The sequence below is a fragment of the Nuphar pumila genome, chromosome 1, assembly GCF_984573655.1.
Source record: "Nuphar pumila chromosome 1, dmNupPumi1.hap1.1, whole genome shotgun sequence".
In the NCBI taxonomy this organism is placed as follows: Eukaryota; Viridiplantae; Streptophyta; class Magnoliopsida; order Nymphaeales; family Nymphaeaceae; genus Nuphar; species Nuphar pumila.
This window is the reverse complement of record NC_143249.1, coordinates 15,410,461-15,698,818: the sequence shown is the minus strand read 5'-3', so window position 1 is coordinate 15,698,818 and position 288,358 is coordinate 15,410,461. Positions and strand designations below refer to the sequence as shown.

Sequence of the window (288,358 nt, the reverse complement as noted above, 5' to 3'; positions counted from 1 at the left end):
CATCACCATCAACGTCGATAGTCTCTCTCCCACAATGAACAACGGGACCCTCACCTTCCCCGTATCGAACCTCGACGGGGAGACGTCCGGCAACGACATCATCCTCTACGCGACGCTGAGCCTGCCCAGCAACGGCACCACCTTGAATCAGGTGTGGCAGACCGGCCCTGTCTCGAGCGGAGTTCTGATGCCTCACCCCCAGACCGGCGCCAACATGCAGTCGACGGGGTCGCTGGATCTCCTCTCCGGGCAGAGCACGGTCTCCAGTGGCGGGAATTCGAAGGCCCGTCGGAAAAACGTAAGCTTTCATAGAGGATTTTGCTTGAATTTACGGAGATTTGGTTGTTTCAGTCTTTAATTCGATGTTGGCATCTCATGGTTCACCCTATTTTTTTCTTCTCAATTCATGATATGCTTGTAGAACAAGTTTTGATTGTTGAGATTTTTTGGGGAATTAATGGTGGTTGGGGTGTTTGATTGGGTTAGGACCTTATCATGAAGGGTTATTTGGGAGCTGAGTTGATTTGTTGTAGCCCTCTGTTAATTGGTTGTAGTGTTTCTGCAGGAGTGCTCTGTTTCAGTTTATGATTCTGGTTATATTGAACTTGGTTTTCTGTTCACTACTGCCTCATGTTACTGAATGAGGGGTTTTTAGATGATTTGGTTACGGAATTGTCCAAAAGAGGGCAATGGTTGCTGTTTCTTTGCACCCTTTTTCTTTCCAATTTATTCCCCCTTTCTCGGTCTCCCATATTTTTCTTTGCTTTTTCAGACTTTGTGAGTATTGCTTCTGATCATTCAAGCTTACCAGTATCCTTATTCCGACCTTGGTACTCTTTGAAATTCCTTCTTTTCCATTATATACTATGATAGTTGTGTTCTCTGTTTCTTCTGGAGTTATACCAAACGGAGAATGGTGACAGTGACTTGTTATCTCAAGCACTGTTATCCATGATCTCTCTGTGACTTTCATATGCTCTTATCATTTAGGCACATAGAAAAGCTTTCCTTTCACATGTCCTTTGAATTGCCTGAATCGTTTTCTGGTCGATTATGATTCACTGCTTCAGTAAAGATGTCCCTATCATCTGCGCTCTCTGCATCTTCAGTATCAATTAACACATCTTATCATATGCTTGCCTGTATTTACTATCTATGAATGGATCAATTTGGAAAACTAATAAGGGTTTAATTGTTTGTTTATCAGGTGCATGGAGTCCTGAACGCAGTCAGCTGGGGGACCCTGATGCCTCTTGGTGCCATAATCGCAAGATACATGAGGGTGTTCAAGTCTGCTGATCCAGCCTGGTTTTACCTCCATGTTGCGTGCCAGTCTTCGGCCTACATAATCGGTGTTGCCGGTTGGGGAACTGGTCTTAAACTCGGCAGCGATTCCAAAGGCATCACCTTCAAAGCTCACCGGAACATTGGGATCACCCTCTTCTGTCTTGGAACACTTCAGGTAGCTGCTTCTGCAAAACATGCATATATCTCTATGCGATTATGCAAACAGCAGTGGTCTCCGATATAAAACATGCATATATCTTTACTCAATTATGCGAATATGTGACAGAGCATTGTAAGAGGCAGAGTGGCCTTGCTGCCACCATCCATTAATCAGTCCCTTGTCACATCGACTCAGTAAAATAAACTGGAGAAAAAAAAGAACATCTCCATGAAAAAAATGAAAAATCACGCCAATTGGCTTGTTGATGCTAAAGGCTGGTTATGTTTTCTTGCAGGTGCTTGCTTTGCTCCTGAGGCCTAAGAAGGATCACAAGTACCGTATCTACTGGAACGCGTACCACCATTCTGTTGGATACTCGGTTATCATCTTGAGCATTATCAACATCTTCAAAGGTTTGAATATGTTGTCGCCTGATAAGAAGTGGAAGCACACATACATGGGCATCATCATTGCTTTGGGTGTCATTGCCGTGATCCTAGAAGCCATTACATGGGTTGTGGTTCTGAGGAGGAGGTCAAGAAGCTCTGAGGAGAAGTCACACCATGGTGTCAATGGAGCAAATGGATCTGGTGGGAGACCTGGAGTTTAGAGGCGTGCCATAGGCATTAGAGTGTGTTTTATTTGTTTTTTTGTTTTCTGCTTCTTTACTTGCATATCATGATTTGGCATGAGGATCTAGGGTTGTGTTGCCCCCCTTGTATGTACAAGAAGCTATTTTATTTTTAGGTGGTAGTGAATTCTTTCTGCTCTTTTCCCTTATCCTCCTTTTGGTGAGAGAGTTTGTTAGGTAGCGAGTGTGTTTGTCCATACATACCTTTTAACTATATCATGTATGCTTTTTCATTGTTTTTTTGGTGTTATCGAACCTCTTTGTTATATATTTTCTTTGATATTTTGGTGATCCTGTTGGCCCTTTGTCATTATTGGGTCATTAGAATTCTAAAATAAAATGAAAGGACGACATATATGATTTCGTGTAACCATTGCATTATATCATCTTCATCAACTCTTATGGGTTAAATAGGGATGGCAAAAAAGAGAAATGGGAGCTCACGCTGCTTATTAAAGGAAGGAGAGATTAGAGATGAGAGAAAGAGTTTTACGTTAGGGTTATATATATATATATATATATATATATATATATATATATATATATATATATATATATATATATATATATATAAAAGGGTATAATTGTAATTTTCTTAATAGAGATCAGGAACTGGGGTGGAGGCAATAGTAAGTCCATTTCTGCATGGGGTTTTGATTTTTTAACTTCCATCCACATTTCATGTCCTCCATCCCCGGTTCAAACAGGGCAGGGCGGGGTTTCCCAGTCCACGGCAATTATGTTTAACATTATTCATGCATATATAGATACGACGGATAAGGGTTTTGTGCAACAGTTACATCAAGTGGCTGTGATGTTGATGACATTTTTGTATGGATCCTGGATACGACGGATAAGGGTTTTGCCTAACATTTAACAAGCACTTGAGTGCAACAGTTATATCAAGGGGTTGTGATGTTGATGACATTTTCTTTTCGGATAATGAGACATGTATGGGTCCTACAAGCACAATCAAATATAAAATCTGTCATTTCTTTAGTCCAGTGGTCACCTCAAGTTGGAGAATGATAAGGCTGAGTGCATGTGACTTGGGTTTTGGACTCTTTCATGACTTAACAAGGAGTTGTAATGAACCCCATTAATCGGAGTAGCAAATAGGCCTAAACTTAAGTGGCATCCCATTCATGACATACTAAAGTGCTTTGAGCAGCTCATTTGCTACTTCACATTCTCACAACCGTTATGTAACCATAACCTCTAAGAAAAACCCAAAACCTTTCATGTACTGGAGTCAATACTGCTTACATCAGGTTGGATTCGATGGATAGTCCAAACAATATCATTTGCTTTGGCCACGGCTGTGGTTCTTCGACATGTGATTCTCAACTGTCATTCCTCAGCCTGTAATTGTCGCTCACATGTTTATTCTTGTGACCAACTTTCACACTATAAAAGGTCTCAACTTTAGCATGCATTTAGGGCATGTTTGTTATGCCATGCGATTCTTGGATTTTCTTAAGATCATGTGATTATAAATCACAATCACGCTACTTTCTTAAGGTTAGGGAAGCATGAGAAAGTATAAGTTGTGATTATGAATTGTTCCTCCCTCGAATCTTATGAAAGTTGGTCACAAGGTTTTACTTTAATTTTAACCAACAATCACAACTTGAACCTGCTCACCTGTGATTGTCGATGTCACGTGTGACCAAAGCAAACATCCTCCTTAAGGTTTCAAAATCATACGCTGCACCATTTCATGTTTGTATAGCTTGTGATTCTTTTGTGAGTGTGATGCTGCACCTGATCTGCCCTCCATCTTATGTTGGGTCACATAACTGAACAGGATGTACCCCAGCGCGATCAGGTGAAGTGGCACACTCAAAGAGTGCAGATTTGAGTGCTTCTAGGGAAAACAGGCTCACCACATGGATGGCGTAGGTCGGAAAACGGTAGGATTTCACACGAGAAATCCAGTTTAATAGCAAATTAAGCTCTTTGGGTCTGAAGAAGGAATTTTCAGCACACTCATAGGTCAAAAAAAGGTAGGATTTCGCCCGGGAAGTCCAGTTTAATGCCAAAGTGAGCTCTTTAGATTGTGGGGAAAGAGCGACTGTCATTTCTGCTACAAATCCTACCTACTCTAAAGCTTATGCTAAATTATGGAAACTAAGGATTCATTTATCAAAAAGATGTATGTGCATTAGGGCACAACACTATTTACAGTGTCGGCAACCCCCACATACTGGGCTCGAACCCATGACCTACTGAAACCAAAAACAAAGGTGGGCCAAAGGCAAAAGTGCCCAGCTGAAACGCTCTCTCCTCATCTTGATGATGCAAACACGGGCTGCTGCGGTGTAGTGTCTTCTTCACCCGGGGTAGCCTCAATCTCACTTGTGGGAGGCACATGAATTGTCGTTAGTTGTTGGCCTAGACTAGATGTGGTGTCAACATTTCCTTAACAACCCATGGATTTTGGTCCTGGCTTCAATTTGGACGTGTCATCAACACACCTCTAGCAACATATGAATTACCATTAGAAGATCTAGATTGTCATCAGCAGCATATGTGCCGTTAACATGTGTAGTTAGTAGTTCATTTGGTTTAAAAATGTGCATCTAATGGAGATAAACCTCCAAAAACCCTTATTTTTATCCCTCTAACTAGTGATATGATTCATTGAACATAGTCTAACCCTAATTAGAATCCTAAACAACCAATTAGCCTATCTCTTTCTTAATTCCTAAGTTAGGAAACCTTCAACTAATCAGACAGAGACCTTCAAACTCTCAACCAATGTGGTCTCGCCACCTCAATCATAAATGTATCTAGATCTTCGGATCTAAGATACATAGCGACAATGTATGTATTCGCCAAAAAATATATAAATAAGGATATAATCTCCCCAATTCAACATATGGTATTTGAAATCCAGAAGTACTCTTATTATACAAAAATCTCTATTCACCCTAGCTTTCTAGAACCTAACCTTTCTTAGATAGATCTAACCCATCTAAGCTTGTCTAACTTAGCTTAGGATCCATCTCTTATCTCACCTAGGCTTCTAGAGTCCATGCCTAACCGAAATATTGTCTAAGTTCCTCCACGCTCGTCGTCATCATAGAAAATGACTATCTAAGCTCGATGTGAGATTCGACCCTTTTTTTATGTATTTATTTTATTTATTATATTATTTCAAGTGTGAATTTTTTAAACTTTTGAATACTTGTTTGTGTTTTAGTGTTTTTTTTGAACATTGGTGGTGGCTCACACCATCAAGTTTGTTTTTTATAGGATCCATCTACGAGGTATGACTAGTCGCAAGCTAAAGCCCATCGTTGAAGATTTTGAGCTCCTGATGCATCTAATCCCTATCGACGGAGGAGAAAAGTCATTTTTTCTAGTATTGAAGAGTGAACCCCACATGTTTCTAATATTCAAATCCCGATTCTTTCAATCCAATAGAAAAGCATAATAATTTTCAAAACATATAAAATATTTTTGAAGTTTACATTTAATCTTACTGACCTTGTGATATGCACATAGAAATCTTCAAAACATATCTATAGAAAATATCCTTACTAGCATACGTCATGTACCTGCTAATTGTTGGTAATACAATGAAAGAGAGACGTGAACTTGTGCAAGAGTGCAACTCTGAGAAAGTCCCTTAAGCTTCTATATTCCCTCCTCTCAAAGACAATGAATGAAACAGTGAAACTAGGGTCTCTAAAGAGGATAACTAGAGAAGACCAATGAGAAGGGACACAGTAGGATGTTGATTTTGGGAAATAAAGACGAATTCCAATGTGAAAGGGACACAATATATATGACGATGATTTTGGAAAAAAGAGAGAGAGAGAGAGAGGAATTCCAGCCGATTTCTCCTTATCCCTTTGTGTTTCCTTATGGCAAAAATCACAAGTTTATTTTTAGGGTGGGCTTGACCCACATAACTTACGTGGATCCAGTTCCCATATAAATCCTTTTTGAAATTCATAGGGGCTGCCTGGCCCCTGCGTGGGGTCTCCTAAACAACCAATAAATATTGGCTCCCCAGGATTCTATTTGTAATCCAACTCCCCAACAAGAGTTGGATCCACCCAGAAATACTTTGTGAACCAGGGCATTTTGATGTAAATCGGGTGTCTGATTCACTAGTATACTCTACCAAGACTACGAATATCTAGCTCTATATAAGAAAGCAAGAAAAAAACTGAAAATAATGAGAAAATAGTGAGAAATTGAAATAACTGGAATTAAATAAACTAGATTTTAACTCAGTTCAACTCTAATTCTCGATGTCAGCTCATCTCATATATATATATATATATATATATATATATATATATATATATATATATATATATATATATATATATATATATATATATATATATATATATATATAGAGAGAGAGAGAGAGAGAGAGAGAGAGAGAGAGAGAGAAAGAGAGATAGATAGATAGATAGATAGAGAGAGAGAGAGAGAGAGAGTCGTTTCCTACCTAGATAACCACCTAATTAAGAAAGCAAATCTTATTTTTACTAAATTAATAAAATGAGATATAGATCAATTATTGAGATGTAATATCCATCACAATGATTATATATATATATATATATATATATATATATATATATATATATATATATATATATATATATATATATATATTCAAATTAAAATAATATAGACCTCAAATGACCCAATAAACCATGTGGACCCAGATATGTATCATTCTGCTCTTGTATCATTCTCTCTGGATCGAAGAAAACTTGCTCTCAAATCTGGATCCTGCTTGCTTTTCTTTCAATTACTTTCTAACCCTAGAAAATGGTTGTTCGAGACAACTTCTTGCAAACATGAGTCCACTTCTAGCTCTGGTAGACTCCTAACCAAAGAATATTCAAGTAACATAAGAATGGTGATCTGTTTCTCTGGTGGCTGTTGCAGTTAAGTGACCCCATTGATCTCAATTGCAACCCTACCCACTGACCGGGAAATGAATACCACCACGCAAATCTGATTATAGCTTATCAAGTGGGTAGTGACTTATGGAAAAACGTATGTCACAAGGACACGTTATTTTGGTTATGTGCCTCTAGTGATGATGAGTGAACACGCTCCGACACACTAACTTGGTTAGTGACCCGTATAATCGTTACTTTAATATTTCGCTAATATTTTATATTTAAAATATTAAAAATAGACTTTTATTGATTAAAATTTCAAAAATATTCAGTGTCTCGTGTCCCATTTTCTTAAAAGAATTCCAAACCTGCAAGTGGAATTGTGTGTCCTCGCATCCATGCATCTTGGTGACATTTAGACAACTTCTTACTAAGGATGTCAATGAATAGGATTTTATGGGATATCGGATGGAATTTGATTCAGTTTAGTTGAGTTTGGTCAGCCAAGACCATATCCTATTATAATCAGCATATGGTTTTGATCTTTTGCTATCAAATTCCATAAATTTTCAAACTTGTCGGATATCAGAATTCATTTACATGTAAAAAGACCTGACCTGGTGTGAGTTTTTCACCATTCTAATACGAATTTAAATTCAAATCGGTTTTACCAACATCCGATTAGTCAAATATAGTACTGGTCATCTTATCCGAATCCAAACAGTTTACATCCCTAGTTTTGATAGAATGCATGCATTTCTCTCTAGGATCCGAGTCTGACATAAACCGACCTGAAACGGATTACTTGCCACCCCGCCAAAGTCCTAATAACAGAATAACCGAAGCAGGTTATATGTTCCCCCCCCCCCCGAACATGGCAGTTAGCTACATCTCATGTTCAGGGGTCCCAAAGAGCACCACGTATGTAAGCATGTGCGTCTCGTATCCCCATGTTTGTCAGCATTAATTAGCGTTGGAGTTTGATGCGATTGCAAACACTTAAGTACCCTCTCCTCCATTGGTGCCAAAAAAATGACGATTCTTGAAAAAGAGTGGTTGTAAAGACTTAAGTGCCCCGAAGATGATTATTTAAGACTCAGTCTCTGCACTGCAGGATTATCTGAGAAAGAAATCTCTCCTGGAGGAGGCCATGAACATCAACCCTCTCACTTTCTCTCTCCCTTCTATTTCTGCTTCTATGCACATCCAACAGAAGATCTTACTGTTGAGAAATTCGGTTTTGATGTCACATAATATGATACACTGTCTTATTTGATTTTGTATGATATGATAATATGTTCTCTTGAAATAATGTTATCTTATGACTGAATATGTTTTGCCTTAAATCTAACGAGTATTTGATGCAAGGATATCTCACCCAATAAGGATGAAGACTTCCTGTTCAAGTACAACTATAGTGCAATCATACTCCTTGAAGAAAAAGCTTGATGAGCCATGCTTTCCTAAAGCTCAAATGAAGAAATCGGCTACCTCAAGATGAAGATTTTTTTCTCTTTAAAGTCATATGTAACAGAACCTTCAGGAACTTGCATTTTGCATATTACATACTCATTCATACATACTATATCATAAAAGTATACGATAGTTTCAAAAAGCTTTTTTTTTTTTAAAACCAATAAGTGTACCTTCTTACAACCTTTTATGAAAAAGATATTTTGTCATATAATAATTATAGCTTCTTACAACCTTTTATGAAAAAGACTTTTTGTCATATAATCATTGTACCTTACACTATATACAAGACAACATAAAAAAAAAAGGAATGTAGGAAAAAGACAAAAACATAACATCGACTACATGGAGAAAACAAATAAAATATGTTTTTGAAAAGACTTTAGTTATCTTCTTTAATGAAATATTTTTTAATATAAGAAGAAGACAAAAACATAAAATCGACTACATAAGAAAAACAAATAAAATATGTTTTTGAAAAGACCTTAGTTATCTTCTCTAATGAAATGTTTCTTAAAAACAAAAAGAAGACAAAAACATAAATCGGCTACACATAAGAAAAACAAATAAAATATGGTTTTAAAAGAACTATAGTTACTTTTTCTCATAACCATAGAATGTCGACTTACTTGAAGTCATCATTCTCTTTACAAAGCATTAAATGTCTTCTGTAACAAATCCTTTCTAAATATCCTTCCCAAAGAATGTCGACCTTCTTTTTGGTCCTCATTCTCTCTGGAGACTTTAAAATACACTACATAAAGAATACACTTGACATGACTATGTACAAATAAATATCTCAAAGCACTCATAGTACTTACACTCATTTAAAGTAAAGAAGTACTAATGTACCTCAAATCATTAATTAGAATAAAGACAAAACTACAACCCAACGTTCAAATGTACTATTGTAAGAAATAGACTTTTTACATAAAATATGTATTACCTAAAACACTACAACGACTAGTGTACCCTCTATCTTACTCTTCTGGAAAAAGGCATTCTCGATCTTCTCTAAAAGATATTTTTGAAAAGACATAACATTTCATATTTCAAAAAGTTACAATTCCAAAATGTAACGACTACTTTTTATAAGCTATATAAACACACACACATGAACTATTCAAACAAGAGGAATGAAATAGACGTGTGAGCTTACAAAGAGAAAAATATTCTATTCGTGATTTGAAAAGAGAGCCTTAAAAAAGAAGGAGAAAAAGAAAAAGAAAGAAAAGAGAAAAAGTCAAGTCCAGCTCTTTGACAAAGAGTATCCTCTGAGTGACAAACAGAACATTCTTAGAATCCTTCATTCGTGCATTCATATCATTCTGAAGGTTCTATAGGAAGTATTGTAACTCTGTTTATTCACTGTACTCCTTCTTTGTTTAAAGAAGTAGACCTCTGTGAAAGAGGGTGTTGCCCTTCTCTGTTGAGAGAAGAAGACCTCTTGGGAAGATGGTGTTGCCCTTCTCTGTTGAGAGAAGAAGACCTCTTGGGAAGAGGGTGTTGTACTATTTATCCGGTAACTCGGATGTTATAGTGGAATCTCAAGTGGTTTGCTTGGGGACTGGATGTAGGTCTGGATGTTGACCGAACCAGTATAACTTATGTGTTTTATGTGTTGTGCCTTATTGCTAAATTATTTTATTTTATCGATCATTATCATATTTCACTATTCACCCCCCTCTAGTGGAATTTCATTTGGTATCAGAGCAGGTTTGCTGGTTTCGACGTAACAAGTCTTCCAGCACAAATGGCATCTACCTCTTATGCTCGTGATATTGAAGGTAAACACGCATCTCGTCCCCCCTTCTTCAATGGCTCCAACTATGGATATTGAAAGTGCAGAATGGCTATCTTTCTCAAATCCATAGACTTTGCTGTATGGAAAATTGTTGAGCATCCATACACACCTCCATCCGCAGACTATAACTTATGGTCTGATGAAGAAAAGAAAATGGCAAACTTAAATGCAAAGGCTATGAATGCCTTATATTGTGCCATTGATCAAAATGAATTCAACAGAATATCTATATGTGAATCTGCATATGACATTTGACATTCTTTGGAGGTGATTCATGAAGGAACCAACAAAGTTAAAGAAGCCAAAACATCATCTCTTGTTAGAAAATATGAGTTGTTCAAAATGAACAAAGATGAACCCATCACAGAGATGTTTACCAGATTCACCAACATCACCAACGATCTGAAATCTCTGGGTATAACATATTCCCAGACTGAAAAGGTGAAGAAAATCTTGAGATCTCTCACAACTGATTGGGAGAGAAAGACCACTGCTATTGAAGAAGCTCAAGATTTATCTAAGCTTACATTGGACGACTTAATAGGAAATCTTATGGCCTATGAAGTCCACATGAAAGAAAGAAGGGAAGAAGAGCAACCAGTAAAGAAAACTCTAGCTTTCTCAGCCCTATCTGAGAATGAAGACTCAGATAAAGAATCAGAAATTGCGCTACTTACCAGAAAATTCCAGCGCTTCATGAGAAGGAACCGGCTTCCAAACAGGCACAAGGAAAGAAAAGATCTTAAAGAAGATCCCATGTGCTTTCAGTGTAATAAGCCAGAGCACTTAAAACGTGACTGTCCCCTTCTCAAAAGAAAGTCTAAGACTGAGGAACCAAAGAAGAGGTTCTTCAAGAAAAAGGCTCTGCATGCTCAATGGGATGATTTAGAACCATCCACTAGTGAAGAGTCAAGTGATGATGAAGCCGAAACTGCAAATATGTGCTTCATGGCAAACGAAAGTTCGGTAAGTGAAATCTCTGATTTTTCTTTTGAAGAACTTCTAGATGCTTTTCAAGAACTATTTGAAGAATCTAGAAAATTGAGTTTCAAAAATAAAGCTTTAAAATCTGAAAATTTAGAGCTTTCTCAAGAGAATGAAAAACTCAACAGTGAAAATTCTGAGTTGAAAAAGAAAAATCTTTTGCTTATATCTGAAATTTCTTCTACTAGCTCCAAAACTAAAGATATGCAAGTAGAAATTTCAGAGCTAAAAAGTAAAACTGAGAACCTTATGAAAACGGTTTTCAAGTTTACTAAAGGTAAAGAGAACTTGGATAAACTCTTATCCTCTCAGAAGGTCTCCTTTTACAAGAATGGGATTGGCTATTCTCATTTCAAAAAACCTTCTTGTATAAATCAAAAGACCACATTTGTGAAAAGTTCATCTGAACCAAATAAGGAGTATTATATTAATAATCTTTTTAACTCCTCTAAAAAGATAGACAAACCCAAATCCAAATGGATATGGGTTCCAAAGTCTAACAAAAAAGGACCCGATTGGGTACCAAAAAGAAGATTTACTTAATGTTTTGCAGGCTCCAAAGAAGAACAGATGGATACTAGATAGTGGATGTTCAAAGCACATGACAGGACATCCAGACCTTTTTGTTGTTCTTCATCATAAAGAAGGAGGAACCGTCACCTTTGGAGATAACAACAAAGGTTTGATAATTGGTATTGGAAATATTGGTAACATAGACAAACCTCTTATCAAAGACGTTCTCCTTGTTAAAGGATTAAAACATAACCTACTAAGTATCAGTCAAATGTGTGACACAGGTTATAATGTTAGCTTTAATCATGATGCATGCCTCATAGCTGACACAAATGAAAACATCATCTTAAAAGGTATAAGAAAGAATAATATATACGAACTATACCTAGAAAACATCACAGAACATTGTCTTATAGCTAATAATGACACTCAACATCTATGGCACATGAGAATGGGCCATGTCAATTCAAAATACATGTCCAAACTAGCTAAAAATAAATTAGTACGTGGGTTACCCAACATATCTTTTAAAAAGGATTATTTTTGTGATGCATGTCAATTAGGAAAATTGTCAAAATCTCCTTTCAAATCAAAAAATGTCATCTCAAGTAAAAGACCTTTAGAGCTTCTCCACCTGGACCTTTTTGGTCCTTCTAGGGTAGCTAGCCTTAATCATAATAGATATGTTTTTGTCATTGTAGATGATTACTCAAGATTTACTTGGGTAATATTTTTGAAAAACAAAAGTGACACGTTTTGTCAGTTTGAAATTTTATGTAAAAAATTACAAAACGAAAAATCATGTTCTATTGTTAAAATCCGTAGTGACCATGGCGGAGAATTTGAAAATGAACTCTTTGAAAATTTTTGTAACTTGCATGGTATTTCTCATAACTTTGCCTTCCCTAGAGCTGCACCTCAAAATGGTGTAATAGAAAGAAAGAATAGAACCCTTCAGGAATCTGCCAGGACTATGCTCCAACACAATAATCTTGTAAAATCTTTTTGGGCAGAAGCTGGTAATACTGCATGCTACATAACAAATAGAGTTCTCATTAGACCCTTATTAAATAAAACTCCCTATGAACTATTCTATGACAGAACTCCAAGAATAGACTACTTCAAAGTCTTTGGATGTAAATGCTTTATCCTAAACACAAAAGATAGCCTAGATAAGTTTGATGCTAAATCTGTTGAAGGCATATTCTTAGGATATTCAAGTCATAGTAAAGCATACAGAGTTTTCAATAAGTGTCATAATACTATTGAAGAATCTATGCATGTTAGTTTTTGTGAATCTATTGATCAATCTGTTCATATACAAACTAATGATGATGTTGAAAGTACAGATTTATTTTTAGATAACACAGCTAAGTCTAATGAAGATGATCACCAAAGAACCTTTGTCGATATCAAAGATCATCCTCAAAAGCAGATTTTGGGAGAACTAACAAAGGGGGTTCAAACTAGAGCTCAGCTAGAACGGATTGCAAACATGGCATTCATTTCTCAACTTGAACCAAAGAAGATTGATGAAGCCATCATTGATGAGTTCTAGATGCTAGCCATGACTGAAGAACTGAATCAATTCCAAAGAAATGACGTTTGGGATCTTGTGCCGAGACCAAAGGATCATCCAATCATTGGGACAAGATGGATCTTCAGAAACAAGCTAGACGAAACAGGTAATGTTATAAGAAACAAGGCCAGACTAGTAGCTCAAGGATACAACCAGGAGGAAGGTATTGACTTTGATGAAACATTTGCTCCTGTTGCTAGACTTGAATCTATTAGAATGCTCTTAGCATATGCAAGCTATATGGATTTCAAATTATTTCAAATGGATGTTAAAAGTGCTTTCTTAAATGGTTTTATAAATGAAGAAGTCTATGTAAAACAACCTCCAGGATTTGAAAATGAACAGTACCCAGATCATGTTTTTAAACTCAAACGTGCTTTGTATGGTTTAAAACAAGCACCTCGTGCTTGGTACGAAAGACTTAAAACCTTTTTATTAAAAACTGGTTTTTCTGTTGGCAAAGCAGATTCTACACTATTTGTCAAAGTAGTGGATAATCATACCCTAATTGTTCAAATATATGTCGACGACATCATCTTTGGATCTTCTAACAGCACTCTCTGTGAAGATTTTTCTAAGTCCATGCAGAAGGAATTCGAAATGAGTATGATGGGAGAACTCACCTACTTTCTTGGACTGCATATTAAGCAAACCAAGGATGGAGTTTTCATCAACCAATCTAAGTATGCTCATGAACTTCTGAAGAGGTTCAACATGAACTCAACTGCTTCAAAATCCACTCCTATGAGCACTACTACTGTGTTGGACAAAGATGAAGATGGTAAAACTGTTGATACAAAGGTATACCGAGGTATGATAGGATCACTTCTTTATTTAACTGCTAGCCGTCCAGATATAATGTTTAGTGTTTGCTTGTGTGCTAGATTCCAGTCAAACCCAAAAGAATCACATCTTAAAGCTGTAAAAAGAATAATGAGATATTTAAAAGACATAGTTGATTTTGGATTATTCTATTCAAAATCCTCTACATTTGATCTAATCTCATACAGTGATGCTGACTTTGCTGGAAGTAAATCTGACAGAAAAAGCACAAGTGGAACATGTCACATGCTAGGGCACTCACTGGTATCATGGTTCAGTAAGAAACAGAATTGTGTATCATTATCAACTACTGAAGCCGAATACATTGCTGCTAGCCTAGCTTGTACTCAAGTTATCTGGATGAAACAAACATTAAAAGATTTTGGTTTAAATTTTGAAAATACAACTATTTTTTGTGATAATACAAGTGCTATAAACCTATCTAAGAATCCTATTTTACACTCACGAACTAAGCACATTCAAATAAGACACCACTTCTTAAGAGAACAAGTCTTAAACAACATAATTAAACTAGAATTCATACCCACTAATCAACAGTTAGCAGACATATTCACTAAACCATTAAGACATGAAGACTTCACACGAATTAGAAGAGAACTAGGAATATGTAAACTAAGTGACTTATAAATTAATCACACTTAATATAATACTTCTTATAAGTTTTGTTAAAATCTTATTTTAAAAGTCTTTTTCTTCTTATCAATTTTTGTTAGTCAAACTAGGTTTCCATATTCACGTATACTCTAAACTCTTATAAGACACATTCTTTATGTCTTTCAACTTGTCATCTTTCAAGTACACATCCATAATGACTCCTTGTCCTATCTCCTTTCACTCATATCCATAAGAACTAATTATATTAAAAGCTATCATGACATTGTTCACATCACTCATCTCATATCTCCTTTATTATTTATTGTCCTTTTGTGAAAACTTCTCTTACGATAAGTTGATTCACCTTCAACATGATAACATATTATTTTATGAGAAATCTTACTTTTCAAATTTTAGTCAAAATCGAATGATGTTTTTTTTGGTTCTTTTTACCTTCTTCTTCTAAAGATCTAGTTGCTATGTTTTTACGTATAAATTTTACTATATCATTTGTTATATCATATAGTATGTACACTCTATTTTTATCATATCTTCCTTTCCTCCTATCGACACTTCACTAAGACATTAATGCCCTTCATGAAAAATTCAAATGATTATCCTCTCGTACCACCTTTTAAGTTATTATATTTCACATAAATTTTTACTATATCATCTATTATATCATAGCCTAAGAACAATCTATTATCATCTCTTCATGGTTTACATCTTTTACGAAAAAGTACTGTAAAATTCTCTTTTCAAAAACTTGTACTCCACTCATTAGTACGTTTTGTATCACCATTTTATCTCTCTCTCTACATTATACGAAGTTCCTTTTCATCCGTGACCATGACTCTCTCATATATTTTATATCTCTCTCCAATCGAGATTCATTAAAACCTTGTCCTTCACTCCACTTTATGTCATACAATTTCTATCCAACTTCAAGTGATTGGTGTCCTTTATGACCACTCTCATTTCTTTTACATATCCGTATCACCCTCCTTTATATCTATTCACACTTCTTTCACGTATATCAAAATATACACTTCTTAAATAAGAAATTATTGCATTTCCTCATACTCTCATGTTTGTCCTATTCCAAACTCCCTCTTCACGATTTTGGAATGCTTTCACAAAAAGTAAATTCTTGAAAAAGTTGTTTGTTCTTATTAGGCCATTATTCACTCTCTATTCTTCATGATCTTCACAAAAAAAACTTTAAAAACTCTTGAATCATTCTTTCTCTTACGTTTAATATGACACTCCATACTCAATTCATGACTCTTCTCACTATCCAACAAGATTGCCCATAGTAAATTTGTTACATATATAGAAAAATTATTTCGAAACTATGTCCTTCTTAATATCTATGCTAATATAATACACTTTCTTCCAAAATTGATTTGATTTGTCATTCACAAGTCTCTTATTTTACAACTCACGCATTTCCTCATTTCATATCAACAATTATTTTCTTCCTTCTATTTAATCAATTGGTTCATCTCTTACCATTCCATTCGATCTTTTCTATCCTTATACAAATTTTCTCTCGGTTCTAGCTCCTTTCTCTCCTAGTGCTTTATTTTCAAGACACTCGAAAATGGCTTCCTCTTCTACCAATGTGATCACCTCCGCCGATCTAAGGTATCCTGATTTGTTTCACACCTACACCTCACTCTGCTCTCGCCCCATTCATGAAGGAAAATTGATCAACTTTGACGACTTCATGTTCTTCGACTTAGACACCTATCTCCCCGAACTCAAACCTCTCATAGGATCTTCATCCCCAGCCGCCTATTATCCTGAACTAGTTTGACTGTTTTATACCAACTTCTCTTCTGATCATGAACAAACCTCAATCACCAGCAAAGTCCGAGGACAGCTGATGATTTTCAATGCTTCCGACCTAGGTAGAATTCTAAATCTACCTTCCACCGGTACCGACCTTAACGCCATAGTACCAATCGACCGATCGGTACTTCGAAAAATACTTCTCTGCACCAACTGCTACCAACTTCCGTGGCACATGAGGAATCTCCAACCTCAAGCTCAGCTACTTGCCTAGATTCTTTTCCACAACCTCTATCCCAAGCATCCCCGCCAAGGATTAGTTCCTCGAAAAATCTCTCTTCTTATCTACGCCATCCTTTCTTCTCTTCCGATAAATTGGTCATCCATTATTTTCAACCTCTTTATTCGTTATCAGAAATTTGAGCCTCTTCTTTTTGGGTGTTTTATAACTCCCATTTTCAACTACTTCCAAGTACCACTTCACAACGAAGTCATCCTCCGACCCTCTCACGTCCTCGATGCTACCACCTTCAATCTAAGGTCCCTGCACATGCCCGGCTCTGATGAAGCAGATCCAATATCCTCCTTCAATTACTTTTCTGCTATGATGGATATCGAGCAAACTCAAGATCGAATCCTTCGTAATCAAGCCCTGTTGCAGCAGACTCGCAAGCGGAATCGTGCCACCCGGACGCCTTCACCTTCTCCACCTTCGAGATAGACGCATTTTTTTTAGTCTGTAATAACTTTTAAAATTTTTTTTGGTCTGTAATAACTTTTTTACTCTGATCCCTCCTTTTTGTCCATGACAAAGGGGGAGAAAACCTGTCTCCCTTATTGGAGAAACATTCTCTCTTTAAACATTATCTCACATTTTTATCATATTATTATTTCTATGCATAATGTCTTTTTGACAGGGGGAGCATATTTTGTCATCATAAAAAAGGGGGAGAATGTTGAGAAATTCGGTTTTGATATCACATAATATGATACACTGTCTTATTTGATTTTGTATGATATGATAATATGTTCTCTTGAAATAATGTTATCTTATGACTGAATATGTTTTGCCTTAAATCTAACGAGTATTTGATGCAAGGATATCTCACCCAATAAGGATGAAGACTTCCTGTTCAAGTACAACTATGGTGCAATCATACTCCTTGAAGAAAAAGCTTGATGAGCCATGCTTTCCTAAAGCTCAAATGAAGAAATCGGCTACCTCAAGATGAAGATTTTTTTCTCTTTAAAGTCATATGTAACAGAACCTTCAGGAACTTGCATTTTGCATATTACATACTCATTCATACATACTATATCATAAAAGTATACGATAGTTTCAAAAAGCTTTTTTTTTTTTAAAACCAATAAGTGTACCTTCTTACAACCTTTTATGAAAAAGATATTTTGTCATATAATAATTATAGCTTCTTACAACCTTTTATGAAAAAGACTTTTTGTCATATAATCATTGTATCTTACACTATATACAAGACAACATAAAAAAAAAAAAGGAATGTAGGAAAAAGACAAAAACATAACATCGACTACATGGAGAAAACAAATAAAATATGTTTTTGAAAAGACTTTAGTTATCTTCTTTAATGAAATATTTTTTAATATAAGAAGAAGACAAAAACATAAAATCGACTACATAAGAAAAACAAATAAAATATGTTTTTGAAAAGACCTTAGTTATCTTCTCTAATGAAATGTTTCTTAAAAACAAAAAGAAGACAAAAACATAAATCGGCTACACATAAGAAAAACAAATAAAATATGGTTTTAAAAGAACTATAGTTACTTTTTCTCATAACCATAGAATGTCGACTTACTTGAAGTCATCATTCTCTTTACAAAGCATTAAATGCCTTCTGTAACAAATCCTTTCTAAATATCCTTCCCAAAGAATGTCGACCTTCTTTTTGGTCCTCATTCTCTCTGGAGACTTTGAAATACACTACATAAAGAATACACTTGACATGACTATGTACAAATAAATATCTCAAAGCACTCATAGTACTTACACTCATTTAAAGTAAAGAAGTACTAATGTACCTCAAATCATTAATTAGAATAAAGACAAAACTACAACCCAACGTTCAAATGTACTATTGTAAGAAATAGACTTTTTACATAAAATATGTATTACCTAAAACACTACAACGACTAGTGTACCTTCTATCTTACTCTTCTGGAAAAAGGCATTCTCGATCTTCTCTAAAAGATATTTTTGAAAAGACATAACATTTCATATTTCAAAAAGTTACAATTCCAAAATGTAACGACTACTTTTTATAAGCTATATAAACACACACACATGAACTATTCAAACAAGAGGAATGAAATAGACGTGTGAGCTTACAAAGAGAAAAATATTCTATTTGTGATTTGAAAAGAGAGCCTTGAAAAAGAAAGAGAAAAAGAAAAAGAAAGAAAAGAGAAAAAGTCAAGTCCAGCTCTTTGACAAAGAGTATCCTCTGAGTGACAAACAGAACATTCTTAGAATCCTTCATTCGTGCATTCATATCATTCTGAAGGTTCTATAGGAAGTATTGTAACTCTGTTTATTCACTGTACTCCTTCTTTGTTTAAAGAAGTAGACCTCTGTGAAAGAGGGTGTTGCCCTTCTCTGTTGAGAGAAGAAGACCTCTTGGGAAGAGGGTGTTGCCCTTCTCTGTTGAGAGAAGAAGACCTCTTGGGAAGAGGGTGTTGTACTATTTATCCGGTAACTCGGATGTTATAGTGGAATCTCAAGTGGTTTGCTTGGGGACTGGATGTAGGTCTGGATATTGACCGAACCAGTATAACTTCTGTGTTTTATGTGTTGTGCCTTATTGCTAAATTATTTTATTTTATCGATCATTATCATATTTCACTATTCACCCCCCCTCTAGTGGAATTTCACTTACATTGCTCCATCAAGCATCGTCTGACCTGCACATTGATTGTTGTTGAGCCTGATTCAGAGTTTTTACCCTTACAGGAAGAGAGTTTGGGGGCTCATCCCAGCGTGGGTAGCATCATTCAACTAAATGAGTTGTAGATCCTGATTCAGAGTTTTTACCCTTACAGGAGAAGAGTTTGGGGGCTCCTCCCAACGTGGGTAGCATCATTCAATTTGAAGAGGTGTAGAGTTTGATTCAAAGTTTTTACCCTTACAGAAAAGGGGGGTCTGAGGGCTCCTCCCAGCGTGGGTAGCATCATTCAACTTGAAGAGTTGTAGAGTCTGATTCAGAATTTTTACCCTTACAGAAGGGGGGTCTGAGGGCTCCTCCCATCGTGGGTAGCATCATTCAACTTGATGAGTTGTGGAGTCTGATTCAGAGTTTTTACCCTTATAGGAGTTGTGGAGCCCTCAGACACCCTCCTGTAAGGGCAAAAACTCTAAATCAGGCTCCACAACGAATCAAGTTGAACGATGCTACCCACGCTGGGAGGAGCCCCCAAACCTTTCTCCTGTAAAGGCAAAAACTCTGAATTAGACTTCACAAGTCTTCAAGTTGAACGATGCTACAGTCAATGTGCAGGTCAGTCGGTGTTTGATGGAGCAATGTAGGGTTGTCTGTTGGATGTGCACAAAAGTAGAGAGAGAAGGGAGAGAGAGTGAGAGGGTTAATATTCATGACCTTCTTCAGGGAGAACTCTTTGCCTCCCTTGATTTCTTTCTAGATAGAGAGAGAGGGTTTTACAGTGTTTTATGGAGAAAGAAGAAGAAGACTTTGAAGAGTCAACATCATCCTCGACTTTTTAGATGGACATGTTTGTCCTTTTTTTAAACGGAGAAAGAAGAAGAAGACTTTGAAGAGTCAACATCATCCTCGACTTTCTGGATGAAAGACATATTTGTCCTTTTTTTGAACAGAGAAAAAAGAAGAAGACTTTGAAGAGTCAACATCATCCTCGACTTTCTGGATAAAAAACATGTTTATCCTTTTTTTGAACTGTTTTTTTTTTTAATGAAGAGCATTTTTATCATTTTCTCAAACCACTTTAAGAGAAGAATAACAACAAAAGGTACTTAAGTCTTTGCAACAATCCGATTGTGATCATCGCAAAATTTTTCCTCTCGTAATGTTCTCTCTCTTCCTTCTCTTTTCCTTTCCAACCTCTTATTTTCCTCCTTTTTGAAGGGAGAAAAGATAAAAGAACGGAAAGAAAGAGAGAAGAGGAAAGAAAGAAGAGAAGGGAAGAGGAACTCTTTTGCGAGTCTCACTTGACCTTAATTTTAAAATATTTAAAATAACTCGCCTCGGTTTTTAAAATATTTGCGGGAAAACTGGGAGACGGGATTCGCTCGTCGGTACGAGGTTCGACCGTTCCTGGCGCCTTTACTAGGGGTAATCGAACCAAGGGTCGAATTAATGCCTTTTGCTTTGCTAAGAAATTATCTAAGTATTTATCCTAAGTCTAAAATGCACAATGAATCATGTTTGTGCAAATGCAAAGATATATGCTCTTTTTGAAAATATTTTGAAGAATTTCTAAGTGAATCTGATAAAGTGAAGAAATGTTCTCTAACTTAGAACTTAAGATTAAAGTTCTAAGTTTTTAGAATAATCAAGAGCTCGGGAAAATAAATCTGGATTTTGTAAAGTGATTTTGAAGTTTTGATATAAAAAGAGAAGAAATGAAATTTTCAAAATCATAAATGGACTTTAAATGAAAATGGAATTGAATCATAAGAAAAGATGGAATTGGGAAATATGAATAACATTAAGAGATGGAATTTTGATTTAAAAGTTGAAATTTCAAGATGAAATCCAAATCCAAGATATGGATTCTGAGTAGAATTCAAAGTTGAATTTTGAATTTAGGATCTGAAATGGGAACTTGATTTGAAATCTTGAATGAAGTGGAATTGATTCTAAGAATTAGAATTAAGGTGAAATTTGGATCTCAATGGAGTTGGATTCAAGATTTGGAATCCAAGATGGAATTTTTGAATCTAAAATTCTGAATGAAATTGGATTTAAGAATTGAGGATCTGAGATGGAGTTGTATCTGAAGTTTCGAATGGAATTGGATCCAAGATTTAGAATCCAAGATGAAATTCGGATCTGAAGTCTGAGATCCAAAGTGGAACTGGGTTTTGGTTCCTATAATGGATTTTGGATCTGAAGTCTGAGATCCAAAGTGAATTGGGTTCTGGATCCTAAAAATGGGTTTTTGGATCTGAAATCTGAGACCCAAGATGAGTTTGGATTCTGGATCCTAAAGAATGGATTTGGATCTGAAGTCTGAGATCCAAAGTGAAGTCAGATTCTGGATCCTAAGAATTGGAATTCAGATCTGAATCTGAGATCCAATGGTAGAATGAGGATCTGGATCCTAAATGGGATTTTGGATCTATAATTGAAGATCCAAAGTGGAATAAGGATTTGGATCCTAAATGGAATTTGGATCTGAAGTTTAGGAATTCATGATGCAATTTGGATCTGAAGTCTAAGATCCAAAAGTAGAATTATATTAAAAAAAAAACTGGATCTAAGTTGATCTTTTGATTTGGATTTTGAAAGTCCAAATGGGACTTTTGAAGATGGATCTGGGTTTTGAAAACCCAGATTTGAACTTAGGAATGTTTGGATTTTGAGATTCAAAGTCAATCTCAACTTTGGTTTAAAACTTGAAGAAAACTTGATTTTGAATCAGAGGATGAATCAGAAATTTCAAAGTTAAATTGAACTTTGAAATTGGATTTTGAATTGAGTTGGAATTTTGGAATTTCAAAATTAATTTGAGAATTTGAATTTATAAATGAACTTCAAAGTCAATTTGGACTTTGAATTTGGAGCTTGAATTTGGAATGAATCAAGAATATAAAGATTGAATTTTGAAATTTCAAAGTCAAATTGGACTTTGAACTTGGAATTTAAATCTTTAAACTATAGATTTAAGAAAGATATTTGAGATCACTTGGATTTTGGAAAAAAAATTTGAAACATATGATGTAATTCTATCTTATATGATGAATGAATTTGAATAAGTTTAAAATTGGACTTTGAAAAAAAGCTATTTCATTCTTTGAATGAATTAAAATAAGATTGAAAATATAATACATCCTTGACTATGGTCATTGAATGTATTATATGATAATCTATATTTAAATTAAAAAAGAAGAATAAAATACATTTTTAGTGCTTTTATAGAATTTAAAATGAAATCAACCTTCAATATACCCTGACTATGGCCATTGGTATATATTTTGAGTTAATCCTAAGTTAAATTCTGATAAAAGAAAAGAATATTTTGAGAAAATATGATGGATTTTGAAAATGGATCCAGTGTGGATCCAATGTTATTTCGTAAAAGATAAGAATTCTAAGTTTTGTTCACACCCTGACTATGGCCGTTGATGTAAATCGTCAACTTAGAATTAACTTACCTCTTACGAAATGGTGCACATGCCATTCGTGTTTCACCATTGTGGGGATTTTGAGAAATAGAGATAAAAAGCATGAAAACAATTTATGAGATTTGCAATGCTCATTCATTCTATCTAAGACAGGAAATATAAATTTTCATTCAAGATCTAATTATTACAAGATATGAAAATTTTATGACTCCAAGTAATGATATTTTCCACGTATCCCCTGCAAAACACTTGATTAATATAAAAGGAATTGTACATATCAATGATGAAAGGCTCATATGTCAAGATATAAATGATAGAAAGATGGAAAACGACATATATACTTATGTACATGTATATACATGCTTGCCTATACATATATATGAACATACACAGATATATATATATGTATATATATATATATGTATATCACATGTGATATGCACTCATTATAAATGAATAAGAGTGCTGCTGTGGGTGATGGTGACAAGGTGCAATTATGCTGAAACTGCAGCTGCCTTTACAGTGTTGAGGAACCATAAAGAGGTGGTAGGTGTAATGATGTTGTGAGGAGGAAGGTGGGTAGTGAAGAAGTGTGGTATGCAACAAGGAGGACAACAGGTGGGTGCTGTGGTAATGGGGTATAATATGGGTTGCTACACTGTTATGAGTGCCAGAAGAGTGAGACACAGCAGTGCTTTGGCACTGCTGTGAGTATGTGCAAAGGCTACAGCAGTGTAGGTGTATGGATAGCCAAATGATAGCTAGTGAAGATATGACTTCACAGACTCTGCCACCACCTGCAGAAGTAACAAGGAACACATTGATTGAGCACAACAAAGGTATCTTTCAATTGGTCATAAAATTGGAGAGCAGAAGCCGGGTATTTTCCCATTATGTCACCCTACTGTATTGCTAACCAAGAAATTATATGAAATGGTGACACTCAACATGCATTTGCGCCCTGAATGCTAATGTCGACAGTGTTGCCACAGAATTTAGGCAGTAGTTGTAGCGTTCAACCATTATGCTTCTTTGCGTGCAATTCAGAAATATCATCCAAGTTGTAATGCATCAATATTTTGGGTCTAACCATGTAAGCACAAAATATATATCATGGAAAAGGAACTTAACATGAAGTCAGAATAAAAGGAACATCTGTAAGATACTGAATGGATTTCACAATCGCGTGAAAAGAGCATGTTTATCCAGGGTTAAGCCAAAAGCATTGGTAACTCTACAATTAACAGCAGTTCAAATGCGAATGATATTCAAATTTTGAGAATATTCAAACCTATTGATTCATTTCAAGGAGAAAAAGAAACTAACCTGTATGGTAGTCCAATATATCCCAAATTTGTGGCAGTACTAAACATAAAAGGAAAAATCAGTGAATGAGACATAGTACCACATCACTTTAAAAGTAAATGAGACATGAAAGCAAAGTGTACACGACCACCACAGAAGGCTGGAAATTATATCAGAACTTGAAAATGGCATACTCTTCAATTTGATGAGGAATAAACAAAATATTCTGAAAATAAATAATGTCTGAAAATAAAATATATCTCTGTAACATGTCACAACAACTTAAAAAGACTGAAAATAAAGTTGATCATCTACTTACCCTCCCATCATATGATAAAGATACAAATATCCATGGTTCCTGACAACTCCATGCAAGACCATATACACAATCCTCATAATCACCATGTGAGTGAACCAGTGGATCTATCTTTTTTTTTTTTTAGGAAGACGACTCAGACATACTTTCAGATGTAGCGACATCACTGCATGGGTGGTGCTGGATGGACCATGTCTGGGGGCGAGAGATTTTCCTGGGAAGTTTACTTGGGTTGCAAGAGCACAATACTGATTGTCACGGTCTGTCCAATAGCTTGTTCCTTGTGAAAAGCTTACCCAGATTGATACCCCATGATGAGTTGATTCCGCAGGTTGATTGGAAGAACATGTGGCTGACAAGGCAATCGTCCAATGTTAATTTGATCTGGTCCATCCAGCCTTGACAGGCTGATGATCATGAAAATGAATAGCATGTGAAGGCATTAAGCTTTGCTTACTCTTTTAATTGCCTAAGATCATGCACAGACCTCGACATCACAAAATTTTCTCAATCAACCAACAACCTACCTTGCTAGGGGTTGGCTGTGAATTTCTACCCCTCAGGAACAAGCCGCTGAGAGAGCATAAAGATATCCCAGAGATTCTCAACTTGGAGTAGTACTCAATAACTTACTGTTGCAAGAAATCATGCATATGATGTAAAAAAAATACTGCATCGTGAACCATAATGCAAACTCTTGGATTTCCATCTCCTCTTACCTCAGAGATGGTGTGACGACATACCTGTATTCATGTGCTATACATCTACTACACAGATTTTCACTATCACATATTATCAGAGCCATTAACTACCATAGTATAACTGGACATGGATGAATTGAACCATTTGTTTGAGACAAACAAATTGAGATTATACAGATATTCTAAAAACCTTTTCAGAGAAACATGAACCGTCAGGCATAATCTCACCACCACTACTGACATCACCAATGATTCCATACTGGAAGGAATTTCTGTTGACTGGAACAAGAATGACCACCGATGTTGAAGCTTTTCAGATGAGCATGGTATCGATCACCTCGAAATCTTGGAAATGAGGAATTCTTGGAACCTGATTGCTATCAACTCCTGCAGCATTCTCAATTCAATTCCTCCATTTTAATATGGACCCCACCTTGTCCATAATGGATTTGACAGGGCTGCGCTTATGAGCCATTCACGCACGGACTTTCAAATATTTCTCTGCAACTATGGGGTTTTCTAGTCGTTTTCACTGTGAATCTGAGTTGATTTATGGTGGAGCTAATGTAGGCAAGACATGGGCACTGTTACTTATGGGGGTGACCCCATTAAACTCGGCATGGCATGATGAAGCCATGAGGATATACATGAGTCGTGATCCCATCCGATCGATGCTAGAACAACAATGATGACCCAAATGAAACTGAAGGGGCTTTCGAATGTCATGATCAAACATTAAAATACAGTAAAGCGCATAAAGAAAATGAATCAGAAATATCTAAAGGGATATTACATATAATCAAAGCAAAACAGGGATTCTGTTACAGCAGTAGGATGAATCGATAAACTGCCGGAATTACATAACCATGAAGACATATCTGATATTTATAACAAACAGCATAACTTGGGAACGAATGCTATAATGCAGGGAAATAAAGTTTTAAAATGAAAATCGACATGCTAAAATATTTTTAATACTTAAGGGAATGAACAGGAGTTAAAGAAATAAAAGGCAAAAATAATGCAAAGGATGAGGGAATCGTAAAACGAAGAAAAGAAAAAGAAAAAAATATGGGAACTCATGGGTTCCTGTTGTTTTTGCACATATGTAGACCAATTTTGCCACCAGCAGAATGATCTCGCACGGGTGCTCTGATGGACCAAAATAAAGGGGAAAACTAAAAAAAAAGGAAAAAAAATTAAAAAAATTGGAGGAGGGGAAAGGTGTTTACCTGATTCAGAAGAGAGAATCGACCCTTTTCTATTATTTTAAGGAGACCCGAGGAAAGAAACTCGGGAGAAAGGGAGTCAAAGAGGCAGAAGAGATCGAGCAGGAAGGCGTTTTCCTTCTGAAATTTGAAAATGGGTTCACTCCTTTTGTTACTGCCGCTGAAATTGAAACTCACTTTGATTCTTTTACTACAGGATCAAGCGATCGTAGCCTTGTTGTAACAGTGGAAATTCCGAAGGAAGGAGCTGCGGGATCTCGTAGATGGGGTTCTCTTCAGAAGGTTTGATCGATCGGGCGATGCTCCTTCCAGACTTGCTTGCTGAAGGGGCGGAAGTTTTCCTCAAACCGCCAGAGGAAGAAGAGAGGATGGTTTGAAGAGGTAAGAAGGGGAAGAAAGATACCAATGGGGAGGCAGAAGATGGATCGTGTTCAAGAGAGAGAAGGCTATGGAGGGGTGAAGGCGATCGTGCATGAAGAAGGGTGCGGGGGTGAGAAGCGGTGGTTTTGAGTTCCCATGTGCAGTTCCTTTTAAAGATGGAGGAGAAGGGTCTGGAAGGGTGGAGGTTATGGATCGACGGCTGAGGTGAGATGATTGAAGGGTTGGCAATGGAGGATTGAGAGGGGAAAGCTGGCAAAGGGTTTCGGTGGATTCGTGAATGGGAGCCGAGAAGGGGAGAGAGGTTTGGCGCAAAAGGCGCTGCCCCCTCTCTCTTTTTTCTTACGAAGGGTTTCCAAAGAAACCCTAAGAAACAAATTTACGAAAGGGGCCCCTTTTGCTTTTAGGTTTTTACAAAGAGGGGGGCTCCCTCGAAAAGTTTTTTTATGAAAAGTGTTTAAACTCATTTTTCCTCGTAATTTTTTTCATTTTTTTAGTTTTTGGTGTTATTTTTTCATTTTTTTGCATTTTTAAGTAAAATCCTAAGATTTGCGAGAAAACAAAGATAAATACTAATTTTTTTGTATTTTTGCAAAAAGTATTTACAAAAAGGAATTTTTTTAGAATTCAAAAGCTATTTTGAGAAAATTTCTTCAGAAAATGCAGTAGGACCCGGGTTTTGAGGAGATATGGATTTAAAGTATTGAATTCGGATCCGAGTTTAAAATTTGAATATATCAATATGGATTTTAATTCAGAAAATATGAAGAAATGACTTGATTTTCTCAGAAAACAAGGCTAGGAGCAAAAAAGGTCATTTTTACAAATTTTGAAAAATTTGAAGTGTTCAAACCGATGCAAAGTTATGTCAACATACACGAGAATACGAGCCCATGTGCTAGGTGGTGCTCATTCAAAGCCCCAAACAGAGACGTGGGATTCAGTGAATCATCGGGGGGGGGGACATACACCACCCTCTTCAGACTAACCTACATGCGATGCGACCATCTTTGTACCTACCAGAGAGGCCGCAACAATGGCTGCTTCTCGTTACGTGAACACTATAACTCGAACAAACACTTGGTGGACACCCTCTTCCTGCACCATAAATCCACTGAGACTCTACACCTCCGACCCCTTCTTCCCTCGACACGGAGCCAGCAACTCCATCTCTCTCGGTTTCGAGGGGCTGGGACACAGGCTCGGCCGTATCGTGAAGGAGCTCGATGGTGCACAACACCCCAACAGGGAGAAACCCACCTCGGACGTCCAAACCCCACCGAAGGAGGACCAAGGGAAGGACCCAATGAGGCAGAGTGGATTCGAACTCGAGATCTCTTTCCCCATACCCGAATGGATTGCCTTTGTCGACGTCTTGGTCGAAGGGAATTACTTCTCTGCAAAGAGTTGGGGAAGGGGCTCTTCTTTTCGAAGGCAGGGCCGCTTCGATGGAACGCGAGAAGGGGAAGGATGTTGAGGCGATTCTCTCTCGTGGGTTTGCGGGCTTTGCGTCTCACAGGGTGGATTTGATGAGGTAGTGTGGTTTTCTGGACGACCCACGTCTTCTTTTCTTCCCCCTGTTTTCCCGATTTTGTAGATCCTAAGTCCGGTTTTTGAGAGCTCTGGAGATCCGAAAATTGGAGTTTTTTGGGGTTCACATACGGAAAAGAGTTTGAATTTGATGGTTGGGTACTGTGAACTCGAGATTCGGATGTCTATATTTAGCTTTGAACATGGAAGGCTGAGATTCCAATGCAAAGTTCTATGCCCTGCTCGTGATGTATTTGTTGTATGTACTATGTACCTCATAGTATGGGACGTACTAATCCTTCGCTTGGATAATTTCTCTGTTGTTATATATGTTCTTTTATGCATCACCCACTTACATTTTTCAGGCGCATTGTTGAATGCAGAGTTTGCACAGTTTATCTTATATGTTATTTACGGGTTTCAGTTCATTCTTGATATATAAAACAGTCAGGGTTATATTTTTGTCGATTTCTTCTGCAGAATTCTGCAAGCGATGATGTAAGGATGGCATTAAGATCATTATAGGAAATCCTATTATGACTAATTTACTTGTTAATTTACAGGCATCTCTCTAGGAGAGATATCCGGTTGATGGTGGCTAGCGGTTGTCCCAATCTAAATCCAAAAATCATCACATCAAGCAAGCGTTTGAGGGCTTATGTTCGCGTTGATGAAGGAGAAGTAAGTTTTGCTAATTGGGACCATTTCACCTATTAGTATGCAGTTATCCATCTCAAAAGTTCATGATGCTGTCGCTTTTTTGTAACTGCAGGTGTGTAGTGAGTGTAATCTCAGAGGTTCTTGTAGTATGGCATATGTTGCCCCTTGCAAAAAAAGAAACAGCCCGTATGATTGATGTTCTGAGGCTGTTGTTTGTACTTGGTTATGTTTCACAGTTTCAACCGTCTAATGGCCATTCACAGAAAAAAAGCACCAAGTGGCCAGCGCGTAGACTATTGAGCCAACTGGTTGAGTTAGGAAAACTTCCCTTTAATCTGGATTACAAAAACTCTATGTTGACGATTTCTGTTGGCATGACATGGAGATGAAGAAAGGCGACTGGATATGTACCAAGTGAGTTGATTCTTTGCGTCCAATGTTGCTCCTTAAAAATTCTGTGTATCTCACACTTAAAACTTGCAGATGTGAGTTTATGAACTTTGCGAAGAACAAAAGATGTATGCGATGTGGTGTACCTCCTCCAAGGAAAAAATTGAAGCCTGGAGAATGGGAATGCCCTGGGTATAAATCAAACAAATTTTGCACACTTGATAGCCCCGTAACTATTCCTGAGTTTTTATGCTCACAAGTAGAACTATATCATGCTTATTTTGATTTATTTGTTGGGTTGCTATATTTGCAGATGTGGGTACATAAATTATAGAAGGAACAAATTTTGTTACAAGTGTGAATGCAACCGACCTAACAATTCCGATGGTTTTCACAATTTTGATCCCTTTGATGATATGAATTTCAAGACATACAATGAATGGAAGTGAAAGAAGCCAAACAGGGAGGAAAATGACCTAAACATGAGATTGGATCACCATGAAGTAGCTCCAGACAAATCAAGATCTATACCGTTTGATACTTCATTTCATCTTGACAAGTTTGATGAATATGATGATGGTGATATGGATGTGTAACAGTTGCAGCTACCCTTGCATTATTTTGTAACCAATGGCACTGATCTCGACAAGCTGTGGATTATTAACAGTTCTGTAAGTTGAGGAATAGTTTTGATGGATTGTAAAATGTAAATGATCCTTCTCTAATAATGACCGATGTTAAATTCTTATGTTTTTTCCACTGCCTTGTTTGTGGTCCACAAAGATAGGAGAACTTTGACGGGTGGATACAATTTTCAATGGACAAGGTTAAAGAACTGCATTGTTAGCGTGTCCTTGAAGCCATCAGATCTCTAAGTTTCCGAAGGTACAAGTTATAAAGAATTTCTTGGTTGGTGCCTTGTGTTGTTGAATTTCATGTTTCTTGTGATTAATGGTGAATCTCCACAAAGCTATTAGACTATTTATATTTCCATTCTGACGGGACATCTGTTTAAGCATAGCTGAAAATAGAGAGAGGTATTGCTCAAGTACTCTCTGCTTCACCAATTCAAGGTTTTCTGGTTAATCACTATTGCAAAAACTAAAACTATAGCATAAAAGCAGAGAACTTTGTTTCTTGCCAACTAAATTTAGTTAGGATTTTTTCAAATTATCATTGATTGCTGAAAATAATCTAAGTTATTGTTTTCATTCTATTCAATGTGTTCTTCTTTCCCTTCTGCTTGTATTGGCTCTGGGGCTGCCACAGTTAATAGATCCAAAAACAGTGTCCTTTAAAGTCATGCATGGGGCACATGAAAGCAATTTTTTTTTATTACTTCAAATGAACCAACAATATTTCATTTTATGTTTCCTTTTCATAGTTTTTTCTCACTACTCAAATGCAACTTGAAGAGATGAGGAAATAATGATTCTGTGTCAAAGATGCTATGGTAAGATGGACTCACAGATTTAAGCTGCTATCTCTGAATTCATCCAGCACTTTTTTCGTTAACTAAAGTGTATTTGGTTGTTTGCAATTCTTTTGCCACTTTAAATAGTTTTCATGGTGATGAAGATATAGGTATTTTCTTGGTTCTTGGGGGCGGGTTTGATGGAGGGATCTTTTATTGTTATTTTGCCTGCTTAATTCTTTAAAAAATAATGGATCTTATTCATATTTATGTTTCTAACATCATATATTGGCAGATATGCTCTCTCTCTCTCTCTCTCTCTCTCTCTCTCTCTCTCTCTCTCTCTCTCTCTCTCTCCACGTTGATTACATAGCCAACTAGGAGCCACAACATGTGATAATAAAATTTGTTTCATTAACAGATTGCTGCACGTGTGGAACTATTTGACGGGAGGCAGGTAAAAGGAATATAGGAGAGTGTGAAGGCAGATTACCTGTGGTTTACCCTCAGCAAACCTCCATCAAGGATATCTAGAGGTCCTGTCTGAGACTTTCAGAAGATGGCAAAAGTAGCTGTTAACCTCAAAATAACACTTCTTTTTTCATTCTATGTTATAGTCATGGACTATTTTCAATCGTATGAAACATATTATTTATTTAGCTAATTTTTATTGGATCTGTTTGGCCATATTCACGTGTAATTATTTTTATTCATGATTTTTTATTCATATTTTCACTCAAATTATCTTTTGAAGTTTTGTGATCTTTTCAAGATTGTTATTGCTTATTTTAAAATCTCCTCAATGTCTCCAAGACTCCAAACATTTGGATTTGGAATTATGATGTTTAATTTGAAGATATCAAACATTAGAATCTATTAATATATATGCATGCTGCTGTATTTTAACATCTGTTTTCCTTTTTCACAGTCTTGTCAAGGATCTGAGGTTGATTTTGCAATGTCAGGACTGTTATGCCATTGAGTTCCTTATCTTTTCACCTTCTTATGAAGGCTGTAGCCCCAGATTTTTACCCTTTTCCATCCCTCCTGTGGGAGATGCACTGTATGAAACATACAAAAAAGAAGAAAGAAACAGAGGATGTATTGCTGCCAATTGTTGTGCATACTTTTGTTTTTAACTTTTTATTCTGTTTCATGCAATGATTTTCTTTTTTCTGAAAGCCAAGCATCAAGGATCAAATGAAAAGAGGTGAGCTCTTTGTTGAGTGATTCATTAAACCATCTACTTGTCAGCTTTAAACCTGATTTCATTGAATATTTAGATTTCTGATTGATGTCTTTCCTGGCCACATTAAATGTAGTGTTTAAGTAATTTCCGCTTTTATAACTAGGTGGCTCTGTATTAGTCAGTGAAATTCTATTCATGTAATAACCTTATTTTTTTCTATTATTTATTTGGAATTTTTAACTCCGCCTGTGTAGTTATACACTGCCGGTCCCAAGCCCGGATAAAGGAGGAGGGTTGCGGTAGGCCTGTGACAGCCAGCATAAAAACTTTGTCATATCCTATGAAAATGAACCAATATGAGAATTTCGTTGGGGCGTTCCCTACTGAGCGACGCGCTGTACTCTCTAGGCCCGGAGGCAGTGATAAATGTGCAAGGGTTGCTAGGTCGTCGCCCAGAAGCGACGCGTCACACCGGCGCCCGGGTGTGGTGTCAAATATGCAAGGGTTCCCTCACTTTGTTGGACGGGTGGGGGTAAAGAAGTTAGTCCAAGACCATAAAATTAGGTTAGCCACTTGGAACATAGGGTCTTTAACTGGTAAGTTGGTAGAGTTAGTAGATGTTATGTCTAGGAGAAAGATTGATATTTTATGTCTTCAAGAGACCAAATGGGTAGGTGAGAAAGCTAAAGTGATAGAACCTTGGGGATATAAGATTTGGTATACAGGAATAAATAGGAATAGGAATGGAGTAGGGATTGTTATGAGTCGTCAGTTTATAGATAATGTAGTTGAGGTCCGTAGGAAGGGTGATAGAATTTTACTTATTAAATTAGTATTAGGTACGGATATTATTAATATTATTAGTGTTTATGCACCTCAAGTAGGTTTAGATGATTCCATTAAGCATCAATTTTGGGAAGATTTAGATGGAGTAGTACAAGAGACATCTTATGGAGAAAAGCTTTTCATCGGCGGTGACCTTAATGGACATGTAGACATTAGTAGGGATGGATTTGAGAATATCCATGGAGGCTATGGTATAGGAGAAAGAAATGAAAGTGGAGAAAGGATTTTAGATTTTTGTTTGTCCTATGATATGATCTTAGCAAACACTTGGTTTAGGAAGAGGGAGTCTCACCTAGTAACATTTAAAAGTGGGGTTAATACGAGTCAGATAGATTTTTTCCTACTTAGAAAGAGAGATAGGGGTTGTTGCATCGATTGTAAGGTTATACCAGGAGAAAGTGTAGCTACACAACATAGAGTCTTAATTTTAGATCTTAGAATTAGACAATGCCGCAAAAGGGATAGACATAGGATAGATCCTAAAATTAAGTGGTGGGCATTGAAAGGAGCTAAACAAGGAATGTTTGTAGAGCAGGTAGTTAAGGAAGTTGATTGGTGTCTCGAGGAGGATTCAGAATCAATGTGGAATAAGATAGCGGGTGGTATGAGAAAAGTAGCTAAGGAGGTATTGGGTGAGTCTAAAGGCGGTGCACCACTAGGTAAGGATACATCATGGTGGAACGAGGATGTCAAATTAGCTATTAAGGTTAAAAGAGAGTGTTATAGAAATCTAAGTAAGAGTCGTGATAATGAGAATTTGGAGAAGTATATGATAGCAAAGAAGGAAGCTAAAAAAGTTGTTCGAAACGCGAGGGCTAAGGTATATAAGGAGGTTTATGACAAGTTGGATACCAAAGAAGGCGAGAAGGATATTTATAGGCTTGCAAAGATGAGAGATAGGAAATCGAAGGATTTGGGTATGGTTAGATGTATCAAAGATGAAACGCAAAGGGTTTTAGTCAAAGATGAGGAGATTAAGGAGAGATGGAAAGATTATTTTGATAAGCTATTTAATGATAGTCATGCTCAAGATCTTGGAGACTTCTCCATTCCTTTTCATGAGATAAATCGTGACTTCATGCGCAAGATTCAAAAGAAAGAAATTGCAGAGACTTTGAAGAAAATGAAATCAAGAAGGGCAGTTGGCCCAGATGGTATACCTATCGAGGCTTGGAAATGCTTGGGAGAGAAAGGTTTAGAATGATTGACAAATCTTTTTAACTTGATTTGGCGAACAAATAAGATGCCTAATGAGTGGAGGAAGAGTACTTTGGTGCCTTTATATAAGAATAAGGGTGATATACAAGATTGCACAAACTATCGTGGTATAAAACTCATGAGTCATACTATGAAACTTTGGGAGAGGGTGATTGAGTCTAGGTTGAGGAAGGTTGTCATGATATCGGAGAATCAATTTGGTTTTATGCCTGGAAGATCAACTATGGAAGCTATACATCTTCTTAGACAACTTATTGAAAGATATAGAGAGAGAGGAACAAAGATTTGCATATGGTTTTTATTGATTTAGAGAAGGCATACGATAGAGTACCTAGGGACGTTCTCTGGTGGACAATGATGAAGAAAGGTGTTTCTCTCAAGTACATTAGTATAATTAAAGATATGTATGAAGGAGTAGTAACCAATGTCCGCACTTGTGGAGGGGTGACAACCAATTTCCCGATAACGGTTGGGTTACATCAAGGATCTGCTTTAAGCCCTTTCCTATTTGCAATAGTGATAGATGAGCTTACGAGATCAATTCAAGAAAATGTACCGTGGTGTATGTTGTTTGCTGATGATATTGTTTTGATTGATGAGTCTAGAGCTGGGGTTAATGCTAAGTTAGAATTATGGAGACAGACATTGGAAGCTAGAGGTTTTAAGTTGAGTAAGAGTAAGACTGAATATATGGAATGTCGGTTTAGTAAGCAACGAAGTAGTGATGGGAGTGTAGTGAAGCTTGGTGAGCAAGATATACCGGTGAATGATTATTTCAAATATTTGGGATCCATCATTCAAAAGTATGGAGAAATTGATGGAGATGTAAATCATAGGATAAAGGTTGGGTGGATGAAATGGAAAAGTGCTACTGGAGTGCTGTGCGATCGTAGAATGCCATTGCGGTTGAAGGGAAAGTTTTATAGGACGACTATTAGACCCGCTTTACTATATGGTACGGAATGTTGGGCTGCCAAGAGACATCATATTCAAAAAATGAGTGTAGCTGAGATGCGGATGCTTAGATGGATGTGTGGAAATACAATAAAAGATAAGATTCGGAACGAAGAGATACGTAAGAAGGTAGGTGTTGCACCCATTGAAAATAAGATGCGAGAGAATCGTTTACGGTGGTTTGGACATATTCGGCGAAGGCCTAATGATGCTCCAGTTAGAAGGTTGGAGAAATGGGAAAATATATTAGTTAAAAGAGGTCGGGGTAGGCCTAGGAAGACTTGGATGGAGATGATAGGAAAGGATATGAATGCTTTGAACCTCACCGAGGACATGGCGTTGGATAGAAATGATTGGAGGAAAAGGATTCATGTGGAAGACCCAAAATGAATTTCTTTTTTGGTTCATATCGCTGACCCCAATTGTTTTGGGATGAAGGCGTAGTTGTTGTTGTTGTTGTATTTATTTGGAATTTTTATGCGTAAATTGGTTGATTTGGGCCTGGGATCCACATTCTGGATCCAGATAGAATCTCTACTTATATAGGTGTAACAACTTATATATATATGAAAAATATGTACACAAATGCATATCAAGGGATCCACGATTGGATCCATCCGGATCCACACCGCTAGTGGGACTCGGATCCAACACATGGTTGGATCTCGGACCCGGCCTGCACCCTCTTAAGTGAAAAAAAAAACTCGTAAGTAAAAAAAGGCAGGGCCTACCCGATAAAGTGAGGAGGTAACCTCGCTGTTAGGGTTCTGAAGGAACCCTAACGTGAGGGAAGCCAAGGGAAGGGGTGTGCGGCCGCCGGGAGGAGAGTGGAAATCCCCTTCCTTTTCGGGGGTCGCCCCTCTTCAAATAGGGGCTGAACCCTTTTAATCCCTCACCCTCGTTCTCTCTTCCCCTCTGCATCTCATCTCTCTCTCGTTCTCTTTTCCCCTCTACCTCTCATCTCTCTCTCTCGTTCTCTCCTTCTCTCTTGTTTTCATGCACGACAGCAGGACTGTCGGTGAGCTCCCACCCGTGGCTGACTTCTCCTCATCTCGCCGAATTAATAACTTATGTTATTAATTTTGCATGTTGATTTGCAAATGTAAAAGAGATGAATTAATAACAAGATAAAAAGAAAGTAAAGAACAGTGTAATTTATATTTCCTTGGTGTTCATTCTTTAATATGAGAATCTTGGATATTGCGGTTTTGGAAAAACCGTGAGGATACAAAAATTTCGTGTGCGTTGTTGTTGCCTCTGAACTCGATATTGAGGTTCTTCTCCTGATCACGGTTTTAGGAAGAGTCTGTCACTTTGCCTGGAAGTGGTGTGTAGACACAACTGTTGTTTTGGTATACTAAGAAAAGTGACACTTGTAGATGTTGATGTTCCAGGTGTCCCCGACATTAGATGTTTTTTAATGTTCTGATGGATGATGTTGTTTCTTGATATCGGTCGAGGGCTAAGTTTGGAACTCAGTAATAAAATACAAATTGTGTGTTAAGCTACCCTGGAAACCTAACTTGACCTTAATGATTTTACTCGTTTGGTGTATCCGCGGGCAACGATAATTAAAAATAGGAACTTAAATTGTATGCATTTAATAGGGCACGCATATGGAAAGGGAAACTTTAATGAAAGATAATGAAATATTCATGTATTGCACATAAATCATGCATATTCCTGCTAAGCATTAAAACATGTATATTTTACATGTTCCCTTAATCGTTACATGATGGTGAATGCATGAGGTTTAATTTCTAATGCATGCTAAATGTCCTGCTTATTTAAATTGTGATCCATGCTATTGCTTAATGTTTTTTCATGCTTAGAAATTATTCTCTATAACATGAATACACTGCAAGAAAAACGTGAATTAGCGTCGGGCGCTATCTATCGCCAATATGTCGCTAAACTATTTAGCGACGGATTGGCGATAGATAGCGCCCATCGCAGATTTTTGGTCGCTAATTAGCGACAAAACTCATTTGTCGCTAATCTGTCGCTAAATAACCGACAAACTTAGTTTTGCGACGGATATTATCCGTTGCTATTTTAACGACGGATAATATCCGTCGCTAATCTGTCACAAAATTTAAAAAAAAAATTAAAAAAATTGAAATATAAATACTTCATATCAAATTATATATGCCTAAACAATGCATAACTGTTGTGGGTGACAAACTGCTCGAATGGAGATATTCAATTCCCCTTGCCGCTCCCAGGGCTATTTGCGACCTTGTCTCCCAATTTAGTGGTGTTATGCCTGCTCATCTGCTTCTTGTTCACAGACATTCTATCAGAAGAAAGAAGAAAAAAGAAAGGATACAGAACACGAAGAGACTATCTAGATTAATGTCCTCAAGAAAATCTATCACAATTCAGTGTGATAAATAAAAAACATACAAAGAATAAAAGATCTAAATGCTATCAACATTAATCACAAAATGCCAAGATCCAAATGAAACTGATTTTGCTTGTAAGTAATTGCCAAGAACAACTCAATCAACTTAATAGCCGGAGTAGAGAATGAAGCTACCAAATCAGATAAAAGAAGAAATGGATGAATGAAAGGACAACAAAATTAATAAAAAGAAAAAATGCAATTTTGTACCTTTGGGTTAGTAGGATTTTCAAACTGTTGAAGAATGTAAGAATTCAGAGTCTTTGCTAGCAACTCTTCAGCCTTCTGAAGAGCACCTTTTGTGCCTTTAGCTGGGTCTGTGAGCACTAGTTCAGCTCCAAAAGCCAAAAGGATCGTTCTTCTCTCAAGACTCATAGAAGCAGGCATGGTGATTATAAGCTTGCAACCCTTGGCCGCTGCGATGAATGCCAACCCAATGCCAATGTTGTCACTAGTAGGCTCGATCAAGACACTCTTCGGTGTTCATAAAAACACAAAGGTTGTACATGTCACAGGGAGAGAGAGAGAGAGAGAAGCAATCAACTTGAGTAAGTTCAAACCCGATACATGCTATAATCCTTACAACTAGAATTGATCACTCTAAAAAAAGATACATTCAATGGAACATTGCTGAAGCTACACGGGGCCCAGTAGCTAAATCCGAGGTTAAGATTTGAGAATATTAAGTCCCTATACTTTGCCTCTCGAAAGAAATACCAACAAATGTTTAGTAGAGAGTATTGTAAATAATGTTGTAAAGAATGGAACCAAAAGGCTAAGTTTCAAGATATAAAAGGGAAGAAGTACGAAGTGGTGAGAATGAAGCAATGTCATTTAACACCAAATACCTCAGCAACACGGAGATTTATTTTATGATTATTTCGCTTTTCTTATATAAGTCTCAAGAATAACACGGGAAAATCTTTACAAACTTGAAATATATAAAACGGAAACTAAGAAAAAACAAATTTTCATAACTTAGGAAAAATATACAAATGTCAACAAAATATAGAAACTAAATATAAACGATGGTCATGGAAAATACATTCCACAAGATATTCAAATTGGTGGTATCTTTTCAAATATGGTTGATAATATATTTTTATGAAAATATTGCAGCATTTTTTCAGAAAATACCCAATATTTGTGACGAAGATGTAAAAAGGCCATTCACCAGATACAATACTAAACTTGAAAAGAATTTCCTAACCTGTCCAGGGGTTATATGCTCATTCTCTTCTGCATCGGGGATCATACTGTACCCAATCTTGTGAAAAACAATGTCAACCACTGTGAGCACAGGATAAACTTAAGAAAAAGAATGTATATAGGTCACCATAGTACCTATCCTTGACACTAGAGTATGGCTCTATCGTCTCCAGTGTAGCCGCAATGCGAGCAACACAGCCATCTACAACATTGTTGAGATACACCAAAGGTGTTTTCCCGATCAACTGTTCAAAACAGAGAATAGGCAAATTCAAAACAAAATAAAAGGATGAAGATTCTTCAAGAAGGGACGAACGGGAATTCAATGAAAAAGGCACACCTCGGTGACGTCGTGTGTGAAGGAGGTTGGTTCTTCCTCCATCTTTAAACTGTAAAACCAGAATTAAGCGCTAATCCTTATGATCCCTGCTAACCCAAAGGTCCTCCGGATCAATGCCCCTCCTTGCGCCGGGAAAGAACACCAACTTCTTCCCACCACCACCACCAACAGTTCCACCCATTTTTTATTTCCTCACTGCATCATACTCCTTTAATCTGCCACCACCCACATTGTCTTCCTCCGTGTTTGCCGCCTTCTCCAGCACCACAGGATCTGGTTGGAGCGGCTTCGCGGTAGCCATATCGATTGTGCCCTCTTCCCCATCGAGAAGCCAAATATTTGGGGGTAATTAGAGAGAGAGGGAGAATTTTGCGCCCTAGATATATGGTCTGGTTTAAATCAAAAAGTAGCGACAGAATTTTTTTCGTTGCTAATTTTCGTAAATAATTCAAATGTTAGCGACTGATAGTTTTCTCTAGCTAATCCATCACAAATTTGCGATGAAAAAAATTTGTCGCAAACTTCTGGCGCTAAGTAGCATTTTTTTTGTAGTGATACTTAATTGAAATTATGAAGTTGTCATAATTGTTTTCCTCTAAATGATTGCACGAAATCTTATTTGTATGTGTTATGCTCACTTGTTTTATTAGAAGTATTTGTGCTCAGGATTTCGGTTTTGACACCCTACTTCTATGGTTTTTTGTAGTCGCAGGTGATCAGTAAAACGACTGATTTTTTGGAGAGTTACGAGTGTCACATTCTTGCTGAACGGTTTACAGAGGGTCAGTGTGGCTCAGTTTTTCGTTATTTACTTTTATGTCATTTAAATAACTCTAATATGTCTCTTGCAATTATTGCTTAAACATTTTTTTTTCAAATAAATGGATAATGGTTTGGTTTGGTATGGATGATAAGTGTAAGTGGTGTGTGTGGTTATCCAATTGGGAGTGAAACTGTAAAGGCCCCGGATCTCTGAGAATATTTTCACATTTGTTTAAAAAAAAACTGTATTTTTAAGAGGTATGAGTTGGGGTCGTTACAATTCATCAATGTAGCATGTTGACCTGAGCATCGTGTTCATCAGGCAAATATGCAGAAATTCCACTAATCTTCTTCTTTGACTGGCTAGGGTCAATAGGTTTCATTCCTCTAAGATCTTCACTTTCAAAATTGAACCTTGTTTCGTTGGAACCATGTAAACAAGTACCTAAAACTCCTAGGTAAGTGAGTTTGCATTTATTGGCAGTCTTCTTTAGGTTATAGTAGGTTGAGGGGGCTAAAACCTCATTTACTAGAAAGGAAAGGTGCCTCGAAAAAGGAATAGAATCATGCATCCTTTTGGTCACTCCTATTTTCTTGTTTTTTTGAAGAATAAAATTCATTAAATATCACTAAGAAGGAAATATACAGATTAGCCTGATGACACTAATGAAACAACAAAAGTTTACAAATTATAATATTATACAGGTTGAGTGTCCCCAAGACACCATTACGCTCCAAGGACCCTATTCGCTGGTGGCTCAGCCACGAGAGATCTGAATCCTTCCAACTAAGCTTTGCATTGCAAAACAAGTCAAATTGGATAAACAATATAATTGACTTGGCAAGTTTCTTCTTTCCTCTAAAAATTCTGTTTCTTTTTTCTCACACTCCACCAAGCAGATATCAAGCACCATCTCCAGTCTTTCTTCCAATTGCATGAGAACCTAATAGAGGTAGGCTCTGTTACCAATTGCCTAAGTAGGAGATCTGAGTTGGCTCCATTTTAACATCTGACCACAAAAAAAATTCTTAAAAGAAGGGGCAGAACCAGAGCAAATGTTCAGCAATTTCAGTGGCATTTTCACAAAGACCTGTTAGCTAAATAAATTACAATCTTCTGCAGGTGGTTACTCCTGGTACCGCACTTGCACCATTTATGTTTGGCTTTCTAACCTTTTTCCAACCAAGCATATAAGGTAGAACGGGTCTATCACATACACACAGGATTCAGAGCATGATGAGTAGTTTCCAGGAGCATGATGAGTAGTTTCCAGGCAACCTTTTTCTTATCAATTGTGTGATTGTCAAAATGTTAAAGGAGCGTGTGAGGTTATTTCGAGGGGAAACTGTGTAGCCATTTTGTAAAAGATAACCAACCTTATGGACAAAATACTTTAAGCATTTAGGCAATATTTCACTCAAGTGTCCTCTGAGGAAAGTGTGGTTCCGAAGTGGAAAGTGACGCCTCCTCCAAGCGTGGGGGAGACTCACTTCTCATTTATTGAAAGTGTGCTTCCAATATTATAAGAAACAGGCTTTTCACTCGCTTCTAAGTTGCTTCTCCCTCACTTTATACTCAATTCCTATCGCTTCTCACTTGCTTTCCCCTTGTTTCTCTCTCTTGATTTTTATGTTTTTCATATTAAATTTATTATTTTTCATTTTCACCATGTTTCCTCATCACTTTTTACATGTTTCTTTTTTTTGCTTCTCATACGCTTCCACAATCATATTTTTATGTTTTTCATATTAAATTTATTATTTTTCATTTTCACCATGTTTCGTCATCACTTTTTACATGTTTCATTTTTTTGCTTCTCATACGCTTCCACAGTCATTTCCAGAAGGTAGATTTATGTTTCATGTAATTTTTTGACACTCTTCTCTATTTCCTTATGTATCACTTGTCGTGTACATGTTGCATCGTGATAACCATGACTTGTACACAAGATCTTGAATCTTTGATCAGTATGTTTCCAGTCTGGGATAAGATGAATCTAGCATATAGTCAGCTATTATTTGGATAATTTTTTATGAGCCCGTGTGGCGCCATATTACCCAGGCCTAGGCTACATACAAACTCTTTTCGCGACTATCGATTCTATACATCACCTCATGTGCAACTGCCTAGCCCAAGCTATAGCTTCACACATCTTCTTTATACGCAGGTCACAGTGCTCTTCAGTGATGTATGGAAATGGACATCGTCCGAGTTTTGAGGAGGCGGTAATGCTCGCACCCCTTCAAACCAACAACCCAATTCAACGGCAATGCCATACCTTTGCAGTCACTATGCGATCTCTTGAAAGCATCACTTAGAAGACCTTGTAGGTATCGCAACATATGAGAGAAGATCATTTGTAATCCCAGCCTTGAGGCCAATTGGTAGGTATACATTAATACAGTGAGCAACGATACCCAAATCACTCACTAACGCTTAGAAATCCACTAGTTTAGTTTCGCATCACTATATGTGGTTAGGATCATCTAATACAATCATTGGAGCAATTAACCCTAACTCATTTGCACTCCAGTACAAACCAAACTCTACGCGTGAGATATCTCATGTGAGTAAAGAGGTACTTAACAAAATCTCTAAAAGCAATCATTCTTTGATTCACTACCTGCAACACTTTACTAAACAATGCTCCTCCGTTATGCCGCCACACACCATCGTACCAATGATGAGACATGCTATCACCGCACGTCAGTGATACTCCAATGCATACCATTCGTTATTACACCCGACGCATTTTTCACTCAATGGAGCTTCAACACTTCGTCTATCACATCCCAATTCCTTGATCTGTGACAGGTAGAACGGCTCTATCATATACACACAGGATTCAGAACATGATGAGTAGTTTCCAGGCATTTCTTATCAATTGTGATTGCAAAAATGTTAAAGGAGCATGTGAGGTTATTTGGAGGGGAAGCTGTGTAGCCATTTTGTAATAGATAACCAATCTTGTGGACAAAATACTTTAAGCATTTTCAGCGGTGTTTTCACTCAAGTGTCCTCTTAGGGAGAAAGTGTGATTCCCAAGTGGAAAGTGACGCACTTCCTCCAAGCGTGGGAAAACTCACTTCTCATTTATTGAAGGTGCACGCTTCTGAGTTGCTTCTCCCTCACTTTTTACTCAATTCCTATCGCTTCCCACTTGCTTTTACCTTTTCCTTTTGATTTTTATGTTTTTCATATTAAATTTATTATTTTTCATTTTCACCTTGTTTCCTCATCACTTTTTACATGTTTCTTTGTTTGCTTCTCATACTCTTACACAATTGCTTGAATTCTGCTTTATGTTTCATGCCATTTTTTAACACTAGCTTTTCTCTATTTCCACTTTATATATTACTTTCGGTGTCCAATTTGCATCTTGGTAACTATGACTCGAACATAAGATCTTGAATCTTTGCTCAGTATGTTTCCAATCTGGGATAAGATGAATCTATCATATAATCAACTGTTCTTTGGACATTGCAAAGGCTATGCCTTAAATGAAAAGTTGATGATCCAGTTACAATGAATTTTCTTGTTAAAACAAAAGGTGGCAAACACTAAATCATTTTCGTCATTCAAAGGCATACCAAACATCATTCCTTATTTTTTCTCCACAGTTAACCAAAATGGTGGTTGAGGTAAGTTTCATTAGATCTATCTTTTCTTAATCTAAATATTTTGTTTTTATAGTTTTCTCCTTGAAGTTTTCAACCTAATGATTTTAAACACTTATATATAGAATCTATCTCTTTCCCTTTCTTCACTTCTTTTCCTTTCTTTTTCCCAGTCATACACAAACCCCACCGTCGAAGTTAATATTGGGAAGTCAGTGGGGACTGTCAGGGATATAAGTGCCTGACAGTCCTCTCTAAAATTTGCAGCGGCATTTTGATGAGTGTTATTTATTGATGAAGCAAAAAGGATGGTGGTGTTAAAATTTCTAAGTCTCTGCACCCCCTCTCCCTCTCTAAAATTTGCAGCAGCACTTTGATGAGTCTCTCTGTCTCTCTCTCTCTCTTTGTAATTCAAGCCACTTGATGCTTGTCCAAGTGCAAGGCGACGAAAATGATGGACGTGTCTAGCATGAGATATCGGTGAAATTATTGATCTATTATATGCCCCTCAGGATTGCATACAGGGAGGTCTCTTACGAAAAAAAAAATGTATATAAGGTTAGAGTTTACATCATCTAATCTAAGCCACAAAGCCATTCATTGAAGAGGTTATTTAACCAAAAAATAGTTGATTTCGGTAAATGCCTTTGTTTTCTTTTGTCCCATGCAAATAAATGCATTTATAATGCTTAATAGTAGCAATGTATATTTCCATAGCTTGCATATAATAGGAATCACCTCATGTAATAGGTGGTTGGGTAAAGATTATTCCAAGACTTATCACAAAAAAGGATTACTTGGTCCCACAATTAGATTTAGAGACAACAGATATCTTAAACAGTACTCCAGAACCAAATCAGCATAATGACAACCTGGTGCAGGCCAAGTCCATTTGCGACATTGGTTTTGAGGGAACAAAAGACATCAATGTGTGTGTATATATATATATATATATATATATATATATAATATAAATTATGCAGCGACGCAGGTAAATTTCATACTGTCCAGTGATGTGCACTCCTGGTATTGTTCGGTTGGATATCTGACAGGACTGGGAGCTGGATCATAACAGATTTCACCGATGCGACCCAATGAAGAAACTTTTTGTATTTGGATCAAAACCGGGTCCACCACAAAACTCTGGTGAAATTAGTGAGAGAGAAAAAGTCGTGTCAGTTCCCTATTGAACTGTGAGATTGCTTTCTTTTGGATTCTTTTGCATTTATTTTGTAGGCTTTTCCTGTCTATGCATATGTAAACCAAACCCATGTTCAGCCATGCACCTAACTTGATAGCTGTTGCAGAAAATTCATTGGTGTTCAACTTCTTAATTGCCATTACAGGAGAGAGAGAGAGAGATTCATAAAAGCATATGGGAGTGGGACCTCGACCTTCAATCAATGCATGTCATTCAGTTGTCCCCTTGATTGAATTGAAACTACTCCCATACAAGAATTCGGATCATTTACTAACAAGGAGCAGCACCGCTTGGTCTGATACAGCCTTATGTCTTTTGTGTATCAAATCCTGCCCGGTGGTGAGTCATGATCAGTAGAATCCAACCAGAATCAGACCTGGGTCCAGCTAATACATATCTAACTCAACCTCCAAGCTGGTCACCTTTTGGATGTCAAAGTCGGTATATTTGTTAGGCCTGGTAATTATATGAGTATACAGACCCGGATTTTAGACTAGTGGCCAAATCATGTTAGGTATCTAAGATGTTTTAATCATTGAGTCCAAGCTTCTGTCCCAAGTTTAAGCATCAAAACTCAAAAGGCTTGCACGTTTTTACAGCTTGGCATGGTTGAGCCATTGATGTAGCCAAAAGCTTGCCCAGCTACATCACCAATCAATCATTTTGAATATTAAGCAAATTATTGGAACCAATTCCTTGCCAAATATTGTGTTAGTGATAAAGGGTGCACAACAAACCAAGCTAGCTCGACCTTGGCTTGTTTAAGCTCGACTCGAGCTGATCCGTGAAAGTAAATGAGCCGACCTTGTACACAAGTCCAGCCTCGATCTACATAAAAGCGCCGAGCTTGATCAAGCCACTAAACTCGATAAAGCTTGATTAAGATCATAAAAATAGTAGATATAAAATATGTATGCAAAAGTATATGCAATAGTTTTTTTAACGGGTTTTGGACTTCTCTTTGAATGGTCACAGTATCAAATCTGCTGCCATTATAACTTTTCATGTTTTACCATAACCTAGCTCGTGTTTTTAAAGTATGTATCTCCTTTCCTGTAATAATAGTAAAAATGGCCAGCCTGGCCTAACAATGAAGCATTCATCTACTTTTTGGAGAGGTTGGGGATCGAATCCCACCTCTTCAAAAGTGAATCATATACTTTTTTAAACTCAGCTGAACTCAAGCTAAGAATCAAGCCGAGCCTGGACAAGGGTGTTTCTAAGAGAGACGAGTTTGAACAGCCTATTCTCTGCTCATGTGTACCCCTATTTAGTGATGAACTTGCATTGTCTGCTTCTTAGGAAAAGCACATCTTCAAAGTAGATTGGAATATATGTTGCATGTGTAAAAACTTAGATTCACATTAGGCTTGCAAACCTCAAAAGATGTGCGCATTTGGGATTTGTTGCAGCTGCTACCTGCAACCCTAGGATCTATGTCGTGTTACATCTTAGCATTTTGTGAGGTACAGAAAAATATAACAAAACAGCTAAATTATGTACGAACGGTTTGGAGTCGATAAGCATTTCAGGCGTAGTTTTGGTTCAGAATTGAAAGACTCTGTTCTAGGGGTTCTATAGATACCTAGAGACGTGTATTAGGGTCTGAGATATGATCTAAACATGAGAAAAAGCTGCTGACTGACAGAGGTTATCGGTTTAAGAAAATCAAACACTTTAAGAACCCGACATGATGTTATTTTGGGTTATAGGAAGGCAACAAAAACTAATCTAAGTATCAAAAGGGGTTGTGAAGGTACTTTAAAGGTATGTAGCAGGCTGAGATGAAGTTTCTCACATTCTAAAACTCGAACACACAAATTGCAATATGAAGAGGCTACCTGGCTCACTAGGAAAGCAAAATGCTCGGTGCAGGTGCTCGAGGAGATTGGGCTCGAGTGACGGGGTTAGACGTCCAACCCTTGTGTGACTGTGATATGCTGAAAGGTCTAGAGATGACTAGAGGTCGTGAGAGAGAATAAAGTAGAGAGAAAAACAAGAAAGAGAGAAGAGAAAAAGATATTATAAAAAAAGAGAGAGTGAAGAAAAAAAGAGACATCTAAAGAGAGAAGAAAGAAGGGATAGAGATACATCTTGAGAGAAGGAACTTGAGAAACCTCAATATTATTTCATAATGAAAATAGCTTCACATACTTATTTATATAGAAAGAGTTGTGGTTAAGTATTAATTATCCAAACTTTATCTAATTAGAAAAGATAATAACCCAACTAAGCTAGGACTTCTATTTACTAAAGATTACACACTAATTAACCAATTTAATTAAGGGTTCTTAATTAAAAACAATCAATATAACTTAATTAACTTCTAGAAGTGGAGACATCCTCTAGGACTCTCTAGATTTATGCCCCCCTCATATGGGACCCCTTTGCTAATTAATCTGCCTTTTGATGATATCATGTGTTTAGCTTCTCCTCTTCCTAACTAAGACTCTAAACAATTGGCCTTTCTTTAATTCGAGAAGCCATATGAGCTATTATATCATTACATTGGGATACACACTATTGGTCAACCGTCTTGAGGCTCTGGAGGTGGTGTCTGAATTATTTTCTAAATTTTGAGTCATAATAGACCACCACGCTCTTCAGCACTTTGCTCCCAAAGTGAAGACCACGACCATCTGAATTGTCATTCCTTTAGAATCAAACACAATTCTTTGATCTCCCCATGCATTGGGACAATTTCATGGTTGTTCGATTGTGGCTTCCTACCTATTGTTGAACTCCCAATCCAAACCAAGTTTTGATGAAAAAGTTTGAGACATGGCCTATGAGTACATGCTCATAATGATGATACGGTTGCACTTTCGGGAAACTATCATGATATCACAACTTCATGAGAATGACTACAACTAATTGGCAACAGTCGCATCTTTTATGGTGATCATGTTGGTCTGTCGCCACACGATCTACACGATCATATGCATGACTCTTGTAGTTTTCTGTTGTGCATAGGGTCATATCCTTTCTGTATTAAGGGACGCACTCGATCAGTAGAGAGCTTGACTCCTCTACTATGCATGATCCTTCCTCAATGAACACAAGGGTGTCTTACTTTGCATGTGGTTCATGGCGCGCTATTGGGGCATTGGTGATGGCAACACTAGGAAATGAATCACCTCTGGTAGTTGTTGTGTTAGTGGGATAGTTGACTCACAAACACAGTAATGTAGGGACAAGGGCTTCCAAAAGACACTGCCTCAGGCGGCCTACGATGGAGATGTGTGTACAGAAACTGTGGACATGCACTGTGTTGAGTACGCATTACTCATGTGTATATACTCAGTCACTACATCGGTCGATTTCTGCAAGGGTTCTATACCATAGGAAGAAGTGCAAAGATCTACGATCACTCACCTCAATTCGGATTGGTATCATTCAAACGCATGCAATTGTGATTCAAAACTCATCCAAAAGATTTCTTCTCATAATTTTCATTGTAAGTGTTGTAAGGACTAACACATGTCATGTATGCACCGTTCATCAATAATGATGTCTTCTATTGCCTCATTCTTTCGCATATCATAAGAATCTTGTGACAAGTGCTTTCAACTCCAAATGCATCTTTAAATTCAATCTACAATTGTTGTGTGCATTTAGTCCACAATTAAAGTTAGGTTCATGCACAACCGCAACCCCAGGATTTATGCCGCAGTACAACTCAACAGTTTGAGAGGTACAAGAACACAAGACAAAATAGTTAAGTCATCTAAGAGCGGTTTAAGCCAGATAAGCGTTCAAATATAGTTTCGGTCCAAAACTGAAAAACTCTAGTCCAGGGGTTCTAAAGACACCTAGAGACGTATGTCAGGGTTTGGGATATGATCTAAATATAGAAAAATGATGTTGATAGACAGGGTTATCGATTTAGAAAAATTGAACATTTCAGGCACCCAGTAAGATGTGATTTCAGGTTTCATATTATAGGAGGGCAACAAAAGTTAATCTAAGGCTAAAGAGGGCTTATGGAGATACCTTGGAGGTTTGTATCAGGTCGAGATGGAGTTTTTCACATTTTGTAACTTGGACACACGATTTTCAATGTAGAGAAGCCACCTAGCTCACAGAAAAAGCAAAAATGCACAGTGTGGGTGCTCGGGGAGCTCGGGCTTGAGTGATGGGGGTGAACGTCTAATCCTTATATGACTGATATGTTGAAGGGTCTAGGGAGAACCAAAGGTCGTGATAGAGGAAAGAGAGTAGAGAGAGAAATGAGAAAGAGAGAAGAGAGCAAAATAGATGTTAGAAAGAGAAGAAAGAATGGAGTCTAAAGAAAGGGACATCTAGAGAGGGGGCTTGAGAAACCTCAATATTATTCCATAATGAAAATAGCTTCCTCAGACCTTCTTATATAAAGAGAGTTGTGGTTGAGTCTTAATTATCAAAGCTTCATCTAATTAGAAAAGATAATAACCAAACTAAACTAAAACTCCTACTTACTAAAGACTATATATTAATTAACTAATTTAATTAAGAACTCTTAATTAAAAGCAATCAATTTAATTAACTTAATTAATTTATAGAAGGGGGATTTCCCCTACAACTCTCTAGATTCATGATTCTCTTATGCGGGCCCCTACTGATGATGTCATGTGTCTGACTTCTCTTCTTCCTAACTGGGACTATGATTAATTAGCTTTTTTTCTTAATTAAAGAAATCACATTAGTTGTCACATCATCAGCCTAAGACCCACACGCTATTGGTCGACCCTCCTAGAGCTCTAGAGGTAGTGTCTGGATCATCTTCTAAATTTTGGGTTTTAACAGGATTGAAGTTAGCCATGTCTGAAAACACTTTATGTGGATTTTATCATGTTCGTGAAATATTCACTTGAATCTTCTTTTTGTTGTGATGTTGCAACCTTCGAACAGCGTACCTATATATCACATCATCAGGTTCACTTGTGCTAAAGGTAAAAATATCTTCAAAATGACAAAAATAAAATTTTGGACATAAGAAAGATTTCGATAAATTGTGAGGCATGTCCAAAATCATGCCATTTTACAAGAACAGCCCGATAACCAAAATCCTTGAATTGTAGCTTATCTAAAATTATCAAATCCCTTATATTGTAGTATATACAATGTTTAATCGATACATAGCGGCATATATGAGATATCTTAATGTACAAGGATTTTACAATATATATATATATATATATATATAGAGAGAGAGAGAGAGAGAGAGTTGTATGAAATTTTTTTCAGCATCTCCAGAGATTAAAAAAATCTCATGAAAAATCTAGATTTTTAGATAATTTTTTTATGTGAATTAAAGTTCTCCCTCGTTTGAAACAATTGTGGAAACTGCAGTTTTTTCTTTTGATTTCTTCCCACGTTTTCCTCGTCACCTTCTCACTTCCAAGTGTGCCAAACTGGCCTGGTCTAAGAGCAATTTCATGACGCAACTTCTATGCGAGTTATTGCAGATTCAAAGCACCCTAGATGGCTCCAAATGGCATTTATTAATGGATGGACTTGGAGAAAAGCTCCATGCCCCTTCAACCTACTGGTGAAAAGATCAGGCGCAATGTGACTGCACGAATATTTGTGCATTCAGCACCTGATCACCCTCCATCTTTGGGATAGGCCTGTCAGGTGTGGGACCCAAGACCTGATGGAGGGTGATGGAGTACTTAATGCACAATTTTTTGTGCAATCGTATTGCACCCGATCCTGACTCAACCTACGAAGGGCAGCTAAATTTGCTTCTGCATCCTCACCATGTGTCCGGCGGTACACCAACTTTAAATGAATACGCCCTTTGTCACATGTTGTGGCGAGTAATGCATTTCCATTGCAACTTTTTCCGGTGCAAGTCTAGTCTAACACATTTACCGAATCTTCTTTCCGTCTTTTGCAATTCGTACAAGAAAGCAACAGCAGTCTTTGTCTTTGTCTTGTTTTTTCTTTTCTTTTTTAAGAGTGAGAGAGAAGAAAAAAGAAAAGCAACGGCAGTCAAAGAGAGAGAGAGCTAGTGGGTTCTCTTATTTAAATGCCCTTTAAGTCTTATATATGCTAGAAAGTTTAATTTTTATTTTCATAAATACGAACACGTGAGTGTGTGTGTGCAGTTAATATGCAAACATGAGCAATGAGAAACCACACCTAGCCTTTAAGATATATATATTTGGTAGATATAATCAAAGGTTATATGTGAGAAGACCTAATTTTGAAAGATGGAAAAAATCAAAATTTCAAACTACGCAGTTATACATAAAAATCGATGCTTACATTGATAGACACTTCTATGCGGTACTGTACCACCTTATGTTTCGTCTGTACAAACTTGATTTACATAGATCCAAGCTCCAAAAAATCTAACTGTTTGATCATGTTTAGCTTATTCTATTTATTATTTTCATGTGTTAAAGTTTACTCAAATATAATGTTTTATGCTATTTTTAAACTGTCTTTATTTTTATGAATTGTCAACAGTTGATTTTTACCGTCTCAAAAATGGAATCTTATGGTGTATTAAACATGATAAAAACTTCATTTATACTAAATAAATCATACTAAATACATTTGTATGGTTAGAATTACCATTTGATGGCTAGATCTATGCAAACAAGAGTGTGTACCATAGTATCATAGTACAGAACCACCATATATATATATATGCAAGCTCGAGCTCATGGGGAGCAATGAGTCGAGCCTGAGCAAGCTCGTTTTAAAAAAAAATACAATTTTTTATATTGAAACTAATAGAATCGGATTCTAATTCCTTCAAATCAAGCTCCGACTGGCTGATTTAGAAAATAAATATTACATTGTTTCATTAGTTGTGAGCAATAAGATTTTAACTCTAATTATATTACTTTCAAGCTAAATTTACATTCTACGTTATAAAATATATGCAAAATTATATTGATTACTAGTTAACAAACTTATACAAGTTAAGTCGAGCCACATGCTTGTTGTTCGTGTCTGACTTATTGGAGTCTATTTCATGAGCTCTATAGTAGCTGAACACGAACAGCTCGTCTAGTTTCCCAACCCTAGGCACAAGGGGCAGGTTCAAAAACCCAATGGTATAGTTGTATAACTGGTAGGGGTCTGCCTAACCCCAGCTCGCCTTTCAAAAAAAAAAAGAATAGAAGTTAAATGAGTATTTTGTAATTAGTCTAACAACTAGTGTCCGGTTAATTTCATAGTTCTTGAATATAAATAGGGAAGAGCATGTGTTCAGTGTAGGCGATTTCATGGGAACCAATCCTTGAATCATGTTCTTAAAGAAAAAAGGTGTTTTTGTTTTGTTTTTTAGATCATCTAAGGAAAACCCTTGAGGTTCTCCCTGCTCATCAGGAAGTACACCCAGCTTCGACCTTGCGGCAAGGGACACTACCCCTGAGCATGACATCTCTTCAATTTGGTGACATTCACAAGTCGCTCCTACCAGATGAGCAGAGCCCTTAAGTAGTTTTCCATCATTAAGGCAAAGAGGGCTAGGGATGACGAGTTGGATCAAAGCTAGTGTGCAATAATCCAAGTTGCATGCATTTGACTGCACTTGTATGCAAGATTTTATCAGCAAAATATGGATCTAGATCTATAGTTATTTATGACAAGTTATTCTAACCTCATGTTTCCTCTGGATTGGGGCCCAACAAGCCTACAACAGTTGTGAGGATGTACGAGAGGTAGTCAGATCCCTAGAGGAGTTCCACTAGTTTGGTAGGGACGACTTGTAAACATCATTGACCTAAAGGGATGTCATGAGTTCGAAGCTCATGGATATGCGCATCGTTTGCTGCCATGTGAAAACTTGGTGCTTTTTACACCAATGAGCTCCTAAGTAGGACTGGTAAACGAGCTGAACAAGGACGAGCTTGAAGTGTAAAAACTCGGCTCATTGTTGTGGCAAGCCAAACTGAGATCAATCTCATGATCAACCCGAGTTAAACAAAAAGAACATTGTTTAAGAGCTGAAAGAAACAGGATTACAAGAAAATACATGTAAAATATATTAAAAATATATTTCTTGCTACCTAACAAGCTTATATGAGTCGAGCCACATTCAGCTTGTCTAGCTATTTTACGAGTTTGAACAAACTCTTTACAAGCCGAGCGATAAGCAGCTCGGCTTACTTCTCAGCTCTACTAGTAAGTGAGTGAGGTAATTTTTTCTTGTAAAAAAAAAAAAAACAGATCAATCTGTCTTTTAACTTTAAAGAAGACTGATTTAAAGGGTTATATTTGTTATTCTCAGACAATTCTCATATTTTTATTTTTTACAAGTAACCAACATATTCTTAGGAATGGCCAACTCTATTTTTGTTTTACTGGGATATGTCGGCAGTTGGGTCCCACCCCTCAATTCGAGGGCCCTCATTGCAGGGAGGAGTGTGTGCTTGAAGTGTTAAAGCTCAGCTCATTGTTGTGGCAAGCACCACAAGAGAGCTTCAAGTTGTGTGCGTGCACCCACCACCCACAAGAGAGAGAGAGAGAGAGAGAGAGAGAATTTTGCCGGCGCGGCGAAGGGACGCCACTGCCAGTAACGTATTCGGCTCATGGGCTCGGCTCGGCTCATGCGCCTAAGATGAAAAAAAAAGTGCCCCCCAACCGCAACATGACACACGAACTGGTCTTACTTTTCCTTTTGTAGCATTTTTTTTAAGGGTAATTTATATTAGGCGCTTTACCTATGATAAATTTATGTTTAACTGCCTCAAGTTTTAAAGTTTTAAGATAATCACCTAACCTTTTAGAAAATTGTTCGAATATCTTTTTTTTTTTACCTATCTCCAGTTGACCTTCTAAAATGTCTGTTTTAACGTCTTTTTTTCTTATTATTGAATAACACTTTTGGAGCTACGGTTATGGGTAAATAAGTAACTTTAAAAAGTAAAGTAACATAAGCACTCAACTGAGCAATTTTTCAAAAAGTGAGGCATTTATTTTAAATTTTTAAAATCTGAGATCGATGTTAAACGTAAATTCACAATACTTACGTGCCAATACATAATTTACCCAAATCTTTATCTTCTTTTTTTTAGTGTAATTCTCTAGGGAGTGAGCCTCACTAACGGAGTGTAGATGGGACGTCTGATATTGAAAATTTGGAAAAATTTGGAGTGTGATGACTCGTTTTCAAGGCCATTTTCCAACACAAAGGTGGACCCAAGGGTAAGTGATAAAATTTTTCTTAGAAAATTCTAATTAATCAAAAAAAATTCATATGTACAACTGTTAATGTTACAAAAATATGAAAACTTTTGTATAATTTTCTTTTTATTTGAAAGTTCACACAAAGATTTTTTTTTTCATTGGTATAAAATTTTTTACATTTTTCTGGCTTCCAAACGTGCCCAAATAACTGGTAACCATCCCTCTCTTTTTATGAATGTAGGAAAAGCTACCATTTGTATGTCTGACCCAATGTTGTCGGTACCACTGTGAATCGGCCTGAATCTCCAATAAATCGATAGGAGACCAATCTGATTCAGTTTATGTTTAAATATTTTTTTAAAATAAATTAAAATATTTTATTATTATAATATTTTGCACCACGTGTCATGTGCTGGTTAAAATTTGGCTGATTCAGTTGAGACTATTTACCTACTAAGCTGACCAATGATTTGTTAGAGTCGACCTTGACCAAACATTTTGTTTTCAAGCTTGACCTGGGTTTCGAAGAAATTTCATAACCTTGGTTCTCTCTCTTGGTTGAGTCAATAGTGGCTTGCTGCAGGTTTAGCTAGTGTGAAATTTCCCTCAACTATGCAGCAGTCAAACTTTGGTTTCTATATGGGCACTCATTTTCTTTTGTAAAGGTATTTCAAGGAGTGTTTTGCTATTTTGTAATTTGAAGATCTGTGATTTTGTCCATAAATGGCACTCAGCTCAGTGCCAAATGTAGATGAGCCAGCTAACTTTAATCATTTCTTAGAAATAATTGAAGCAAATCTTAGATACTCCTTTTAAATATAGTAACACACCTGATTACCGTTACCAAGTTTGCACCATATTAATTCACACCTAGAGAGAGAGAGAGAGAGAGAGAGAGAAGGGGCTGCAGATTGCAGTCCCTGAAACAAAACAAACACACTTTGACGGCTAATGAAGAAGAGGCCAAACAATAAAAGATGGGAGGAAGAAAGAGAGGGTGCATCCCTGTAAAGCCTATGCAATTCTCTTCTCTCCCAACCATCACCACTGCCTTCTTCATTGTCATTGTCACCTCCTTCTCCTCTGGCCTTGCAAGGACTGAAGGCCATGATTACAAAGACGCGCTCTCGAAGGGCCTCTTCTATCTGGAGGCTCAGAGATCCGGCCGCCTCCCGTACAACCAGCGAGTCACCTGGCGCGATCATTCTGGACTCACCGATGGGCTTGAGCAAGGAGTATGTATTATCTCCGCTCTTTCTTCTTTCATTCTATTATTTCTTCTTCCTTTCCAATGTGCGCCGTCTGACTGGGTGATGCTGGTTTTTTTATGAAATGCAGGTGGATCTTGTAGGTGGGTATTACGATGCGGGTGATCATGTCAAATTTGGATTACCCATGGCTTTCACGGTGACGATGTTATCATGGAGCATCATCGAATACGGTGATCTAATTCAAGAGGCGGGAGAGATGACCCACGCCCTCGAAGCAATCAAATGGGGCACAGATTATTTCATCAAAGCCCACACAGATCCCAATGTCTTATGGGGAGAGGTATAAAATCTTTTTTCCAGATGTCTTTGCTTAAGCTAAAGCAGTACCGTCAGGATCATAGCAGGTAGGTTTGTCAGTCAACAAGTTCCTAAACTTATGACAAATTTGCAGGTTGGGGATGGGGACACGGATCACTATTGTTGGCAACGGGCAGAGGACATGACTACCTCAAGACAGGCCTACAAGGTTGATGCAGAGCACCCGGGGTCAGATGTCGCCGGTGAGACGGCTGCAGCGATGGCAGCAGCCTCCATGGTGTTCAAGAGGTTCAACCCACATTATTCCCATCTCCTGCTGCATCATGCCCAAGAGGTGAGTGGGGTAATCCCCCAACCGAACATACCAATTCACAATCAAATCTAGGCCACCATTGAGCCCCTGCTCTGACATTGTTGGTTTCCATTCAATGTAGCTATTCGCATTTGCAGACAAGTATAGAGGAAAGTATGATGCCAGCATTGAGATTGTGAAGAATTACTATGCGTCAGTAAGTGGGTACAAGGATGAGCTGCTGTGGGCTGCCCTGTGGCTGCACCAAGCCACCGGCAACGCTGACTACCTAAAGTATGCCGTAAAAAATGCCGATCGCTTCGGCGGCACTGGTTGGGCAATCAGTGAGTTCAGCTGGGACGTCAAGTATGCCGGAGTTCAGATCCTTGCTGCGAAGGTACGGATCGCATTTCTGGTTCTGCATCTTGTTCTGTGTCTTGCCATTGAATCGGAGTCCATGTACTCTGCAAAGACTTGCATGGGCTCGCCTGGTAGGTACGAGCCTAGTTGGTCATGGACTTCTATCAGAGCCTCTTGAATCTTCACGTTGGTTTAATAGTTGGTAGAAGTAAGAAGGCTGGTTTAATTCAGGGGAAAAAATGTTGTCTATCTTTGCTTCTTTTGGGAGAGAAGGATGCCCAAGTCAGTTTTGGGATGGGTTGCAACAGTTAAGAGGGCTTGGATGTTGTGGGGCCCAGGACTTGGATGAATTGGCCCGAGTTCGGGCCAAGAGTTGCCTTGACCAAGGCTAAGGATACTCCAAGAGAGTGTTTGTGATGGAGCATATTGAGCCTGGTCCGTTTTGACTGTCCATTAGAGCCAATTTGACAGATGAGATCTAGGTATCCACTGCCGATTAGGTACATATCTCATGACTTGGTACTGAATTATTTCCTAATCTCGAGCCTTGAGCCGTTGTAGATTAGACCAACCAAACCATTCATTAAAAAATATGAATCTATTGATCCTAGGTATGTGAACCTGCTACGAAGAAAAGCTTTGAAGTGAATAATCTATTGTTCAATGGTACAGGTGTTTGAGCTAATCAAGACAGTTTATCATTTTGAACTAACAAAAGAAGCTTTTGTTCACTTCTATATTCCTTATTGGAATTGGTAGACCACTCCCTTGTTTCAGGTGTTCAGAATTTGTATATAATATAGAGAAACTGTCCATGGGATTGAAACATACCTAAAAGGGCCTGTTTGCATAGCAGGTACTACTGGTATTTCAAGTTTGACTGTGCTTTTGTGCAATGACATTGTTTTATAGTGACAGCCCAACTATCATGCCAGATTGAATAAAATCATGTGTGTGTATTAGGAGGGCAGATCAGGTCATATTGTATATAATCGATCGTCAGTTAGATTCAATCCCAACTGCACATCTCACTTGGGAACCATGACAGTGGTGCCCATGCACATCTCCATCAAATGAGATGTGTGGTGGGGATTGAATATAACCAACGGATTGGTCATATAACAATATGACCTGATTTGCTCTCATGGCCAGACTACCGTTCAGGCTGTCACCATGTAGCTCAATGCAGCATATATTAATAAAGCAGATTGAAGGGTTCTGTTATTTATAAGAGTATAATTGATTTGGCTTGGTTATTAACCATTGACACATCATGTGTGTGATTTTAGGTGCTAATGGAAGGAAAACACAATGAGTATGCCAAGACACTGAAGCAGTACCAGTCTAAAGCAGAGCACTACTTGTGCTCTTGCCTACAAAAGAACAAGGAGAGCAACGTTCAACTCACTCCTGGAGGCCTTCTTTTCATCAGGCCATGGAACAACATGCAATACGTGTCTAATGCAGCATTCCTCCTCACCACCTACTCAGACCACCTAAGGCAGTTTAACAAGACCCTCCACTGTCAGAATCAAACTGTGGAGCCAGATGAGCTCATGGACTTTGCCAAGTCTCAAGTTGACTATATCCTGGGCTCCAACCCGATGGGAATGAGTTATTTGGTGGGCTTTGGTCCAAAGTACCCAAGATTTGTCCACCACAGAGGTGCATCAGTTGTTTCGCACCGGGTGGACCCTGGGTTCATTGGGTGCACCCAGGGGTATGACAACTGGTATAGTCGCCGGGACCCTAATCCGAACATCCTAGTAGGTGCGCTTGTTGGTGGACCAGACTCACAGGACTTGTTCAATGACGACCGTGCGAACTACATGCAGACTGAGGCCTGCACCTACAACACAGTGCCTCTGGTTGGTATCTTTGCCAAGTTAAGCCATGACAGGGACAATAGGCTAGTCCCCCACAAAGACCAACAAATTTCCTCTTTCTAGAAATTAAGAAAATTCATTTCAATATAGATACAAGAATTCAATTTGAAATTGGCTTGTAATTTATGTAGCATGTCAGAAATCAGTTTTTCATTTCTCATATGGTATAGCTCTTAAGAGAAAGTATACCTATCTGTGACATGGAAAAAAATTCATGGTCATTTTTTTCCCTTCTATGATAACAACTCTTTTGTTTCCTTTTTGGTTTCTTCATTTGAAAGGAAATCAGATTCAAATAGTCTGATAGGAAGGAGAATATTTTATTGTCGTATTGAGATTGCACAATCTTTCCAAATATCTACCATATGAATCTACAGGTTCCAAAATGCGAAGCATTAAGATTTGGACCCACATGAAAGAACCACAACCATAGAGAGTTTTTAAATACTACCACTTATCTATCAGTACTAGAGAGAAACCAAACATGGTTTCTGTAGGGATGAACATTGTGAGCACCTTTAGGTGGGGCCGTATTGGTTCAATATGAAAAAGAAAGTTGACCCAACCCCAAGACCAAGATGGGATGTCCACTTAGTACTGCTACTGTTTTTCTAATGATATTTGGGAGATTACACCCTTAGTTGTTCAAATAGTAAATAAAACAACCCTGTTCTCATTGATTTTTCAGTGTGATTCAAACGGAGGAGGCCCCACTGACATTAAACATATGGAAAAGAATGACACAAGAAAAGGAAAAGCCAAGAAAAATGGTCGGTTAGACTTTGTTCTCATTGAACAGAACTCCACAAAGTTTGCATTGATTTACGGTAGGCACAAACCAGGCACTTGATTTTGTATGCCTTCTTTCATGGCGTGATTACATCCGTAGGACTAGTGAGGACAAACAGTCTCCTTTATTTTCTGTTTTTTTTTTTATAATATCATGTTCAGAGACTAGGGGTGTCAACGGGTCTGGTTTACCCGGATCTGACCCATAGGTATGGTGATAAATAAGAAAACCCGATTAAGGTCCGGGTCTGGACCCGAAGGTCCAATTAATACATGGAACCGGGTATAGTTTGTGAAATTTTATTCCAGACCCGGGTCCTCCGATTAAGACTCACAATTTTTCAATGTAAAGATGATAAAAAAATGTTATTTTACCGGGTATGGCTTGAGTCTGGTTCATGTAGTTCTTATCGGATTCGGGTACGGTTTCTATTATGATGGATCCAATTAAATCCGGGTTCAGACCCGATACCATTCCGAAAAATTAGGGCCAGGTCTGGTTCTACCTGGTTCTGAACCAAACCCGACCCGTTGACACCCCTACCAGAGACGTGATGTTTTCTGTGCACACCTTGAACTTATGAACGTGCAGCATGGTCAGGTGGGCCCACTTTGCAGGGTAGTCTTTACTTTTCTTTTGGTAAGTTTCTAGCTAGCTAGGGTTGTCAATGGTTCGGGTATGACCTGATCCAGAACCTTACCAGATCCAATAGTGATGCAAATGAGTCAGACTCGGTTTGGATCTAGCCATTACCGAGTCCAATCTAAGAAGATCTATGATAATCAGATCCAGATTCAGATTGGGAGGCAGATGGGATCGGCTAAGACCAAATTCAGATCCAACTACCTTAAGTCTAACATTTACATATGCTCGGATCCATATTTTAGTCGGATTCAGATTTTATTCGAACTCGAAGTTGGATTCAGGTGCAAAACTTGGTACCGAGCCTGGACCTGATTATTAATTAGATCTTACTTTAGCTACCATAGTTGACTAAACAAGCTCAGATTCAGTCGAATATTTGACATGAATCCAAACCATTAACATTCCTAGGATCTGACCGGATCTAGGATTGGTAATAAAGAAGGATGTATCCACCCGGGGGTTTTCCGCTCTTCAGCAAGGGTTTCTCATCATCAAAAATAGGATGTATGATTAAGAATTCAGGTCAGACCCTACAGGGTCTGATTAGTATATGGATCCAACTATGGTTTAGGAAATTTTTATATCAGATCCAGGTATAGTTTATGAAATTTTTATATCAGATCCAGGGGGCAGAGCTACATAGTTCCCACCCGATCTGGAAATCCCCACTAAGGGGGTTTTGACCTGAATGTTTGTGCCCTCCTTGCCCGCAAACTCTCTCTCTCTCTCTCTCTCTCTATATATATATATATATATATATATATATATATATATATATATATATATATATATTTTATTTATTTATTTATTTTATTTTTTTAGAACTAGAAATATATATGGGTATTTCGAACACTTTTTTTGCAAATCCAACCATGTGGATGTGCTTGGCATGGTGAATTTGCTAGGAATCAACCATTGGATCACGTATTTTTTATGAAAAATGTGAATTTTAAATGCTTGAATATTTATGAAGATTATGAGCCATTGATTTTAAAGCCTTAAAAAAAATCTTTTATGCATCAAAATAGGACGATTCAAGAAAGGGTTCTTATAAAATTCAAGGGAAAAAATCATGAAAATCGCTGTTCACACATTAGTTCTCATATTTTCAGTTCTAGTGATTATATATATATATATATTATATATATGTGTGTGTGTGTGTGTGTGCCCACCCTAACTTGGATTTTTGGATCTGCCCCTGGTCCGACCCAAGTTTTAATTAAGATCCATAATGTTTGACGTAAAAAACATAAAAAAATATGACTTAAGTTGATATGGCCCTGGTTTGGTTTGTGTAATCGTTATAGGACCCAGGTATGGTTTTTTCTATTGTAGGTCCGGTTGGACACAGGTCTGGACCTAGTACTAGTACCTTAGAGTTGAATCTGGGTCCAGGCCCTACCTCCAGTGAAGGTCCGTCTAGTTGACACCCATAGCTTTTAGAGATGTCAACAGATTTGGTTTCTACTGAATATGAATCCAATTAGTGAGATTCGATGAGGCAAGTAGAATCTGATTAATAATTGGATTCACATTTAGTATGCAGTTTTGCACCTGATCTGAGCTGAATCTGAGCCCGACGGATAATCTACCATTACAGATAAGATATACCAGATTAGCTAATATGATCTGGATTTGGCATTATATATCTTTTGTATATCCAACTCCGAATCTGAATTTGAATCCCATTAGACTGGATCTAATTAGGTCGGATACCTTAATGCTTAAATGCTGACCGAGTAAATGGTTAAGTTTGGCTTAAGGGTGCAACTGGTTCAGATCCATTCAAATATTAAACCTGCCCAGGCTCAGTATTAGCATTTAAATTTCTGATCAGGATTCAAACTTACTGTATTATATCCAGTTTGGATCTGAATCCAGACTTGTTGCCTGGCATTCCGGTTCATATTTGGATCTACCATGAACCAGCCTTATTCAACCGGTTTGTATCCCAATTTGGCTATAGCTAGAAATGAGTCTGATGGGAGTTGTCGAAATGGGGGGGGGGGGAGAATCAACTCGTCAGATCTCTCATTGGGTGACACAACATCCACTAGTGGATCTTCGAAGTTGTGGAGGTGCCCCAACCCAGAATCAACTTTCTAAAATGTAGATAAAGCATTGGTGAGGAATTGAAAATGGGTCGGACCAACCTTAATGCAATCACATTCGGATCAAGCTGATTGTGTTTTGATTGGGACTTTCTGCTATTAGCTATGAGAGTTTTGGGCTTTCTTGAGGATTAGATTAAATTAGTCATGTTTTACGTCACTTCAACTTCTTTTGACATGCTCATTAATGGATCCCAACGTGCTTGGTTTCATAGCTCAAGAGGTTTGAGACAAGGGGACCCGATATCCCCTTATCTCTTTCTCATTGTGATGGAGTGCTAGGGATGGCAATCGACCCGCGGAAACGGCCCCTCGGCCCGTTTGGACTGGGGATGGAGGCGGGGATGAAGGTTAAAATCAAAACCGGGGATGGACTTATGCATTCCCCGTTAAGATTTTCACCTTGCCCCGCTCCGCCACCCCATCCCCAATCCTTCTAAGCAGGGGCGTAGCTAGGGGGGGGCAGGACTGGGCTGTAGCCCAGTCCTACCTCCGGAAACAGTTTAAAAAAAAAAAAATTTAAAGCCCAGCCCTGATTCCATATGAAATAGATTTTTATCCATTTTTGTAGCCCATCCCAGTCCTAGCCCAGCCCTGACTGCAGCAAATAGTTTGATTTGTCCATATGAAATAAATTTTTATTAATAATTGTAGCCATTTTTTTTTATCTAAAAAAAAAAATTTTGGGGGCGCTGCCCCCGAACCCCCGACTATCACACAAATAAATTTTTTTTTGCTACACCCCTGTTTGCCCCCCCCCCCCCCACATGAATCCTAGCTACGCCCCTGCTTCTAAGGATGGCAATGGACCTAGGGGAAACGTGGCCCTGCCTCACTCCATTTGGATCGAGGATGGAGGACATGAAACGGGGATGGAGGCATTTATATTAACCTTTTTTTATAACAAAAGGATTACACTTATCCTTTGAATACAATCAATTTCAGATATCGATACAGCTATTGATTTATAAACTGTTACAAGATTTACATTTTGTGAAGATAAGAGATCAGCCAACTTCCTTTTCTGCTGAGCGACCATTTGTTGGACTCTTATCGTATGAGAATCTGTTTGACCTGTGGGCTTTCCTGAAATATTCTTATCATTATCGCATATGATGGAGTCCAAACTGTTCACCCTTCTTATATGTTGCTGTGGTAAATCTTGTGATTGACCTGTTTCCTTAACAGTGCCTTTTTGGGCATTTGGCTTTCACAATAAATGAAGTCTTTTCTTCCTCCCTAAGATTCCTAACTATAGTAAAGGCATCGGATCTCTCTTTTTGTACATATGATGTCTTTTTAGTAAGGCTGATGTTGGTTCTTTAAAAAGCATAAAGGGGTATTCTTGAGAAATTTGAGATATTTGCAGGCAGAAAGATTAATAACTCTAAATCGATTTAGATATTGATTAATCTTTCTCTAGATAGAGTGCATGAGCTCAACTCTTAAGGGGCAATGGTTTGTTGGGAAAAATAAACGCAAACCGAATGCAACTACTTTTCAAACAAAGGCAATGGCAACAAAGTACCTAGAAGAAGAATACTTCTATGTCTTGCACATAATAGATAGAATAACTCTTTTCACCCAAGCTCCAAAATAAAACCCTTATCATCCAAGGGATACCACAAAAATATATATATTTTGATTCACAAGAGCAACAGATAATAAATAAAATAAAAAACACAATAAGAGAGAGGCACACACCAATTTTAACGTAGAAAATCCTCTCAAAATGAGAGGTAAAAACTACGGGGTTGAGAGCAACCCAACAACAACTTCTCTCTGTGATATAAAGAATAGCTACAAAGGGGCATACACAATGCCTACCCACAATAAGCTCACAAATCACCACAATAGAGAAACATCAAAGCAAATAAAAAGGTGAAAGTGAAAGAATATCACTTAATCAATAGTGATGACCTTCCCACAACAAAAGTCATCTTTCTCTTGCCCTAATTTTTACAAAGCAAGAATGAAATAAAAAGACACTACAAGAAAAAATTTGATTAGCGATTGACATTTACGATGGATTTTTTTCGTCGCAAATCAACGATGAAATTAGTGAGAGAACATTATCCATCACCAATCTTTGAAATATTTCTGAAATTAGCGACGGCACAAATTCCGTCACCGATCCGTCGCTAATTACCGACAGATTGACAACAAAAAGATTTTATCACAAAAACTGTAGCAAATTAGCGATAGATTTAGTGAGGGAAATATTCCATCGTAAATCCGTCGCTATTTAGCGACAGAATATTTCCATCGCTAAATCTGTCGCTAATTTTCAATTAAAGCTACCAAATTAAGGCGCTAAATTCTCCCTCCCTCTATCTCTCTCTCGTTACGCTTAGGGCGCTTCGCCTCCCTCCTCTCCCAGGTCGACTTCATCGTCGTCTGCATCATCTCCAACGACGGCGACGATGACAGTGATGGCGATGGCGACGACGATGACGATAACCCCTCCTCGCTCGCGGAGGAGTAAGGCAAAGCCCTAATCAGGACTGGTTGTCAAGCTACGAGACATTGAATAACTTTGTGGTGAGATCTTTGTCCGTGCTTCATAATTCTAATGGTCATGTAGACAATATGGGGATCAGTATGAAATATTTGTGATTCAAATGTGTTGTTTAATCCAAAATATGCAGAATTCCTTTTTTCAATTTGATGTTTGCAACTTTGCAGTGTATCAATGAGTTCATGGTTACCCTGTTGTGGGAGATGTGATAGCACATGTATACAAAATGAATGCTTTGAAATCCCCAGTTCTAATTCTGGCATGCTATTTGCTGAATCTCTAAACCATTGATTCTCATAATGAGAAATTCTTAGAAACAAATGCTATCAAAATGTTAGAATTTCTATTTTTGTTTATGGCTCCAATGATCAAGTGCATTAGCTGATACCGCTTTATTATGTTTATGGCATGTCAAATTCTTCACTTGTTTGAACCCATTGGAGTTGCTGGACAAATTATTCTGTGGGACTTTTCACTTCTCATGTATGCTTGGAAGGCTGGACCTGCTTTAGTTTGTGGGAACATTGTTGTACTGAAGACTGCAGATCTGACACCTTTTACTGCTCTATATGTGTCAAAGCTACTTCTCGAGGTACAATTACAAATGTTATTGTAATGCATTGTGGTATATAACTTGAAAAATATATACTTTGTAGAGCTGAATCAACATTTTTTGCGAGAAAAACTGGAAGACCAAGAGATTCTACCTCTTCTCATTTGAGAGAGAGGATCAAACTGTAGATGTAGTCTTGAAGCTACTGTCTACCTATCACCATTGGTTGTTGAAAGGAAAACTCTATTTTTTTAATTTAATTTTTTTGTTACCCATTTGACCCTCCAATTGTGATCTACATGTTTGGTTTAGTAGAGATCTATTGGATCATGTTCTCTCAACATGTATGTCAGATTGTCCAGAAAAATCCATGGCCTACAATGTATCAAATTTTTTATCCTCAAAAAATCATATTTTTACATAAAAAGATACAATCCAAGGGTTGATTCTCGCTATTTTGATTATGCTGAAGGCATCCATGGGGTCAGATTTGGTCAAAATAGCATTTAGTAGTAATTGAACTGTTTGCTAGGTGAGTGCAGGTTTCATGCTTCATCTCATACACAAGTCTTCTAGGATGAGAAAGCTAAGTGTGGCCTTTCTTCTTGTGGAACTAATTGTGTTGGACTCCATGGTAGAATCAGTCGAGGAGGCCTGAGAGGCAGTGGTTTACCCTTACTGAAAAAATTGAATCAAACTTAATGTCTGGCCTATTTATGATGTGTGTTATGTTTTTATCTGAGGAATGTTGTTGGGAGGGGAGATCCTGAATTTAAAAGTTAGCTCATTTTCTTCAACAAACTTGATGTTCTGAATTCCTATGGCTTGTGAAAATTTTGAAAGCATTCTATTTTGCGGGTTTCCATTAACATGTGTTCACCATTTCTGAGTGAAGAATACTAGTGTATCATGCACAAGACTTCTGGATGTTATTGTAGTTCTAATGCATATACATGGAGGTCTGTTCTTATATTGGTTGTTACTAGACCTTATCACAAAATGTTCGGAAATAATTGTCAGTATCATGTATACTATTTGAATATTTTGTTAACATGCCATGGAAAAATCCCTGATAACTTGTTTAATCATGATCTTATTGTACTTTTATATTTTTGAGTGATGTTACTGTTTCACCTCTGCAAAATGATAGTAGTGGCATTCATTCTTTAATCCTAAATGAGATATTCTCTGGACTCTTTGCTAATGTTTTTATTATGTGTTGTCATGTATTGATCTTTTTCAAATAAAATATGAAGTCGAGTCTGTCTTGGATTTTATAAAGTATGTTTATGATGTTTTTGGTTTCACATTTGAGTTGGAGCTGTCAACGGTATGGTATTTTTTCACTTGCATCTGATAAACAATAGTTTGTTCAATATAAAGTTAGTTGATAGTTCATTGTTCTATTTTTTTATTAATATCTTATCTTTTAATAATGTTACATTTTTTTTTGGGTCTTGGTTTCAAGTACAGTCATGATTCTTGGTATGTTGTCTTACCATCATGGAGTAGCATTATTTACTGTCACTGGGTTAATATTTTTCTATTTTTGTACTTTATGTGCTTCAAAAAGTTATGTTTGTAGTTCCTCTTTTGTTCACCTTAAATGGTTTTGTAACTTGCAGCTACATGTTTCTCATTCTTTTCTTGTTTGTTTGTTGTTATATTGTTAGAGTTTTCCAGATTTGGTTCACATGCATATAACCTTTGGTTATCTTGTTGAATCTGTGAATGGTTCCATGGACTGGACTTTTTATCCCCAAAAATTTGCACTTGATTCAAATCGTGCAGAAAGGAAAAAGCTTTAGTACTGGAACTTTTGAGTAAATACTCTTGGTTTGACCAAATACATTTTTAGTTGTAAAGTCACATCTATATCTGCATATGGAATGACTAAAAAAAAACATTGGTGAATATCAAACAAGTTCAACGATCATGCAGTTGTGGATATCAGAGTCCAAACTTCTTGCATTCATACATATGGAGGGAAGATGGGCATAAAGGAAAAAATATCACCAAAATTATCTCAAAAAAAGAGTAAACCAATGTCACAATCTCTAGTTTGAAACATGAATGCCTAAACAACTATGCTTTAATAACATGTTAGAATAGAACTGAGCTCAAGTGTGAAAATATCAACCTGTGTTATTCCTTTGCATACTTTATTAAAGGTATTTGTTTTTTTCATTATATTACCTTTTATGGTTAGTAACTTAGTATTGTCATTTATTCTTTTATTTTGCAGATCGTATAGTCTTTTAATTTTTGTTCTCTTGTACTATGTATCTTTGTATTGTTTCCTTTTCACAAGACTTGCACTATATTGTACTATAGGTACATGAGGTGCACACCTCAGCTTGAGGCGCGCCTCAAGGCGTATGAGGCGCATGCCTCGTGGCTCTTTTTTTTAATTTTGTGATAGATTAGCGATGGATATTATCCGTCGCTAATTTTCAGTGATGGATTTTATTTCGTCGCTACCTTGCCGACCAAAAGTTAGCGACGGAATTTATCCGGATATACTTTGTTGCAAGTCTGTCGCTAATTAGCGATGGATTTATGATGAAAATAAGACATCACAAATCCGTCGCTAATTAGCGACAAACTGGCAACAAATAAATTTTGTTGGGATTTAGCGACCACAATTATGCGATGGATGTTATTTGTCGCTAAACATGTTAGCGATGGAATTGGCGATGGATAGCGTCTATCGCTACTTGGCATTTTTCTTGTAGTGAGAAGATAAGAACACCAACCAAAGCTTTTCTTCTTACTTTCTCCTTCTCTCTCACTCTCTTTCTCTCTTTTTCACAATCTTGTGGAAGCCCCACACAAAACAAAAGGAAGAAACTCTCTTTCCTCTCTTTCATTCTCTCTTTTCTTCAAAGAGCAAAAAAAGGCCCAAAGGGACTCCCTAAGCATACCATCGTGCTCTCTTTTCAACCTTTTCTTTCTTTTTCACTTTTTCAATTTTAGTCTTTCAGTTCTTGCTATTTTCTTCCTTTTTCAAGCCTTTAAAAAAATACACATGGTGAAGTGTCTCTTCACCTTCCTTGGATCGGGTCCTCCACATGGAGGGAACCCAAATCCAACATATCTCCCCCTCACCAACTATGTGCAGGACTTCGCCAAACCGACGATAGAGCAACATACTTCAAGCTTACCATGAGGCAACTCCTTAGTCTATCATATCTGCACCATTATCATATGTATGAATCTTCTCGATCTCAAGTAGCTTTGCATCTAACACATCATGTATCCAATGATACCTCGCATCAATGTGCTACGACCTTGCATGAAAAGTAGAATTCTTGCCAAGATGAATCGCACTCTGACTGTGACAATACAAAACATACTTCTCTTAAGTAAAACCAAGTTCTTGCATGAATTTCTTCATCCACGATAACTATTTACTGGCCTCTGTCACTGCAATGAACTCTGCCTCTGTGGTCGATAGTGCCACACATTTCTAAAGCCTCGACTGCCAAGACACTGCACCACCTGCTGAAGTAATCAAATATCCAGATATAGATTTTCTAGAATCAACATCACTTGCCATATTTGAATCTGTATAACCTACCAAAATAGGTTTCTACGCACCAAAACAAAGACACAAATTGCTTGTGCCTCGAAGATATCTCAAAATCTATTTCACAGTACTCCAATGCTCTCTACAAAGATTTGAGAGAAATCTGCTACCAACCCCAACTACATGAGCTATATTTGGCCTCATACACACCATTGCATACATTAAACTATCAACTGTTGAAGCATAGGAAATCTTTTGCATATCCTCTTTCTCTTTATCTGTAGGACTCTACTTCACACTCAACTTGAACTGTACTCCAAGTGGGGTGTTCATTGCCTTTGCCTTGTCCATGTTGAATCTTTGAAGTACTTTCTCAATGTACTTCTCTTGTGATAGCCATAACTTCTTTACCTTTCTATCACGAACAATTTTCATGCCCAAAATTTGACTTGTGGCTCCCAAGTCCTTCATGGCAAATGATTTACCCAACTTTTTCTTTAAGTTAGCAATTCTTGAAGTGTTCTTGCCCACAATGAGCATGTTATTAAAATAGAGCAACAAAATGACAAAATCATCATTTGAAAATTTCTTCACAAAAACACAATGGTCTGAAGTAGTCTTCTTATAGCCATGCTCCCCCATAAAAGACTCAAACTTTTTACACCACTGTCTAGGAGCTTGTTTCAAACCATACAAGCTCTTTCTCAATCTGCAGACATAGTCTTCCTTTCCTTTCTTCTCAAACCCTTCAGGTTGCACCATGTATATCTCTTCCTCAAGATCACCATAGAGACAGGTTGTCTTCACATCCATCTGCTCAACTTTCAAATCAAGACTTGCTGCCAAGCTCAAAGCAACTCTGATAGAAGACATTTTAACAATTGGCGAGAAGGTCTCTTCAAAGTCAACACCTTTCTTCTGACCAAAACCTTTTACAGCCAACCTAGCTTTATATTGTGAGTGTGACAAGTTCTCATCTCGCTTCACTCTAAAAACCCAACGATTCTTCAAATCCCTTTTACCTTTAGGCAACTGTACAAGCTCAAAAGTATGGTTATCATAAAGAGATTGCATCTTATCTTTCATTGCTTCAATACACTTCTCTTTCTGCATATCTTGCATAGTTTCATCATAGCTCTTAGGTTCTCCACCATCAGTCAACAAGACATATTCATGTGCAGGATATCTAGTGGATGGTTGTCTCTCTCTAGTAGATCTGCAAAGTGGCTCTACAACTGAAGAGGAACCTGTCTCATGATGCTCAACATCGTCACCATCAGACATATCTGACCTGTCAATATTCTGTTGTGAATCTTCAACATCCTCATGTGCATCATCTTCAACTGAATTTGGAAAAGATGACAAAGGAACATGATCTGTATCAATAAAGTTGTCACTGCTCTGAGATTTTTTCTTCACCACTTTTTCAATGTCTTCAATGGTTTGTCTTCAACAAAGACAACATCTCTACTTTTGACAAGCTTCTTTTCAATAGGATCATACAACATGTACCCAAACTCATCCTGACCATATCACAAGAATATACATTGTTGTGTCTTTGCTTTCAACTTTGTCCTTTCATCTTTAAGAACATGCACAAAAGCTTTGCACCCAAAAATACACAAATGGTCATAAGAAACATTTTTTCTAAACCAAACTCTGTCAGGAACATCACCATCTAAAAGAACATGAGGAGACAAGTTAATAACATGAGCCACTGTGCATAATGCTTCACCCCAAAAAGGTCTTGACAAATTTGCCTCTGACAACAAACATCTAACTCTTTCAACAATAGTTTTATTCATTCTCTCAGCTATACCATTCAACTGATGAGTCTTAAAAGGAGTCTTTTGATGCCTTATACCATGTATCTTACAATACTCATCAAATGATCCCAAATATTCACCTTCATTGTCAGTTCGAATGCACTTCAACTTCTTCTCTATCTGTCTCTCAACAAGAGCATGAAATTGCTTGAATCCATCAAACATTTGGTCTTTTCTCTTCAAAGCATAGACCCACAACTTTCTTGAATGATCACCAATGAAAGTCACAAAATAAAGTGCACCTCCAACCGAACTCTCTTTCAAAGGACCGCATACATCTAAGTGACTTCTAAATTTTTTTTCTTTCTTGATGGAGGATGACTCTTGAAAGATACTCTCCTTTGTTTCTCAACCAAGCAATGAGCACATCTTTTCAACTTCTCTTTCTTCACTCCTAGAAGTAGACTCTTCTTTATCAAACATTCAATGCCCTTTTCGCTCATATGACTCAACCTATTGTGCCACAATTCAACTTACTTTTCATTTTTAGTCACATTCATGATATCCTTTAAAATCAATGCTTGCAAAACATACAAACTGTTGTACTTCTTTCCACAAGCCATAACCAGTGAGCCTCTAGTGAGCTTCCACTATCCATCATTGAATGTACTACAAAAGCCTTTATCATCAAGCTTTTTAGCTGACATGACACATGCCTAACATCTTTAAGCATCAACATAGTTCCATTGGTGGTTTGCAAATTTACATCACCAACAACTTTAGACAAACCATCATTGCCCATTCTCAACACTCCAAAGTCACATGAAGTATAAGTAGCAAAGAACTCTCTATTTGAAGTAACATGGAGAGAGGCACCACTGTCTATCACCCAACTAGTCAAGTTCACCACATCATCATCATAGACAACAACTAACTTAGTCGAAGTAGTCATGGTGACACAATCACCATTCTCATTATTCTTCTTTTCTTGTTTTTCATAATTTTTATTCTCTCTCTTCAACTGAAAACAATATTTCTTAATGTGCCCTTTTTTCCGCAATGATGACACTCTATATTCTTGTATTTTGATCTTGATTTGCTTCAGCTTTTATCTCTACCATTCTCACCCTTAAATTTACTTCTCCCCCTATTCTCAGTGACATATGCCTCTGATTGTGGAGAATAGCTTTGAGATTTCCTTCTCATCTCTTGATTGAGGACACCAGCTTTAACAAGCTCCATAGAAATAACACCATTAGGAGCGAAGTTGGTGAGTGAGACCCTAAATGTCTCCCATAAATTTGGTAGAGTAGCAAGCATTCAAAGGCCTACAACTTCATCTTCAAATTTAATACCCATGCCCTTGAAACTCATTCAAGTTATCGGTTATAGAGCTTCCTTTTTTATACTTAAGTTGCATCATTCGTCTAAGCAAATATAATTTGTTGTTGTCGGTCTTCGAAGCATATAAATTTTTAAGCTTAGTCCACAATGTCCTTGCATGATTCTTATGTTGAATATGATTGTAGATATTATCATCGACGAATTGCCGAATAAAACCATACATTTTCTCATGCTCAAATTCTCATTCTTCATCACTTTTAGATTCGGGTTTTTGAGTAGCAAACACAGGAAGAAGCATAGCCTTAACAAACAAAAGATCTTTCATCTTGTTCTTCCATAAATTATAATTTGTATCATTCAAACTAATCATCTGACTTGTGCTTATATTCATTCTTGAACCTGAGGCTCTGATACCACTGATGTTGGGAAAAAGAAACGCAAACTGAATGCAACCACTTTCCAAACAGAGGCGATGGCAACAAAGTACCTAGAAGAAGAACACTTCTATGTCTTGCACATAATACATAGAATAACTCCTTCCACCCAAGCTCCAAAATAAAACCCTTATCATCTAAGGGATACCACAAAAATATATATACTTTGATTCACAAAAGCAAGAAATAATAAAAAAAATAAAGAACACAATAAGAGAGAGGCAGACACCAATTTTAAAGTGGAAAACCTTCTTAAAATAAGAGGTAAAAACCACGGGATTGAGAGCAACCCAACAACAACTTCACTATGTGATATAAAGAATGGTTACAAAGGGGCATACACAATGTCTACCCATAATAACCCCACAAATCACCACAATAGAGAAACATCAAAGCAAATAAAGAGGTGAAAGTGAAATAATATCACCTAATCAATAGTGTTGACCTTCACACAACAAAAGCCCTATTTCTCTTGCCCTAATCTTTACAAAATAAGAAGAGAATAAAAAGAAGATAAGAACACCAACTAAAGCTTTTCTTCTTACTTTCTCCTTCTCTCTCACTCTCTTTCTCACAATCTTGTGGAAGCCCCACACAAAACAAAAGGAAGAAACCCTCTTCCTTCTCTTTCTTTCTCTCTTTTCTTCAAAGAGCAAAAAAACCCAAAGGGATTCCCCAAGCATACCATCATGCCCTCTTTTCACCTTTTTCTTTTTTTTCACCTTTTCAATTTTAGTCTCTCACTTCTTGCTATTTTCCTCCTTTTTTAAGCCTTAAAAAAAACATGCATGGTGAAGTATCTCTTCACCTTCCTTGGACCGGGTCCTCCACATGGAGGGAACCCAAATCCAACATGGTTGTGATGACGGCATTCATATGCATCTCATTCGATGAGCGTGGCATTCAGTTTTTATACAAACTTTGCCCCTACGGTGGATGTTTATTATGCCAATCCAATTTCAAGCTTTGTTAGCTTTCAGCGAAAGCTCTTTGAAAGAGGATTTGAGCTTAGGTCATTGTTCGTATTAAGTCTATTTTTTCATTGACTATAAATTTAGGCATTATGTTGCCTCTTATTCTTCAATGAAAACCTTATCTTTAATCTTTTCATACTATAAAAATATATAGGTCGACCTCGCTCCCGTTAGACTCAACAAGTATAAGAAGTTTCTGTGATTATATAAGTTAATGTTTCCTTGCATAAAAAAGGTTGCTTTGAGTGAATTTGTCGCCTTTAAAAAGTAAATAAGTCTAACTTGGTTTTTTGGGGTGTTGACTTCTATCCAAAGAGTCTACTTGGACCCGCTTCATGCGAGAGAAATACTTAAAGAAGCACAACATTTGGACCTACAATAGTAGGTCCCATAAATCTTGGTATTAGAAGAGCATTTTATGAGGCTGGTTCTAGTGCAAGGATTATGTTTGTTGGATGCAGGATGGTCATATTTGCAGATTTTGGACAGAGCCTTGGTCATTTCAAATTTTGACTGAACATTGCAGTTGCTAAAGACCATGATCTGGTGCACAAAGATCTCCTTTTATCGGTTGCTAATTTCATCAGAATGTGCAATGGTTCTGGTTATCGTGTCTTATTGCCTTCCTCAGTCTTGAATTTGATATCGCTTAGTTGGGTCCCAGATGAGCTTATGTGGGGAAACAAGGTTTTAGATTCAGTGTGCTTTGTGGTTGTCAAGGGGAGTCGACTAATCAACATATTTTTATTTTCTGCCCTGTGTCTAAGAAGATATGGGGGTTTATTTTGGACAGGTTTGGCTGCAATCGTGATCTATCTCCTTCGGTGATTAAGGAGCTAATCTTTTCTTCTATCCCAACACAAGGTGACATGCACTAACTGTTCTTACCAGACAAGTGGAGCTAATCGAAACCATTTAGTCTGGATTGGCTACAGATTTTGTTGGAGATTTAAGTTTTCATATTATAATATGGAAGTTGTGTGTTTCGTAATAGATCTATCCACGAAGAATGGAATCCTCATTGGCATTAGTTGGTGAAGGAAGTTTGGTTTTTTTGCTTTGAGAAGTGTATGACCTGGAATTGTATTAAAGAAGACCGCAATGCATTGAATTTCTGGCTCAATGAGGATATATACATAGAGAAAAATAAAAACCTACTCAATAGAAAAGCTCCCAAACCTACCCAATAAAAAATACTTATCAAATTTTTAGTGTTTCTTAGAAATTCTGACCCTACAGATGGGTTCAGCATGATTGATTTACTAGAAATCAGTACTTGGATCATGCATTTTGGATGGAAAAAATGGTATTCGGTGCCTCAAAAATTTATGAAATATAGGCTGTTGATTTTTTGAAACCTTATTAAAACATATTTACGTATCTGAACCAAATGCTACAAGGACTGATTCCTATAAAAACAAGTGCATATAACACATCTGTAAGGTGAGAATTTTGAAAAAATACAGTTTGGGAGGCTTTACAGGGTAGGTTATCATTCTCCTACACACACACACACACACACACACACACACACACACACACACACACATATATATATATATAGAGAGAGAGTTGAGCCAAGTCTCAAGCCAACCCGGCCCAGTGCCTACCTCTAGCCCCAACCATGATAAAGCAAGGATAATCCCCATATGCCAACTGGATTCAACCACAGTGGTCATACAGAAATCTTATTGTTGATATGGTTAGGGCATGTTTGATAGAGGGAGATATAAAGTTGCTTATTAACCTTGTCTAAAACTGCAAATGTTTGGCATTAAAAAGATTATTTTAACCTTCACATGAGTAAATTTCCTTCCAAATATATACTCAAGTATTCCATTCAAGATTTATGATAGACTTTGCCATTGATTTTTTTACACAAAAATGAAGGATTTCAGAAAAATACAAAAAAGAACAAAAAAACTAAACAAAAATACATTTTCAATGACACCTGATTCGTTGAAAAATGATGAATAAGAGTTGAAATACATTCTCGACAGCGTTCCTAAAACAAGAGATAAATAGGCACGGTTGTGCCAATTTCGATTATTCTATGCTATTTTCTGGCCACCTGCTTCAGAAATTTAGTAAAATAATAAATGAAATAAAGACACATCGGGGTATTGGCTTTTCAATGCTACCAAGATTACCTTGATCTAATGAATGATTGGAGAAAAATGCCCTCTAAACGATAGACAGTTTAGTTGTTTCATCTTGCATAACATATTTTTGTTCTAGTTATACAACTCAGAAACGGAAATCCTAGCAGGGTTTTCGATTTTATTCAAAATATGAAAGTTATAGGTCTATGCCTTAGCTTTATAATGATAATAAAAATGCAGGTTTTTGATGTCGGATTGGAAAGATGCAGATTTGTGAACAAAGATGATTCAGCAAAAAATATACAAATATGTGAATTTTTTCCTAAATATGCAAATTTTCTTCTAAATATGTGATTTTTCTCTCAAATATATGAATTTCTTCCTAAATATGTATCCAAGTATTGCATCCAAGATCTGTAACAGACTTTGTCACTTTTTGATCCATAAAATGTAGGATTTCATAAAAACATAGAAAAGAATAAAAATAGACATAAATACTTTTTTAATAACACCTGATTCAATAGAAAATGCTGGACGGGTGTTGTGATACAACTGCAACAATGTTCATAAAACAGAAGATGAACAAGCGCGGTTATTCTTGTCTTGATTGCTATATGCTATTTTCTTGCAAATTATGCCAAAAATCTAAAAAAATAAAAAAAATATAGACAGATCGAGGCGTTAGCTTTCCAACCCCAACATGATCATCTTGATTTGATAAGAAGTTGGAGAGAAACGTCCAATGAAAGATAAATCATTTGGTTGTTCTAGTCTGCAGAGCATATTTTTGTTCCAATTTCTAGACTTAGAAACAAGTACTATAAAGGGGTTTTCAATTCATATTCAAAACAAGAAAGTTACAAACATATGTCTAAGCTTTTCAACGACTATAAAAACACAGGTTTTCAACATTGGATCAGAGATATATATGTCTGAAAACAATGATTGTTCTATAAAAAATATGTGAATTTCATCATAAATATGAGAATTTCCTCCTAAACATGTGAATTTTCTTCTATATATGCTATTTTCCCCCCAAATATAAAAATTTTCTCTTAAATATGTGAATTTTTTAATTTTCTCCTAAACATGTGAATTTATTTCTATATATGTGATTTTTCTCCCAAAATATGTAGTTTTTCTCTCAAATATATGATTTTTTTACTAAATATGTGATTTTTCTTCCAAATACATGAATATGCAATTTTTCTCTCAAATATGTGATTTTCTTCTTAAATATGTGGATTTTTTTCTAAATAAGCAGTTTTTCTCTCAAATATGCAATTTTTTTCTTAAATATGTGATTTTCTTCTCAAATATGCAATTTTTTTCCTAAATATATGATTTTTCTCCTAAATATTTAAGAGGATAATCATATATTTAGAAGAAAATTTGCATATTTGGGAAGAAAGTTGCATATTTAGGAGAAAATCCATACATTTTAGAAAAAATTCACACATTTAAGAGGAAATTTACATATTTGGTAGGAAAATTACACATTTAGGAGGAAATATGCATTTTTGTGATGAAAATGCATATTTATGAGGAAATTTACATATTTGGGAGAAAATTAGAATATTTGCATATGTTTTACAGAATAATCTATGTTCGCAGGTATGTATCTCTTTGATCTGACATTGAAAACCTACAATTTTATAATCGTTGGAAAGCTGAGACGATTGCCTGTAACTTTCCTATTTTGAATCAGAACAAAAAACTCTTTTAGAGTTCTTATTTCTGAGTTCCAAAATCAGAATAGAAATATGTTCTACAAATTGAAATAACCAAAGAGTCTATCTTCCAGTAGTGTTTCTCTTCAACCGCTCATTCGATCAAGGTGATTTTTGTGGCATTAAAAAGCTAATATCGTGATTTATCTCTATTATTTTTACTATTTTTTCATATTTCTAACATTGGTAACTAAAAAATTGCATATAATAATTGAAATAGGTGCAGTTGTGCCTATTCATCTCTTGTTTTAGGAACGTTGTCATAGTTGTATAGCAGTGCATGCTCATCATTTTTTAGCAAATCTGGTATTGTTGAAAAGGTATTTATGTCAAGTTTCTTTATTTTTTGCTGTATTTTTTTTAAATCCTTCATTTTTTAGGTCAAAAATTAGTAGCAAGATCTATTACAAATATTAAATGAAATACTTGGACACATATTTAAGATAAAACTCTCATATTGAGGGAAAATTTGCATATTTAGGAAAAAAATGACATATTTGGGAGGAAATTCACATATTTAGGAGAAAAATTATATATTTAGGAGAAAAATCATATATTTATGAGAAAATTTGCATATTTAGAAGAAAAATCTCATATTTAGGATAAAAAACTAATATTTAAGAGAAAAATTTCATATTTAGAAGGAAATTTGCATATTCTTATATTTTTTTACAGAACTGCCTATATTCGCATATATATATATATAATTCGACATTGAAAACTATATTTTTATAGTCATTGGAAAGCTAAGAATAGGCCTGTAACTTTCATATTTTGAGTCAGAATCGAAAACCCCTTTAGGGTTCTCATTTCTGAGTTCCAAAACCAGAAGAAAAACATCCTTTATAGACTAGAACAACCAAATAATGTATCTTTCAGAGGACATTTCTCTCCAACCACTCATCAAATTAAGGTGATCTTGGTGACATTGAAAAGCTAATGCCCTGATTATTATTTGTCCTTTTTATTATTTTTTCAAATTTTTAACATAGGTAGTTGTAAAATAGCATAGAGTAAATGGGATAGGTGTGGCCAAGCATGTTCATCTCAAGTTTTAGGAATGCTCTCAAGGTAATATCTTAGTGCATGTTCATTGTTTTTCAATGAATCAAGTATAATTGAAAAAATATTTTTGTCTAGCTTCTTTATTCATTTCTATGTTTTTTCATAATCCTTCATTTTCTAGCATAGGTAGCCAAAAAATAGCATAGAATAAATAAGATAGGCGCAATTGCGCATGTTCATCTCATGTTTTAAGAATGTTGTCGAGATTGTATTTTAGTGCAAGTTAATTGTTTTTCAACGAATCAAGTGTCGTTGAAAATATATTTTTGTCTAGTTTCTTTTTTTATGTTTTTCTAAAATCCTTCATTTTCTGGATCAACAAATCAATGGCAATGTTGTCACAAATCTTGAATGTAATACTTGGGCATATATTTAGGAGGGAAATCATATATTTATTAGAAAATTCATATATTTTAGAGAAAAATCGTATATTTAGGAGAAAATTTGCATATTTAAAAGAAAAATCTCATATTTAAAACAATTTACATATTTAAGAGAAAATTCACATATTTTTTACAGAATAGTTTTTGTTCTCAGATTTGTATCTATCTGATTCGAGATTGAAAACCTATATTTTTATAGTTGTTGGAAAGCTAAGAAATAGACTTATAACTTTTATGTTTTCAGTTAGAACCGAAAACTCCTCTAGGGATCCTGTTTTTGAGTTTCAAAATTATAATGGAAACATGCTATATATGTAGACTGAAACAACTGAATAGACTATCTTGCAAATGACTTTTCTCTTTAGTCGCTCGTCAGATTTAGATGATCTTGGTGGCGTTGAAAAGCTAACACCATGATCGGTCTCTTTCTCTTTTATTATTTTTTTGAATTTCTAACGCAGGTGATCAAAAAATAACATAGAATAATCAGAATAGGCACAACCATGTATGTTTATCTCTTGTTTTAGGAACATTATTGGATTGTATCTCAACATCCATTCATCATTTTTCAGCAAATCAGGTGTCGTTAGAAATGTATTTTTGTCTAGTTTCTTTGTTATTTTATGTATTTTTTTAAAAACCTTTATTTTTTAGATTAAAAAATAATGGCAAAGTCTTTTACAGATTTTGGATGCAATACTTGAGCATATATTCGGCCGGGTAAGAAACAACAAATCTCTTGAATTGTGATTTCTCTATGATAAATATATCAATTTTGTAAATTGGTTATTATAGATAGTTCCTACAAAGGATTGGACTAATGTTGTATACAATATTTGAATTAGTGATGTAAATGCTACATAGTTGGTTCTCGTCCTTCTATGAGGAAATGAGTGTAATAAGAGCATCATTAGTATATAAAGATACAAAAATACCAAGTACGGTAAATATGGGTACGGTTGAAACAATATATGTGAGGGCAAAATAAAGTTTCTATGCAATTATAATCTCAACTTATTTGTTCTTGTACAGTGCATTTAAATTATTAACAGGGTCAGATGTGAGATCCCTAAATGAGATCTGACCCATTTGATCGATAGGAATTGGATTCGCTTAAGCTTTCCTCGTGAACGTCAATTGCTAAGTCAAACATCTGATCTAAATCCAGCAATGACAATTACAAGAGGTCATTGGAACTCGTGTGATAATGAGCTCCCTCTGTGCAACTAATCTTCAAGACAGATCCAAACACAGCCCAACCATAACGAAAATTCAGAATTTACAAATTCAGCAGGTGCCTCGCACAAGTAAAATAAAATATTAGAAAGAATAGCAAACAAGATACGTACCGGCTGTCCGCTGTCCCTCTTCAAGATGGACGGCAGTTAAAAGGTCAATCAAAAGCCGCTAGCACCAAAAATCTAACCATTTAGTTTATAGCTGCACCCGTGTAGACGCCCACCGTCCATCTCTAAGATGAAGTCTCCTTAAACAAGCTGCATTGACAATGTTAAACAAGAAAATCCTTTAAATCACAATAACCAAAGTCCAAGGAATAGACACAAACATCACGGATGTTTCAAAGGGCGATATCATACCAATATACCTTCAATTATTTTTTAAAATATCGTTTGTTTTGATATCACGTTCTTAACCGGATAAAAACATGATAAAATCACTTTTTCTCTAGATTTATATTGTTTATGTTACTATCATTATTTTTATGTTTTTGTGCATTTGTTTCCTCAAAATATCATGAGATTTTTTCCGCCCGATAATTTCCCCATAATGAGATTGTGAACTATCTATATCGTAGGGACATGTCGTATTCACCAAGTGGAGGCAGATTCATACGCCTATAATTTAAATATTTTTAATAAAAAAATTAGTAGTTTTTAATGATATTTCTATAAAAAGTGCTTTTAGTTATTAAAATATCAAAAAACAATTTCTTCCTAATTAAACAATTTGGGATATGTTTGGTTGCATTCAAATGTGATATGGAATCTCATGTAAACTAGACAATGAATCTCATCTGCCACAGCTAACCAAACATGTGATTTGGAATCTCATGCAAATAAAAAACTGAATGGGATTTGAAATCACATTTGAAACAACTCTTATATGATTCCAAATGACATGGTGGAATATGTGATTTGAAATCATATGACTTCAAATCACATCTGATTCCACGTCTCTTTATCACACCCTTCATGTCTTGTTGTCTCACTTTTTGAAACAAAATTGCGTGTCCTCGTGTCCACGTCTCTTTGTGGGATGGAGCGGGACTAGTGTCCATGCTCACTTTTGACGTGACACAAATTTACAAGCGGCCTCAATACTGTTGCAGTGCTGCCGTGCTCTTCAATCAATCCCTCCCCCAACAGCCGCAGCAAAACACGCACACGCACCATGCAAACGCGATGGTGACAGCCGTACGTTTGGTATTGTCTTGGCAATGTTCTCTCTCTCTCTTTAAAGGGATGTGATGAGTGCTGCTGACAATGCCATTAACCACAGCATTCAACCCCATCATTACGTTGCAACCAACCAGATCCAATCTCTCATTTCAGGTAACTAAATGTGCCTTTTAAAGTGTCCAATCTGCCCCTGTGGGAAGATGCCTTTGGTGCTCCCACGCGTTTGACCCACTTGGTTAAACTTGTCCTAGCTAGTGTGCCATGACCAATGACCCACTTGGTCGAACTTAACCTAGATAGCTTGTCAGAGGGTGCTCCACGGGCTAGGTTGGTCAGGGTTGGCACCCTCGCTAAGATGGGTGGGTCCAAACTCAGTTCCGACTAAGTAATAAGGGTATCGGATCCAGATTCAGGTCCAATCAGATTTTTCATAAGAAAAACCATAACCGGATCCAATAAAAATCACACAAACCATACTTGGTAAAATAATATTTTTTAAAGTTTTTTACATTGAAAATTTGTGTATCTTAATCAAAACTCAGGTCGACCTGGTATAAAATTTCATAAACCATACTCGACCAATTTAACAGTCGGACCATATGCAGTTGACCCTAACCCTATGATCATCATGTACGGGTCGGGATCGGGTCATACCCGGTCGGTAGACACCCCTATACAGACCACATTAAACCAAGCCTCAAAGGGATGACCTAATTAATTGACTGGTTTAGCATGCAAAATTAGATTATTGATACTGTCATTATGAATACACATGATGGGTAACAGTTTGGCAATTTTATTGAAAAATGATGTCTGTTTTTCTCTAGATTAAAAAGTACCCATGAAGTTAGAGGGGGTGTTGTAATTATGGTGCAAAATTAAGATCCCATTTTAATTAAGAAGAATTACTTAATGAGAAGGCTCCACGCAACATTTCCTGCCGCTTCTTGGCTTTTAAAAACTTTCCTGCTTCTTTGAAGAGGGCAATAACTTTCCTTCTTTATTGTTTGTATGTAAATGCTTTCTTTTGTTGTTCTTAACATATTTCTCTACTTTGGTGACTAATTTTCTTTCACATTAAATGGTTAAAATTTGTTATTCAATTTTTGGGGGCACAGGTCACAAATTTATCATCCAACTGCCCAACCATAAGAGTGTTTACACTTGTTCGGTAACACTGTAAGATGACAGGCTTGGTTTTGAGAAAGCTTCCTTAATGAAAATGGCATCCATATGTGGTGTACACTACCATTTTCTTTTATCTTGTTTGGGTTGGATTTTTCTTGTTTGCAGAACTTTTCACATGAACTGATCCAGTATTAGTATTGAAAATGGCATTTTGGCAGAAACCATGTACTTCTATTTTCTCTTTTTCCTGTTTTTCTTGTCCTATTCATTGCTGATCAATGATATTAGACCATGACAAATTCCTTGTTCATTGGTTGCAATCTAAGGTGAGTGACCCACACAAGCAAAGGACAACTTTTTGCCCCCATCATCCTCTTCTCTATTTCTTGGGCACAAAGCTTTATAGTGGTTGACGCCCCCTTCTTGGAGGTAACCTCAAGTGGGAATCAACAAAGCACATGCATGGTGAGTGTTACCTCTCTGGCTGGATTAAGCATCAGTACTAAGTTTGGTATAAGCAAACCTGCCTGCTCTAATCACTTGGGTTTAAACCAAGCTTGGTTGCTTGTGAATTCGAACTGAATCAGTCCAGTCAGTTGACTGAAACAGCTCGGGCTTGAAATTGCTCTATCAACTCAAAATTGGGACATGTCCTTTCCTTTTTCGTGTAAATTAAGAATAAAAGCAAAGCTTGGGCTAGATCCACTTAGTCCTCAGTAAGCACCAATTTAGTCAAACCAATGCGACATAGAATGAATAGTTCGCCAAGCCTAAGTATGTAACTGGGACCTGTGCTCAGCTAGTGAGCAATACTTGGTCCTTAGTAAGCACCAATTTAGTCCAACCAAAACTATACGCGAATACGACATGGCATGACTCGTTCGTGGCCTAAGTCACTATCAAGCCTATGTAGGTAAGTGGGACCTATGCTCACCTAGTGAGCAACATTAAGACAAGACCTGGCTGAGTCACCCGAGCCCCCATACCAGCCTTGGCTTCAAGCATGGGTTTGGTATCTAAGCCAGCCAGCCAGCCAGCCAGCCTCTTTGGCATCATTCTAATACCGACCAAAACTTCTATCTACCGACCAAGCTCCCAAAAATAGAGAGGCGGTGCTGCTTTGGAGATGAGGGGGAAAGCAAAAGCACTGCATTTTCGTAATTTTTACAAATAGCTTGGGCTATTGTTCCACCAAATCGTCCTCTCTCTCTCTCTCTCTCTCTCTCTCTCTCAGAGGCTGCTTGTTCATTCCCTCTCTGTCTTCCTTTTCCTCCTTTTGCTTTACCTTGTCTTCAATCGGTTTTGAACACCACCACCATCTTTCTTCTTCGTCTTAACCACCCACCAACACCATATTCGGCATCACCATCATCGTTTTGGTTGGTTTCAATGGCGGACATAAGCCACCCTCCAATGGAGCAACTCCAGGACCTTGAGTACTGCATAGACTCCAACCCACCGTGGCGTGAGTTCCCGCTGCTTTCCCTGTATTGGGTTTCTGTTGATGCCTCTGTTTCTGTACTTTTCTTGTTGGGTACTGCAGAAATGAGTGGGGAATGCTGTGGTTTTTTCTTGTGGCATGGAGCCTTTGTTTGAACCTTTTGCTGGTGTTATTTGTTTGCCTGTTTCTTCATAATTTTGTTCCATTTTTAGCTTTTGTATAGTTGCATTCTGTTACAAATGGGTACATGTGGATATGTGAATGGTGTTTCCAGCATTTCTTATTGCATTTTTTTCTCTCTTCCTGGATATGATATAAACGGTTAATGGGCGGAGAGAGGAAGTCTTGTGACGCAAGATACACATACATGTGTGCATGCTTGTGTCTATGTTTCTTTGTTTCCCATTCATCACAAAAGATGCTCTTTAGCTGTACTAGCCCTTATATAATGAAGTTTTGCATCCTTTTCATTCTATTGCGGTTGTTGGTCGTGGTAAGTAATCGACTAATGGCTTGTTACTCACTTGTAGAATGTCAATGAGGGTAAATAGTTGTACACCTCGTCGGTTTTACCGACCAACGTCGTCCATGCAGCACCAGACATTCCTTTGTTACTTCTAGATATTCTGTTCTGTAATCAATGGTGTTCGGTACTCCTTACAGACATCCAACGTTTATAAAAATCTATAAACACAATATTTTTGTCTTTTAAGTTTTTCCCTTTATTTTTTATTAAGAAACATAACTTTTTTATTTGGTTTTGAACTTATACCTACATGTTTATGTATGAATCATCAAGTATTTTAATGTACACCGCAATCTAGTTGTAATTCTAGTTGGGGCATTTCTGACAGAAAGCATTGTTGTGTGTGAACTCTATAACCATTTCTGACGTCGGCACCTATTTCTGTGTCCAAGTAACATTGCATAACTAAAATCTCGCGAGTTAGTTTTTCATGGCATAAAATTGGTCAAGAAATGATATCTTGGATATCATAGAACGGTTTGTTAGGAGTGTTAACATCAAATTCTGATGCAGGTTTCACATTGTCATTTACTGCACATTTAATCAAGTTGTTCTGGTGGTCTAAAGCTAGAATTTCAACTAACTGAACTGTTCACTTTGTGAGTTATTAGAGGTGTCATTTTATTTATATGCTTAGAAGTTGCTATTCCTTCATGAGAGACAATCCGTACTTGGTACACCAGTTTCTAGGTTAAGTATAGTTAAATGCTATGTTTGTAGGCTTGAAATTCTAACAATGATTCATGCTTAGAGTACTGGCTGTTGACAAGTCCCAGACTTGTCTTATATGAACTTCTGAAAATAGGTGTTCTAGGCAAATTGTTTTATGGATTGTCGAAGTGGCCTCTAATGCTGGCCAGCCTTGTCAAAATTGGTCCCTCAGGACTATCGAACACAGAAGAGTTGGAATTTCTTCCATAATATACATCTAAAGGCATGTTAAATAAACCAAATAAGCCAAGAATTGGATGTTTCTTATATTTCATTTAAAGAGATGTTGGGTGATCAACCCTGTTTAATGAACGACTTGGTGGGAGGTTTGGAGAGAGAGTTACATGTTTGGGGGAGTTTCAGATCATTGTTTATCCTTTTATGGTCGAATATAATGAGAGGTCCACAATCCACATTGACCACTATAGAACAGGTAGGCGTAAATCCCTTATGATGAGTTCAAGTTGGATTGGATCCCACATTCCCCTTTCTTGTAACCTTCAATTGTGTTCTCCAAGGTTGTAAGTATCGTACTGTTACTTGTATCGGTCAGGCACAAAGTAACATCGTATCGTAAAAGTATCATAAATTTTTAATAAAAATTTTCAAAACATCCAAAAAAAATCATAAAAAATTAGAAAAAAATCTAAAAAAACCATATCACATGAAACAATGATGAATTGCACAAAATATATATTTTACAATACTTACAACAATGGTTTTCTCTCATTTTCTCCATCTACTGGTATTTTTGTGCTTGTCACCTTTTTATTGTGCTTCTTCCTTTTTTGAGATTTTAGAAAAGGAGTGGCCTGTTCGTATAGAAATCTTATTATTTGTATAGCAGTTTCTGGTTGATGTGTTACATTGTCATTGCGAATGTAAGTTAAACAGGAAAAGTTTCATTTTGAGGTTAATGGGCCTCGAGGCCGTTAATTGAATTAAGGTTAGGAGACTAGCAGTTTCAGGAAATCTGCAATGAATATAAGATGCCAATTCCTAAGCAAAAAAATTCCTTTTATAAATAAATTGTTGCATCTAGTGAAAATCGAAATTTTATGTGCTTTGGATTATTACAACAATAAATAGAAAAGGTGAATCAGCGATTAACTGAATCAGTTTTTGCAGCTTTGCACCTATATTCCATCACTGTATGCAGAACCTCTCTAACCAGAAATAAAAGTTTTTCTATTGACAAGGCTACCCTTTGAAACTTGCATAGAGAAATTATTTTTTGAGCAGACCAAAGATTAATCTGCAAAAAATAGTCTAGAAGCATGAAACAATAATCAAACACCACAAGGGCCAAGTGAAAAAGAATCATGTAAAAAAGGGATCAGATAGTGGATGGTGATGAGGTGTCACAAATCCAAATATGCATCCTATATACATGTGAGAATGTGGAGATTTGTATGTTAAACCTGATTCCATATGTAAATGAAGCTTGCGACTCCAGGATCAAAATAATGGAGGCATGTAATGTATGAAGATCAGGAAATGGTGGATGTCCTAGAGATGTCTTATGTTTTCCTGAATCATGTTTGCATCCATACAATTTTACACATCATGCCATGGTTGTATGTTGTTACTTATTGGCTGTTCATGCTCAAGCATTCTTTTTGAGGATGGCATCAGCATATGTCCCTTAATGAGCTATATTGAGAGTGAAGATAAAACTCTTGTGCTGATGTGGTCATATAAACGTTGCTCTAATTTTCACTGACTGAATTTCCTTAGCTTAGAGCATCTCCAGGGATTTTTTAAAGCAATTAAACATTGCTGAAGTTAACAACAACCTCAGATCTTTGATTTTGATATTTAGATTCTCTGGAAGGGAAAACCTTGTTCTGCCTCTCACCAATACCAGAAACTTCATTATGCTCTCTGGATGGACTCTGTAGTCATATGTTAAATGTCTTTTTGTATTTCATTCATGTCACCCATCACCTCCTAACTCTGGGAAATTTCCACCACCTAGTGATTCAAAGCTTTATTTAATACCTTCCAATCCCCAGACTGCATGAATAGGAGATTTTATATTGTAGCAGTTTACTAGCTAGCATTATTACTCTTCTACTGAAATGTTCTCATGCCTGGAAACATGTTTGAAATCTGGTTAAGCGGGAACACAAAAGCACAGATAAGATATGATTAGGATGCTATGTAATGCAAGGGACTACTTTGTCTTCCAGATTGTGATCCATTTGTTGCCTCAAACTTCTCTCTCAATCTGTTTCTGTCCATCTGGTGTCCCGATAATCAGATGATTGAGGTTGGGATCTAAAAGTATAGAGTGCTCTTGGTGTCAATCACCCCTGCAATAACAAATCAGGGAAGTCATTAAGTGTGTTCCTGACCATCTGGGTCTTAATTTGATTGAGGCTGGATTGCTGTGAGCCTGTCCTGCAATGAGGAGCAAAGAAGTTATGAATGGTTCTCCTGAATGCCAAATTGGTTTTAGAAAATTCCCTTCATGCATCAACTTAAATTCATAGTTTTCTCTTTTGAAAAAAAGGTGTGTGTTTTTGCCTATTTCTGTTTCTTTCTTTTATTCCATTTTTCTTTATTTTTTATTTTCATTAGCCTGACTTACAAGTAACAAAGTTTTGCTTGGTCTGCAGCTGAGACTATAACCTTGGCATTTCAGAACTACATCTTGATGCTGGGCACTAGTGTGATGATTCCTTCAATGCTTGTTCCGTTGATGGGTGGAAATGATGTATGTTGTCTTTATAAGCTGCAAAGAAATGCATCATATAGGTTCCATCTCCATTCATTGGTTTATTGATGGGCCTTTTCATGCCATGGATTTACAATCATTACACAGGATGACAAAGTTCGGGTTATACAAACTCTGTTATTTGTGGCTGGACTGAACACGCTACTGCAAACATTGTTTGGAACACGACTACCAACAGTAATAGGTGGTTCATATGCTTTTGTTATACCAATACTCTCCATAATATATGACTCATCACTGCAGCGAATACCGGATCCCCGTGAAGTAAGACATAAATAATGATTTTTTTCTTAATTTTATTTATGATGTTAAATTTGTTCTTTTCCTACTATTCATTGACATTGTGAGATGCTGCATGCTCAATTGATGGGATGCATTTCTCTCTTTTAGAGGTTTATACAAACCATGCGAGCAGTTCAAGGGGCAACTATCATTGCATCAAGCTTGCAGATAATTCTGGGTTACAGCCAGGTTTGGGGAATTTTTTCTCGGTATGTTATACAAGCTTCTAATCTTTGGGAGATTAGATGATGCTTGCATGGAAGGTCATTGTCTTGTTCTCTGTGATTTATTTTCGCAGGTTTTTCAGCCCTCTTGGTATGGCACCTGTCATTGCCTTGGTTGGTCTTGGGTTATTTGGGCGAGGCTTCCCAGTGGTATTTGAGTTTTCCATTGCCTCAAATTGGTATTATTTTAGTTTATCTGATTTTTTTAATATTTTTAGTGTTGGTTCTCGGTCCATTTCTAATGCAGGCAGCAAAGTGTATTGAAATTGGCTTACCAATGCTTCTCATAACCATAGGGATTTCTCAGGTACGTTACTTGTTTCTGTCGATTTCCCTTTTGGGTAAAGTATATGTTGCTTTATTTCTGATTTGTTCGCTTGAGATTTGCTTCATCTTGAATGCAGTACTTGAAGCATATTAGGCCAGTAAGAGATGTGCCCATATTCGAACGCTTTCCTGTCCTTATTTGCATCAGCATCATTTGGCTATATTCCCATATCCTAACAGCTGGAGGGGCCTATCGACATAGTCCAGATAAAACTCAAACACACTGTCGCACTGATAGAGCTCATCTCATATCTTCTGCACCTTGGTTGGTAACAGGTGCATCGTTTGTTTGACGAGTATTTAGGAAAATGGTGGTTTTCATTAATTGCATCACAATCTTTGCAGGTTCAAATTCCCATATCCTTTACAGTGGGGTGCACCGACATTTGATGCAGGGCATGCCTTTGCTATGATGGCTGCAGTTCTCGCCTCATTGATAGAGGTACTCTTCTGGTGTATTCCTTTGAACTTCTCATCACACAGTCCTCCAGCCTGAACTTGTTTCTACCATTTCAGTCAACAGGTGCTTATAAGGCAGCATCTCGGCTGGCTATTGCCACACCACCTCCTGCCTATGTTCTTAGTCGAGGTATTGGTTGGCAGGTGAGCTGACCAAAGTTCTCATAATCTTACTTTTATGTGATTGATTTTGTTTGTTTGTTGAACTTACATTACAAATTAATCTAAATCTTTTTTCCTGGCATTTTATACACACAAACACTCATAGTCACAAATGCCCGTGATATTTTGTATCATGATGTGTTCACAAAGCAACATGGTATGTATGTCAGGATATTTTGAAAATGTTACTAATCTTTGCACATACTTTGTTGTCTTATTTGTTTCTGCGACTTAAGTACAATTTTCTTAATTATTTTTCTGTGATTTTCCAAGTTTTTTCCTTTTTTAGATTTTTGTAAAAAAATCTAGAATCTACTTGTTTCTTTTTGTGTTATATTTTCTTTTCTGAGGTTTTCCCTAAGATTTATCTAAAAATGCACATTTTTTCTTGTGCAAGTGAAACAGTTCTTACTGGTGTAGAGTTTTGTTTCTCCGTTTCTCTTATATTCGATAGGTTCATTCTTGATAATTATCTATTTTTCTTATCAGGGTATAAGTATTCTTCTTGATGGCCTTTTTGGGACAGGGACCGGTTCTACCGTTTCTGTGTAAGAGCTCAGTACAAGCTTGCTATTAAAGATAATTGCTCATATGATATGGTTTTTTGTGCATTACATTTAAAAACTTTGTTTTGAAATTCCAGTGAGAATGTAGGGCTACTGGGGCTAACTAGAGTTGGCAGCCGCAGAGTAATTCAGATTTCTGCTGGCTTCATGATATTCTTCTCAATTTTAGGTGGGTTTGGCCTCCATTTTAATGGTTCACTTTCATCCATGGCAGGTTTAACCTCCAGTCTGTGGCCTGTTATTCATCGTCCTATGCTGTTTTTTCTCTGCAGGAAAATTTGGAGCACTGTTTGCATCCATACCATTTCCGATATTTGCTGCATTGTACTGTGTGCTTTTTGGTCTTGTAGGTCTGTAATGTGGTGTTTGTATGTTAGTGACTGCCTTTATCAAATTGGCTTCTCATTGAATTGATTTTCATGTTTCTTTCAGCATCGGTGGGGCTGTCTTTTCTCCAGTTCACCAATATGAATTCCATGAGAAATCTTTTTATAATCGGCCTTTCTCTCTTCCTCGGATTGTCCATTCCACAGTATTTCAATGAGTTCTGGCTCTCTTCTGGCCATGGTCCTGCACATACCAATGCAAGCTGGGTTAGTTTGATGACACTTGTTTCCTTTAGAGGCCTTCATATTTTACCTATGAAATTTTCAGTTTGCTATTATTTTCAACTTTCGGTATGATGTTCGCTTGTAGTTCAATGCGTTTCTGAACACTATATTCTCATCACCTCCAACCGTGGGATTGATTGTTGCCGTGTTGCTCGACAACACATTGGAGGTGGAGAAATCAAAAAAGGACAGGGGGATGCCTTGGTGGGTGAAGTTTAGAACATTCAGAGGCGATAATAGGAATGAAGAATTTTACATGCTGCCATTCAACCTCAACCGGTTCTTCCCGCCCACATAGCGCGCCCTCTGTGCAGTCAATGGCAAGCTGCTTTTTTGGATCAGCAGCAGCTGTGCCTGTTCAATTTGGGAAGATGCCCACCCAGCTTGATTATCACACCACCATCGGAAGGCATCTCAGGCTTTAACCTGTAATTTGGAGCCGTCATGACCGCTCCCTCTGTTCTCTCGCTATCTAATCCTTCTCGCGTGCTATCTGTTCATGTTCGTGTGTGGGGGGCAGACATCATCACATTGGGAGTGCCTGTATCTTACTCTGGGTTTTGCTCCTCCAGTTATGGCACAAGATTTCAACGCGGCTCGTAATTTAATTCCTGGGAGCTTTATGAAAAGTGAATTCATTCTCACAGCATGTTGAACTGCTTACAGGACCAATTGACTTTTCCATCCTGAAGATAAAAATTGGACAGCTGCTAGAATCTCTGAGAGATCATATGATCTACGAGGTCACAATGGGAAATACTCTCATCTCCACCGTCCATTGTTTTGATCAATGGGCACTGTCATGGCTGTCAATGATGATGTCATCTGCACCTTTATGTGGGCCTTGCCACCAATGGACGGTGGGGATGTTTGAGAATTTTCCCACTGTGATTTGGCAGATCACCTGATCTTTCAGAATCACTGCCTGACTGATATTTATATAGTAGAGCATATGTGCTTAATGGGTTTTTCAAGGTTTTGTCGATTTATTTTTAAATTCTGATGGTACAGATGTGATCTATATACTTGATCTTAAGTGTTCGATTCCAGCACATGGGTGGATTTTTATAAGATTCAAAAAATCAACGGTCCAAAATCTTTGTAAATTTTTTAGGCTTCAAATATCTTATTTGTTCATTGAAAGCACATGATCTAGGTATGGATTTTGCCCAACACATTTATGGGGTTAGAACTGTAAAAAAAACAGCCAAAGAGCAGAAAAACTCATTAAGCACTTATCGCACCTACGCCCCCATTATATATTTATTAGGGGTGGCAATTTCTGACACGACCCGCCAACCCGACCTGCCAACCCGCTTCTTAGGCGGGTTCGGGTTTGGCTTAAACGGGTTTGTGTCGTAAACGGGTCGACCCGCTTAACCTGTTTATTAAACGGGTCGGGTTCGTGTTAGGGGTATGTCAACCCGCCAACCCGTTTAATAAACACCAAGAGTCCAAGACCATATCTGTCATTAACCAAAAATGTAGGGAGAAAAAAGAAAACACACTAAAACAAGCCGCGAGAAGACATGGCATTAATTTTTTTTGCCTGCACTGCAGTAAATTTGCAGCTTTTGCTCCTTTTCGTTTGCTTCCACCGGAAGATATGTGGTATTGGTATACCACCATGGATGGTCGCTCTTCGGCTCGTTCCTGAGCCCATACTCGCCGGGATCCCCCCGCGTGCTCACCCTCCTGGTGAGTGGCGTGACCATCCCCCATGGCCAGAACCACCTGATCCACAACGCCTTTGCCGGTGGCTCCCCTGAGACCGACTTCTACAAGGACTCGCACAAGGACATCATCGTTGTCCACGGCACCCCAGGCTCACCCTTGACCCACTCCACAATTGCACGGGGATCGCAGCCCTCCGGGACCTCGGTGTTCGATCCATCGGCATCTCGGTTTTGCTGGAGAAGGGGCTCCCTCTCGGCAACGGCCTCGGCTCGAGCGCAGCCACCACCGTCGTCGTCGCCTTTGCCGGTGGCTCCTCTGAGACCGACTTCTACAAGGACTCGCACGAGGACATCACCGCCGTCCACGGCACCCCTAGGCTCACCCTTGACCCACTCCACAACTGCACGGGAATCGCAGCGATCGCAGCCCTCTGGGACCTCGGTGTTCGATCCATCGGCATCTCGGTTTTGCTGGAGAAGGGGTTCCCTCTCGGCAACGGCCTCGGCTCGAGCGCAGCCACCACCGTCGTCGTCGCCTTTGCCGTGAACGCCCTCTTCGACCTCGTCCTCGCCAACCCGTTTACCCGAACCCAACCCACCAGCTAACCCGTTTACCCGACCCGTTCATTAAACGGGTTAACCGTGTCGTGTCGGGTTACCCGTTTAATAAATGGGTCGGGTTCGTGTTTGCCACAACCGACCCGTTTGATAAACGGGTCGGGTTCGTGTTGAGGTATGCTGACCCGCCAACCCGCCAACCCGACCCGATTGCCACCCCTAATATTTATAGAGAGATATTTACAAAAATCAGCTTAAAAGTTGCCAACATTGACATTATCATATTTGACCGCTTTATCTGAATGCTTTTCAATTACTCCCTATGGTATAAAAACATATCTTTATTTTTTTCGTAAAGCAACTTATTTTATGCCATCTTATTGTCTTTTATTAAACAAATCAACAATGAAGGCCTTACAGTCACCTTTTTAACTAAACAAAGGCTAACTGCTGAATGATTTTAAGACTAAGTTCTTTGTAACTTTTGTTTTTTGAAAGGCAAGCTGGGGTTAGTCAGACCCCTACCAGAATTCTCTAAATTTCCATGTGTCAGACGGATTCGAACCTGTGCCTTCAGCTTGACACAGGTGGTCAAGTTCTTTGTAACTTAATTATAAAAACAGAGCCAACTATAATACCTAAAATGTTAGGTTGAAATGACTGAAACACCCTTAAATTACTGTGTTTTTAAAATTTTGTGATTACTTTTAAAGTTATATTAGTTCTTCGGAAAAAAAAAGTAAAAAAAAAATCAAGTATTTTTGTTGTTTTCACACACACACGTATCTATGTGGCCCTACACTTGAGCGACTTGTGCATGTCATCACGGGATGTTGCAGTTTCGAGACATTTGGGAATGGTAAGGTCTACCCTATATATATATATATATATATATATATATATATATATATATATATATATATATATATATATATAGAGAGAGAGAGAGAGAGAGAGAGAGGTGTGCAGCTACAGTGGAACGACGCTGGCCATCCATCATCGCACGTGATGGATGGGCAGCACGAAAATGGTGCAAAAAATGCTAAAACGCTAAAAATTGTGTTTTTTATGGTGTTTTGAGCCTTAGCGTCAGTTATGGACTGCCAGTAAAGGTCCAAGTTTCACTGGGACCTTTAGCGTGGTTGAAACTGTCGCTAACGCCCCCAGGGGCATGATTGGCATTAAAAAAATGTTTTTTTTTTCAGCGGCCCACTAAATCCTTTTTTGTGCTATTTTGACATTGTTTCAGCATTTTTTGTGGGAAAAAATGTTGAGCGTTCATCAAACTCAGCAAGGCTCCACTGGTAGCTGCACTCCTATGGATTGCACAGCTACACATCACCATATAGAAAAATCCGTAGTTGCACAATCCTTAGGTGCGCAGCTATGAAAGGAATCACACTGGCTGTCCATCACACACGTGATGGACAGCGAGCATTTTAAAACGGCAGAAAAACTCACAAAAAAATGCTGTTTTTTGCCAGTTCTGCTGGGACCTTTAGCAACGCTTTAAAGAATCCCTAATGCCTCACAGGGGACACGCCCGGCATTTTTGCAAATGATTTTAGTGGCCCTCCAGAACCACTTCTAAAAGGGGCTTTGCATGATTTTGTCCGTTTTCAGCATTTTTTGCGGGAAACAAACGATGGACGCTCAGCAACATCCCATTTTCAGTTGTGCACATGAATTGTGCTCTCTCTCTCTCTCTCTCTCTCTCTCTCTCTCTCTCTCTATATATATATATATATATATATATATATATATATATATATATATATATATATTGTGTTGGCATCTTTGTTCATTCCTTGTCCAGGAAATGACAACCCCTTGTCGTTCACACATTACAGTCAGCCAACAATGTGTTGCTGCTATATACACCACTCCTTAACGTGTTTGGTTGACAAAATTCATTTTGGAAAAGATATCCATGGGTAGCAGAGACGCTCTTGTAATTCCAGAATTTTTTTGCATCACATTCAATCAGTCGTTCGTGTTCAGCAGCATATTCGAATGCATAGTAAGCAAATTATTAGAGCAGGTAAGGGTGGGAATTCTGCAACATATATAATGCTTGAAAAAACGTACGAAAATTCTGCAACATATAAATGTTTAGCTATGGCAGTTCATCTTGAGTAATGCTGACCTTTATGATCTTTCAAACTGTCATAAATTTTGTTTTGAGTGGTTTTTTTTTTGGATGAAGAAAACCCTTGCTGAGAACCAGGTCACTTAACGGGCCCACCTTCCTGCGATGTAAAACTCCGGGTAGAGGGCACAACTACCCAGCCTTAAGTAACCCAACCGTGATAAAGCAACAGCAGGCCCCATGCACCAGAGGGGCTCAATCTTAGACCTTCAGCTTGACACAGGACCACTAACCACAAGGGTAACCAGTGTGATGGTTTCTGGGTGATTTCATGAAGTAATAGCCCAGTAGTTTTTCTAAAAAAAATCCTATTTTTATCAAACGAATTTTGACATGTTAAAAAACAAGGGACATTATAACTACATTCATGGCAAGAAAAATTTTTGGCATGATCAAAATACAAATACTATAAATGAAATCATAATAAATAAGCCCGGTAAGATATTAGCAAACAAGGACCAATCCCATATCATGGAGGACAAGGAGGGAAGGCTCCTCACTTCTCTAGTTAAGAGACCACCTCGCTCTTCTGTTTTTCACTTTGGTTATGGTAGCGTTCACGTGGGGGTACCACGCAAACCAATATCTTTTGAATGTTATTTTAATATTTTTTTGTCATTTTAGTGAGTCTTGAAAGTGGGTACAAAATTACTCTTATAAAGCATTTTATCACCTTTGCCATAATTTAGAAGTCACGATAATTGATTTTAATTATTGGTCGTACGTTAGTTGATTTTGAATGGTACATGGTCCTATTTCAAGTGGCGTGGAGATTTTAAAACACACTTGATGTTTGACAGAATAAAAAACAACCCCAACTTTTGAAGATCCCTCTTTCTGGCTTTTCCACCTTTTAATTTTTTACCTTTTCTCACCTCTTACAATGCAGAGCAAAGGCCTCTCTCTCTCTCAGGGAGTCGGGGTTATTATCAAAACTTACAAAAGCAAGAAAACATCGGAAAGAGAAGTTAGTAAAAGAAAATAAAATCCTCAATCATTAAGTTTTAATTTATGGAGAATATATTATTAACTACTATACTCATTTATACACATTTAGTCATTTAAGCTTACATAATGCATAACAAGCACTCCTGTCAAAGAAAGGAGAAGATCATTAATTATAAGCAAAAAAAAAAAGGAACCTTGCATAGTTTAGAGCTAACCGCAAGCCACAGAGAGTCATGTCTCCTTACTCCCCTTATTCGAATAACTGGTTTCTTGAACATAATCTCTCATGAGTCTCGTATTGGATTCATCAACTTGCTGCATAATGCAATCCAGATCAGAGGCAACAGAGAAGTATGGGACAATTGATGAAAACAGAAATAAGAAAAATACAAACATTAAAAGCTAGCCGTTTCAAGTTATCCCACTCAAAATCTCTTTTACAATATGCAGATCGAACCTACAATCATAATTAACCATCAGAAACAAACTCAGGTCAAAAGAACGGTATGAAGACAAAGAGTAATTGTATTTGTGTACACCAGATATCTAAGACAAATATATAAATGGAAGCTCACCTCCAAAATGCGGAGTGCTGATTCACATGGCCACGGTAAAACCCAGCATGTCACCAAGAGTATGAAGAAAAAGCACAGGTAAGCAATGCAAACATTTTATAAGAAATGCGAAGAACAATACAGAGCAAGTTATCATGATCATGAAGTGACTAGTCTTTCCAAGTCAAAAGAACAAAACAGGCTAGTCAAACAAATCCTATCAAAAAAAGAATATGTTCAACTCTATATTAAAAAAACTGGCATAGGGACACTTTCATCCAGAAACAAAGGTTGGAATGCTGAGAAAGAGAACTAGCAACAGAAGGAAATTTTAAGAGGGTGGTGATTGGAAGGACTATGATTATGATACCATGATGATTGGCAATTTATGACCTTGATAACGAATGAATACGTTGCTTGCTGGTTGCATACTGATGATGGCACATAATGCTGTAAATTAAAGGATGGTGGTCACAACTATGATGATGGCCACTGGACAGCAGGACACTAACATTAATGGTACCAACTACAAACAACAAGTGTTCAATGAAATTTATGCCCTTATTATGAATGTTGAACTGAATTTGCTTGTCAATTATGTTGCACTGTTATAATCCTATGAATGTGGTTAACTATAGATAATGAAAATTCAGCCTGTGTATCTTCACAAATATGCTGTTTATAAGCATGTCAGGCATCATTTTCATAACTATCATGATTCAAGCTGTATCGCTAAAACTAGAAGCTTGCCAAGGCATGGGGTACATTCACTGATACCCAGTCACATACATCAAATGCTTGTGATGGAAGTAATGGCATGAACAATCTGGCATATGCTTACCCAAGTGGTCCCCTTTAGGTGTTTGGGTTCTATCCCATAAATGGTGGCAATGGAATATCATCACGTAGAAGACTTCAGATTGCAAACAAAGGTATTCGTGTCATACTTGTTGCAGCACTATCATGTGCACGTCAAGAACAACTCTAGCTCCTATTGTAGGGACAAGGCCAATTCGAATCTCAGATATGTTAGAAAGTTGGTGCACCACGATCTTTAGTTGGCTACTTGAGTGACAATGCATGCCAAGACAACCCTAGCTCATGTAAATGACAAGGCCAATTCAAGTCCCAGATATGTTAGAAAGTTACTGCACATTAGTTTGCTGGTTGAGTGATGTACTGAATTTGGCTTCAGCTTTTCTGTTGCTTTAAGTATTATCTTTGTCATTAATGAATCTGAAAATATAGAGAAATCTTACCCAATGTGAATATAAGAAGAAGATAATGAAGAAAACCCAATGTAGGAGTTCTCAAACCCCAGATGAATTCTCGTGTGGGGCATTGCCTCAAAGGTATAGATTGATATTAACCTTGGTTAGGATTCTTAATAAAAAATGTGTACATTGATATAAATTGCAAAGATTACCCTTGCTGTCAATATTACAACCATGCCACCATCCATATGTTGCTAGTATTTATAGATTTTCCACTTAAAGGTGGCAATAATCAGATGCACAATATTACAGCACCACTATCTAGGAGTTCTCAAACCCCAGATGAATTCTCGTGTGGGGCATTGCCTCAAAGGTATAGATTGATATTAACCTTGGTTAGGATTCTTAATAAAAAATGTGTACATTGATATAAATTGCAAAGATTACCCTTGCTGTCAATATTACAACCATGCCACCATCCATATGTTGCTAGTATTTATAGATTTTCCACTTAAAGGTGGCAATAATCAGATGCACAATATTACAGCACCACTATCTAGGAGTTCTCAAACCCCAGATGAATTCTCGTGTGGGGCATTGCCTCAAAGGTATAGATTGATATTAACCTTGGTTAGGATTCTTAATAAAAAATGTGTACATTGATATAAATTGCAAAGATTACCCTTGCTGTCAATATTACAACCATGCCACCATCCATATGTTGCTAGTATTTATAGATTTTCCACTTAAAGGTGGCAATAATCAGATGCACAATATTACAGCACCACTATCTTAACAACACTGCTCATGTTGTACATCTGTGGCATGTATGCTTGCTTTTCAAATAATTGATCTTTCCTTGGAAAGACCCTTTTAAATATATGAAGAACTTGGTGTTCTGAGATAACAAATTCTGTTTTTATTTCTTTTATATTTTTTTGAAGAAAGTGAAATGAATAAGCTCAGATCTATCATGAAACACTGGATTTTTTGTTAGTTATAGGGAACTTTTATTGTTGCATTGAATGATAGATTGATCGCTGTATTAAAGGCATTTAATAGGCTCTTGATCCACACCATTTTCGAAGCTGTTCCAGCCAATGTCCTACATTCAGCAGCTTTTGTAGTTGATGTCCAATGCTCTTCTGCTTTGCGCTCTTCCATGATATTAAATTTTGATCAGAAAAATATACATCCAGAGAGAAAGATGTGAAAGGTTGGGAGACTGAATAAAAAATAAATGGAAAAAGAAGGATAAAGGGGTACAAGGAGGCAAAAAATAATAATAATTATCAAAATAAGAGTTTATGTTAATCTGATTGGTGCAAACAAGCGGATTCAGAAAACTGCTCCAAGAAAGAGATATTACAGACTTTCCTTGTTTATGTTAATCCAATTGTCTTTGAACTTTGAAGTTCCACCATGCCCACTTTGGTCTTTCAAGCATAAGACTATCGTGGGCTTCTAGAGTGTCTTTAGATGGGTTTACTTTACTCATTAACTCTTGGAATTATTTCTTTAGAAATAGTGGAACTAATCCACCAATAAGCTGCTAATATAAAACTGTATGCTCATCATAAGCAGATTTTGCCACAAAACAACTCTTCCCATCATCATCAGTCCCTTATCATGCAACACTTTTGGAAGTCACAAACAATGGCCCGTAACACCGTAAGTCTTCCAGCCTAAGTGAAAGCTCTATCTTCATATCAGATAATTACATATAACATTGAGTTTAATTTGGGAGTCAGCTTCATTTGGAAGGAAGAGAGAGGGAAATAAAGAGGAAACCATTTTTCTTGAGCCAAAAGATAACCAGATGAGATAGAAATGAATATGCTAGACCAGAAAAATGCCTAATGCTGAGTGGATAGTTGCACTATATATAGTTACAAGAAAGAGATTATGTTAGAAACTTGTAATTTATAGAATGAGTAATTTCGCTTTCTACTGTACATTGAATGCTTTACTAGGGAACACAAAAGCAACTAAATGGCAATATTATGAACCTGGACATCTAGCCTAAGTGGAACAGATGGGGTTGGAATGAAATAGAGTTTCTCAAAATGGATACATTGCAACCAGTTTCCATAGAAATCTATGTATAAAGTGAAGAAATAAGATGAAAGACGAAATATAGAAGCAATAGTGAAACAAAGGAAAATTAATGGGAAAGAAAAAATGATCTTCACTTTAAAGGATGAAGACGCCAGCCTGCAGCCAGTTGTTCAGACAAATTTGTCAAAGGAGCTTGACTCTGAAATCACAGTCTGTAATGGCAAGCAACAAAAAGAGAGCAACACATGGAGTGAAATAAAGACCAGGGCTAACTTTGTGAGTAATTGAGAGGAAAATCTATTTGGTTTAATGAATAATGCTTATATTGAGTTACTTAACAAGAAGTAACCAAGAGGAACCAAATAAAAAATGATGACAATGATAGAAGAAAGAAAAAATAAACCAAGAGAAAAGAAACAGGTATAACAAAACAGAAGATCAGTTTATGAGCTCCAAGAAACCTTACCCAAGCCTTTATGTCTAGGAGACTCTCGCATAAGATTAGCACAAAACTTATCACCATCATTTAAAGAGTTTCTACTAATGAATTCCATCAACTCTTTGTATGCTTCAGGATTATAACTCTGTTGTTAGGTAAGAACAATGAGCAAATAAGATCCTATTACTCATTATCATAAAAGTGAAAATAAGTGTAACCAAATCTTCCATTCAGAGTAAAAAAAACATGCAGAGAAAAAGATGTAATATTTAAATAATAACAAACAATACTGATCTTCCTGGTAAAATGTCTTTGTAACATAATATAACACTAATATAGGATGGCTTGTACAAGTCAGCCTTCCAAAGAAACAATTATCATCCAAAGGGTGTTGATCACAAATTATACAACTTTAAATTTCTACCACCCATTTGGGGACATTTGAGAACTTATATGCATCTATGGTAATTTTGGGATGAAGGCGTAGTTGTTGTTGTTGTTGTAGTTGTTGTTGTTGTATATGCATCTATGGTAAGTCAAAATATTTTGGCCATCAAGCAAGAACGCTCGGATAACAGGAAAGAACAGAATCTGAAGTGCCTTCTTCCAAAACCAAACAAACCAAAAGAGAAAAAATAAAATGTCAAACAGTCAGAGATAGTGGCCATGTAGCATATAGCTGACGACATTGTCATCTGAGACTAGGACTGGGAAACAATCTGAGCTGATCGTTACTTGGCTCATAAAGAGTTTGTTCGAACTCATAAAATAGGTTCGAACATGAAAAATGGGTGTACAGCTTGGCTCAGCTCAAGTAAGCTCATTAAGTAGTAGTAAATTTATTTTTGATATCTTGTACATTATGTAGCACAGTGCAGAACAAATGATTGAAGTATTTGGTTTGCAAGCAATAGGTTTTGAGACAAATTTTATTGCATTCAGATATGAGAAAACATGCATTCTTATAATCCTATTAATTCCAACTCTGAAACAATGCAATTTTTTGTAAACAAGCCAGCTCATAGTCCACTTGTTTAGCTTAGGCTCATCATGAGCTCGAACTTGGCTCCGCTTGTCACAAGAATGAATGTAAAACCTGTAAATTTTGGATATTATAAATAAATAAAGAAACTAGCTTTATCCTCAAGCGAAAAATGTGTTTCTATCTTTTAAATTTCATTTATTGGTATTTTACATGTTCATTTACTCATTCTGGCCAACAAGAGTATAATTGGCATTTTCAGAATTATTTCAAACAATTAACTATTAAGAATAATTAAATTATACTTAAAACTAGATATTTAATTGTGTCTATGACTTATCAAAGTGCTTCCACAGTGTTGGAGCTTAACTAGGTGTATTTAGTTGGCCATTTTTTCACAAGGGTATAATCGGCATTTACAAAATTATTGTGGGTATTCAACCATTTAATATATTTAAATTATGATTAAATATATGTTTTTAATGGTGTTTGTGAGTTATCTAGATGCTTTCACAGTGTTTTGAGGTTAACCAGATATAATTAGCGCCCATACTTAAATTTTGGTCATTAAGGGTATTTTGGTCAAATAATATTCAACCAGCCATCTTATGTTAAGGTAATGGTTATTTAAAATACTGTCAAAACAAATAAATAATATGATTTTTTTTTAGAGTTCTAAACACAATTCGAAATATTTAATACGTAAATGGATTTGCAATATGGACTCGATGTTCAAGTGGGTTCGGACCCAATGAGTCAACCCAATATACTAGGTATAATTGTTCTTTTTGGATTTAAAAACGCCTTTGAAAATAGTCAAACTTGTAATTTTTACTATGGGGCCCACTAGGGCACCCGACGTCTACTCTTCACCTTTTCTTTTCACTCCCAGCCGAGACTCCCCTTAATTTCTTTCTTCTTCTTTGGTAAGAGGAAGAAACCCTATCTAGCTCACTTCCTTTTCTAAACCTCATAACCAACCCCTCTATTTGCAATTTTTTTGGGGATTTGAGCCACCTACAACAGCAAATTTCTTAGGGATTGATGCCAAGAGGTAAATCCATCTTCTTCCCCATCTTCATCTTCTTCATTTTTTTCCTCCTCTTTTTTTTTCTTTTTTTTCGATGCTAAACTGCTGAGGGAGGGCCCTTGACCTTTATTAGAGAGTAAAAAGAATGAAACAAAAAGGCATCGAAAACAAAACAGCCAACCCCAAAACCGGGAGTGGCTCAGCTCCACCCAAAGGAAGGAGCCACACTCAGGAGCTTCTCACAGCCAGAGAGGTAACAAACAAAACACCAGAACAAAAAGAAAGCAGTTAGTCTGCCAGGAGCATTTGCTGGGCCTCTGGCTCCCCCAACTGGTTTGCAGGAGCTTGACCGTGTCCCAAGCCAGAGATTCGTTGGACACTTGCAGTCTACTTCTACTCTAAAGTACATTCGAAATCTTGCAATTCTGGTAATATTTGTCCTCTATAATCTTAGTGAGCCAATGCCGCCACTTGGCATTGTTGCTGTATACCAGAATGTTACCTTGACTCCCCCAAATTCTGACAATTGTGTCCTCCAATATCCTAGTCTCAGGAATAATATAGTCATGATCCTGGAGCCAGACTTTCCACCCTACGATCACACCTCCTGGAGCACTGGCAACTACTACCACCATGGGTTGAACCCTCTTCAGCCTCTTAGAGACTTTTCCTCCTCTTCTTAATGGATTCTCAATAGCCGATTCCCCCCTTTTTCTCATTTTTTGGGGGATTTGCGCCCAACCTATCTCATTACATTGAGATTTGTGCCATTTGCCTGATCCATTTTCATCTTCTTCTTCAACTTGCTTCTTCTTCTATTACAGTATTACTTCCTCCTAGCCGACCATCAAGCGGAGGCCACGGAGGCCATTGTCATGCTTTGGGGAGGCGTGCAACATCGTATGAGCACATCGGGATGTGTGCAGATTCGTGGGGGTGTGCTCAGACCTAGAAGAACACCCCAGCCAACCCAGCCGTGTTCTTAGATCGGTATTTAAGGAAATTGGTTTGGACAAAAAAAACTGATTTCCCCAGTCCCTTGTTTCTAGCACCTTCATTGTTATGCGTGCAGTCCTATAACACCCTCGGTCAGTGGGAGAGCACCCCAGCTGAACCCTGATCGATGTTTTATCTTGGTGTTGCATATGCACGTTGTAATATTGCGTATTTTGATACTTACTCATTTTATGAGATTTTCAAAAATTTGGCCAAGTCTGGGAGAAAAATCGTTTGAGACTCGATTTTTAGACTGATGTCTTTTAGTCTGGGCTTGGCCCAGGTCTCATCGACAAGGTCGAGGCGAGCCAATCGAAACGTGGTAAAGAGTTTTATTTTCAACCTTTAAATTCAAGAAAAATTTGAGCAAAATTCAGGTTATTTTTGGGCGAAATTCACAATTTGGTATCGTGTAATATATATCGTTGGATGCGCCTCAAAATTCTGAGCACGGCGATATTTTACTTTTCTGAATTCGAGTCCCGGTTGACCCAAAAATCGTAAATTTTCAAAAAAAGAGCAGTTTGTCGAAATGGATCCGGGGTTGGATCGGATTGGATCCAAGTCCTAGGATCCGAATTTTTATGGGTTTGGGTTCTATTTAGGTCCTACTTCAAATCTGGATTTGATCCAGGTCTTGATCCATTTTTCGTTCTGGGCATGGGTTTGGATCTTGGATTCGGATCCAGATTCAATCCAAACTCAATGTCTTTCCAGATTTAAATTCAATTTAAAGCCTTAAATTGGGGTTTATTATAGTTAAGAAGCCTCTAGGGTTAATTTGGTTATTTTTGATTTTTTTTAAATAATTTTAATTAATTAATTAATTAATAATTATTCCGAATTTGTATTGTTGGGCTGAGTGGAACTCTCTAAAAGAGTCCCTATTCTTACCTAAGAAGGGTTAAGAGAGTTTTAGAAAGGTTGGGAGTCTTAAGAGAGGAAAAGTCAACAAAGGAAGGAGGTTAAAAAATTTAAAAATTTGCCTTATGAGAAAGTTCCCTTTTTTGGAAACTCTCTCAAGAGAGAAGGCTGGAGAAGGGGGAATGTCACCCCCTCTCCCACCCTTTATTTAAAGTGAAAAAAAAAAGAGAACAAAGGAAGAAGGAAAGAAAGAAAGAGGGAAAAGAGGAAGGAGGAAGAAGAAGAAGAAGATCTTCTCCAGCCCATCCACTCCTTCCACCATTGTGCTTTTTCGTTTTTCGCATAAGGTACTGGTTCTTTCTTTTGAATCATGCGAGAAATCGAATATCGATTTGATTTTCATGTGGTATTTTAGTGTAAAACCATGTGGATGAGTGAATCCAACTTTTTACTCTAAGATCCATGGATGGAATCCATATGTTTTCATCTTCTTGAATGTTATTGTGGATTAACACGTGTGGATGTATTTTTATATTAACACAGAATTTTTAATCCATGAAAAATATAGTTTCTCATGTATGTCCATGCTACTGTTGCCGATTTCTATGAAAACCCATGTTATAGACTGTTAGTGCATTGAAATCTGAACATAACTGGCTGTGTATTTGCTTATGTATGTATTGCATAACCGGGGATGTGTATCTTATGAAATTTGAGTTTTTAGACCCGTGGCCCTGAAATTTATTTTAAGTGTACTTTCAAATATATATATATATATATAACATAATGTGTTTTGGGGTTGGATAGAAATGATTGGAGGAAAAGGATTCATGTGGAAGACCCAAAATGAATTTCTTTTTTGGTTCATATCGCTGACCCCAATTGTTTTGGGATGAAGGCGTAGTTGTTGTTGTTGTTGTTGTTGTTGTAATGTGTTTTGGGGCATAGGCTGGCTGGCAGCCAGCCGAGTGATACTCGGCTGACTGCCAGGCCCTGGCAGGTGATGCGCAGGCTCAGCCTGCGCTACGCTGTGCCTTGCCAGGTCCAGCCGACCCAGCCGGCTGGACTGGATCAGAGCCCAGCCTGTCGGCGGGGTGCTGACATTGTCTCTCAAAGAAAAAGGAAGAAGTTTTTCTTTTTTCTGTAGGCTGGCTGTCAGACCAGCTGAGCCCAGTTTGGCGGGCCTGACAGGGCGAGCTATGTGGACATGTTTTGAATGAACCCTAGTGGATAAGGTCGACGGGGCTTGATAAGCCAACTATATATATATATATATATATATATATATATATATTACTTGATGTTATTTAAATCTGATATTTTACATTTGGTATGCATGCTAAATTCCAGATCATGGTTATGTACATGTGTGTTAATTCTAATTCATGTCACGAATGAAGAGTTATGGGTGTAAGTCTTTCTGAAATATATATATATATATATATATATATATATATATATATATATATATATATATATTTTATAATGTTCCTTTTTTGTGTGTGTGGCTGTCCAGCCTTGACAGCATGCACAGGCCCGGGCTGGGCCTATGCATGTGCTGTCAGACCCAGCCGACAGGGTCGGCTGGGCTGATTTGGCTAAGCCTGCATGGCAGGCAGTCAAGTATAGGTCTGACCAGACCGACCCAGCTGACTCAGGTCAGCTGGACCTGATTTTGGAACCCCAGCCGACTGGGTCGGCTGGGTGCAAAAAAAGATACATGTATACGATGCTGAGTTCTTGTTTTGTAGAGAAAAAAAAATATACATACATGTAAGTTGTCTTTCAATATAGATTAGGATTGAAAAGCCTCATGTGTTAGAATCGATGGATTTTGCTTAATCCAGTAATGTATAGCTGATTTATGTACATGCAGTTGATTGAATAAATATATTTTGCACGAAGGTGGTTGTATGAACGAATGTTCATGTTTTTGAATTGAGCTCTCGTAAACGCAAGCATATAAGTGAATAGTTGCACAAATGTACATGCACGTGATCAGGTGACCACGTGCACATGAATGTTACAGCACATGCACGTTATTAATTTGACATATACATATGTGCATCTTGATGAGCATCATTTTTTCATGCATTTTGCTGGATGTGACATGTCTATGTATTATGTTTAGTGCAAAGTTGTGCATAGTGCACGAGTATACATGAGTTTCATGTGGGTTCACATGTATGGAGTTGTGTGGGTTGCGTGAGTGTTCACGTGTACGATTGATAAGCAAATGTGCAATTGACATGAGTATGTGTAATGAGGGCAAGTGTACGGTTGATTTAAAGAATGAGCATTAAATGAAAGCTTGCTTTTGTCACTAGCATATGAAATGAAATAAAACATGCTTATGAATATTTTTATTCCATGTGCGTAGCTAAAGAGAGTATACGAATGTGCATTTGGAAGGCATGTAATTTGTGTCATAAATGGCATATTGCTTTGGTTTTTGCTTATGGTGCATCGATGATACAAGTGGATCATCGCAGGCCTAAAGAGCTTTGAGCACTAGATGCTCTTTCTTTATTTACTTTTAAATGCATCGCAAAAATCACATTTATTTTTATTACACTATATTGCATTGTTCTATGTGTTTCCATGGGCAGGAGTCCCGTGATGGTTCTCGCAGAGGTAGATGCGAGCTTTTGCCTTTCATTTTGCATGCTGATTTGCAAAACTCAATAATTGGCTTTTAATAAAAAAATAATGAATAAGAACAGTGTAATATACGTTCTGAGATCTCTCATCAGAAGAATAAAAATCTTAGAGATTCGGTTTTGGGGGACCACGAGGATACAAAAAAAGACTCTGTGTGCACTAATGTTTACCCCTGAACCCGATACTGAGGTTCTTTCTCCTGGCCACGGTTTTAGGGAGAGTCCGTCACTTGAGCTGAGGGTGGTGTGTTCGACACAACTGTTGTTTTGGTATACCAAGAAAGTGACACTTGTGGGCGTGGAGGGTCCCTAGTGTTCCCGACATTAGATGTGGAGGTCTAATGTTCCGAAGATGATTCGGTCGAGGACTAAGTTTGGAACCCAGTAATAAAATACAAATTGAGTGTTAAGCTATCTTGGTAACCTAACTTGACTTCGAAGATTTTACCCGTTTAGTGTATCCGCAGGCAACGATAATTAAAAAGAAGAACTTAAATTATATGCATTTAATAGGGCATGCATATGGGAAGAAAAATTTTAATGAAAGATAATAAAGTATTCATGCATTGCACATAAATCATGCATATTCTTGTTATACATTAAAACATGCATATTTTATCTATTTCATTAATTATTACATGATGGTGAATGCATGATGTTTAATTTATAATGCATGTTAAATGTCTTGCTTACTTAAATTGTGATCTCTGCTAGTGCTTAAATGTTTCTTCATGCTTAGAACTTGTTCTCTGTTGCATGAATGCTTAATTGAATTATGAGTGTCATAATTGCATTCCTCTAAATTATTGCATGAAATTTTATCTGTGTTCTTTAGCTCACTTGTTTCATTAGAAGTACCCGTGCTCAAGATTTCGGTTCTGACACCCTACTTCTATGGTTTTTCGCAGCCGCAGGTGATCAGTGAAGCGACTAGCTTCTGGAAGAGTTACGAGTGTCACACGTTTGCTGGACAGTTCACAAAGGGACATCGTGACTCAATTTTCTTTATTTACTTTTATGTCATTTAAATAACTCTGAATTTTTCCTTATGCAATTGTCTCATGTCTATCATTAATGATTCAATAAAAGTTTGGTTTGGTGTGGATGATAAGTGTAAGCTCTATTGTAGTGTGTATGGTTATCCAATTGGGAGTAAAACTGTAAAGGCCCCGTGTTTCTGGGAGAATTTCCGCAATGGTTTAAAAAAAATCTGCATTTTCAAAGGGTATGAATTGGGGTCGTTACACACGCCAAGTGTTTGGTGAATTGCCAAAGAGGCAATTTGTTGTGTTTTTTGTGAAACCCCTTAGCCTTTTTAGATTTCGCAACGTTATATTCTGGATCTACGAAAGTAGAAACCCTTAACTGAATTTTTAGAATGCTTTTATAGTTCGTTTTGGTTGCAAGCATGTGTTCATTATTGTGTATTTAAGTTATGCATTTAGCGTAGTTTTCAATGTTTGCATAAATGGTCATAAGCATGCCTAATGATTAGAATTCGCTAACTATAGGTTAATTAGCACTTCTAATACATAATTAGAGTTGTGTATTTAGCATAATAAATTTTGTGTTACGCTTTATATAATCTGAAATTTTAATTTTACCTTGAAAATCACACCTGCACACTAAGTGTTGGGCGAAATGTTCAAGAGAGAAAATTTTCAAATTTGAGTGTCATAATGGACACGCTTCAAAACCAATTATTTAGCGATGATTAAATGTGTTTAAAACTCAGTTTTGAAATGGATATTGAGTATATTTATGATATGATTTTGATTGTGTCATTATACGTATTAAAAATGCTTGTGTAGGAGTGGATGTGCATAATTAATGAGTTAACTTGTACAACGCATTTTCAATTATGCGTATGTACCCGTTCATGGTAAATCTTATATTTTTTAACATGATTACGTGCACACACCCCACTTAGTTGTGGATATCTAGGGTTTTTTATGTGTACTTAATTGCTTATATTGTGTTTCAACACGGTACGTGCACACACACCACTTCGTTGTAGATATTGTGACTGTTATGATTGAAGTTTGGAGATCAGGTTAAGCCTAATTTGAATGTATGAGAATAGAAGTGTTTTTCTTGTTATGGTTCAGGAGATCATGCTTGTCATGATTTTAGATAGTAAAATATGGAGTGTGTTTGCTTCAGGTATATGTTTGAGTATGCATTTTTGTAAAATAAATGTTGCATGATAGATGTGATGAAATGGTTGAATCATATGATTGTACAAAATGATGCTTTTGTGCAACATGCCATGAATGTTACAAATAAATCATACATGGGAGCATGCATGTGGGCATGAACTATTGTATCATGCATGAAAGCATGAGAGGGTTTTCTTGAGAGATTATGACACTATGTGTGGCATATGACTTAATAATAAAGATAACCTTAGGACCTTGGGTCCATTTGAGGCACCGGTGAAACCAGGCTCTTAGAGATGCCTAGGTTTATCCCAATCTCGCGATATGGTTGGGTTCGTCCCGATCTCTTGTCTTCTTTGTAGAGGAAATGTGGTACAAGCCTTGTGAGATGTTTTCTAGGGTTGAAGGCCCCTTGTGTCCTCATACCACGAAGGTTAGGGGACAAGTTTACCAATGAGTCCCAGGTGGTAGCACCATAACTCTACAAATTTAGGGATGCATGCCTTATTTGAATGACCGATAATTTGGTATGGCATAGTCTATGACCTAAACCATGGGTCTTTCTCCTAACCATTGTAGTGTAGGGTTGAATCACTCGAGGGGACCCAATTAAACCCTTGAAAAAAATAAAATACATAGAATAATAAATACCCCGTTAGTTGTTTCTAGGTAGTTACTCTCTTTTGTATCAGATAAGTCTAAATAATCAAGAGAAACAATGCATTAGATTTTTAGAATCACTACAATCATGTGCATAAACATATAGATATAGAAATATAGAGTTTTCTAATGTTTACATATATCATTGTATATGAATTTACATGTGAATGATAAAGACAAGATTAAGGTCATGTGGTTGACCTGTTGCTTTAAGTCACAAGCTTGATAGTATGCACAAGAGGTGCTGGTGTGTGTGAGGCACACGAGAAAGGTCGAGTTAGGATCAATTCCCTATATGAGATCTAAATGCAAGAGTGTATTAAATGTCTTAAGAATGGACATGATGATTTGATAAATGTAAGAATGCATATCATAGTCATGAGTTGGACCTGTGTATGCTCTTATTGAGAAAAGAATGTGATTGCTTATATCTTTTATAGACTGGTATGTCTTACACATTTGAAACGCATATGTGTATCAAGTACGCTAGAATTGTTGAACGGGACTTCGACCTGTTTGTCATATGTAACTTTTTAGAAGCGTATGCTATGCGTTATTCACATTTGAAAAGCATGTCGTGCGTTTCATGTTGGACATGGTCAAATAGAATATTGACCTAATTATATTGTAAAATTATACGAAAACTACTTATGTATTATTTATTTATGTGAATGAATATCATGGATATGAATGAATAAATGAATATCATAAATGTGAACGAATGAATGAATGATATGTGAATGATTATTATTGTGGATTCCTTTGAACCTCATTTTATAAATGATGAGAATCACTTTTTGATTGTACCATTACAAACTTGACTTGCATCCATCAAGTTTGGTTTTGGATTTCCTAAGAGCATGTGGTTGATGCCCTAAAACATTAAAGATACTATTCTGGAAGACTAAGAGGAGGACGGGTTGTGGAGCACTTGGAGGCACCACTCTTACCTATTGTGATCCATGGGGGATCCAAACATTTTGATTTTGATAAACTTGTAAACAATTAAATTTTGTGATTCTGGATCTTTACTTTTTGAGGACTTATAAATATTTTGGAATAAGAATCCTTATGATTGTTGTCTTTTCTTTTAGGCAACAATTGTGCTCAAGATTTAAAATCTTAAACTTTCACGTAATTGTTCAATTGTCTTAACCTTTAAATAAATTTCATCTTCTGCAAATTTTTATATGTGATGGTCCCTAGAGTAATAACCTCAATCGAGTTGTGTCTAAGGTTGATTATGCACTCTATCTGATACCGGAAGGCTAATATATGTTTGTGCTTGCGCTCAGGCGGGTCGTCCAGTGTTTGGAACATTTGAGATATTGTCATAAATGAACTCGTTGACGCATTACCCTCGAGAGTCATGTAAAACTTTGCAACAATTAAATTTTTTTAATTTTATCGAAGTTTCGAGTTTTGAAAAAGTTTTAAAAAGGTTAAACTTTAGGGATGTTGCACTGAGCCAAGCTTTAAACTTCAAACTCAGCTCGTTTACCAGCCCCATCTGAGACATTGTAAAGCAAACTAGAAAGATCTGTCACTTATCTCGAGATTGTCTTGTTGAAAAACCATGGCTATCAGTGATTAAAAACTTTGGTATTGTTCTGTCAACAGAATTAGCTTGTTATTTAAAGGGTCGTAATTTTGGATATTCTGGCCATGGCAAAATGATGATATGGCGGAATCGTTCTAAGCATCAATATGTTGTCCCTTGCTCTTACTCTGGATTCATACAGCTAAAGGTTTGGTTAACATGGAGCAGGATCCTATCTTAATAAGGATTATAAACGCCCAATTATCAAGATGTGCGCTTTCTTTAAGAACTCAGCATCCAACTATCAACATCCATATTACAGCCAACAAGTTCCAGAAATTTCAAGTATACTACTGCACATAACATTAACAAAGATCACCAATCACACTTCACCAACATGATCACGCATTGAAGCAAAAGGATCAAGCCAAAGAAACTGACATGAATGAAGCCATCGATAAGCATAAACAATAGGAACAAGAACATTCTCGAATTAGAAAGGGAAGTGTTTAACGCGAACCCAACAAGGATGGTTCGTAGTGTTTTCTTCATTTTGACACATTTTCTCCCCAATTATGTAGAATTCAGATTCAACAGGCCAAAATTAACGCAAAAACGCGACGAAGACTCCGCTAAGACAAGAATTCAGAGAGAGGGAAAGGGAAGGGAAGGGAAGAAGGCGGACCTCGAGCTGGGCAAGGACGATCTTAACAGCCACGAAGTTGAAGAAGCTGTGAAGGTTGATCGCCGCCTTTGCTTCTGGAGACGCCTCGCCGAAACCTTCAATCCCCAACACATGAAAGATCTCAACTGTCAGATAGACCGAGAGAGAGCACATTTTGTTCATGGTAACAGGAAACTGTATCAAGAACTCAACAAGGGGGTAGTAAGGTTTTTATTAGTTGGTTCATTACCATACCAGGAACATACATCTTTTGGCAGCGGGGGGGTTCGAACCTTGGACGCGAAGGTGAGGAACCAAGCCTCCATGAGAGACGGTAGCGGAGACGATGGGTGGTCTGAGTAGCAGCAGAAGAGGATAGCAAGGAAGAAGAAGACGAAGAAGAAGGAACTACAGGAAGAGTGGAGATGAGGGGTGAAGTTGAGCAGGCCTGCATTCTAGAGAGAGAGTTGGTTGATTCTGTTGATCTGTTACTGTATCTAACAGACCCATATATTTATTTATTTTTCTTGAGAGCAAAAAGTGAAAAACTTGACGGTTGGGGTTCCTTGGGAGTATGAAAATATCTCGGGTGCGCCCCCATCCGACAAGGTATCGACGGTTGGATATTTGATGATATTTTGTTCGTTCAAGAGGATATTATTACGTACCCGATCCGGTTTGGATCCGATTATCCAATCAAGCCACTGCTGTTTTCCCAGACGAATATCACAAATTTCGTTCTCGGGAGAGTCGGCCAGGAAATTCTTTTTTGGAGGCGATCATGAATGAAAAGAAATAAGGCCGCCGAAAAATACATGGTGGGACCCATATAGTAAATGCAAAATAGCAGCTTTCCTGTCAAATGGCAAGAAATTGTCTTCTGAGTGTAACACCCCCCCCCCCCCCCCCCCTCAGGCCAACTGGGGCTCAGCTTGTCTGGTAAGAGCAGCTAGTGCACGTCACCTTGTGTTGGGACGTTGCAAGTTAGAATCCTAATGATATCATTGTATAACTGGTAGGGATCTGACTAACCCCAGCTTGCCTTTTAAAAACAAAACCCTCAAGATAAAACTTGCAGTATTTTCAAAATGTCAGTATAAAAATATATGTAGAAGTGTAAAGAAAACACAGGGTTTCTATAATGTTAATATCAAGATAAAACCTGCAATATTTTCAAAATAAAATACTTCTCAAAATATGCAACTTTTGAAAATATCATAAACTTTTTCAGTATTATGTCAATTGTCAAACCTTGGAAACTATCACAGTTTCGGTATTGCGTGGGCAATATTTTCAAAATATCACGACATTTGTAGCAGACTAACCAAACTGAGAACCATTTCACTTAGAGGTGATTCATTACAAGTCTCTACATTTTTGTGCATTGTGGGATACTGTCATTTGGCTGCTACAGCATACTACAATCAAAGTCTATTTGCACCACCACGTTCATCCATCTCAAGCTGGACAGTCGATGCGTTGTCACAGCGCACGATCATACTGCATAAAGAAAATGGAATATACTTGAGGGATATAACCTGATGACACGAAATGCTTTCTCATGTTCTCTAGAAAAGAAGACCAAAGAAAATAAAAACAACCTTGAGTTATTTTGTGGAGGATATCCAATTGAAAACAAAAAATATGGCAAATAATACCAAGAAAATTGGATATTTGCATGATGAGTAGTGCCTTATCACAAAGCACCTATCTTTGTCATGTGATTGAACTTGCAAGAAAGCCAGTCCCTTTCATTCTGGCTTTTGTGCCAGATCAAGAGGCAATGTCACCAATCTCGTTCTCGAGAAAAATCTTGACAAGAAAAAGTTTCAATTTCTTTTTCTTTTTCAAGAAAATATATAATTACAAAATATAAAAAGTACAAAAACTGCAAAGTACAAAAACATACGTAAATATTTAAAAAAAAAGTGTTTTATCAATCACTATTGGGATAAAAACTTGGCATTTTCAAAATAGTGATATTTTGAAAATATCACATTATTCTCAGGAATGTATTGGATTTTGTAAATATTGCAATAAAATCGTGTGATATTTGTGACATAACTTGAAAGCCTCACGTCAATAGGGCTACAAAACGAGGCGCGCCCCTCATGGCTCGGCTCAAAACCAGCTCTCGTAAAAAAAGCTCGACAAGACCGACATGTTTAGCAAGTGTAACAAGCTGGGTATAGCAAGCGTTCAGCTCAGCTCGTATAAGCTCGTTTAGTAACAAATACATTTTAAAAATATTTTGCACTGCTTCTGGCAGATCACAAACTCCTTCAAGAAACCTTCATATACATTAGCATCGCCAAAATCATGGATCAGGGAATACGTCTCCAGTTCCAGTAGTCATTCCAGAAGCTGGGATCAGCAGAAGTCGGATCAGAGAATAAAGATAGGGATCTGTTTTGTAACGTTTTTAACAGGCGGTATTAAAATGTTTGAGAGAACCTGAAGATATGGCACACTGTGCTACATCTGCAATGTACAAAGATTTCAAACCTTTGATATTCATTGCAAAAGTATAAGAATTCGACACAAAAATTAAGTTATACAACCTGTAAACAGTTTGCAAACATCAACTACGTTTCTACCAGACATGATGAACAGTAGCATCCGTAATTTGGTCAATTTACGCATGATATGATTGAGATGACACTACTAGGGTGACTCTGGTTCCCAGTAGGTCTGATCGAGCACGACTGAGAGCGATCATGCCCATTAGAAACAAGGTTCATTCAAGTGCACTGGACACTTTGTCAAGCAACGTTATGGGGGGTCCCATACAAAATCTGTTTTCTCACTCTAACCGTAAACCACATGATATTCTTCTCAGCTGGCAAAGGCCATCGGCTGTTTTATAGAATGAGAATTTGGCTTTTGGTCAGTTTTTTCCGCAATGGGCAGTAGTGTCTGCTTTCGGTGCATTGCACTCTCAAGATATTCCTCTATGGGCGGAAGACCGCCTTCTGATACACCGTCAGGAATCTGGCCTCTTATGATCTGCAAAAAGAATACTGTTGGTGAACCATATTAAATTTCAGTCACAAAGCCCAAGTAAACTATTTGTAACCTTCGATGCCCAGTGTCGCTCAGCTTGTTGGCAAACGTCACGAATATCTCGCCCGGACATTCTGGAGACAGACCATGAATCATTTAAGTTAGATGGCTTTCACAGGCACATCAAGGATGAAATTCATAAGTCGTATAATATTGCAAGACATGGTGACCATGTTAACTGAAAACTTTTTGTTTGATTTGATCCTTGGATAGAACTTAATGCAATTTCTAATCACTGATCAAAATGTTAATATCATTGATAACAGGATTAGACAGAAAAAGGACCCAAAAAATGAGCCAAAACAGATAATTATCACTAAATATTCAAGCTATATCATTCTACAATGTTTTTTTTTTATCCGGCTAAGTTAGTGGCTTAGCATCGGTTTCAAATTGACCATTCAGTATTAACTTCATTGTGTATAAAATGTTTTCACTGTTTTCCAAAAAAGAGAGACTGCACATTCTGGAATCTGAACAAACATTTTTGAAGAACTAGAAGAAATCTGGCATTCCAACATTCTGAACTCTTTCTTTTACCTGTTTATTTTGAATGAAACAAAGACAGAAACTAGAAATGGCATCAAGTTTAAGTTTGTTTCTAATTACGCAATTCTTTATGAGTCATCAAACGGTCCAAACCCAAAGGAAAGCAGAAAGCTCGTACATAGGCAGTGGCGTAGCTAGGATTCATGTGAGGGAGGGGGGGCAAACAGGGATGTAGCAAAAAAAAATTGGTGTGATAGTCGGGGGTTCGGGGGCAGCGCCCCCATTTTTTTTTTTTTTTTGAGATAAATTAAAAAATGGCTACAATTATTAATAAAAATCTATTTCATATGGACAAATCAAACTATTTGCTGCAGTCAGGGCTGGGCTAGGACTGGGCTTTTAAAAAAAATTTAACTGTTTCGGGAGAGCCCAGTCCTGCCCCCCCCCCCCCCCCCGAGCTCCGCCTCTGTACATAGGTATACACATCTGACCAAGTAAGCTGTCAAACTGGGCGTCAGCACAAGTCTCATTAATTCTGGGTACAAGCCTAGGCACATTACCTACCCATTGGCTCCCTCAGTGGGACAAGTTGAACCAAACCAGGCCATTTTCTAGCTACCTCAATCCAAAGAAACAAGGAAAGGTTGCCAGAATGAAGCAAAGATAGATAAACCATTTTCTGCCTAACCCCCTAAGAAAGAGGTCGCTTGATTCAAACAAACTAAAAGCAAAAGGTAGGGATATGAGAGAGAGAGAGATCTGCTATACTGTAGGGGACCATTGACCAAATGTCATGGCCATACTGATGCAAGTTCTTCCCTTCAGAAACAGATAGTGATTGGCTCCAGAAGCCATCACCATCCAAACCCTATTCTTTGCCAAAAAAGGAGAGGATGTGGGTATTGAGTCAAGGTTTTAACTTATTTTCAACAGGCCCAAGCAGCATGGTTTTAGCTGTGGGTCACCTGTGTCCAACCTGGTAAGGTATCTGGCCTGGTTCCAACTGAATTTAGGGCAGAACTTTGTCCAAGCCTGTCACAACAGTTTCATGAGTAGCTTGACACCCACCCCTACTTGAAATGTGTAGCATTAATCCTATTAGAGATGTCCTCATACCCACCAATCTTTTTTATACACTATATCCTAAACACAAATAAATTATAAGAACATTGCAATGTCTCCGGTCTTAAACCATAAATGACTTGTGTGCCTTTTCCACTGTTACTTGGATTCCATATATTTTGGTTTGTTTTCTTAAGTTTTAAACCTCACTGCTCCAAGATGTTACTACATAGTTACATTTCTCAGCATATACCTCACATGAAAGGGAAGAAAAGATTCATAGTGATTTATATTACTTGTAAAAGAAGTACTGGCTGCAACTTTTGAGAAAACATTATAATGAAGTGCTTGAGCAATATCAATGAATCATGATCTTCATGGGAGGACTGAGTATGCATAAAGTGCTTATCATCTCATTAGAAGAAGTTTGAAGAGTTTGAAGGTAAGCATAGTGGGGCAAAAGGACAAGGTGCAGAAGCTTTTAGATGAGCTTCAAGTAAGAAAGGCATCCACATCCAATAGGAAAAGTCACTGTTGCCAAGACCTGTGTAACTCCAGGAACAGCTTAAGGAAGAGGGAACATATAAACTATTCTTTGAACCATGGTTCTTTAAGTATATCAAGGACAGGTTCATCCATTGCTCATTACACAAGTGCATTTCCAGCCAACCATCATAACTCCTCAAGAGACATCACCACCCTTAATATATAGCAAAAGTCAGCAGGTAAAAATAGAGAAGTATGCAGAATTGCAGATCAACAGACTGAAGAATTACAAAACTATTCAACACTTGTAACAAAGTGAACTCTCAACATTTTAAATCTTCAGCAAGAAACTAGAGGGAAACAGAAAGCAAAAACACTCCTACCCTTCTGATATGGAGGCAAACTTGGCCAATTTGTCCTTACTCAAGTGCTTTGCATACTGTGCTATTATCTTTTGGCGGTCTTGGTGATCAGGCAAGCCAAAAGTGATGATTGAATCAAAGCGACTAAAAGAAATGAAAAAAAAGATCAACGCATGGTTTAGAACTGATTTGGTACCATCTATTGAAGAGATAAAACAGTGATTTTTAAACATCAAAATGGTAATCCATGACACTTTTTCTCAGGAGGCAGATACAAATATGAAGCCACTCATACACCTGATAAGAGCAGGGTCAAGGTCTTGCTTTCTATTTGTTGCAGCAATTACCACTACTCGCTTTTCCTGCTCAAATCCATCAATCTGCATTTACAAGGATTATCTCCCAATGTCAATTCTGGATGGAAGTCAGTCAAAGTTATCAAGTGCTATTAAATACTCCACCTTAATCTCGGAGCATATATAATCAATTAATTGAAAGAGAAATGATTGAAATGTTAGAGAACCAATGATACCTTCAATATTGATTATAGGAAAATGCTGAATTTAAACTTAACAAAAACATTTTAATCATACAGCCTTCTACTGTTGAGGATTTGAGAACCATAATACTGTTGAGACTAAGATGTTTTTAGTAAAATGTTTTCTAGTAAATAAGTTTTTCTAAACTAGAGGTTATTTGAAAGATATTCTTTAATGAGGGGCCTGGGTGTAATTTTGTTCCTCGGACTATCTCTATTTAATATAGAGATAGCCCTAATTGAATAAGTAGTTCTGTTATGTGCAGCCGTCTCTCTCTCTCTCTCTCTCTCTCTCTCTCTCTTTCTCTCTCTCTCGTCTCTCTCTCTCTTCCCCTCTATCTCTTTCTACCTAGGGTCCGGTGCCTTCATTTCTTCCGCAACATGGTATCAAAGCCTACGATCCTAGGAGCGTGATCTACTCCAGGAGCGTGACCTACATCAGGAGCGTGATCTGCTGCAACGATCTCGAACCAGGTGTGGATTTATTTTTTCAGATCTGATGACAGATCTGGCCCAGATCTGTTATCAGATCTAATGACCAACGTGGGAGTGATCTTCAGGTCTGGCAGCAGTAACCCCCTTCTCTTGATCGAGATCTGCTGGTTTTTTTTTGGATTTAGCAGCTGATAACATTGTTTACCTTCGTATGGCTATCGTGCCTCATCGACATTTGATTACCTTCGTATGGTTGGTTGTCCTTTGAAGAAATGAACTTTCTGTTTGTTAGCAGTCGTGATTTACAGCAGGGTTGTCGTGATTGCTGTGATTCTTCAAGTTTTTTTTTAATCTATTTACTGTCGTGATTTACAGTATGGAGAAATTGATGGAGATGTAAATCATAGGATAAAGGTTGGGTGGATGAAATGGAAAAGTGCTACTGGAGTGCTGTGCGATCGTAGAATGCCATTGCGGTTGAAGGGAAAGTTTTATAGGACGACTATTAGACCCGCTTTACTATATGGTACGGAATGTTGGGCTGCCAAGAGACATCATATTCAAAAAATGAGTGTAGCTGAGATGCGGATGCTTAGATGGATGTGTGGAAATACAATAAAAGATAAGATTCGGAACGAAGAGATACGTAAGAAGGTAGGTGTTGCACCCATTGAAAATAAGATGCGAGAGAATCGTTTACGGTGGTTTGGACATATTCGGCGAAGGCCTAATGATGCTCCAGTTAGAAGGTTGGAGAAATGGGAAAATATATTAGTTAAAAGAGGTCGGGGTAGGCCTAGGAAGACTTGGATGGAGATGATAGGAAAGGATATGAATGCTTTGAACCTCACCGAGGACATGGCGTTGGATAGAAATGATTGGAGGAAAAGGATTCATGTGGAAGACCCAAAATGAATTTCTTTTTTGGTTCATATCGCTGACCCCAATTGTTTTGGGATGAAGGCGTAGTTGTTGTTGTTGTACTGTCGTGATTGCACTGCTAGCGTGACTACAGCATCTATCTTTATTTTTTTTGTCGTGATCCCAAGAAACAGCAAGTTGGTTTTATCTACTGTGATGAAAATTATCAGTTGTGTTGTTGTTAAGGGAGTCTGTGTGGAGGATAGATGCTGGTCGTAGGTTCTGGTTGATGCGTGATTAACTCATATGTGTGTGCAGCTGTTCAATATTCATGTGTGTGGGCTGTTGTCCACTACTGTAGCATAAATTGCAGGCTTGACTCCCTGCAGTTGCCGTCGTGAATTCCTTTTGGCTTGTTGATAAATACGCAGCTATCGTGAATATCTTTATCTATGTTGATAAGTACAAGTGTTGTGCAGAAGTCGTGAAATTGATTTTTTCTGTCATGAGGCGTGATTCCCTGATGTACTGAAAAATATTCTGTTTGTGGGAACCGTGTCTTTTGAAGTGGGATTCTGTGTTGGGCACTGTGGTATCACACTCTAAGTCGTGTGTTGGGTGCTGCTACTGGTTGTCGTAGTGGCGAATGTGTGATGATAACACACTCTAAGTCGTGTTGGATGTGTGATCTTGATTTACAGCCTATAGTCATCCTTGGTTGAGGTGAAAGGTTTTGGTCAAGTGTCTTTAAAATTATATTTGGAGTTTGGATCTGAACAGTCGAAGGTCGTGTTTCTCAGATTTCATTGGTGAAGTCAAAACTTGATACAGTCAGGCTTGTTGTTGATTGTGGGTATGCGCGTATGGTTGCTCTTGCATTTTGTGAATCAAGCCCATTAGTTTATATTATGGCACAAGTGATTAAATCAGATGCAGATTCCTCCAATGATTGTGTAACTCTTAGCAGGGCTGAATATGACGAGCTCCTTGCTTTACTATCATCCAATTCAAAGTCTTCTGTTGCGGAGGTTGTGTGCTCGGCAGGTGATGGCCTATCTACTCAAGGTGGTAGGTGGGTCATTGATTCTGGAGCCTCTGGTCACTTGTGCGGAAACTCGAGCAATTTTTTGAGTTTAAAACCTGTGACAGGTCAGAAAGGGGTACGTCTTGCTGATGGCAGCTCTTCCCCAATTGTAGGGCAGGGAAACATGTCTATTACCCCTACTCTTCAATTGTCACATGTTCTTCATGCTCCTTCGTTTCCACAGAATTTATTACCAGTCAGTCGAATGACAAAAGAGTTGAATTGTAGAGTGATTTTTGATCCTATGGGATGCACCTTTCAGGACTTGCTGACGGGGAGAAGGATTGGTGGTGGCTATGAGGAAGGTGGTCTGTATTACCTTCACCAATCAGAGGTTTCGGCCCACTCTGCTGTTACATCATCCTCAAGTCCTCTATTGTGGCATCATCGTTTGGGTCACCTTCCCGTGACAAAACTTCGTCGTGTCATTCCTCATATACCTCCCTCAGTTTCTTTTCAGTGTGAAACATGTCAATTGGGAAAACATTGTCGAAGCTCTTTTCCCTCCAGTCAGAGTCCATCAAGTCAAGGATTGTTTAATCTTCTTCATGTAGATGTGTGGGGTCCGAGTAGGATTCCGAATAGGTCTCAATGTCGTTATTATCTAGTTATTGTTGATGACTTCTCGAGACTATCGTGGGTGTTCATGTTAAAAGATCGGTCTCAAGGTCCTGTCATTCTTAAATCTTTAATTGCAGAGATAAAAACTCAATTTGACATATGTGTTAAAATTATTCGCACCGATAATGCTCTTGAGTTCAAATCCAAAGACTTACTTCAATTCTACTCTGGTAATGGGATTCAACCTCAATTTACATGTCCCCATACCTCCCAGCAAAATGGGGTGGCTGAGAGGAAACATAGACAAATCCTTAATGTTGCTCGGTGTCTTATGATTCAATCCAATATGCCTGCTACATACTGGGGCGATGCGGTTTTGACAGCCGAGTTTCTTATAAATCGCATGTCGTCCAGTTCTGTAGAAGACCAGATCCCAATTCAAATTCTCCATCCAGAGGCTCCTCTCTTTCCTATCCCCCCTAAAGTTTTTGGATGTGTGTGTTTTGTGCATAAGCTGGGTCCTGATCGAGATAAACTTGTTGCGCAGTCTATTAAATGTGTTTTCCTTGGGTATCCTAAAAACCAAAAAGGATATCGTTGCTATGACCCTATATCTCATAAAGAGTATGTCAGTGCGGACGTTACCTTCTTTGAGTCTATTCCTTATTTTTCGAGTACTACTCCAAGGTTACAAGAGAGTCAGGGTGATGTTTTTCCTCTGCCAATTCCCCCTTTTCCTTTAGAGTCGTTCACTCCAAAGCCTGTGGCTCCATCCTCTGGGGAGTCTCGATACAGAAACCCACCTATAGTGTATACTCACAGGTTACCACCTACCTCCATGCCCCCATTATCTTCTTCTCCTGAGGCCAGTATCACTGAGCATACTGAAGTTTCTGCTACTGATGAGGATCTTCCTATTGCTCTGCGAAAAGGGAAAAGACAGTGCACCCTTCATCCCATTTCTCAGTTTGTTTCTGAAGTTAATCTTGGGGCTTCTATGAAGAAGTTTATCTCGGCTTTGTCTGCCTCCTCTGTTCCGCTTCATCACAGTCAGGCTCTATTCGACCCCAAATGGATGCAGGCTATGAAGGATGAGATGGATGCCCTATGTTCCAGGGGCACTTGGGATTTGGTGGATCCTCCAACTGATGCAGATATTGTTGGCTGCAAATGGGTATATACCATTAAATATAACTTGGATGGGTCAATTGAACGGTACAAAGCACGGTTGGTTGCAAAAGGGTATACTCAGACTTATGGTGTTGACTTTTTTGAAACTTTCTCCCCAGTTGATCGACTTGGCACGATTCGTCTTGTTCTTTCTGTTGCTGTGCACCATGGATGGCCCTTGTTTCAGTTGGATGTCAAGAATGCCTTCTTGTATGGGGATTTGCATGAAACTGTCTACATGCAACAACCCCCAGGCTTCGAGGTTCAGGGGGAGTGTAAGAAGGTGTGCAAGTTGAAGAAGGCTATTTATGGCCTGAAGCAGAGCCCTCGGGCATGGTTTCACAAATTATTTGAGGTAATGTCGAATTTTGGATTTGTCAGGTCAGCTTCAGATCACTCATTGTTTATCAAGAAAACCAATGCTGGAATTGTTGTTATGGTGGTATATGTCGATGACATCATATTAACAGGGAGCAGTGCCCAAGATATTTCTGCCACAAAAGATCATCTTCAGAAACACTTTGTTACTAAAGATCTTGGTCACCTTCGATATTTTCTGGGTATCGAAGTTGCAAGAAACAAAGAGGGCTTAGTGTTGTCTCAAAGAAAGTATGTGTTGGACTTATTAAAAGAGACTGGAATGCTAGGAGCCAAGCCAGCTAATATTTCAATGGATCCCAAAACTCACATGTTCGATGAGAAGTCTGAGTATGTAGACAGTGCCAGCTTTAGATCCTTGGTGGGTAAGTTACTATATGTGACTGTTACTAGACCTGACATTTCATTAGCTGTGAGTAAAATCAGTCAGTTTATGGACAAACCTGCAAAAGTTCACTGGGATGCAGCTATGATGGTTATTCGGTACTTAAAGGCATCTCCTGGTAAAGGTCTGTTGTTTAAACGAAATCCATCTTTGGACGTTGTTGCTTACACTGACGCGGATTATGCAGGATCTGTTGAAGATAGGAAGTCAACATCTGGATTTTGTGTGTTTGTGGGAGGAAATCTTGTTACCTGGAGGAGTAAAAAACAAACTGTTGTAGCCAGGTCGAGTGCTGAATCTGAATACCGAGCAATGGCCCAGACTGCAGCTGAGATTATGTGGGTAAAGTCAGTCTTGACCGAGCTTCAGGAGAAAGTATCCCTACCTATATTGATGATGTGTGACAATAGGGCTGCTACATATATTGCCAACAATCCAGTGTTTCATGAAAGGACTAAACATATTGAAGTTGACTGTCACTATGTTCACGACTTGGTTCAGGCTGGGTATATCTGCACCGATCATGTATCTTCCAAAGATCAAGTAGCTGATGTTTTTACCAAAGCCCTGGCGAGACCAAATTTCTCAAAGTGTTGTGACAAGCTGAGCATGATTGATATCTATGCTCCAGCTTGAGGGGGAGTGTTGAGACTAAGATGTTTTTAGTAAAATGTTTTTTAGTAAATAAGTTTTTCTAAACTAGAGGTTATTTGAAAGATATTCTTTAATGAGGGACCTGGGTGTAATTTTGTTCCTTGGACTATCTCTATTTAATATAGAGATTAGCCCTAATTGAATTAGTTCTATTATGTGCAGCCGTCTCTCTCTCTCTCTCTCTCTCTCTCTCTCTCTCTCTCTCTCTCTCTCTCTCTCTCTCTCTCTCTCTCTCTCTCTCTCTCTTCCCCTCTATCTCTTTCTACCTAGGGTTCGGTGCCTTCATTTCTTCCGCAACAAATACAATGGCATTGCTAGGAGAAAATGAGTTTTAAAGGGAAATGAAACAGTTTAATACTATGCTTGAATACCTGTCGCAGTAACACTGATAAAATCCTTCGAGTAGCCTCATGCATTTCACTATCACGAGTTGCAGCAAAAGAATCAACCTGGAAATATAAAATACAAAATTAAAACTATAAAGCCCATTCAAGAGAATGTTGAAGTAGCAAACATTACCTCATCCAAGAAAATGATAGCACCAGCAGAGAGCTCATTAGCAAGAGTGAACACAGTTCCCAACAAACGCTCGCTTTCACCATAGTATTTTGACATCACTGCCTCAAGAGGAACATATAATAAAGGGACACTCTGGCATTGGAAAACAAAATTTCATATTTTAGAATGCTTCAGTTCGAAATTGAAACAAACTGAAAAGGACGAGTTAGATTTGTGTGCTAAATCAGTGAATTGCTTCAGAATAGGTACAATGCACTGGATCCAACACTGACCACCAAAAAAGTCCAGAAGCAGGCACCAATCACTATCACAATACACGGATGATGTAACTTATCTAGTTTTTGCTAATTATTTCATGGCATTCCACGAAATAAGTCAATGTTTCAAGCAAGCAGTATTGTCAAACAATAATTGATACACAAAACAATTGAAGACCTGATAATGACCAAAGCATTGTCCAAACAAAAACAGCCAAGGTACATGGCTAATTTATACAACTGAGGATTATGCAGTATGCCCAACCACTCAACTCTATAAGAGAAGCATCTCGCATCAGATGAAAACCCTACATTAAAAAGCAAGCAAATCCCAGACAATATGGTTATTCAGTATGCTCAAACACCCTAGAAGAGACATTTCACAGTAAATGAAAACCCAAAGGAATCCAAAGCTCTATACATTGAAAAGAAAATATTGAATATTAAACATAACAAGAAGAAATAATAATTAAATATGAATTATAAACTTATAAAGAACGCACCGCTTGATTAGCAATTACCCGAGCACAAGATGTCTTCCCTGTCCCTAGAATACACAATGGCAGCTTATGTAAATACAAATTGCCCAAAAGCCTTAGCAAAGATGTTAAATTAGAAACAACAATCAGAGCAAAATGTCCTTCACAAAGGAATTAGCAAAAAGATGAGCATTGCAAATTTGACACAGTATTTTTCTCTTTATAAACATCATATACATAAACAGAGGTAAAAAATGATGTATGATAGAATAAAAGTAGAGAGCAATAGAACGGAAGCTGGAGGTTAGCAATGCTCCTGTCAATAACCCAGATTTGTCTTATCATTTAATAAATATGCCAAGCTTGAGCACTTTGAGCGAGTTTAGTTACATAAGTCTGTGTTGAGCTTGAGATAGGAAAATTCAAATCTCAATAAGCCCATTTAAGTTTTAAGCAAAAAGTAGTAGTATCCTCATACAGAATATACGCCACTTATATATGTTAGAATATGGGTGCTCCTTATATAAATAACTATATATATAGGTATATTTTTGTGACTAATATATTTTTACCCTCCAGGGGCATTTTGGTCTTTTGACCCTTGTAATAGGAACCGCCCATTAGGGGCTGAACTTTTATCTTGTTTTTATTTATTTATTTATTTTTGACCTTTGTTATATTGTCAAGGGCATTATTGCCCTTGACAATATAACCACAATATAGCCAACGGCTAGATTTCTAGCTGTTGGGGAGCCCTCAACAGCTATATTGGGAGCTCCTCACTCTCTCTTTTGTGTATAAATATGGGACCTTGAGTTCCTTGTATCCTATGCATTTTGTGTGCATTTGTTCATCAATAAAGAATATTTTTTTTTATGTTTGAGTGTTTTTTATTAGCCGTTAAGTGGCTTTTGTGTTTTATACCTCTTTGAGGATTTTCTTTGTGCCTCTTGTATGAGGTGTGGAGAGGCTTCTTGATTTCATTACATGTTATCAAAGCCATCACAATTTTGGTCTTGGTGAAGCTTGTTCGTGTCGACGTAAGATCATGGATCGTGTGATCATGGACTCGTGGTGTTCAAAAGAACTTTGCTTTCATCCTCTTCTTTTTCCACTCTATCTTTCTCTCTTTTTCTTCTTGTATCTATGGAGGATGAATGAGAAGTGATTGTCGAGGTTCAATGACACACACTAATGTGATGTGGGCATCCATAGTAAAGCATAAAATTTGAGAAAAAAGTTTATAGGGCTTGATAAACGGATCCGAGAAAGAACCAAAATTCGTGCTCATCAAGAATGAAAACGGCAAAAAATTAGTGCTTTAAGGAGAAGAAATGAACAAAGTCATTGCCGCAAAATTTAAGTTTGCTAGTGATGCTTGAAAGTGCCTCGGATGTAGCACATGTATGTAACCTTTAAAAAAATTGAGGACTATGACCCAAGGAGACATGAGCATAAGAGAATATTACAATGCTCTTTCTCTCATTTGGGATGAATTAACTCTCTTAGAAGAGTTCCATGAAAAACAAATCAAGATGGAACATTTTTAGCATTTTGTAAATGGGCTTAGACCCGAATTTGAATGGACTAAATTGACCATTTTTTATAGAGGAGTTGTTCCTTCCATAGTTGAAACTCTAGAAGAACTAACTATGGAATAATAGATTTAAAAAACTCTTCTCTAGCAAAGATGAGGAATCGGTGCTTGCTATGTCAAGACCCGAAAATCACACAAGAACTTACAAGCCTCCTCACTTTGTAAAAAGCTCAAATGACTATGGAAGAAGCCCAAATGACTATGAATACAAGAAAAGTGGTAAGATAATATGCCCCTTTTGCAATGAGTCGGGTCATATCAAGCCTTATTGCCTAAAGATGAGAAGAAAAGATCGAAGAGATGAAAAGAAAGTGGCCTCTATGGGACCATCTAGCAAGAAGGGTGTTGTAGATGAAGGCTCCAAAAATGTGTCCCTTGCTCAACTCATGGAGGTTCTTCAATCACTATTCAAGGTTCAAGGTTCTTCTCTTTCCGGTGTGGTCGCCTCAACATGCATGAACCCCCGGTCAGAATTCCTGGATTCTTGATTCCGATGCTTCTTTCCATACGACTCCCAATGAGTTTATACTACCAAATGTCACATTAACCCCAACGATTCTTATGTTTCAACCGCCGATGGAATATCTTTGAAAATCAAAAGCTTTAGAACTTTGAAAAATTCTTCTAAAATTAACCAAACTTTTTATGTCCCAAACATTAGAGTAGTTCATAAACTAAATTTAAATCTTCTATCCATTTCTCAAATTACTGACCATGGATGTAAGGTCACATTTTCATCTAATGATTGTTTGGTACAAAATCTCTACTACATGGACAATTTAGAACTATTCAATCAAGATTTTTGTAATTTTGTTGAAAAGAAAGATATTAAAAATTGGCATAGGAGATTAGGACATCAAATATGTCGAAAATGTATTTATTTCATTTTCTTGAAAATTATAATGAAAGGAATTTGATTTGTAAAGATTGTATTCTCAAAAAAATAAAATCTTTACCTTTTGGACCTAGCCATTTTATATCTAAAGAACCATTTGAGTTAATACATGTGGATGTATGGGGACGACACCAATTATGTATAAAGAAAGAGTTTCTTATTATGTTATATTTGTTGATGATTATAGTAGGCACACATGAATTTATTTTCTTAAACGCAAATCCAAAGTATTTGATTGTTTTCAAATTTTTCATAGATATGTAAAAAATCAATTTAAAGCCTTCATTAAAATATTTAGATCTAATTCCAGAGGAGAATTTCTATCAAATGATTTTAAAAACTACCATGATCAACAAGGGATTATTCATCAAAGATCTTGCCCCTACACCCCACAACAAAATGGGTTAGCCAAAAGAAAGCATCGGCACATTATTGAAACCACTTGGACTCTTCTAATATCTAAGAATGTTCCTAAAAGGTTTTGAGCCGAAGCCGCTCTTACGGCGGTCTATTTAATTAATAGAATACTTGCTACAACTCTTGAAAATATTTCTCTTATTGAAAATTATTTAAAATCTCTCCTGATTATAAAAGATTGAGAAACTTTGGTTGTAAATGTTTTGTCCTTTCTAACAAAAATGATAAGCTTTCTACCAAAGTCATTCCTTGTGTTTTCTTAGGCTATGCCAAAAACCAAAAAGGATTTAGGTGTTATGATATTGAAAATGACAAACTTTATGTTTCAAGAAATGTAAGTTTTCTTAAAAGGGAAAATGGTTTGGGAAAAATTGAGTACTCATTTTTGTTCGATTTAGTGCACCATAATGTTGTTGAGCATGATATTATTGATAATTATGCAAATGAAAATGATGATATTCATGATATGCATGAGAGTGACAATGATGACACTCGTAATGCTCATGAAAGTGATATTCCTATTGTTGAACCTCACAATGAAATACAAATGTATTCACGTGGTACTCAACACCATCCACCATGCGCATTAGAGAGGTATTCCCAAAACTAAGGCATAGATCAATCTAGTGTTAGAAGATTTACGATAATATCTCAAGCACCTAGTAGGTTCATATCCTACGAGTAATTCAAACCCAACTATAGAGCTTGTCTTATGGTCATTCACTCCTATGGCGAACCATCCTCCAATAGTGAAGCCAGAAATCATCATGAATAGATTGAAGCCATGAATAATGAATTAGAAGCTTTAGAAAAGGCTAAAACCCGAGATATTCCATCCTTACTTATAGGAAAGAAAACCATAGGGTGTAGATGGGTGTACAAAATCAAAACCAAAAGAGATGGAACACTAGAAAGATACAAAGTTAGGCTACTAGCTAAAGGGTTTAGTCAAGAATATGAAATAGACTGAGGAAAACTTTGCCCCAGTAGCTATGATGACCACGGTTTGAACTCTAATCATACAGCATCTGTTCGAAAATGGCTCATCTTTCAAATGAATGTTAAAAATATTTTTATTAATATAACCCTAAATTAAGAAGTTTATATGGAAGCTCCTCCTGGGTTAGGTTTGGCATATGGGAAAGTTCTTCATCTGCAAAAGACTTTGTAAGGTCTAAAGCAAGCTCCTAAGACTTGGTATGATCGTTTTAGCAATGTGATGGTTCAACTCAGATTTAGATCTTATTTCATTGATATTGCATTGTTTGATAAGTCTTTTGATGCAAGTATAATTATTTTACTCCTCTATGTGGATGATATGATTATCACATGAGTTGATAAACAGGGAGTTAGTCATATCAAAGATATTCTCAAAAACAACTTTGATATTGTAGATCTTGGTTTTCTTAGATATTTTCTGAGGAATTGAAGTTGCTTATCACCTCATGGGTATTTTTTATCTCAGATTAAGTACTAAGTATGCAACAGAGATAACTGAAAGGTTAGGTCTTACTGATGAAAAGAAAGTCGACACACTAGAGGTCATCAATGCAAAAATGAAGTGTTAAGATGTGCTTCTAATATATATATATATATATATATATATATATATAAACCGAAATACCCATTAGGGGTATTTCAATCATTTTACCTTGTAATAGAAGTCAACCCATTAGGGGCTGACTATATATTTTTTATTTTTTATTTTTTGTATTTTGTCTTTTTGATATAACCGATTGGAACAGCTAGTTGGGCTGCTCCCTATCTCTCTCACTTGTTATAAATAGGGCCTTAAGCTCTTATATATTTTCAATCTCTGTCACATAGGTGCGGGTGCAGGTGCGGCGATGCGGCACTTTAAAAAAACTTAGGTGTAGGGGTGTGGGAGGGTATATATATCGGCTTGACCAGACCCGCACCCGAGTCGCATCGTGTCGACGTGGGTGCGGCACCCTGTTGGCTGAATCCTTGTGACAGTTTTCAATGTTTTCTTATGCATTTGTGTAATACAAAAGCATTTATTTTATTCTATTCCCTTATGTAAATGGTGTGGATTGATCAATTGGTGTTCTTTATGGGTTGGTTGTATTCTTGTAAGCCCATAAGAGACACTTGTTTGCTTTTGTTCTTATTTCATTACATGGTATCAGAGCTTTGCTGCTTTTGGGTTGTGATTCATTCGGAAAGGTCAAAAAGAGGATCACGAGATTTGTGGAGTATTGGTTCATGGGATCATTGCATTGAAAAGCGCACCATCAAAGTTCTCTTCATCAAAATTCTTGTTACATTTATTTTTTTATCTCTCTCTCTCATTATTATAAAAATGGAGTATGAAAGATAAGTGATTGTCTCCATTCTCGTGAGGCTCAATGATACTAACTATGTGAAGTGGGCATCTATAGTAAAACATAAAATATGAGAAAAAGGTCTATGGGTTTGGTTTATGGCACCGAAATAAAGCCTGAACTTATACTTACTAAGATGAAAAATAGAAAATAAGTGGCTTACTCACCTCATGGTTATTTGTTATCGTAGACTAAGTATGCAGCAGAGATCATCGAACGATCAAGACTCTCAAATGAAAAACAAGTTGATACTCTAGAGGTCATCAATGCAAAGATGAAGAAACGTGATGGAGAATCTCTGAAGGATCAAACTCCATATAAACAAATGATTAGAGCCTTGTCTCATCTCTCTATTACTCGTCCTGATATTTTCATAATATTCATTCTGTTAGTCAATTTCAACATGCTCCCACTACAGTACATATGAGTGTTGTAATGGGAATTATTATATATATTAGAAATTCTATTAATTATGGGTTGTTTTTTCATGCTCTTTCCCGTTAGAAGTTATTGCACATTCTGATTTTGATTGGAGAGGGGATGTTAATGATAGATGCTCAACCACTGGTTCATGTGTTTTTGTAGGTGATTCTCTAATTTCATGGAGATGCAAAAAGCAGCAGGTGTCCCTCTCTTCCACTGAAGCAGAGTATCATCCCATGACGACAACTACGTTTGAATTAGTATGGTTGAGACAATTGCTAGAAGATTTGGGAGTTCACATTGCACAACCCTGGAGATTATGTTGTGACAACAAGAGCGCAATATACATTTCAAGCAATCATGAATTCCATAAAATGACCAAACATATTGAAATGGATTGTCACTACGTTCGTGAGGAATTTCTGAAGAAGACCATCGTGTTGCCTTATGTTTCATCTGAATAACAACTGGCGGATTTCTTCACTAAAGTGCTCTCATCACCTAGATTTCACTTTCTACTTAGCAAACTCTCGGTTGTTATGCCGTGAGTTTGAGAGGGGTGTTAAGATGTACTTCTAATATATATATTTATATGTATATATAGATATATAGATATATCTATATGTATGTTCATATGTATGTAAACCGAAATACCCATTAGCGATATTTTGGTCATTTTAACTTGTAATAGAAGTCAACCCATTAGGGGCTTACTATATAATTTTTATTTTTTTATATTTTTTCTTTTTGATGTAATCGATTGGGACAGCTCCAACTAGATGTTGGAACTACTCTCATTGGTCACAAATGTGACCATTAGAAGCAGCCCAACAACTATCTCTCTCACTTGTTATAAATAGGGCTTTATGCCCTTGTACATTTTCAATGCGCATTTGTGTCATACAAAAGCATCTATTTTATTCTCTTGATCCTTGTGCGGATGGTCTGAATTGATTAATTGGTGTTCTTTGTGGGTTGGTTGTGTTCTTGTAAGCCCATAAGAGACACATGTTTGCTTTTGTTCTTATTTCATTACAGGAAGATGATGATGAACCTCCAAAAGATCCAACTACATATCGCCAAATGATTGTGCCCTAACCTACCTTTCTATTACTCGTTCTGATATTATAACGACCCTAACTCATACTCGTCAAAAAGTGAAACTTTTTTTAAGCATTTGTTAAAACATTACCAGAGACCGAGGCTTTTACAGTCATAACCAATCAACAACCACAAGGGATCTTACACTACCATCATCCAAACCAATTTTATTAATTAAAAGCATAAATTCTGATAACATATGCAAATGAATATAAATAAATCAAAAAGTGGAACCACTCTATCTGTAAAACCCTTGGAAAAAATTTGTTGGACCCGGGTCGAATCCAGATTTGGACCTGACCTGAATCCAAAAGGAGACAGGCGGTCGGGCACCACCTCACAGCTTACTGCCTGCGTGTTTTAAAGATAAAACACGCAGGAGGAGGGACAACCGGCGAGCCACTCCCCCACGCTTCGACCACCACCTTCCACCTGGCAACGATCGTCGCTCCCCCTCTCGCTCGTCTGCCAACGCACGTCGGCTACCTTCCCTCCGATGACCTCGAGGTACGCTCCCCTTGTCCTTCTTCTCATTTTCTTTATGTCTCTCTCTCCCTGCACCCTCGTTGTTCATGGGAGGGGTCGAGCCCCCTCCCTGTGCCCTTTTCTCTCTTTAGGCAGGGGCATCGCCCCTGCCTCCGCTGTTTTTCGACAGGCAGGGGCAAGGCCCCCTGCCTCCCTCTTCTCTAGTGTCAGGCAGGGGCTTCGCCCCCTACCTGTTGGCGCATTCATCAGGCAAGGGCCAAGCCCCTGCCTCTTTGCATGTTTCTCAGGCAGGGGCAAAGCCCCCTGCCTCCCCTTTGTTGTTGACAGGCAGGGGCTTTGCCCCTGCCTCTCTTCTACTTTGTCAGGCAGGGGCGCAGCCCTACCTGCCCTCGTTTTCTGAGGGCAGGGGTGCAACCCCCTGCCTCCTCGTAGTTTGCTGACAGCAGGTCAGCAGGGGCTCGTAACCCCTGCCCTTGCTTCTTGTGCTTATAGCAGGTGCGCAAGGGCCCGATGCCCCTGCCTTTGCTTCATTCACGTCAGGACAGCGGCAGTGCCCCTGACCTTCTATTTTTGGCATTAGCTTGCTAAGATCGTCGTTTTTGCAGCTCGTACGACGGATATTGCTCGCGTCCCGCGACCCGAGCCGTCCATCGCTTACACCCGCAGACGCCAGCAATCTTGCAACTCCCCAAGGTAGGGGAAGATTGCACGGAGGACTTGGACAATTGAATTGAGTTCAATTAACTAAAAAGGATAATTAAATAAATATATATGCATATATATATATATATATATATTTATACGAGTATGTATTTAACTCAAGGATGCGTTTTCACGATCCTTGTCCTTTACTTTCAGTCATGTCTTTCCTTTGTCGTCGCGCTTTGCGCCTATGCTTGCTCACACATTCCTGTTTCGGCCTTTACTTTGTCGTCGCGCTTTGCGCCCAAGCTTTGCGTTTGCACTCCTGCTTTCAGTCTTTACTTTGCCGTCGCGCTTTGCGCCCAGGCTCCTGCTTTTGTAAATGTTTCGTTAATGCCTTGTCACTGCAGATGACGCTCAAGTCTTCGCTCATTGCATGTTCAATAAGGCATCCTCGTGGAGGATGCAAGAGGCATTTACCGCTCTCCCTCTTGTGACAAGAGTTGAGTCGAGAGCTTAGCGATACATCCTCGTCTAAGGAGAGGGATCCTGGCTTTTCGAGCGAGCAGTCCTGCAAAGTTGACTTGAGTGAAGTTCTTGGCGGGGATTCTGTTGAGAAACCTGTATCCCGTCTATCGAGGCTGGTATCGAGTCATGCGAGTCATGTAGCTACCACGATAGCGGGTGAGATTCTAGAAAATCGTATGCTGAATGTTGGCACATGTTGTTGGTTGTTTCGAAAGATAGAGAATGTCAAAAGCAGAGCTTCAGAAACATTACATTTTTGTGAAACACTTTTATTGAGGCTCCTATTGAGTAGCTATACCCCTTTCATCCTAGAGTACTTGTAGTCGTGCACTACATGCTAGTACTGCGATGATCGGATGAGACGGTCGTGCAACCTCGAATAGTGCTAAATGCACAATGCTGTAATCACATAAAATTGTGACTATTCGCCTTTACAGGCAAGATGCTCGAGTGGTTTAAAGACCACAGCATTAGAATGAGTCGTTAGTTAAGCAACCCCTAACACACTCATTCGCTTCTTGTTGTCTGTCAAGGGAGAGGATAGAGCGGTACAAAACTCCAATGGACAGGTTGTTAACAACCACCCCACGGGCAAAGATCTGGCCTCCCTAGTCATTGGAGTTAGGAAAAGAGACTACCAAACATTATCCTAGGTGGTAGATCCCATTGACTTCTGCAAAAGTTGGATGCATACGTGGCACTGCTTACCTGCCTTTGGGGAATTCTCTATCGGCTGAAAGTTGTCCCTTTAGAAGCGGACTCAACTAGCTATTCGGGTTATTGAAAATACATACAATAACAAACACCCGAACTAGTCTCAATTGTTTCTACGTTTTTGTTTGCGCATACCCGCAGGCTAGTAATATCGAAACATAAAGTCTGTTCACACTGGTTGATGGGTCATAAGACTTTCGTGTGCTTTGGTTACATATTTTTTGTCAAGTAAAAGCTTATCGATAAAATTACGTACGACTTTGTGTATCCCCGAGATTCTTATGATTATGATGCTTATGTGGATGATATATCACACCGACAAATGATTAGTTTAGACTATTTAGGTGAATAATACATCACGCCTACATAGTTTTATTGCAGAGAATTGCGTTATGATTGCTAAGTGAATATAGTATACCTGTATAACATGATTGATAAGTATCTTGAATTTGATTGAAATGTCTTGAAGATAGGTGCGTGAGTTACACGATAGAAAGGTCAAATGCGATGTGCTTTGAGATAAGAATTGTGAATGCATATGATGATGCAATGATCTAAATTATCTTAGATGCATATATAACTTGAATCCTTTGTAAATTTATTGAACTACGTAGGAATTTCATATGTTGATGTTTAGTTGATTCATATTATGTAATTTGCGTGTTCTCATGCTTTGAGGTTCTATTTGAGGAATGCAATGTTCCTTGTAGCAATAATACGATGTGTAGTATAATATGCTTCTGTGTAATGTGATTGAAATGCCACATGATAAGAAATGTTGAAAGCATACAATAAATGTTCATAGTTCATGGAACCTTATTGGAGGAACGTGTGATCTTGTGTTTTGTTTTACCATGTGAAGTGATATGATGCATATTGTTGGTATTCATGCTTGTGCCCATATTGGTGGTTACTGACCCCAAGAGCGATCAATTGTTCGGAGCAGTCGATTGTATTGATGCATGTATCACTGAGTATGGTATCTGTTGAGGACCTGATCTCCAAAGCATTATCTGCGAGGGTATGTATGATCAAGATCTGGTAACCAGATAGAGTGGTAGATTTTCTGTGATGATGTACACTGTCCAAGAGCGAGTAGCCGCAAAGACGGTGAACTCCTGTGAGGAAGTGTATTGTACAAGACCAGGTATACCATCTAGGGCGGTGATTCCTTGTGAGATTGTACATTTCCCAAACTAGGTGATCCGGCGTTGATCTTGTCAATTATAATAGTGGCTATCGACCCTGAGAGCGGTCATTTGTGTTGATGCGTGTATCACAATAATTTTTATTGGATATGGCATTTGTTGAGGATCGGGATCTCAAAGGATTCTCTGTGAGGTTATGTATGATCAAGATCTGGTAATCGGCTAGAGGTTATGAGCGATTGCGGGATGAGGCTTCGATCAAGATTTTGGATTTATTGTTCCAGGGATAGTGTGAGAAACTCTGATGTTATTATTTATTGATATTGAAATAAATGTTTTGGTTTTGCTCCACTTGTAATGTTCTGGAATACTTAACCCTATGGGATAACTTGTTTCCGCTGTATTGAAAAAAAAATCCTCAAAAAAATTGGGTTAAGATTTCGGGGCGTTACAATCTTAATTAATAAAGTTGGCTTGTTTTGGAAGATGAGTATAAAATCCCTTGTGGTTGTGGATGTGTTATAACTATAAAGGCCCGGGGTCTTTAGGAATGTTTCCGCAATTGTTTTAAAAAAAAAATTGCCACTTTTTCACGGGTACAAGTTAAGATTGTTACAAGGAAAGTCAAACAATACACTTGGATCTCATGCATATGACTTTGTGTTTCTATCTTGTCCTCAAGAAATAGAAGTGTCTGACCAAGAAACCTCCAAATATAGTTTAAATATGCACCAAGTCTTATGTGGCACAATCATGAGTGTTGTCAGCAAGAAATGGAATTAAAAAGGAATAATTATATTTGCATTTTTTAGCAATGCTAGTACCCAAAAAAAAAAAGTAGATCTTCATTGAAGATAACATGCCTAGATACATACTAAATACTGAACATACACCATTTCCTAAGATCACAACATCAAGAAAACCACATTTTACATATTTATCTAACTTTTTCCATTCTCTTGGAGGGAAAACACAAAAATATGCACCAAAAACTGTGAGTAGCCAGTATGACAGAGATTAGTCTTTAAAAAGTTCACATCCAGGACAGACAGAAAAAGCATGTTAATCAAATATTAATGCAGTACAAACATTTGTACCTAAAAGGCCATGTGACACTACATAGTATAGCACATTAACCTCTATTATACGTTATCAATATGCTTCCCCGCACCATTTGTGTTAGCATCAAGTAGCACGGATCTCTCATGAGTAGATTTGAATGAAATCTTTGAAATACACCACGCATTATTCTGCATTAGAGACCATCCAAGGTCTATATCCTAATTCTCAATTTGTCTATTCCATGCATACAATGAAGAATCTAAGAAGTACATGCATGCAAGAGTATTAGCAGAAACTGTTTTAGCAAAGGAATCAGTTGCTCATGACTGGACTAAAACAATCTGAAGGTTGGCAAGTCAAATTTCAAAGAGCCAAGAATCATCATGTATGCTAAAAGAAATATCCTAAATAAGATTTTAGCTCAGCAAAAGAAAGTAACTAAAACCCTGAATTGAAAAAGCATGAAGTTTATAGCTAATAAAATATCATAAGCAATCATCCCTCATTTTAGCATCAAGAATTAGTTTCTATTCAATTACAGGGAATCTCACTGAATGATTTAAAAAAAAAAATTAACCCCAGAAAAAAGGAGCACGGAAATTTAAAGTGAAATAATCCAGATAAAAGTGATGCATGAGAAAAGAAAACTCAAAATTTCAATAAATAAGCAAGCAATAGGAAAAGGACATTATTAAGATTATATCCATAACCAGAAAGTAACCTTCACACCATCTACTGTTCCACGAGGCGTAGATAAGTGCAGTTCATAATATTCTAGGTATAAAGTCACCTGGTGGACCCTCAAAAAGTACTGCACGAGGTCGATTAGACTCAAATTTACGACGGGTCCCATGAGCGATTTCATCATACACCTCAGGATTAGTTAAAGCTAATAGCACAGTATCTTCAATTTCCCTGGAAAAGAAATAAATTAACAAATTTCCAAGTGCACAATAGAAGTAGGAAAAAAGGGAAGACTCCAAGCAGCCATACACCACTTGCACATATCATCTCATTTCATAAATAGTGCTCAGTAGACATTTAGCTTCTTCACATCTAAAACCTATGTTGATTAGGGAAGGCTTGTCATCCTTCCGAATTTTTCTCTGAAGAGTGCAACAGAATAAATACATTCCAACAGACACCTGTCAAGAGGGCAAACCTGCAGAACCTTCATAAAGCCTAAGTTCTCAGTTTAGCAATTTAAGGTTGATAATGTCCAAATTTTCCAATCAAGATGCCTGTACAGAGTCATAACATCAGGGTAGTGTTGGATCAGAAAATAGATGTGACAGGTTTGTGTTCGTGTACCACAAACTGCCGTATCATGGCTAATATGATCCTAGAAAATTGCAGCACTATTAGCAAAAACTAAGGGCGAGAAACAAGCAAAGCTTTCTTGCCAGAACTTGCTCATTAATAAATGGGCTGAGCTCAAGCCTGAGTTTAGTCTAATGAAGACCTTGATTAGATCGCTTAAATATATGTGCTTTCTAGCACAAAAAATGGCTGTCCCTGTAACATGACCTGTGTTTCTTGCAAGTAAGACATGGTAGGTCAAGCCCTGTCTCATACATCCTTAATGGTTTCATTCTGTAATAAATTGCTTAGCTTGGGATGACCCAACTTGAATTCAACCTTGGTGCATGATGTACCAAGTCAAGCTTGGACTCAACCTGGCTAATATGCAGCCATAAAAAGAAGTGATCTTGGAGACCACATGTGGTGATAAAAATCTATGATTTGTTTGGGCTGTTATCTTCAGTAAAGAAAGCAGGATCTGTTTCCATTCTCATGAGTAAGTGATAACTACTGGTCAACTTTGCCAGAAAACTGCTGGTCAACTTTGCCAGATAAATCATTGGCAGGTCTCCAACAACAAAGTTGCACAGTGGGGCTGTGACAATGCTGATAAGGAGAAGATTGATTGATGAAATCAGGTTCAGTGGGGACAAGAATTTCTTGACTTGTGTATAATTTGTCTGCAGATTAATAACAATCCAATGGGTGGCTGCTGTTTGTGGCATGGACATCGTGAACATACAGGCTATGCGAGGATACATAGACATGGGCATCCCATTTAACATGGACATCTGAAAGCATAAGTATTCTAACCATGGATTGTTATATTTTAATATGTAATAAAATATTGTATTGGTGTTTTCGTATAGGTTAGCAAGATTTTGTTATGTCATAGGAAATGTCATGGGTCAACATAGGGCTGCATTGTGTCATGGGCAATATGAACTCTAGGATGCGTTCTCTTTGCCTTTTTTCCTTTATGATGGCTAGGTTTTTTCTTCTTTATTCTTTTTGGCTAGCTCTACTAACCGTTAGAGAGAACTAGTTGTTAGTTCTTTGAGTTGTATATACATGTGGCTGTTAAAATGTATCTCTCTTTATGTAAATATTTACATATATATATAAAAAGAGATACATATACATATATACATGATGTATATATGTATATGTATCTATCTTTATATATATGTAAATATATATGTTTCCTTTTTCTTGTAAAACCCGCAAGGGTATTTTAGTCATTTCTCTTTTGGGCATATTCATAATTATGAATATGTTGTAATTCTTTTGTATTTTTTACTTTTCTTCTTTTTCTTTTTTTTTTCTTTTCTTTTTTTGTCTTTTTGATTGTTGACTCAAAGTCAACCTTGGAGGGCTCAACACTAGCTGTTGAGCCTCTCCAACTGTTAGAATTCTAACCGTTGGAGGGGCTCCAACAGCTAGTGGAGCCCCTCCAAGGCTCCTTTTCCTCTTATAAATAGGGGAGTTCCCCCTTTGTAAAATGCACTTCTTGGAGCTTTTGTTCTCCATTCTTCTCAATAAAATTCTTTATATTTTGTATGCCTTTGTGCATTTGAGTTTCTTTATTGTACCTTTGTGTACATTTGTTCTAAGTGTTCTTGTGCATTTGTGCACATTGGTGGTGGTGTGCTTATCGCACACTTTATCTCATTTTTGAGATATTTTCACATGGTATCAGAGCTAGGCTTGAAGGAAAAGAAGATCGTGTTTTTTTTTCTCTTCGTTGGAGTACCTCGTAAAGCGTGCCATTAAGTTGTGGTGGTTGGAGTGAAAACTCGGCTCTTCATTCTATATTTTAGAAGCTTCCTACATCAAGAAGGGACTCATTTCGCATTATGGTACGCATTTATTTCTCTTTGTATCCTCTCTAATGGGCGAAAAGGATTCTCACTTCTCTCTTGGCTTCAAATTGAATGGAACGAATTATCATGTATGGGCCGGGAATATGGAGGCCCATATAAAAGGAAAGGGTCTTTGGGGATATGTTCAAGGAACTATTCTCGGACCCGAACCAAAAATTACTACCCTTGAGAGAGGGGAGATCAAGGTTCTTGAGGGAGAAAAAAGAGAAAAGGCTTTTGAAGATTACAATAAGAAGCATGAAGAGTGGAAAATGAAAAATTACAAAATAATCTCATGAATCTTCTCTTCGGTTGAGACCAAAATTAATGCCAACATTCTAAAGTTCAAAAAGGCATATCAAGTATTGGAATATCTTGAAAGAATGTATACTTCAAGAGATTTGTCCCATAAATACTATCTCCAAAAAAAGGCTTTAACCCTTCAACAAGGAGAAATGTCCGTTAGAGAGTACTTCGCCGAGTTATCCACTATTTGGGATGAGTTTGCCTCCAAGAACCTAAATGGAGTGGTGAGGCTATTGAATTAAGGGCCAAACAACTAGAAGAGGATCATTTCTTTAACTTTTTAAATGGGCTTAGACCCGAGTTTGAACAAACTAGATCCTCTCTCTTATCTTCTTTCTCTTCCCCTCCTTTGGAAGATGTGCTTACCAAATTAAGTGGAGAAGAAACTAGATTGGGAATGAATAAAACCAATCTAAGTGTGTTGGTCGTTCCCTCTAAAGATGAGGATGAGGGTGCTTATGCCGTCTCAAGACCGGGGAACAATGTTAAAACCTATAAACCCCTTCATTTTAACAAAAATCAAGGAGGAAGAGAAAATGGTGGGCATTATGGAAGAAGAGATTATAGTAAGATCATATGCCATTTTTGCAAAGAACCGGGTCACATTAAACCGGTATGCCCTAAATGGAAGAAGATGGTGGCTATGTCTACTACTTTCCAATCAACCAAGGAGGAAGGTCATTCTACTTCCAATCATGCTACTTTGTCTCTCAATCAAATCATGGAAGCTCTTCAACCACTCCTCAAGGGATCCGTTTCCGGAGCCGCCATGACCACCTTCTCTCCTCCCGGATCGCCGGTCCGGGAAGTTGATTGGGGAAGGCTCTAGGAAGGGAGATCTTTATCTCATGAAATTTCTTCAAATTCCAAAAACCTCTTTTTGTAATGTTGCCCAATATAAGGATATAAATGTTTGGCATAAACGCCTTGGGCATCCAAATATTGTCAAGCTTTCGTATTTACATTTTGCTAAAACCTTATGTAAAGACAATTTCAATTGTAATGATTGTATTCTTGGTAAAATGAGAAACTTACCTTTTGGACAAAGAACTATGTTTTCAACTAAGCCTTTCGAAATTGTGCATTCGGATGTTTGGGGACCGGCACCCGTTGTGTCTAAGGGAGGTTTTTCGTATTATGTTATTTATGTGGATGATTTTTCAAGGTATAGTTGGATATACTTCCTCAAACATAAACATGAGGTTTTCTCTACTTTTAAGGTTTTTCACATGTTAATACAAAATCAATTCAATAGTAAATTACAAATTCTTAGAACCGATTCCGGGGGAGAATATCTCTCAAATGATTTCAAAAGTTATATTGAAAATAATGGGATTGTTCATCAAAGGTCTTGTCCCAAAACTCCCCAACAAAATGGGTTGGCCGAACGAAAACATAGACACATAATCGAAACCACAAGAACTTTGTTAATTTCTCAAAAAATTCCAAAAAGATTTTGGGCCGAAGCGGCTCTTGCATCGGTTTATCTCATCAACCGATTTTCATCCAAAAACTTGAATCAAATATCTCCATATGAAATCTTGTATAAAAAAGAACCCGATTACAATAGGTTAAGAATTTTTTGTTGTAAATGTTTTGTTCTCACCGATAAGAATGATAAATTATCTCCCAAAGCTATTCCTTGTGCGTTTTTAGGATATTCGGAAACCCAAAAAGGTTTTAGGTGTTATGATATTAAGAATGATAAACTATATGTTTCAAGAAATGTAACCTTTTTAGAAAACATAAGTGGTTTTGAAGAACACAAAACTCATGAAGATAATGTCGATTATTCCTTTTTGTTTAAACTATTATCTAGAAAAGAAGATTTTTTTAGTGATGATGAATTAAATGAGAATGAGGATATAAGTGAATGTATTCCTCAAACCATTCATGATGAAGAAGAAATGATAAATGAACCAATTACCTGTACTCATAGAGATAAAAGCACTTTTAGAAGTGCAATAGAGAAATATAGTGACCTTAGTGAATCTTCCAACAACTCTCGAAGAACTGAAAGATCTAGGAAAAATCCTTCTAGATTTATATCCTATGAGTCTTTTTCTCCAAAGCATAGGGCATGTCTTAGTGCCATTCACTCATATCAAGAACCTAGAAATTTTAAAGAAGCTAAGGAAATAATAGAAAGGAGGGATGCCATGGACAACGAACTTAGAGCCCTCAACAAAGCCAAAACGTGGATTTTTCAATATCTTCCAGAAGGAAAGAAAACAATAGGATGTAGATGGGTTTTTAAAGTCAAAACCAAGAGTGATGGCACTCTCGAAAGATATAAAGTCCGTCTTGTCGCAAAAGGATATAGTCAAGAATACGGCATCGATTACGAAGAAACCTTTGCCCTTGTTGCACGAATGGTTACTGTAAGGTGTTTGATCACCATTGCATCTATTAAAAAATGGAATATTTACCAAATGGATGTTAAAAATGCATTTCTAAATGGGGACCTTAATGAAGAAGTCTACATGGATGCTCCTCCTGGTATGAACGTACCAAAGGAGAAAGTCCTTCGTTTGCAAAAAGCGCTTTATGGTTTAAAACAAGCCCCTAAGGCTTGGTATGATCGATTTAATGATGTGATGGTTCAAAATGGTTTTTCCTCATGCTACACTGACACTACCTTGTTCGTCAAAAAGTCTGATGCAGGAATTGTGATTTTACTGTTGTATGTTGATGATATGTTGATAACAGGTAGTGACATAAAGGGCATCAGAAACATTAAAACCACTTTAAAAGAAAGGTTTGAAATGTCAGACCTGGGGTATCTGACTTACTTTCTTGGTATCGAGGTAGCCTACTCTCATAGAGGCTATTTTTTGTCTCAAACTAAACTTGACTGTGAGATTCTTGACAGATCAGGTATTACTGATGATAAAATCTGTGAGACCCCTAAAATTGTGGGATCAAAAATGAAGATCGATGATGGGAAACAAGGATCCTACTGTTAAAATGTATCTAATATATATATATATATATATATATATATATATATATATATATATATATATTCTGTATATTACAAAATACCCGATAGGGGTAGTTTTGTAATTTCACAATAGTTGTTTTAGAAAACAACTATTTTCAGTTTTCATTTAAATGTATTTTTCTTTTTTTACTTTTTCCTTTTATTTTTTGTATTTTTTAAATAACAAAAAGGGGCTCCAACATAGAGTCGTTGGAGCCCCCAACGGTCACAAATGTGACCGTTGGGGGCTCCCAACGACTCCATGGGAGCCCCCTTTTTGGCTCCCCTTTTGAGGCATTTTGCCTCCTCCTCTCTCCTCTTCCTTTTGTATAAATAGGGGTGATCCCCTTGTATATTTTTTATTCTAGAGAGCTTCTCTCTCTTTTCAATAAGAGGCTTTGTATATTGTTGCCTTCTTAAAGGCTTGTGCTTGTATTGTCCCTTCGTGGACTTGTGATATTGTCTCTTTTTCATTGTTGTATGTGCTTGTATGCACTCTTTATATTTCCGCAATATCTCATTACATGGTATCAGAGCCACTCGATTCTTGAAGGAAAGGTGTGGTTCGTGTTTTTTCATATCCAATAGATATCTTCTCACTTCTTGGCAACATCATGGAGACAAAAATAGACCTTTCTTTCAAGCTCAATGGAAAGAATTATATGATGTGGGCATCGGCAATGGAAAATAATCTCAAAGGGAAGAAGCTTTGGGGTTTTGTCATGGGTTCCGTTCCGGAACCTAAGCTTATGCTCACGAAGATTGAAGAAGGTCAAGAAAAGGCTCTTGAAGGAGATGCTTGCCTCAAGGCCATTGAAAGTCATCAAAAGGAAGTGGAAGATTGGGAAAGCAATCACGCAAAAATCCTTGCGTGGTTTATGAATAATGTGGAGCTTAAGGTATGTGCTAATATAGCTAAATTCCGTAGAGCCAATGAGGCTTGGTCCTTTATAAAGGGTATGTATACCCAAAAGGATCTTGCAAGAGCATACTTCTTGCAAGAAAAGATTAGAACCACCAAGCAAGGTGATTCTAGCATTCAAGATTATTATAGTGCTTTAAACCCACTATGGGATGAATTGGCTCTCTTGGAGCCAAAATGGGTTTCTATGGAAGACATTGATTTAAGGCAAAAACAAATGGAACAAGAGCGATTGTTTCAATTTCTTTTTGGGCTACGTCCCGAATTTGAGCAAGTGAGATCTTCACTTCTCCATAGATCTATTTTTCCTCCTATTGAGGATGCTATTGCCGAAATCACTCAAGAGGAGACAAGGCTTGGCATGAGTAAGCATGTTGATGAAGTCCTTGCCGTATCCAAACCGGGTAATAATGTTAGAACCTATAAGCCTCCTCATTTTGGGAAACAAGGAAACTACAATGGAGGAAGAAAAATGATTGTTTGTCATTATTGCAATGAGCCGGGTCACATTAGACCCGCTTGTCCTAAGCTTATTGGAACCTTCCAGCCTAAAGTGGCTTCTCTTGAGGAAACCACCACCAAAGAAGATGAAGGCAAGAACAATGACATCAAAGAAACTCTTGGACAAATATCTATGGCTCTCCAACAAATGCTAAAAGTTTCTTCCTCCACATCGGGTGCGGCTATTGCTTCATCATCTTCACCCGGTACGTATTCTTGGATCCTTGACTCCGGAGCTTCTTTTCATATGACCCCTCATGAAAATGCACTTGTTGATGTTTGCACCAATTCAAAGGACTCTTGTGTCTCTACGGCCGATGGAACTTTTTTAAAAATTTCAAGTATTGGTTCTTTTAAAGATTCACAAAATTTTTGTGTTCCAAAAGTAAGAGTTGTTCCTAAACTAAATTTAAACCTATTTTCGGTTTCTCAAATTGCCGACCATGGATGTGAAATATCTTTCTCATCTAATGGTTGCTTTATGCAGGATCTCCGGTCCGGGAAGCGGATTGGGCAAGGCCATAGAAAGGGAGACATATATTATATGGACCATCTTGATCTCCCTATAAACTTTTTTTGTTCTTATGTCCAAGAAAAAAACATGGCAACTTGGCATAAAAGACTTGGTCATCCAAGTTATTTCAAAATGTATCTCTTTCCTTTTGGAAACAAATTTTGTAAGGAAAAAGAAATTAATTGCAAAGATTGCATTTTTGGAAAAATGAAGTCTATTCCATTTCCAACTAGAACTTTTCTTTCATCAAGGCCTTTTGAATTGGTGCATTCGGATGTTTGGGGGCCTTCTCCGGTTATGTCTAAAGGGGGTTATTCATATTATGTCACGTTTATTGATGATTTTACTCGGTATGTTTGGATTTATTTCCTTAGTCATAAATCGGAAGTATTTACTTTCTTTAAAGATTTTCATAAAAAGGTTCAAAATCAATTTCAAAGTAACATATCTATTTTAAGATCCGATTCCGGTGGCGAATACTTATCTCACGAATTCCAAAACTATTTAACCCAAAATGGCATTTGCCATCAAAAGTCATGTCCTAGGACTCCCCAACAAAATGGCCTAGCGGAAAGGAAACATAGGCACATTATTGAAACCGCTAGAACATTACTTATTTCTAAGAATATTCCAAAGAAGTTTTGGGCCGAAGCCGTCTTAACCTCAATCTATCTAATCAATAGAATGCCCTCTTCTAAGTTAAAAAATGCTTCTCCATATGAAAAACTCTTTAAATTTTCACCTGATTTCAATCGTCTTCGTATTTTTGGTTGCAAATGTTTTGTCCTATCACACAAAAGGGATAAGTTATCTCCAAAAGCAATTGAATGTGTATTTCTAGGATATGGTGAAAATCAAAAAGGGTATAGATGTTATGATTTTAAGAATGATAAATTATATATTTCAAAAGATGTAACATTTCTAGAAGAAGAAAACGGTTTTGATAAACTAGAAGAAACAAATGAAATTGACTATATATTCTTATATGATCTTATTGATGACATACAAGAAGATTTTCTTGAAAACATTGATGATTCTCGTGAGGTATCCCCTCTTGACATAACACCCTCAAATGATAGTGATTCTAATATAAATGTTCATGATAGCGATACCAATATAAATGTTTACTCAAGAAGAAATCAAGAAAATCCTATTAGTGCCCTCGAAAAATACTCTCAAATTTCTGAATCCTCTGAGGAACCACAAGTTAGGCATTCTTCTAGAATATAAATACCTCCAAATAGGTTTGTATCCTATGATTCCTTAACTCCCAACTATCGGGCATGTTTAATAACCTTACACTCTTATTTTGAACCGGCACACTATAATCAAGCTAAATCTATACCTCATTGGGTTGAAGCAATGCAAGTTGAACTTAATGCGCTAAAAAAGGCCAATACTTGGGAAATAGTTAATCTACCCTCACACAAAAAACCTATTGGTTGTCGCTGGGTCTTCAAAGTTAAAACTAAAAGCGATGGCTCTTTAGAACGATATAAAGCTAGATTAGTTGCTAAGGGATACTCCCAAGAATATGGCATTGATTACGAAGAAACATTCGCTCTTATAGCTCGAATGACTAGTGTTAGGACTTTAATAGCTGTTGCATCAACCAAAAAATGGCCTATTTATCAACTTGATGTAAAAAATGCTTTTTTAAATAGAAGTTTAAGTGAAGAAGTTTATATGGATCCGCCACCCAGAATAAATCTTAAGCAAGGTCAAACTCTTCGGCTTTTAAAGGCATTATATGGCCTTAAACAAGCTCCTAAGGCTTGGTATGATCGTTTCAGTGATATCATGATAAAGTTAGGATTTCACTCTTGTTATACTGACACTGCTCTTTTTGTCAAACATGCAGGTTCTAGTATCGTAATTTTGTTGCTTTATGTTGATGATATGATTATCACTGGGAATGATCAAAATAGTATTATTAATGTTAAAAATATGTTAAAAAATAATTTTGATATGTCTGACTTAGGTTTTCTCAGATATTTTCTTGGAATTGAAGTTGTATATTCTCCTAGAGGATATATTTTGTCACAGATGAAGCTTGCTGCAGATATATGTTCTAAGTCTGGGATTTCCGATTAAAAGAAAGTAGAGACTCCCGAGGTTATTAATGCCAAATTGCGGTTGGAGGATGGGGTTCTTCTGGAAGATCCTACACCTTACAGACAACTCATTGGGTCTCTTACCTATTTAACCATCACCAGACCAGATATCACTCATGCGGTTCACTCTGTTAGCCAATTTCAGCATGCTCCTACAACTGTGCATATGAGTGTTGTTCTCCAAATCATCCGCTACATTCAGAATACCATTAATAAAGGGCTATTTCTATCCTCCTCTTCTTCCTTGAATCTTCTTGCTTATACTGATGCAGATTGGGGAGGTAATCCCAATGATCGAGTCTCAACTACTGGTTTTTGTGTTTTTCTAGGAGACTCTTTGATTGCCTGGCGATGCAAGAAGCAGCAGAAAGTTTCACTATCATCCACTGAAGCTGAGTACCGGGCTATGGCAACCACGACAATGGAACTTGTATGGCTTCGCAGTTTGCTTAAAGACATGAGAGTTGATATCACCGAAGCCTCAAAGCTTTGTTGCGACAACAAGAGTGCCATCTATATTGCGAGCAATCATACTTTTCATGAGCGTACAAAACATATCGAAATGGATTGCCACTATGTCCGTGACGAATTCTTGCGAGGAACTATTTCTCTTCCGTATGTCACTTCAGAATATCAGTTGGCGGACTTCTTCACTAAAGCTCTTCCGGCTCCTCGCTTCATGTTTCTTCTTGGCAAACTTTCCGTCATCTCCCCGTAAAGTTTGAGGGGGGGTGTTAAAATGTATCTAATATATATATATATATATATATATATATATATATATATATATATATTCTGTGTATTACAAAATACCCGATAGGGGTAGTTTTGTAATTTCACAATAGTTGTTTTAGAAAACAACTATTTTCAGTTTTCATTTAAATGTATTTTTCTTTTTTTATTTTTTCCTTTTATTTTTTGTATTTTTTAAATAACAAAAAGGGGCTCCAACATAGAGTCGTTGGAGCCCCCAACGGTCACAAATGTGACCGTTGGGGGCTCCCAACGACTCCATGGGAGCCCCCTTTTTGGCTCCCCTTTTGAGGCATTTTGCCTCCTCCTCTCTCCTCTTCCTTTTGTATAAATAGGGGTGATCCCCTTGTATATTTTTCATTCTAGAGAGCTTCTCTCTCTTTTCAATAAGAGGCTTTGTATATTGTTGCCTTCTTAAAGGCTTGTGCTTGTATTGTCCCTTTGTGGACTTGTGATATTGTCTCTTTTTCATTGTTGTATGTGCTTGTATGCACTCTTTATATTTCCGCAATATCTCATTACACCTACCCCCTACCGGCAACTTGTGGGATCTCTAATGTATCTTAGCATCACAAGGCCGGACATCTCTCATGTTGTGCATACTGCAAGCCAATTTCAGCATGCTCCTACATCCGTTCATATGAGTGTCGTTCTCCGAGTTGTCAGATACTTAAAGGGAACTTTAAACAAGGGAGTTTTCCTTTCCTCATCTTCTGAGTTGAATTTAATTGCATATACTGACTCTGATTGGGGAGGTGACCCAAATAATCGTCACTCCACTACAGGCTTTTGCATTTTTTTAGGTGAATCCCTGATCTCATGGAGATGTAAGAAACAACAGAAGGTGTCTCTATCATCCACCGAAGCAGAATATCGAGTCATGGTGTCTACAACTATGGAGATTGTCTGGATTCATCAGTTGCTGCAAGACATGGGGATTCCAATTCAAGAACCCACAAAGTTGTGTTGTGATAATAAGAGTGCAATCTATATTGCTAAGAATCACACGTTTCATGAGCGGACAAAGCATATTGAGATGAACTGCCATTATGTCCGAGAGGCCTATCTACAAAAAGTCATCGATCTTCCTTATGTAACTTCAGAATATCAGTTGGCAGATTTCTTCACCAAGGCACTTTGCTCTCCAAGATTCAACTTTCTCCTTAGCAAACTTTCGGTCATTGTGCCCTAAGTTTGAGGGAGGGTGTTAAAATGTATCTCTCTTTATGTAAATATTTACATATATATATATATATATATAAAAAGAGATACATATACATATATACATGATGTATATATGTATATGTATCTATCTTTATATATATATGTAAATATATATGTTTCCTTTTTCTTGTAAAACACACAAGGGTATTTTAGTCATTTCTCTTTTGCGCATATTCATAATTATGAATATGTTGTAATTCTTTTGTATTTTTTACTTTTCTTCTTTTTCTTTTTTTTTCTATTCTTTTTTTGTCTTTTTGATTGTTGACTCAAAGTCAACCTTGGAGGGCTCAACACTAGCTGTTGAGCCTCTCCAACGGTTAGAATTCTAACCGTTGGAGGGGCTCCAACAGCTAGTGGAGCCCCTCCAAGGCTCCTTTTCCTCTTATAAATAGGGGAGTTCCCCCTTTGTAAAATGCACTTCTTGGAGCTTTTGTTCTCCATTCTTCTCAATAAAATTCTTTATATTTTGTATGCCTTTGTGCATTTGAGTTTCTTTATTGTACCTTTGTGTACATTTGTTCTAAGTGTTCTTGTGCATTTGTGCACATTGGTGGTGTTGTGCTTATCGCACACTTTATCTCATTTTTGAGATATTTTCACAGTGGCTTATGCCACTTTCTAGTTCTTTGAGTTGTATATACATGTGGCTTATGCCACTTTGTAAGCGTGCATATTTTGTGCATTATTTCTTATTGATAGAATTAATATTTTTTACATTGTGAGTGCCCTTAAGAGGTGTGTGTGCTCTTGCCCATAGTGGCTTTGTGAGTGATTCTTGAGCCTTTGTGAGGCTTGTGTTCTTTTGACCTAGTGGCATTGTGACTTTTGTGCTCTTGTATACCATTTTATTACATGGTATCAGAGTCATTTAGCTCTTGGCATGTCATAAATTCTTATAAGAGATTCAAGTGATCGGGAGGCTTCTGTGTGCGGGTTCATGTCCCGAAGTGCTCATGGCTCGTGTGTTCATGGTGTGTTGTGCTCCTTATCCATCTTCTATCATCTTCACTCTATCCCTCTTATATTTCCTTCTCCTTGTCATCATGAAGGACAAGAAGACCATTGTTGTGATCCTAGTCAAGATCAACGACACCAACTATGTGATGTGGGCATCCATTGTGAAACATCACATATGGGGGATGGATTTGTGGGGACTAGTCGATGGCACTGAAAGGGAGCCCAAATTAGTCCTCATCAAAAGTAACAATAGAAAGGAGGTAGCTCTTCAAAGAGAGGAAATGAACAAAGTTGTTGTCGAATATGAAAAGAAGTAAAAAGAATGAAGAATGGGTCACTCCAAAATTATGTCGTGGCTAATAAATAGAGTAGACATAAACAGGTGAATTAAAAACGGTTAAGAATTTTTTGTTGTAAATGCTATGCTTTGGTTGATAGAATCGATAAACTTTCTCTAAAAGTTATTCCTTGCATCTTTTTGGGATATGGTGAAAGTCAGAAGTGATATAGATGTTATGACATTAAGAATGACAAACTTTATATATCTAGGAATGTGTTTTTTTAACATGAAAATGGATTTGATAAAAGTGAATCTAAGCAAAACAATGAGTACTCTTTCCTATTTGATTTATTGCCTAAATCATGTGATATGGATGATACTTGTGTTATTAATGATGGGTGAGATGTTACACCTAATGATGAACCTTTGTCTAATGATGATTCTTTGCTTAATTCAAATGAGTCTATATCTAATTATGGTAATGATAAGGTTCTCCCGGAGTACCTATTCCCACTTAATAGAAACTTTAGATTTTCAAATTTTTTAAACTTTTTTAGTTGATGAGACCCAATAGATATGATCTATAAGCATTATTTAGTAGAAAACAAGATTTGGATCATATGACTATAGCACACATGTATGTTTTTTAAGACCTTTAAAAATTAATGGCTCACAATGTATCAAAATTTTATGACTTAAAAAATCTTATTTTTATGTCCAAAAAACATGACCCAAAGCATGATTCATATCAAATAAACCACATTGAGTACATCCATAAGGTTTAATTGAGAAGATACAACCTATAACCATGATTTCTAGTATGCAGGAGTAGGTACTCCCAGAGCACCGGAGCATTACTCATCTAATTATGCTATATCTAATGATGTCTTGCCATGAGTTACGGGTAACAATAAATAACAATTGTGTGCTCTTGAAAAATACTCTCAAAACCAAGTAGAAGAACCTAGTGTCAGATCTTCTAGAATATCAAAAGCCCCTAGTAGATTTGTGTTATATGAATCTTTTAGGTTCAACTATAAATCGTGACTTATGGCTATACACTCCTACTTCAAACCATCTTTATATAAAGAGGCCAAGGATCATCCTGAATGGATCGAAGTAATGAAATTAGAATTAAAAGCCTTAGAAAATTCAAAACTTGGAAAATTAAATATCTGCCACCGAAAAAAAAGCCAATAGGATGTAGATGAGTCTATAAAGTTAAAATCAAATGTGATGGAACCTTAGAATGCTATAAAGCTAGGTTAGTGTGACAAAGGGTATAGTCAAGAATACAAAATAGATTACGAGAAAATTTTTGTCCCGGTAGCTAAAATGACTATTGTTAGAACTCTTATAACAATTGCTTTAATTAAGAATTTGCCCATTTACCAAATGGATGTTAAAAATGTCTTTTTAAACAATAACCTAAATGAAAAAGTATATATGAATCCTCTCTCAGGTTAGAGGTAGCACATGGTAAGGTTCTTCGCTTGCAGAAGGCATTATATGGTATCAAGCAAGCACCTAAGGCATAGTATGATAGGTTTAGTAGTGCTACGATAAATTTGAGTTGTAAATTGTTATACTAACACCACTTTATTTGCTAAGTCTTCTAATGTAGGTATTGTAATGTTATTGCTTTATGTGAATGATATGATAGTCACAATTGGAGATAAGCAGGGGTTAAAGATATCAAAGTTATTCTCAAGGATAACTTTGAAATAACTGACCTCCATTATCTTACATACTTTTTAGGCATAGAAGTAGCTTACTCACCGCGTGATTATTTGTTACCAAAGAGTAAATATGCAGCAGAGATAGTGGTCGGGTCGAAAATTATAGATGAGAAAAGGGTCGACACTCCTTAAGTTATCAATTCTAAAATGAAGATTGATGATGGAGTTTCTCTAGAGGATCTGACTCCTTACATACAAATGATTAGAGCATTAACTTGTTTATCAATTACTAGACTTAATATTTTTCATGTTGTACATTCTATTAGTCAGTTTCAACATTCTCCTACCATAATGCACATGAGCATTGTAATGAAAATTGTTAGATATGTTACAAATACAATTACTAAAGGATTATTTTTATCATCATCATCCTCATTGAAAATGATTACCTTTTTGTAATCTAATTGGGGGGATGCAAACAATAGTCGCTCAACCACTGGCTTCTGTGTTTTTGTAGGTGACTCTAATTTCATAAAAGTGTAAAAAAGTAACAAAAGGTTTCACTTTCATGAACAGGGTATAGAGTCATGATGACAACAACTTTAGAGATCGTGTGGTTGAATCAGTTACTTAAAGATAGGGGAGTACACAGTTTTCCCTCCAAGTTACCTTATGATAACAAGAGTGCAATATATATTGCCAATAATCATATGTTTCATGAGTCAACTATGCATATCGAGATAGACTGTCATTATGTTCGCAAAAAGTATTTAAAAAGAACTATCATGCTTCTATATGTTTCATCAAAGTATCAATTGACCAATTTTTTCACCGGTCACCTCGGTTTCATTTTCTTTTGGGCAAACTTTCAATGATATCACTATAAGTTTGAGGGAATGTGTTAAATGTTAATATGTACTAAAATATTATATTAGTATTTTTGTATAGGTTAGCAACGTGTTTTTTTTGTCATAGGCAATGTGTACTCTAGGTGCCATGTTGGTTATGTCGTAGGCAATGTCATAGGTCAGCATGGGGCTGCACTACTTCTCTCTTTGCCTATTTTTCCTTTTTTGTTTTTTATGTCTATGACTACTACCCCTTAGAGAGTACTAAAGGCTAGTTATTTTCTTTATTTTTTATGGCTAGCTCTAGTAGCCGTTAGAGAGCTAGCTGTTAGAACTGTCTCTCTAACAGCTTCTCTCTAACATCTAGTTCTTTGAGTTGTGTGTGTGTGTGTGTATATATATGTGGCTTATGTCACTTTATAAGCGTGCATACTGCATATTTTGTGCATTATTTCTTATTAATAAAATTAATATTTTTTACACAGTGAGTCCCCTTAGAGGTGTGTGTTCTTGGCCATAGTGGCTTTGTGCACATTATTTCTTATTAATAAAATTAATATTTTTTACACAGTGATTGCCCTTAGAGATGTGTGTTCTTGGCCATAGTGGCTTTGTGAGTGATTCTTGAGCCCTTGTGTGGCTTGTGTTCTTGAGAGATAGTGACATTGTGACTTGTGTGCTCTTGTATACCATTTTATTACATGGATATCCATAACCTATGTTTATATGGCATAAAGAGAAAGAGTGGCTATATAAAACAAATGAAAAGTCAAAGGGCCACACATGCAGGAAACAATGGTAACACCCTACTTGGTGAGACATGGATGTTCTGGATATTAAGACAAAAAAGACCTTCATAGATGTACCATAGCCACCTATATCTTCAAGGTAATTTCTCAGCAACGGTTTTTCTCGGAGAGATTTTCAATAATTGATTTTTCACGAGAAAATCTTAGGAGTTTTAAAAATATAAAAATAATAAGAGATATACGAAAATAATAGGTATTCTTCGAAAAATATAAGGAAATAACTTTGAAAAGTTTTTAAAATACAGAAATTTGGCTTAAATATATAGAAATAAGACTTTTTCAAAAATATCACAAGAATATTGTGATAATATTGCGATATTTTAATTTATAGCAATAGAGTATTTTGCTGATATTATCAGCTGACCCAAATTTGCTGACAATATCACGATATTTTCAAAATATTGTTGACACTGGGACGGATCACATCGCAAACAAAAAATAAAATTTAAAAACCCTAGGCTAGACAACCAGTAAAGCAGTTCACCTTGGACTTGGTTGACCAAAACATGGATATGTAATCCAATCACAACCACAGAGTTGCAGGGTGAAAACATGATGAAGCAAGAAAAATGCAGCAAGGTTCATAGCAGTGAAAATACCTTACATAATCAATAGTTTAGAATTTTTTGCTTAAATCTTAGACGATATCCTGAAAAGCTTCTTGTTGAAGGCTCATAAAGCCACAGGTTCATACACTGAGAAATTGACATATCCCCAACCCTAGCCTAGCCCCTTTTGCAACTAAATCAATAGATAATAATATATGTTCTGTTCATAAGAGGGCATATTAATACATCAAATATCATTGTGAAACAGCAACAAAAGAAGCAACAAAGAAACAAAAATCAAAAAAAGAAGAAAAGTAATTTTGAGATGATCTCTATTCCAACTGATGGAAGACTAGTTGTATAATTTAAAACAAATCCTAACCAAGATATAACAATGGGAGAAAAAAGAAGGAAAAAGATGACACACTGGAAGGAAATTTTGAGACAGAAATTCCTTATAAGAACAAACAGCTGTGTTCATCATATCCAGCAAAAAGAAAATATATTGTCCCAAAATCATTATAAGTACAAACCGCTTTTGTTCATCGTATCCAGCAATGATGTCCCATGATATCATATTGGATCTGTGAACTTCATTAGATCCATCAAGTCCAAAAATCTTTACCCCCATGGATTCTAGAGCACCCAATGATTTTTTATCAATAGATGTTTTTGCATTATTAGTTATGTCTCTTCTTTCTGAAAAGCTTCTTGCCTTCAAATCTTTCTTTCCCTCTGAAATGCTGCTGGCTATTTTTAATGCACTTGCTAGTGCTTCAAGTTCCTCAGTACTGAAGGATCCTTGCTTTACAAACTCAATTTCCTGGGAGGGGAAAATGACCGATCACTTCAGATTTTCATGAAATGAGAAAAGATATCAGCTCTGATACAGCCATAATAATAACTTTGTTATTGCATGGCGAAACCAAAGCACATACGTGCTGCTAAATTACAATATAACAAACAAATCACAGTAAAGATTGGATACTAACAGCATTATTAGATCCAGTGAGGGATTCATTTATGACAACATGTAGCTTTTCGTCACATCTATCTGAGAGCTTGTCCATCGGCAAATTTAAGGCAAGCTTACGACCAGCAGAACTGAAAAATGGACAGATGGAACCAGGATAAATTAATTATAGTTTATAAAGCCTTATGCAAGACAAGACACAAATCATATATATAGACACTGTGAAGTAGATCCCAGTCAAAACTGAAAGTTATTTTGGAGGAAAAACTGAATGACAGTTGAGCACACATAGTAAGAAAATCGCACAATTTGGAAACATAAAAAGTCCCTTGCCGACAGAAAAAGTATCTAAACCTTATTAATTATTACAAGAACAGACAGCGAACAACTTTGCATGAGAAGAAATTTTGAACAGTTACAATCTCATGGATACAGACAATCAAATCACCCGGAGAAAATAAGCCAACAGAGTTTTCTGAAGACCAAAACTTAGACAACACTGGAAACACTCTAGCTGATGAAGATACTATGAAAATTCCCTCAAATTTAGGAAGCTTGCTCTTTCGTGACTTATAAAAGCATATTAAAAATGGGAAATGCTTCATATCAGGCTCTTCATAGTTTAGTGGAGTTTTCACAAGGTTTGCCTTTAAAAACTTCTGACAAGGATGTGAATTTTTTTTCTTCATATGAAAATGTTGTGAAGTACATGCCACATTCCTTGAAAATGAACAATAGGTGCTCAACTCATGCTCTGTTTTTCATGTATGGGCTTAATTTCATTTCTAAAGCAGAGGTTGGCTTCATCTCAGATAAATCACTTCCTGGGTTGGTGCTAGGTGAAAATACATATAAAGCACACCTTTGGTATTTGACTTTGGGTTCTCTTATCTCTCTGTCAAATTATCAGGTCTTTTTCAATCGACATTGGAAGAACCTTCGCATCACCACAAGCATCATGAGATGATAACTCCGCAATTAAAATCATCAGCACACTCATACTTCCTCTTTAACATGATATACTTAGACGGATGTTCTCATAACCAATATAACCTAGCTAAGCCATGGTTAAAGCAGGGTCATCTGAATATAGGCATGAAATTTCATGAACATACTACAGACTGTAAAATAAAATCCTGATTCTTGAGCAATGGGAACCAGAATAACCAAAATATGAGATAACCAAACAGACACAAGAAAGGGATAGTAGAAATTAAGGATTCCCTTTTACCTATTCCAAGCACGCAATGTCATTTCTGTACTTCCTTCACTCTCATCAGCTTTTTGTCCAAGATGAGAAACAAGATCCATAATCAGGCATGATAATTCACAAGTTGGAGGTATTCGGAATTTGATGGAAATCTGAAACATGTTGAGACTTGAGAGGATTAGTAGCAATACATGCATACATCTGTTTAATAGTGTTGGCATGAAAAAATACAGTGGAAAGTAGTATAGGCTATATCAGAAGTGTGCACACGCAGACCAACACCCCCCCCCACACACACACACACACACCACCACCACCACACCCACCCACACAAAACTCCTTTTCTTTTTCATGTCTCCATAAAACAACATTAATATCATTGTATATCATACTCTGTCATATATTTTAATCTCTAAAAAATCTTGTAGTTTTGCAATGTAAAAAAATTAAGTTTAGTTATAGCAAAGAAGGACATGGAATCAAGAAACAACATGTGAAGCAGATAGAAGAAAGGGTTTCTATAAGCCCATTTGAAGCAGCAAGCGAGAAGTTACTAGGAAATGTATGGTATATGAACTAGGAAGGGCTTTTAGAACTCAAAATGGTCACACTATAACAATAGTACTATTAAATCAAAAAAAACTAACTAAATTTTTTGTCTTTAAAAGAAAGCATACATAATCTACAATAAGTCATATATTTTAATCTCTAAAAAATCTTGTAGTTTTGAAATGTAAAAAAATTAAGTTTAGCTATAGCAAAGAGGGACATGGAATCAAGAAACAACATGTGAAGCAGATAGAAGAAAGGGTTTATATAAGCCCATTTGAAGCAGCAAGCGAGAAGTTACTAGGAAATGTATGGTATGTGAACTAGAAAGGGCTTTTAGGACTCAAAATTGTCATACTATAACAATAATACTATTAAATCCAAAATAACTAACTAAATTTTTTGTCTTTAAAAGAAAGCATACATAATCTACAATAAGTTTTTCATTTTTTAATTATATATTACAGAGTTGGCCTCTGATACATGTTATATATTTAAAAAAAAACGCTAATGGATGTCTTAATTCCAACAAAAATCCTAAGTCATTAATACCATAATAACCAACAAGTAGCAACTAACATACTAACTTCCTAGCATAAAACATAGGTTCTCTTGTTATCCAATGCCAATGAACCAATTGAATCGCCAAGTAGGGCCATCAACAGGTCAGATTCAAGCTCGTAAACCATATATTTGGTGTTGTATAAAGCACAATCCAACCTGACTCAACACACTTCGGCTAGCATATACATATAGCAAGTGTTGAACTTTGAATTTGAGACCCTTCATTGTCAAATAAGGGACGCTATACAACTGTTCAATTTTCACAAATGTCATACCAAATTTGGATTTTGAGATGAGAAATCTGACTCATCCAAATCCAAATGCAAATCAGGTCCAGGTTGGTCTGGTCAATTAGCATGGACCCAATTCACTGAAGTGGGCCCTTTGGGAGAAATTAATTATGGAATCAAAATAGATTATAGCACCTGTGGACCTTTAGCTGAAACAACAAAAGATGGATAAGAACCACGTTGCATGCCTTTATAGCTCAAATGAGGAATTAATTATGGAATCAAAATAGATTATAGCACCTGTGGACCTTTAGCTGCAACAATAAATGATGGATAAGAACCGCGTTGCATGCCTTTATATCTCAGTTGTTCTTCCAGCCTTTCACGTTCTTGTCGAACAATTTTTTCCATCCCACCATTAGCTGGCCATGAGTCAGATGCCGCCCCAGTTTGGGAACTCATATCCGAATAACTAAAAATGAGAAAGTATTATAGTAACATAAAATAGAAATCACTATTGAGTGGATAGTTTCTATGCATTTCATGAAAATACAAATAAGAAAAGGATAACCAAATGGACAAAGCAACAAGAAAATAAATTGAGGCTTCAAAAGGTTGTGCATGCATACAAACTCAAGACCCAAATGAGCATTTACCCTGGAGAATCAGCATAAGATGTTTCTAGCAAAGATGTTCCAATAAAAGAACCAACTAGAATAGCAGGCAAAATGGAACAGACTCTTGCCGAGTCAAATAACCATTCTGACCGTGATCTCCAATATTCATGCACTTTAACAGCCTCACCTGTTAATCAAAGGAATGAAGTTAGTAATTCTTAAGTGAATATGGGTAGTATATAAGACCTATAGACTGTTTAATCATTACGCAAATAGGAGTACCAAACATCAACCTTAGGATGAGCACTATCACTGCAAACACTCAACCCAAATGCCAATTTTACAGAATTACCATCAAGATTACAGAGAAAGAGCTATTTAAAATAGTACTAGCAAAGAACAGAACAAAAAGTAATGAAATAGAATAAATATGAAGCATCATTAATATGTAAATCATTTTTAATAAGAGTAGGTTTCTCTTATAGACATACATAAGAAAAAGTACAATTAAATGATACAACCATTGTAAAGAGTTAGGCCCCAAATGATTGCCTCATATTAAGCATCAAAGAGGAGATCCATGTGCAGGCCCCACACCGAGATCTGAGCAATTCAGGTTGGGATATCAAATCCACACAAGGGATTTGAGACCTCTTTTCAGTGGAAAAGAAGGTAACATTCACAGATTACTGGCCAACTTAGGGTGGCCAGGCCAATAGTTCACACACCTTGAGATACATGGATCTTAGATCCTCCTCAGATCAGTAAACTGACACAATCAAACAGGAACTTAGACTTGTAGAGTTGTAGAACACTGTACTAGATGAAGAGCACAAACGGCTAAACTAAATAGAGTAATCTTTGTCAGAAACCAGCATAAACAAAAGCCTGTACGTACTTCATATACAAGAAAATAAAAATAGAAGGGGACATTTTTCATGGAAAAACATCATTAGCACCATTCAGAACTGTTCGTGGAAAATCATCTAAAGGGACATTTTTCAAAGCTCAGCAGCATAATCAATATAAAATAATTGAAACCAGGGAACTAAACAATGGTCATATGAGCAATTGAAGTCTGAAGAGCATTTTCTATATCAGACAACCCGCCTAATCCTGAGTACAAATGGATTTATATGCCTCAGACGTGTTATCTTAATCAGAAAATTCTGCATCAGAACCTATATCCCAGTTAGAAAAGGAAGTAAATCCTAAGTATGACTAATTTGTAAGGCAGAAAGCCCTTCCACCAATAGCTCATCCAAGAAAAAATACACCTGATGCATACAAAGTAGTACCCCTGTGGTCATGGTGATATTAGAAGTTAAAAATGGCTATGCCATGAGAAGCAAAAAACTCATAGAAAAAACCAATTTGCAAGACATGGAAACATGTCTTCTTAAGAAGGTATCTAAAAATTTGCCTCCAGCAGCTTCAGTGTGCAAGAACCTGAATGGTTAGTACTGAGGCATTGAGAAAAATCCAGAGCCTTAGTTGCACCATATGCATGGAACCTTTAACAGAAACATATCCCAAAGATATTGCAGGGGAGTGGCACCCAACCGTAATCACCCCACATTGCAAATCTACAATGAAATTCACGGATTGTCTGTCTGCAACAGAGATGATTTTCATCTTAATTGACAGACGTTATCTCCAATTGGGGATTGTATTTGCTATAAGCAGCAATCCAATTCTAATCCTTAGCAACGTATAGCATCAAAAATAAACATCAGTGTTTCATATGAAGTGCAAAATGCCGTCTTTCTTGAAGCTCGTACTTGAGCTCCGTAACTAAACATTGTCTCCTTTCATATTCTTTGCACTTTGCAGTGTACTAAAATAAGCGGCAGATGTTTCCCCACTTGGGGTTTTACTTTTACCATGTCAATAAAAATTAGCCTCCTTTACCATATCTAATTTCTTCATTTTTTCCATCTCAAATGCTCCTCGGGATAGAATCTATCGACTGAAAATCCTAATCAAAAGTTCCAACCGATAAAGTACGCACTACTTATCAGCACTCATTTCGAGGAAACTGTCCCCAAACCGAATAAAGAAGAAATGGAGAACATAAAGTGGAGCAGAAGAAAGGGCTAACAGAGAACAGAATTTCCTTCCGTAACCAAATAGATATCATCTTAATAAAACATCAAAAATCATCATCCAAGAACTCGAAGAAACTGAAACATGACCCAAATGAAAAAAAAAAGTGTGAACTGATTCAGTACAGTGGTGGGGTGAAATGAAACGCAACGAGTGTATCAGTAATAAGGATTCAACCGAGAACCAAACTCGAATAAGGAATAAAAACAAGAAAGTAAAGTGCCCGAAACCATAGAATCCCAGATGGGAGGAAAAGAGAAATAAAGAGAGGAGCATACTCATGAGGGTAAGGCGTTGGAGGTCGTTGGGGCGTGGTGAAACGGACAGGTTGCGGGCTCCCTGACAGAGCAAGGGGAACCACGAACGGCCGAGCTTGAGGAGACGATCCATGTCTACCAAACACGCTCCTGCAATTCCCGGGAATTATGATTCCTCTCTCTCTCGCAGAAACTTGGCGCCCAAGAATCGGTGGCCTCCCAGGGAATTTCGGTTATGTTATGCGGAAGCAAGGCTTGCCGCCACAGACCAACGGGCCTCCGCTTGTCTGGCAGGAGCAGTTAGTGAGATGTTGCAAGTTCGAATCCCAATGGTATGGCTGTATAACTGGTAGGGGACTGCCTAACCCCAGTTTTCTCTGTCGAAAAAAAACCTTGCGGCCACAGTAACATGAAATGGGGGAGCAAATGGATCGGATCCGGGTTTGATATCCGCTCCAAAAAATCATTTGGAGACCGATCTTGTTTCTTTTGTCTCATAAATAGAAATGTAATCGGTTCGGATTCAGTTTTGATGTGACCAATACCATACCTGACTAATCGGATGTTGGCTAAAGGGACTCGCATTACTTGATCTATTTTTTTTACATGTGATTCAGATATCCATTAAATTCAGATATTTGTCAGATACGATAGCAAAAAATCAATATATGGTTTTAGCTTACAAAATGCAACTAAACGGAATTGAATTCTGGGTAAAAAATCCTATTCATTGACGTTGAGTGAAAGTTCTTTGAAAGAAAAAAAATGGGTAAGTCCTAACGAGCCATCGTAAATGAACTTTAAAAGGCATATGTATAAATGTTTGCTTAATCTCAACTTATATATATATATATATATATAATCTAAGAAAAAATTTAAAAAGACACCCAGAGTTTGAGCATTAATCAAAAAGACACTTAAGTTTTGAAAAAATTTAAAATTTCTCTTAAAAATATCGTTGTTAATTAAAAAGGCTCAAGAGTTTATTACTTAAATGTGAGGTAAAATTACCAATTTTACCCTCAACATTATATTTTTAAAACCATACCTAAAAAAAAGGAAGGAATCTTGAAGGGTTAACTAATAAAATAACTCTCTTAACTCATCTTGAGTTAGTGGTAACCTAGGTTAAATGGATGAAAGTTTGTTTTTTATTAATTGTGCAATTTAGGTGCCTTTTAAAAAATTTAAAACTTAAGTGCATTTTTTATTAATGCCCAAACTTTTGGTGTGTGTTGAAATTTTCTCATAATTAAAACAATTTACAAAACACGTGAATCTTTTGATGTGTTTACATATTCTTTTTTATTTGGGAACACTGTTCACATACTCTTTTTCTAACTTGTAAGGGTATTACCTAGTTTTAAATTATAATTAAATATTAATTAGAGATTTTAGTTTCTTTTTCTTAGGCACTTAGAGAGTGCCCTAATTTTATAATAGAAAAGGCAATTGCAACATTATGATGTCATTATTATTATTATTATTTTACTAAGCCAAAGGAAAAGAAACCTTGTCACTAAGGGTGTCAACGAATCTGGTTTGGTTGGGACCCAGGTAGAACCAGACTTGGACCCGATATTCGGGTAAGGTATCGGATCTGGACCCAGGTCTAATCGGGTTCACTATAACAAAACATATCTGGACCTGATAAGAACTACATGAACCCGGACCATACCCTGTAAAACCATATTTTGTATCATCTTTACATTAAAAATTACCGGTCTTAATCAGAACTCGGGTTGAGTCTGGATCTGGTATAAAATTTCATAAACTATACCCGGGTCCATGTATTAATCGGACCTTCGTGTCTAGACCTGAGTCTTAATATTTATCACCATACCCGGACCCCATATAGGGTTTGGTTCAGATCGGATCCGGTAAACTGGACCAGTTGACACCCCTACTTGTTACCCACCGTACATTTGCAACATCTTCTTAAATCTCCCACGGCCCCCCTTGCCATCAGGGGAGTATAGCCAGCTACATCTTGCAACAATGGATGGCCCTATGAGTTTCAAACCATGGTTGTCCCATGCTAAGTGACAAACCAAGACAGCAAATCTGCTGCAGTAATATTGCACACTTTGAGTGTAGGGCACGTCAGATGCAGCAGCACATTAAAGTGTGCAACTTGATTGCACCTGACCCGCCCTTGGTTAAGATAACCGAGCCTTGTTGCCAAATCATTGTTAGTTACTTCATTTCTAATAAGAACTTCCTTTTTTTACTATTGATCTAACATCAGAAGCAGCCTAAATGCTAATAAAAAATTTCATATGATTTCTAGAAAAGTGAATTAGGAGAATTGACCCGTTTTTTTACCAAAAAGATAATTCACACTCTCATCTCAGGGCGCTAAGGGTTGCCTTTCCGTTTGCCGTGCTTTGGGGCGACATCAGCTGCAATCATTGAGCAATTTCCCTGTTTATTATTTTTTGCACCAAAAGCCAGTTTGGAGCTGCATCTTCGAATATCACCTTATTCCTATGCTTCAAACCTGGTGCCACGTAATCAATACCCAGCATCACCACCGGAATACCTGTGAGCTGCGATCCGTAGCCTTTCTACGAGAGAGGAACAGGTCGAGTGGGCTGTGTGCGTGGTCCGGTAATTAAATGCTGGTTCCAATAGACCTGGTGCAGCTCTTTGGTACAGTGATCATGTTAACAAGCAGAACATGTCATTCTGCGCTATCTGCGTGTGATCACCAAGATCGACACGTTTGTGGTTTAAGATAAATATGTATAATCATTTTTTGTGATATTGGATTTGACCGGAGCTCTTTTGAAATACAAGTCAACTCTACTTTCCTTTTAAGATACGGCGATATAGCAAGTTTAAGAGCAGATCAGGTGCAATGTAATTGGATACTTTTTAGTGTGCTGTTGCACCTGATCATTCATCATCTCTGATTGCACCCACAGCTAACATGCTGCAGATCAGGTGCAACAGCACACTATCACCTGATCTTCCCTCCGTGAGCTCCCCCTTTCCCACCACAAAAACACTATTAACTCCCTCTCTTCTTCATCTTGCTATTAGATAGCTTCCCCCTAACGAGTCATATGGTCCAAATTTTCTATCTAGTGCACCAAATTTTGACGTCCAAACAATAATCGCTTCCCCCACAAAAACACTATTAACTCCCTCTCTTCTTCATCTTGCTATTAGATCTCTTCCCCTTAATGAGTCTTATGGTCCAAATCTTCTATCTAGTGCAGCGATTTTTGAAGTCTAAACAATATTTGTGTCTAAGATCCCTCTGTGAGCTCTCCCTTTCCCACCACAAGAACACTATCAACTCCCTCTCTTCTTCATCTTGCTATTAGATTTCTTCCCCCTAATGAATCTTATGGTCCAAATCTTCCATCTAGTGCACCAAATTTTGATGTCCAAACAATACTTGTGTCTAAGAGAGCTCGTGTCTCCCAACCTTCCCCCATTCCTCACACTGAATTGAATCTGTCACTTCCCAAAAAGCCCAGGAACAGAACTCTCACATGGGTATATGTGTTTTGTTTTCATTCTTATTGGGCTAAACCATTCTGATACAGATAGATTCTATATAGGAGCTCATACATATCCCTTCTACCCAAATTGAAATTCTCATCCTCACAGATGTCTAGGCTCCAAATCTCCAAATGGGTGTTCTTTCTTTTCCTTCTTTGCATCACCAGCTCTGAATCACAATGCGAAAGAGGCTGCGATCTTGCTGTTGCGTACTACAGAGTGAAGGAGAATGACACACTCAACTACCTCTCTGCAACTCTCTTTGACCCTGTTTCTGTGAGTGACCTTCAGCTGTACAATGGGCTGCAGAATCTTGACCGTGTACCTGAGGGTTTCAGTGCGAGGGTACCCTTCAGCTGTGAGTGCATAGATGGGCTCTTGCGCCATACCTTTGGCTACTATGTTAATGAAGCAGATACTTATGAGAAGATTGCCAAACATTACTCCAACCTCACCACTGCTGCTGCTCTCCGATAAGCGAATTCCTACTCTGAAACTGACATACCATACCCTGCAAGGCTCAACGTGACTGTGAATTGTAACTGTGGAGATCCCAGAGTATCAAGAAATTATGGGTTGTTCATGACTTATCCTTTACAGTCAGGAGAGAACTTATAAACTCTTAGTGGTGAATACAACGTGTCTCTCCATCTGCTGCAAGATTATAATCCCTTGGTTGGTTCAAGTCTTGGGGAGGGCCTCGTCTTCATTCCTGTGAAAGGTTTGTCTCTAGAACTATGCATCCTTGACGTTTTCGCAATTGTTATGCTTTTTTGGGTTTTCTTAGTAATTAGTTCATATTCTCCTTTGAGGGTACGAGGGTTTTCTTTTTTTTTTTAATACATGGTAAGACCGGCTTGGGGTTGAGAGACCTGTTGCACTGGAAAGTCTTGCTCATTACAAGAAAAAGTTAAGTAGCGACGGAAATAATCCATCACAATTTTGCGATGGAAGAGCAAGAGAAAATTAGTCGTCACTAAAATTGAAATTAGTTACGAAATTTGCGACAGAAAAAATCTGTCTCAAACTCTGTCGCTAGTTAGCGATGGAAATGTTTTGTCTCAAGCTTCGTCGTAACGTAGCGATGGATGCGAGATAGAAAATTTCTGTCGTGAATTTGTCACTAATTGGCGATGGATTTTGAGACAAACATTTGTCGCCGCTAATCCGTCGCTAATTTCCCGTAAAACCCTAATGCAAGCCACCTTCTTTCCCTTTTTGTTTCATTTATCGCACACCCCCACCCTTTCTCTCACCCCGTTGCCTGTCCTCCCTTCTCTCCCTTTCGGCGACCACCTTCCTCTCCGACAGCATCGCCGACACCACCTCGTCGGGCATCCAATCTCGGCTGGCATCACCTACCCTCGTTGCTCCCTTCTCTCTCCCTGAGTCTCCTCTTTTCTCCTACCACCAACAGGATCGACGATGCACCCGCCAACCACCTCTCAGGTGAGCCCCCTCTCATTTTCATTATTTCTCTCTCTCTCTCTCTCTCATTTCCCCGCTCCCTATTTTCCTCTCAGAGGACGGGGATGAGCACAACTCCTGCCCTTTCTCTCGTCCCCTCTCACCTTCGTTGCTCTTTTTCTTCTTTCCTGCTCACTTGTCTCTCTCTATACCACCGTGGTGGTATCCCATGTGGTAAGCAGGGGCCTGTGCCAAGTTTGGGGACTAGGATTGAATTCATCTGCCACATGGGGCGGTGTCGGCGTAACCCCAACCCCTGCCTCCTGATTTCAACAGGAGGGGTGTTGCCCCTCCCTGCTCGCTCTCTCTCTGTCCTTTCTTTTCGACAGAGGAGGGGGAGGCCCTCCATGCTCCTCTCTCTCTCTCTCTCTCTCTCTCTCTCTCTCTCTCTCTTTGTTTTGATAGGGTCGAGCTCGACCAGGTAACTCAGCCCACCTCCCTCTCGGTCGAGGTTGGGGCCGGGCTCGCCCTGGCAATTGAGCCCACCCCTCTCTCTGTTTCCTCTTTTCACAGTAGAGGGGCATGTTCCCTTTTCAGGCAGACAAGCAGACGGAGGAGGAGGGTGACACCCCTCTGCCCCATCCTCTCTTCCTTTCCTTTTGACAGGAAGGCAGGGGTTGCGCCCCTGGCCCCTTTTTCTGTCAGGTTGTTGGGGCATAGAGGAGAGGAGACTGTTTTGCAAATATAAGTCATTTTTTTTAAATCTCTCTTGACCCACGCCAATAACCTTATCGCCCTTCTATTTTGGTAGCCTCTCTTCGTAGTCGACCCACGACCAGATCCCCTTCGTCGGTGAGTCTGCAAGTATACCGCCTCTCTCTTTTTGTCAGGCGGTGGCAGAGCCCCTGCTGTCTCTTGATGGGTTGCTGCCCTATCATATATAAATGTGCTTTGCAGATATGTAACTGAGCTAATTGTGTGATGCTTAGTGTTAAGCATTGCATGCAACTACAAAAAAAAATAAGAAAAAAATGTAAAGGCAATAATATGCAAATTGGGTAAATACCCATGGTGAGTATGAAACAATTTTAATAGAAATCGCTAAATAAGCAGCGATTTGAATACGCAAATCGTCACCACAAGCGCACAATAATGTAAATTTTGCACGCACATATTTTAAAATCATACTATAAATATCTTACAAATCGAAACTAAAAAACACATAATATCTTACAAATCAATATACATATCGCATAATATATTACACATTGATATGACAATTCAACATAATAGCTTACAAATCGATATTAACAAACAAAACAATATCTCACAAATCGGTAGTATGTTACTACAACCACGATTTGCGTTATATTGCACATACTGAGTGGATGAACGATACTGGATGGGGTAGAGGCCCTTCCTCGCATATGTAACCAAGCATTCTTGTCAACAAGTCTCAGCGTCTTACAAATATCTTCAAATTTCCAACCATCGAAATGTCAACATTCACCTGCAATAACAAAACAATGCCTTAATGGCACTCACGATGACATATGTTCTTCAACAATAGCATGATGACATGGAAAGGTACTCATGACACCTTAATGACACTTGTTAGAATGTTTGTGCGTCATTGCTTTTTTTTATACTGCCTAACGAAAACAAAAGATAAGAGAAGATTGTAAAAAGAGATGACCGACAAATCTCCCTATGACACCCACCAATGATCGAACCAATCGATCGATTTATAGTTATCTCCATTGAGGTAGGAACAAACCTAGAAATGTTTTATAATACATGGCAGGAACGAGAAGGTGGCAATGTGTTGTAACACAAGCTAAAAACCAAGGCAGAAACCTGGACTCACGGAAATGTGCAAAGCTATTTACGGGAGGACATTTTCGTTAAATGCATATTTATCTTACGGGAAAACATTTTTGCCTGCCAAACGCATATCTATCTTTTTTATATGTTATTTTATTATAAATCATTATGGGTAACATTGGCATATGAATTATTGCGGGTCCCAAGATAGTACTTGGTACACACCCGAACACACGAATTTTTTTTTCGGGGGCGAACACACAAGCCTCTCTCATCTTTTCATGTGCAAAGATAATCTGTGGGTAGGACCATCTCCTCAATTAAAATTTTATGGACTGTTATGTCGACAAGGATTTTTCAAGGGAGCATCTGTTTCACCTCAAATGGTGTGAAGGAAGCCCACTTTCAGGTGAACAACTTAAATGGCAGCAAACTACTTTGCAAGCAAAGTCAAGTCGCCCCCCCCCCCAACTGAGGGAGTGAGGATTAGGTGCTGCATGCACACTTTTAGTGTGTTGCTACACCTTATCACCCTTCATCTTTGGGATGCACGTTGTCAGCTGTGGGGCACGGTAAAAGTGTGCAATCACATTTCACCTGATCCGCCCTCACACCAAGGTGTGTTTAAGTGATGGGGGATGATTGAGTCCCTCATTAATATGGGGGCAGTCACTGACGTAAGGCTGGGGAATGACTTTCCGCTAATTTGGCTCATTTCACGACCAAGGGTGTTCTGCCATGATGCTGTGCAACAAATTGGATTCACATAATGCATGATGTGTTTTAGCTGCAAGACTAACCTGGAATGGTCCATGGTGCCAAATGTTGGGTGAAAAATATGGCCCAATTCTCATCTATGCTACTTTACGATGCGGCTCGCTTTTTTTTTTTATGACAAAGTACCAACGAGAGCTCCGCTTGTATGGTAGGAACTGTTAGTTAACGTCACCATGTGTTGGGACGTTGCAAGTTCATAACCCAATGGTGTGTTGTGTAACTAATTGGGGGGTTACCTAACAGGCTAACGCCATCCTCCTCTAAAAGAAAAAAAAAAAAAGTTTATGGCCAAAGTGGGTAACTTTTGGGTGGGGTCCGGGCTCACGTTCTTATGGAGCCCACCAGGCACCTGACAACTATTAGTCATGCCCAGAGGTTTTACAATGCATGACAGCTATTACTCTAGCAAACAAAAAGGTCATTTATGCTGAAGTTCATTTTTTATACACCGCATCATGCTTAGCATGCAGCTCCACTTCTGCTGATCGTTCATCTCATGAAATGAAGACCACGAAAACTGTGAAGATAGACTGCTGCATGCCTGTCAATTATCACGTCAGCTTGTGTTGGGACGTTGCAAGTTCAAATCCCAATGGTATGGTTTTATAACCGGCGTAACCTAGGGGGTGTCAACGGGTCGGGTTTGGTTCGGACCAGGTTGAAACCAGACCTGGCCCTGATTTTGTGTATGGTATCAGGTCAGACTCGAGTCTAATTGAACTCACCATAAGATAAACAATACCAGGACCCCATAAAACTATATGAACCATACCCGGAACATACTCGGTAACATAATATTTTCTGTCATTTTTATATTGAAAAATTGCAAGTAATAATGCAACTCTGAAATTTTACAAACTATACCCGGATCCATGTATTAACCGGATCTTTGGGTCCATACCCGGGTCTTAATCGGGTCTTCTTATTTATCATTATACCCCGACCCTATAGGGTTTGGTACAGGTAGGTCCGGGTAAACTTGACCGGTTGACACCCCTAGCCTAACCCCAGCTTGCCTATAAAAAAAAAGTACTGAGTTATAATTTTTGCAGGATATCTGACTCAACCTAGCTGATCTGAATATTATGTAAGTATTTTTTCTAGTGTGAATATATGCTTTAAATACCCTTTAAATTATACCGGCCAAGTTTGCGATTTTAGTTTCTTGGCCAGGCATAAGTCATAACCCAAACCCGACTGCTTGTTATTTGGGCATATCCATTCATGTACGTAGACAGCCTTAAACTCAATGCAACAACATGGCTCACAGACTGGATTGGCTATGAAGGTGGTCTAACATGGAGACATCATGAATCACGAAAAGACAAAAAGTCGTTAGTGATTTTGAGATAATCTGCCTGCACGTCGCGCATAAGAAACCCTCTAGTGAAAAAACCTAATCTTTTTTGTTTTCTGACTTATTTGTCAGATTTTCTGGAACATACTACGATAATGTACAAAATTTTCAACCATCAAAAAATTATATTTTTACATAAAAAAATTATGATTCATGAGCCAATTACTCGTATTTTTACTCTACCGAGCAAATTCAGAAAGATGGTGTGATCATCCTTCAACATCAAAAGGATAAAACAATCTTTCAGCTTGAGCAAACAAAGGTCTGACCATTGTTAAAAAGGTCAGAGTTAGTTTAGGCGTGATTTTGCGAATTATTTTCAAAAGTTAGGCAAGTCTTTGAAAATAACTCAAAGGTGAGGCGGGTCTTTGTCAAAACAACCTTCTCCTGTGAGTTCCAACTTGGGTTCCTTACCCAGGAGGTTAGCAAATATATTTTCCATAATGGGATAGCATGAAGTTGGCTAATTCACTTGGATCAGGATCATAGTTGTGAATATTCACAGTAAATTTAATTTATCATACATTTATTGTGGTAAATTATAGCATGTGAAAATCTCATGAAAGCCATAATGACTTTTCATATTCAATTAGTTTCCCTTTTAAAGCGATTTTGACGTGATTCAAAATGGGATATTGACATTATCTTCTTTTTAAAAATTTTACATATATTTTTATATTTACCAAACATTTTTAGAATATGTTCCTTAAAACCACGATTATGAGTTTCCAAATGGAGAAAGAACTACTCATCATCTTCACCATTACGAGAGGGTGTTGTGAGTTCTCCCCCGAATATGCAAGGTTTGTTACAGTGTGTGTTTTGGGGGTTGAATGAGCGTCACGTATCTTCATGTGTGTTGGCATCATTTAGCGTCGGAGTTCGATGCAATGGTAAAGACTTAAGTACCTTTTTCGTCATTCCCGTCATAAAATGATGATTAAAAAAAACAAGACAAAAATGTCTTTCATCCAAAAAAAGAATGATGATCTTAACTCTTCAAAAAGTTTAAACATTTTATTTTTTCCCTAAGTAGTAAACTCATATGTTGTCAGCGAATCACCCTTTGACAACACACTATCTGCTGCAACAGGAGCTCCCTTTGATGACACACCATTTGTCATCGTATGCTGTCGTCAGAGCACTATTTGTCATCGTTTATTATCGTTGAAGCATCATTTATCGTCGTTTGCTCGTGAAAAAATAGTTGAACTATCAGAGGAATCAATATTCTATTTATTGTTCATCATTATACCAGGGTGCAAGCGTCGAACTGAGTAGACAGAAAGCAACACGTTACAACAGATATCAAATCAGAGAGTAACGATTCACAGTCGAAATCAGATCAAAGAGTAACAATTTACAATACAAATCAGATCAGAGAGTATCAATTTACAGTAGAGATCAGATCAGATAATAGCGATTTACAGTAGAGATCAGATCAGATAATAGCGATTTATAGTAGAGATCAAATCAGAGAGTATCAATTTACAATAGAAATCAGATCAAAGAGTAGCAATTTACAATAGAAATTAGATCAGAGAGTAGCGATTTACAGTGTAAATCAGTTAAGAGAGTAACGATTTTCAATAAATACTACTACTCTTTAATCCGATTGCTACTGTAAATCGTTACTCTCTGATATGATCTCTACTGTAAATCGCTACTCTCTGATCTGATTTTTACTGTAAATCGTTACTTTTTGATATGATTTTTACTGTAAACCGTTAATCTTTGTTTTGATTTATACTTTAAATCGCTATTCTCTGATCTGATTTTTACTGTAAATCACTACTCTCTGATCTAATATTTGTTATAAATTGTTGCTCTCTATCTGCTCAATTCGACACTGTCACCATTATCTCTACTGTAAATTGTTATTTTTTGTCTATTCAATTTGATGCTTGCATCTTGGTATCATGATAAACAATAGAAGAAATGTTGATTTATCTCATAGTTCAATTATTTTTTAGGAGCAAACGATAATAAAGAGTGCTTCAATGGTAATAGACGATGATAACAGGTGCTTTGACAGTAGCAAATGATGGCAAATGGTGCTTCGATGGTAACAAACGATGATAAAAGTTACGTCATTAAAGGAAGCTCATGTTAAAATAGAGAGTGCATTGTCAAAGGGTGACTCAGAAAGTTTAGGAGGGAATATAGTGAGTAGCTTGAAAAAAAAAGCTTAGTGCAAAAAAAGAACGTTTTAATTTTAAAAAGTTAAAAGTTCATTTTTTTTTTAACGAAGGACAGTTTGTTTTTTTTAACCATCACCGTTTCACGAAGAAAAAAAATATTTAAGTTTTTACAACTGCACCGGACTCCAATGCTAACTGCAGGGATACGTAGCCGTTCTAACCCCGAACACTAAACGTTTGCTGCAGTGCCCGGGAAAACATATAACCTGCTTAGCGTCATTATTGGCGATAACCATTCCAAAGCAAATGACGTCGGCAGACTCTCACTACCCCTCATTTAGTCAACAACCCCAAACCCCAATTTGCCACACAACAAACAGAGTCTCTTCATTTCCTTTTTGAGTTTTCTCTCCTGAAACTCTCCTTCTTCTCTGCCTTCCAATTGCGCCAAATTTTGGTACCCAAAACAAATTACGTCCAAGAGAGCGCATGTCCGTCTTCTGCGTCTCTTCTTGAGACTGCACTGAGTTTCTCGACTTCTTTATGATGATTGATGACCATGATGGAAATCCCCAGATGGGTATCTGTTGTTTTTGTTCTTCTGGATTTCTCCCTTCCAAAGACGTCTAGGATCGGAATCCTCAAGCGGGTACCCTGGATTCTGCTTGTTTTTTGGGTGGGTGGTGCTCTATCGCATTGCAGCAGAGTTTGCAATCTTGCCTACGGATCTTACACAGTGAAGAAGAACGACACTCTCGACAACCTCACCTCCACCCTCTTCCAGAGCGTTACCGTATCCGATATTGTGCAAACCAATGGATTGCAGAGTCGTGATTTTATAGACAATAGTCAGGAACTGAAGATTCCCTTCAGCTGTGACTGCATAAACGGCAGCTTCCTCGGCCATACCTTTGTTTACGCTATTCAGTCGGGGGACACGTATGGGAAGATTGCCGATTACTACTCGAATCTCACATCTGCAGCATGGTTGCGCGCCGTGAATCCTTACGACTATACGGGTATCCCGAATAACGTTAACCTCAAAGTGGTTATCAATTGTAGCTGCGGGGATGCCGGAATATCGCGCGACTACGGGTTGTTCTTGACTTACCCTTTGCGGGCTGGAAATAATCTATCTGCTCTTAGTAGCCAGTACAACGTGTCCAACACATCTTTGCAGCTGTATAACCCATCGGTCGATTTTAATCTTGGCAGCGGCCTCGTGTTCATTCCTGTGAAAGGTTCAATTCAGATCTCCATAACGCTTCTCCGACATTGAATTCAGACCTCTATCCTTATCTTTTGCATTGAATTATGATTTTTCAATCAGTGTATTCCTTCATTTTCAATTGGATTTCTAAAAGGTCAGCAAAATTGATGAGGATTTGGGGTCATGCTTTAGTGTCTTTCACTGTTGTGTCGATATTTTTTTTAACGATCATGGTGCAAAATCGAGATATGGAATGTGAGCTTGATTGCCCATATGATTGTGCAATGTTAATTGTTATGTCTTGTTTCAGTAAGGCATAAGTTCATATATGAAAAGATCAGGTAACACTTGAAAATTGGTTAACGTCTATCAAATATCTCAGCGCTATGCGACGTTACAATCAGAACTTCATTAATGCAAACTTCTTGAAGCAACTAATGCGTTCCGGTCCATGCTGCTCAGGGGGACTGAATGCAAAGAAAGAGATTTCAGTAGAATCCAAACTTTTAACTAACCACTCTTGGTTGCTGTTTTTCAGGTGCATGTTACCAAACTTTTAATTGCGACTTTTGATGAACCGTACTTTAGCAAAAAGAGTGTAATGTATGGTATCATCATAATCATTTTCTCCATATGATAAACAATCAGACACCTAGCATTCTTGATGTGTAAGATGGTCTAGCTTTCCTTGTTGCGAGTTGTAGAGGAAAATCTGTCATAGCTGATGGCAATTCTGTGTTTCAATAGACTAATAGGGTTATATGCCAAACCTCACGGCGTCTCAATGTAGAATTTATGACATTCCTGGTTCTATCTTGTTAGTTGATCCTCACGGAACTCTTAACACACATATTGAAGTCTTGGAACTGGTAGGGTTCTATGCTGAAGCCCAAAACCCAGAGATTTTCACAAAGAATGTCGGGATTCAGAATTTTGAGCCCTCAATATAACTGCATAAACCTACACTTTTTGCCTTTAAATTAGGAGCGTCTTGCCACATAGTCCAGAAAATGCCTATATTTTAGTAGATCCTAATGGAACTTCCAACACAAGTTATAAAGTCCTGGAACTTGTGCATGTGGTGCATGCACATGGATTGGAAGAATGTCTTACGAAGATTTTGATTGATAATTATAGTTTTATAAATGCCAAAAGATTTCTAATGCTTCCTGGGCGAGGCACTGAATATTAATGATACAAACCTTTGAGGGTTGGATGATTGTTTTCTGGTTTGAGTCCACGAAGAAAATAGGTGCATGATATGTTTGCTCCTTTGTTTTAGTTCATTTAGTGAAAAAACTGTCATAAATCACAAAATCATGAAGTAGCTATGTGGGAAAATATAGCGGATTTGTCCACCAGGGTCACCTATAATGGACTATTGACTTGATCCCCAGACTTAGTTAAGACACGGTTCAGTTCTTGGTGATATGGACCCATTTAAATCCAAAAGTTGACTGGTCTAAAAACAGGTTCTCATGTGTGCATCCATCAGGCTATTCCAAAAGGCATATGCATGTCCGAGCATTTTATTAGGAGGACACTTAGATGAGAGGCATTGAAGCATGTTCAAGCACGACATCTTCAAGGTTCATATCATAGTTTAAAATTGGTGGGTTGTCCCAGTGACTCATCTGTGTCAACCTATTCAACCCTCCTACTAGGCAAACCCAGTTGGTTGACCCGTCTGCACATATCTACCTTCATATATTCAACTTTTTAGGTTTAATTATACATTGTTAACATCATATATAGAAAGTATGATGATATAAATGGAGTTAGTTGTTTTATTTGTACATAAACCTATGCTCATGTTAATTTTCAGTAAGATATGGTATTCTATCTATTCTAGTTACTATTATTTGCTAAAGGTTTTTGTGATTTTTTTTGGTTGAAAATCTTGATTTCAATATCATGATTTTACAGCCTAAGTTTCTCTTTATGAAAGTGAAGTTTATACATCATATTGATTAGTTGATTGTGTTGCTTGATATAATAGTTTGATGACTCATAAAAATGATGGATTTACTTTCCATAGTTCATATTTTTCGGTACTTAGATATTAGTTATATCACTAGATGTTACCTAATTATTGTATGTTAATGTTTTTATGATCATAGATATTTTTTTGCTGTTACGTGCAATTATTTTATTTATATAATATACTTACATTATTTTTATATATAAAATAGAAGTTAGCAAAACTTAGCCAAATCACTGAGTTGACAAGGCTAAGTATGAGTTAAGACCAAGCAAATGTTGCCACGAGTGACTGGATTTTTGAACTATGGTTCATATATAATGAATGGCTGAAAACTTTTCTCTTTTATCATTAACATACATGAATGCCAACTTCCGCAGTAAACTTTTCATGTCACTCATAGATGCCTTGTGCACCATATGGATTTAAAGTGTGTCAATTATGTCTGTAAAATTTTCATAATACTTCAAAGAATTTGTTTTGAAAAACCACATAGGATCTTGTTTGGATCTTTCAGATCCATTTAAGTCTTCTATAAACCAATTTCACTTGTTCTTTGTATCTTAGAAAATTCTACAGCTATATCTGGAGCATTTCATTAATAACCTGTATAGTCCATTTTATTGCTTTTGTTCCTGTAATTGGTAGAATTTCAATCGCCTTCTTTTACTGCTTTTTGCTATTTCAAATTTGTCCATGAAGCACTATCCTTAATTGAGAGACAAAACTGTATAACGGGTAAGGTGGCAATTGGGGGATGACTTGTGAGTTATGACTAAAGGATGCAGGGATTCAATTGTGTTGTCAAAATTTGTATGATGTCATGGAGAAGGACACTGCTTTGTCTTCTTATTTGATATTGAAGACTAATAAAGACTTGATCTGTTACAACTGTTCTTGCAATAATTGTTTTTTGTTTAATTCTTTGCAGATTTAAATGGAAGCTATCACCCCCTGCCTTCAAGGTACACTTTAGTCTACGTGGTACACTCATTTTCATGGTTACCATTAATTTCTACATATTCTTGGAAGCTCACTCCCTCAGAAGCTGGAAACTAGGTGCTTCGGAAACTCTCTTTCCATGTTATGGAAAGCACACTTCCATGGATATGAGATTTTGGACACAGTAATTGTACTTTTAATAAAACTCAACACATTTATGCAGCTAAAGAATGTGATTCCTCTAAGAAGAAAACTTTAATTGCACCATTTTAATTGAATTAGGGGGTAAATTATAAATGATGAGTCAGTTTCAATTTATTCAATACATAAAAAGATGTAATTATTAAAACTTAAAAGTCTTATAGGCTAGTTATTTTAAAGATTAAGTCAAAACAAAAATCTTTAAAATTAATTTCTCATAAATAAAAAATCTGTACACTATAATGTATTCTTTTGCATATAATTCTTAGATTTTAATGTCAAAGGTAATCCGTCTTTGCTACTTATTGATTATTCTGACATTAATGAATAATGTTGTTCCTACTTCTAAAATAAAAAATTCCTGATTCACATCTTAAACATTTCCTAGCCACTTCTTGCTTCTCTCTTCGCATGAATCTAAAAAGCCCTTATTTTGCGTTTCCACTTTCTGTCAATTCTGTTTCTCCCTTCGACGTTCTTGGTTCATGTATATGATATCTCTTATATGTGTGACTAGTTTTGCTATGCAAAGGTGTCTTCTGTCTTTTTTCATTTATAAATATCTGTTTAGATGTTAATACAGTCTGTGGTATTCTTGTCATTTTATTTTATAAGCTATATGTTTTGTACTTAACATTAAGTCCTTACCCTTATCATACATTCAATGTTGTGAAATGCCCTGTCATAGTGAAAATTTCTCTTAAACATAAATAGTGTGCACATACTTTTTTATATGGATAGGCTCTGCACATATTTATTAGGTTATGAACTCACTTACCTTGGACCATCTTTCATTTCTCTAACTCAGAATATCTCTGCCATTTTGCAGCTCAAAAGGTTCGACTCTGTAGCTTATTTTTTCTGCTGTTTTTGTTCTTCTGTTTTGGTTATAAGCACTTCTCTCCAACAAATACCCAAGTTGTTGGTAGTGTAATCCACTTAACTTTATGAGTCGCGCTGAAACTCAAATAAAGCAGGACTTGGTACGGGAGCAATTGCTGGTATATCTGTGACTATAGTCATTGTTGCACTCTTCTTGGCTGCTTTTGTCTATATTACTTTAGCTAAAAGAAAGAAAAAGAAGGATCGACAGTTGATTTCTTCAGATTCAGGAGATGCACTAGCAAACAACTCCAGACCCACACCTGGTAACTTTTTCCTTTTACCACTTTAGCTCATTTCTTGCAATTCTTTCAATATATAGAGGACTTTGCCAATCTACCAATCACCAAAATATGATATTCTTTAATGTAATTTTCTTTTATATTGTGGACTGTTGTGAACTAATGTGTTGTTAAAAATAGAAGCGATCAGTTATATGATTGACAGATATATATGTGCCTATTGGAACTAAACACAAATACATGCACATACACAAACACATTATATCTGCACACACTGAAGTAGGGAGAAAAAGAATCTTGTGCTTATTCACCAGAGGCACAATAAAACAAGATACATCCTGAATATATGTGTGTCTCTGTGTCTGCATGTGTCTCACGTGGGGTATTAAGTATTCCACTTTCTAGGAAAGCAGGTTTCATTTACAGTGAGTTTGTTCTTTGTTTATGCTTCAAAGAAGAGGCACGTTGTTGAACAATCTAGCTTTTTGTTTATGGTATCTGTCATTTTAATTTTACTTTGTCCATGGAAAAAGAGTACTTTGTGTTGCTGTTTATAACCATGACCTTATTCATGCTTAGTTTGTTATTAGTTTGGTGTCAAAGAAATAAACTGGAATGCTCAAGCAGCTAGCAGTTGGCAGGACAGTATTGTTTTTTTGTCCAGTTTTGGGTTGCCTTAGTTTTTGTCCAACTAATGGTTTAAGTTGAATGAATCTTTTAGATCTCTTTGGTGCATGCCGCCTTTCTACCGTTGAAGCAAACAGGTCCTAGTGAAGTGTGCATTTCATAAACAATGAACGTCCACTAGAAGCAACAGCATCCCACATGACTTTCTATTACTGATGACGACAGTTTCTCTCTTTCTCTCTCTCTCTCTCTCATGCCCTTGCCAAGATTGCATTTATAGTGCAATCTTTGGTTCCTAAACTTTTTGCTCTTTGGTTCTTATTGTCTTGATTTCCACAAAAAGGTTCTTTGTTCCCCTTGTTCCCATTTTCAGAAATGGATTGGCGCCTGTGGTGCATTCCTCACATTTTGATTCTCCCTCTATGGTTCTGTTGGCTTACCAAATTGCCTCGGTATCCATTAGTTATTATGTCAAATGGCTTTGTCAGAGCTGCTTAATATTGCAACCCAAGAGGGTTCATCTCTCCATGTATAAAATGCTCTCTCTTTGGAGCTTGTTGTTCCCAGCTTATTCCCCTGAAAATGAAACTCTATTGCATCTGAATCATTTACCCTATTGGAGGCAATATCTCATGTAATATCCTTGTTTGTGGCCGTGGTTTGGTAGAACTTGTCATTCGTGAACTGACATGATTGCCACCTGATCTGTTTTTATTTATCTTTCTTCTTTTCCTTTGTTCTCCATTCATTTTACTCCTTTACCCTCACCCAAAAATCTATTGTTAGGCATTCTTCCTCAAGTTGTAGAAAGGATATCAATCATTCCCAAGATGCTAGTAATATCTAAGAACCTTGTTCTTGTCACCATCTCTGTAAAGATGTCAGCCAATACCTATTGTGATCATGCATGTGTGGCACAAAATAATTTCACCTCTATCTTCTCTCAAATAAGGTGATAATCAATGTTTGCCTTTTCATGGTAGACTATGTTACAAGCAATTTTATTGACCGCTTATTAAAATACAAGTTCATAGAGAGTTCCCTTTTAAAATGAAAGCCAGCCAATGTCCTTTACAAATTCATGTGGCATAGCTCTACACTCAGTTTTTATTTTATATTATTTTGATAAAAACATATCATTCTCATAAACAAAGCGTCTATACTTAATCTGAGCACTTGATTGAGCAAATGCATTCTGCTTCTTACTCCTTCAGAGAACTAAATTCTTGCTGGCATATACACATTACCAAGAGGCAATCCTTCTAATAGATCAAACCCATGCACATTAGTATTATCTTCGAAATTATAATAGTGATGGTTAGCGTAGACAAGCCCTTTTCCAAGATTCTTTTTCAAGTATCTTAAAATGTTGTGCATTGCCATCTTGTGCAAGGAGAGGGGCATGAGTGAACCTAGCAACTATGTTTACTGTGAATGATATGTTTAGTTGAATGGTCAGTAGGTAGATAAGGTTGCTTATATCTATGAGATAGTACCCCATATACACGTCTTTGTGATTGTACAATACCTTACTTGATCTAAGAGACCAAGAACCTTAATTTTGAGGAAGTAATAAAGGTTTCTCATGTCTTTAATGTGGAAGACCCATAATGATTTTCTTTGTTGGTTCATATCGCCGACCCCAATTGTTTTGGGATGAAGGCGTAGTTGTTGTTGTTGTAATAAAGGTTTCCCATGTCTTTAATGTCAAACACTTAGTTTTTCATTAGTGACTTAGATATAGACTGGTGGGGAACAAAGTGATGAAGAGGATGTCACATGAGGTGCATAATCCTTTTTGTTTCCTGAGTGCAATAGGAATGTCTATATTGTAATGAAATATGCGGAAAAACAAAGAGTGTGATAAGCACTTACAATACCCACTAATGAACCAACAAAAGAGGTAACACCCAAACCCACAAGAGACAACACAACATAAAAATATAAATGTCTCTTATTGAAAAAGAGAGAGAGCTCTCAAGAGTGAAGAATACAAGAGGGGTTCACCCCTATATATACACAAAAGAAGGAGAGGAGGGATGACCTTATGGCCTTAAAAGCAGAGCCACCTAGGGGCTCCCCATGGAGTCGTTGGGAGCCCCCAACGGTCACAAATGTGACCGTTTGGGGCCCCATCGACTCCATGGTGGGGCCCCTTTTATGTGAGCAAAAAACAAAAATAAAAAGAAAAATAAAGTGCAAAAAGATTTACAAAAATAAAGGAAAATAACAAGTATCCCTATCGGGTACTTGTGAAATAACTAAAATACCCCTATTGGGTATATTAGACAATGTATATATATATATATATATATATATATGGATTACATGTATTTTAACACCCTCCCTCAAGCTTTACGGGGATATAACCGAAAGCTTGTTAAGGAGAAACAAAAAACGAGCAGCAGCAAGGGCCTTAGTGAAGAAGTCCGCCAACTGGTACTCGGATGTGACGTAAGGTAGTGCTATGGTTCCTCTTAGGTATTCATCACGTACGTAATGACAATCCATCTCAATATGCTTAGTACGCTCATGGAAGGTGTGATTGCTTGCAATATAAATTACGCTTTTGTTGTCACAACACATCTTCGAAGGAGTAGAGATGACAATGCCCATATCACTGAGGAGACTTCTTAGCCATACAAGTTCCATGGTTGTAGTGGCCATAGCACGATATTCCGCTTCCGTTGAGGACAAGGATACTTTGTGCTGCTTCTTGCATCTCCAAGAAATCATAGTCACCTAAGAAAACACAAAATCCTGTAATTGAGATTCGATCATTGGGATTTCCTTCACAATCAGCATCAGTATAAGCAATTAAATCAAGTGATGAGGAGGAGGAAAGAAAAACTCCCTTAGTTATGGTGTTTTTGATATATCTGACGATCCTTAAGACGACACTCATGTGCACGGTTGTAGGTGCATGTTAAAACTGACTGACAGAGTGGACGACATGAGCTATGTCTGGCCGAGTGATGGATAAGTAGGTTAGAGACCCAACAAGTTGCCGGTAGAGAGTAGGATCCTCGAGAGGTGTTCCATCTTCCAACCTTAACTTTGCATTGATGACTTCAGGGGTTTCTGTCTTCTTATCATCGGAGATACCAAATTTGGAACAAATGTCAGAAGCAAGTTTCATCTGAAAGAGAATGTACCCTCGAGGAGAGTACGCCACTTCAATTCCTAAAAAATATCTTAAGAAACCAAGGTCAGACATGTCAAAATTTTCTTTTAAAACTTTCTTAATATCATTAATTCCTTGCTCATCACTTCCAGTGATGATCATATCATCAACATAAAGTAGTAAAATAACTACTGAAGACCCTGCACTTTTCACAAACAAAGCAGTGTCAGTATAACATGAACGAAAATTCAAACTTATCATTACATTACTAAATCTATCATGCCAAGCCTTTGGGGCTTGTTTCAAACCATATAATGCCTTTTTAAGTTTGAGAATTTTATTTTTTATCAATACATACTCCTGGTGGAAGATCCATGTAAACTTCTTCATTTAATTCACCATTTAGGAATGCATTCTTAACATCTACTTGATAGATAGGCCATTTTTTGACTGACGCAACGACAATAAGAGTCCTAACACTGGTCATCCTAGCTACGGGTGCAAAAGTTTCTTCATAATCTATACCGTATTGTTGAGCATATCCTTTTGCTATTAATCGAGCTTTATAGCGTTCTAATAAACCATCACTTTTAGTTTTAATTTTGAAGACCCATCTGTAATGAAATATGCGGAAAAGAAATGTATGTCCTACAATGGACATTCACACATAGAAATCAAAGAACAAGTCCAAAAGATGACATACACAAAGGCCAATAATGGCTAGAAAGCATAAAATCTTATAAATGCACTAAAGGGCTTGAAGAAGCCACACATTACAAAGGGGGAGACCCCACTTATTTATAGGCAAGAGAGGAGTGAGAGAGGGTTTAGAGAAGAGAGAGAAAAGACACCATTGGGAGACCCAACAAGGTGTCGTTGGGCTCCCAACGGTCACAATTGTGACCGTTGGGGGCCCAACGACTCTTTGTTGGGCCCCCCAATGAAGGTGCATTTAATGCACAAAAAAGAAAAAGAAAAAATAAGGAAAAAGGAGAAAAAGGAAAAAGAAAAGAAAAAGTAAAAAAAGGAAAAAAACTATACTGCCCCTATTGGACGATTTTACAGAAATACCCCTTATCGGGTATGGGTGAATATATTTTTATATATATATATAAATATATTGATTACATGTATATTTTAACACCCCCCCTCAAGCTTTACGGGGATACAACCGAAAGCTTGTTGAGAAGAAACATGAAACGAGGAGTAGCAAGAGCTTTAGTGAAGAAGTCTACCAACTGGTACTCGGATGTGACGTAGGGCAGTGTTATGGTTCCTTTTAAGTATTCATCTCGAACATAGTGGCAGTCCATCTCTATGTGTTTAGTCCGCTCATGGAAGGTGTGATTGCTTGCAATGTAAATGGCGCTTTTGTTATCACAACACATCTTCGAAGGAGTGAAGATGATTACGCCCATATCATTGAGGAGACTTCTAAGCCATACAAGCTCCATGGTTGTAGTGGCTATTGCACGATATTCCGCTTCAGTTGAGGATAATGACACCTTTTGCTGCTTCTTGCATCTCCAAGAGATCATAGAGTCACCTAGGAAAACACAAAAACCTGTAGTTGAGACTCTATCATTAGGGTTTCCTCCCCAATCAGCATCAGTATAAGCAATTAAATTAAGAGATGATGAAGAGGAAAGCAAAACTCCCTTAGTTATGGTGTTTTTAATGTATCTGACTATTCTTAAGACTGCACTCATGTGCACAGATGTAGGTGCATGTTGAAACTGACTGACTGAGTGAACTGCATGAGCTATGTCTGGCCGAGAGATGGATAAGTAGGTCAGGGCCCCAACAAGTTGCCGGTAGGGAGTAGGATTCTCGAGAAGTGTTCCATCTTCCAACCTTAACTTTGCATTGATGACCTCAGGGGTGTCTGCCTTCTTATCATCGGAAATTCCAGATTTGGAACAAATGTCAGCAGCAAGTTTCATCTGAGAGAGAATATACCCTCGGGGAGAGTAGGCAACTTCAATACCTAAAAAATATCTTAAGAAACCAAGGTCAGACATATCAAAATTTTCTTTTAAAACTTTCTTAATATCATGGATTCCTTGTTCATCACTTCCAGTGATGATCATATCATCAACATATAGTAGGAGAATCACTACTGAAGATCCTGCACTTTTCACAAACAACGCAGTGTCAGTATAACATGAACGAAAATTCAAACTAGTCATTACACTGCTAAATCTGTCATGCCAAGCTTTCAGAGCTTGTTTTAACCCATATAGTGCCTTTTTTAGTTTAAGAATTTTGTTTTCACCAATAGATACTCCTGGTGGAGGATCCATATAGACCTCTTCACTTAATTCGCCATTAAGAAATGCGTTCTTAACATCCAATTGATAGATAGGCCATTTTTTAACGGATGCAACTGCAATAAGAGTCCTAACACTAGTCATTCTAGCTACGGGAGCGAAGGTTTCTTCATAATTTATTCCGTACTCTTGAGCATACCCTTTGGCTACCAACCTAGCTTTATAACGTTCTAATGACCCATCACTTTTAGTTTTAATTTTGAAGACCCATCTACATCCAATAGACTTCTTTCCAGTGGGTAATGAAGTTATTTCCCAAGTTTTAGCCTTTTCAAGGGCACTAAGTTCTAGTTTCATGGCTTCAACCCATTGAGGAATGTTTTTGGCTTCATTATAGTGTGATGGTTCATGATAAGAGTGTAATGCAATTAGGCATGCCCTATATTTAGGTGTTAGGGACTCATAGGAAACAAACCTATTTGGTGGATTGGAGATCCGGCTAGATCTCCTTAAAGAGGTTTCTTCTTGGTTGGAACTTTGAGAATATTTTTCTAACGCACTAATGGGAGTTTCTTGACCACGCCTAGCATAGGTTTGTATTGACCTATTTTCAACATCATTACTTCCATTTTCAGCATTACTAAGAGGAGTATCCTCTAAATCATTAGAAACATCCTCAATGTGGGGAGTCACATCTTCTTGAGAGAGAAGATCAAATAAGAAAGCATATTCGCTTTCATCAATATCTTTATTTTTCTCAAAACCGTTCTCATTTTCTAAAAATGTAACATCTTTGGAAACATATAGTTTGTTGTTTTTGGGATCGAAGCACCTAAAACCCTTTTGATTTTCTTCGTATCCTAAGAACACACATTCGATAGCTTTGGGAGATAACTTATCTCTTTTATGTGTAAGGACAAAACACTTACACCCAAAAATTCTTAATCTATTAAAATCGGGTGTTCTTTCAAAAAGTTTTTCATATGGAGATATATTTTGTAGAGATGAGGATATCATCCTATTTATCAAATACGTAGAGCTTAAGGCGGCTTCGGCCCAATAGCATTTTGGAATTTCTTTGGAAATGAGTAGAGTCCTAGAGGTTTTCAAGATGTGTCTATGCTTTCTTTCGGCTAGACCGTTTTGTTGGGGAGTCCTAGGACATGACCTTTGATGACAAATTCCATTGGTTTCCAAATATTCTTGAAATTCATTTGATAGATATTCTCCACCGGAATCGGATCGAAGAATGGAGATATTAGTTGAAAATTGATTTTTGACAATCATATGAATTTTTTTTAAAAAAGTTAAAGACTTCGGATTTTAGATTGAGAAAATATATCCACACATATCGAGTGAAATCATCAATGAAGGTAACATAATATGAGTATCCTCCTTTTGATATGACTGGAGAAGGACCCCAAACATCCGAATGAACTAGTTCAAAGGGTCTTTTTGACACAAATGTTCTTTTTGGAAAGGGGGTGGATTTCATTTTTCAAAAAATACAACTCTTACAAACAAAATGTTTCTCATTACAAAATCTCTTTCCAAAAGGAAAGGAGTACATTTTTGAGAAGCTTGGATGTCCAAGTCTTTGATGCCAAGTTTCTATATTTTTATCTTGGACATAATTACAAAATGAGTTAGTAGGAAGTTTCAAATTGGTCATGTAGTAGAGATCTCCCCTCCTATGGCCTTGCCCAATCCGCTTCCCGGACTGGAGATTCTGTATAGAGCAATCTTGGGTTGAGAAGGAGATTTCACATCCATGATCACATATTTGAGAGACAGATAAAAGATTTAAATTAAGCTGAGATACTACTCTTACATTTGGCACAAAAAAATCTTTTGAAAAATCTAAGGTTCCAAAACTTTTAACTTGTAAAGAGGTACCATCGGCGATGGAAACAAAGGAATTTTTGGAGTTGCTACATACATTGGATAGTCCATTTTCAATAGGGGTCATATGAAAAGATGCTCTTGAGTCAAGAATCCAAGAAGGCGTACTTGAAGGAGAAGAAGAGGCAATGGCGGCTCCCGAAGTTGATGGTGACTTGAGTAGGATTTGAAGTGCTTCAGATAGTTGAGCAAGGGAGAATGACTCTTTCCCTTTCATTGGCTCCTCCTTCTTTTGCGGGATTTCTTCAATAATAGCAACTTTACCTTTTGGAGGTTCATTTATCTTTGGACAATTAGGTCTTATATGACCCGGTTCTTGACAATGATGGCAAATGACTTTCCTATAATTGCCATTATAGTTATTTTGCCTCCCAAAGTGTGGAGGCTTGTAGGTTTTCATATGATTGCCGGGTTTAGTCACGACAAGAACTTCATCTCCTCCTTTAATCATACCAAGACGTGTTTCCTCTTGGCATATTTCGGCTATTGCATCTTCCAAGGGAAGTGGTTTGGATCTATGAAGGAGGGAGAACCTCACTTGTTCATATTCGGGCCTAAGCCCATATAAAAATTGGAAAAAGTGTTCTTTCTCCATTTGTTCTCTTCGCATTTCCACATCTTCACTTGATACCCATTTAGGTTCAAGAAGGGATAACTCATCCCACAAAGGGCAAAGAGTGCTATAGTAATCTCTTACACTCATTTCACCTTGCTTAATGGTACGGATTTTCTCTTGGATAAAGAATTGACGAGCAAGGTCTTTTTGGGTATACATACCTTTCATAAAGAACCATGCTTCATTTGCTAGGCGGAATTTAGCAATTTTGGCGCAAATCTTTAGCTCCACGTTGTTCATGAACCATGCAAGAATTTTTGCATGCTTACTTTCCCAATCTTCAACCTTGGATTGGTGATCTTCAATAGCCTTCATGCGAGCATTTCCTTCTAGGGCTTTTTCTTGATCACCATCTATTTTCGTAAGTTGAAGTTGAGGTTCCCTAATGGTGCCCATAACGTATCCCCAAAGCTTTTTACCTTTGAGGTTGTTCTCCATGGCGGCGGCCCACATCATGTAGTTAGTACCATTGAGCTTGAAGGAGAGATCAATCTTTTGTTCTCCTTCCATTATATAATCAACAATGGAGGACAAGCAAAGAGAGATAGAACAAGACAACAAACAATATGAATCAAGAGCACAACCAAGGCTCTGATACCATGTAATGAAATATGCGGAAAAGAAATGTATGTCCTACAATGGACATTCACACATAGAAATCAAAAAACAAGTCCAAAAGAGGACATACACAAAGGCCAATAATGGCTAGAAAGCATAAAATCTTATAAATGCACTAAAGGGCTTGAAGAAGCCACACATTACAAAGGGGGAGACCCCACTTATTTATAGGCAAGAGAGGAGTGAGAGAGGGTTTAGAGAAGAGAGAGAAAAGGCACCATTGGGAGACCCAACAAGGTGTCGTTGGGCTCCCAACGGTCACAATTGTGACCGTTGGGGGCCCAACGACTCCTTGTTGGGCCCCCCAATGAAGGTGCATTTAATGCACAAAAAAGAAAAAGAAAAAATAAGGAAAAAGGAGAAAAAGGAAAAAGAAAAGAAAAAGTAAAAAAAAGAAAAAGACTATACTGCCCCTATTGGGCGATTTTACAGAAATACCCCTTATCGGGTATGGGTGAATATATATATATATATATATATTTATATATATATATATATATAAATATATTGATTACATGTATATTTTAACACCATCTACATCCAATCGATCTCTTTCCAGTGGGTAATGAAGTTATTTCCCAAGTTTTTGCCTTTTCAAGGGCACTAAGCTCTAAGTTCATGGCTTCAACCCATTGGAGAATGTTTTTGGCTTCATTATAATGTGAAGGTTCATGAAATGAGTGTAACGCAATTAGACACGCTCTATACCTTGGACTTAGAGACTCATAGAAAACAAACCTATTAGGAGGATTGGAGATTCGGCCGGATCTCCTTAAAGAAGTTTCTTCTATGTTGGACTCTTGAGAGTATTTTTCTAAGGCGCTCATTTGAGTTTGTTGACCACGCCTAACATAGGTTTGGATTGGTCTATCACTTTCATCTTTAACATTGTCAAGAAGAATATCCTCTAGGTCATTCAATGACTCATTAGAGATTTCCTCTTCTTGAGGAGTCTCATCTTCTTGGGAGAGAAGATCAAATAAGAAAGCATATTCACTTTCGTCAATATCTTTAGTTTTCATAAAACCATTTTCATTTTCCAAAAAGGTTACATCTTTGGATACATAGAGTTTGTTATTTTTCAAGTCAAAACATCTAAAACCCTTTTGATTTTCTCCATATCCTAAGAAAACACATCCAATAGCTTTAGGAGATAATTTGTCTCTTTTATGTGTAAGGACAAAACATTTACACCCAAAAATTCTTAATCTATTGAAATCGGGTGTTCTTTCAAATAATTTTTCATATGGAGATGTATTTTGTAAGGATGAAGATATCATTCTATTTATCAAGTAAGTTGAGGTTAAGGCGGCTTCGGCCCAAAAACTCTTTGGAATTTCTTTGGAAATAAGGAGTGTCCTAGTGGCTTCCATGATGTGTCTATGCTTTCTTTCGGCTAAACCATTTTGTTGAGGAGTCCTAGGACACGATCTTTGATGACAAATTCCATTTATTTCTAAATAATTTTGAAATTCTTTTGATAGATATTCTTCACCTGAATCGGATCTAAGAGTAGAGATATTACTTGAAAATTGATTTTTGACTATCATATGAAATTTCTTAAAGAAGTCAAAGACTTCGGATTTTAAATTGAGAAAGTAGATCCACACATATCTAGTGTAGTCATCAATGAAGGTGGCGTAATAGGAGTATCCTTGTTTTTAGGCCCTTCATTCAACTTAGGGCAATTAGGTCTTATGTGACCCGGTTCTTGGCAATGATGGCAAATGACTTTTCTATAATTGCCATTATAATTATTTTGCCTTCCAAAGTGTGGAGGCTTATAGGCTTTTACATGATTGTCGGGTTTAGATACGGCCAAAACATCATCTCCTCCTTTAATCATGCCAAGACGAGTTTCTTCTTGACATATTTCGGCTATGACATATTCCAAGGGAAGAGGCTTAGATCTATGAAGAAGGGAAGATCTAACTTGTTCATATTCGGGCCTAAGCCCATGTAGAAATTGTAAGAAGTGTTCTTTTTCTATTTGTTCTCTTCTTAGCTCCACATCTACACTAGAAACCCACTTTGGTTCTAGTAAAGATAGCTCATCCCATAAGGGTCCAAGAGTGCTATAGTAATCCCTTACACTCATTTCTCTTTGCTTGATAGTCCAGATTTTTTCTTGAAGAAAGAATTGACGAGCAAGGTCTTTTTGAGTAAACATACCTTTCATAAAGAACCATGCTTCATTAGCCATCCGAAACTTAGCAATGTTGGCGCAAATCTTGAGCTCCACATTGTTCATGAACCAAGCAAGAATCTTCGCATGCTTACTTTCCCAATCTTCTACTTTAGATTGGTGATCTTCAATGGCCTTCATGCGTGCATTTCCTTCAAGAGCTTTTTCTTGATCACAATCCATCTTAGTGAGTTGGAGTTGTGGTTTCGGAATGGTGCCCATAACGTATCCCCAAAGTTTTTTACCTTTGAGGTTCTCTATGGCGGCGGCCCACATCATGTAGTTGGAGCCATTGAGCTTGAAGGAGAGATCAATCTTTTGTTCCCCTTCCATTTAATCACTCACAAGAGAACAAACGAAGAGAGATACAAAAAACAATAATATATAACTACTCAACTAGCTTTATTAAGAAGAAGAGCATGTAATGAAATAAGCGGAAGAAACCAAGAATGCTAAAGCATTCACTATGTCCCACACGGACAAATGCAACAAGCACAAGAGAGAAAATCCACTAAGGGATATACAAAGGGCCTTATAAAAAGGCTACACACATGAAAAATAATATCACTATTATTGAAGAGGAGCTCTCAAGAGCAATACCACATACATGGGGGGTTCCCCCTATTTATAAGAAGAGGAGACCAAAGGGGCTCCCAATAGAGTCGTTGGGAGCCCCCAACGGTCACATATGTGACCGTTGGGGCCCTCAACGACTCCATTGTGGGGCCCCTTTTCGGTACCCAAAAAATACAAAAATAAAAATAAAAATAAAAATAAAAAATAGTGAAATACGAGAAACAAAATAAGTACCCCTATGGGGTACTTTGTGAAATGACCATAATACCCCTATCGGGTATTATGGTATTATTACATATGTTTTAACACCCCCCCTCAAACTTTACGGGGGAATGACCGAAAGTTTGCCAAGGAGGAACAAGAAGCGAGGAGCAGGCAGGGCTTTGGTGAAGAAATCAGCAAGTTGATATTCTGAAGTGACATATGGCAGTGTTACTGTCCCACGAAGATATTCATCACGTACATAATGACAATCCATTTCAATATGTTTCGTCCTCTCATGGAAAGTGTGGTTGCTGGCAATGTAGATAGCACTTTTGTTGTCGCAACAAAGCTTCGAAGCCCCGGTAATTTCGATTCCCATATCTTGAAGAAGACTTCGAAGCCACACCAGCTCCATTGTAGTGGTTGCCATAGCCCTGTATTCTGCTTCAATAGAAGACAATGAGACTTTCTGCTGTTTCTTGCACCTCCAAGCAATTAGCGAATCTCCTAGGAATACACAAAAGCCAGTAGTTGAGATTCGATCATTTGGGTTTCCTCCCCAGTCAGCATCAGTATAAGCTAGTAAATCTAAGGAAGAGATTGAGGATAGGAATAGCCCTTTAGTCAAAGTATTTTTAATATATCGAATGATCCGGAGCACAGCACTCATATGCACAGATGTAGGAGCATGCTGAAATTGGCTTGCAGAGTGCACAGCATGAGCAATATCGGGCCTGGTGATAGTCAGATAGGTGAGGGAGCCTATGAGTTGCCGGTAGGGCGTAGGATCGTCCAGCAGAACTCCATCCTCCAGTCGTAGTTTAGCATTGATAACCTCGGGAGTCTCCACCTTTTTATCATCTGAAATCCCAGATTTGGAACATATGTCTGCAGCAAGCTTCATCTGTGACAGTATATACCCTCGAGGAGAGTATGCAACTTCTATGCCAAGAAAGTACCTGAGAAAACCCAGATCAGACATATCAAAATTATGTTTTAACATATTTTTAACTTTAAGAATACCGCTTTCATCATTGCCAGTGATGATCATATCATCAACATAAAGCAGAAGGATGATGATACTATTACCTGCATTTTTAACAAAAAGAGCAGTGTCAGTATAACATGAGCGAAATCTCAATTGTAACATGATAGCACTAAATCTATCATACCAAGCATTAGGGGCTTGTTTAAGACCATATAAGGCTTTTAATAACCGAAGGGTTTGACCTTGGTTAACACTGATTCCCGGCGGAGGATCCATATATACTTCTTCATTCAACTGACCATTAAGAAAGGCATTTTTAACATCTAATTGGAATATAGGCCATTTCTTAGATGATGCTACCGCAATTAAAGTTCTAACGCTTGTCATGCGAGCCACGGGAGCAAAAGTCTCCTCATAATCGATGCCATATTCTTGTGAGTATCCCTTAGCAACTAATCTAGCTTTATAGCGCTCTAGGGAACCATCACTTTTAGTTTTGACTTTGTAGACCCATCGACATCCTATAGCTTTCTTATTTGGAGGAAGGTGAACTATTTCCCAAGTTTTAGCTTTATTTAAAGCATCTAGTTCAACTTTCATTGCTTCAACCCAATGAGGTATACTTTTTGCTTGATTATAATGGGAGGGTTCATAGTAAGAATGCAAGGCTATTAGACAAGCTCTATATTTAGGTGAAAGAGTTTCATATGAGACAAACCTATTAGGTGGAATTGATTCTCTAGAAGAACGCCTAAGGGAGGTTTCTTCTAGGGGTTCATTAAGCCGCAAGAATTTTTCTAAAGCACTAATAGGTTGGGCTTCCTCACGCCGAGTGTATACTTGGATATTGTCACCATTAGTTGGTGATACATCATCATCATGAGAATCATGAGTATTTTCTAAAATTTTCGGATGACTCAAAGAGTCATCATTTGAATCTTCTAAAAGATCATTGATAAACATATAATCAATTTCATTTGATTTTTCCAATATGTCAAATCCATTTTCATCTTCTAAAAAGGTTACATCTTTGGAGACAAATAACTTATTGTTTTTATGATCAAAGCATCTATAGCCTTTTTGATTTTCACCATATCCTAAAAATACACATTCTATTGCTTTAGGTGACAATTTATCTCTTTTATGTAAAAGAACAAAGCATTTACACCCAAAAATCCGAAGACGATTGTAGTCGGGTGTCATATTAAAAAGTTTTTCATAAGGAGAGATATTATTCAATTTTGAAGATGGCATCCTATTGATTAAATAGGTGGAGGTTAACACGGCTTCGGCCCAAAAATTTTTAGGAATATTTTTAGAAATGAGTAAGGATCTAGTGGTTTCCAAAATATGCCTATGTTTTCTTTCCGCTAGACCGTTTTGTTGAGGAGTTCTTGGGCAAGATTTTTGATGACAAATGCCATGTTGTTTTAGATATGCTTGAAAATCATTTGATAAGTATTCTCCACCCGAATCGGATCTAAGAATGGATATTTGACTTTGAAATTGATTTTGAATTTTTGCATGGAATTCTTTAAAGAAGTTAAAAACTTCCGATTTAAAGTTAAGAAAATAAATCCATACATATCTAGTATAATCATCGATAAAAGTAACATAATATGAATAACCACCTTTAGATAGAACCGGAGATGGCCCCCAAACATCGGAATGCACCAATTCAAAAGGTCTTGTTGTCACAAAGGATCTAATAGGAAAAGGAGTAGACTTCATTTTGCCAAAAATGCAATCTTTGCAATTGATATCTTTTTCTTTACAAAACTTGTGTCCAAAAGGAAAAAGATACATTTTAGAGTAACTTGGATGTCCAAGCCTTTTATGCCAAGTTTCAATATTTTTGTCTTGGACATAAGTACAAAATGAGGTATTTGGAAGCATTAAATTATCCATAAAATAAAGGTCTCCCTTCCTATGGCCTTGCCCAATCCGCTTCCCGGACCGGAGATCCTGCACAAAGCACCCTTGGGATGAGAAAGATATTTCACATCCATGGTCGGCTATTTGAGAAACGGAAAAGAGGTTAAGATTTAATTTTGGAACTATTCTAACTTTTGGAACAAGGAAATTTTGAACATTTTTAGAATCAAGAGTTCCAACACCATTTATTTTGAGAAAAGTTCCATCGGCCGTAGAGACACAAGACATTTTTGAATTGGTGTGCACATTGGTTAATGCATTTTCATGAGGGGTCATGTGAAAAGAGGCTCCGGAATCTAAAATCCAAGAGTACGTACCGGGAGGTGATGATGAGGCAATGGCGGCACCGGAGGTGGAAGAAGTGACCTTTAAGATTTGTTGAAGAGCCAAGGAGATTTGTCCAAGAGTGTCTTTGAGATCCCCGTTCTTGCCGTCATCTTCTTTGGTGGTGGATTCTTCAACGGAAGCCACCTTTGGCTTGAATGCCCCATTTAGCTTTGGGCAAACGGGTTTAATATGTCCCGGCTCATAACAATGGTGACATATAATCATTTTTCTTCCACCACTCCCTTGCTTACCAAAATGAGGTGGTTTGTATGTTTTAACATGATTGCCGGGTTTAGATACGGCAAGAACTTCCTCTATGCTTTTACCCATGCTATGCCTAGTCTCTTCTTGAGTAATCTCGGCAATAGCTTCTTCTAAGGGAGGAAACGTGGATCTATGGAGAAGTGAGGATCTCACTTGTTCAAATTCGGGACGAAGCCCAAATAAAAATTGAAACAATCTATCTTGTTCCATTTGTTTTTGTCTTAGAACCACATCCTCCATAGATACCCATTTAGGCTCTAAAAGAGCCAATTCATCCCACAAAGGATTTAGAGCACTATAGTAATCTTGTATGCTCATGTCGCCTTGTTTTGTGGTTCTTACTTTTTCTTGCAAGAAATAAGCTCTTGCAAGATCCTTTTGGGTAAACATACCCTTCATAAAAAACCAAGCTTCATTTGCCCGGCGGAATTTTGCAATATTTGCACATACCTTAAGTTCGACATTATTCATAAACCATGCAAGGATTTTTGCATGGTTGCTCTCCCAATCTTCCATTTGATGATTATAATCTTCAATGGCCTTGAGACGAGCATCGCCTTCAAGTGCTTTCTCTTGATCTCCTTCCATCTTTGTGAGCTTAAGTTGGGGTTCCGGAACGGTTCCCATTACATAACCCCAAAGCTTCTTGCCTTTGAGATTATTCTCCATTGCGGATGCCCACATCATGTAATTTTTTCCATTGAGTTTGAATGATAGATCGATCTTTACTTCCATTGCTACACAAGGAAGATGTGAGAAAGAAAGAAAGTAGAGAGAGACAAGATTTTACCTTTAGAAGATCTTATGGCTTTGATACCATGTAATGAAATAAGCGGAAGAAACCAAGAATGCTAAAGCATTCACTATGTCCCACACGGACAAATGCAACAAGCACAAGAGAGAAAATCCACTAAGGGATATACAAAGGGCCTTATAAAAAGGCTACACACATGAAAAATAATATCACTATTATTGAAGAGGAGCTCTCAAGAGCAATACCACATACATGGGGGGTTCCCCCTATTTATAAGAAGAGGAGACCAAAGGGGCTCCCAATAGAGTCGTTGGGAGCCCCCAACGGTCACATATGTGACCGTTGGGGCCCCCAACGACTCCATTGTGGGGCCCCTTTTCGGTACCCAAAAAATACAAAAATAAAAATAAAAATAAAAATAAAAAATAGTGAAATACGAGAAACAAAATAAGTACCCCTATGGGGTACTTTGTGAAATGACCATAATACCCCTATCGGGTATTATGGTATTATTACATATGTTTTAACAGAGCATACACAAGGCTCTGATACCATGTAATGAAATATGCGGAAAAACAAAGAGTGCGATAAGCACTTACAATACCCACTAATGAACCAACAAAAGAGGTAACACCCAAACCCACAAGAGACAACACAACATAAAAATATAAATGTCTCTTATTGAAAAAGAGAGAGAGAGCTCTCAAGAGTGAAGAATACAAGAGGGGTTCACCCCTATATATACACAAAAGAAGGAGAGGAGGGATGGCCTTATGACCTTAAAAGAAGAGCCACCTAGGGGGCTCCCCATGGAGTCGTTGGGAGCCCCCAACGATCACAAATGTGACCGTTGGGGGCCCCATCGACTCCATGGTGGGACCCCTTTTATGTGAGCAAAAAACAAAAATAAAAAGAAAAATAAAGTGCAAAAAGATTTACAAAAATAAAGGAAAATAATAAGTACCCCTATTGGGTACTTGTGAAATGACTAAAATACCCCTATTGGGTATATTAGACAATATATATATATATATATATATATATATATATATATATATATATATATATATGGATTACATGTATTTTAACATATATCATCCAAAGGATCACTTAAATCTTTAATACCTGACAGTGGGGGAAGTGGACACCCTTGGGTTAAAAGATGGCAAGTCCAAATATGAGATTCTAAATCAACAGACTGCCTTTTTGTAGTTAGTTCTAATTTATACACAATACAAGGAGGGAGGAAAAAGAAAAATATCCCTAGAATGCAACATATATGAAAGAGTGCTTCTAATAAAAAAATAGGCAAAAAGTCCCCCATTGTAATGAAATAGCTGAAAATACAAAAACAATGCCACTAAGGGCTTTATAAGATTACAATCACAAAAGTGCATAAGCACAAACTAATGCCTTTAAGGGCTTACAAGATCGCAACACAATGTGCACAAGTACAAGTCCACTATAGGACAAAACAATAGCCATCAAAGGGCAACAACACAAGCACTAAGTGCATATAAAACATTAAGGAATTAAATAGAAAAACACAAATGTAAAAAATATTCATCTTTATTGAGCATAAATGCTTAAGAGAATCATTAATAATTGAGGGGGAACAAAGCTCCTTTATATACACATGACAAGGGAGAGAGAGACCAAATGGGAGCTCCCAATAAAGTCGTTGGGAGCTCCCAACAGTCATATTTATGACCGTTGGAGTGCCTTCAACGAGCGCCCTTGCTTAAAAGAAAAAAAAAAAAAAAATAAATAAAAGAAAAATTGTTCCTAATGAACAGTCCCTATTACGTGAGTAAAATGATGAAAATACCCCTAGTGGATATTTACCTATTACATTATTATACATAATATATATACATATACATCTTAACACTCCTCCTCAAACTTACGGTGTGATATATTGAAAGTTTGGAAATACAACAAAGAATCAATGTGAAGGATCTAAGCCTTAAAATGCCTTTATCGATGATTATCCCGAAACGCATGCATCGACTATCTCTATCTTCACGACATGATGCATCAAAGATGTCCTTTCTCAATCATCTGTCACATTTTTAAGAGTCTATAGAGAGAACAAACCAAAATATTTCAACTACACAGGGAAAATATCTTAGCCCAATAGTTATAAAGTTTTAAAACCAATATATTTTAAAACAAGAATAAAATTTTCAAACAAAGTAGTAATAATTTTTAGAAACATTAGATAATCATTAAGAAAGACAAGAGGAGTCTTCCTCAAGGATGAATTTTTATGAAATCGAACCATAATCATAAAATCAACATATTTTTTTGTAATAACCCCAAATTGACCCTCAAAATTTTGTGGATTTTTTTATATAAATAATTAATTTAGAAACATTGCGAAAAATATCCCATGGACTCAAGGCACATTACAGATTTAATATACACAACCCAACAATCATTCCACATATAGAATAAAAAAACCATGAATTTAAATTGAATTTAATTTAATTAAATAGTCCCCATTTAGGGTTCACATATTCCCTCAAAATAAAAACTCTTTAACACAGTAAGAACTCGGGCCACCACATCATAACCCTCGCTCCCTCGAGCAAGTTGGTCCCTCCATCACTGTGCTTCGGTACCTTATTTTTTTTTTTAAAATGATTAAGAACCAAAGTTCTCATACAAGACCCTCTCGAAATCCAACAGTAAGGAAATTCGCGTAAATTAAATCAAACATAAGTTTAAGAGAGCTCAACAAACATCACATTTAGAACAAATTTGCAATGTAAGCAATTCAAATCAAACAACCAATAATTTCATGCTAAACTAAATATTTAGGGATGCATTATGCATAAATAACTTTTTAAGTTTAATTATCAGTATTGCTTTTGTATGCATGTCCTTACTTAATGCACACAATTTAATTATCATCGTGGATATTCAAAACGGGTCAAATTCCTGAGGTTCAAGGTAGTTTCCAGTGGTATCTTAACATACAATTTATATTTTATTTACTGGGTTCTACTTATGTTCCTCGACCGACATCAGGAATCATCACCATCAATCGGAACATTAAGAATCATCACTTAATGTTGGGACGAGAAGAAAATCAACATTTTATTAACACCACTTTCTTGGTATACCAATAATTGCAGCTGAATCTAACAACAACACCCTCAAGCAAAGTGACAAAAGTTTCCTACAACCGTGGTCGGGAACACCAACCACACATCGGGTTCGTGGAAAAAACAAATACACGGTATTTAGTATCCTCACGGTCCCCCATGACGACCATTCGAGGTTTCTACTCCTTTCAGAGGGCCACCAAAGAAGAAAAATTATTATACTGTTTGGTTTCTTTTATCATTCTTAATCAGTTAAGAGTTCTTTGTACAAGAACATTTATGCAAATCATCATGCAATAACAAATTTGGGCCATTGACTTGTTAAATTCAACAGTGTAATTAATTCAAAAGCAATACAACAAAATTTTGCAATGCATTTATAACTTACTACTGTATTAGTAACACATGCTCCTGGTCTCCAAAGGCCCATAAGTGGTTCACACACAACCACTACATAATTTAAATAACATTGTAAACTTTTCAATTAACAACAATCACCCATAGACGAATACAATTTGGTATTCACGATTCATAAGACATGACACCAAAGCATATTCATGACTAATGAACAAATGCAAACTTTATCAAGCGCATCAGATGTATCATATTGGTCTAGAATTCAACCTTTTTGAAACCGACTAATTTCAACACTTATTAGGTTCAGATTCAATTAAATATCCCTGGCCTAGATTTCATGGTTCTAACAGAAATCAGATTTTTGAGACAACATAAGTACAATTTCAGTTTTTCAAACAACCTTTCCAATCTCATTCTAATCCATTTAACAAACCAATTTACTCAAATTTAAGGAAGCAAATCCTGTACACAAAACCAATCTCATGTATGCAAAGTCACGATTTTCATAATCAGATTTCTACATACATGACAGACAAAACACTGAAATCGGATTTGAAACCTAATAAACACTTAAATGAATTTGTCCATGCAACCTTGACTAAAACAGGAAATTAAACATGGTATGTATAACCAAATCATTGCATACAGAATTGGATGCCCAAAAATTTCAGAATGCATATATATATATATACATATATATATCCTGTTTAATATATATATGATCAAGAAAACTGCAGATATACTTAACAAACAGAATACATTCTGGTACAGATTCAGGAAAAATCGCAGGTACATGTATTCATTGTAATACATGCCTACACTTGTCCAAAAAAATCACTGCTGCGTATACACAGTAAAATACACGTGTTCCTGTTTAGGAAACACAGCTGCAATTTTACATGCTGTCCAGGATATCAACAACTAAGTTTACGGAACAGCAGACTGTACATGCCATCAATCTGGCTTTCACGAGGTTCTGTTTATGCCTCCAACACAAAAAATTTATCAAAGAAATCCTAACAGGCGTACAAAACCCAGGTTTCCTTTTTTTTTTATATATAGATTTTTTATCAAAATGGAAACCCGGCTGATTATGCTGACGTTACATGGGCATGTGCAGGAAGAAAACATACATTGTATGAAAATATGAATCTGCTCAGAAAATAAACCAGATTTGAAACAAAAAAAAATTCAGGCAAGCATGTTTGGTATTGGATTTCACGAGCATGAAGCACATCACAAATCAGATTGGGCAGCCATGCTGTCAGTTAATATAATCAACTGCATGCCATGGTTCATGTGTTTTCTTTTTTAAATCTTACGAATCATATGGAAACATCTATAGCGTATATTCTGGGCATAAATACCTGCCCATACTTTACTTCCAGTCATGCAGAAACAGTCTGTCCAAAGTTTAACAGCTTAATAAATAGCCTACTGAAAACTAACAGTTATCTGCGGCACAAAACCAGCAGCATAGTATATATATATATATATATATATATATATATATGCTGGAAAAATTTTCTGGATCGCAGCCATAATGGGTTTAGAAAACTATCTTGAACCGCAAACTCAAAACCGACTGCGATTTCTCTTTCTTTTTCAAGCCTGCTGAAACCGAGCCCTAAATCACAATTTTAATCTCATGTGATCAACCTCTGCTAACATCTTTCTACTGGGTTAAGAGAAAGAGCCGTACCTTTGCTTGTAGATTCGTGAAAACATAGAGGAAGGAGGAGACATTGGAGAGGGTCTTCTCTCTCTCTCTCTCTCTGTACAATTCCCTGTACGGTTCTCTCTCTCTCTCTCTCAAAATCGGTATTGAGAGAGAGGGCTGATATGGTTTATATAACATAATAGGGACTCCCATAGGGGGGACGTCCCATAATATTTTTGGAAATAGAAAACCTTCTATTTTCTTATGGAAATAGAAGTCTTTCTAGATAGGGACTCTTATATGTATAATATAAATTTGGTTTTAAAAAAAAAGTTAATTTACCTTATCATACATGGATTTATGGATCTTGGCAATGGGTCCAAGATCCATATCACCAATGAGCCATGGATCTTGGCAACGGGTCCAAGATCCATATTACAATTGGATCATGGATCTTGACAATAGGTCCAAGATCAATATCATAAATAGATCATGGATCTTGGCAATGGATCCAAGATCCACTTTAACGTCAACCACCATATATATTATACTTATAAAAATATATTTATTTAATAAAAATTACTTTTATTAAATTTTATAATTAGAAAAAATTTGTGAGATATTACATTTTTCAAGAAAACATAACATTGGCCATAAGAAAATTTGATCATTAAAGGATATATGATTCATCAAGAAGAGATAAACAATTATGCGTAAATAATATCCTAAACATTTCTATCATGCATATAATAAAAAAAAAAGGTCTAAAAAAAAGAGCTAATTAACTTCATGCATACAATAATATGAACAACATAATTAATAGGAAACAAACACACACACACACACACACACACACACATATATATATATATATATACATATATATATATATATCCAATATGCAATTAAAACATATTTAATGCACATAAGACCAATAAAAATAACTATTTTTATCAATAAAATGCATGATTTTAATGTAAAAAATCAAATTTCCTTCAATTACGAACAAAAGTGTCCACCAATATCAAGTGGATAACACACATGTATTTACGTAAGGAACACACTCAACACCCATAAAGGGGCACACGTAAGAAGGCTCACAATATAAAGAAAACCTCAAGTATGCAAAAAATGCTTTAAATTTTTATTCATAAACATCTTCCGTACAAAGAAAAATAAGTAGTAAAAGATTAGAAATTTCAAGGAGAAATTAAAAAAAACCCACATAACAAAGAGAATGTTCTTTGCAAATCAACATTAATTTGCGAAAAATACGAAGAGATTTTCACAAATATCAAGAAGTGATATTTTGCAAATTTCAACAATAGTTTGACCATTACGAGCAATAACCTCTTAGGCCTCTAAACCTCAAACATTAAGTGTATCAACGACTAGAACAAGAGTATAATCATCATGCCACTAAAGGGCCATGTATGTATAAATATCTCTTGCCTACATATAATGATGCTTAAAAACAAGTGTATCAACGACTAGAACAAAAGTATAATGCCAACGATGAGCTAAAATCGCACACAAAGGTGTAAATAAACATCTCTTGTCTACATATAATGACACTAAAAAATCAAGTGTATCAACGACTAGATCAAGAGTATAATGCCAACAATGAACTAAAATCACATACGAAGGTGTGAATAAACATCTCTTGCCTATATATAATGATACTAAAAAAATCAAGTGTTTCAGCTGCTATATTAAGAGTATAATCACAATGCCATCAATGGACTAAAAACACACATGAAGGTGTGAACAAACATCTCTTGTTTATGTATAATGACACTTAGATAAGAGGAATAATAGGAGGAAACACAAAAGGTAAGAGAGGTTGTAATGATAACACACTAATGTTATCAATAAAAATATCAATTTTAAGTATTAACCATATTTCGAAGAACTGTGGTTTTAAAAAAAGATAGTCATCACAAATAAACAGAGTTACAAATATCCATAATAACAATGACCATACAACAAATGAGCGATACAACACACTCAGATCCAGACATCAAACAATTGTTAGTTAGAGCCAAACTATAAGTTGACAATCAAAACTGGCATAAAACGAGGTGCACACAACTCACTTCAACATCTCTGAATAAAAAATAACAAGGCCAAGAGAATTGATGCATCATATAAAAGTTTGTGATGGAAACAACAAATGCCATAAGAAGGCAATAAATACTCACAAAATTCATTTTTCCAACAAGTGAGTTCAAATATAAGAACCGATTTCCAAAACAAAGTTTCAAATCAAATCCAATAACGGTAGATGAAAAACTTGGATTGAATGTAGTGCAATCATAAGCATCGTTAATATAAGCGAGCTATATAGACAAACAACTCAATCTAGATTGCAAGTCTATTATAAAACAATCAATGCCATTAAAGAGGACCAAAACATATATAGAGATTCTTAAATAACCATATAAAAAAACCAAGTGCATACACAAGTACAATTAATCATGATTTTTTACAAAGAGATCAAAAGAACTCATGTATATGCAATAATATAAATAACTTAAAGCCATATATCTTATACAAAAGACATGCATAAGAACAAATTTAAGCATATAGATTTAAGGCACTATGGATACAATATAAAAATTTATATTTTATAAATAACAAGTATACAATGAATTAAGAGTATTTAATCAAGAACACATGTCCACCAAAGATCTAAGTGGACAAACACGTCCATCAATAATAGACAAGTACTAAAGTGAACCATGAGAGAAACACGTATAACTCCCATAAAAATACAAAATTTTCTCATGATTCTCAACTTAATATTTTATTAAAAACTAAGTATGCAACACAATATTTAAATCACATGCAAAACATGTAAAATAATGCCATGAGACTAATAACATAATTATAAGTACCACAAAAAAGATCAACAATATAAACACTTAATATCATAACTATTGCCTCGCAAAAGACCCATAAAAGACATTTATTAAAGTGAATGACTTATAAAAAATTATACTCAATACCTTGTGCACGAACAAACAATCTTATTCATCATGTAAGGTAAACATAAGTGCATAATGATCAAATATCAATAAAAATTATTTTATAAGCTAAATTATAATTTTTAACACTTCATATGCTACTTTTAATATAGCAAGAGTAAAGAGAAATATTATTCAAGCAAAATTTCATAAAATTATACTTGTGAAATGCACACAACATCATTATTTTGAAATATCTCAAATTATTTAAAATATATAACAATTTATCAAAAAAACAAAACAAAACCAAGTTCAATAATACGAACATGATTTCACATTTATAATCATAACTTATTCAAATAAAGCATCTAAATGCCAACAATACATGCTCAAGCATACACGATTGTATACATATATATCAAATAAAGCAAGTTTTGAAAAATTAAGATTCAATCGTGATTTCAAAATATACATATATCTAATTTCTAAAAAATAAACAAATAAGTCTTAAGATATTTTATAAAAAACAAGTCCAATGATGATTAAAAAGCCATTTAAAGATATTTTTTTTGTTTTAATAATAATAACATATATATGTATGTATATATATATATATATATATATATAACGATAAAGAAAATAAGTGTTTTCACATGAATAATGCATGAAATAGATAACACAAGAAATACTTAAAGATATAAGATACATACCAGATCTATATTTCTCTTGAATCCAAGCCACAAACCGATCATGAATCCTTCACGAATCACAAACTCGAACCGAAGAATCCTAAGACCCTAAAGAGGCAAAATGCCAAGAATAATTTCTTGGCATTGATACCATGTAATGAAATAGCAAAAAATACAAAAATAATGGCACTAAAGGCTTTACAAGATTACAATTACAAAAGTGCATAGGTACAAATCAATGCCATTAAGGGCTTACAAGATCACAACACAATGTGCACAAGCACAAGTCCACTATAGGACAAAACAATAGCCATCAAGGGCCAACAACACAAGTACTAAGTGCATATAAAACATTAAAGAACTAAATAGAAAAACACAAAATATAAAAAATATTCATCTTTATTGAACATAAATGATTCAGAATGAGGAGATACGTAAGAAGGTAGGTGTTGCACCCATTGAAAATAAGATGAGAGAGAATCATTTACGGTGGTTTGGACATATTCGGTGAAGGCCTAATGATGCTCCAGTTAGAAGGATGGAGAAATGGGAAAATATATTAGTTAAAAGAGGTCGGGGTAGGCCTAGGAAGACATGGATGGAGGTGATAGGAAAGGATATGAATGCTTTGAACCTCACCGAGGACATGGCATTGGATATAAATGATTGGAGGAGAAGGATTCATGTGGAAGACCCAGAATGATTTTCTTTTTTGGTTCATATCACCGACCCCAATTGTTTTGGGATGAAGGCGTAGTTGTTGTTGTTGTTGTATTGAACATAAATGCTTAAGAGAAGCATTAACAATTGAGGGAGAACAAAACTCCTTTATATACACATTACAAGGGAGAGAGAGACCAAATGGGAGCTCCCAATAAAGTCGTTGGGAGCTCCCAACGGTCTTATTTATGACCGTTGGAGAGACTCCAACAACTCTACGGTCAAAAGACCATAGAGCCCTTGCTTAAAGGGGCAAATTACAAAAAAAGGAAAATTAAATAAAAAAGGAAAAAATTGTTCCTAATGAGCAGTTCCTATTACATGAATAAAATGATGAAAATACCCCTAGTGGATATTTACCTATTACATTATTATAAATAATATATATACATATGTATGAATATATATATATATATATATATGCACAATATGAAACAATATATATATATATATATATATATATATACACACACACACATGTACATCTTAACACCCATAGCATAAAGAATTAGAGAAAAACTCAATAATGGACATATATAAATGCGACAAATTCCAAGTAGCTGTTAATCAATAAAGCCACATAATAATGCATGCTAATGCTACATGCTAGATCAGTGTTGTGAAAAGCGTTGAGGCGTAGCGAGGCGCTCCACCAAAATCTGAGGCGAGGCGTAAGCCTCGAGGCGCAAAGCGTAAGCCTAAAATTTTTTTATTAAAACTTAAAAAAACTATAAAATTTATCTAAAATTATAAATAAATAAGAAATGCTTTATTGATGAAGCAACAACCAACAAAAAATAAAAAATCTCAAATTTGCAGATTTTCATATCAGGTGTATTTGCAGATTTTCATTAAAAACAAAAACACGTAGATACCACGATTTCAACATATTATATCTTTTTCACTGTCAAACACGCATATCAAAATTTTCCTCAATGCTGGAAATGCATATCAGGTGTATTTGCAGATTTCCAGCAAAAGCAAAAACACGCAGCTGCAGTGATCGTATCCATTAACATACAAAAAAATTAACCATCTAATGAAACATAAAACACAAACATTTTTTAATATAACACCATGTTTCTGTACATAAAAGAAAATGCAGGACCCCTAGCAGATACACGATGGAATGTATTTGGCACAGAATCATCCTGACAAAAAAAAAAAATAAAATCACGCCTCATAGCAAAGTGCACTAATCTTTTGTTTTTCTTTTATTTTCAGATGCATATTGAGAATGCCGAGCACATTCAGAGGTGTATTGAAAACGTAGAACACCTTTGGATGTGTATTGAAAACGCAAAGCATACTCAGAAGCATCTTGAAAACGCAGAGCACATTCAAAGGTGTATTGAAAACGCAGAACACATTAACTGAAAACAAAAAGAATAAATTAGAATAGTTGAATGCATTTTCTGTGCATGAACTACGGCAAAAAGAGAGACAAAATCTGTGCATTTTTTTGTATCACGCGAGAGACGAGAGAAGAGACAAGAAGAAGAAGAGGAGAACGAGAGAGCAAAAAAAATCCATACCTGTTTCGGGGCTCCACCATGCGAGAGAGAATGTTGTGAGCCTGTGAGAGTCGTGAGGGAGAGAAGGCTGTGAGAAAAAAACAGAGATAGGGGTGAGAAAAAAAAATAAAAACGCATAAAGGGGTTGTAGGGCTTTCTTTAAGCCCTAGTTTTTTGGTCGAATGAGGGTTTTGACCCTCATTTGACCAAATAAATTGAGGCGTGTAGGCCTCAGTCCGAGGCGCGCCTCGCCTCAAGGCGTGCGCCTCAAGGCCTATGAAGCGCACGCCTCAAAGGTATTGCGTTTCAAGCCTGCACCTCAAGGCACAAAGGCCCTCGCCTTGAGGCGAGGCGCGCTTTTTGAGCCTTGAGGCGCGTTTTTAATAACACTGTGCTAGATTAATATTTAATAAGTATGAACAAAGTTAAGTTTTTGCTTCATTCAAGTATTCCTCTGGTCATTGAGAATATTGCCCCAATCATTGCTGTTGATACTTGTATTTCCATACTATAATTTAATATACTAGGAATACTGTGAAGATCAACTCACTGTTGATTTTTGCCCAGCTTGTCATGTAAATATGGTAATGAGAAGTGCCTTTATTATTAGATTCTTCTATATGGTTCTTTCTGCCATCATTTTGTAATATGAATCTTTTTGTGGATGTGAACTTCAGCATTTCATTTTATAATTGTGTTTTTGTTGCAAAGTAGTTTAAAAAATACAAAATGATTTCTTGTTTTTCCATTATTGTTTACACCTTAGTTAATTTTTTGTCCTTTCTATCAACATCTTCAGAAAAGGTGAGATTTTAGTTGATCTTGTGACAGTTTAGGCTGTTTAAATTGCTTACATTGAAAGAGAATTTTTTTTGTCATTCTTTTCACCTTTTCAGCACATTTCTACTCCTTTTTTAATATCATAGAAAAAGTGGATGTTTTAGGATCTTTAAGCCGATTGGATGAGCAAAAATCATTTGGTACTACTGGTGGTGGTGTTTCATCGGGGCGCCTAGGCATCACTGTGGACAAGTCTGTAGAATTTTCTTATGAGGAGCTTTCTCAGGCTACAAATGATTTCAACATGGCTAACGAAATAGGCAGAGGAGGATTTGGAGCTGTATATTATGCTGAACTCAGAGAAGAGGTATTCAATTCATGTTACTGTCGATTACTGTTTGTTTAAAAGCACATAAGAAATTCTAAACTATTTGCTTCTGCATGGGGAATTAAATGCCACTTGTATCTTCTGAAACTTAGAAGCTTGCAAAACATCATTTGTTGCCCTTGAATAATCTAGCTCTTGTCTTCTGCCAACAGTGGTGAGTTACATGATAGACATTCCAAAATTGTTTTCAGGCTAGATGCCTTAGGGCCTGTTCACTTAGTGAATAGACAACCCATTTCCTTTGAGCGGATCTTTCCTTGCATGGGTGAAACAAACATCATGGCTGTTAAGGAGAGTTCGGATCCGGTACTGATCCGTCCCAATGTCCAAGATGAGAAAGACACCAACTGGGAAAGGACTTCTACAGCTAACAGAATACCAACAAAACTGGAATGTGATGAGTTATATGAGAAGCTAATCCAAGAAGAGAAAGATGCCTAATGGATGAAGACTCCTACAGCTGATAGGATAACTTCTAATGTGGATTGTGATGAGAAAGATGGAAAGCTGGTTCCTATGATCAAGGAGATCATTAAGGAAACCAAATCCAACATGTAACCCAACTTTTTATTTAAAGAAACCTCTCATCTCTGATAAAAGTCTCTGATAAAAGTGAAGAGAGATAGGGAGAGAAATATCTATTGCCCGTTGATGTAGACTCTTCCTGAGTTGAACCACGTTAAAACTGGTGTTTGTGTGCGTGCGTGCGTGGATCTGGTGTACCATTTATATGGTATTAAAGCCACCATAATCTTGCGATCTATTCGAGTACGTGCCTCAACAAACTCGTGGTCTACATTATTGAAAGTCTGTAATATAATGTAGTATAAAGATGTGTAAAATAACTTTATAAGGCTATTATATACATACCCTATAAAGAAGGGGGTATACTAGTCTTTTTAGTCCTTTCTTTTTGATATACTCTAAAGTGGGTTGACCCTTTATGTGTAAGCAACTTCTCACACACGATAATGGTTGGAATAGAACAACTTTTGTTCTCTCCTCTCTTGAGCCTCCTCTAACCCTAGTCTCCCTCCCTCTTCTTTCTTAGTATTTCTAACATGTTATTAGAGTCAGAGTGGGCAGGGAAGACAAGGATTTGAATATGGAAGAAGTTGATGAACTTGGTACAGCCTGACGTCATCCTCGAAGGAAAGATTGGTCTGCTCAGACCAGTTTTGGTTAGTTTGGCTTATCCATTTGCTAGGATTTGATTTTAGAAGTTCTACAAATCAAAGCCCATTGGATTTGGACTTGTTTTGGATTTTTACTGATTTTTCAAGATTTTCTGGGTTGCTTGAAAGTTTCAGTCCAGAGTTGGGAAAAACATTGAATCTGGCTCAGTTTTTGGTTTTTGGAAGCTTAATTCAGGTCATTTTTGCTATAGGAGGTTGACAAAAGTGTTTGGGTCAATTGTTTTAGGGTTTTGGAGAGGATTTGAACAAGATTTGGGGCACTTTTAGCTTGTGGCAAGCCATTTTCTGGTTTTTCAAGGTGTCAACTGCACCTAGTTGGTAAGGTTGTGCTGCATTTGTGTGGATTCAGATTTTTTTTTAAGTATAATCAGCATATTTAGGTGTTCATTTGTGCCTTGTGTCATCCACTTGACGTTTGAAGTGCCTTTGGTTGGATTTTTGGTAAGCTCAATCCTTTATATTTTTCGTAATATGCATTGTTGGTGGTACCATGGAAAAGGAGGAGATTCAAATTATCCCAATCAAGTTAAATGGGACAAACAATGCATATTGAGCTGATTTCTTGAAAGAAGTGGTTGTTGGAAAAGGATTGGGAGGCTATTTGAATGGTTCAAAAATAAAACCTAAAGCTTCTAATGTAAAAACCAAAAAAATAAAATAAAATATGTTGGACCCATGTCGTATCCAGATTTGGACCCGACCCGGATCCAAAAGGAGACAGGCGGTCGGGCACCACCTCACCGCCCACCGCCTGCGTGTTTTAAAGATAAAACACATAGGGGGAGGGACAGTCGATGAGCCCCTCCCCCATGCGTCGACCACCGCCCTCCACCTGGCAGCGATCACCGCTCCCCTTCTCTATTTTTCGGCAGCATCGCCGGCAAGCCCCTCTCATTTCCCCTATGCTCTCTCGTTCTCTCTCTCTCTCTGCACTTTCTCCCCCCCTGTGTCCAGTCGACGCCACCACCGTCGCTCTGCTCCCTCTCTGCGGCTCGTCTAGCCATCGCTACCTGTGACCGACGACAGGAAGACGTTGGGGACAACGTCTCTGTCCCCCTTCCTCTTCTCTTTATCTCTCCCTCTCGTTCGACCACCAACTGTCATCGCCCTTGCTCCAGCAGCTCGACCAACATCCCTGACGCCGTCGCCTTCACCTGTGCCATCCGTGGACTCCCCCGTCGCCGCGGTCTTCCTAGGTAAATCCCATCCCTTTTTTTTTCCTGTTTGCTGTCGGTGGACCAGAGCCACCATCGTGGGTGGCTTTGGGTCTACCAGGAGGGTGGTGCCGAGCAACCCTCCTCGCTGTCTGCTTCTCTCCTCTTCGTCTCCCTCGACCCTCCTGTTCAAGGGTCGGTGGACCAGAGCCACCATCGTGATGGCTCTGGGTCTGCCAGGGAGGGAGGTGCTGAGCACCTCCCCTCATTCTTTCCCCCTCTGCTTTTCGGCCGGCGGCAGGGCTGCCGCCTGCGTCGCTTCTTCTCTCGGGCGTAGGGCTTACGGGGGAGGGGCTGCTTGTGCCTTGGTCGGCAGGGTGGAAAGGCAACCCTGCCTGCCTCTTGTTCAGGTAAGTTGGCAGGGGCCGAGTCCTTGCCACTTTGCCGACAGGTCGGCAGGGGTAAAACCCCTGCCGCCTGTGAGAAGGGTCTTGGCAGGGGGTTTTGGGGCCCTTGCCTGCCCATTCGTTTTCACCAGGGACCCTCCTTGTCTCTTCTTTTTCACAGGGAGGGTCGCGCCCTCCCTGTCTCCTTTTTGATTGTGCAGGGGAGGGTTCGACTCTCCCTACCTTTGTTTGTTTCAGGGAGAGGCTCGAGCCCTCCATGCCTTCGAGCTACACAGGGGGAGGGGTCGAGCCCCTCCCTGCTTGTTTATTGCGCAGGGAAGGGGGGGGGGTCGGCTCCCTCCCTGCTTCCCTGTTTCACTGGGGAGGGGCCGAGACCCCTTTCCTTGGTTTGGGCAGGGAAGGGACTGAGCCCCCTCCCTGCACCCTCTTCTTTAGGGCAAGGGCATCGCCCCTGCCATTGCCAGTTTTCGGCAGGCTTGGTACTTTCCGACAAGCAAGGGCGAAGCCCCTACCTCCTCGTAGTTTGCTGACAGTAGGTCAGCAGGGGCTCACAGCCTCTGTCTCTGCTTCTTGCTCTTATAGCAGGTGCGCAGGGGCACGATGCCCCTGCCTCTGCTTCTTTCACGTCAGGACAACGACAGTGCCGCTGACCTTCTATTTTTGGTATTAGCTTGCTAAGATCGTCGCTTTTACAGCTTGTACGATGGATCCCGCTCGCGCTCCGCGACCGGAGCCGTCAATCGCTTACACTCGCAGACGTCAGCTAGCTCGTAACTCCCCAAGGTAGGAAAAGATTGCATAGAGGACTTGGACAATTGAATTGAGTTCAATTAGCTAAAAAGTACAAATAAATAAATAAATAAATAAATAAATAAAAATATATATATATATATATATATATATATATATATATATATATATATATATATATACGAGTACACATTTAACTCAAGGATGCGGTTTCACGATCATTGTCCTTTACTTTCTGTCATGTCTTTACTTTGCCATCGCGCTTTGCGCCTAAGCTCTTGCTTTTGCAAATGTTTTGTTATTGCCTTGCCATTGCAGATGACGCTCATGTTTTTGCTCATTGCATGTGCTTTAAAGACATCATCGTGGAGGATGCAAGAGGCATTTACCTCTCTTCCTCTTGCGACAAGAGTTGAGTTGAGAGTTGAGTGATACATCATCGTCTAAGGAGAGAGATCCCTGGCAGGGATCCTGGCTTTTCGAGTACGCAGTCCTGCAGAGTAGACTTGAGATTTTAGGAAGCTGCGCAAAAGCATAAAAAACTATCCAAATCGAAGTATTTGGAAGGATGTGATTGGTTGGTTCTGTTCGTCTATTTGAAATATCTTGGGTAACCCCGAATTGGGGCTTGAGCGAACTTCTTAGCAGGGTTTTTGTTGAGAAACCCATATTCCATCTATCGAGACTGATATCGAGTAATGCGAGGCATGTAGATACCACGATAGCGGATGAGATTCTAGAAAATCGCATGCCAAATATTGGCACAAGCTGCTTACTATTTTAAAAGATAAAGAATGTCAAAAGTAAAGTTTGAGAAACATTACATCTTTGTGAAACACTTCTGTTGAGGCTTCTATTGATGAGCTATACCCCTTTCATCCTAGAGTACTTGTAGTCGTGCACTATATGCTAGTCTTGCGATGATCGGATGAGACAGTCGTGCGACCTCGAACAATGCTAAATGCATAATGCTGTAATCAAATAAAATGATGATTGATCGCCTTCACAGGCTAGATGCTCGAGTGGTTGAAAGACCACAACATAGAATGGGTCGTTAGTTAAGCAACACCTAACACACCCATTTGCTTCTTATTGTCTGTCAAGGGAGAGGACAGAGCGGTACAAAACTTCAATGGACAGGTTGTTAACAACCACCCCACAGGCAAAGATCCGACCTCCTTAGTCATTGGAGTTAGGGGAAGAGGCTACCAAACATTATCCTAGGTGGTAGATCCTATGAACTTCTGCAGAAGTTGGATGCATCCGTTGCCAAGTACCTGCCTTTGGGGAATCCTCTCTCGGCTAAAGCCGTCTGCTTAGGAGCGGACTCAACTAGTTATTCGGGTTATTGAAAATACATAGAATAACAGACACCCGAACTAGTCTCATTTGTTTCTACGATTTGTCTTCGTGTACTCGCAGACCAGTAATATCGAACCATAAGTCTGTTCACACTGGTTGATGGGTCATAAGACTTTTGTGTGTTTTTGGTAAATGACACTTCACACCTACATAGTTGTATTGCAGAAAATTGCATTATGATTGTTTGTGTGAATATATCATGAATATTTGATTAAAATGTCTTGAAGATATGTGCATGAGTTACACGCTAGAAAGGTTGAATGCTATGTGCTTTGAGATAAGAATTGTGGATGCATATAATGATGCAATGATCTGAATTGTCTTACATGCATATATAACTTGAATCCTGTGAATGTATTGAACTACATAGGAATTTCATATGTTGTTATTTAGTTGATTCATATTATGTAATCTGTGTGTTCTTATGTGTTGTTTACGCATGCTTTGAGGTTCTATTTGAGGAATGCAATGTTCTTTGTGACAATAATACAATGCGTAGTATAATATGCTTCTTTGTGATGTGATTGATATGCCACGTGATAAGAAATGTTGAAAGCATGCGACAAATTATTATGGTTCATGTAACCTTGTTGGAAGAGCGTGTGATCTTGTGTTTTGATTTACCATGTGAAGTGATACGATGCATATTGCTTGTGTACATGCTTGAGCCCATATTGGTGGTTTCTGACCCCAAGAGCGGTCAATTGTTTCGAAGCAGTCGATTGTATTGTGCATGTATTACTGTGTATGGTATCTGTTGAGGACCTGATCTCCAAAGGATTCTCTGTGAGGGTGTGTATGATCAAGACCAGGTGACCCGGCTAGGGTGATAGATTTTTTGTGAGGATGCACACTGTCCAAGAGCGGGTAGCCACAAAGACGGTGAACTCCAGTGAGGAAGTGTATTGTCTAAGACCAGGTATACCATCTAGGGCGATAATTCCTTGTGAGGTTATACATTTTCCAGATCAGGTGACCAGACATTGATCTTGTTAATTATAATCGTGGCTATCGACCTTGAGAGTGGTCATTTGTGTTGATGTGTGTATCGTAATAATTTTCATTGAATATGGCATTTGTTGAGGATCGGGTTCCGAGAGGTTTCTCTGTGAGGGTATGTATGATCAAGATCTGGTAATCCGGCTAGAGCGGTAGAATCTTTGTGAGGAGATACATTGTCTAAGAGCGGGTAGACGCAGAGACGGTGAACTCCTGTGAGAAAGTGTATTGTCCAAGACCAGGTATATCATCTAGGGCTGTAATTCCTTGTGAGGTCGTACATTTTCCAGACCAGGCGATCCGACGTAGATCTTGTGATTTTTGATTACCATAAAAAGTTATGGTGAGTTGTGATGATCTTTTGAGTTTGATTGAGATAACAAGTTATGAATCTATACATTTTGCTTTCTGTTTTAGCATGATTATATGTTGAAACTAGATATGAGAATCAAGTCTTTATTGATTTTAGATCATGTTTTGGACCTTATATCTAAGGGTGAGTTTTTCTGAGAAAGTATTACGCCTTAAGTGAGTCATAACAGGCGACAGTTGGCCGCGTAAGGCCTTGAGAGATAGGAATTAATTAAGGTTCTTTAGGACATAGTTTGTTAGAAATAGTGAGAGCGACAAACGATGACCTGATTATGATTAAATACAGAGACTCTGTTCAAGGAAACAAAACAAGCTAGTTGCGTGGTAGTTCACAACTTACGATCAAATGAATCGTCATGTTGCGTTTGACAGTTGCACTGCTTATTTTGAAGTGCTTACTTGCTTTGTATTGCTTACCTGTTTAACTGCTGATCTGCTTTAAACTGCTTAGCATGCTGAATTAAATGTACTAAATTCAGTTTTCTATAGTCTCTCTTGTGCACCTACTAGTTTTTCGCGAAACTAACCCATTCTATGGGTACAAGTGATGATTAGGTACATAATGGTCTATGGTGCGATTGCAAGATGACTTCAAGATTTTCTCTTCCTGCTCTTAGGTCGCGTCCTGGACGTTTTGGGTTTTGTAACAGATTTTCTCTTGGATATCCAAATTTTGTACTATTTGGGGAACTTCTTAAATGAAAGTGACTTTTTCAAGTGTTTTGCAAGTAACATGGATTGTGCGTTTTGGTTCTTTTAGCTAACGTGCCCAAAGTTGTCAGCTTGCCTTTCTAAATTTAACAAAAGAATAATCTTCCGTTGATTTCATAAACAAACTCTGAAGGAAAGAGATTTTTTCTAGTTTCTTGCCTGTTTTATGAAAGATTCGCAAGTTTGAAATTTGGGGCGTTACATCTAATGAGGGCTCCTCTAAGTCTATAGAGGAATGGGTCATGAACAATGCGAAAGTCAAAGCTTGGATTCTTGGGTCCATGGAACCGAGAATTTCCATGAACATTTCAAAATTCCATGAGGCAAATGAAGCTTGGACATATCTTAGGCAAGTCCATAGACAAGAGAACTGGGCAAGACATTATCAACTCACTCAAGAGTTGAGAAGTATGCACCAAGAAAGCAAGTTAATTGAAGAATTTTATTCTGATATGCAGAGAATCTGGGATGCTCTTGCACAGATGGAGGGGCAAAGGAAATGTGAGAAGTGTACAAAATGTGTGTCTTGCATTTCATGTCGAACTCTTGATCAACATAGGGAGACTGACAAAGTTATGGCTCTTAGCCCAAAATTTGATGAGACAAGGAGTGCCATCTTGCATCATTTTCACTTACCATATGCGACCCAAGTCATTGCTCAGTTAATTACGTAAGAGACTAAGATAAAGTCTCTTAGATCATTCTCCTGTAGGGATAATGTCATGGTTGTATCCAGGCAGATGGGTAGCAGCAGAATGGATGGAAGAGGTGGTGGTAGGACTGGAGGATGAGGGAAGATGGGATTTGGTGAAAGAGGTGACCTTAGTTCTGTTCAGTGTCACTATTGCAAGGGCTTTGGTTACATGAAGAACTATTGTCCCATTCTCAGGAAAAAGAAAGGTGGTGCATATGCAGCTTCTACTGAGAGTGAGGGTGTAATGCCCAAGGATGAGCAATTATGTGTTTCTTCATCGATTGGTGGTGAATGTAATGAAAGCGAAGAATATAGAACCAATGCCACTAAGGGCTTACAAGATCACAATCACAATGTGCACAAGCATAAATCCACTAAGGGACAATACAGTAGCCAACAAAGGGCAAACACAAAAGGATAAAAACTATAATCTCTTTATTGATCAATGGCTTTAGTAAAAGCTTAAAGGAATAAGGGAGAATCATCCCTATTTATACACAACAAAAAGGGGAGAGTGAGGGCAATTGGAGGTTCCCACCTAGAGACGGTGGGAGCTTTGTGATCGTTGGGGAGCTCCAACGTCTCTATGGTCTAATGACCATAGAGCCCCCAATGGCATTGTTAATTACAAAAAGTAAAACAAAAAAATAAATAAAAAGACTAACTATTTTCTAAAACAGTTATTTATTACATATGTGAAAAGATAGAAATGCCCCTAATGAGCATTAGCTATTACAAAACTGAATATAGATGTGTGTATATATATATATATATATATATATATATATATATATATATTCACATGCATATTTTAACACCCCTCTTAAACTTATGGTGAAGTGACCGAAAGTTTGTTAAGGAGAAAAAGAAATCGAGGTGCAAGAAGAGCTTTGGTGAAGAAATTAGCGCGTTGATACTGTAATGAAAAGAGGCGGAAGCACCAATAGAGCAAAAGCACTCCTTAAGAGTGACCACAAGAGCCAAGAACACAAACACTAAAAGTGTATACACAAAACTCACAAAAGTAGAAAATGACCTAAAGTCATAAGTTGAATATTATTGAAGAAAGAAAGAGGAGGGTGAAAACCCAATGCTTTTACAAGGAGAGAGCCTCCTCTATTTATAGAGGAGGAGAACTAAAAGAAGACCATAAAGGGGGCTCCCTTCTAGTCGTTGGGAGCCCCAACAGTCATAAATATGATTGTTGGGGCCCCAACGACTAGATGGGTGGGGCCCCTTATGGTACTCCAAAGAGAAAAATAAGAAATAAAAAAGAAAAAAAAAGAGAAAAAGAAAGAAAAAGGAAAAAATAAAAAAGGAAAAATTACATGGTAATTTACCAAAACAACCCTATTGGGTTTTTGGTTGTATAGAAAAACAGAAAAAGAAAAAAAGAATTATGTATATATACATATATGTATATATATACTTATATATATATACGAATGTATATATATATATAAGTATATGTATATATATATTAATATATACATAATTTAACAAATACTCGGATGTGACATATGGAAATATAATAGTTCCTCTCAGGTACTCATCACGTGCATAATGACAATCCATCTCTATGTGTTTTGTTCACTCATGGAAGGTGTTGTTACTTGCAATATAGATTGCACTCTTATTATCATAACATCTTCGAAGGTTTTGAGATGATGACACCATATCTCTGCGAAGACTTTTGAGCCACACAAGCTCCATTGTAGTTGTAGCCATTACACAATATTCTGCTTCAGTTGAAGATAATTATACTTTTTGCACCTTCATGAAATTAGAGAATCTTTTAAAAAGGCACAAAAACCAATGATTGAGATTCTATCATTGGGGTTTCCTCCCAAATCAACATCAATATAGGCAAACAAATCTAGGGAAGAGGATGAAGAAAAGAAAACTCCTTTTGTTATGGTATTTTTAATATATATGATAATTCTTAACACAACACTCATGTGCACAGTTTTTGGAGCATGCTGAAACTGATTGACAATATAAATTGCATGAGCTATATTAGATCTGGTGATTGACAAGTAGGTGAGTGACCCAATCACTTCCGTCCAGTTTTCTTGGTCAACTCATATATGAGAAATTGAATAACTCGAATTTCTTCACCTGGAAGAGGCAAATTTTGCTCTTTATTCGTAGTTTGGACCTCTTTGGTCACCTCGATGGAACAATTCATGGACCTTTCAAGTTCATCATGCAAGAAGAGCGAGATGATAAAGGGGAGGTTTCTAATAAACTAGTTTGCAATCCAGAGTTTACAACATGAAAAAGAAAAGATCAGGCGGTTGTGGCTTACATTACCTCTACACTTTCTCAAGAGGTATTAGTGGCCATTCCAGATGAATGTTCAACTAAAGAACTGTGGGAGATACTAGCGCACACCTATTCACAGATTTTCGAGGCTAGGATTCTTCATTTAAAGAGAGAGTTTCAGCTCTTGAAGAAAGAAAATTTATCAGTTACAGAATGCATGTACAAAGTCAAGAGCATCACACACCAATTAGTGATGGTGGGATGTGTCATTTCGGATAAAGAGAAAGTTCAACAAGCGTTGAATGGTCTTGGATCTGACTATCACATGTTGGTCACCTCCCTTCTATGCCTTCTTTCATTGCCTAATTTTGATGATATGCGCGCGAAACTACTGCAGTATGAAGTTACTATTAAAGGTATGGAGTTGCCTTTAAATTCCAACAATCATGAGGTCCTTGTCACAGACATGGTGGCAGGACGTGGACGTGGAGGCTTTCGAGGTGGACGGGAACAGGGAAGAGGTAACCAAGGTCGTAGATTACTTCCCACGCCTAACATGTCACCGAACTCATTCCCAGGGAACCAATCTTCTAGACAGATACCAACATGTTTCCAGTGTAATAAAAGAGGGCACATTAAGGCAAATTGCTGGCATAATCCGCAAAATAGAGGCAAATTTAATGGTGCTAGGCCTTCCACTAGAGGACAAGCAAGGGATGAAAAGGAGAATGTCAAGAACCTCTTAATTTCTGCTCTTTTCGAGTTAAGTTTCAAGCCAACTGAGCAGGGGACTTGGTACATTGACTCTGGGGCAGCTGCACACGTGACGGGTGACGTTGGTAAGATTTCAGAGCCCATTCCTTATCGCGGTAAATTTAGTATTAAAACTGGAGATGGTGTCCTCCACCTTATCTCTCATGTTGGAAACATTTCTCTTCAACTCCCCAATTCTTCACTTCTTTTATCTGATGTTTACCACTCACCCAATATTGTTAAAAATATTGTTTCTGTTTCTAAACTTGTCGATGATACTAATTCTTGTGTCGAATTTACTCCTTCTGTATGTGTCAAGGATCTTCTCACAAAGAAGATGCTCGTTGAAGGAGAATGACAAGGAAATATATATGTCCTCGAGGAGTCTACTTCTGCTCGTGCTGCTCAAATAAATCCACAGCCAGTTCAGCCAGTGTCATTTAAATATTGTTTTAGTCTATCTCAATGTAATACGCCAGAAGTCTGGCATCGTCGTTTGGGTCATTGTAATCGTTCATTCATTGAGGTACTTATGTCTAGTGGACTTGTTCCACAATCCAGTTTGAGTATTGAGTTTGATATTTCTCTTTGTTTCAATTGCCATTTATGTAAGAGTCATGTTCTTCCATTTTACTCAATAAATCAAAGAGCTTTTGTGCCTTTTGAAATTATCTATTCTGATGTTTGGGGACCTGCCCCAAAATCTTTTTTATCGGGCAGTCACTATTATGTCACTTTTATCGACAATTATTCCAGATATACTTGGATCTACTTTATGAAACACAAATCTAAAGTGTTCAAGATTTTTCGCTCATTTTGTGCCTTAGTTTGTAATGAATTTTCATCTCAAATCCAATATTTCCAATGTGATGGTGGGGGAGAGTATCTATCAAAGGAATTTACTGAATTTCTCCAGGATAATGGAATAAGTCGTCGAATATCTTACCCGCACACATCGTAACAAAATGGTGTGGCAGAAAGAAAGCACCGACATATTGTAGAAAGTGCATTGAGCATGATACATGAAACTCATGTCCCTTTAAGCTTGTGGACAGAAGCTTTTCATTCTGCCGTATATATTATAAATCGACTGCCAATGAAATTGCTTGCGAATCAATCTCCTTATTTTACACTCTTTGGGACTCACCCTGATTATAATGAATTGCGAGTGTTTGGTTGTATATGTTATGTTCATATTGACAGTTCTCAACGTGACAAGTTCCAGAACAAGGCATGCAAGTGTAAGTTCGTTGGTTATGCTGATCAATACAGAGCTTATTGTTGCTACGATCCCACTACCAATCGCATCAGAGTCTCACGGAATATGGTGTTTGATGAGACTCATAATGAGAGCTCAGGAAGGGTAGAAGAACACAATGTGAATGATGAAGGTTATCAGGCATGGCTTGTTGCTGAGGTGTTTGATCAAATGGCTACACACGATACTTCCTCATGTCATACAATACCGATCGAACCGAATAAACCTGATATGCGTTCACAAAGGGAAGAGTCGCCAACCACGCAAGATACTATGCCTACCGTTTCAGATATTACCAAGTTCCAAGGGGCTGTCTAGAAGGCCTGAGAGGATTCAACATCCTATTGAAAGATGCTCAGCGAACCGATGTGCACCCTAGAAGGCCTGAGAGGATTCAACATCCTATTGAAAGATGGGTTAGTTATAACAACTTCTCTACAGACTTACAGTTGTTCATCTCTCAGATTGAAAAACATGATTAAACTAATCTATGTCACTCAAATGGGCTGAAGCCATGAATAAGGAAATGAAAGCCTTACATGAGTGTGGAACTTGGAAGATTGTCCCTAGACCATCCGACAAAAAATGTTGTAGGGTCTAAATGGGCCTATAAAATAAAGTATAAATCGGATGGATCTATTGAACGCTACAAGGCAAGGTTGGTGGCAAAAGGTTTCATTCAAGAATATGGGTAGGATTATGATGAGAATTTTAGTCCTGTGGTCAAGATGAGAACTATTCGATTGATTCTGTCATTGTCGGTTCAATATGGATGAACTCTTAATCAACTTGATGTAAAAAATGCATTTATGCATGGTAGGATGAAAGAAGAGGTGTATATGGAGCAACCCTCTGGTTAGGCAGAATATAGCCCCAACACACATGTTTGCAAACTACAAAGAGCCATCTATGGGTTAAAGCAGGCTTCTCGTTCATGGTTTGACAGTTTTTCCCTTGAAGTTCAACGATACAGTTTCATTCGTTCGCACCTCGATCATTCATTGTTTATTTTCTGTGATTGTTAGGTACGTACCTTGATTCTTATATATATGGATGACATTATTATTACTGGGAATTCAGATGAACACATAGAAGTTATCAAGGACTTACTGAGTCGACAATTTAAGATGAAAGATTTGGGAGTCTTGCGTTATTTCTTGGGAGTTGAAGTAGATAGACAAAATGAATCTCTTTCATTAACCCAACACAAATATACCTTAGATCTATTAGAAAAGGTAGGCATGACAGTTTGTAAACCACTATCCACTTTTAGTGTATTAAACCACAAGCTCAGTTCTCAAGATGGGGAATCATATAAAGACTCCAAGCAATATCATAGTCTCGTTGGTATGCTTCAATACCTCACGTTCACCAGACCAGACATTGTGTACGCAGTGAACCAAGTGTCACAATTCATGCATGATCTACGAACAGAGCATATGAATGCTGTTAAGTTATGTCACATGGGCGCGGGTGCGGGGATGCAGCACTTCCAAAAAAACCCGAGTGCGGGGGTGCCGCAAAAAAAAAATAAAAATAAAATAAATAATATATATATATATATATATATATATATATGACTTATAACCAGTTTTTTTTTACTGGTGTGTTTGTTTGAAGACTTGTTACCCACGTTCTGCTTGTTGTGTACTTTGGCGCAACGGGACACAATTGATGAACCGAAAGGATTGGCAATCTAATCGACCCAGCCTGCTGCGTTCTGCTGACTGTCATGATTCAATCATGTCTGAAACTCCTTGGTCTTCACGAAAAAAATATAAGCAAAAGGTTTGATGTGGTTTGTTGGAGAGAGAGTCTTCAGACTCTTCACGAGGCCTACGGCTCCACTGCCACTGCCTAGGGTTCTTCAAATTTCATTTTATATACAGTTGCACACAGATCTCCGGTCTCGACTCTGGATGATAGCTAAAAGAAATTTATTGGATTTGACATGTGGAAAAGAGAGGTCTACACCAGGCTACGGCTAGAGCACCCATCTCGTCAGGAGAAAAGTGAATACTAATAGCCACCAAGGCTACCACCACCATTATCATTTATTATGGAGAGAGAAAATCCTTGACGAAGAAAGATCTGGATGGTTGAAGGATAAAGACTTCAAAAGGCTCTTGAATTTCGGTTTTAATTTTTGAGGAAGATGGATCATCATTTCCAAGTTAACAATATGTTTTCCAACGCTGCGAATTCATTGTTTGGAGGCAGGAATAGCATGGCATGCCAACAAAGCTCGTCAGATGTTGTGGACACAAGTGCCCCTTTATAAAACAAGAGCAGCAGTAACAACAAGCAGACATCCACGCTTCAGTTGTTTCGTCCTTTCATTCTCTCATCACTACCTGCAGGGATCCAGCAAGGGGTGGGGAGAGGTGAAGAATCTGGAAGTCCTCGTCAGGGAATAGGCAATTCTAAAGAGACAGAAGCTATCAAGGCCAAAATCAAAATCAGAATCCAGCAAGGGGCGGGTCCCGCTGCGCTGTCAGCAGATTTTTTTTTAAATTTTGCAGCCCATTTCATAGGGCAAATAAAAAAAAAATCAAAAAATTGGACCAAAATGACCCTGGGTGCGGTCAACACACCCATGGTCGGGTTGACCGCACCCGCATGTGCACCCGCATCGCATCGCGTCGCGTCGCGTCGCGGGTGCGGCACCTGTCTGGCCGAATCCCTGTGACATAGCTGTTAAGAGAATTCTTCAATATTTAAAAGGTACTCTTGCGATGGTCTAGTTTATCATCGGTCCAAGTCCAAAGGGGAGCGACATTGATTAGATGTTTACACAGATGTAGATTGGGCTGGAGATCCAGATGACAGGCGATCAGTTTTTGGATATTGTGTTTTTCTTGACGGGAACTTGATAGCATGGAGTAGCAGGAAACAACGTGCAGTTGCACGATCCAATACAGATGTTGAATACCGGTCTGTGGCGGCCGCTACAGTAGAGGCTACATGGCTAAGACATCTTTTGACTAAGATCAGAGAATCTATTATTCCCACCAATCTTTTTTGGGATAATCAGGGTGCCATACAAATTGCTTTCAACCCCATTCATCACAGTCGTACCAAACATATAGAGATTGATCAACACTTCATTCGGCAAAAGATCGAAGATAGAGAAGTCAAACCGGCTTACGTTCCCACGGCTGATCAAGTGGCAAATTTGTTTATTAAGGGACTTACCAGCATCCACTTTTAGTTTTTGAAGAACAAGTTGTCCATGGTACAAAACCATGCACAATTTGAGGGAGACTATTAAGACTATATATGTGCATATGGGTCCAGGTCTGGACCCGTATCCTTGTATTTGGAATATCGTGTATGGACTCAGACCCGATCCATTTGATCAATGTACTATATATATTAAGGAATAGGGCACAATTATGTTTTAATCAAGAATCATGCTGCTCGTTGTTGCTATCTCTCCTTCCTTCTCTCCATTCCTACGGCGACGAAGAACAACCAAACATACAGGTGCGCCATTTCTAACATGTTTCACTTACCTGAGTGTGTCTATTTAGAAGTCTTTACACAAAAAAATTTAGTCGGCTATTAATAAAAAGGGAAACAAAGCAGAAATCTGTCCTTAATGTTGATTTGATGAAATCAATTTTTATTGCCCGAGCTTATAACTGACCCCTGTAAGGGTCATGAGCAGATTGTTTGAGCTCGGTTTTGTGTATATTTTATGGTTGTTACTATGTTGTTGATGCTACCATGTGGGTTGGCATCAAACCAACCTTGAGTTCTTGATTGTTATCGATTCATCTTTGCACCCTGATAAAATATTTCTTGCATGCTAAATTTTAATTGTTTCTTAATGCTGCCAAATGAGTTATTCTAATGCTGTGAGATGTGTTCTATTTATGATTTTGGTGGGCTGTTATAGGGCAAAACAATGTTACATGTTTATGCATGAGAAACATGCTGCCAACCACATGTTAATGCTATCTTATGTGTAACGACCCCAACTCATCTCTATTGAAAAGTGTTTTTTTTTAAACAAATGCGGAAACAAACCTAGAGACTTGGGGCCTTACAGACATAATTACAATCCACGCCACAAGGGATTTTACACTAACCATCAACCAAACCAAATATCTTTATTCATTAATAATTAAAGACTCAGAACAATAAGCAAATGAATATCAAATAAAGCAAAATAGAGTCACTCTATCCCAAAGTAAAATGTTGGAACACTCACGCTGTCCTTGTAGCTTCCTATAGCAGCTGGACTCGTCAGAGGGCTTAAGAGATTGTGAAAAACATAAAGTATACGATGTCATAATCGTAGATTTTGTATACGAATTCCTCTAATGAATCAAATAAGTAAGAAGAACGTACATCAAATTCATGCAAAATTTTTAGAGGGATACAACTACAATAAGTTTTAGTATTCAACTAACCATTCATGCATTAGCGAACAATTATCATGCAAGAACAATATATAAAAAAAAACAAACCTATAAAAATTGTACATGAATTTGATTTATGCTTTTGTTGCCCATTTGAATTGTTAGAGGAATTCATACGCATGATCTATGATTCTGACTCTATGCTCTTTATGTTTTTCACAACCTCTGAAGCCTAGTGATGAGACCAACTACTATGGGGAGCCTACGAAACTACGTGACTACTTTCTGATATCTTGCTTGGGATAGTGTGACTTTATTTTTGATATTTATTTGATTATGTTCTTAAGCTTAAATTACTGATGAATAAAGTTATTTAGTTTGGTTGATGGTTAATGTAAGATCCCTTGTGCTTTGGATTGTGTTGTGTCTGTAACGCCTCAGATCTCTGGGTATGGTTTCTATAAATGTTTAAAAAAAATCCACCTTTCAACGGGGATGAGTTTGGGTCGTTATATATTTGGCAGCATTAAAAAATAATTAAAATTCAGCATGCAGGAAATATTTTATCAGAGTACTAACATCGATTAAAAACGTATGATATCATGGTTGTTTCGATGCTCACCCATACGGTTGACTTGAACAAAAATAAATATTTCAGATGCAAGAACAAAGAAATACATAGATCTAATTTTTGATCAACACTCGATTGCCTTTACGCAATTAGCAGTCCTATAACAAAACAAAATCTGCATTTTAGAACAGGCCAATCGAAAAAAAAAAATTCAGCTCTACAGTTTGGCGAGCCCTAACTAAAACAAATTTTTTTTTACAAGTCATGTGTCGATATTGACCCAGTTTTGACAGCCTAAAAGTGTCCAATAAAAGTTTCGGTATAACATAGTCTTGATAGCAGTTCATAACTCGATATTAAAAACTATTTAGACATGCCTAACTGCATCACTACGAAGACGTCACACACTCATAATAACCTCAAAACAGCTCTAATATGAACCATGACGATGTCGGAAAATAAATCTGCTATTACATCTTATCATAAAGTTCGGGTCTCCATGCTTTTAACAACCAATGATTTTAAGCATGTGTATAATATTTTAATGGCAGGTTTGCAAACATAATTATTCCCAGAAATCGTGTATTACGGTCATAGGTTTTCTGCACACATTTGAACACTGTTTTGTGGTAGTTTGTATAACATAATTAGTGTTGTAAATAAAATTGTGTTGCTGCACATTATGACAGAAAATCAGCTCTGCTTTATCGTACAACTGGCTGATTTTCAGTGTTAGTAAGCATGTCTAGAAGTTGGTTTTACAAACCCAGCCACATCAGCAGCAATGTATATAAAAAAAATACCATGCTGAAAATTTAACGATGGATTCACATGCACCCACCAATCCGCAAATCTGGACCAGATCTGCGCACCTACGGGAAACGGCAGATCTGTCCAGATCTTTGCACACGTGCAGTGGGACAGACCTATCCAGATATGTCCACATGGACAATGCGGCAGGTCTGTCTACACGCAAGGTGTGATAGATCTGTCCATATGCACGGTGGGACAGATCTGTCCACATGGACAGTGAGGCAGGTCTGTTCAGATCTGTCCACACGCAAAGTGTGACAGATCTGTCCATATGGACAGTAGAAAAGATTCAGCTATAAGCACGAAATCAGAAAAACGAATACATGTCATGACGAAAATAAATTGTTGATTTAGCATTATGTATATACACAGAAAGGGAAAATTGACCCAAATCAACATTACGTAAATATGTATATAATCTTGTATTCAAATTCAGATTTTTCCCCTTTCTTTTTTTTCCACCAAAAACATCACATAAACTTAATTTAGGCTGTTTCTTCCCGTTCGAATCGATAGAAGAACCCGTACCTTCGATCAAAGATGGAAAATTATCGAAAATATACGTTGAACGATCGCAATGGAAGGAGATCCCTCTCTTTCTTCCTACTTTTTCTTCTTTCCTTTCATTTTCCTCTCTTCTCTTTTTTTTTTCTTTCTTCTCTCTCTCTAGAAAACGAAATCTAGAGAGAGGGTGATGTCCCTTCGTGAGTTTCTCAACCATTTGGCTATGAGATAGAGTTCTTCTAATGTAGAACTTTATCTTTAATCTCCTCTTTCCTTTTTGACTACTTTTTTATTCCTTTAGTATTTTATTTTGTTTTACTATTTTACTTTAACCCCATTTGGGCTCTTCTAGAATCCCTACATATTAGGTATAGAACTCTGCCATACCAAAACTAAATTTTCAGAATTAATTATTTTTTAATAATTAATTAATTAATTATTAAATAATAAATTTTTGGAAAGTTCTAGAGAGTATCTCACCCATTTGGGAATCTTCCCAACATGGATTTTAACTCAATTTAACCTTTATATTGAATTTAAAACTTTAAATTGGTTTACAATTGGATTTCGAATCCAGATATGGATCCAAGATCCAAATCCATACTCAATATCCATGTAGTTCTCAAACTAGACCAGATCCTAATTAATATAGGTCTTGGATCGGGTCCAGATCCATATTAACTTGGGTCAAACAGATCCGATCCGATCCAATCCCGAACCAGTCACATTGAGGAGGGCCATTTTTGAAAAAATGTGATTTTCGGGCCAACCGTAGCCTGAATTCAGAAAAACAAAATATCAATGTTTTCAGAATTTTGAGACACATCTAATGATATATTATCTGAATTTCGCCTCTGAATTTTGCTCAAATTTAACTCGATTTTAAAGGTAAAAAATAAAAAGTTTCACCAAATATTTATTGGCTCGTTTAGGTCTTGTCAATGGGCCAAGCCCAGACTCAGTTGACTACACCTAAAATCGAGGATTTCTATCGGCTTTACGAAACTCTTAGCCAAATTTTATGAAGTCTCAAAATTTAATATTATAGAAAAACACACAATATTACACAAACCCTTTCTTAAATATAAATTTTCATGTTTAATTACTCATATATTCTCTCCCTGAGTCGGAATAAAGGATTTTTATTTTTGTTGCAAACTAAGTCTCAACATATACCAGAATTACCGGAAGCTCCAAAGCGCAAAAAATTTTTGCGAAGCACACTTCCCATTTTGGGAAGCGCGCTTTCCCCTCGCTTCCTCCCTTTTTATATTTTTATTCTTATTTTCATTTTTCTCTTTTTTCGCTTCTCCCTTGCTTCCTAGGTCGCTTTCGGTTCGCTTCGGAGATGAATCTTGGTTCGCTTCTAAGTCGTCGCATGCTTCATGCTTTCTAAAATTTTGAAAGTGCCTCGCTTCCTCGACTGACAACTCTGACATATACATAGAATTTTTTAAAAATATTAGCCAACTCACTTCGTTTTTTCATAAAATGAACCCATGTATAGGTAGTAAAATCATCTATAAATGTCACAAATACATGGATCCTCCTTTAGACACAACAGGAGAAGGACCTCATACATCAGAGTGAACTATTTCAAAAGGACTCATTGACTCAATTTTCTTAAGACTGAATGAGAGATCATGATCTGCACATAACAACCATCAGGAGTAAAGGTTACATCATAGTTATACTGGGTAATTTTACCAACAGAGAGCAAATTCATGGCAAGAAAATCGATATGAAACACTTTAGGAACATTAAGTTTATCACAAGGATTAGACTCAAGGGTAATATAATCTACTTTGGAAACAATCATCAAGGAACTATCTGCAGTGCGAAAGGCACCACTGCATGGTCTATAATTGATTAATGCAAACCCATTTGTAGTCATATGATATGACGCTCCTGAGTCTATCAACCATCCTAAATTTAAGCTAGGAATACTTGCAAAGGCAAAACCAGATGTACCAGTGGGACCAGAAGAACTGAAAGAAGCAGTCATAGAAAGAAGTTGCTGGACTTGCTGAGCTAACCGATCAATCTAGAGGTGACAAAGGCTTGTGCATCAAGAGTGACAATGGAGATGGAAGCCGTAGTAGAAACATGACTTTCTGCTTTCACCACATTCTTTTATCTTCCTTTAACTCCATGCATTGCAACACTTCCTCCAATCTTCATTCCTTTCCTCTTCAATACAAGGCATGCCTTTTTCAGCCATCATAACAGAATCAGCAGAAGAGTAGGGTTGAAGAAATTTCATCTTAATCTCCTCAACAATGATCTCAGAAAGAGCCTAGGTGACTTGGGAAAAGAATGTTCTATGAATAAAAACACTTTTGATATTATCAAACTTGGAGCACAATCTCATAAGAAACTCAATTACTCTTGTTGTCTCTTTGGATTGCATTTCTACCTCTATACAGTATCACACTTTTTTTTGTTGCCAATCAAAGCCAATGAATCTCATAGCAGTTGCATCTCAGAATGATACTTCTCAACTGACTTACCTCCCTGCCTTAACGCTCTCAATTTCTGCATTAACTGATATTTGCCTTGCTCAGTTCTCTTGCATGCATGTACTTAAGATAGCCCAAGCATTTTTAGCTTCAAATCATGGTAATTTTTTGGTTCTACAGGGCTAAAAATCCATGTCTTGACCTTCGCATTGTCCATCTTCCATTCTTTAATCACATTCTTATAATTCACAGCTCTAAGTTTGGGCTTCACTGTAGTCCCATCAAGAAAGCCTCCTAATCCTTTACCATCAATGATGACTATCATAAACTCATACCAAAAGGAATAGTTAGTTTCATCCAACTTTATTGAAGTCAAATGAATAGTGTCTCCTTTCTTTATTCTTACAACAACGCTCAACTACGATGTAAAAGTACTGCTCAAGCTCACAATTACAGCAAACAAACCACAATATGTTATACCAAACAAGAACTCAACAAGATACGCCTTCAGACAGACAACAACACTATAAAAAGTATGCACACAACTATCTAAAGCCCAATAGCTTGGAACAAACAAGTCCAAAAACTATAACTCAGTCCAAAAGAGTACCTCAAAGTATAATACATATGCTATTGTGACTGACAAACCAAACACTGCCCAAACTCAGCAATACTAGGGCAGTCGTGCATAATAAAACCCTTAGTAACTCCCCCAAAACACTACAAAGTTCCTCCAAAACACCAAACCTGCTTACCCAAGTAGATTTCTTAGCCTCCTAGAAGAAAAACGATCTGAATCCAAGCATTTTTTGGACATAAAACTTAAAATCTGATCAGATTCAAGATAATTCTCAGATCTGGTCAGGAACTGCTCTACAATCTAAAAATCCTTAGAAAAATCACCAAAAAAAATAATATTTCTTCAAATCACTTGATTTTTGCTCAAAATTGCAGACATGGCTCTAATACCCTGTTGAATCTAATTTAAGAGAGAGGAAGAGATAGAGAAGCAAACCAAGAAAGAGGATAAAGAGAAACTTCATTAGTTTGGAATTTGGCTTATAGTGTATTAAAAGGGGGGGGGGTCGACCCCTATAGAGCCCACTATAAGACAAAAAGAATAGAGTAGTGGGTATATGCTAGTCTATAGTAATACCTCTAGTCTGGAATATATGTGTAACGATCCCAACTCATTCCAGTTAAAAAGTGAAAATTATTATTATTATTATTATTATTTTCAAAACATTTGCGGAAACATTCTCAAAGACCCCGGGCCTTTACAGTTATAACCAATCCACAACCAAAAGGGATCTTACATTACCATCAACGAAACCAAACCAACTTCATTAATAAAAATCATAGAGTCTGAGAACAGTATGCAAGTGAATATAAATAAATAAAAAAGTGAAGCTACTCTGTCCCTAAGTAAAACTGTCAAGCGGTCATATAGTCTTCATAACTCCTCGTAGTAACAGGTCTCCTCACTGGCTCTCAGAGGCTGTGAAAAACATAAAAATAAGGGTGTCAGAATCATAGTTCATGTGTACGAGTCCATTTAATGAATCAAATAAGTAAAAATAATATAAATAAGATTCATGCAACATTTTAGAGGGCTACAATTACAACAAAATCATTATTCAAATAATCATTCATGCAATAAGGAACATTTATTAAATAATGAAGAACACCATTAAGTAATAAGAAACATTTATCATGCATTAGTGGGCAGTTATCATGCAACTATCATATAATACAAGAAAAAAACAAGTAAATATGCATGATCTAATATATAACAGAAATATACATGATATCAATGCATATACATGAGTGAATTATTATCTTTTATTAGAGTTTTCTTTTATATGCATGTCCCTATTAAATGTACACAAATTTAGTTTCTCTTTTTATTACCATAACCCGTGGATACTCAAAACGGGTAAACAATTTTCAAGGTCAAGTTAGATTCTCAGTTGTAGCTTAACACATAATTTGTATTTTATTATTGGGTTCCCCACTTAGCTCTCGACTGAAATCAAGAATCAATGCCATCTATCAGAACATTAGAAATCAACATCTAATACCGGGACATTAGAGAAATCAACATTCACTAATGCCACTTTATTGGTATACTAATAAGAACAGTTGTATCTACACACCACCCCCAGGCAAAGTGACAGAATCTTCCTAAAATCGTGACCGGGAGGTTAACTACCTAGTTGGGTTCAGGGACACAAACACACAAAGAGTTTTAGTATTCACACGGTTCCCCAAAACAGCAGTCCAGGATTCCCACACTAAAGAAGGGACATACAGGAAAAACGTGAATTACACTATTCTCTTGCTTTTATCTTTTTATTAAAAAAATAGTTTATTTCAATTCTTTATTTTGCAATTCAACATTCAAAATACCATAACTTACTTTTCGTAAATCAATATGTGAAACTCATCACTGGATCAACAGTGCAATTAATTCAATAAACATTAAGTTGATTTTTGCGATGTATAAAAAAACTAAATAAGGAGCAACACCTGCTCAAGGCCCACACGGCCTACGCCGATCCACTTTTGACCACCGATGCGTCTAATGCAAAAACCATAATGAGCATGCCACTTATGTATTCATTTAACATGCTTTCAAATGCACATTCATACATACTAAACAAGAATGCACATGAAAAATGAATTTCACCAGCATATGATCACATGATTTTTACAAAAATTCATGTTTTTTTACATGATTCATCTCATGCTCAATATGTGAACGTTCATGCGATTATACATATGTGAAACAATATACATTTCAGGATTTGCACATGCCACTATATGCACAGGTAAGTAATATTGCATTAAACTTATTGACCATGCATAATCAATCAATCATAAGCATGTGAAAACCAGATTTTTGACATGCCTGCAGCCTAATCATTCATTATAGGCAAACCTGGAAATAAGTACACCAAACTGAATTTTCATGAAGCTCAAAACAGCGCATTTAATGTGCAAAATCTGAATATCAACTATGCATAATCCGAATATATATAACGAAGTCCGACACATGAACCATATAGAAAAATCTGAATGTTTAACAAGCATGAAAGAACATCAATATCATGTTTAGCATATGCGAAAAATCTGGGTTTTTAAATAAGAAAAACCCTCTTATATTATTATTTTTATTGTTATTTTTTGAATAGACAACACACCTACTCAACCGAACCCAGGTTGGTTGGGCTTAGCAGGCCCTTGCACCTGCCTAACTGTTTCGGCTGGGCCAGGCATAGCTTAAATCTGCCCCCCAAAAAATCACATATGCTGTGACGACCCCAACTCATACTCTTGAAAAGTGCGGATTTTTTTTTCCAAATCAATCGCGGAAAGTTTCCCAGAAACCGGGGGCTTTTACAGTTCCATTTCACATCCACAATACCACAAGGGATCTTACACCCCATATTTCAAACCAAACCCAAAACTAAATCAACTTTATTAATTCAAAAATCCAATAGTTTGAGACAAGTGCAAAATAAAAGAATCAAAGTAAGTAAAGGAGTAAGTGAAGGAGTAGAGCAACGCTGTCTCTAAGTGATCTGTCCATCAGTCGTAATGCACTCGTAGCTCTCCCAGAAGCAAGTCCCATCAATGAGCGTCAGAGACTGCAAGATATAAAAATATGGGTGTTAGAACCAACGATTCTGAGTACAAGTCTTTCTAATGAAACAAATAAGTATAAAAAATACAGATAGGATTTATGCAATAATTTAAATGGATACTACTAGAATAATTGCACCATATCAAATAAGCAATAAGAATATTCATCATGCAATAAGATGCAATATCATGCAATTAATCTTATAGGACAAGTAGAGAATTAAGTAAATATGCATGATCTAATGCATAACGGGAAAATGCATGATAGCAGTGCATATACATGAATAATTTATTATCTTTAATCAAGTTTTCTTTCATATGCATATCCTTATTAGGATGCACACATTTAAGTTCTACTTTTTGTTATTACCATTACCCTCGGATACTCAAAACGGGTAAAAATTTTTGAGGTCAAGTAGGGTTCCCAAGGTAACTTAGCATACAAGTTGTATTTTATTACTGGGTTCTAAACTTAGCCCTCGACCGATATCAGACAACAACATCATCCATCAGAACATTAGAAATCAGCATCTAATGTCGGGACACCAGAAAAATCAACATACACAAGTGTCACTTTCTTAGTATACCAAAATAACAGCTCTGTCTACACACCACCCCCAGGTAAAGTGTCGAAAACTCATTAAAATCGTGACCAAGAAAAGAACCTCAATATCGGGTTCGGGAGCAACACCAACACATATGAAGTTTTAGTATCCTCATGGTTTCTCAAAACCGCAATGTCTAAGATTCTCACAATATAAAAGAAACATCAAGGAAACGTAGATTACACTGTTCTTTAATTTCTTTTATCTTGTTATTAATTCATCTTCTTTAATTTGCAATTCAACATACAAAATTAACAATACAAGCTCGCAAATTAACATGCGCAACTCTTCACGAGATCACAATCCGTGGCAACATAGAACAGTGCAATTAAAACAATAATATTATATTTGATTTTTGCAATGCATAGAACAACTAAAACAAAAAGCAACACATGCTCAAGGCTCACACGGCCCATGATGATCCATTTTGATCATCTATGCATTCTCATGTAAAAATCATGAATCACATGCCATTATGCCATCATCCCACATGTCTTCTATATGCCAACTTAGAGATGTGCATGCAACAACAGTATTCATATGCATGTGCATGAGCTTACACAGTCATGCCAAGTGCACACTCTCGTTCAGTTCACATAGTGATGTTAAATGCATGCTACTATTCAATACATGTATTCATGTCGAATGCATGCTTCCATTCATGAATCATTTTAGATCAAACACTCATGCACTAATTACAAGCAACTACAAATCGATTTCATGTATGTTCATGCATAAGAAAACAACTTTATATTAACACTTTAACGTGAACATTTACTTCCTTTGCGTGCAAAAAGGCAAGCCTAATACAATTAACACATTCGGAAACTTGCATGCATAATTGAATTCAAAGTAAGCTTCATCGTGTCAACATGAACCACCAAATTTGAGTATATGGCAATCAACATTTTACCTAATCTAGAGTCTGAACAAAAAATTTCAAAAGTTGCATTCACATTTTAATATTCATTTTTTTTATAAAACAACGTCCAACACCCCAATACATGCACAGCCGACTGACAGTCGGCTGGAGCTAAAACCAAGCCTGTGCCCAGCTGACTGGCAGTAGGCTAGTGCTTTTAAAAAAATATATTTTTTTTGTGAACATCTGCCCAGCCGAGCCCACTCGGATGGGTCCCCGCGGCATGGCAGCCTGGCAGAACTCGGTTCTACTGGGCTGCCTGCTAGCCCAACCAATGATAATTTTTTTTTTAATCTACTCTCTTTTTCTTTTCTGTTTGACAGCATGCCGACCCAGCCAAGTGGTTGGGCCCGGCAAGGACTGTCAAGCCAACACCAGCCCTAGCTGAGTGGCTGGGCCTGGCCGGGTCCAGTTCTGCCCTCACCGAGCCAGTCAAACTTTCAATCATAAAGAAAAGAAAAAACTATAAGTTTACCTATTAAATATGTATGCATATGAAAGTCTAGAATCAGTATGCATGCATTTTAAAATTTAATACTTGCAATTTGTTGAGCACACAATTGATCTCATAATTTAATAGTACATGCATGTGAAGAGTGTGATACCACAATAGATTCATATGGCCAACTTGCATGCATATTCAGATTTAAGAACGCTTGCAAACAACATTGATTCAAAATATTTTTATATGCATCAAATTGGTCCATAGCATGATCCATCCATGGGAATCAATATCTATCATAAACAACCTCTAAATAAACACTCTTACCACTAATAAAAATTCTGTTTTAGCATGTACAAAATTTTATTTCATTGAAAAGATGAAAAGATTCAAGAATACAACCATGGAGGAAGATCCATGAATCATCCTCCATGTATTTTTGAGTAAACATTCATATTTACTCTTTTCCATTGATTTTCATCAAAATATTGCATGGAAATCCCATATATAATCAATTTCTCACTTGATTCAAGAGAGGAAACCCATACCATAGATACAGGGCCGTACCTGTGTTTTATGGGGCCTGAGGCGGAGGGAAAAAATGGCCCCCTATTAATAGTAGGAGTTCGGGGGCAGGGCTTCGAAATTTTTTGAGCCCCTATTAAAAATTGGCTCCCTAAAAATAGGCACCCTATTAATAGTAGGAGTTCGGGATCAGTGCCTCAGAATTTTTTGAGCCCCCTATTAATAGTAGGAGTTCGAGGACAGCGCCTTCAATTTTTTTGGGGCCCCTATTGAAAATGAAATCCCTATTAAAAATGAGCTCCTAAAATTTTTTTGGCCCAGGGCCTCTGAGCCTCAAGTCTCATTGGCCTCTTGACAAGTCCGGCTCTGCATAGATATAGATCACCCAAAAACAGTGGTGAAAGATAAAAAATCTGGATGGATGGAGAAAAAAATTAATCTTCGCCTCCTCTTTCTTTTTCCCTTTTTCTTTCTCTTTCCTCTCTTTTTTTTGATTTATTTATAGAGTTCTAAGGGGGACCCCCCCCTTCTCTTTCTAGATGGGCTGAAGAAGAGAGTGCAGCCCCCGTTGGAACTCTCAACTTTCTTAGAGTTCCGAAAATTTCGGAACTCTCCAAGTTGACTTTTTCAAAGTTTTATTTCATTTGGAACTCTATGTTTCTTAAACCTTCTTAGATGCTTCTAGGTGTGTTTAAGGGCTCAACTAAGAGTCCTAAACAAATGTTAAATTATATTTTCGGAATCAAATTAAATTAATTATTTTATATTAAAAAATTAATAATTTTTCAAGAGTTTCCAAAAATTACCATATCAACTTGGGAGGCTTCTTAACATTAATTAACTCCAATTTAAATGTTTTTAATGAATTTAAAGTTGGAAAAAATCGTTGGGCATGGATTTGAATTTGGATCCGGATCCAAGATCCAAATCCATCTCAAAAATCCAAATGGGTCTTGAGCTGGATCCAATCCAGATTAATATGGGTCGTGGATAGAGTCCAAATCCATATTAATTTGGATCAATTCCATCAGATCTCGTTTGATCCAAATTTGGATCCGAACCGATAAACTGCTTAATTTTTGAAAAAAAATGATTTTTTGGCCAACCGTAGCCCGAATCGATAAAAATAAAATACCGTTACGCTCAAAATTTTGAGACGCATCCAACGATATATAACTCAAATTTCACTTCTGAATTTCACCCGAAAATAACCCAAATTTCTCTTGAATTTAAAAGTAAAAAATCAAACTTTTTCTCATGTTTTAAGTGTTTCGTTTAGACCTAGTTGATGAGACCTGGGCCAAGCCCATACTCAAAAGCATCGGTCTAATATCGAGGTTCAAACGATTTTTCTCCTAGACTTAGCCAAATTTTTGAAAAAAATCTGAAAATGACTAAGTATGAAAATACACGATATTACATGAACCATATAGAAAAATCTGAATGTTTAACAAGCATGAAACACCATCAATATCATGTTCAGCATATGCGAAAAATCTGGGTTTTTAAATAAGAAAAACCCTCTTATATTATTATTTTTTGAATGGACAACACACCTACTCAGCCGAACCCATTGGCTGGGCCTAACAGGCCCTTGCACCTGTCCAGCCGAACCCCGTTCAGCTGGGCCTGGCAGGGCTCAAATCTGCCCCCAAAAAAATCACATATGCTAATGTAAACATGAAATCATTCTTCACGCAATTGTCATAAAAAGTACGATCATCTATCCCTAACAAGGGTGACACTGTGGTTTCTGACAGAGGGATCACGGCAAAGTAGTATGCTGAACAAACTTTAGAAAACAATCTCCACAAGTTCCACCAAGACCCATTAAAGTATTTCAAAAGTAATAGAGACCCATTGATGGTTCTTTCTATGGTTGTTCGGTAGACGAACTTGCCTCCCTATAATCCACCATGCTGCTTCACAGATTGTTATTCATCAGAGTTCCATGCACTTCAGGGTAGTTTCATTGGTATTAATTTGGAGTTAAACGTAATAACTCTCAACGATGTACAATTCCTCTTGACAACACAATAAAAGTATACAAGAGTTAAAAAAACATAACTGCAGCAAAAGCTGCGCCTTGTCTGCTCCAATACTCAACTCTAGGTCTATGTCATATGGAAATGGCTAAAAGGACATGGAACACACTAAATCTCTAGGTTTCTGTGCAGCATTGAGAACCCTATTTCACGGTACATGAGAATCACAAGGTGGCCAGGCAGCCAGTCCATTCAAATACAACAAATCTTGAAATGGTAAAAAAAAAAAAACAAAATTTCAAAACAATTGGGGGAAAAGAAAATATTGCAACAAGTATAGAATGTAAAAGGGACTTACGGTAACATCGGCGATTTTTTGAGTTTTTTTCTTGAATTTTTGAATTTTCATATTTGGTGATAGATTTTAAATTATAAAATCCTTTAGCTAGATATGCACTAAATAGATTTATAGGGTTAATTGAAAAACCAAAAATGGAAAAAAATGAATGAAATACCATGTCTCGATTTTTCAGAAATTTAAGATATATTTTGAGAAGATTTGGATTTTTAACCCTAAAAGAATTAATTAAAATGATTAATTAAGATGCTTAAAATGTGGGTAATATATTAGAAAAATGTAATATGGCATGGATTTAATAAAACTATGTGCCTTAGTATTTAGCATGATTTCCAATTGAATTTAGAAAGCGTTTTAAGGTAATTTAGAATACATTTAGCTTAAATCCCATGGGATGAATTTCAAAAATTAATTAGAATTCATAAAATAGTAGGGGTCCATAGGTGGGCCCTCCCATCCTAGGTGGCATCCCAATTTAATGTTTAAATAGGTAAAAAGAAAAACAACTTTGAAAATAAGGTTGAAAAAGTCAAAGTTGCTAAAATTAAAAAAAAACATAAGGGGTGACGCCCTTTTAGAGAGATATCTAGAAGCGGTCCAACAAGGGCTGGGCTTATAAATAAAGTAAGAAAAAAAACCAAAGCTTAAGGAAAGAGAAGGAATAAAAGAAAAAAAAATTATAGATGAATTAGTTAACTTGCTTGCCAAGCAAGCAAGTTGCTAAAATTTTGAATTTGGAAAGGTTTGGACTCCCATAGGGAGGTCGACCAACCCTTCCTTCTTAATTATAATATAATCATATATTATACAATATAAGGTATAAGGTATATCCTAGACTATGCTAAGTATATATATATATATATATATATATATATATATATATATATATATATATATATATATATATAAGAAAAAAGTAAAAGAAGAAAAAGGTAAGAAGGCATTGAGATTGAGAATTTTTGTTAGAATTAGATCAAGGGCCTGGAATCAACCCAGCCCTTGACCTAACTCAAGGCCCTATAAAGCTAGAGGAGGGGCTCACGCCCTTCCTATTTTGCCCTCTTTAGATTTTTTTTTTCAATTTTTCTCTCCAAGTCTTCTTTCTCCCCTTCTCTCAAAACCCTTCCTTCTCTTCTTCTTTCCTCTACCCCAACTCCATTGATTTTCATCTTGGAGCTTCAAGGAGGACCTCCACGTGATTGAGGAAGGCCTAAGGAGGTTCTACACAAGGCCATGGTGTGCTTGAAAGTGACGGATCATGCGAAACGACCCACCAGTACACGAAAGAACGAAAAATCCGACAAAAGGTAGGTGATCTATACTCTTCTTGTGAAACGGAATTCGTGGTATGAATTCCATGGGTTTTTCACATCCATAGACCTTAAACAAACTCTCACACACGTGGGTTTGGCTTAGGGCTATCAAACCATGGAAAAAGAAGGGTTTTTCGATTTTCTTAGAAATTGGACTTTAGAAAAGAAATCTATAAATTTTGAAATTTTGTGAAATATGTGATGATTTTTGTGGAAGTATCAATTTGGATTGGTAGTATATGATGTTGTAGATATTCTGTAAAAATTTTACGAATTTTTACGGTCAAAATCTTGAGATATTGCAATTTTAGTCAAATCGGGTTTTTTAGAAAAGATTTTGGTAAATTAGAGAATATTTTGAATTTTGTGTATGAACCCATCTGATTTTACTTTCGTAGTTGGTAGAATATATGCATAGGAGTATTTTGTGATTTTTGTGAATTTTATTTGCATGAAATTTCATGATTTACTTCATTAATTGTGTGTTTTCCGAATTTATTTCTGAATAATTAATGCTTGTAAGAGACAAATTGATTTTTCTGGCCAAATGGCTGAGGAAAAATCTGATTTGTCTCAATAAGAATAAATCAGACTTAGAGGAATAGTTCTACTACTATTGTGATTAAAAATTTTGTCCAATATCTTTGGATGTATGGATTTGGGTGACCCGGTTTGGGCCCACCCGAATGCTTAGATCCGGAATTTACTGTTTCCGGTCAGACATCCAACCAGTAAAACGCTCGTAACTCCCTCGTTCAGCGGAGTTTCGACGAGTGGTTTATTGCGTTGGAAAGCTAACAAAAATTTCTAATTCATATAAAATTTTTGGCTCTGTTTGTGGTCTAAGCACTGTTCTACAATAGTTGGAACAGTCCGACATGTTTATAGTAAAACGTTTGTAACTCCCTCATACGGAAGGATTTTTACGAACGGTTTGCGCCTACGGAAAGTTGACAAAATTTCTTACGTTCTGTGAAAATCTCAGCTCTGTTCACCGATTGAGAAATTTTCTGTGAACTCTGTAACAGTCAGACATAGTTGAGAGTTTTACAATTTGGAGTTGGCCTAAGGGTTCAACCCCGATACATGCGCAGTTATCTATGTTTCATGAAATTTCACGTATGAGTTTAATGCATAATGTGTTGGTATGTTCATGTCTGATTTATACAGTGTGTGAGGTACCTTTCTTATGGCATGAATGTAAAGGGGCATGATTAATTATGTTGCTCAAAGGGAGCTAAGTAGCAATTGATGGACCGAAGGATCCAATATGCAAAGTACAATATTAAGTTTCAAGTATTAGTCGTAACTGCAAGTTTGAACATGTTATGATGATATTGATGTTCAATAATATGGATGCTCAAGTTTATGTTCTGTATTGCATTGGCCATGTACATGCATGTGTGTTAATCAAAGCATGAAAGTGAATGAGATGTTCATATTCGCATATGCTCATGTTTATGTTAAAAGCATGATTTAATAAAAATTTCAATGCTTTCTAAGAATGCATCCATTGGTTGTAAGGTGGCCAAAAATTTAGATGTTGCATAAAAAATACAAATTAAATCAAGTATGTGACATTTAAATTTCAATATACTCGCTAGGAGAGTGGCAAGTGATACAAAACTTTGTGGGGTAAGTAAGTTTCGATCACAGAAGGTTGCTCCTTCCCCCCCACGATTTTATGGAGAAACCTCTGCATTTGACTACAACGCAGAAAGCAAGATACTCATGAGGAAAAACTGATGCATCAGGTTGAAAGGTGTTGGAAAATTCTCTCGTACTATCATCCTTCACCCCGTCTTAGTGAAAGGGCATGGTCAGGTTAAAGCCACCCCTATATTTAAAACACTGCCTTAGCCATGATCCTGATTTGAAAGTTAAGCCTGTGTCGTATCAACATGGCTAAGAAGTGATAACTTAAAGATATATGTGCATTAGTTAGGCATTGCATGCATCATTTAAGAAAGAAACTGTAAATTAAGATAAGAAATTACGCATGCATTCAGTTGCTTCTGCATATGGTAAGTCATGCATATTAACTGCTCATGCATTTGAATTTCTTTGAGTGAATGAATAGATGCGTAGTTTATTTAATTTAGTAGATTGAATATGCATGCCTGTTGTGTAAGTAGTTCATTAAATTTAAAAGTTAAATTATGAAAAACCTAAGAAAATTCTGCTTCGTATTTTCTTCTTTACAAGTTTAGTATATTTCACTCTACTAAGACATGTTGTGTCTAACCCTATATGGTTTAATGTTTTTCAGGTAATGAGTAGATATTTACATGCGAAGGTGGAAGGTTGCGATGGGAACCGAGTTTACCTTTCTTTTGCTTTCACAAAAATTTTGAACTCTGATTTTATTTTAATTCAATTCAAGGACAAATGTAATTAATTTTGGATATTGTGGAACTTTGATTTCATTTTATTCATGGTTAATTAGTTGTTAAATTTTAAATTCCACAATTATATATTGCAAGTGTTCATGTGAAGTAGCACGCCAAATTTTTGACCCGACGTATTTTTCCGCTGTATTTGTTAAAGTATTAAAAAAAAATTCACCATTTTTCGGGTTATAAAAATTGGAGTGTTACACTTACTAGGTCCAATATTAAAAAAAAAGATTATATATACATATATATGTTTTCTACTTTTGTTTTGTTTTTCTCCCTTTTTTTTCCATCCATAATGAGACATACGATGCGAATACACTTGGTACAAAATTGCAGTACTCAAAATTAGGACACTTGGACATGTCGTATATGCACATGAGCACACACAGTTTATGTATATAATTCTTGACCTAAGCAATAAAACATGAATATCCTTTCAAGTGCAAACTCTTGAACAACAATTCTAAATCACTATAATTGAAAACAAAAACCAAGATGAAATTGAAAAAAATGTAATTGATGAAATTTTGAGAGAAAGAAAGACACAAGTGAATACAAATTAACTAATCAAAATCACGACGGAATTGATAAAGTTAGTGACAATGTAAATTGTGTTCGACACTTGTTTGACTGTGTCCATGAAGTTTCCAGGTGTCAGTATTGTTCCATATCGACATAAGATACACATTCTAGTGAAATGTCTGTGTAACAGATGGATCTTAAATAATCCATGCAAATGCATATGTTAAACTGATCAAGTTGAGCATTTTTTCCTCTGATTGTTTTCACTTAAAAGTCTCTTTTGTGTTGTCTGTTTGTTTAGTTTGACTCTCTGATTTGAAAATATTTGTTATAACACTTGTGTATCCCTTCTTGGCCATCTATCAATAGGTTTTGTTGCCATTGATGTAATCTGCTCCCGTTACATTTTTTTTTTGTGCTGAACTTGATTCATTGATCTTATACACCGTTTCTGATGCTGATTGATGATTTACTAGGTTGACCAGGAACTGTGTCAGCTCAGAACTAGGGTTTTAACATATGATTTATTCAGTTGCCAATTCTATTGATAAATTGGCACCTAGTCACTATATGCACTTAAACAAAATATCATGATATTTTCAAGGGGGGAAGATGTCTAGAAACAAAGGATGAGAAGAAACATAACTCATTCGCAGACATGTTAAGTTAATTAAACCTAGGATAGAAAAGGAAGTCACTTTCTATTGTCCGAGGGGGATGACCATGAAGGTTTTCAACAATGTTATGTATTATTAAGTCCGATTTTGTTGGTAGATATGAGTTTTATCTATCAGCGCTTCCAAAGGGAACCATGATATTGTCAGGATACTGGAAACTGATTGTTAAGCTTTATTGTTTTCGGATATTAGAGCAGAGTTACCAGAAGCTTCTTAGACAGGTGGGAAGCTCGCTTCCCGGAAACTCGCTTCGGAAGCGCGATACTCCTCGCTTCCGAAACTTGATGAGAACCTCGATTTCCCCACGCCTCTCCTATGCTTTCCACACGCTTCATTTCTTCTTATTATATGTTCTCTTACTCAACTTTTCATGTTTTTTATGTGTTTTCTCTGATTCTTCTCACTCACTTCCATGTGTTTTCGCTAAATTGGTAGTCATCATTTTTAGATTTTGTTAAAAAATTAATTATTACACTAAAAAATCATGAAATTTAATATTAGTCACTTTTATTTTAGTTTTTATTTGTGTTTTATTTTGATTCTCATTAAATTCTTATATTTCTTTTTTTTATTCCTCGCTTCCCTCTTCCTATATATTTTAAAATGCATCGCTTCTCGCTTCCACTTCCCGTATCGTTTCCCGCTTCCGCTTCCTAGTCTGGCAACCTTGTATTAGAGTCACTATCTTACCTTTGATTCCTTGTAATTTCATAAGACATTTGCCCGAAAATGTCATTGCTGTAGGAGGCTTTTTTTTTTGTTAATCAGGGACTCAGTCCCAGCCTGAACAGTCGGCTGGGACTGGACAGCTGTCCGTCCCGTCCGGACAGCAGTCTCATAAAGTCTGAAATTTTTTCTTTAAATAGACACACACACACACATATATATATTTATATTTGTCATGGTTCAGATTTCGATTCCAAGAATCGCGGTCGCTTGCTAACCTATCTGGATCCGTCCACTAATCCAGTGGACAAATCTTTCCAGAACAGACAAGGGTGCAGATCTGTCGGTTCAATTCATGGGACAGGTCTGTCCAAATATATATCTATATACATATGTTCTACATATGTAAATATACATAAATAGATGCATATAAACTAGCGTAGGAATCAAACATACATATTCTAAGCATGAATACATCGATTTTCATGGATCAAAGCATGTAAATCTGAAATAAATTCATGGTTTTCCTAAAAAATATTGCCTAAAGCTTATTTAGGCACTTTTTCTCATCCGGATCAAAAGAGAACACCCGTACCTTGTTTGGAGTTTGAAAAACGATCGGAAGAATCGACGGATGATTGGAGAGGAAGAGGATTTTCTCTTCTTCCTTCTCCTTCTTCTCCTCATTTTCCTTCTTCCTTTCTCTCTTTTCCTCTCTCTTTCTCTTTTTTTTTTTGAGGTTTAAATAGAGAGCTCTATAGGTGGTGACTCTCCCCCTTTTCCAGCTCCTTCTTTTGTGTGGTGGTGATAGGACTTCCCATGTGGGAGTCCATTTCCGACACTTTCCTATTCCCTTAAAAATTACAATTTTTGACTTTTTCAAACCTTTCCTTTTTTCCGTTTTTTCTTCTTCTTTTTATTCTTGTCTTTTGGCAAGTGTGGACTCTTTTAGAGACCACCATTAGCAACTTTTGAAATTCGAAATTAATTATAATTTAATAATAAATAAATAAATAAATTATTAATTATTTATTACTAATTAAATATCCAGAAGCTTTCAGAGAGTATCTTATCCCTCTGGGAGTCTTTTTAATTTTAAATAACTTCAATTTAAACCTATATTATTGAATTTAAAGTTATATTTTAATTGGATATAGATTTTGGATTTGAATCCAGATCCAAGATCCAAATCCATATCAAAAGTTCATTTGGATCCTAAACTGGATTAATTTCTTATTAATATGGGTCTTTAACTGAGTCTAGATCCATATTAATTTGGATCATAGGTATTGGATCCAATCCGATCCAAATCCGGACCCAGTTCGTCAAGGCAGTCCTTTTTAGAAAAAATGTGATTTTCAGGCCAACCATAGCCCGAATTCGAAAAAGTAAAATACCATTATACTCAAAATTTCAAGACGCATCTAACGATATATAACTCAAATTTTGCCTCCGAAATTCGCCTGAATTTAACCCAAATTTTGCTTGAATTTAAAAGTCAAAAAGTAAAACTTTTTATCATCTTTCGATTGGCTCGTTTAAGCCTTGTCGATGAGACCTGGGCCAAGCCCAGACTCAGCTAATATATTCTTCATATCGAGCCTATACCGATTTTTCTTCCATACTTAGCCAAAATTTCAGAAATCTCTAATTTAACTATGTATGAAAATACACGATATTACAATATGTGCAAAAAGCTACATTGGAGGGTATTACACACAATGAAATATGGCATTTCCTCAACAGGATCAATGATTAACTTTCAACTTAAGAGAGGAGATGATCATTTGCTTGTGTATTAGATATTCAAGTACAAGGTAGTTAATGTGAACTATGAAGATTTCAGTAAATTCTGTTGAACTGGAGGATCTGTTGAAGTTTTGTGTTCTCCCTTTTCGTATTGTTTCATTGTCTGTAATGTATATCTTCTATATTTTGAATGCTGTCTAATGTTATAACAATTTTATTTTCATTCCTTAGCCTGAATATAAAAGGAATTTTTTGTTTGTGCACTTGCTGATTTTCCTGTTGGTTCCATGTTTTCTAATGTTGTTATCATATGATTAGAAAGCTGCAGTCAAGAAGATGGACATGGAAGCAACAAGAGAGTTTCTTGCTGAATTGAAGGTTTTGACTCGTGTTCATCACTTGAACCTGGTAATGCCATATTCTTGCAGCTAGTCCTACAATCATCTGTTGTTGGTGTTCATTTGTTCAGTCTTTCATTGATTTCAGGGATCATCACATTATCATCTAAGGGAATGTCAAATTATATGATCCAAAGTGGAAGTTTTTCCCTGTTTGTATCATGAGATCAATGGGACAAATATTTTCTTTACCATTCCAATTTCAATGTCTTCCTGAAAATTCAGTAATATGATGATAGTGTTGAGTTTGTGTGTGTGTTTTTGTGCACATCGAGTGTGATGATGGTGTTAAGTGAGTGTGTGCATGTTTTTTTTTAAAGGCGGGGGAAGGGGGGAGGAGGGGGGGTTGCACACACTCATGCGTGTGTGTGTGTGTGTGTGTGTGTGTGTGTGTGTGTGTGTGTGTGTGTTGGACTTGTAGTCTTAGAGGTCTTGTCACTTTATTTTTGAAGGATCCATCATTTTTAGTTTTTCAGTGTCGCATCTGAAGTTTTGCTTGCCACTCATTTCCCCAGCACATCAGTGACTCATTTTGGACGTGTGGCTCATTTTGGTTATTAAATGTCATCTTGGTATGGAGATTAAATGGGATAGCTGGATGGATAGGTCACATTATAGTGACCAAGGGGTCTTGGGTTCAAACCCGATGGGGTTATCCCCCATCTTGCCTATCAAGATAGAAAATGCCATCTTGGTGTTATAGCTTGGGAAAATTTTGAGCTTCTTTTTTGTTGGTTGTAGGTCCAATGCCTGGGTTTCCTCTTTCATGTTATGGGCTACTCTTTTGCTACACTTTATGTTGATCTTTTGTTGGAATTGCTGCATTTTGCTCAAGTACTATAATGCATCACATGTTCACTTGTTGAGGTGGTGTAACATGTTTATCTTTATTTGAACCGAGATGGTTTAAGTCTGCAACCAACAATTTGATAAATTTCTGTTGATAAACATTTGACATTCAAACTTAGTTTTGAACTTCAATACTGTTATTCTTGTTTTCATTCTTTTGCGAGTCTTTGTTGGAGTAAGGAGAAGAGAAAAACAAATGAAGAAGGATATGAAGGGTCATGGAAGAAGAAATATGCCAAGAATGAAAAGAACAATGAAGAGGATTTGAACCCGTGTAGACATATCGCCAACAAATTGACAGTCCATCCCCAATGACTGCTTGGGAATCGACCCAGGAAGAATCAATTCTCGGTTTATTGATAATCCACCATCAACTTTTCTTTCGTAGTACCCTACTACCCCCAGGGGAAGTCGAATCCCCGCTGCCTCCTTGAAAGAGAGATGTCCTGAACTGCTTGATGGTAGTGGCATGTGTAATGAGGTGGAAATCCAAATATTAAGTGTAGAGCAATTACAAGTCCAACAGCGGACAAAAACAAGAAAGGATACACAAGCACTTTAAGTGCACACACATAAATCCACAAAGGGATAATGCCAAAAGGCAAAAAGAAGAATATTATTGAGAGTATGAGTAAGAGAGCTATATACAAAATGAAGGGGGAACACCCCTATATATACACAATCAAGAGGTGGAGGAGCCATTGGGATCTCCCCACACATGGAGTCGTTGGCTCCCCAACGACTCCAAGGCTTAGAGTATCAGTTGGCCGACTTCTTCACCAAAGCTCTTCCTACCCCTCGTTTTTTCTTTCTTCTTAGCAAACATTTTGTTCTTTCCCCGCAAAGTTTGAAGGGGAATGTGAAATATATATATATATATATATATATATATATATATATATATATCTAATGCTCAAAAGGTAAAAAGAAAGAAAAGATAAAAGAGAAAAAGAAAATAATAAAGAAAAAGAATAAGTTGTTTCTAATAAACAACTTATTATACAAGTGAAAAAACCAAAATACCCCTATCGGGCAATACAAAGAAATTACAGTTTTTGTATATATATATATATATATATATATATATATATATATATATATATATATTTCACATTCCCCTTCAAACTTTACGGGGAAAGAACAAAATGTTTGCTAAGAAGAAAGAAAAAACGAGGAGTAGGAAGAGCTTTGGTGAAGAAGTCGGCCAACTGATACTCTAAGATAACATATGCTAATGTAACAATTTTCCTTAAATATTCATCACGAACATAATGACAATCCATCTTAATATGTTTGATGCGCTCATGAAAAGTATGATTGCTTGCAATATTGCACTTTTGTTGTTATATCACATCTTTGATGAAGTTGAGAAGATGATACCCATATCACTGAGAAGACTTTTAAGCCACACAATCTCTATTGTTGTAGTGGTCATGGCACGATATTCGGCTTCAATTGAGGATAAAAATATTTTTTGTTGTTTTTTGCACTTCCAAGAAATTAGCGAATCTCCTAAAAAAAATACAAAAACCAGTAGTTGAGATTCTACCATTTGGATTTTCTCCCCCATCAACATCAGTATAAGCAGTTAAATCAAGAGGATAAAAAAACACTTTTGAGATAGTGTTTTTAATATAGCGCACAATCCTCATTACTGCTGCCATGTGCACTATGGTAAGAGCATGCTGAAACTGGCTTGCCGCATGAACATGAGCAATATCAGGTCGGGTGATGGAGAGATAAGTAAGAGATCCAATTAATTGACAATATGGAGTAGGATCTTCAAGTAGAATACCATATTCGAGACTTAATTTAGCATTTATCACTTTGGGGATTTTCACCTTCTTTTCATCAGAGATAATCGGCTTAGCACAAATGTCAACAGCTAACTTCAATTGAGAGAGAATATATCTTCTAGGGGAGTAGGCTACTTCAATGCCTAAAAAATATCTCGAGAAACCCAAGTCAGACATGTTAAAAGTTTTCTTTAAGATTGTTTTAATTTCAATCACTCATTCTTTGTCATTTCCTGTGATGATCATATCATCAACATATAGAAGAAGAATCACAATAGTATCACTTGTTTTCTTGATAAAGAGAGCAGTGTCAGTATAACAAGAGATGAATCCCAAATTAATCAATATATTACTAAATTTGCCATACCAAGCTTTAGGAGCTTGTTTAAGACTATACAAGGCCTTTTTTAATTTTAATACTTTTCCATTTGAATTCACCCCTGAAGGAGGTTTCATATAAACTTCCTCACCAAGATCTCCATTCAAAAAGGCATTTTTAACATCTAATTGAAAATCATGCCATTTTTTAATAAACGCAATAACAATGAGAGCTCGAACACCTGTTATTCATGCAATTGGGGCAAAAGTTTCATCATAATTTATGCCATATTCTTGCGCATACCCTTTGGAAACTAGCCTTGCTTTATATCGTTCTAACGACCCATCACTTTTAGTTTTTACTTTAAACACCTATCTCCATCTTATAGGTTTACTGCCTAAGGGAGGATCAACTATTTTTCATGTGTTGACTTTCTCAAGAGCATCAAGTTCAAATTCCATAGCTTCATTTCAATGAGGATATTGTTTGACATCTTTATATTGAGATGGTTCATAGTAAGAGTGAAGAGTTATTAGACATGCTCTAAAGTTTTGAGAGAATGAGTCATGTGACACAAATCTACTTGGTGCATTAAAAATGCAATTTGAATTTTTAGGTTGGGACTCTTCTAAAGATATGTTTTGTGAGAATTTGTCAAGAGCACATGGATGATTACCTTCTCCCCGTCTAGTATACACATGTGTATTACTTGATATATGTTCATGCAAATTTTCATGTTGATTACTACCTTCATCATCAAGAGAATGTTCATTATTAGAATCATGGTTGAAAGATTAAAAGACCTCATTAGATTTATCATTTCATGGCAATAAATCAAATAGAAATGAATAATCAATGTTCTCTCTTGATTCTTTACTTTCAAACCCATTTTCATTTTCAAGAAAAGTAACATCCTTTGAAATATAAAGTTTGTTACTTATTGGATCAAAACACCGGTATCATTTTTTATTTTCTCCATAGTGTAAGAAAACACACTCAATGTCTTTTGGAGATAGCCTAACATCTACAACAAAAAAATTCTTAGTCTTTTAAAATCGGGAGTCATTTTAAAAAGCTTTTCAAATGGAGAAACATTGTTTAAAGAGATTGAAGGAGTTCTATTAATTAAGTTGAAGTTAGGATGGCTTCGACCCAATTTTTTTTGGAACATTCTTGGAAATTAAAAGAATCCTAGTGGTTTCAATTATATGTCTATGTTTTTTTCCTGCTAACTCATTTTGTTGCGGAGTTCTAGGATAAGACCTTTGATGACAAATTCTATTTTGTTTTAAGTAGTTTTGAAAATCATTAGTCATATATTCTCCTCCCGAATCTGATCTTAGAATAGAAAGATTGCTTTAAAATTAATTTTTAATCATTATATGAAACTCTTTAAAGAAAGAGAACACATCGGATTTATGATTTAGAAAATAAATCTGTGTATCTAATGAAAACAACAAAAATTACATAATATGAATAACCTCCTTTTGACATAATTGGTGAGGGACTCCATACATTCGAATGTACTAATTCAAAAGGTCGTTTAGACACAAAGGTTCTTTGGGGAAAAGGAATTGCTTTCATTTTTCCAAAAATGCAATCTTTACAAGCTGTCTTTTTCATTACATGTATTTCCCAAAAAAGAGAAAAAAAACATTTGAAAAGCTAGGTTGACCAAGTCTCTTATGCCAAACATCAATGCTTTTGACATTTACAAAATTACAAAATGACTTGGGTGAAAGAGACAAAAAAACCACAAAATAAATATCGCCCCTCCTATGGCCTTGCCCAATCAACTTCTCTGACTGGAGATCCTGCATGGTGCAATCTTTAGGTGAGAAAGAAACTTTGCAACCATGATCGAAAATTTGAGAAACAAAAAAAAAATTTGAATTTATTTTTAGAACCACCCTTACTTTTGGAACTAAAAAATTTTGAGAATATTTTGAATCAAGCGTTCAAATATTTTCTATTTTTAAAGAAGTTCCATCGGCCGTTGAAACATAAGATGAGGAAGGATTTGAATAAGCTTTAGAAAGTACATTCTTATAGGGTGTCTTATGAAAGGAGGCACCTAAGTCAAGAATCCACATACCTGGAGGAGATGAGGACGATGCAATGGCGGCACCCGAAGTTGAAGATGATTTAAGAAGTTGTTGAAGTGCCTCCGATATTTGATTATGTGTATCTTTAATATCTCTTCCACTTTTGCATGCTTCTTCTTTCTTAGGTGAGACTTCACCAACAGAAGCAACTTTACCTTTAAGCTTAGGACATACCGGTCTAATATGTCCCGGTTCTTTACAATAATGGCAAGTGACATCTTTCCTGTAACCACTATTATAGTTGGCTCCATAGTTGTTAGGTTTTGTAACATGACGTGGTTTATAGGTTTTAACATTGAAACCCGGCCTATTAACAACCAAAATATCATCATTCTTATGAGTCATACCAAGACGGATTTCTTCTTGGCATACTTTGACAAGAGCATCTTCAAGAAGCATAGCCTTGCTCCTATGAAGGAGGGATGCCCTCACTTGTTCAAATTGTGGTTTTAGACTATGAATCAATTGGAAAAAATGTTATTTTTCAATTTGTTTTTTTCTCATTTCAATATCTTCGGGAGCCACTCATTTTGGCTCAAGAAGAGCTAATTCGTCCCAAAGAGGAGACAAAGTACTAAAGTAATTACGGACACACGTCCCCTTGCTTAGTGGATCTAATTTTATCTTGACGAAAATATTGTCTAGTAAGATTCTTTTGGGTATACATACCCTTAAGGAAGAACCAAGCTTCATTCGCTCTTTTAAACTTAGCAATGTTGGCACATATTCTTATGTCAACATTGTTCATAAACCACACCAAAATCTTAGCATGATTACTTTCTCAATCTTCTACCTTTATTTGATTATCATGAATGGTTTTAAGACGATCATCCCCAACGAGAGCTTTTTCAACACCTTCGACTTTGGTGAGCTTCAAAAATGGTTCAAGAGAGGTTTCCATCACAAAGCCCCAAAGTTTCTTTTCTCTTAGATGATTTTCCATGGCCGATGCCCACATTAAGTAGTTTGACCCATTAAGCTTGAAGGAAAGCTCCACTCTTGATTAATGCTCCATGACGATAAGAATATGATTGAGACAAAGAAAGTGATAGTACCTTTGTCACGATCTTTATTCACCACACGAAAAATGATTCCAAGAACAGTAGAACCCAAATGGCTTTGATACCATGTAATGAAGTAAGCGAAAATCCAAATATTAAGTGTAGAACACTTACAAGTCCAACAATGGACAAAAACAAGGAAATATTAGAGTACGATATTTATTCATATTTGTGCATTTGGGTCTGGATCTGGATCCAACCCATATTTGTGTAACATGTCCAACATCTAGTATTGGACACTTATAAATACATGTAGTATATAAGGGTATTCATGTAAACCGTGTATTAGGGTTATTGTTTTATATTGAATAAAATCAGATCAAGCCTCCCTCATTATTCTTTAAGGGAAAAACATGATCAATTACCGCTCCATCTCTCTCCACTCTGCAGTTTCTTGTTTGTGAGAAAATTTTGGTAATTTCTGACATGGTATCAGAGCAGAGATGACCCTAGGGCTGAGAGTTTCTCCAGAAGGTTTGTCTCGAAAGACTTTCTCTCTTTTTTTTCTAAGTGTTCTTCTGATTCTTCTATTCCTTTTTCTTTTCTTGAGACTTTCTCCTCTCTTCTTCCATCTCTTTCTTAAAACTGCTTTGTTTTGCTTCCTCTTCTCTCCTCCATTTCTGTAATAGCAGATTTGTGTGTGAACAGATCCTAGTTTTTTTTTTAGAAAAAAAGGGAAATCAGATTTGTTAATCAGACGTCTGATACATTCAAATCTAATGCCTGATCAACATTTCTTTCTCATATGCGGTCTGATACATTTAAATCTAACGTTTGATTAATATTTCTTTCTCACATAACGTCTGATACATTCAGATCTAGCGTCTGATCAATATCTCTTTCTCACGTGACATCTGATTAGCATTCTTTTCATTTCCTTTAATCAGTGTCACCACCTTGATAAGTTCGTGTCCCATCTGTGTGTGCAGACCTGCAGATCTGTCCATACGTTTCTGTCATATTATTATCTGTTATGTGCAGTTTTTATACCAGACCTGCAGTCCACATCTTTTTTATGAAATCAGATCAGCTTTGTCTTGGACTTCCTTTTCCCTAAAAAAAAATCAATTTCAAAGGAAGACAAACTTTGTTTTAGCTGCATCGTGAACTGCAAAAATCTACATACAGCTTGCACACGTAGATATTGGTTTTCTGCCTAGTCATGGATTCCTCTTCTCAATATGTTCTCTCTCTGTTAAATTGTAATTCATAAGACAATGTATTTTCTATATATAAAAGAAGATACATATATATATATATATTTCATATATATATGTACATATATCCATCTACTTATATATATAAAATATATATTTCTTTCTTGTATTAGCTGTAGGGGTATTTTAGTCATTTCTACATTTTACACATATTCATGTTTTTGAATATGATTGCAGTTCCTTCTTTTTATTTTTTCTTATCTTTGTAATTTTTTCATTTTTTTTGTTCTTTTATGTAATATTTCTGTACAAAGTCAGTGGCAGATGTTGTACACAGTTTAAACAGATAGACGTTGGGCTGATTCTCAATGTCTCTAATAAAAGTTGTTGGGAATAGCCCAACAACTCTTTAAGTGTGCTTATAAATAAGGGCTATGCGAGCCCATTGTATGAAAGTGTTACAGTAAGGAGTTGTCTCCTTAAGCTTATAAATACTGTGCATTTATTGCACTTCTTTTGTGGTGTAAAGCTTATAAACACTGCATTTATTTTGTGTCTTGAGTATTTGAAGTATCAAGTTATTTGAAAACTTGATTGTTTGCAAGGATTCTTCACATGGTATCAGAGCAAGGTTGGAGAAAGCAAGATCGTGTGGATTCTCACTTTTTTTTTTGAGTATCTCGAAAAGCGTGTCTTTAATTTTTTGGTGATTGGAGTGGATCCTCTTGTTCATCCAATATTTTAGAAGACTCTTCTTTCAAGAAAGGTGTAAAAATCCTTTGTGGTACGTATTCTTTTTCATCATCTCTTCTCTCTAATGGGTGAAAAAGACTCATTTTTCTCTCGGCTTCAAACTCAATGGGTCCAGCTATCACGTTTGGGCCGGAAACATGGAGGCTCATATTAAAGGGAAAGGGCTTTGGGGCTATGTCCAAGGCTCGATTCCCGAACCGGAGCCAAAGATAACCTTGATGGAGAAAGGAAAAATAAAAATCCTTGAAGGCGAAGAAAGAGCCAAGGCTCTTGAAGACCACCAAAAAGCATGAAGAATGGGAGATGAGGAATTTTAAAATCTTCTCATGGATTTTCTCATCCGTAGAAACAAGAGTTAGCGCCAATATTATCAAGTTTAAGAAGGCTTCTCAAGCGTGGGAGTACCTTATGAAGATGTACACCTCTAGGGACTTGTCCCATAAATATTACCTCAAAAAGAGGGCACTAACTCTTCATCAAGGAGAGATGACTATAAGAGAGTATTTTGCCGAACTCTCTTCTATTTGGGATGAGCTTGCTATGCTCGAACCTAAGTGGAGTGGAGAAGCCATAAAGCTTCGTTATAAACAATTGGAAGAAAATAAATTTTTTAATTTTTGAATGGGCTTAGGCCTGAATTTGAACAAATCCGATCTTCTCTTTTATCCGCCTTCACTTCTCCCTCTCTTGAAGATGTAATTACTAAACTAAGTGCAGAAGAGACTTGTATGGGTATAAGCAAGAACAACCCAGGTGTTCTAGCTACACCTTCCAATAATGAAGAAAATGAAGGAGTTAATGTCGTCTCAAGACTGGGGAGCAACTTAAGGACCTACAAGCCTCCTCACTTCAAGAATCAAAACTCAAGTGGTCAAGGAGGGAAAAAGGATTATAGCAAGCTTTTATGCCATTTTTGTAAGGAACCAGGGCATATCAAGCCTATTTGCCTAAAGTGGAAAAAGTTACTTGCCATGACTACTACATTCCAACCTCAAAAGGAAGAGTGCTCGTCATCTTGAAATAGAGCTCTCTCATTGCAACAAATCGTGGATGCTCTTCAATCTCTTCTAAAAGGGGCTATTTTCGGAGCTGTCATGTCAACCTCTTCTCCTCCCGGTAAGACCTCTTGGCTTTTAGATTCAGGTGTTTCTTTTCACATGACCCCAAGTTTTAGTTCTTTTTTCGAATACTCAAAAAATCTCTCTCCATCTTTTGTTTCAACAGCAAATGGAACATCTCTTGAAGTAAAAGGAATAAATTTTTTTGAAAAACAAGGGTTTTTTATTCCAAAAATTAGATTTATACCCAAATTAAACTTAAATTTGCTTTCCGTTTCTCAACTCTCAGATCATGGGTGTGATATAAAGTTTTCATCTAACAAATGTTGGATACAGGATCAGGTGGCCGATTTGTTCTAACAGAAGATCAGGTGGCCGATTTGTTTATTAAGGGGCTCACAAAGTGCAGATTCTGGTCCTTGAAGAGCAAGTTGTCCATGGTACAAAACCATGCACAACTTGACGGGGGCTATTAGAGTACGATATTTATTCATATTTGTGCATTTGGGTCTGGATCTGGATCCAATCCATATTTGTGTAACATGTCCAACATGTAGTATTGGACACACTTGTAAATACATGTAGCATATAAGGGTATTCTTGTAAACCGTGTATTAAGGTTATTGTTTTATATTGAATAAAATCAGATCATGCCTCCTTCATTATTCTTTAAGGAAAAAACGTGATCAGTTATAGCTTCATCTCTCTCCTCTTTGCAGTTTCTTGTTTGTGAGCAGATTTTGGTAATTTCTGTCAGGATACAGAAGCACTTTAAGTGCACACACATAAATCCACAAAGGGATAATGCCAAAAGGCAAAAAGATGAATATTATTGAGAGTATGAGTAAGAGAACTATATACAAAATGAAGGGGGAATACCCCTATATATACATAATCAAGAGGAGGAGGAGCCATTGGGAGCTCCCAACGGTCATATTTATGACCGTTGGGGCCCCAACGACTCCAAGGTGGGGGCCCCAATGCTCAAAAGGTAAAAAGAAAGAAAAGATAAAAAAGAAAAAGAATAAGTTGTTTCTAATAAACAACTTATTATACAAGTGAAATGACCAAAATACCCCTACCGGGCAATACAAAGAAATTACAGTTATATATATATATATTTATATTTATATTTAACAGCATGCCCACCTGATCGCCATCATACTATATTCATAGTATGGGTATTTTGGAATTGTCAATGTAATGCTAAGAGAATTGTGAACAACCCTTCATGTTTCCGCGATTCTGTATACATATATACATATAATATCAGTGTAAGAGAATTGCTTTATTGTTCATTCAGGAACCAATTGTTACGATCCAGTTTGCTGATCTGGTATAATGTAAAAAGATTTCAATATTAAAGAGGGATGTAAGGAAGCTCTTGGAGCTCTAAATTCAATCGTCTCCTCTGTATTCAGTGATTAGCTGATTACACATTCCATTCATTAGGTTATTGACAATGGTTATGATATATATAGGCTGAGAAATATCAACTCTGTACTTGTGACAAGAATCACATGAATGATGTATGTACAATACAAGAAGAAACATTGATATTAGCATGCATACATGAATTTGTGAACCTGTATCCTTAAGAACATCAACTTTTTCTTCTTTCTTTTTCCACTTCCTGTGAGAGGGACTGAACTTTTTACTTTCCAACTCCCTCTTCATTAATCTGAAATTTTATAGCTCCATGTACTGATCGGTTATCTGATCAACCTTGATATATTTAATCTTTTCTAAATTCTTTAATGCTTTTTCTTTTGACAAACTAATGTAGGTGCGGCTGATAGGGTATTGTACTGATCGATCCTTGTTCCTAGTTTATGAGTATATCGATAATGGCAATTTAAGTGAACATCTACATGATGTAGGTAAGAACTGTATTGAAAACTGTTGCTTCTGAAATTATTGCAAATTCGGGTGGTTAATATTATATTTTGATGCTTTCAGGAAGAGCACCATTGTCATGGTCTGCAAGACTTCAGATTGCTCTTGATTCAGCTAGGGGGCTGGAATATATCCATGAGCACACAGTTCCTGTGTACATTCATAGGGATATTAAGTCAGCCAACATTTTGATAGACAAGAATTTCCGTGCAAAGGTTTTGGCAATCTCTTATATTAATTGTGCCCTCTTCTTTTAGCAGTAGAATAACTTTTCTTTCATTGCAGGTTGCAGACTTTGGATTAGTAAAACTTACTGAAGTTGGTGGTGCATCATTACCGTCACGTCTTGTTGGTACCTTTGGCTACATGCCCCCTGAGTAAGATGAATTAAGTAGACAATCACTATGTTTTTTGTAGTTTTTCATATGCTGCTTATGTAGTATAGTGGGTGGCTTGCCTGTGAAATATCTGGGTGTTTCATTGCATAAGGTATCTCATAGATAGGGAGAGGTGGATCAGGGGAAGGTGCTTTTTTGTAATATTGTGTGTTTTTCCATGGTTTTTAAATTTGAAAACTATGAAATTTTGACCAAGTATTTTAATGAATATGATAAAAATCATGGAAAATATCATTAACAATAGATGAGGACAATTGGGCCGGGGTGTGGCCTAGAGCCCATTGACAAGACCTAGTTGAGCCAATTATTATTTGAGAATTTTTTCGTTTTTAACCTTTAAATTCGATTGAAATTCAAGCGAAATTCAGGTTAAATTCAGGTGAAATTTAGAGGAAAAAATCAGGTAAGTATACTGTTAGATGCGTCTCGTAATTCTGAGAACGTTGGTACTTTATTTTTCTGAATTCGGGTTACTCTTGGCCCGAAAATTGCGTTTTTCAAAAATAACCTGTCTCTATTTTTACCTTTTTCTCGATTGGATCAGACTGGATCTGATCCGTTTGGATCTGTCTCTATTTTTACCTTTTTCTCGATTGGATCAGACTGGATCTGATCCGTTTGATCCAAGTTGATATGGATTTGGACTCAGTTCAGAACCTATATTAATTAGGATCTAGTCCAGATTGGATCCATATGGATTTTTTATATGAATTTGGATCTTGGATCCGAATCTAGATTCAAAATCCAAATATGGCCAATTTAAAACTTTAAAATCAATGTAAAAGTTAAATTGAGTAGAACTCCCCTATGGGAGGATTTCCAGAGGGGGGCGACACCCTCTAGAATATTCTTGGAATAAATTATTTATTAATTAAATATTAAATAATTAATAAAATAAAATAATTAAATAGATTCCAAATTTATTTAATAGATAAGGTGGAGTTCTATATGAAGTAAAACTCTACCTAAATGAGTTCTCTAGAGGGGACGTCAACCTCTAGATAAACCTTTAATAAAAATAAATAAAATATAAAATAAGAGGATAATAAGAGAGTGTTTAGAAAGGTAACTCTACTCTCTATGAGAAGGAGAGTCCTCTAGAGGGGACGTCACCCTCTAGAGAAGTCCTCTAGATAAGAAGTTAGTTAAAGGAAAAAAAAATAGGGGATAATAAGATAAGAGATAACACTATAAAAAGGGGTTGGATTCTCCCTCTCTCTAGAATCGTGATTCTAGAGAGAGAGGAAGCCCAACTCGTGGGAGAGAGAGAAAAGAAGAAAGAAAGAAGAAGAAGAAGAAGAAAGAAAGAAAGAAGAAGAAGAAGAAGAAAGAAAGAAAGAAGAAGAAGAAGAAGAAGAAGAAGAAGAAGAAGAAGAAGAAGAAAGAAAGAAAGAAAGAAAGAAAGAAAGAAAGAAAGAAAGAAGAAGAAGAAGAAGAAGAAGAAGAAGAAGAAAGAAAGGAGGAGAAGGAGAAGGAGAAGGAGAAGGAGAAGGAGAAGGAGAAGCAGAAGGAGAAGAAGGAGAAGGAGGAGAAGAAGAAGGAGGAGGAGGAGCAGGAGAAGGAGCAGAAGGAGAAGAAGCAGAAGGAGCAAGAGCAAGAGGAAGAGGAGGAGAAGAAGGATAAGGAGAAGAAGAAGAAGGAGAAGAAGGAGGAGAAGAAGCAGAAGAAGGAGCAAAAGGAGCAGAAGGAGAAGCAGAAGAAGGAGAAGAAGAAGGAGGAGGAGAAGGAGAAGAAGAAGGAGAAGCAGCAGCAGAAGGAGCATGAGCATGAGCATGAGCATGAGCAGGAGGAGGAGGGGAAGGAGAAGCAGAAGCAAAAGCAGAAGGAGAAGGAGAAGCAACAAGAAAAGAAGAAGAAGAAGAAGAAGAAGAAGAAGAAGAAGAAGAAGAAGGAAGAAGGAAGAAGGAAGAAGGAAGAAGAAAGAAGAAAGAAGAAGAAGAACGTTCAACATTTGTGTGCTCATGCATGTGTCGACTTGCATATATTGACAAAATCAAACCAGATCTGTCGTATGCATAAAGTGCATAAATCTGGTCAGATTTGTTGTTCATGTGAGCACGCAGATCAGGTCAGATTTGTCAATTTATCTTATGGACATATTTGGACAGATCTGCTGTTCGCTTGAACACGCAGATCTAGACCGAGTGGATACTCAAGCAGATATGTCGAGTACACGTTCTTTTAATGTTTGATTCAAATATGTCCTGTTACAGGCATATACAACGTGTATGCAGTCTGGACCAAATCTGCTGTAACACATGTGTCTGCAGTCCGGACAGATCTACCGTATCTCTTAGTATGCAGATCTGATCTAGATATGCTATGACATGTGTATGCAGTTTGGACAGATCTGTCGTGTCTCATTTGAGTGCAGATCCAGATCTACTGTTATATATTTTTGTATACTAGATCAGATTTTCCATGTGCATAGAGCTCGCAATCTGGTCTGATTTTACCAAAGTACATGTTCCTTCCGTTATGATTTAAAAACCTGTTTTGTTACATGCCTTTATAGTTGATTATGTTTGGCATTGATTCATGCTTAATTGTTTATACTCATGCATCTGAATGCATTATTTCTACTATATGCTAATCGAACTACATGTCCATGCAATTGTGAATATATTCATGTTTTGGCTTTATCGATTATGCAACCAACTTGTTTGTATAGGATACACACATAAATTCTGGAGGTTTGGCCAACCCATGTACATTATTATGTTCATGTATATGGATCAACCAAAATGCTAGAAATGCGATTTTTTTGCAATATGTATATGGGTCAGCCTCAATGGTTGGACTTGCAAAAACAAATTTTTCTGCATTGTTACTTAAGTGCATGAGTTTAGTCATGTACGTATCCATTTGAGGTGATACGTAAAACTGGTCCTGATTTGATCATGTTTGCATAAATGTGCATATCATACGCATGAAATTCTTGAAGTTATTTTGATGTTTGCATAAATATGATCCTGTGCATGGTTGGGTGTTTATGCATGAAATAGATCATGAAAATGTGTGTTGTAAACATCGCTTTTGCAATTGGTTTTATGTGCATTCATATTGTAGGATTGAATATGCATTGTAGACATGTTTTGAAACAAGGTGTGTTGCATGTTCACTAAAATTTTGCAAAAGATGCATAAATCACTTTGAGATGCTTTTGTGGTAAGATGTGAACCACTGTGGGTCGTGTGGGACAGGAGCATGTATTGCTCCAATATTGTTGATTTTATTTATACATTGCAAAATTTATTTCTGAAAATTATTGGTTTTCCAAAATTAATTGTACTTTTCAAATGCGATCGAAATTGGTTTTGCATGTGGATTTGCAAAATGGTTCATGTGTAACGAACTTGAAATTTGTTTAAAATGGTAAAAGAAATCGAACAATTTAATTAATCTCTTTTTTGATGTATCTTTCACAATGTGAGAATCTTGGATAGTGGTCATGGGAGACCGTAAGGATACTAAAACTTCGTGTGCGATTGTGTCGCTAAACCTGATGCGGTGGTTCACCTTTCAGCCACGATTTTAGAGAGATTTCAAGTTTTCCTGGGGGTGGTGTTGTTGACTCAGTTGTAGTTATTGGTATACCAAGAAGGTGACGCCAATGGTTGAAGATTTTCATTGATGTCCCAACTTTATGTGAGGATTCCTAATATCGATCGAGGAATAATTATGAAACTCAGTAATAAAATACAAATTGTATGTTAAGCTATAACTGAGAACCTAACTTGGACTTCGGGAACTTGTGCCCGTTTTAAGTATCTGCGGATTTAAGAAAAAGTAAAAACTAAAATTGTGTGCATTTAATAGGGACATGCATACAAAAACAACTCTAATAAATAACTTAATAAGTTATTCTTGCATGTGCATTCAATCATGCATATTTATTGTTCTGCATTAGTTCATACGTTTATGCTTATTCTGTTTCGCATGATATTTGTTGTTGCATGATACTTGTTTAATTGCTTGAATGGTAAGTTAATTATAGAAATTGTTGTGATATTCTTATGAAATTATGCATAAATTTGGTTTATGATATTTCCTTACATTTTGAATTTTTAGAAGAATTCGTATAAAGGACTTTGGTTCTTACCCATTTTTCAAAGACCGGGTACATAGTGATGGGATGACTTGCTATATAGAGACTGCGAGCTTGCATGACATGTTTTGGGTTCTTAACAGAATGACTCTTTATGAGAGAATTTTATTATTTCAGCTTATATGGCATTTATTCAATTTATTAATAAAGTGATTATTTCTTCGTTGATTCTGTTTGTGGTTTGATATATTAAATCTGTGAGACCCCGGATCCTTGGGTTTTATTTTCACAATTGTTCTAAAAAAATTTTACTATTTTTACGAGGATAAGTTGGGGTTGTTACATTTTTGGTTCTCACTACTAGCGAGCTCTCTTATTTGTCTTGAATAGGGATGGCAGTGGGGCGGGGCGGGGGACAAGGTCTCCACCCCCGCCCCGCCTCAAGATTTTATTCTCCACCCCCGCCTCCATCCCCGGCGGGGAATGGATTTTATCCTCCATCCCCGCCTTCATCCCCGTTTCATGTCCTCCATCCCCAGTTCAAACGAGGATGAGGCGGGGCTGGGCGAAGATATTGCGGGGAAAAGTGGTCGGGGCGGGGATGAGGCGGGGATCATGGCGGGGACGGGGCGGGGCGGCGAAAAGTGCACGTCCATCCCCGCCTCCACCCTCGGACGGGGATGGATTTTAACCTTCGTCCCCGCCTCCATCCTCGTTTCATACCCTTCATCCCCGGTCCAAACGGGGCGAGGCGGGGCCCCGCTTTCCCCCTGTCCACTGCCATCCCTAGTCTTGAAGTGGCATTATATCAGCCTAAGGATTGTTGATACTTCTCCCATTACCCAATATCATGTTAATTTTCTACTTGATCCTCCAAAAACAATACATTCTTGTGGATGGGTGGCTTTCCTTTCTAGTATGATATGGTAGATTTTGGTGTATTAATTGTCACCACTGGGGGTATCTTGACATTTTTTATAGAAAGGCATATTAAATGACATAAAGATGTATGATCTGCTCTTTATAAAATTGCTGAAATGCCCATGTGACACTTGGTGCATCAAAATTACCATGCCATTTTTAGCAATAAGCCTCAAAATTAAGCTTGCTAATATTGCCCTTGGGCAAAAAACAATCTAGTTCATTGCAAGTTGCAAAACCAATCATCTAGCTCTTGCAAAGCTTGTTTTCAGTGCCATTATGATGAGATGCTAGGATTTGTCTTGGTCAATAAGGGTGACAATCTATCAATTACTAATAAGAGTGGGAAAATGTTCACTCCCCGATAAAGAAGATTTAAAAGTTTTCGTTAGTTTATGCATTTTCTAATCATGCTTATTTACCAAAAGCGATATCATATGCTGAAATTGTGCATTTTTCAGTGGATATGTGCATTTCAGTACATCTGATGTTATTTGCAATGTCAACTTTTATGAATCCTTTTATGCATAATAACAACCATTTCTTGTACGAATCAATAATCCCGCTGGCTAGGTTTCATTGACCACATCAGATTGACACAATCTCCATATGCCATCTTTTCTGTAAAACTTTCTGTGCATATTGTTGATGTGAGTTCTGCAATCTTATGCTTGGAACATTATGAACTTATCAGATATGCTCGTTTTGGAGATGTTTCTCCCAAAGTTGATGTCTATGCCTTTGGAGTTGTTCTCTATGAACTTATTTCAGCTAAGGCTGCTATTCTAAGGACGGGTTCATCTGTACCTGAATCCAGGGGTCTCGTTGCTCTGGTTATTTCCTTCTTTTCAATTGCTTCTTGTTATTCTCATAACCATTGTGCATGGCACAAATCTAAATTGCTTTTTATTCATTGAAATGGCAGTTTGAAAACGTCTTTAGTGAGGCAAATCCCAAGGAGAGCATCCAAAAACTAGTGGATCCCAGATTGGGTGACAATTATCCCCTTGACTCAGTTTATAAGGTCATTGCAACTTCCTTTGCTTTGCTTTTTTTCCTTTTCATTCTTAGTGCAATATTAGATGCATATGTCCATAGTGGTATAATTCTCCCTTTCCCTTTATTCAGATAGCTCAGCTTGCTAAGGCATGTACTGAAGAATCTCCTCAGAACAGGCCAAACATGAGAAACGTAGTAGTTGCGCTGATGACACTCTCTTCATCATCTGAAGACTGGGATGTTGGCTCCTTCTATGAAAACCAAGCACTGATCAATCTCATGGCTGGGAGATAGAACTTCACACATGCAGCTCATTTTGTCTGAGCAGGTCTCACGCCATTCTAGACAGCAACGGTTGCTGCAAATGTTTGTGCAACTAGCAGACATATCCTCCATTTGAAGCAGTATTCAACTCTCTCTCTGAAATTGTTGGCTACTCTCCACTTTACCATACCTTTTAATAGAAACAACCTTCTTTTCATTCTCTTTGATTTCTTTGTGATCAAGCCCTATGGATATGGTTTACATGGTTTGTTTAGTCAAAAGCATGTTTTAGATCGTCCATTTTTTGTTTTGAACAGATTTTTTAGGAGCTTCAAGAATCAACCGCCCACAGTATATTTTATTCGAAGAGATGGTGGAGACAGTTTTTCCTTGGCAAAAAGTTTTATTGCTCGAGATGAAGAAACCAAGATGGGGTTTAGACGAAATGATGCAATTAGAATGTATATTGCTTATGTTTGCAAGGGTAATTTGCCCTCTTTGCTACGTGTTCTTTTTTGGGTGCCAGAAAATTGCGTAACCCACATTAAGAGTTTAGGAGGTATTTGAAAACTGAGAAAACATCGACGGATAGACGGATAGATAATTAAAAAATTGACCATACTGTATGGGTAATTTGACATGTTTTCTTTAAAAACCTACAACTTTTTATATTCTCATGTCCAAAATTGCAAATATCTAAATTTAATTTTTTTTTTCATTCGCACATGCGAACTTTCTCCCAAATATGTGATTGTTTTTTTTCAAAACATTTTTGTTCTCATATCTTTATCTCTTCAATCAGATGTCGAAAATTTGTGTTTTTATAGTTGTTAGAAAATTAAGATACAAGCCTATAACTTTCATATTTTGAGTCAGAACCGAAAATTCCTAAGGTTCTTGTTTCTAAGTTTCAAAACCGAAATAAAAACATGATCTGCATCTTTTAGGGTTGTACATTTTTTGCATGTTCTATACTATTTTTTGTTACTTGCATAAGAAATCTGAAAAAATAAAAAGAAAAGAGATAATTTGAGACATTAGCTTTTCACTGCCACCAAGATCACTTTGATATGATATTAATTAGGAAAAAACATCATATAGAAGATAGATTGTTTCTCTTAAACATGCAAACAATGATGAGAAAGTACACATAAAATATGAGTGGACTTAAAGAAGTTTGCTTAAAATATAGGCAGACTTGAGGAAGTCCACATAAAATACATGTGTGCTTTCTTAATTTTGCATAAAATATATGTAGACTTCCTCAAATCTGCATAAAATATATGAAAATTTATTATAATGTATAAAAAATGTCATCTTTTTTTATAAATGTCCTATAATTTTTGTTATTCCCTTGATGTCCAAAATTGTATATATCCAACTTCACTGTGACCTTTTCAACTCTTTCATATGCAAAATTGGTGAACTTCGTGCGATATATGGCTCTGCTCCTCAGGTAACATAAATAATCACTTAAAAAGAAGTTTTGCATGCTTTTTCTTGCGGACATCATAAAGGTTAACATAAAATTTATGTGCAAACTTTATGTTAATCTTGAACATTGGAACATCGCACATATTTTACAAAATTTTTGCATATTTCACAAAGTTCATAGATAATTTATGTGTAAACGTCGTGAATATAAAAACCAAAACACCACAACCCAGAATTTTTAGAGTTATTTGTAGTCTCCAACCAACAGTCCTCATCCTGCTTTCCAGCGATGATTTTTCAATAACTTTTTTATCAACTATTCTGGCATTTTTTTCTGGTAAGCACATATTTAACTGCTGAACCAATTATTGTTTTTTTAAACACAATTTTTTTGAAAAATGATTTAACAATGACTTATTGTGCGGATGTTTATATGTATATATTTATTTATATTTGGTTGTTGTTGTTGATCTTTTTTTTTTGTTTCTCTGTGTTTACTGTTTAGGGTTTACTATATATATATATATATATATATATATATATATATATATATATATATATATATATATATATATATATGTGTGTGTGTGTGTGTGTGTGTGTGTGTGTGTGTGTGTGTGTCCTTTTCTCATATGCTAGTTTCTGAAGATAAATGATATATATTGTATGGTTGTTATATGCACATAATGATGACTTCTGAAAGGATTAAAATATATTATTGTAGCAATGATCACCCTACTTGGCGATCTATACTGGTCTAAAAAAAAATAGTTATAAGGAATTTGTAGCTTTGATGTCTCTTAAAACCGAATATGTGGAAGAGTCAATTAGCCTTCAGTATAAGGTAGATGTCAAATTAGATGGCCAACATTTATGGATATATGTCTTTTATGATGACAATGTAGAATCCATGTTATTTAGTGACAACGTTTACGTAGTTGCTCGCAAAATTGAAGAAAAATTTATTGCTTTGGGAGTTGAACAAGAAGCATTTAATGAATTGAATGATAGAGATCTTTTGGAGAACATACATTCTATCTCAGGCACCATTGATAGAGCTCAATCCTTTGAAAAAGTGAATCTTTGATGTGTAGGCAATGAAGAATGAATAATTGATGTTGTGCATGATCAAAGGATCATTGAAAAGGATGGAGAACCATGTCAGAAAGCTAGTGTCAATGATAAAGCTAGGTACAAGTTGTAATTTATGCTAATTTTGCATATATGCTTAATCCCGAATGTTGAAAAATGTTGAATGCGTGGATGGGTTGAAAGCGATAGATACGATCAAACTTGACTTAGTTTATGCAACCAAATAGTCAATTAATATCGATGATGATTACTATACCATGTCGATGAGAGATGATGAAGACAATGATAACATGAGACAAATAAAAGCAAGTGAAAGCGATGCATGTATGACATTTGAGAAGTTGAAGCTTTGGTATGTTGCAGAAGTTATATGAACATTTGATGACATAAGAACTGTTTTATGTTTTTATACTAATGAGACATTTGTTGAGTAGTTTCTCGTTCAATGGATTCTCATACAATGAAAAGCAATTGAAAATCATTGAAACCGAGACATCTCATTTATATGAGCAATTATATAATGAACAACTTAATGATTGTAAATAATTTCAGTGGCTAACAACAAGCTCAAACGATCAAGAAATTGCTATCAGCAAAAGGTTTAATGATCTTCAACATCGTCGTCCATTTTTAAAAGATCATGTTATCAGAAATAACTATAAAAACAAAATTCCTTAAGAGTTGCAATAACAGAGTCACTGTCATATGCACAAGATCGAACTTGCAGACTACAGTTGTTTGCCCATGAAAGATTCATTGTATAAAGATGCACAAAGTTGGGTTCTTTCAAGTAAAGAAATATCAAAGTGAGCATACATGCAGTGGATTAATTGGCAACCTTGTGATGAAAAACTGCCTTTCAAGTGAATTTTAGATGTTATTCATATAAACGTATACACGATAACTCAAAGATAACTCCAAGAGAAATCATGAATGATATCAATCGCAAGGAAGGAGTGGAGATCACTTACAAACAAGCATGGTGTGGACGAGAACAAACTAAGAGGGCACTTTATGGTTCATTCGAAGAGTCCTTCAAAATGCTTCATGTCTATTTGTAATTTGATGAAGGCTAACCTAGGATCTCTAGGGTACATTAAGACCAATCAGAAAGATCAATTTTAGTACATGTTCTTATCCATTCGTCTAAGCATCAATGAGTTTTTGAAAGGATGTCCTCTAGTTTATATGGTAAATGTCATTTTTCTAAAAGAAAGATATGTCAATATATTATTATCAACTCATGGTATTGATCCTTATGGTGGTGTTTTCGGTAGCATTTATAGTTGTTAATAAAGAGTCGAATGATTCATGAGCATAGTTTTTAAAGCATGTAAAGGAATAACTCATACGATATGATGAATATAAAGAGATATTATAGCTTATAATTATCTTTGATAAGCATGGAGGTGTAAAGCATGGTGTCCCCCACACATGACCAACATGTCACGTTGGATATTGCATCAAGCATTTGATAGAAAACTTTTCTAAGAAATTTGGTTCGCCACTCAGTGCATTTTGGTGGAGTGCAACTTAAGAAAATGACACAACGGTGCACTTATTTTCTTCAAAATTTTTGAGAGCAAGACGAAGCTGCATACAATTATATTTTTACTAACGTACACAAAAAACAATGGGCTAACAATCACTTTTCATGAAAAAGATATGAGTATTTAACGTCTAATATAGTAGAGTGCTTCATTGTATAGATTCTTGCCATACATGACAAACTCCTAATTTCTCTTATTGAAATTTTTTGGCTTATGTTAATGAAACTTTTTAAGAGAAAGAAAGAATGTTAGATAAAATATAAGAGACATTGTGGTGCCTAAGGTAAAAAAAAAAGCTACAGAACTCTTGAGGAAGGCACAACAAGTACGTGTACAAGTAGTGCATTGTCACTGAAAGTGGTACGAAGCATGTGACCGAACGCACAGTTATAGTGTTGATCTTCAAAGGCACTTGTGCACTTATTAAGAGTGACATGTTAGAGGGATTTCATGAGAACATGCAATCACATGCATTTTGTATAAGAGAAACCTACTAGAGGATTATTGTAACAAGTTATTTACAATTGAATCATATTGAGTTGCGTATAATACATTTTCATTCTTCTTGATGGCTAATAATGTCCTACACATCGGTCCATCATTTCTTATATATGTCTATCCACCAAAAGTAGTTTGTAAAGCAGAGCGAGCAAAGGTGAATAGATGTAGAACATAACACAAGAATGTTGTGCCATACAAGTGTACTATATATGGTAAGGTTTGCCACAATAGGCGAAAGAATGAATAACAATGTAAGCTTTGTTAAGAATTGTTTAAAGAAACATGTGATAAATATACTTATACACTAGACGGTCTTGTTAAAAAAGAGTGAGCCACAAAAACATAACAATTTTATTATAAAGACTGTCACTTGAGAGATCTAAGTCATATGAGCCTTATAAGGGACATTTAGTTAGGAGGTTTATTAAGGAGTTATGGAGTAAATGTGGCATAACAACTAACTTGTGTGATGGATGTCCTTTTTCTGACATAAATTTGTTAAAAGTTTAACAAATTATTTATTTGTATTTATCTAGTATTTTTAATGAATTGCTCAAATGTCTTATGTTTTCTATTTATTTGTGGTAGGTTAGAGCAAAAATGTATCAACGTATTAAACATGGTCGACAAAAAACCAAATCTATGTCAAGGAAGCGAGAAACCAAATCTTCATCGAGAAAGTGAAGAAAAGCAAGGAACCAATTGTGTTATTTTTGGTATAATCAATGTCCTGAGTCATGTGTGTATATTTTTATAACTCTAAGGATATGTTTTTATATATAATTTTAATTGGTGATGAGAATAAGGCAACGAGGAAGAAGCAGCTACGCTCATAAAAGATTACTTATTTGGCGATGAAACTTTATTTGTAGGGATAAAACATGTACATTCTTGTCATCAGTGGTACATACCATATATGACAAGTTGATGTCTTTGTTGTCATTAAGTCATTCTTTAATTTCAGACATGAATATAGTGGGGTAATCTTTCGTCTGATCCTTTGTTTGCACTGAAACATATTTAATATGATGCAAAGTAGACGAGATTGTTAAACAAACCCAAACTGCCGAACGACTCGACTGACCATTTGGCGTATGAGTCAGCATAGAAAGCACATAAAGTAACTCACAAAGACTGCCCTTTTCACTATAAGCGACAAAGGGAAGGTGATCAAGTGCACCAACACGCTCAAAGTATTCAATGCAATTGCACTTGATCTATAGTTTATCACTTGAAATGAGATGATCACGGTTACAAATACCAGGGCATCCTTTACACAAGGTTAAGTTGAGTGTACTCTCCAGTGAACGGGAGAACCTTTTAAGGGTTTTTCCAACAAGAGAGGCAGACCCATTAAGTGACCCACTCTAGGTGAGGGTTTTCCTTCGTCGTATAAAAAAAATATATATAATTATAGTGTATAATCTTAATATGTGCCACTACTTACAAGCAACAAGGCCTTCTTATTGGTCAAGCTGAGCTTCTCGCCATCCTCACCACCTTTATCATCACCACGTTCATACTGCAACACCACGTCAGGCAGATCAGATTTTCCCTTCCTCTCTTCCCTCGTGGTCTCGTGCTCCTCTATCGTCCTCCTGATCAGAGAGTCCCACCTCTTGTGCAACCTCTTCATACCTCTCTCTATCCCCTGAACATCCATCCATGTGATCGACAGTATGAATTCGCTGACGTTGAACAGCCTGGCAGACGCCATGAGATCCACCACCATGTCCTTGAACTCGTTCGACGACTCGCTCCCTTCCCTCTCAAACACCCTCTTGCTCAGCACCACCATCCCAATCATGTTGGCCATCTCGCGCGACTACAGCTCTGGCAGATCCACGGGCTCAGTTCGTCGGACGCCTGTCCAGTTGTTGAGGGCCTTCCCGTCCAGCATGTGGAGGTTGCACACCTTGCGCAACAGCTTCCACCTGGGTCTGTAGTTGGCAAAGACGAGGTCCTGGGCGTTGTAGGCTAGGTGGGTCGCACCCGCATTGAGCAGTCGGTTGGAGAAGCTTGTGTCGATCGTCTTGAGGAAGGCTCGGGCCGAGGCCGGGTTCGATGCCACAACCATGCCGCTGGTGCCGAGCTTGAGATACATGAAGGGGCCGTAGAGCTTGGCGAGGTGGAAGAGGAAGACGTGGGGGCATGGTGCCTAGCAATGACAGACAGCTAATGAGGAGCCATCCCTTTGGCCCGGATGGTAGGCGTCGCATGTGACTCATGCTTTCAATAAGGGAAGAGAAAGTAACGTGTTACAAGGATTAGGACTATGCATAGCGTAAAATGATGAAATGAAAGATGGTACAAGTACTAAAGGAAAGCACCCAGGACTCTCTCTCTCTCTCTAGCTTGTGCAGTGCCCTAGATGGTTCAGATGGTATATATACACAAACAAGAGAATGGGTAGGGGATTGAACTTGGTAAGGGTTGTGTTGAACACTCAAAAAATTGTTGATCCCGTGAGGGTAGTCCGTCACCTAACACCTCCGCCATCTCATTCGCTATGTGATTTCCCAGACTTAGTGCTCTGTGATTCTTCTTTCCCCGGTTGTATTAAATTGTTTTCATAGCGCTGCCTAGAAAATAACCTTGTAGTAGGAATCATCTGCACTTGTTTAATAAAAAGTAAGTTTTGTGTTTTGAATCATGCAATTGCAATGTGTTTCAAGAGTGAGAGAAATCGATTGTCCATTTAAATAAGGTTGCTATTTATAGTTAGTCATATATCGTTTCAGAAAATATAAAAAATAATTAACAAGATTTTTGGTTTGTAAATTGGTCACGCGTGAGATGTGATGACTCATCAATCTTTCACTGGTCATCTTTTTGCTACGTAAATATTACAATACGTAAAAATTTATGTGCACAATCATGCATTGGAGGTCTTATAATGATTGTGTTCTCATATTTAAACATACAAAGATTAATACACATTATAGTAACTAATAATTTAAAACAATATTTGATTAATATACATAAATAAATATCTCTAACAATACCACCATTCTTGTTATATTTTTTATTTCACTTATTGCGCTACTCAAACTTGCATCAGTATCGATAAATAAGTATGTTCCACATAGGTAGAGCAATAATGCTCTCATTTCATTCTCCACCCTACTATCAGTCTTTCCTCCCTAGATGGTAACTCCTTTGCTCCTCTCCCATTCTCATGCATCTTTTTGGGGACAAAAAGGTCCCTCAACCATGACAACTTAATTCTTTCTCTGTTGAATGCATCTTCCTTAGCACTAAAATGAATATCATATAAATGTTTGAAATCTCCTCATTGATGTCCACTCATTGGCTTCTCATGACACTTTAATTCAGTGATTTGTACTACATCTTCTAACGTGATGATAATCTCAAAATTTTTAAAATGAAATATTAGGGCTAGAACTATACAACGACCTCTAAGAGAAGAGCAACCGAAGTTCCATGGGCAATGGACATGCACCGATCTACTTGACAACCACTCATCTTAGCATTTCTTGATATGGGTGTAGTATCTATTTCAAAAAATGTTGAGATGGACGGTCACCAACACCACATGCAGTGCCCCTACATAAAAAAATGGCCTCTTTAAATCTGTATTTTACCATCCAAATCTAGACTCGTAAGCCGGTTATGGTTTCAGTGGATGCAGCAGGGCCAACAATGGCTCACATTTGTGGGTACTGCATGTGGTGTTTTCCAGAACCTGCCCAAATAACAATCAGACGGGTTTGTATGTCTGACCACAATTATGCCAGACATAAAATGAAACTCATTCCGATCTGTATCATTTTAAAAGAGCTTAGAATGTATATCTACACTAAAAATTAGATATGAAATACTCTGATGAGCCAGGTCGGGCCAGATACCCAAGCAAAATTGCATCCCAAACCCATGTTGTTCAGGAGGGATTCGGGTCGAACCAAATAATATTTCAGGTTAAAATATTTCATGCCCATACTAAAGTATTTTTGGGTTCAAATTGGATTGGGTATCTGACATAAATCCGACCGGTTCACAGCCTTAGGACGCAATCTCCGCACAACTAGGTCTGGGAACAAGCTGAACCGCTCATGGCTTCACTCATGTTTTGCTCGTAAAGAGCTCATTTGAACTCGTAAAGTGGCCTTGACAAGCTCAATATAAACAATAAGTACTCAGCTCAGCTCGACTTTAAAAAAAATATATTTTAAATAAATTGTACACATATTTTACATGCATTTTTTTTATAATACTAATTATTTCAGCTCTAAACCAATGTATTTTTTTCATAAGAAAGTCAGCTTGAACTCGAGCTCAAACTTGACATGGCTCGCCACAAGAATGAGCCAAGCTTGAACACTTGAAGCACGACTCATTCAGCTCGTTTACCGGCCCTAGGCACAACTAGCACCTCAAAATCGGATATGGGTTCAGATCAAATCTGACCCATTGGACAGCTCTAAGAGTCATAGTCCTAGGCCAACAAGGAAAGGTGGGCAAGCCAAAGCTTTGATGTGAGAGGGGTGAGAGGGTGTTGTGTGTTCTCCCCCGAAGACGCGCAGTTTTCTATAGTGCATCTTCGGGGGTCTGAATGAGCACCATGTATATAAGTACGTGAGGCTCGTATCCCCGTGTGTGTCAGCATCACTTAGCATCGGAGTCTGGTGCGGTTGCAAAGACTTAAGTACCCTTTTCCCACCATTCTCGCCATGAAACGATGATTCAAGAAAAGGACAAAAATATCCTCCATCTTAAAAAGTGAAACGATGGTTCGAGATCCTCCATCTAGAAAAGTGAAATGTTGATTTGAGAATGATGTTAACTCTTCAAAGTCCAAACGTTTCATTTTTTCCCTAAGCAGTAAACTTTTGCACCATCTGTTGTAGCAGAAACTCCCTTTGCCATTGTCTGCTTCCACCGAAGCACCCTTTGTCATCGTTTGTTGCCGACAGAGAACCCTTTGCCGTCGTTTGCTACCGCCGGAGCAACCTTTGCCGTCGTCTGCTACTGCTGGAACACCCTTTGCCATCGTCTTGAGTCCAGGTTTCTGCCTTGGTTTTTAGCTTGTGTTACAACATATTGACGCCTTCCCGTTCGTGCCTTGTGTTACAAAACATTCCCGGGTTCATTCCTACCTCATGGAGATAACTATAAATCGATCGATTGGTTCGATCATTGGTGGTCATCATAGGGGCATTTGTCGGCCATCTTTTTTTACAATCTTCTCTTCTTCTTAATTTTCGTTAGGCAGTATGGAAAAAAGCAACAACACACAAACATTCTAAGAAGTGCCATTAAGGCATCGTGAGTACCTTTCTATGCCATCATGCTATTGTTGAAGAACGTATGTCATCGTGAGTGCCATTAAGGCATTATTTTGTTATTGCAGGTGGATGCATTTTTGACGGTTGAAAAATTAAAGATATTTATAGGGTTGTGGGACCTATTGACAAGAATGCTTGTTTAAAGAAGCGAAGAAGGGCCTCTACCTCATTCGGTATCGTTCATTCACTCAGTATATGCAATGTAACGTGAATCACAGTTGTAGTAACATAATACTGATTTGTGAGATATTGCATTGTTTGTTAATATCGATTCGTAAGCTATTATGCTGACTTTCCGTATCAATTTGTAATATATTATGCGATATGTATATCGATTTGTAAGATATTATGTGTTTTATAGTGTCAATTTGTAAGCCATTATGCTGAATTACCATATTGATTTATAATATATTATGCAATATGTATATCAATTTGTAAGATATTATGTGTTTTCTAGTATCGATTTGTAAGATATTTTTAGCATGATTTAAAAATGTGTGTGTGCAGAAATACATTGTTGTGCGCTTATGGTAGTGATTTGCGTATGCAAATTGCTGCTAATTTTAGTGATTTCTATTAAAATTGCTTCCACTACAAAAAAATAGTTGATTAGCGACGGAATTTAGCGACGGAGTTATATCGTCGCTACTTAGCGACAGATTAACGAGAGAAATGAATCCATCGCTATATTTGTAGAATTTTACGAAACTAGCGACAGAAAACATTCCCTCGCAAAATCCGTCGCTAAGTAGCGACGGATTTTGCGAGAGAATGTTTTGTCGCAATAAATACGACAGTTAGCGACGGAATTGCGACGGCTAAGATTCCGTCGCAACATAGCGACGGCCTAGGCGACGAAATATTTTCTGTCGCCTTTTTTGTTTTTTGAATTACGATGGCTTAGCGACGGAATTAATCCGTCGCTAAGCCGTCGCTATATGTCGCATTACCCCTAATCCCAGCCCTCTTTTTCCTTTCTCCTTTCGCTGCTCCCGCCCGCCGCCCTCTCCCTCCTGCCGCCCTCTTCCTTCCGTCAACCTTCCGCTGCCGCCGTCGCTGCCCGGAGCAACCGCAGGTACGTAAATGGATTGGAGGTCGACCCCCTGCTTTTTCCGGCAGGGGGTCGACTCTGCCAGGCGGTCGACCCCCTGCGTTTTCCGGCAGGGGGTCGACTCTGCCAGGCGGTCGACCCCCTGCGTTTTCCGGCAGGGGGTCGACTCTGCCAGGCGGTCGACCCCGGTAGGTGGTCGACCCTCTGCCGTGTCCGGCCGGGGGTCAACCCTGGTAGGGGGTCGACCCCCTGCCGTGTCCGGCCGGGGGGGGGGGGGGGGGTCGACCCCCCGCCATGTCCGGCCGGGGGTCGACCCCCCGCCGTGTCCGGCAGGGGGTCAACCCCGGCAGGGGGTCAACCCCTTTTGATGTCCGGCAGGGGGTCAACCCCCTGCCTTGTCCGGCCGGGGTCGACCCCCTTGCCGTCTCCGGCCAGGGGTCAACCCCCTGCCTTGTCCGGCAGGGGGTCAACCCCTTTTGATGTCCGGCCGGGGGTCGACCCCCTGCCGTGTCCGGCCGGGGGTCGACCCCCTGGTTTCTTGCTCTTTTTTTTCTTTTTTCAGAAATTAGGGTTTTTATTTTATTTTTATTGTTTAGTTTTCTTTGATTTTCATTGATTAGGATTTTTTATTTTGATTTTCATTTATTAAGCAATTGAATCAAATTTCTTAAATTAAGGCTATTTGTAGTTAATTTAATTAGGGTTTTTTATTTGATTTTGTTTTATTAGGGCTTTGAATCAAAATTTAAAAATTAGGGCATTTTATAGTTAATTTGATTAGGGTTTTCTTGGATTTGATTAGAGCTTTTATTTTTATTTTCTATGATTAGGGATTTGAATCATAATTTTTTTAATTAAGGATTTTTAGTTAATTTGGTTAGGACTTTAAATCAAAATTTTTTAATTAAGGCTTTTATAGTTAATTTGATTAGGTTTTTTTTTTTTATTTAGAGTTTTTATTTTTATTTTCTATAATTAGGGATTTAAATCACATTTTTTTAATTAATACTTTTTAGTTAATTTGATGAAGGATTTTTTTGTATTTGATTTTGGCAGGTTTTTTCCTTGTTTGATTAAGGTTTAAATTGTGGCTTTTTTATTTAATTTTATGGTTTATTTTTCTTATAGTTTATGATGTTTTGGTTTATTTATAATTTATTTTCTTGTATTTTAAGGTTTTATGATTTAATATGGTCGAATAATTTCATGGTGACTTCATTTTAAAACATCATTTTTTTTTGCAGATTTCTCAACAGAACTTGCTTGTGCCCCGCCACCCGTGGTAAGTAAGTGACAAAAACAATGCAAATCGGGTAAATACCCGTGGTGAGTAAGTGATGCAAGCGCATCACATGTTATTTAATTTATTGAATATAACACTTTATTGTTCACACACTCACTTAGTTGTTGATATCTATGACTACTTTGTTGGAGTTCGGAGATCATGCTGAGCATGATTTTAATGTATGAATATGGAAGTGTTCTTATTTTTGGAGTACGGAGTCCATGCTATGCATGGTAGTAGTTAGTGGGATATTGAAGTGTGTTTGCTGCAGGTACATGTTTGATATTTGTTTGATATTTGTTTGATATGAATTATTTCGATGTATTGCAATGTTTGATGTGATTGTATCCATGCTTACATGTAGTTACTTTCAATTTGATTATGTCTTCCATGTGAAATTGTATACTGAAAGCATGCTTCAAATGAATGTATCGTGTCATGAATAGTTTGCACATGAAAATATTAAGTTATCAATGCATGCATCATAATTCTTGTGATTGTATGACATCATATATTGCATGATAAATTTGATATTTTCTTCATCATAGTATTCTGATGGTTCTCTTTTAACTGGTTAGGATACTATTCGTAACATCATACGACAGAATGACTGCAAACCGTGAATGGATGTACCGTAGGATAGTAGACAATGAGTTATCGCATGAATATATGGATGGTGTCGACAGTTTTATTGAATTTGCAACGGCAAGTGTCAGTACGGTAGATCCCACAGGTCGGATTAGGTGTCCCTGCAAGATTTGTAAGAATAATCGATTTGTAGAACCTCATGGCGTTAGACATCACCTATACAGGATGGAGAACAAGTAACTGTAGCTGACAAGCTGTCGATATTTCAACGAATTGGGCATGCATTTGGTAGTTGCCGATCAAGGCTATTGACAGATCGAGAGCAAGATGCAGCACACATCTATATTCTTTTTAATTGTTCAGCGATCGACCCATACATCGAGTAAGTATATGTATATGCAACTCAATTATAAATCCTTTTATGTTCTATATGTGGATACATGGCTCGGTAATATAAGTATTTGTGGTTTGCAGACGATTTGATCTGGAGTTGCAAAGCAAAGTTTCACATCTCACTAATGCAGAAGTACAAAAAGAACGTGAAACTAAGTTTGTGGAGTGGTTGAAACAGTTGGTAAAGAAGCTAACATAAATTTTGTACTTATAAACAACACTAAGTTACTTAATTGATCGTGATCACAATAATTGTTTATGTCTGTGCGTAGGTTCGCCATGGTGATGTTAAAGATCAAGGAATATGTGATTTAGAAAATGGTCCGACCAAAGTTGTGCAATGCTACAACGGGTATATCGTAAATGGTTATCGATTCCATACAAAAGACTACGGTATAAACAAATCAACGATAAATAGTGGCGTGTGTGTCAAGGGTAGCAGCTACGGTGAAAATGAACATGATTACTACGGTGTTATAGAGGAAATAATGGAGTTGACTTACTTAGGCATGAATAACAGGGTTACGGTATTCAAGTGTCATTGGTTTGATCCAACTGCAACAAGACTCGACAAAGCTTCAGGCATTGTGGAGGTGAATCATAAATCCAGGTTTGGAACATATGAACCATTCATATTAGCCTCGCAAGCTCAACAAGTTTATTATACTTCATATCCGAGTATAAAAAAGTCAGATAGAAATGAATGGTGGGCAGTTTGCAAGGTGAAATCCAAACTATACCCCGAGTATGATCAGTTACAAGAAGATGAGTTAGCTGAAGACAGTGATTACTATCAATCAGATGATGTCTGTGACTTCGCTTATGGTCACGATGTTGCGCATGATATGCATGTCATATCTCCATTGGCTGATGAAACATTCATAGAGGAATGTGATCCAAATGATGTACCAAGTGGATGGGCAAACAATGAAGAAGAAGAAGAAGAAGAAGAAGAAGAAGAAGAAGAAGAAGAAGAAGAAGAAGAAGAAGAAGAAAGTCAAACTAGTGACGAGGAAGAATTCTCAAGCTAGTGAAAAAAATCTTATACTACAAACCTCTATTTAAATGCATTGTAATACTTGATGTGAGTTGTATTGCAATACTTGGTGTGAATGATTAAAAAATTTATTTCAATGTATTGTAATACTTGATACGAATGATTCGAATGCATTGTAATTTATCTGAATGTATTATAATTTATGCAATTAATTAATGATTTGAATTAGTGCAATACTTGATGTCAATGATTTGAATTATTTGAATGCATTGCAATGCTTGATGTGAATGACTTGAATGCATTGTAATACTTGATGTGAATTATTTGAATGTATTGTATGACATATGTTATTTGTTAGAATATGGTTCGTGGAGGTTATAGTGGTCGCTCATCCAGTAGTAGCCAGGCTCAACCTTCATCTTCACGGGCTCCTGTGATAGGTATATCATATAACTAATTAGATGCTTGATTAGTTCAAATGCACATTCTGAGAACTTGGTGTGTATTTTTTTACAGATGATGTTGCGCCTGTATACGACCCACCTACACCAGTTGATCGCACAAGTCAACAGCCAACACAGGAAACAGGGTCTTCACAGGCTGGCACAAGAAGACTCATTCGAATAGTGTATATCGATAATCGACCGTAAGTATTTTGTTTTCAATTATTGCATATCTTTTAAATATTTTATATTGATATTTACTACTCATATGAGCAACAAATGGTAGAGCGATATGGTGAAGACGCTACTCAGCATCCATCATTTGATCCTACAGCATGGGTGACTGCAGCAGGTGAACCCAAAAAAGGTCGCGTGTTCGGGTTTGGGAGTAATATGAACACTTCACCAGTTATTGGTTCTTCCAGTTACGGCTCACCAACTTCTTGCGCCGACATAAGCTCCAAGCAGCCGACTATTCTTTCCGGTGATGATGTACGCGAGATCATTAATGAATCACTGAATAACTACTTCCAATACACCGTCGCCTCCTTTCTCCGAAATGAGATCAAGGCCGCTGTTCAGGATAGGGGATCTTCGATTCCAGGTCCCTCTCAGGTATAATCACATATATAGTTTTTTTGACTATCTTAAAGCACATCTGAGCATGGTAGAATCACATATAGAGTTTTTCTAGATGCCTTAGAACACATATGAACATGCTATAATCACATATTCAATTTTTTTACTGCCTTAGCACACATATGAGCATGATAGAATCACATATATATATATTTAACTTTTTGTCTGTCTTAGAGCACATATGAGCATGATAGAATCACATATAAAGTTTTTTTGATTGCATTAGAACACATAAGCATGCTATAATCACATATTCAGTTTTTTTACTGCCTAAGAACACATATGAGCATATTATAATCACATATTCTGTTTTTTGACTGCCTTAGCACACATATGAACATGCTATAATAACATATAGAGTTTTTTAACTGCCTTAGAACACATATGAACATGTTATATATCATTTATGATAGAATCACATATAAAATTTTTGGCTTTGCCTGCCTTAGAGCACATATGAGCATGCTATATTCACATATTCAATTTTTTTACTGCCTTAGCACACATACGAGCATGATCGAATCACATATATAGTTTTTTGCTTGCCTTAAAGCACATCTGAGCATGGTAGAATCACATATAGAGTTTTTTTATATGCCTTAGAACACATATGAACATGCTATAATCACATATTCAATTTTTTGACTGCCTTAGCACACATATGAGCATGATAGAATCACATATAGAGTTTTTTTATTGCCTTAGATCACACATGAGCACATGATAGAATCACATATAGTGTGTAATTTATTTCATTATATTTTGTTTATCAATACTGACTGTTCTTTTCTTGTGTAGGCTGCTAGCGATAATCAGGGTAGTGGAGCTGAAGGGACAGATAAAGACAATGAACAAGAAGACGCACAAAATCTTGGCGATGATTAGAGGACTGTGTTGAAGAAGTTCTATTTTTTTTATTTTTCCTAATTGTAATTGTTGAATTGTAAATAATTAAACTTTTTAGTTTTAAGGTGGAACGATTAATTATTATAGATACTTGTTATATGAATTTTTTTGTGTGGTTTGTTTTTTATTTACAGGAAATATAAATTGTACAGGAAATATAAATTGTACAGTTCTCCGTAATTAATTTTTAAATAAATTTTTTTTGATTTTTTTTCGTTTTTGCGACGGATTAGCGACGGATGATTCCGTCGCTATTCATATTAATCTAGCGACGGCTTAGCGACGGAATTAAATCCGTCGCCACGCCGTGGTCGCCGTTTAGTACCGGCGGATTGGCGACGGAATATAGCGCTCGTTATTCCGTCGCAATTAGCGACGGACTTGGCGACGGAATAATTTTGTCGCCAGTTAGCGTCGAAATATTCGCGACGTAAGCATACTGTCGCCGCGTTGTCGCTAATCCGTCGCTAACATGGTTAGCGACGGATTAGCGACGGATTAGCGACGAAAGGTGGTCGTCGCTAATCTACTGCTCTGTTGTAGTGTTCACAGCGTCGTACATATAATTAAATCGCTCTCACGTGAATCACTATCGTCAACACATATACATTAAATCATTTCTTTTATTGGCATGACAAATAACAACTCGATGCATAGTATAAGCAAATACTATGATTCATTCAATCATTTCTTTGACTTGCTTAACTAATCTGTATTCGTTGTTATATGCATCTTGAGTAAATCGTAGTAAATGTATGCACTGGCTAACATAAATTAATATCTTGCTTATGACAGTGGTGAGCTTATCATCTGGTTGCAGTGAAGATGATGCATCTCAATTAGTGGAAAGTTATGGAGAAGTAAACATATGTACTAATGACACACCTGAAGAAGTGAACATGTGCATTAATAATGCACATGATAAGAAGAGTGCATGCATTGGATTCACTCTTGACTTGAATCTTTCAGTAGAAGGAATGCAATTTGATAATGAGGTAGATGATCATGACAATACACTTGATAAAAGTGCAGGCACTGAGAATGTACATGATAGTACACTTGACTCTGTTCCCATAGAAGGAATGCAGTTTAATAATGAGGAAGCTGCATATAAATTTTATAATGATTATGCCTTAAAACTTGGCTTCAGTGTTAGAAGGTATTCTTGATCAAAATATGCACAGAGTGTCGTGGTGAGAAATACATATGTTTGTTCTAAGGAAGGTTAGAAGAAGTCAAGTGAAAATCCAACAAGGAGCAAGCCAGATTCAAGATGTGGTTGTCCAGCTAGAATGGTGTTAAGAAGACTTACAAATGAGAAATATATAGTTCATACTTTATTCAGTGATCATAACCATGAATTAACAACCTCACATATGAGTCCTATGTTAAAGTCACATCGTAAAGTAACTGAAGCGCATATTGCAATTGCTGAAATAGTTGATAGTGCCATCATTGCACCAAGGAAGACATATAATTTATGCACACACATAGATGGTGGTCGCGAGAATGTTTCATTCATACCTATGGATCTAAAAAAACACTTGAGAACGAAGATGACAGATAACATGAAGAAAGGAAAAATATGTTCTTTGATTGATTACTTACAAAAGAAATCAAGTAATGACCTTGGTTTCTTTAGTGCAATGCAACTGGATGAAGATGAATATGCTGTGAATATGTTTTGGGCACATTCAAAGTCAAAAGTAGATTATGAATGCTTCAATAATGTGTTTATTTTTTATATGATAGTGAAGATTAATACTGAATAGTGGTCATTTACACAATTTGTCGGAGTGAACCATCACTCACAGAATTGCATATTAGGCGCTACTTTTTTGTATGACAAGACTAAGGAAAGCTTTGAGTGGTTGTTCAGAGTATTTACACAGGCAATGAATAAGAAGCACCCTGAAATTGTACTTACAGATGGTGATCACGTAATTGCAGCTGCAGTGTCTCATGTATAGCCAGATGCACATCATCGCCTATGTTTGTGTCATATCTTTCAAAATACAGCAAAGAACATATGACACATATTTAATTAGAAGATATGATTTGATAAAAAATTTATAAGATGTGTACTTGAAAGCATAGACGAGGTCACCTTTATGTCTGATTGAGATAAAATGATTCAGATATACGACCTTGAAGACTGTGTGGTAAAAACATTTATATGCAGACAGAGAGAAGTAGACATTGGCATATGGAAGACAATACTTTTGTGCATGTATGATAAGCACACAAAGAGCTGAATCTATGCATGTCACATTGAAGAAAACCTTGTATTCATGTTTAACAATATTTTGCTTCATGGAACAATATGAATTATTTGTAGACGGTCTTAGACAGAATGAGCTTGAACAAAATATGAAATGCTTCAACACATGGCCTGTAACTTTAGGCATGAAAATATTGACGTGACCTACAAAACTGTATACACTAACTGTTTTTGAATGAATTAAGAAAGATGTTATACAGTTCATGATATGCAACATAGAAGGACATATGCAAATTGATAATATGCACGAATACCATATTGTATTGGAGGGCGAAGAGCATTCAAAAAGGCAAAAAGCACATGTTACATACAATGTTGACAACATAACAGTTGAATGTACATGCAAAATGTATGAATTCAAAGGTATTTTATGTCATCATGCATTAAAGGCATTTAATCAAGAGAAGATACAAGAAATACCTAAGTCATATTTAATGCAAAGATGAATGAGATAAGCAAAGATTGAAATACTGGATACAGATAATGTCAGTCCATTTGGTGTTGATGAGAAGTACCACATAGCCTCCCGTTACCAATAACTATGTAGGGCACTTATACATGTTGTAGATTTGGCATCGAAAAGTGAAGAAGCCTATGCATGCATTAGAAAAGTGTCAAGGGACTTATTTGAAAATATGCAGTTAATTTACCATCAGTCTGTTGCAGCTCATGTAGAGCATTATAAGAAAATGGGAGCGAACAACGAAGGTGAAAATTATGCTTCCCCTGACCCGCATAAGAAGTTGCACCAAACCGTAAAAATCATCTTCAACAAATCAGGAGTCAATGTTGTAGATTATGATGGAAATATTCACCTAGCGAAGGGTATTAAAAAAAAAAACTGCCTCTGATTGCAGTCGTCGAAGGATAAAAGGTGCACTAGAGTTGGTTGGCAAGAAAAGGTCTAAGAAACAACCAACCCCTAAGCAAAAACAGCCAAGCCCTTCACATGAACATGTATGTAATACATTATTATATTGCTTTCCAAGTATTTTATATTACATGGAACTTATCAATATCTAACTTGTGCAATTTCTAACATGCACCAATACCCTACAGGCGTGCACTCCAACGTTGTGGCCTTCAATCCTCCCAACCAGTTTCAGTGGAACGAAGGCATCAGTTTTACAAGTCTTTTGGTATGTAATCAATGTTGTGAGGATGTTTGCATTTCTTGTTAAATTCAATATAGTGTCTTATATTGTTCTGTTTTATGACAAACTTCGTTCAATTCAAATGCGAGCAATGCAACACAGAAATCACATGTGAATTCTTCAACTACATAATTATATTTGATTGTCTTTCCTGCATGTTCGATCGTTGTAATATGTATCCTTCACATGTATAAATCGTTAAAGCAAATCGCGATAGGACAAAAACTGTTATTCTATGAAACTTAAAGAATTTTGCTTGTAAGTCGATTTGTATTTATCAAGTTACCTAGATTTGTAGTTTATCAATAAACATCATCGTGATTTATTTTTTCTTCCCCTTTTTCATCTTTTATCAGTTATTGTGTAAATCGCAATATAAATCTTTTCCGCTTTATGTCTGTGGCTGTACAAATTGTTACAGTGAAATCAATTTACAACTGTTATTTAAACCGGTATCAAACGATTTGTACTTTACCAATAAACATCGTGTCGATTTGGTTTTTCTTCCTCTTTTTTGTCTTTTTTCAGTCATTGTGTAAATTACTATATAACATATCGTTGACCTGGACAAAGCCCATAAAAGCAAATCGCGATAGGATAAATCTTTTACGGTTTATGTTCGTGGTTGTATAAATCATTACAGTAAAATCGATTTGCAACTGTTACTTAAACCGATATCAAGTTGTAAATCAATTTGTAGTTTACCAATAAACATCGTGTCGATTTGTTTTTCCTTTCTCTTTTTTGCCTTTTATCAGTCATTGTGTAAATCGCTATATAACATATCATTGACATAGACAAAATCTGTAAAAGCAAATCACGATAGCACCAATCTTTTCCGCTTTATGTCTATGATTGTACAAATCGTTATAGTGAAATCAATTTGCAACTGTTATTAAATCGGTATCAAGTTATAAATCGATTTGTAGTTTACCAATAAACATCGTGTCGATTTGTTTTTCCTTTTGCTTTTTTTTATCCTTTATCAGTCATTATGTAAATCACTATATAACATATCATTGACATAGACAAAGCCCGTAAAAGCAAATCGTGATAGGACAAATCTTTTCCGCTTTATGTCCATGCCTATATAAACCGTTACAGTGAAATTAATTTGCAACTGTTATTAAACTGGTATCAAGTTGTAAATTGATTTATAGTTTATCAATAAACATCGTGTCGATTGATTTTTCCTTCATCTTTTTCATCTTTTATCAGTCATTGTGTAAATCGCTATATAACATATCGTTGACATAGACAAAGCTGGCAAAAGCAAATCGCGATAGGACAAAAGTGTTTCAGCCTTTTATCAATGTTTGTACAAATCATTTCAGTCTTTTATCAGTCATTGTGTAAATCGCGATGATACAAATCATTTCGGACATAAGAAGAATAAAAAAGTAGGAAAAGAAAAAAGAACGAGATAAGAAAAAGAAGAAGAGTTACATGTGTGTAAAACCCTAATCTATGTAAAACCCTAATATAGATTAGTATAAAACCATATTTTATGTAAAACCCTACCCGACCTGACCCGTTCTTCAGGTCTAAAACCCTAATCTATTTAACCACTCTTGCTCTTTTCTATGGCAATACAATTTCTTCTTCTTCAATCCCTTTTTTCTCTTCCGCCTTTATCTTTTTCTTCTTCTTCTCCTTCTCCTTCTTCTCTCTTATATTTTTCTTTCTTCATTGTTCTTCTGTGTTCCTTTTACCTGTGCGGATATCCTAGTTGTTTCACGTTGTGAGGAAAGATCTGGATAATCTTCGATGATGATCATGGTGGTTGTCTTCTTTGTATATATACTTCGCAGTTAAAAAAATAGCTGCCTAATCTTCGATATACTTTATGAAAAATATGCTACAGTCATGCAGATTCATCTTCTCTGTCTGTTGGCATCCATACCTTATACAGCTTTGTCAGCTCTGCCTCCATACTTCTCTATAAAGTAGTGCACAAGAGTAGTGCGGAAAATGGTGCAGCGGGCTATAATTATTAATGAGCTTGTTTGCTTGCAGAGAATGTATCCTCAGCAACACATAGAATCACTTTGCAGCAGGAAATAAACTCGACGATGAACGTGGGTTTCATGCTGGTGATGAACGTGGGCTGCAATACTAATATTTTTTGTAAATGAATATGATTGTAAATCATGTGGATTTGTAGTTATGAAGTTACCGCGACAACAATATATCTTTGTTTGTGTTTGTGAACGTAATCGATTTATATTTAAGGAGTTAACTTGATTTGTATCGTTGAACTTATCTCAGAGACAACGATTTGCCTTTGCTACAAATAAGAGTCTAACTTACTCACGTGTTTAGTAAAATTGAAATTTTATTTCAACCCAAAGAGATTTACATAATTTGTATACAGTCTTACAAAATTGTATACACAATATGCAAAATCTGTTAGAAACCTCTGTACATCATATTACTTCTGGGGGGTCGCATCGTTTGTTGCCTTCTAAGTTTTCTTGCCGACTAAGTTTCTTTGTCTTCTGCAATTAGAAACTCCATCATTTTTTTTGCATAGTTCTATGCGGAATCAAGACATATCATTCTGCAACAAAAATGTAATGTCACACCAATATATAAATTGAGTCCCCAATAATAGAGGATAATAAAACATGTTTAAGTGTAAAACATACAACAACGAAATCAGGTTCTTGTCCATTGTATATTGCTTCATTAGAAATACATCACAATCGATGCTATTATTTTATAAAGGATCATGGTGTGTACAAAGCAAGCTCCACTCACCAATGTCGACACCCAAAACATCTTTGACGAATCCCTCACGTGGTTAATGCAGAATCAAGTAAATTCTGGGCCACCGTACAAGATACAATACACTTATAGATAAAAACTTACCAAATGCACAATGTCACGTTGTACACCAGTGTGAAAGTCCAATGAGTTATAGCACCATAGTTGTTTTCTCGTAAATCCATCACGTATAAGATTCAATGCTCAGAAGTTTGCTAGAGTGTAGGAATCGATATCTGCAAATCGATACAATATCTTACAAATTGATAGTACAAATTGTGTTAGGACTGTTAGGCCTAAACCTTGGACAAGACGTTTCTTCACTTACCTTTTCACTTGACCAAAAGTCTCCACAGTGATCATCGTTACCCAACATGGTAGTGTATCTTAAAATCCAATGAAGTATGGCATTCGACAGACATAAGTCTGTTGAACAAAACAATGATAATAGTAAGGTTAAAACATGAAGCAACAAGAGTAAATAAAAAAGAAAATAAACAAATAAGAGAATCGATATACCATGAAATAAGAAGTGACGATGCGTCTAGTATTGCTTATTGCGTTGCTTTTAATATACATGACAAAATCGGATATAGTTTGTTTGCAATAAATGTGAACTTGTTAACATACCTACCTATGGCATACATAAATATATAACTGATTGTGGTTTCATACGTACAAAATTACTGATAGTGTTCCCTTCTGCAAATTCATCTTGCAGCTGCTTGATGTTCTCTTGAAGCTCTTTGCAGAGTTTTTGGGCACCTTTTTGTGGATATTCCACTGACATTATCAGAATATTCAATAAACGATATTGAAATTCATTTCTACAGTACACAACACAAATCGAATATACGCCATTAAAGAGGCAAATATTGAAGAAACTCGTCACGAGGTTTAGACAATATACACCTGAATCGTCATCGCTGGTCGTGTAGCTGTCGTCATCTCCTTCATCACCATCGCTAACCGTGTAGCTGTTATAGTCTCCTTCATTGCCATCACTGGCCGTGTAGATGTCATCGTCTCTTTTGTCGCTATCGCTCGTCGTGTAGCTGTCATCGTCTCCTTCGTCGCCATCACTGGCCGTGTAGCTATCATCATCTCCTTCCTCGACATCGATACCCCCTTTGTGATGAAGCGGGTTATATATTCAATTCACGAACACATTGTTTATAAAGAAAATGCTGGTTCGCCTGTTCCTTAATCACGAAGCAAAGCGAAGCGACACCCTCCTGAACTTGTGCGAAGTGTCATTCATATATAAAAGAAACATCGTTTCACCTACTGCACATTTTCAAAAATCGCACACAAATTAATTGCATTGTGCATTAATTAAATAAAAAAATATCGTTTCATCTGCCTTTTACAAAACTAGTCAATGTGATAGGAATCAGTCACAAAAACCTAGTCTAAACATCATCTCAATTTGTTTGTTGTTTTTCTTTTTCACCATTTATGAATCAGTCATTGTGTAAATCCGATAGGATATATCGTTCACATTGACAAAGTTCATAGCAACAAATTGCAATAGGATAAATATTATTAAATTATGAAACTTAAAGTATTTTGGTTGTAAGTCGATTTGTATTTATTAAGTTACTTAGATTTGTAGTTTACCAATAAACATCATGGCGATTTGTATTTATGAAGTTACCTCAATTTTTACTTTATCTAGTCTGAACAATGTCTCGATTTGTGTGATGAGTTTAGGTGGGAGAGTGATTGGATTGGGTTGTTTGTGAGACCCATTTAACTGTCATGAAATCCAAACCCAATCTACATCCTAAACCCTACACCCTAAACTCTGAAACCTATATCCTAAACCCTAAAACCTAAAACCTACAACATAAAACTCTAAAACCCTAAACCCTAAACACAAAAACCTACAACCCTAAACCCTACAACATAAAACACTAAAACCCTAAACCCTAAACCCTAAACCCTAAACCTTACAACATAAAACCCTAAACCATAAACCCTACAACATAAAACCCTAAACCCTAAACACAAAAACCTATAACCCTAAACCCTAAACCCTAAACCCTACAACATAAAACACTAAAACCCTAAACCTTAAACCCTACAACATAAAACCCTAAACCCTAAAACCCTAAACCATATTCCATAAACCATAAACCCTACAACATAAAACCCTAAACCATAAACCCTACAACATAAAACCCTAAACCCTACACCTCCAAAACCTATAACCCTAAACCCTAAAACCCTAAACACTATAACATAAAATCCTAAACCCTAAACCCTAAAACCCTACAACATAAAACCCTACAACCCTAAACTCCAAAACCTAAAACCCTAAACCCTAAACCCTAAAACCCTATAACATAAAATCCTACAACATAAAACCCTAAACCTTAAACATCAAGAAAATCGTGTTAGTACGCAGTCTTTATATGTACAAATCATTTCAGGCTTTTATCAATGTTTATGTAAATCATGATATGAAGACCGTGAAAGAAAATATCATGATTTATGTAATGACGTCTATGTCTGCCACAACAATTTGCTTTTGTTACTATCAAGTTGTAAATCGATTTGTACTTTACTAAGTCTAAACGTCGTGTCGATTTGTGTACACGTGGGTAAAAACCCTAATATAGATAGGTGTAAAACCCTATTCTATGTAAAACCCTATTTGACCCGTTGTCCATGTCTAAAACCCTAATCTATTTAACCTCTCTTCCTCTTTTCTTCGGCAACACAACTTCTTCTTCTTCTTTTTTCTCCTCCACCTTCGTCTTCTTCTTCTTCTTCATCCTTATATTTTTCTTTCTTTGTTCTTCTGTGTTTCTTCTACCTGTGCTTGATAGATGAGGTTTGATGCTGATAACGTAGTTGTTTCAGGCCATGAGCAAAGATCTGTATAATCTTCGATGATGATTATGGTTGTTATCTTTTGTCTATACATCGATATATTCATGACACATACGACTGTGATATATTTGTCATAAAGTATTGCCTTCTATCATTCCCAGTGACTAGCGAAGGCCACTCAGTAAACTGAAGGTGCTAGTCGTGTGGGTTGCATCTTCTCTACTTGTTGCAATCCATACCTTTGATATACTTCAATTCTGCCTGAAAGCAAGCTGGATTTCATGCACACCTGGATTGCACTTGAAGCACATAACTATTTGGACGTGAAGATGATGTTGATGATGATATCTATTTTTTTTTATGATGATGGTCATGTATTGTAACTAAATACTCATATATTTTGTAAATGAATATGGTTGTAATGTATCGTTGAAGTTAACTCAATTTATAGTCTAAACATCGTGTCGATTTGTTTATTGTTTTTTCTTTCTGCCTTTTATAAATTAGTCATTGTGTAAATCGCGATAAGACAAATCGTTGTACATATAATGTATCTGAATTGTTATACCAGATATTGTCTCAGAGTGATTTACACAATGACGTCTGCATATTTAAAGTTAACTCAATTTGTTCTTTTCTAAGTCTAAACATCGTGTCGATTTGTTTAGTTTTCTTTTCCACCATATATGAATGTCATTATGTAAATCACGATGGAACATATCGTTCGCTTAGACAAAGCTCCTAAAGGCAAATCGCAATAGGATAGGCAAATCACACTTGTGTGTTACGCTTATTAAAAAAAGAATTATACATTTATAGAATGTCACTTTACAAAAAAGAATTATAGAATTACAACAAATATATATCGAGATAAAAAAATCATATAATGTTTATTCATTGGCACTTGACGACTCAGATGGACTATGACATACAAATCATCTCCTTTTTTTTCTTAGTGGACTTTCTATCCTCGGTGTACTCTTGGTTCTCTCGATCTTATTATAAACACTGGTCATCATCTCTACCAGTGTATCATATTGTGACCGCATTTGTCAACCCAAATTTCTCACCTGCTTTCGTAAGTCTTTATTCTCCCTCTCCAACATCTCGAACCATGTGGCGGAGACTACCTTCTCTTTTATGAGCTATGTTCACTCATCAACATGTACTGCAATTGAGGCAATCATTATTGCAGCCGGAGGGATACGATGAACATATTTTCTATGCTGGGAGACGACATAATGGGGGACATGAGGGACGCATGGGTTCACAATATTCTCAATCTTCAGATTTCGATGTATGGGTTCCCAATATTTTTGGAAATAGTTGGGATCATATTATCGTTCTTTATAATTATACGATATGGCACAAACACCTCCTTTGTTCTAGCTATCCAATTGTTCTTTGTAGCGTTCATGCCAATTCATGTTCCTAGCCCCACCACTATTCATCTTCCTTCTCACTTCCACAGGTTTCTTTGGGGTAGACTGTCTTAAGCCAGATTGTAGGAAAACTCGACTACCATGTTGCAACTCGGCTTCATAATTACTAAACAACCAAATATCGCAATCAGACAGTCTCACAGCCTCAACAACAACCTCTAGGTCCTCGTTCTCCCCATCTCCATATGGTCTCTACATAACCTGTACATTGGAGGTTATGGTTTAGGTATAGATAATTATTCATGCTAATGAATGCTAAATATTAAAATGATTTATAATAACGAGTGCTAAATATATTACAGCAATTGTTATTAAGAATGCTAACAATTACAATGACTTACACTAACGAAAGTTAAATGCTCAAGGGATAACGATTTGTACTAAGGATTACAAAATCTTGCAACAATCATTACTTAAGAATGCAAATTATTACAACGATTTACACTAATAAAAGTTAAATGCTAAAGCGATAATGAATTGTACTAAGAAATACAAAATCCTCCAACGATCATTACTTACGAATGCAAACGATTACAATGATTTACACTACTGAAAGTTAAATGCTAAAGCGATAACGATTTGTACTAAGAAATACAAAATCTTGCAATGATCATTACTTAGGAATGCAAATGATCACAACAATTTACAATACTGAAAGTTAAATGCTAAAGCGATAACGATTTGTACCAAGGAATATAAAATCCTGCAGCGATGATTACTTAAGAATGTTAAACAATTCAACGATTTATACTAATGAATGATAAATGTTGAAACGATTGTAAACGATTTTAAACCATTTACCTCATTTAATTACAAACCATCTAAAATGAACTTGGCAATATCTTCTTTGACATTTATTATGGCCCACCAGCTGATCTTTGAAAAACCACACATCGCAGGGCCACACTGAGAACGCAAGGCGACAATATGCTCCCACAACTAGGCCTACAAAATCAATATATTAGTAAGACTATAACCTTCAACGATCTTAGTTTACAACTACAAAATATGTAATAAACAATTACCTCGACAAATGACCAAAACTTTGCAATGATTTTTGTACCCTTACTCGCATGGTAAAGTTGACTGTATAGCAACACTCCATGCATAGTTGTCGACTTCATCTAAGTCTTCCAAGAACTGCAGCCACATGTAACTTATCCTCGAACCAGTCAAATCAGAAAATAAAGTAAGTACAAAAAATTAAAGAAGGAAGGTGCACAACTCTTGGTCAGCTCTTTCAGATGCATATGTAGTTGACCGGTCTTCCCATTTATTATGGAAAGAAAAAACTTTTATCGATGTAGAATTTCTTCCACCAGAAATACATTGACTTCAGTCGTTCATTGACATTCCTACAAAGGGCGTGCACTTTTTCCTTGCGTTATAGTTTGAATCCCGTAATAGGCCAACACTTTCATGATACTTAAGGCCAGTAATTTGCGTCACATCTTCTAGGGTCATGGTAATCTCAAAAGAATCAAACTAGAATGTGTTCGTTTGATGATTCCACTTATTTACCAGGTGGGTCATGGTGTTCCAACATGTTTCAAAATAATGCTGGTCCAAAAGGCTGCCAAAGTGCATATTTCGTAATCGATCTTTCTGATATTCACTCAACTATCCATACCACGATAGAACTACATGCCACTGACACCGCCCTCTGAGCCTTTCACTTGGTGCTCTACTTCTCTTCTGACCTCCCTCTAACACAAAATAACATATTATTCGTATCAATTATAAATTAGTCTCATTTATACTTCTACACATCGTTGTACATAGTAATCACTATAAATAATAATCCTTGCACACACGCTATCACATTAATCGCTATATATATTAATCACTATTATAGTAATCGCTATATAGAATCATACCTATAATAGTAAATCGTTCACAGTAATCGCTGTACATAGTAATCTCTATACATAGTAATAGATATTACAGTAATCGCTATATATAATAATACCTATCACAGTAAATCGTTCACATTAATCGCTATACATAGCAATCACTATCACAATAATACCTATCACAGTAAATCATGACAGACATGATCGATTTACGTACTTTGGTCACACTTTTCTCTTCTTCATCCCCTCCCTCCATCCTCTGCCTTTCTTGCTGCTTCACCGCCTCCCTATGCTTTTCTACTTCTTCCTTCCTTCGCCTCCCTCTTCTGCTTTTCAATTTCTTCCTTCCTTTCCATTTTCTTCTCTTCCTCCTCCTGCTTCTTTATTTCCCTTTCCTTCTTCTCCTCCTGCTTCTTCCTTTCTCTTTCCTTATCTTTCTCGTCCTCCTTCAACTTCCTTTGCCTTTCCTTCTCTTTCTCGTCCTCCTTCTCATTCCTTTGCATTTTCTTCTCTTCCTCATCCTGATGCTTCTTCCTTTGCCTTTTCTCTTCCATCTTCATCATTTGCCTTTCCTTCTCTTCCCCTTCCTTCTTCTTCAATTGCCTTTCCCTCTCCTCCTCATTTTTTTTTTGCCTTTCCCTCTCTTTTGCCTCATTCTTTATTTGCCTTATCTTCTTTTGCTTTTCAAAATATTCCTACTTTATTATTTGCCTTTCCTTCTCTTCCTCCTTCTTCATCAATTGTCTTTCCCTCTCCTCCTACTCTTTATTCTTTTTTTGCCTTTCCCTCTCCTCCTCCTTCTTCATTTGCCTTTACTTTTCATTCTCCTCATTCTTTCTTTGCTTTTCCTTCGCTTCGTCATCTTTCTTCTTCTTCATCTTTAGTTCTTCCTCATTCTTCCTTTGCTCTTCAGCTTTAATATCTGATGGATAATCCTCCGCATAATACGATTCCAGTGCTTTGTTCCTGTCTTTATCATTCTCAATCTTCATTATATTTTGGTACCTTTTATAACGCTCATATAGATGGGACTGACGGATAACTTCTCTAATAGTCATCTCATAGAACAATGTGGGATTTCTTGTTTGATGAGCTTTAGACATTGCTAACCTGCATAACATATAAATTTAACCGCATCATTATATGTTACAACCGCCTCCCCAAGTATATAATAATACAAATTATCCCATTCGTTAAACAATCGCCAACATTATAAATCGTCACAATATTTGGCTTTATAAGTAAACATCGTTGTAAGATTTAACAAACTTAAGTACAAATCGAGGTAACTTCATAAATACACATTGCTACTGCTTTAAATATATAAATCATTGTTGCTTCAAACTTACAAATTGTTGTATAAATCACAACCTTCATAAGTACATATCGTTGTAACATTTGGGCTTCATACATAAACATTGTTGTATGATTTATCAAACTTAAGTACAAATCATGGTAGTTTCATTAAATCATTACTGCTTCAAATGTATAAATCGTTGCTGAATCAAACATACAAATCACTACTGATTTAAATGTATAAATCATTCATTCTTCAAACGTACAAATCATTGTAGAAATTTAGCCTTCATAAGTACATATCGTTGAAATGTTTGGCCTTCATAAGAACA

At 37.0% G+C, this 288,358-nt stretch overlaps 9 protein-coding genes, 1 long non-coding RNA gene and 1 pseudogene across 13 annotated transcripts in view; 7 read left to right on the top strand and 4 right to left on the bottom strand.

Annotated features, from left to right (window-relative positions):
• LOC149848109 (cytochrome b561 and DOMON domain-containing protein At5g47530-like) overlaps positions 1 to 2,448 on the top strand; it is a 2,879-nt gene extending 431 nt beyond the window's left edge. The window contains exons 1-3 of the mRNA XM_090019518.1: positions 1 to 298; positions 1,208 to 1,462; positions 1,743 to 2,448. The exon at positions 1 to 298 is cut by the window's left edge and continues 431 nt beyond it. Coding sequence (XP_089875644.1) covers positions 1 to 298; positions 1,208 to 1,462; positions 1,743 to 2,057 — 868 coding nt within the window. The 3' untranslated portion in view covers positions 2,058 to 2,448. The remainder of the gene's footprint in view (positions 299 to 1,207; positions 1,463 to 1,742) is intronic.
• Positions 2,449 to 28,710: 26,262 nt separating this feature from the next.
• LOC149848108 (uncharacterized) lies at positions 28,711 to 29,525 on the top strand. The gene is made up of 3 exons (XR_016432610.1): positions 28,711 to 29,034; positions 29,126 to 29,427; positions 29,497 to 29,525. It is a non-coding gene; the product is annotated as an uncharacterized LOC149848108 (long non-coding RNA).
• Positions 29,526 to 37,284: 7,759 nt separating this feature from the next.
• LOC149848107 (cysteine synthase-like) lies at positions 37,285 to 39,019 on the bottom strand. Its single transcript, XM_090003314.1, has 5 exons — positions 38,978 to 39,019; positions 38,773 to 38,882; positions 38,639 to 38,696; positions 37,639 to 37,902; positions 37,285 to 37,320 (listed from the first exon to the last, which is right to left on the bottom strand). The coding sequence occupies exons 1-5, from the start codon at positions 39,017 to 39,019 to the stop codon at positions 37,285 to 37,287; spliced, it is 510 nt and encodes a 169-aa protein (XP_089859440.1).
• Positions 39,020 to 54,587: 15,568 nt separating this feature from the next.
• Positions 54,588 to 57,996, top strand: LOC149848106 (endoglucanase 11-like). Its single transcript, XM_090010456.1, has 5 exons — positions 54,588 to 54,922; positions 55,026 to 55,238; positions 55,350 to 55,550; positions 55,651 to 55,905; positions 57,158 to 57,996. The coding sequence occupies exons 1-5, from the start codon at positions 54,665 to 54,667 to the stop codon at positions 57,815 to 57,817; spliced, it is 1,587 nt and encodes a 528-aa protein (XP_089866582.1). The 5' UTR covers positions 54,588 to 54,664; the 3' UTR covers positions 57,818 to 57,996.
• A 24,639-nt stretch (positions 57,997 to 82,635) lies between these two features.
• On the top strand, positions 82,636 to 89,593 carry LOC149848105 (nucleobase-ascorbate transporter 1-like). Its single transcript, XM_090003289.1, has 14 exons — positions 82,636 to 82,810; positions 86,546 to 86,643; positions 86,752 to 86,928; positions 87,055 to 87,155; positions 87,245 to 87,320; positions 87,418 to 87,477; positions 87,575 to 87,762; positions 87,843 to 87,939; positions 87,981 to 88,100; positions 88,608 to 88,666; positions 88,762 to 88,853; positions 88,957 to 89,034; positions 89,117 to 89,277; positions 89,381 to 89,593. Exons 1-14 carry the CDS (start codon positions 82,636 to 82,638, stop codon positions 89,591 to 89,593), a joined length of 1,695 nt encoding a protein of 564 aa, XP_089859415.1.
• A 5,055-nt stretch (positions 89,594 to 94,648) lies between these two features.
• On the bottom strand, positions 94,649 to 110,927 carry RBCX1 (Chaperonin-like RbcX protein). Of its 3 annotated transcripts, XM_090019329.1 has the most exons (7): positions 110,702 to 110,927; positions 110,468 to 110,562; positions 98,919 to 99,036; positions 95,202 to 95,218; positions 95,021 to 95,083; positions 94,842 to 94,941; positions 94,649 to 94,769 (listed from the first exon to the last, which is right to left on the bottom strand). In XM_090019329.1, exons 1-6 carry the CDS (start codon positions 110,898 to 110,900, stop codon positions 94,858 to 94,860), a joined length of 576 nt encoding a protein of 191 aa, XP_089875455.1. In that variant the 5' UTR covers positions 110,901 to 110,927; the 3' UTR covers positions 94,649 to 94,769; positions 94,842 to 94,857. The 3 variants fall into 3 exon arrangements, with proteins under 3 accessions (XP_089875455.1, XP_089875526.1, XP_089875381.1); XM_090019400.1 differs by having other exon boundaries at positions 94,649 to 94,941; positions 110,697 to 110,927; XM_090019255.1 differs by having other exon boundaries at positions 94,649 to 94,941.
• A 2,053-nt stretch (positions 110,928 to 112,980) lies between these two features.
• LOC149848103 (uncharacterized) lies at positions 112,981 to 158,966 on the bottom strand. The gene is made up of 14 exons (XM_090010445.1): positions 158,720 to 158,966; positions 156,375 to 156,522; positions 156,019 to 156,190; positions 154,397 to 154,527; positions 153,185 to 153,296; positions 152,726 to 153,015; positions 135,378 to 135,502; positions 123,254 to 123,297; positions 122,494 to 122,625; positions 122,346 to 122,423; positions 116,206 to 116,288; positions 115,930 to 116,052; positions 113,523 to 113,583; positions 112,981 to 113,452 (listed from the first exon to the last, which is right to left on the bottom strand). The coding sequence occupies exons 1-14, from the start codon at positions 158,829 to 158,831 to the stop codon at positions 113,282 to 113,284; spliced, it is 1,782 nt and encodes a 593-aa protein (XP_089866571.1). The 5' UTR covers positions 158,832 to 158,966; the 3' UTR covers positions 112,981 to 113,281.
• A 3,353-nt stretch (positions 158,967 to 162,319) lies between these two features.
• LOC149848102 (chitin elicitor receptor kinase 1-like) lies at positions 162,320 to 162,688 on the top strand. The gene has a single exon (XM_090003278.1). It carries the CDS (start codon positions 162,320 to 162,322, stop codon positions 162,686 to 162,688), a length of 369 nt encoding a protein of 122 aa, XP_089859404.1.
• Positions 162,689 to 170,078: 7,390 nt separating this feature from the next.
• LOC149848100 (chitin elicitor receptor kinase 1-like) lies at positions 170,079 to 258,428 on the top strand. Of its 2 annotated transcripts, none has more exons than XM_090019079.1 (11): positions 170,079 to 170,958; positions 173,840 to 173,873; positions 175,029 to 175,199; positions 203,526 to 203,728; positions 240,508 to 240,597; positions 251,472 to 251,565; positions 251,645 to 251,796; positions 251,867 to 251,958; positions 257,643 to 257,781; positions 257,874 to 257,972; positions 258,077 to 258,428. In XM_090019079.1, the coding sequence occupies exons 2-11, from the start codon at positions 173,846 to 173,848 to the stop codon at positions 258,239 to 258,241; spliced, it is 1,233 nt and encodes a 410-aa protein (XP_089875205.1). In that variant the 5' UTR covers positions 170,079 to 170,958; positions 173,840 to 173,845; the 3' UTR covers positions 258,242 to 258,428. The 2 variants fall into 2 exon arrangements, with proteins under 2 accessions (XP_089875205.1, XP_089875283.1); XM_090019157.1 differs by having other exon boundaries at positions 170,082 to 170,958; positions 174,881 to 175,199.
• On the top strand, positions 170,280 to 170,996 carry LOC149848101 (chitin elicitor receptor kinase 1-like). The gene has a single exon (XM_090003263.1). It carries the CDS (start codon positions 170,280 to 170,282, stop codon positions 170,994 to 170,996), a length of 717 nt encoding a protein of 238 aa, XP_089859389.1.
• A 5,786-nt stretch (positions 258,429 to 264,214) lies between the features above and the next one.
• LOC149848099 (flavonoid 3',5'-hydroxylase 2 pseudogene) lies at positions 264,215 to 267,799 on the bottom strand (annotated as a pseudogene).
• Positions 267,800 to 288,358: the final 20,559 nt, after the last annotated feature.

Bases quoted from the DNA above. Each gene is read 5' to 3' on its own strand.
- LOC149848107 (XM_090003314.1), bottom strand. From the start codon at position 39,019: ATGGAGGAAGAACCAACCTCCTTCACACACGACGTCACCGAG. The intron at 38,883-38,977 runs GTGTGCCTTTTT...TGTTTTGAACAG, and splicing joins TCACACACGACGTCACCGAG to TTGATCGGGAAAACACCTTT. The intron at 37,903-38,638 runs GTTAGGAAATTC...TGAACACCGAAG, and splicing joins AGCATATAACCCCTGGACAG to AGTGTCTTGATCGAGCCTAC.
- LOC149848106 (XM_090010456.1), top strand. From the start codon at position 54,665: ATGGGAGGAAGAAAGAGAGGGTGCATCCCTGTAAAGCCTATGCAATTC. The intron at 55,239-55,349 runs GTATAAAATCTT...ACAAATTTGCAG, and splicing joins CCAATGTCTTATGGGGAGAG to GTTGGGGATGGGGACACGGA. The intron at 55,906-57,157 runs GTACGGATCGCA...GTGTGATTTTAG, and splicing joins TTCAGATCCTTGCTGCGAAG to GTGCTAATGGAAGGAAAACA.
- LOC149848105 (XM_090003289.1), top strand. From the start codon at position 82,636: ATGGCGGACATAAGCCACCCTCCAATGGAGCAACTCCAGGACCTTGAG. The intron at 86,644-86,751 runs GTATGTTGTCTT...ATCATTACACAG, and splicing joins CGTTGATGGGTGGAAATGAT to GATGACAAAGTTCGGGTTAT. The intron at 87,156-87,244 runs GTATGTTATACA...TTATTTTCGCAG, and splicing joins GTTTGGGGAATTTTTTCTCG to GTTTTTCAGCCCTCTTGGTA.
- RBCX1 (XM_090019255.1), bottom strand. From the start codon at position 110,900: ATGCAGGCCTGCTCAACTTCACCCCTCATCTCCACTCTTCCTGTAGTT. The intron at 110,563-110,701 runs GTATGGTAATGA...TGGGGATTGAAG, and splicing joins CCAAAAGATGTATGTTCCTG to GTTTCGGCGAGGCGTCTCCA. The intron at 94,942-95,020 runs GTTTGTATTTTT...TGCATTATGCAG, and splicing joins TGAAACGGCTAGCTTTTAAT to CAAGTTGATGAATCCAATAC.
- LOC149848103 (XM_090010445.1), bottom strand. From the start codon at position 158,831: ATGGATCGTCTCCTCAAGCTCGGCCGTTCGTGGTTCCCCTTGCTCTGT. The intron at 135,503-152,725 runs GTTTGTACTTAT...TTTCTTTTCCAG, and splicing joins GGATACGATGAACAAAAGCG to GGAAATTGAAGATACTGTGC. The intron at 122,424-122,493 runs GTAATGTTTGCT...TTATATTTCCAG, and splicing joins CTATCATTTTCTTGGATGAG to GTTGATTCTTTTGCTGCAAC.
- LOC149848102 (XM_090003278.1), top strand. From the start codon at position 162,320: ATGTCTAGGCTCCAAATCTCCAAATGGGTGTTCTTTCTTTTCCTTCTT.
- LOC149848101 (XM_090003263.1), top strand. From the start codon at position 170,280: ATGGAAATCCCCAGATGGGTATCTGTTGTTTTTGTTCTTCTGGATTTC.
- LOC149848100 (XM_090019079.1), top strand. From the start codon at position 173,846: ATGGAAGCTATCACCCCCTGCCTTCAAG. The intron at 251,566-251,644 runs GTAAGAACTGTA...TGATGCTTTCAG, and splicing joins TGAACATCTACATGATGTAG to GAAGAGCACCATTGTCATGG. The intron at 251,959-257,642 runs GTAAGATGAATT...TGAACTTATCAG, and splicing joins TTTGGCTACATGCCCCCTGA to ATATGCTCGTTTTGGAGATG.